Source organism: Tympanuchus pallidicinctus, unplaced genomic scaffold, assembly GCF_026119805.1.
Source record: "Tympanuchus pallidicinctus isolate F22 unplaced genomic scaffold, pur_lepc_1.0 scaffold15, whole genome shotgun sequence".
Classification (NCBI taxonomy): domain Eukaryota; kingdom Metazoa; phylum Chordata; class Aves; order Galliformes; family Phasianidae; genus Tympanuchus; species Tympanuchus pallidicinctus.
Window position 1 is genome coordinate 7,984,464 of NW_026294669.1, and position 288,358 is coordinate 8,272,821.

Consider the following 288,358-nt stretch of genomic DNA (forward strand, 5'->3'; position numbering starts at 1 on the left):
GAAATCCTCTGTAACACTCCATCTGTTCTCCATGATACTGCAGAAACTAGTTCAGTAAATATTTTAAAAGACTGAGGTAATGCAGTGACTGAATTGATGCTAAGCAGAATAATTATTGTTTCTCTCCAGTGTCTGGAAACAGTCAGTTTCAAGCTCCTTGAATTAACCAGCAAAAGCAGGAGCTTGCTCCATAACCACTGTCAAAAACATTATTGTGGACAATAAGATTACCACAGTGACTGGAATGACTCCCAGTTCTCCACAGAATGCTTAATAGTTGTTATACATACTGCATAATAAAACATGCTCTTTTTCCATGCATAGATGGAAAGTAAAAATTCACATGAGCGCTTTATGGGAAGGTGAATGAGCATAAAAATGAGCCAAGTGGATGAGAGAGTTTTATTAACATAATGAAAACTAAACCCAGAAAATTTTCCCTCATTTCAAAATTAGTGGTTGAGTCTATGTTATTATTATGCAATTCTCCTTTTTACTATCCTCTCACTGACTTTTCTTTTCTGCTAATGAACTAGGCACTTTGACAAACGTAAAGACACCAATGTCCAGTAATTTCAATACATGAGCCTACTAGGAAATATTCACAGGCATATTCCACAGCAGTCACAAAAAGCTTATTTTACTAGTCATCATTAACATTCATTCCATAGATGCATATAATTATGCAAGTGCTCCATAGGCCGCTGGACAAACAAAAGAACTTGGACAAATTGTTTGACTTATGCCATGCTCACATACTCAGCACGCACTGGAAACATGCCAGAGAAATAAAGTACCAGCAGATGTTTGCAATGTGTTAGACCATGCTGCATAATCCACATTGCACGTGATTTTAGGTATTCCAATTACTCAAAGACACAAAAGCAAGATTTCCAGTCAACACCTTGCACCTTAAAAATTCTTTCTAGAAATGTGCAAGGAAAACAAAAAGCTTTTATGAACCTCTCACTGTTGAGGCAAAATTGTGAGCATAAAAGGGGAAAAACAACAAAAAACTTTGGAACGAAAAACCCAAAGAGGTTGTGTTTTTCAATTCTAAAAATCAGGTTTGCAAATTTCTCCACATTAGGCCCGATTGAGTACCAAAAACATTTTTTAAGTCCAGAAGTGTAGTTTGTACCAAGCAATCACTTTATCTCACAGAATTTTTTTGTTTTAGAAACTTGAGGTTAAATCTGCCTGATTTACATTTCCTTTTTCCCACATTTCATCTTGTCCAGGCTGTCAGTTCTTCGGATATTTTTGTTTGTTTGTTTTTGTTGTTTTGTTTTTTTTTAAACTCTTTTCACAACATATTTAAACAAGGCATGCATAAATCTGAGTTTGGATACCCTTTTGATTTCCTTACTTATCTGCTGTAGTAGGCATAAACAAGGTTATTGGGATGTGACATATCAGGACCTCCCCTGATCTGTGATGGATTTATGACACATGCTTTAGGGGCATAGACGAAGCACATGGGATATACAAACCACTGTGTAGTTGCAATAAACGCCATTTGCTACTCATCATATTGGTGTCTGTGTGGCTTACGGCCCTCGCCATTTGCTAGTCCTAGGCAGCCTGAACCCTCAAAACGGGTACAACAATTATCCTTTGAAAAACTCTAAATAAAAAATATTAATTTCCAGATTTTTCTATCTTTATGCTCAGATATTTCTTTTCTAAGCCCCATTTTGATTGTTAGGCAAGCATAAAATTAATAAGGGAGACCTTTTCCAGAGCTATTCCGTAAGAAAATAAAATACACTTCTTAGAAAGCTTACTATCTAAATGTAATTAAATAGATTTACAAAACATATTTATATACACAAATTTCTTTCCTCTAATGGAAATCATATTTTAAAGAATATCTGTATGTATTAATTTTAAGCAGAATCAAAAGAGCTCATCAACATATAAGTCTTCTATTGTCTGACAGATATGCAATTCTCCTCTGAGTAGAGATTGATTTGATGCCAACTTGCTGCAATTAGAAACTCATTAGCAGTATTTCAAAGTGAGGATCAGAAGAATAGCTTAAATAGTCTTTTGCTCTTGAGTGGTGCTGATGGAATCTGGAAATTGCTGGCTGTACTGTTAGTCATTTATCTCTAAGGCCAAGCTCAAGAAGTACAAAACAAAGACCTTTCTAATTAGCGAGCATATTTTATTTTGACTCCTATAAAAAAAAGCATGCTAGTAGGATTTCCCAATTAGCAACACATCTTCACCATCTGTTAAGATCCTGCCCTACTGACTTATTGACTGAAGCTCAACTGTCTAATGCATTAGGGATGGTAACACTACAAAGAGGACAAGTCCAACGATTTTATATACTTTTTTTTTTTTTAATGTTCTACTGTAACCTTTTCTCATCTTTCTGCAGCTTTTTATCCATTTCAGCTCCTCTTCAATGTTATGCAGCAGCCTAACTTCAACAAGTGCCAAAAGACTTCTGCACCCTTCATAAAACATCATGAATTTTTAAAAGCACCTTCCCAAAATAGCTCTTACACAAAAGCCAACCTTACATTTCAGTGTGAGCTAGTACTGCAACTGATTGCTGTAAATGCAGATGAAAATGCTCTGCTTATGCCACCAGCAGTTCCCTATTATTGCCTTAATTGATAGGCTGTCAGAAAGCTTACAGGGAGGTAAAGGAACTGAAAAGGTAGAAACATTTGAAGTATTCAAGAAAAGTTGCTCCATACTGAAAACAAGAAAATACAAACTGGACCTTTTATTGAAAGTTCTGTATTTTTACATCTAAACCAGAAGAGAATGGAGGGATTAAAAGACAAAGGGCCTATGATTTCGCATTAAAAAAGTAGACTACCTTTTCTGTGACCATCATTTTTGAAAAACCATTTCCTGAAAGACAACAATAAAGACTACGTATTACCAAACACAATGTAGAAGAAAGCAATCCACATATAGCTCAGAATCAAGAAAAACAATGCAAGTTTTTCTTTTTCTTCCCTGTAAATATTCCCCAATAGTGACTCCACAGTAAACAGGCTTTCACTGAAAATAAGTATGAACTGCATACTTATCATTAATCACCTTGAATTGTTAGTAAAACAATTATATAAAATCATATTTAAAAATATATATAAATATATAAATATTTAGAATGACTGACAAATGGCAGAAATAAAGGAGAAGAGAGAAGAAGACAATTAGAAGGGGATAAAAAACAGTGTACAGAAAGGATTAAATTTAGTTTTTTTCTCTAATTAAGACATCAGTGTGTTTGAATTCTATGTAGTAATGTAGAAATTAAATCATGGAGGTGATTGTATATAAATCTACTTTAATGCTTAGCAGCAGTCACAGTAGACTGTGACCAAAGTTGCAAATGCATGTGTTTCTGTTTCTTGGCACAGCTGTACAAGTTGCAGTTTGAGCTTTAACAACTGAAAGCAGGAATACTTCAGATACTAGTAAGGCACTTTGATTTTGCCAAAGTACTATTTTGCTACTTAAAAAAAAAAAAAAAAAGAAAGACGACAAGAAGTGAAAGTTTAAGAAATTCTATGCCAGGAATACACTTGCTCCTACAGATTAAATAAGCAATAACCAATCTGAAAATTAATATAAATGGGTTTTAGTGTGGTTTCCTTGATTGAAAACCCAACAAAAATCTAAACAGCAAACGTGACAGCCTTCAGTCTAAAGACTGCTAGTCCGACAAGACCCAAATGAAATCATAGAATCTCACTCAGAGGAACTAAAAAGATAGCTTAATAGAATTCTACTCAGTATAGTAAGAAACCTTTATTATTACTTTTGGAAAGCATACTTAAGGGAAGATGATAAAGGCTGCTGTAACCAGCGTTGGAAGCAAATATCTGCAATAGCCATGCTTAACATTGCAATTATGGAGTGGCAAATCTTTAGAGTCAATACACTTTTGAGAACTATGCATGGATTGCAAAGAGAAGCAGAAAAGCAAGCTAAAAACTGAAATGAATCAGCACATAAAAAGAGAAAGTCAGCGTTACATCCTTATCCTGCACCTCAGACAGCTGTAGTAGAGCTCCAACCAGAGCAAAGGACACCATTCCTAACAAAGAAGGAACAATAAATCCTTAAGAATACCGTTTGTGAAGTCACATCAAGATGAGCTTTCTGGCCAAAAACTTGGTCAGGATTTATATCTCCACTGAAGTTAATGACTTTGCCCTTCAAGGGTGACAAGCAGCTTGGTAAACAATTACATGTAACTATAAAACAAATTAATGCTAAAACTTCAGCTATCCCTCACTGTCGCAGCAGCATACTGCCAGCTCAGCAGTTTCCCCACACAAGTATCCTCTCACAAGAGTTCTGGTAGAAAATGGATCTAAAATTGCTAGGAGAAGAATGCAATTAGTTTTCTAGTTTTGCAGTGAAATTGTGGACCAAAGTCTGGCAATTACCACAAATTTAAGAAGAAATGCTCATTTATAGTAATATGGATAATTATTAGAACATGCTACATGAAAAAAACTAAAAAAAACTCTATAAATTTATTGCATCCTGCTGGCTTTAGATCTACACAAGACACCTACCAAGTAGATATGCTGTGGTGAAACTGAAGTTAACAGGTTCAACATAAGATAAGAATCCCATGGTCTCTTTTACACAGTCAGAGTAAATGATCGTCATGTCCCAGTTTGGCCTTAAAATCTGTGGTTCCATAATAAGAATAATTGCTGAAGCAATGGAAGGAAGGAAATGCACAAATTTTCAACACTAATGAATGTAAAAGTGTCCTTTTCCAATCCTTACAGTCATCAAACAAAGAGATTACTAAGATAACCTTCAAATCAGCACAAGTGGCCCTTTTAAATGTCTACTCCTTTCCTGATAAAGTAACAATTAAATAGTTAGGAATAAATGCTCCAGAACTAATTACTTAAAATAAACAAACTAAATTATTAACTGTTTTGTTACAATAATGGGATAGCTATTTATTTTCAGGTGTTTTCTTATTCATACTTGTTGCCATAATGAAAAGCTCACAGCGTTTCATCCCTATGTAAACGCAGCAAAATAGGTTGAATTGTAAATGTTTTAGACTATTCTACTGAGCTTGCACACAACCTTAGAATGAACACAAAAAGAAGCTGACAAAAAGGGGGACCTTTCTGGGATAAACGATTATGGATAATTTGCTGAGATTAGTAAAATACAAGACTTTCTTGTTTTAAGGAGAAAGTCCGCAACTTCATCTGGAGTAACACGTTCTTTTTTCTTTAATTATCCAGGCAATTTAAAGGGAAGATAGTCTTGCTTTCACAGTGTCTGATGGTATCAGAGGGACTTTTTGACAGCAGCCTCTCTTGGTCCCTCTCTTCATTAAATTTTAACTTCAAATTCATTCAAGTTTTCTCCACTTTCAAATTTATCCATGTATGAGGGGCGAGACAGAGCCTTCCCAAGGCACACAAATCTACATCGACCCCTCAAAACAGAACATTAATGGTTCATTGACACCAATCCCCTTAGGTAAATCAGCCATCCAACCACCACTTATTTCTCAATTGGTATTTCTGTATGCTGCTACATGGGGGTCAGAACTCTGCCAGCACCCAGCAGCACCTAGGTTGAAAGCAGAAGCTTTGGGTGTAAATATAACAGAGAACATTTGGGGTTAAGTATGGTTTGTAAGAGGATGAGAACTGCAAGGGGTTAACACATCTCAAGTTCAGTTCTTCTGAAAGCAAGAAAAGCAGAAAGCTTTGCATGTTTTTAACAGAACCTACAGGATCCAGAGATTGTTTAATTGCTTACATCAAATGGAAACCAGGGATAATATAGTTATAAGTTTAAGCTTAAATAATTGGATACGTTAATGAGACCAGGATCTCTGAATGTCCTTGAGACAACAATTTCTTTTGCAATAAAACATTCAGATGAGATACAGTGAGCACTATGAATGTTTATTAAAGATACAGTGTGTTCTGATTCCATGACATGCTGGATGTGTATAACAGTGCCATGTGCATTATTCATACTGTGTAAGACTAAAATAATTTCTTACCTCGGTCTTACATATTTATAATTTAGGAAGAGGCAGTCCCTCTCTTTCAAAAACTATTTTGTTCATATTTTGGTCAGTGAGTCTTGTGGAGGTGCAAAGCAGAGAACGCAACCTAACAAAACAGCCAGCATGAGAAATACTTAGCAGTTATAAAGAGCATCACAGTCTCTTTCTCATGCAAAAGACCATGTGCTAAACATAACAGATGAAGAAGAGCCAGATGAATAAGTCAGCAGGTTGATAAATTTAGAGCAAGAGCACAAAGCAGTTGTGTAGGAGTCTGGAACCTATTATTTCCTACTGCTGTTCTTTTGTCTCCTGCAGGTCTAAATTTGGAACCACAGTAGCTGAAACTATTCTTATAAGCTAGGAGAACATCCAAGATGGCTGAGAAAGGAATTTCAACCAGGCCATTGTGACTGCTGAACACTGAGGTTAATAAGGGAGTGTCTGCAGATCCCTGCATAATGGCAGTGCTAAGGTATCAGAGGAAATGCCATGTTTATCCAGCACCATCTCAACAGCTCTCATCTCCTGACTGCCTGAAGGAATGACAATTTCATCTTAGTACTTTTCCTGCTTTTTCTTTTTCTTTTTTTTTTTTTTTTTTTTAATATAGGGTGCTAAAAACAGACCAGCAAAATCTGTATTGAAATACGGTTAGCATACTAGGAATATATATTGGCTTATGTTCTTATTGAACTCTACAGAACCATAAATATTTTTAGTCAGATGTTTGCTGATTTACTGTTTTCAAAACCAGGTTTGGATTGAGCCAACTATTCAGAATTCATAGAGAAAATGCCTAAAGCATGCAGATGGAAAAAAAAATTCAGAGACAAGTTAAGAAATATTGAAATAATTCATGTTGATACTTTCAGATAAATTACTTGAGTTTTTATCCCCAATACATTTAGAAGGTGAGGGAAATATAAAATCCAAAAAAAGAAATACTTTCATTTTGGAGAAGAAAATATTAAAAATTAAATTTGTATCAGCCCAAAACTACTCATTCAAAAATCTGCGCCAATAATAAAACACAATCTATTTATTGTCTAGCTAGTCACTAGTTGACGTGACATGCAGAAAAAACACTCTCCAGTGCAGATCTGCTAGCTCCTGAACAAGATGACAGCCCTTCCCTCACTCTGTAGGATCTTGTGTCCTTCCAGATCACGATCCTGCCAGCAGCTAAGAGTTCTGCATTGCCACAGTTGCTTTCTAACAACAGGCAAAAGAAACATGCCTTATTTTTTATTCATGCTCTACAGTTATTTGTTTCCCAGTCATATCCCCCTTCCTTTCCCTTCCTCTTCAGGGAGGATTGTTAATGTCAGGGCAGTTTTAAGCAATCAAAGGGATTCTTAGTGCAGCTTTGGTATGTAAAGATATACACAGCTTTCTTTATATCAGCACTCCAGCATACAAACATTGCACCGTGCAATTATCTACACAGTTGTGCTTCCAGGAGGCACAATCATATGCCAGTTTAAAACGTCTGTGAACAAATAACCCCAAAATTACACTGTAATACATGCCATTTATACCTCTCCCCAGACTACTAAAATTTACTTTCTAAGCATCCAGTTTGGCAGGTGCTTTGATGTATAAATCATGCCCATAAATTATGCCTGAAACTGCTTTGGAGTCTGACAACAAGCAGAGAGTGAGGATACCACTTAACTGGAAAAGTGATGAAAAATGACACAAAAGACGACTTTGCCTGTCCTTGAACAAAGTACAGCACACTCAGAGAAATGACTGCCCTGCGTGACATAGAGTGAAAATAACTGCCCTGGCTTAACCAAGGCTGCTGGGCTCTGTGTCCAGCTGAGCCCATCACCAGTCCCAGGCTCACTACTTACAAGACACTGCATGTTCCTTTTTTTTTTTTTAAAGCTGTATCTGAGCATTCTATTATTTTGTTTCCCTTAAACAGAGTTCGCTGCTCATATCTATTCACATAAGGTTGCTGCTGTGCTCATTAAATGTCAAGTCTACATCAGAGAAAAAAATTGCAAGTCCTTTGTATTACTATGGCCAGAACACATCTGCTCTGTACTTTTATTTCAGTGTTCACTCAATTCTTAGAACAAAACACTGGTATTATTCCAAGTCCAAACCCAATGAGTCTTTTCATTTTACAAATGCATCATGAAGTATAAAAATTTATTGGTTTGGGTCTACGTTAAAAAATTGTTTATTTGATCATTTTTCTAGGAATGAACATTGCGTCACAGTTTTAGGAATCACAACGTTTGATTTCATTTTCATCTGTTATTAGAGATTCAACAGTGGAACAAGAGTACATTTGCTCCTTTGAGCTGAAACCAAATACATGAGCTTCTCACCTGAACCAAGACACTGTGCCCAGCAAGCAGCGAGCTCAGCATGCTTATGGCATCTAGGATGCCATGGGGTAGAAAGGGTCCCACTTAAATGGCTTAGATAGAAAGACATTTCAACTTTGTGAGCAGGGGCACAATCAAGTAAATGGAATAACGTTTGAAAGAAAAGAGATGCCAAATTCCTGAATTTCTAAGTGAAATTTATCACAGAACAATGGCAGAGCACAGCACTTTCTGTAGTGGCTTACAAATAGTCTGAATTCTACAACTGGGCTCAAATAGGTGTGAAGCGATTGGCACTACCTGAGAAAACTGTATGCATTTGGGATTTTTTACTGGTGAGCATTTCTAAGAAGTCAAGAAGTTTTCTCTTATTCTCTCTGGAAATGCATTTTGTTACTCATGAGATCTGTGTTTACTTGAAAGACCATCTCTCCACCTCCACAGGAAAATGGGAAAACGTGATCTGTGGATTTGAACAAGATTGTTGTCTATAGTGAATGTTCATTCTACTCAGATCCACAGAAGCAGACAGCATTTTTGCAGCTCACGTATAAGAAATAAACCCTCACCCTTAGGAAAGTTGACAATGCTGTGTTGGAAATTTTCAAAATGAAGCTGGTAGAGAAAAATCCTATAGAAGCTGTATGCAATTGTACTATACTATTTCACATTCTTTAACAAAGAAATTGCTCAGTGTTTCGGAAAAAGAAAAAAACACCATCCTGAGGGTAGCTGCCGCGCGGTGAGCTGTATCCTATAACATTCTTTCGGAGAAATCAGGACTCTCAGTCTGCCCATGGGCAGCAAAACTCTCACTTCAGCATCATCTGCGTGGTTGGAAAGACTTTGTCACAAATGCTCTTCAAGTGTGAAGCCATTCAGATGAAATGAAAGACAGGCTGGTGTAGCTCATTCATTAATTTTCACAGCAGTTGGTGCCCTGTTGGCATTTCAATTTTATGGAAAGAAAAGTTCAAGAGATTTAGTTTCATTTCAAATCACGTCTAGTGTGATTCTCAAGAAATGTTACAAATAGATTGTTGCATTAATAAAAGCTAATTACAGAGCAAAAATAAAAAAAATATTAAATGCAAAGCACCAAATGAATTTTGAAGTAATGTAATTTTGCTAGATGAATCACTTCTTATGTGAAAGGCTGCGCTCAAAGAGCTGCTGTGTTGATGGTGCATCACACTGCAGTCCCAAAAGATAGAGGTTATAAGTGTTTAATAGTAAGAGGAAATTGAAGAGTCTTTGAGTTTATGCACAGCTCCAGGCCCTTCAACTTTGCCAACATTTGGATCCAGGTTCTCAATACACCTTCACAGGCCTACAGTTCCTAATCTTATAATGATCTCTTTGGGGCTGTTGAAAAGCTTTATGGATATTTAAGACCATACAAGCGCTTTTACTGTGGGGAGAGATCTTCCTGGAAAAACTCCTGGTAAATTTTTTTGTATGAAACCATCTTTATCTGATCATCAGATAAGAAATTTACACTGAAAATCTGTGATCTGAAATGTAATCATGGTTCAACATTCATTGCTACAGAGGTTTCACTGCCTGTCCATGCTGTGTTCCTTTAACAGCTCAAACACAGAAGACTCAGCAAATACATCAATGCAAGTAAATTAACCATTAACAACTGACATAATTAAAACATACTGGTTCTTCACAAATGATAGATTATTCAGTCCACTCCATGCCTGCCTGCCTTCTTTTCCTGCTGTTTGAGGAATATCTGCATGACAGTGCAGCAATTTCTAACTGAAAATGCTTTTAAAAATGAAGATGATAAAACAGGGAAAACTTATAAGTCATAGCTGGGCATCCTGTACTTACAAATCTGGGAGATATTTAATGACACTGGATCAGATCTGCTGTCTGTACTGAACACAATGCTCACATGTTCCACAGGTGGGTGAGAAGTATCTCACCCAGTTCACGTACCAGCAGTGCTGAAGGCTGTGTTTAAGCACTTCCTTCTTAATGGAGAGAAATGGACTATGCTGTGATTTATTCCTCCCCCGTGAAGACAGCAGCACTGCCAATTCTTCTTCATTACTTATTTCTTTCCCTTCATCCATAGCCTAGATAATCTTCAAAGTTAGGTGGGTTAAATCATCCTCCCCGGTGTTTGTATGCTGCTGAGAACCTGAAAAGAGGTGCTGGCAGCCCCGAGAGGATACACTGAAGGGATATTCATGAGGTGGGAAGAAAGGATGAAATTCATCAAGTTTCTGAAGAGAGGTTACCTAAGGGCAGGATCTGCACTGCGGTAGTTACACAGCAGTCAGGTCTATGTATGTGTTGACAAACAAATTCCCACAGGAATAAAACATTTCATTTACATTTTTTCTGACCTTATTTTTCTCTAAACAAGCTTGACTTCATGCTGGAACAGCAGCAAGAGCTGCAGAGTTTCTGTGATCAGGTGAATTCAGAACTGAGTGAGATGGAGTAACAATAAATACCCCTGGCACTTCACAAATATTTCATGCCATAGGAGTGAGAGAAAACATCCATAAGGAAGCCGTTTTATGCTTGTTACATTCAAAGCAGGGTAAGAATACTGTGAGTACATTTCTAAGCACAGTACACGCAGACAGGTTGCTCTGGTTTGTTTCCAAAGTAGAAGCTACATAAGCAGGATCATTATTACAAGCTTGGTATTTATAAAGACCGCAGAACCAAAAAATGAAGTAGCATGTTATTAAAAAAAAAAAAAAAAAAAGAGGAAAAAAAGAATAGGAAGTATATAGTAGAGTACTGAGTAAGTGAGCTGAAGAGTAAGTTTAGGAAGAAGTGGGAAAAATACATTTAGACTTCAGTGGCATTAAAACATTAATGTTCATCCGTACTTAAAACAATCTCACGGCCAGCTCTTAACTAGTCTAAACCACACCAGCTGCTCTTTCCTTTCTGTAATATAACACACAGCCTGCTCTCCAGCTATCTACACATGCACACTTACTCAGCTTGGCATGGAGATGGCTCCTGTGTCAAGGCACAGTTCTTTGTCACATGAAAACCTTGAAGAATGCAGTTTGTAGACCACTGTCTTTACCCATCTGTGGGCTTCAGAGTAAAAGAACAGAATGGTAAAAAAAATATGAAGAGAGCATAAGAGATTCCTTATGTTAAAAGCCTGCCAAACAAGTTTAAGTTCTTGGAGTAGCTCAGAAGAAGAGTTTGGAGGATGAGTTATTGAGTCAACTACATTGGGTACAAACCCACTGTGCTGGGTCTAAATCGGTCCTAAAGTTCCATGCTCACATGGTATAAGTCTTAGAAGCTGAAGTTATTTACTACTAAACCTGTGTAAAAACTCCTTCCAGATATGTGGCATCAGATCAAAGCAGCAAGCTCTGCTTTGAACTTTCTGCAAACACACAGGGATGGGTTAAAGGCAGTTCTGTTTACCTGCCTTCCTTCTGGGTCCTTCAAGATACTTTTGCAATAATTGCACATGCTTCATCCCCAGTACATTATGTGGGCACAATTCCTCATTCACCCCTTCACCAGTGCTCTCCTGGAATTATCAAAACATAAAAATACTTCTGTGTAGAAAATCCATTCAAATTTTCTACAGAGAAATATGAGTGAGCTTGTGCAATAACTTGTGCTTGAGCTCAGCTACATTGGCACAGCCCAAGCCTAAAATAGCACAGTATATAAAATTTAAAAATAAATGTCCTTGAAATGCAAACATAAAGAATTCCTTTTAATATGGGACAACATGCTGTGTGAAGCTTTGACCACCTTTCAAAGAAACAGGAAAAATAAAGCGGCAAGGGACTGTAATGAAACTATGATCCCAAGCTGTTATCTCATCAATCTGAACACGGCAAGCAGAGTCATGCTAAATGAAAGGTTGGGACTGAGGATCTCCAATTGCTGTCTGACATTTCAGCATCGCAGTTAAAGGTCTGCTCCTTTGGAGTAGCATCTGTATTTTTTTAAATTAAGCTCTGGAAAAACGTGCAGCCTATATACACTCTTAAATAAACCACACAGCAGTGTGACGCTGATTTCTACCCAAGTACATGGAAAGGCTCTGAACAAGTTCAAAGTAAGCTGGCACAACAATGAAATTTGTTTGTGAAAATTTAATCTCCTATTATTTCAAGGGTAGCTACAATCGTTTTCTATCCAATTTCTCATTCTTTGTGGAAAGCAAGCTTGTCATAATCATACAGATCAGCAGGGCTTATATTTATTGCTTAATTATGAAAAATAATAAAAATGAAAAATGTCGATATAGATTTTCAGTCATACAATTCCAATGTTCCACTTCGCTAAAATGATGTAAAACACTTCTCCTTATTAGCCAGGAAGATGCTGAAGCAGCATTAGAGATGACAAAACCCACAGGCAGGCAGTAGGCAAAAACGTTAGATGCATTTTACAGAGTTCCCTATTAATTATTTCATGGCAAATAAGATACCTAAAATACAAGTTATTTCTACAACATTATACAACAGAGCAGCTTTTCGGATCAGTACTTGCTACATAGCATCTACCTTATAGCTGTACTTTGGGATGTCTGAATAAATGTACAACTTGCAACCAAACAAGAAGTATATCTTTCTTCTTGTTCTTAGATTTTCAATACAACTTCTGTGGTTAACAGATACAGTTCCCATCTTCCCTCACAAAATATGATTTACACAAACCAAAGATAGCCATTCTGGTTGCTGGAATTGCTGACTGTCACAGTACTGGGGAGAAACAGCAGCCTGCCTGGGCAGGCATCAGAAAGTCAGGGGCAGTTTCAGGCAGCCCTGGAAATCACAGCACAGTGGATAAGGATGATGAGATTGTTGAGAGCAGGCTTCACATACCTTGGTATCACTGTGGCTGTGATGGCAGGTGCTCTCACAGTTATCTCTCCAGTATCTCATCTCCATTTATTTTGAGCATTTCTATGTTCCTTCAGTGCCCCCATCTATGCACAAGAAAACAGCTGCAAAAAAAATTCTGTTCCTGAGATTCCTTACCATGGATCTCATCCTCATCAAGATGTATTTCATGCTAAGAGGCTCTTCTGGAGGCTGCAGATCCTTCCCATTACCAGATTTCAATGACAAATTCCCGTGAGAGGGGAGAGGATGAATTTAGACAAGGGACAAGGCAGGTGAGGTAGCAAAAATTCCTAAATCGCTCTATTGAGCCACAGAGATGTTGTGAAAAGGGTGTTAATTATAGCACAAGAACAGGTTCTCCAAACAAATTTGGAGTCCCTTCTGCATCCTGTCAAGAGTTAGATCAATGCTCTAGCTCTGTCCGAGCCTCTTTTTTCTTACGTCTCACATCCCTTTCTATAGTTCAGCTTCAGGAGATCATTATGGTGTCTCTGGCACCACTAAGCTCTCAGGAGAGAAATCATCAGCTTTGCTCACAGACAGCAGCAGATGATAGAGCTCAGCAGGCAAGGTGATAGCTTAATCTCTACAGAAACCAACAGCTGTAAGGATTTCAGAGGTGCACAATACCCTTTGGGCTATTTGTTGACACCAGGATCCTTCCCCCTCAACATATGGCAGCAGTCACTAGAACTGCTCGTGTCTGAAGCCAACCCAGTGCATGCACCCATGAGGACTGCATGGGGAATTTCACCAACTGCTGCTAACTAGCTGAATAAATTTTTCCAGCTCCAGAAAAATGCTCCTTCTTCTGTTTCTACCATATGTTTTCTTGTGAGACATTGGTGCTGCTGTCTCTGCATACATCTACCCCGGAACCAAAGATACAACAGCAACTTGTACAAGTAGCTTCAAAACACCCACCTTTGGTACTGATGGCAACGCATTCACCGAGTTCATTGTGGATAGATGCTTCCACATTATGCACCTTAAATCCTGCTAACTTTCCCCAGGTCCTCACTGCAGTGCCCACTGCTTTCTGTAACTGAGCCAGCTGCTTTGAACTATGAGATATTGCACTCCTACTGCAATGCAGTGATAGCCCTTTTGTGCCCAGCATCTGGCAGACACCCTTTTCTTGTAAGGGCTGGAAGTGCTTTTCCTGCTTTCTTAGAGACAACTAATCTGGTCCTCACACTGGTTCAGAAACAACTGTCAGGAAAGTACCTCTTTTGTAAGTCATTACAGTTCACAAAGGTTTACTTTTCATCAATTGGTCTACAGAAATAAGGAGCAGAAGGGGGGAAAAAAAGGCTTTTTTTCTTTATCTTTCTCCTCTGTTTCCAAAGAGGGCAACTTCTTAAGGTGGACAAATTTATTGGGAATCATTTAGAAATGGTGGTTCTTTGACCACAAGTATCAGAACAACGGCTTTACTCACGAGAATATGATCATCAACTGCACACTTCGAGGTAGATAACACAATGCAGAGTGATTTATTCAGTACTACACAAATGACTAAGCTGTCCATGATTACAGATAAGTTCTTTGTATCTTTTCATCATTTATATGCTAGTCTACCTACGATTTTTATCATTCATATTCATTTGAAAACAATGATCACATCAGATATTTAAGGTTCCTTATCACTGTGATGTTAACAGGAGCACAGATTGTGTGAATGTCTGGGAAATTTATTGCCTACATTAATTCCCTTATTTACACTTTCAGGCCTAATTCAGCAACAGAGATGGTTTATCAATGCTTTAGATTCAGACTACACTAAAAGAGAACAGATTTGAGCAGGCTGCTATTGCAAGCTGCATACACTAAGTGGGTGACACAGATACGCCTCACTGTTCTACAGCACAAACACTACTGAAAGATGCACTGTGCTGAACAAGGCCAAGTCCAGGTTGTGCTATGGAACAAACCCACTTCTAATTTCCTAAGCACAACACCAGGTCGTGAGAGAAAATTACACCTCATCTCCCATGTTCCTGTACGCATTATGCTGTTTAGGATACCAAATTCTTACTCACGTATCTGCTCAACAGATTCACTGCATTCTTAAGCAAAATTAACATTTCAGTCTGACCTTAGGAAAAATGTGAAAGTCATTCATATTAATGCTTATCTTTAAAAAATTACATTTTGTGACACACAACAAATACAAGATTAGGTTAAATACTTCTTGATGTTTTTCTGTAATATAAAAATAAGCTTGTCACCAGCTTTTGAAAAGAAAAATTACTCAGGTGCCAGAGACACTTTTTTTGAATCATTTTAAATGCCTGTTAGCTTCAGAAATTCAGTTCTTTAATTCACCTGGCAGATCTGAAATTATTACTCTCGACCTAATGCTTAATAGAAAAAAAAGTTTATTCCACCAAACAGCCCTGTTGAAATCAAACTTCTGCCAATCTCTCAATTTTGATGAAAATGCCATTTTTCTCTGGGAAGAAAAGAAATCAAATGACAGTTTTCATCTGCTTGATTAAATGCAAGTTATGGACTAATACTCAGTTGAAAGCAGATCTAGTTAGGCATCACTTCTCAAAGTTTCCTACTGTAGAAGGTTATTACACACCATCTTATCCATAAATATTATTCTCTCTTAGTCATAATTCATTCACTTCTTATGCCTAATTTAAAGACAACTGAGAAATTAAGCAGCTTAAATTGGGCGTTAACAGATGCTGAGCAGAAGAATCCCTCTCCATATGAAGAAGTTATTAAGTAATTGGCCATGTCTGCTCAAGCCATTGGAATTATCTTTCTTTACAGTTATTACCCTGTATTTCCAGTACACTTCCCCCTTCCCCCCCATTTAATACAAGTAGAAGGCAATTTGGCATATTGGCAAATAGCGTCCTGATTAGTAAACCATTTCAAGCTAAGGACAAACTAAATGCAATTTTTCATATAACCTTGTTACAATGATTAATCTTTAGACAAAGTTCAGATAGGAACCAGTAGCTTCCATATATGAAACTAAATTTAATTATACCTAGACTGTTAAATGAGAAATTTTGGGCTACACTGGGAGCCTGCAGATGTCTTTTAAGCATCTAATAAAGCCAACACATCCATATCTGCTTCCTGGGTAGACTTGGAGAACATTGAAAAAAGGTGATAGCAGAACAAACAATTTGCCCCTGCACTGAAATTACTGCTTCAAGATTTGTCACCTTCGTATACAACTCCTGTATATATTAATAGATATATATTTCAATTTAAAATCTATATATATATTGTTTGAAAAAAAAAAAATGTTTAGAAAAAGGTCTTTCTACTGCCCATATTTGTAGTCCTCCAATTAGTGAAAGAGCCACTGGTTGCAGGCAGCTCTTGCAAAATTGCTGCCACTCTAACTGCTCCAGAGTTTATAAATTATAATACCATGTTTTGTGAAAAATCAGTCAACTACAGAAATTAGCCACCTTCCTTATCACCTTAGGCTTTTAGCTTATCACAACAACAACTAAATGCTGGTGGTGAATAACTTGGAGATTACAATTTACAGTAATTATGAGGTCACTGACAATGAAATGAATTATTATAACTAATAGTGCATCTGTTTCTCCAGTTTCTATTCCACGTCCATTTTAAAACATTGATAAAGCTGCTTCCACATTGAAAATTCATTTTTGTTTATAGTAAGACCATACATTTCAAAGGACAAAAACCCATTTTCATATTAATCATATTTTTTATTCTTTAAATAAATCATTTTTATTTATTATTTATTTTATTAGTCAAATTATTTCTCATTCACTCTCAAGTTTATTAAAAACAAAGAGCTTTTAATGCTGGAGGAAGATGGATTAAAAACATACATTAGCTGCTGAAATTAAGCTGGATAATTTATTTCCTTAGTCCAGTCTGAAGCAACATACCATTAGAAGTGTAACACATCTTTGAATTGCAGTGACTGTGTTCATCAGCAAATCTGACTCCATGCAATTAAGACATTAAGTGATACACATAGACTATAAAGGTGCAGAGCATAAGCAACAGAGCATGGATGAAGTCAGCATCCCTCTTGCATCCTCTGCCAAGAAAACCAGTTAACAGATTTGCTGGCTTAGTAATGTAAATAAGATTCATCATTTAAAGTAACTGTTAATAGACTTATGATTTTCTACAGACCTTCATTTAAATATTACTATAATTTTTACTTTTAGAATACTTTGTGGTGCTAAGCTTAACTGTTTAATTGTGAATTTTGTAAAAAATACTTTCTATTAATGATTCTGAATCGGTGACAATTTCACTGCCAAAATTTATTGATTTTTGTACCTGCCACCTTTACTTCTTCTCAGCCTGAGTTCCCACTCCTTACCAGGTCAACTTGTGGTATCCTGACAGTGTCACACAAGGGATCCTCCTATAGTTCCCTGAGATAACTGTATTTGCCTTGGTATAGAAGTTTGTTTTTAGAGAGCTCACCACAAAAGCTGTACTTTTAGGAACCAGTTCTGAAGCCTAGTTGTGAAGACACAAAGTGAGATGTGTCCATCAGCACTGCTAATGTAATACTCCAGAAAAAATAGCCAATGGAGAACTTTAGGTTCTTTTGTCATGAACTGGCTAATACACAGTGTAGAAAGAGCAAAGTCAAAACTTACTATAAGCTCACAACAAAAGATTGCTCAAAATGAACTTTCAGTGGAAGAAAAGCCAGTTGTGCTTTTACAAGGGAATATCCATACTCATCACTATTTGTTTTTTAGCAGAGTGAAAACAAAATCCAATTATTCTTTCCATTTTGGTAGCACAGAAGATCCCATACTAGGGACTCTAATAGGTCAAGTACTCCTCAAACACAGAAGGAAGAGATATCTTGCTTGGAGTTCTTACAGAAGAGGTTTATGAGAGAGATGACATGAAGGATGGAAATAGAAAACAAGACTGTGGTAATCAGTTCTTTAGTTCTTTTCACCAATTTTGAAGCTGTTTACTAATGAACAATCATTCTTGCATAATTTTGTTACACCTAATCAAATAATTCACAATTTCATATTCGGAATTACACTAACTGCCAACTATTTCAATAAAGAAATAACCACTGAAAAAAAAAAAAAAAAAAAAAAGGAGGAGGCAGAAAAGCATATTTATGGTTCAGTTAATGATCTCATTCTGCTCTGCATATAATTTCTTTTGAGTAGTAGTGTTACAAAAACTTGATGCCTCAACTAAGCAAGTGGTATTTTTTGACTAAGTCCATAAAGCACTGAGAGACTCTGAATCCAACAAGTGGAACCATGCAATACCATGCTTCCAACCTTGTTCCCAGAGGATGTCCCTGCCCAGGAATACTTGCATCCTGAATTTAAGCATGTAGATTATGACCCAGCATTCCTAATGCAATTCCTAAATTAAAAAAAAAAAAAAAAAAAAAAAAAAGCTTTTAGCATCTAATAAAAACAGTGTTTATAAAAGTAAAAAAAAAAATTTAAACAGAAAGCAACCAGTGATGAAGTAAAAAAACCAAAGTACATTACAATGAGTGTATCTGGGTGCAGTAAAGCAGGGCAAAAGTTGGATTGAACAAGGTGTTCTACAGCTTTATATTTAACTGTCATTTCAGAGAGACAACTTGCACTATTTCAGATGAAAAACAGTCAAGTGCTAAGTAAAGCCCCTTGCAAAACTGCAAAAGTACTTTGATTTTATTAGTCATTCTGACTCTTTAAGTGCTGTCAAGTGACCTGGAAAAGGCAGACAGAAAATACCATTGTAACTTTTTTATTCTCAATTTGTCCATGAAGGCATGCTCAAGGTTGTGGGTCCCCCGTGAACCCACTGTGCCATTAACAAGTTACAGTAGTATTACAGAATAGAATATAACCTCCAATTCCAACAGCACACAAATTAGCAAAGTACCCTTTGTAGAAAATAGCTGTCACAACCCACTTTCAAAGCCCCTTTTTTATTGACTTCATAAAACATGATGTAGTTTTGTACACTTTGATGTGCTTGTTTATGATTGTTCATATTGACTCCACACTATTTAGCACCTCTTCAGAAAACAAAAAAATATTTACACAAACACAGTTTCAATTTGCATCAGCCACACCCATATCTTGTAACTCATTAATCAGTACTGCTATGGTAATTAAAGTTTGATAGCAAGTGGAAAATTCTAATTTTAGGGTCCCTCCACTTCCTATTCTCTGCTCTCTTGCTAACACCTGACCAGCTCTTCCATTTTTCATCCTTTTTGGCTCTATCTTCTAGTGCCTAGTGATACTTTCCAAGCATTTCAGCCCTATGTGTTCTTGGCAATTCTCTGCTGGAAACTGATTAAAGTGTATTTTCCAAATACTGCAGCTAAAATGTTAGTCCTGAATTAGTCCTATGTGAAATTGCAGTACTTTCTAGGAGCCTTTACAGCATAAACAGACAATTACAAACCAAGTTTCTGTAGACAGAAAAGTTTACACTGAGGACTTCCATGTGAAATTCTAAAGTTATCCTGGAAGAAGTGAAATAGAAGACCCATTCATAAACTACAGAATAAGTTATGGTTGTACAGTGGATCCAGTGCAGAGCAGGCTGCCTCCTAGGTAGGGCAGCAGACAAGCAGTAGCAGCAAGCAAGCCATAGCCTCAAGAATCCCATGCTTATCCCCAAGAACAGACCTCCTATTTTTCTGTAAGAACCACCAATAAATCAGTATATACAGATATTATAGTTTGTTTTTTTTTTATAATACTCATTTTCCTCATAACTCTATCACCTGATTACAAACATATTGTCTACCTTGACTTCAGTAAGGCTTTTGACACTGTCTCTGATAGCATCCTCAGAAGTAAACTTAGGAGGTGTGGGATCAATAAGTAGGTTGCAAGGTAGATTAAGAACTGCTGACTGGCAGAGCTCAGAGGGCCATGATCAGAAGCACAGAGTTAGTTGGAGGCCTTTAGATAGCGGCGTTCCCAAGGAACTGGTACTGATTTCCTGTGTTGTTAAATGATCTGGATGAAGGGTTTGAAGGTGAAGTACATTTAATGTATCCTCAGCAAATTCACTGATGATATGAAGCTGAGAGGAGCAGCTAACACACCAGAAGGCTGTGCTACCATTCAACAAGACTTGGTCAGGCTAGAGAGTTGGGCAAAGAGGAACCTGTTGAGATTCATCAAGAACAAGTGCAGAATCTTATGTTTGGGAAGTAATAGCCACCTGCAGCAGTACTGGTTAAGGGCTGACCTGCTTAAGAGGAGCTCTGCAGAGAAGGATCTGGTTGGCTCTGAACCAACAGTGTGCCCTCGTGCCCAAGAAGGTAGCCAAAAGTATCCTGGGGTGCATTAAGACAAGCATGGCATTCTTTATGGTCAAAAGAGGTTATCCTCCTCTCTCTACTCTGCCCTGCTGAAGTCATACCTGGAGTGCTTTGTCCAGTCCTGGGCTCCCCAGTTCAAAAAAGGCATTGAACTTTCTAAGACCATTAGAGGGCTACGAAGATGATTAGGAGCCTGGAGGAAGGGCTCAGAGCTGGGACACTTAATGTCTGAAAAAGGTAAGACTGAGAAGGGATCTCATCACTGTTTATAAATATCCACGGCAGGAGCCAAGCGGAGGGCACCAGGCTCTTTTCAATGGCATGCAGCAACAAGAGGCAATGGGCAAAAACTGGAAAACATTAAGTTCCACCTGAACAAAGAAAGAATTTTAGTGTTAGAGTGATGGAATACTGTAACAAGCTGCCTAGAGAGGTTGTGCGGTCTACTCTGGAGATATTAAAGACGCACCTGGACACCTACTTGTGCAATCCACTGAAAGGAACCTGATTTAGCAGCTAGGTTGGACTCTCTCTCTAGAAGTCCATTCCAACACTTCAGATGGTGATGATAAGACTCATCTCTAAATTACAAATACTCTAAATTCAGCCCATATTTATCAGGCAAATTTCAAAGGTGAATTGCATAATCTGTAATCAGTTACTTGATCATTTGATTGATAGAAGTTTGAAAGTTTGATAGGTCTTGATTAAAATAAGGAACAGGCTAATCAGAGGTCAAATAACATTAAATATTAATTACTGTAACAAATAGATGCCACAGTCTTCTAAATTAGGTACAATGTTAAAGACTGTTTCTTTTTTTTTTTTTTTTTAAACAAGACTTGAAGTCATTTGTTAACTAAATTAAGAGAACACGAATGTTCTATGAAATCATTGCTGAAACCAGCTAATGTTCTTTCTAATGAAAGCACATTATGCCTGCTGCAATTTTAATTACAAGATTAATGTGTGTTTATATCACTTTGCGTTTCTACAATATGTTGACAAAATGCAGCATGCTATAGATTGGGAGCTATTCCTACAAACAATTACACACTCGAGTAGGCTTCCTCTTGATAGTTCAATTAGCCAGGTTGTGAGAGCAAAATTCCTCTTACATTTACTAGAAGTCTTTGTTCCTTAATATTTAACCTTCAGGTTGTTAGGTTTTTTTTCCCCTCCTCAATAGCTGTTTTATATGTGTATTTGCTTCATATTTGTTTTATGCTTTCCCTTCCCCGTCCAAGAATTCTTTCATTTCCCAAAACCTATTTTCAGTAAATCTGTATGGACAGCAGATCTGTTTCAAACAATTTTCTTTTCATTGCCTTTTCCTTTTCATTACCCTTACACTCAAAAATAATATCCTACTTCACAATAAACCAAAATAAAATACATATTTTATTTTGAAAGAAACAGAAAATCTGAGGTACATAAAATATGAGAAGATTAAAACTTCATTTTTATAATAAAACCACATCTCCTTATAGAATTTCTCATTACTGAAAAAAATCAGTGTTGAAATTCTCACTTCCCAACTTTTATTAATAGGTGGTTTCTAGAAAGCTGAACTACCCTGTTTCAACTATTCAAGACAAGCTGAATTTCCTTATCAGCTTGACATAGAGAAAGTAGCCAAGCTCTGCAACTGCAAGCACTATAGGTTAATGGAAAAGAAAAGGAAAACCTATTTTACTGCAGTATACCAAACATCCAGCAAATGATGAAAAATCTCATTGCTAATCTCAGCATGCAGCAAAATAAATCTTCACATTGAGTGATTAGCTATCATTCTTGAGCAAGTAAAGATTTATCAGGACATGGCGAGGTCATTTCTGTCCCTCTTTGTCCTCTTGGTTTACGATTGAAGAAATATCAGGTGGTTGTGACCAGTGGGCACCCAGTTCAGCAGATCTAGGTTTGCCTCAGAAGACCACTTCTGGATGAGGACAGATAACTCAAATCACTAAAAAAAGCAATTAATGACATGGCTCAGTAAGATCATTTTCAATGTAAACTAGAATATATTTTTTTAATCATGTCACTCAAAGCCTACAGGTAATCAGACTATGAGTTGATCAACATCAGCTTTCCCAAAAGACTTGGCATACTTCTATACATCCAGTAGAACATTCAGAAGAACCTGTATGCCATGCGTGTAAAGGGCATGATATTTATATTCTAAATTGAACCTTCATAACATCATACTATTTATTTAGTGCTGCTCATAGCTTATACTGTTTTTAAAGCACTGTGTTCTTTATCTTGCATTTTCAATGCCTCTCCATTACTGCTTATTTATGAAAATAACTTGTGCCATCAAAAATTCTGTTAATCTTTAATAAAGAGTCAGTAACTAAAATTACAACTATGAAGGGAAATCTGGCTTGCTGACCCATGACAGAGTGCACTCACAGGGAAAATACTCATTTTAAATTATTACTTGTGTACACAATATAGGCTAATATTTGTACAAAGCCCTGTATATTTATTAGCTTGAATGAACTTGAGCAGCACTTAGGGGCAGTTTATATTAGCCTGCAAGATAAAACATGTGGGCTAGTATTGCCAGAGGAGCTGTAATACTGTGCAAGGAACACAATCAGTCCACACTGGACACTGTGAACTAGCATTATTCGCCTTTTTCTCTGTCTGCCCCAAACCAGAATTGAATTGATTCTGGGGTGTTCTTGAAATGCCAGCTGCTAGGTGCACAAACTAAAAGCAGACCTGGAAAGAGCAGAAACTGGACCAGAAGCTTTCACTTTCTCTATAAACAGCATGTAGTTGCACTGAAGTGGGAAGATGAAGTCATTTTTCAAACCTTAATTGGCAACAGTGGACAGGAGAAAGCCTGCAGGACATTACCCAAGCAAGTCTCTAAAGAATCAGGTCATTAATAAAGCTCATAGCTATAAGTAAAAAGTGTTCAACTAGCAGAAGAATTAGCAGCACAGCACGTTTGCAATTATTTTCCTCAACATCTCTTCTTAGCAAAAGGCAGCAGTGCTGGAAATACGCCTTATCCTCATGTGTAATTTCTGAGATTAAAAGCTAGAATGTCTGGCTACGCAATACCAATCCAATTTTTAGATGAAGAAAAAGCCCCAGGAAATATTGCCAACCAGAAGAGAGGATAATCTGCACTGTGGACTTTCTGGAGCAACAAGGGAGATTTTAATCTAGCAGTACAAATTGCAGCAATAAGACGACAAATGAAGTCAGTGAAGTCCAAGATGTCATGAGTGAGTTCAGCTAAGTAAAGTAGATAGGAAAGACAAAAACTTCAATTACCACTGTGTCAATGACAGTAAAACTGCAAAACTAAGAAAGAAATATCATGAAGTAACTGGTGGGAAAAAGTTTCATGTAATTAGTGAAGCCAATATGGGATGGTTCATAGCATCACTGAAATGTTAAAAAGCCTGTTTTATAGCCTGCTTGAGGGTAGTATGAGCAATAGAGGTGGAAGTATATGTTAAAGACATCATTAATTGTTTTACAGTTATTGATTACCACAGAGTGGAGTGTCTGGGATTAATTCATAGCAGCGTTTTCAGGAGCAACCTGCTGATTAGAAGCACTGACATAGTACAAGGCTAGAGAACAGAACAAGCTTCTCCTTCAGAATTTAGCCTACAACATGCAGGAGACGTTCTTTCTATCAAGGGACTTCAATTTTAGATGCCTGGCAAATGCTTTTTATGCTTTCTAGTCTAAAATCCAGGCAAGTTACTAACAATTATGCTTGAGGACTGATATTAAAATGAAACAACCTTTTATTACTCAACACTGTATTGCCTCCTTCTGATACAAAGGAAAAGTAGAATGCTTCACCCTGGCATCAATGTTTGAATTCACAGGGGGACAAACAATCACAGAATACAATGCTTGGTATGAGTAATTGGGGGAGGGTTGAGGGGGAGTCAGTTATTGAAAGCTACAGCCCTGAAAAATGTTGAATTCTTGTTTGCACACATTATCTTCTCCAGAGTGAAGGATTACCACTCCAGAAAACTAGTTGACTCCTACGTGACACGCTGTAAGTAACAGACATGAGGTGAAATGGAATAGATAACAGTTCTTCCTTTCTGACCCTCAGTAACTGGTGAGAGAATGTAACACTGTACTGGGATACACATCTGTCCATAACAATAGAAGTTTTGCGCTGCTTTGGTATTTAAGCAAACTAAGCTAAAGTATTTTGAACTTTTAATGCAAGGATTACATAGAGGGGAATGGACACACATCCTCCCCACTTCATGATCCACAAGAAAGGTATGAATCAACCAACACATCTAAGATACACACACACAGCAGATGTCCTGGGTCGAGGAAGAGAACATAGTATTTTCCTAAGTAGTCCCTACAAAAAGCATGCTCTTCCCACATTCATCCTTTCCCCACTCACTAGCATCATCCAACTGGACATCACTCCCATACCATGTGGACACAGTGCACATTCCCAAGTTTTAGCCATATGACCCATCTCAGAAACTAGTTTTAAAAGCAAAATTCAAATTTGGGATCTGAATCTGAAAAGTTCGCTCCATTATTGTCAAACTGCATAGTTTATCTGCTTATGCAAGGGAATTTCTGGTGCTAAATTAAATTAGAACTATACAGAACACATTTACAGACAGCTGCAAAATTTGTATCCTTCAGCCTTCCCAATGTGTTTAATAATGAACATGGTTTTTATTTTAACTGGAAGCCTTATTTACCTAGCAGCTTGTTTTAATAAAGATATTCTCCTGTGGTTACACTGTCTATGTAGAATTTATCAAATAAACAAACAATAGCTGATGAAAAAAGCTGTAAGCTCTTACATATTGTCCTACAGAGTTGGGCATCCCAAAGGAACTCATTTAAACATTGGTATGCACTATGAATTAAGCACCCAACATAGCACTTGCTCGATGCATTTGAAATCACATCATCATCATCAGAAATCCTAGTCCCAGTGGGCAAATGCACTCAAAATTCTGTGAAATCATCTTGCCAGGAAAAAGACAGTTTCTGTTTTCTTCAATATAATTCCCAGAGCAAAAATTCAAACAGTTTTTTATGAGGTGCTATTCTGTGCCTACAGAGCATACATCCTAAAACATATTATCATTGACTTCTTCCATTCAAGGGAACAAACAGAGTTGCAGACATGACTCAACTAGAAGCCACTTCAGTAAGGTCACTGCTTGAACACACAGGGCTTTGCTCAGCAGCTGTTGCAGCAAAACCTGAGTAACTCTTGAGCATGTACCAACAGCGTTCATCTCCAAGATTATTTTGAAATTCATTTAAAAGGGGTGAAAACACCCAGTTTCTTTGTCAGTAGCCATGATTAAGTGATAAGCATATTGCAACGTCAGTGAAGACTTGGCCCAGCTGCAAAATTGATGTTGGCTGGAAGTCAAGCATGGGCTCTGTGGTCTCACTTCTGTTGCTGTTCACCTTGTACCAGGTTTCAGAACACGTTTCCACTCACTGAATCTTTACCTCATTCCTTGCATGTATCTCAGAACATTTCGGTGTTGTTTGTATTATTTATTTGTCCCCACTGGATGACTGGATGAGTCATTTCTAATGAAAACCGCACCAAAGGGATTTCAACTCTTTCTGTCTGCTAATTACCTGTGAACAAATTACAGAAATCTCCAGTGGATTTATTAGTCCATGTATTGACAATTTTTCACATGAGTAATTAAATGGATTGCAAAGTTACTTGAGAATATTTCAAAGTTGTACATTCTTGCTCTGCTGGTAAGCTTTAGGAGTTACATCATACTGCTTCTGCTGTTAGACTCAACATCATCTAACTTAAAAGCTATTTATTTTAATGGCTAGATATGCAAGTTCTAAATTATGTACTTGAATACCCAAACTAAAATCCACAGTTCAGAACTGAAGGTTTTCTGTGGTTTTTTGTTGTTGTTGTTTTTTGGGTTTCTTTTTAAACCATTTCAGATCATGCTGCAGTATTTGAGCTTAATACTGCATTTCAGTTAATCCACACATTGCAAAATTTCCATGTCAACTATCACAGAAATTAGCTCCCAAAAATTACTGAATAGGAGCTATGACAAAGACACCTTGAAATTAAAATGACTACTTGCTATTTCTGTCTTGTGCTAGTTCTAACCTTTGTTTTCAATACCCAAGTATGTGATACATATGTAATTTGCAACATTAAATTACTTTCCTTCCTCTTGGATGATTAACTGGTAGTCTAAAAAAGGACACCTCATCTCTTTTTAGAATCCTCAAAATGTTTTAATGTTTCAAGTCTCATGGTGAAGTCAATTTGATTTTTCTCAACATCTCAATTCTGTCTAACATTTGCTAAATCAGGAAATCATATTTCATGTATCTCACTTCAACAGATTTCAATGTTGTAGAAAATCCTGTTATCTTCAGCAATTAGCTGTTCATGAAGTTTAGCTTTCCAGAGTGCCTTCTTCAGACTTGAGTAAGGGTAGCAACTAAAACTGAGAACTCAAGCAGCTATTCCAGCCAAAATGGAGAGGAGATTGTACATCTGAGTAGAATATATCTCTTATAGCCCATGATTGCACAAAAAATTATTGCCTCCCACAGAAAACATCCCACTCCTCACACACATGAAGAGGCACATGGTGCAGTGAAATCAAGACTTTTTTTCATCTCCCAAACTTATCCAGATTTCTTCAAAGACAAACTCATCATACCAAAATCAACACTTAGATTACGTTACAGGCAAGTGGGTGTTATGTCACGTAGAATATAACCTAATTCTGTTAAACTTTTGATATTTTAATTAGGTTGATCAATCCATTTCTGGAATTGATTCATTTATACATTTCCTAAACATGTTAAAACTCCATTCAAGTCACTACCCGCTTTGCAACAGCCTTATTCCTCTATCCCACAGGATCAGCTTACACCTCAGCATCCACAGCAGTACAAACATTTACCAACATCCTTCCAACATCAAACACCACTGACAGAGTATTTTGGAGGAATATGCAATGACTCTCAAAATATAATGATACAGATATTTTCTTCTGCTTCTAAGTTATACAGAGAGTCTGAACCAGCAGGAACCTGATCCATTAGATCAGACTTTAACATATACCAGGCTATTTTTGAAAATTTATCTGAAGGAGCTAGAATAGGTATGGAAAAGGGGAAGCAAATTAAGTCTGACTCAGAATAGGCCCACTGATAAATTTTGCACTTCAGAGGTCACATAGTAGATGAGAAAAATCATTTTACCATCCATATAAATGCTTTTAAAGGCACTGATACGTCTGGAAGCATTTCTTGCACATGATTGCAGGTAGTCTGGGGAGCCCATAAAAGTAAAAGCTAGTCATGAATAATTTTCACAAATTATACAGGAACTACGAAGGTAGAGAATTAGATTTCATAAACAATACTATGAGGTTCCTTCATAGAAGGACATCTTCTCATCACGAATGATAACTTCAATACCAGCAGAAATAATGAAAATCCAGTTTCTCATACGTTTGCATTCCTCACTGCAACGTTACCCTGCAACATCAAACCACACATCCACAGCCATAGTAGCAGTACTGCGTTTCCCCTTCCCCAGCCCATGCGTCCCTCAGCACTCCTCCTCTCATCCCACCAAGAGGCCCCATTTTCCAATAGAGCAAACACAAACCAGGCTGGAGAGTGAGAGCCACTACTGCACAATTGGACCCTGACAACAGCATCACTGTCCAAGGAGCACTCATTTTAAAACGTCAACGAGTTTACAAAACTTGGGGGAACTTACCTGACTTTACAACTCTTCCTGCTGTGCCAAAGATGGCCTGGAGTTCAGTGGTGCAGTCAGGAGGAGACAGACGGTGATGAAAGCCTCCATCTATCGAGAAACCCTATCAAACAGGGAGATGAGGAGAGATATTAACATATAATAAACTACTACCTATAATAATACATTTAATATATTATAGTATCAAACTCCAAAATACATAACACAATACTGCAAATATCAGAAGCATGAGGAAATGACAAATTTCAGAGCATGAAAATTATTAGCCAAATTATATTTCATTAAAACACCTGGTTATTCCATTAAAATTGTTTCCTAGATGCGCTTTACCTCACTTCTTATGAAGCAATTAATAGTATTTTACCTTCAAATTCCTATCTTAATAACTAGCTATTACTGCATATTGTATTTTTTTTTAACTATAGGAGAATTACAGTAATTAACTTTGTTCCAATTACCAGGGTGCATATTAATATTCATATACTTTTGCAAAAAAGAATGATCCTGAAATCTCTCAGCAGGGATAGTTAAAATGATTCATTAAAGTTCCACACAGGTTTCTTTCCTAATTCATTAAGAAAATATTAGCATAATCATGTGAAATTAATTTTCTTTAAAAGGTTGATATAAGCAAGGGATTAAGAGGACTGGTACTAATATATGAAACATGGCTTGCATTGTGCTCTTGGTCTCCAGAGGCTGACTGTCATATAAGGTATTACTTGCCAGTGCACTTTGATAAGGAAGAAGAAATCAGAGATAGAGCCAGTGGAGCTGAGGATTTCATTTCCGCATTTAAATAGAAAAAAAAGAACAGGATGCATGATCTTTTTTTAATGCTTTTATATTTCTCTGTTTTGTAGAGGTAACGACTAAATGCATTGCTCAGCGTGAACATGAAGCTGAAAGAAAATACAATTAAGTGATAGGCTACAAATGGGAAAAGCATCTAGAGCACCTAATGATAATAAAAGGTGAAGAGAAAGCTCAGCCAAGAGAAGAAGTGATCCAAATCAGAACAACCAGAGAGTGAAAGGTAAATAGCTTCCCAAGAAAAGTTTCAAGTAAAAAGAGAAAGCAATCTCAATAACAAACGGCAGTGAAAGAATAGTAGCTCTCATTCATAGATTCACATAAAAAGGCATTTAAGGTAGAAGGACATAAAGATACCTTGTGCTATTAAATGAAGTGCCTCTTCATAAATACAGAACTGGTACAACCAGGCAAAAATAAAATTAAAGAAGGATAATTTGAAGCTTACACTGAGTTAGAATAATGTCACAAAAACAAACAACCAGGGAAGAACATAGGACATGTGCGGTGAGCCAAGACAAGGGGTTTTTTGTCAATACTACATGACATCTGGCACTGCTTTTCCATTTTCCTCATGACAACAATTCTTTCAAGTCAGCATTGAACTCCATAAAAAAAAACAAGTTTAACAGCACTCAAGCACGATTCAGAGACAGAACTGGTCAGCTGCTAAGAAAGACCATGAACTATTTTTAATTTTCTTTGTGAGGAACTTATCAAATCAGTCGTTTGTAAGCAAAGGATATTTGAAGAGTTCATTAGAAAGATAATGAACTTCTCCCTTTCAGCCCTTTTCCTGACATCAGGTCTTGGGTTGGAATAGGCTCTAGTGGAACACATGGCCTCCAGGGCAAAAGGTTCTGTGGATGGTGACATTTGAAATGGAATATTACTCTGTCAGTAGTAACTTCCAGCACTCAAGCCTGAGCTACCCCGCCTTCATTCCTACATAGTCCTCATACAGTCAGTGTCCTCCTGCATAGCTTTAGACCCTCAGGAATTTATGGGAGACATGATCCCAAGGATGCCGGGGGGGGATCTCCAAGCAGATACACTTCAGGGTAAATCTCACTTTCTTTAAGACTAGAGGGAATGGCTTCCAGCTGCACCAGGGGAGATTTAGGCTGGACATTAGGAAATACTACTTCTCTGAAAGAGTAGTCAGGCACTGGAATGGACTGCCCAGGGAGGTGGTGGAGTCACCAAGCCTGCAGGTGTTCAAGGAAAATTTGAATTTTGTATTGAGGGATAAGGTTTAATGAGAACTATTGGTGATAGGTGGATGGTTGGACTGGATGATATTGCAGGTCTTTTCCAACCTTGGTGTTTCTGTGATTCTTCAGAAGTGAAATTTCTTTCTTTTCTTCCAGCAATTGATTTTTTGCCTGGAAGTTGCACAGCACTTGTGTACTTTCAGTTCAGTTAACTCTGACTTCATTATCCTGGAAAGTTTTAATAGTTTTAATGCTCTTTTTCATCAGTGATGTAATAGTTAAAACTTAATACAGTATCCCAATACATTCCATTATTTATTACCACTGAAGTTATTATTCTATGCCATTTTTAATTTAATTGGAAACGTTGGACTCCACACACATAAGGACCACTGATTTATGGCAGACATCAGGTGGTTCCTATATGCGCTTGTATTATTCAGTCTACTTATGTGGAAGTGTTGTATCTCAGTAGAAGCAGCAAATCTGTATGCATAGGCAGGGAAAGCAGTATAGCAGGGTCTCATGGGGTGGGAGGGATCATTCTATTTATAGAAGGAAAGACAAAAAATGGCTGGTGTGATTCCCCTTCTCCAATCCAATTTTCAAAATATTGTGTTTTCTTTTTCTAAACATTACTTTGAGTCTAGACTCCAGCTTTTAAAACTCCTTTATTCTTCACTTGTAAAATTCATTATTTATTGAAATGTCAGCATTAACTGCTTTCCCCCTCCTCTTCATTTCAACTATTAATGAGATTTTTCTTTTCAAAGCATTAATTAAAATCAAACAAAGAGCTGTAGGTGTAAGTTCATGGCTTCAGTTATTTCTTAAAAGCACTTGTGTAAAATTACATTGAATTTTCTTTCTAGATCTCTGCATTCTGGTTATACCGGCTAGCTGAGGTCATTAAAGCTCAGCTATTTTAGGTCTTTTCATCCTATAGTTTTCTTTACATATGACATAATATATTAATATAGGAGAAAATTGGGTAAGCATATGGAAAAAATTGATTGCATTCCCTCGTGCATTCTTCCACATTTATCTACTAACTACAATGGCTGATATGGCTTTTACCATAAAAAAAAAAAAACGTATCTTGTAACATCATTTTTTCCAAAGCTTTTTTTTTTTTCCTCCCATTTGAGTACAAGTAATTTGCAGTAAAGATAGCTTTGAGGGGTTTGGATTTATAACAAACGTTCTTGTTCTTCTACTGACATTTCTATTATTAATGGCTTCTGAATGAGCAAAGGGAATACGCTCAGAACATACTCAGGGGCACTCTTTTTTACTGACACTACACATTTCTTTGCACCCACAAAGAATAGTGCATATAAATATAATGGGTTTTTTTGAAAAATTACATTAAAGCATCTTAAACAGTAATACTATGAGACTGTACTAACAAAGAATCTGTTTGTTAGCTAGGCTAACGCATGTATGATCCAGCTTGCAAGTCCTAGGAAGTAGCAAAAATGTACATTTTGCATATACTTGTCAAACACAAGCATTATGACTAGAAATGCACAAAAATCATACAGGAGTATAGCAATAACAGGTGAGACAGCAGAGAAAACATTGCTTCACACAATATGCTTGCACATTGCAAGTACTAATTCCCACGCCTTTCTTTCAACTTCTACCACCTCCTAGACTGGGTACATGCAGTTCCATCTCTACTGCACATTACCACTGCTGGATGTGAACTTCTACAAAGCCTGCTGTTTTCTCAACCAGCTTTCAGCTTACAGACTTTTAGAAATATTCTGCGCAAGGCCCTGCCCATACCCTACCCATACACACATGCAGCACAGCTAGGAAGACTTAGTCCTGCCTACTGAAGTAAAAGTAGTATTAGTGGCACAGGCTGCCCAGGGAGGTAATAGAGCTGCTGTCCCTGGAAGCATTCAAAAACCATGAAGATGTGACACTGAGGGACATGATTAGTGGGCATGGAAGGGGTGGGTGGGAGTTGGACATGGGAATCTTTCGCAGTCTTTTCCAACTTCAGTGATTCTATGAAAAACAGCTGTTCATCCCAGAATAAGATCCTCCTATATTCTCAGGATTCCTATTATTTTGTTTCCTGTTTTCTTAGAACTACATTGCAGTGCAACCTCTTTACGTTTTAGAATTGATCATTAGCTTATTGACAGGTTTCCATCCTAAAACACTTTGCACCTCAAGAGCAAAAAAAAAAAATAAAAAAATCCAAGCTTCTTACCAACTTCAGGAAATTCTGCCTTCAAACTCATTCATTACAGTATCTCTGTTCTGTGTTTGCTATCTGATGTCATAAATTCACAATGCTGTCAATTCAAACTGATGTTTGTTCTCCCCACATTCCTGTACAGAACACAGGCCAATACAACCCAGTGAAGACAAAAAAAAAGAAACAAACTATCTCATCCAATGAATTGGACTGGAACTGTCTTTTGTAAAAATAAAAATTCTAGAATGCTACAGCTCCCTTGTAAATGGCTATCTGAAGTATGCACTCATGAGCCTCTGGTTTCATCCTTTACAGTCACCTACTTGAGAGCTGGAACATGAGCATGCAGAGGAGCAGGTGGCTGTGTAGCTACAGATGTATCTATAAGAGATATGATCAGGCTGGATTTAGAGATAACCCAGCTGAAAAAAATAGGGTCTATAAAGATAATTTTGGGATAATTGGAACTGCATATAAAATAGGTAAAACTCTTATGCAAATTGGAGCCACTTAGCAGATTAAAGAGAATCATTTCTGACTTAATTAACACCACCTCAGAATGTAGTATTAAACCATTCTACATTTTCATAAAATGTAGGATATTTTTATAGTTTATAGCAAGCCATTAAAGGTAACAGGACACAATTGCACTGTGTGTTGTCATTAGTGAAGACGTTTTTCAGTGCTCGGATTAATGTATATCAGCATAGCAATGATACCAGGACAGCTTCATTTTCTTTTTGCTTTTTTCCTCTTCTTGGGGAAAATGTCACAATTTGTTATCAAGACATTTTTTGACCATTTACTTTCAAGCATTTAATTCTTACAATATATGACATTACAAACAAGTCAACTTCTCCCTGCATTATTGCATCAATGTGTGACAACAAAGCAACACATGGCATGTGGTAGGGTTATTAAATCATAGTGCTAGCCTCACAGCTGCCATAGATATGCAAACAACTCATTTTTCCTGTTTTTTTTTTTATTTACCTTCTTAATCTTCTCACTTTGCTGTGCTGTCTAACGTATTTAAACAATAAAATAACTCCAGAAAAAAGTGTTATTTGTTACCAGCCACTTTAAGTGACATTAGTTGCAGATTTATTGAGGACTTTAGAGGTATCATGATAAATTCATCATCCTACAGATGCACTCAATGACTGTTACAACCCTAAGCTTTCCAGTGTTCACTCTCATCTAAGAATCACAGAATGTCCCAAGTTGAAAGAATTTACATCGATCAAGTCCATCTTCTGCTGGGCTCAAAACTACGTCTGCAACCTGGTCATTGTATTCTTATTTTCAGAACTTCACTTAGTGAAAATCTAAAGCAGTGTCACAGACTTGTCCAACTAAAAAACAACCAGCTATTTTACTGAAAAGGAGAGAAACTGTTAAATGTTCTTAAAACACTGTCACAGGTCCACCTTTATGCCTATGTAATAGGTGTCTGAGAATGCTTTGATAAGCAAGCTTTGGAACCTGAGGCAATATGGTAGCATTAAGCTTTAGACTTACTATTTAATGTACAAATCTGAGCAGAGCACTGAGGTAGATCTGTCATTCTGCATGGCATTTATGTTTGGTAGTGTTGATATATCCTTGCTGTGAAGGCTATAGTTTGTTTTAATCCAATGACTGATCCTTTGTGAAAACACATCTCAGTTGGGTTCCAACCAGACAAGCGTTCCCATCAGCAAACCTGCAGCAAAACCTTTTTTCCTGTAATATCTTAAGAAATTGGGAAAACTCACATACAGACATTCTCACAGACTAATTTCAGGCAAGCCAATGGGAAGAGGTACTGGAGGAGAGATTTCTTATTATTTTGTTAGTAGCCCTTTTAAGTTTGTTGCTTACACAAAATAGTGACCTTCAATTTCCAGATATCATCCTAAAATGCATCATAAAATGAAAGCCTCAGAAGAAAAATGACTGAACAAATACACCGAGACTGCTAGATCACATGAACTTGACCAATTCTGACATACAATAAGTGTTTCTCATTGCCTAATCCTTTCCACCAGCAGGATTTCTTGGACTAACAGCATTACATTCAATACTTTTGTAAAGGTCGAAAAGGATCATTTTTTAAAGTCTGTTCAACATTCTTTTACTCCTTTTGAATGGTGCACAAGAGAGCAACCAAATGGACAAAGCCTTCTATTTAACATATTTTTGACATTTTGCTCCTCCAGTTGTGGAAGGAAGGGCAGACATTTAGCTTCACTGGTGCTCAAAAGATGTCAGAGCTTAGACCACATCTTTAGAGCTGACATCAGTCTTCAGAACACCTGGGAAAAATCCAGACTTGATACTTTGTCTTTATTTTCATAAATAATTGAGTATTCCCTGACAGACCATAGGTTCATAGCACTGCATTTCTGTTTATTTGATAAAGCTAGCTTCCAGTGTTTCTACAGAAAACTTTAAAAGCTACCTTAATGTATTTACTAGTATCTTGGGTCTGCAAAAAGAAAAATATCACCTAATCACACTACTGCTGAATTACAGAAATTAGAGATGGAAAGGAACATCTATTCTGTCCCCATGCCAGTGAAGGATTGCCCTCTAGAGTATGCTTTCCACTACTTTCCCACATCTAATTTTACGTACTTTTAAGTGATGGGTATTTCAACACTCCTCTCTATTCTACACTCTGAATTTAGGTGTCACAGAACTTTGTCATAGCATTCAGCCCACATTTTATTTTTCTTAATTTCAACCATTATTCTCAGTTATATTCCTTTGTTCCTCCCTGCAGTAATTCTTCACCATCATTGGTCTTTACTGAGCAAGTATTTCAAGATAGTTATGGTGTCCTCTGCTCTATTTGCATATACAGTCCAAATATATTGCACTTTTAATATTGCTTTATAAATCAGATCCCTCTAGTCACTTAATCTTCCTGGCTGCTCTTCTGTATCTTGTCTCAGATCAATGCACGTGCCCAAGGCAGCAGCAGCCACAGACAAAAGAAATTCAGCTGTACTGTTGTGCTTCACCTGAAAGAATTGGGTTTTTAACTTTAAGCTTGGCTTGTGCAAGGATTTTTGCAAGGTTCTGCACCACATCCTTACCTCTAAATTGGAGAGATATGGGTTTGAAGGCAGAACTATTAGGTGGACATAGAGCTGTTCATATGTAAGTTCATTAATTCCCCTTCAGTTGACTGAAATCATTCATTATATAATCAGACTTTAAGATAAATTAAGTTACCCAGGTACAAAAGCAGAGTGTTGCAGTCAGCATATTACTAGGGTAGAAGAGAAAAATACCAATCTTAAACTGAAGGGGTAAAGAAAAATGAGAGAAAAAGATCGATTTAATGCATCAAGGCAGAAAATGCTTAAGAAAACTCAGGAGATTTTTTTACTTTCAAAAAGTGGCAAAGTTCACCGTTTCTACATAGCCATGAAGATTTTTGTCACGCTCTACTGAGATTAATATCATGAAGCCAATAGTTTCTTAGAATATCAGCCGTATAAACATTTATTGGCTAATTTCACTAGACAACTTTGAACTCGCAGCCTGTAGCTCATTATACTTTACCTTTACTAGTTCAAGCAACAGACTTGCCCTTCTTCTTACAATTACGTACACTAGACACTCACAGTTTTCCTAGCTTCAGCTTTTGGTTCCTAACCTTGCCATACATTCCTGATTCTTCCTCTGCCATGATTCAGGTATTTTGGGCAAAAAACAAGAAAATAGTTTAGTTTAAACTCGGGCTAACCTCTGTTCTTGTAAAGTTTTTAGCCCCAATATCTGCAGATCTGAGATAAGTTGAACTAACTCCTCAAACTATCAGCTCAAATACTTGTAAGAAATTACAAATGGAAAAAGCACAAAACCAGTTGCAGATTTTCCTTTTATGCTATAAAGTCTTCCTATGACCTGCCACACAGCTGACAACAATTTCTATGAAAAATTTCTGGTGTTTCCAGAGTAGAACCCCCCCCCCCCCCCACCTTGAGCAACATGCTGGGATATTTAAGAGAGGAAAGGAGCAATGATCAAAAAATCTCAGAAATACAAATACTACATCACACTCTACTAAGGGAAGTAAGAACATGGACCTGATCTCCATTTTTACGTATTTCAAACTTCACTTTAAAAGACCTTTTCTTCTGTATGCAATTAAAATGGAAACAATACCTTGAGAAAGTATGCGGTTATCTTGCCTGATGAGAATATATGGAATGAATTTCAGTAACATCAATTTGGATTTTTTTGCACTTTAAACATGAAACCAAAACAGATGAATCCATCTCAAGTATGTTTAAGTATTGTCCATATAATCATGTATATTTGAAAATTGCAACCACATCTGAGGCTGTTAAGCTGCTTACTCCCTTATCTTGGTCCAGGTAGTGGGGTTAGAAACAACACCATTTCGTCAAAGTCCAGAAATATCTCACAGCTTTTTAATGCTTTTGGTCTCTAAACAATAGTGATTGATTTTGTTTGATCTGGCAAAAACAAATTACCCCAAAATCATTTTAGCCTGCCAGCCATGCTGACGTAGACTTGTTTGGGTTTTAAGAGAAAATGCAGGATAGTAATGAAAAATGGAAAGGGCTGGAAGCAAATAAAAGACTTTCCTCTGCTGTGGAAAACACATCTACTTTGTCTACACAGAATAGGCTTGGCTTTTTCTGTGAAAAAGTTGAAGAAAAAGAAAAGAGCAATTTCCTTTCCCTTTAAACTTGCCTTGCAACTAGTCAGTTTTGTTTAATCATTTTTTTTCTGCTTTATAGCAAAAGAACATGCTGACAGTGATGTTTCTTACTACTTTTTTTAATACGAAGTTATCTGAAGGCATGAAAAAAACAGAATCTGGAATTCATAGCTCCTGACCCTCTTAAGCAGCATTGGTTGAGATAACACAACTAAGAGCAAAAGAAGTCAGGCTAGGGGGCAAGGCAGGCTCATAGTCATACAAGTTTGAACACTTCTTAGACAGCAGGCTCATATGCTTCGCTAATAGCCAGGGGTCTAAAGACCAGTCAGAACAGCAAGTACCTGGCTTCTGAGACTTATAATCATCAGTTGTCTTCTCCTGCACCATACAGTTTTTTTCATTCCTTACTGCAGTGAATTCAGGCATTGCAGAACTGAATTCTCTCTATACTGTGCCTTCAGCATCTGAATTGCATTGCTTTAGCCTACAGTATACATTACTATGTTGCCTGCAGGCCTGTGCTGGCAAGCTTGTTTGTGGCTGCCAGAAACTGATGGGGATGAGGAAAGGTGGGAAGAGTCCTGACCTGGGGAGGAATAAGCCCAGGCTCCTAGACATGCTGGAAAGCAGCTCAGTATGAAAGCTCCTGACATGTGGGCAGGCAGCACATTGAACATGGGTCAGCAACGTGTCCTTGCCCCTAAGGCATTCTAGTTGCTCAGAGAGGTAGCGTGTAAGTAGTTTTCAGCCTGATATTAGTGGAATAAAACTGTTATAAAATATTTTTTAAAGTGTTCTGATAGTACTGTTTCCAGTCTATCTCCAACCCTAGCCTGACTCCCTGTTCGGGAAAAGGGAATTCACAGCGTTCCTATTTAGTTCAACTAAAATCCTACTAGGATTTCAGTTATTTTACAATTTTCCACTTTCCTGCTACAAGACAACCCATGCAGAACTTCCCTGAAACAAAAAAGGTTATATTTGCATTTAGTGTTAGTAATAAATCATATTTAAGACACTTTCTTTTAAAAAAAAAAAAAAGAGCCTTTTACAGAGAATTGTTAGAACTCAGAAGACCTCATAAGATGGAAAGAAGCAAAACTAAATGCAGTGAATCTTTTATAATAATATGAAAAACACTGCTGTGGTTTCATATTGCATTTCCAAAGAATTTTGGGTGGTTTGGGAACAAAACATTTGAAGTTTCATCAAAATATCGAGGAGTTTTGAGTAGCAAACAGCTTTGACTTATCAGATTCAACAATTCAGCAGCCACTGCAGCTTTGGTGAGCATGACCCAAACAGAACCCCCTGAATTGTGCTCATTTCCTTGCCAAGCACTCTAATCCCAGACAGATGGAATACAGACATACCTCCATTGGTGCATATTTTTATGAGCATGACACGCAGTCTCTTGCTCATCACTGATGGAACTGCACAGCTAATGGTGGTGTGACTATGCTGAAAAAGTATACTGTAGCTGAGAATTGGCTCTATCAAATGTTGTTATTGCATTCTTATTATCTGTTGTATTTCCCATGGCAAAAAAATAAGAGGCATTACTTTCATATGTATAGGGTCACCAACCACTAGACCAGGCTGCCCAGAGCCCCATACAGCCTGGCCTTAAATGCCTCCAAGGACAGGGCATCCACAACCTCCTTGGGCACAACCTGTTTCAGTACTTCACCACCCTCTGAGTGACCTATGTATTCTGCCTGGAAGTGTGTGGTTTCACTGTAACATATCCTTAAGTGATAAAGAGGCTTGGCTAAAAATCTGCTCCTTTAAGTATACGAGGCCTTTGAGGTATCAGTCAAGTTTTAAGAAACATAAAAGAACAGAAATAGATCCAGCAGTGATGCTTTCATCAGTCCTCTGCCTCTACATCTATAAAGCACTGAAGCTGCATACCAGCAATCTCCAACTGGATTTCATTAGGTGGGAGTAATCAGAGTACATTTTAGAATTGATGCTGTACTGTGCATTTTCTTTTCATGTTAAAATAAGAATTTCAATGTGCAATGAATCATTAAAACAGAAGCTTCAGGAGAAACATATTGTTTTGTCATTTCCTAAACCTAAAAAATTTAATGCTCCTTCAAATCGAGTGGTGTCAGCATACTGAGACAAAACCAAGTGAAAGTTTGTCCAAAAACTCAACTTTGTCATATATCAGTTTCCTACACAACAAATAAATGTATCACAGGCCAGGCAGCTTAGTGAGAAGCTACAGACCTCGCGTTGCATTTTGAGCTTCACTGTGACCAGAGCCTGCAGCACACACAGACAAGTCACCAGATTCTGCACCCATTCCCAGGAACAGTATGGGAGAATAGCAGCACTGAGCTCCAGCAAAACTCCATAAGACCAGGTAGGTCTTAATATGGTTACTTAAATGCAATTCAATTACTGAATCAACTGAAAGTGTTTTATTTCCTCATATGTGAATAAGATAATAGGGAGGAACAAATAGGTCTGTAGATGCAGGTTCAAAAATACCAAACAGCTCCCTACTTCAGAGTCATTCTGCTCTCCCACTTCCCAAAATGTCAGCACTCCTAGTGATAAAAATGGAATGGGTAAGTTTTCCCCTTTCTGGAACATATTTTTGCAATACCTTAGAACATCGAAAAACAATGTATATACACCAATAACACTCATTTGAAGTAAATCCAGAATTAGTCAGGCAACTAATATGAGCAAGGAACTACTGTAACACTCTCACCATGCTCTAAAACTTACAGGCAACTGCAGTTATTTTAGTAAAGTTAAGTGGGTCAATCACTGATAACCCGGCGTAGAGAAGTGACAGCATCTGATGCTGCAGTAACACTTTGCCTCAAACCACAAAGCTGAGCTCCATTGAGCACACATTTTCCCATTGATAGGATGGATGAAACAAAGAAGAGAACATCTATTTAAATTGATTCAGAGGCTGTAATGAAGTTCACTCCTTGAGGATGAGGTTCCTCAGTGATGTTTACTCACAATTGAGACCAAACCCTACCTGTTGCAAAACACCTGAACCTGCACCCCAGGACTGAAGCAACCTTTTGCCTCCCAGGCTCCCTCATACATATGTGACAAGACCAACCCATGGAAGATAAGTCTTTCCTCTGTTTCAGTTCAGTGAAATTCCACTATCCAATCTATTTTCAAATCTAAACAAGAGAGAGAAACAAATTGCTGTAACCCACAACATTCTTACTGATCTCAATTCCCAAAGGTGAGGGGGGGAAAAAAAAAAAAAAAGTAGCAAGCAAAGCCATTCCTGATTACTGCTGATACTGCAAAGAACACACAGCCAAGTCTATTATATCTGTATGTTATCCTGATTACTACACAATAAAAATGCAGCAAGATGCAGGAGGGACTAAACACCTCAATTTCTATCTGCAACTGTAAATGCATTTTAGTTACCTCTTGTAAGTATGTTTTAGATACCTCAGCTCTTTATAGCATCCATATCTCACTCTAGTTTCTTTAAAGAAATTATAGTAGAAAGCTATATCAGAGAAAAGAGACCATCAAAGACTATTAAATACAAGAATGCAATACACTCTCCAGCTCCAAAAGTCCCAAAACTGCAGATTGCCAGAAGCTAGATGAACACATTATAGCTGCAGGTGTGATTTATGTCTGTGATCTTCTCACAGACATCTGCTACTGACAGCTGCTGAGGACTGATGTGGACAGAGCAACATGCTCCGGTAGGACAGCTCTCATGTTCCTTCTTGCCTAACTGGATGAAGGCTGAGGTTTGGAAAGAAATCAACACAGGAAGCTGAGGAAATTGGATTGCGATATTTTGATGAAACCAAGTGGATGGAGAAGGAGGCAGCTGTTAAGAGCAAAAAGAGAGAGGTATACCATGGAACAAAAATATATAGACTGGGAAATGAGATATAGGATTTTTAAGTCGCTGTCCGTGAACAGGGAAGAAAATTGAATAAAAGGAAATCCCTTCAAAGTATGGGATATTGAAATAAAAATACCAGCCTGGGAGACACCAGGTGCATCTTCAATACAGTTCAAGCTGACATTAATAACATCTGCTGTTACCCATGAGATCAACAAAACATGATCCTCTTTCAGTAAAATTCTCATAGGGAGTGTAAAGAGGAACAGATTTACTGTGATCCTGCATTGTGGTCTTGCAGAAGCATGCACCACAAGTGTGCTGCTATTTATCCAGCTCAGCAAAGCAGTCTTTATAGGATTTAAAGTATTTCAGCACATCTTTCTTAGCATAAAGAATTAATTCTGTACAGAGTGAATAGCAAGGAAAAGCAACTTGTGCATGAAAGCTTGTCATAGCAAGGGCATGATAGACAAGAATAATCAGCATTCAGTTTGGTTCTTGCTCTCCCAACAAGTGCTTTTAACAGAGCTCAATTTCAAGTCCAGGAAAATCCTCCAGTATCTCACCAACCACACCGAAAAACATGCAAGAATAATATCTTAAGGAGGATGAGGGAAAGGGAAACCAAGTCTTTAACTTATTTCTTAGCATCTCTTCATGGATACAGAGAACATAACGCATCAGCACCAGGAATGAGAGCTTCTCCACGACTGGAGCTACTGAATGACCCCTACCAGGGACTGAAATACTGATTTTTATTTCCATAAAGGTTTTGTTTATTGCTGCTCTCCTTGCTTTTTGTTTGCTTTTATTTCTCTCAGACATACTTTCCATTTTAAGCTGTAGGTGCTGCCAGTAGTTAGAGAACAGGAACATAACTGAAGGGGGTAACCCTTCAGTGGCATACAAGCCAGGGTTCAGCTGTCATACACACATGGAAAAAAGTTACTGAACATGTTTTTCTGCTTAGTAACCTTTGCATGGAACTACAAACAAGAGGCCTGAATTTACACTAGTTTGCCCATAACTCAGGCCAGTATTCATAATTAAGTGCTGCCCTAAGCAATTGTCAAGAAGAATCTCTGCTACTGTGAGCAGAGCAGAATCTTAAAGAAATAATACAGAAGTTAACTTTAAAGTAAATTGAATTAAAAGCATAAACATAACCAGGAGTAAATACTTAAAAACCATTCTACTACTTTATCTTTCCTTCCTTCCATCACAGCAAATACTAGTACATACAGTAAAGGATATTCTTGAAAAATGTAATGGAAATAGGTGATCATTCAAAGGGCAGACAAAATTCAAGGTATTTCTAGGAAAGGACCTGGTGTTGGTGGGCTTAGCCCCTCACACAGCAGCCAGCACTGGACATTGGATTTCTCCAGTTGCAGACCATGAGTTCAGAAAAACTCTAATACTTGCAATGTGTAAGAAACCTTCTGGGACTGCAAAGTCCTTTCTATCCTCACAGTACCAAAGTGACTTCATACAGCCCCCATGCTCATCCAGACTCAGAATGGCTTGGGTACAAGTCCCAGACACAATCCTAACATAAAAATGAGTACAACTGTTCACATTTTGTAAGCTTAATTTTATAGACAAGATCAGAGCAGAAAAGTTACTGATACTTAAATCACCCTGCACTGTGAACCTCTCCAAAATGAATAAGATAAAATACAACATCGTTGCATCAGGCAGGATTTTCCTTAACTACCATAGAATAGCTACTGAATGAGAGAAGAAAAAAAATCAGCTGAAAATGATGCCTGCACCCTGTTCATCCACATTAAGTAGCAAAAGGCCAGTACCATTTTGAATGCAGATAAGGGAGCATCACACCAGTGAGTGCACAGAGGAGGAGGAATCCTTTCTGCACCAAACGCAGCCAATTGATGATGAACCATTATTGATCAAAGCAGCTGTGAAGTTCTTCAAGCGCAACTGTACTTCAGCCTTTTAGGAATAAATTCACAGAAGTACAGCAAGATACGGTCTATACACGCACAAGCTCAAGAGCCAAATCCTACAAGCTACAATCCTGAATACAATAGTCTTAATCTTGAGAATTTAATTACTGCTTAATAAAGATAGAGCACTGGCTGGCTTCAACAGGATGACATTCATTGGTTTCGGTGTTTTTTTGCATGTTTTTAAAATGAAAGCATCTTTAAAACTCAAATTGGAAGGTAGAAAATAAAAAGTAATCACGAACTGACTCAAATTCCAGTAGAACTTCACATCCAGCTGGCTTGAATTATATCTAGAGCCACAGTAACTCAGACATTTAAGTGATTTCTATCCAGATCACTTTTAAGTGCTGGAAACTTCTGAAGTTTCTCATTCAGCAGCTCAAGTGAGAGAGCTACTCTAGCACAGGCAGTGGGCCAATGGGGATTCAAATAGCAAAGAAAAAAAAAGAGCAGGCTAAGGGAAAGCATTTTTAATATGAACTGCAAATACAAGAGTAATATGAAGAAATAGATCTTGGAAAGAACTACGAAGACCTTTAATAAGGGTAGTATAGAAGAAAAAGGAAGATACTTTCTAATAAAATGGGGGAAAAAATTGACCTCAGTCAATTACATTTCTTCCCTTCTGCAGTACTTTCTCTGAAGGCTGCTGCATCTTGTACATTTCCCTTGCTTTGATGCAGAACAGTAACAAAAAGGCAAATCTTTTTTTACCTATCAAGTCAGGAGTTTCACAGTAACGCTTTGCTGGCATTTGAAACCTATCATTTCCTCTAGGGAACTACTGACAAAACAAGAAAACATCTAGCTTTCTGAGCTATGAAACAAACAGCATGTTTGCATTCAAAATAATGAAGTACTTTCTCCGTTTATATACAGTAGAAGGGAGAAGAACATATCGCATACACTTAAGCACCTTTTTTATTTCTATCAATTATTTTATGGTGGTTAGGGTTATATCTGACAAACATATAACATTGCCAGAAGAAATGCAAGGACTGTTTCAGGGTTAATCCTTTATGACCTATGAGGCTAGGGGAAAGACAGCAAACACTGGTGGCAGCATGGGATTAAGTACACTTATTCTACAGGTATTGGATACATCCACCTGAGAAAGAGGACTGAAGACAATATGAACAGCTTCTGATAAAGTCTAATTTGAAAATTAAAGACAAAAATAACAAAGAACCATTAGTGTAGAACATCTGTCTGCATTCACTATACAATCAGATCAGGCACCCGCTGCCAAAACAGCCACACAGATGGAGTCACAGATAACTCACAGAGGAAGGAAACAAACCTACTGCCAAAGATACAAAACCCACACATTATCCCTCTTGCATTCACCTTTCAAGCTGAACAGGAAAATCTTTTTCAGCAGTTCACTCCATACACAATTTGTGTTTCCCACTGATTTCCCGTTGTAACTCTATGTGAATCAGCATAAAACAGAGAACATGTATCCAATTTGGGGCAGTAAAATGTGGATTTGTGTGCCATTTATTCTGATAGCCCAGTCTTATTTCTTGTCATCATTACCTGCTCTCAGTTCTCATTTTTCAAGAGCTCATCCTTACACAGGAAAGCCAGTGCATGGCATATCCCCCATTAACAGCTCAAAGTTTTATTTGGAGCACAGTTCACAGCACATGGATCAATTTCACCCTCAATAAACACTGAGGATTTCTGGCCAAATAAAGGAGAATACAGCAGGCCAACTTGCAACATTTTCTTCAGAACAGAATCCATGCTTAATTTCCAAAGTGATTCAGAGCCACATTCCTATTTCTGACATTCAGTATCAGCTGAGCTTTTGCTGAAATAGCAGAATAGCTTAGGTATGATATCGTATCTCTCCTCCCACTCCTGTTGGAATCAAAATGCCAGCTGTGTAAATGAAGGCCTCACAACAACCAGACCCTTTCACAGCAGCAGACAGCTGCTCCAAACTCTTATGTCATGTAAATAAGGATCCAACCAAAAAAGAATTGCAATAGATTAGTGGACAAATAGGATGTCTGGGCATCCTATATGTTGTCACACGTGAAAGAAAAGGTCTCCCCACAGAAATCAACTTCTCAACGTATTTAATTTCTGAAAGTGTTAATGAAATCAGTAATCAGAACAATGGCATAGCAGGCAGTCTTAGAAATAAGACAGCATTTGCCTTTATCAGAGCTAACTGCTCATTACCTGTTCTAGTTTATCTCCTTGCTCAAAAACTCCCACGTGTATGCGAAGGTTCCCACTCCCAGTGCCTGCAACCATCACAGTCAGCATCCTTACTCTGCATCACTCCCCCATTCAGTTCCCTCTGTGCTAAACCTGATTTCTCATGGACTTATTCACATCACCCATTCTTACCTTACTCAATGCTTCAAATGGGATTTTTTTTTTTTTTTTTTTCCTTTAAAAAGGTGTTGCTTCCCCCCCCCCCCAATATCCCATGATATTTTGGAAGCCTTGACAAGTTATTTCCTTTTTCTTCTCAGTGAGAGGCAGAACTTCAATATGAGACACTTGACAGCATCTGGAGCAACGAGCTTGTACCAAACTTGTCTTATAATCTCTCCTCCCTCTTAAGGCAATTACATTTGACCATCAATACATCCTTCTCAGTCGTTTTTGTTTCATTTATAGCTTTTTTTTCCTACTTTCTGACGATTTTAATTTGGCACATAGCTTGACATCTTGTGTTATTCCCTTGGACAAGTAGAGGCATCTATGGACTTGCAAACTAAAAACAAATTTATTAAGCTCAGCAGGGAAAAGGCACCATGAGATTCATCATGGCTTTGTATCAGAGAGACTAATTGACAGTAGGCTAAAGGCATTACACAGTTCTGATATCATGAATCCCACCACGGCTTTGCAACTACTATTCCTTTTTTTTTAAAAAAACAAAACAAAACTTAGAAAGCAGAAAAAACCAACCAGCCGCGGGAATGAAAGGTATGCATTTACATGAACCAACCTATTGCAAATATCTGTATTAAATCACAGCAATTCCATGCAATCTGATAATTGAATAGCTATAATAGGAAGATGGAAAGAAAGTGTTATTCAATACCTGCAAAAGAATAACTTACTTGAAACATAAAAATAACAATACCTATGGGCCAGAATTGACCAGCTGCATTCAACCACTACTTTTAGTGGCATGAACAACAGTGAGCTTTAACACTAGACATGTGAGTACTGTTTCACTGGGCATAATTCATTGGGTGGTTGGGTTTTGTTTGTATATTTTAACAAATAAACACAAATAATTAAAAAAATTTACAGAATGTGTTTTTCTCCGTCTGGTTTGGAAATTATGTCCTTTTCCACAGGCAAATGCATTAGTTCCTGAAAATCTGCCCTTCCTATATTCAGTGCACATACACAAAATCACCTAATATACAGTGATAGCTGTCAAACTGCTCTTTCATCACAAAACTGTGGGATCCATCTTACCTTTTATTATTAGCCTCACCATCATAGCACTCAATTACCCAGAAATTCTGGGTCAACTCTACTATCGGCTAGATAGAGCTGTCACTTGTGTCTGTTGCCTTCCTCAGTCACTTGACCCATCCCAGCAGTTGGGCCAGGCTACTTCCTCTCAATTTCCACTAAAGACATTGAAATCTCAAGACTTAGCTCTCCTCTCCTTTCATCCCCAATATTCTCACTTGCACATATACCTACTGTATTTTTGCTATGTGTGAAAAACAGAATCCTTGACTTCGACAATTGCAGACAAACTCCCTCAATCAAGAATCATTTTAATAAAAGAATTTCCCATATATCAACAGTCTTTCCTAATCTCCAACCTTATCTCTAGAACTAGAATAATCATTTCAAAATGCTAGCTTTAGGCAACACATTTCAAGATCTTGCCTTGTTACACACAAAAGCCAAGTGCTCAAAACTTACTATTTAGGTATTTTCCAGTCAATATTAGAAACATATTGACCAGGTTTTCTGTTGTCATTTGCTTTAAAAAAAACTCATAGAAAAAAAACCACTAACTTGTCAGTCTCCTGCAAAGATCAGCACATGGATCATGTTGAGAGAAGTGTGACAAAGCTGGTGAGGGGTTTGGAGCACAAGTCTCCTGAGGAATAGCTGAGGGAGTTGGGATTGTTCAGTATGGAGAAGAGGAGGCTCAGGAGTGACCTTCTCCTTTCAACTAGTTGTAGAGACTGATGTTCTGGTGAAGCAGAGTCAGCCTCTTTTCCCCCTGTAAGTAGCAACAGGACTAGAGGGAACGGCCTCAAGTGTACCAGGGGAAATTCAGTTTGGACATTAAAAAAATTACGCCAAGAGTGCAGTCAGGTGCTGGAACAGGCTGCCTGGGGAGTTGGTGGAGTCACTGATCCTGGAAATGTTCAAGGAACATGCAGAAACTGTACTGGGTGATGTGATTTAATAAGACATATTGGTGACAAGCGGCTGGACTGGATTATGTCTTGGCCTTTTCCAGCCTTGGTGATTCTATAGTTCCGAACATCTAAAATTTTAAAGCAAATAGAGTTTAACTCAAAGAGGGTGGAAGCAGGGAAGAGTGTAGCACTGGGATGTGAGATTTTTTTGTCTTCTTTTGAAGACGAACTGTTGTTATGCCAACTTCACATTCACATCAATAAATATTAAAAGTTCCTACTCTGCCAAAAAAGATCCTTCAGATTAAAGACAGTAATGGCAAATCCTCTTCATCAATAACAAAAGGGAAACTGGAAGAAAAAAAACGTACAATTCAAAGGATTTCAGTACTTCAGTAATTTTGAGTTGACAATATGACTGCAATGGGTATTTAATTTGCAGTGTTTGTTGTCCCGTGTTAACAATATGCTTCCAGGAATGCTAGCGTGACAAATGTAAGGTGAATATAAATATTTATAATACCATAGGAAATGCACAATGCTATTTTCATTACTATATGCTGGGAGCAAGTATTATGCAGAGGAAGGACAGCTCTTCCATGATAATGCACAGAAAAGCTGTTTGGTGCAATGAACCAAGCAGAAATTAGGCACTGCAGAGCCCAGCCTTCCACTCTGGACACTCCTCCTGAATGGTTCCAAAGAATTTCTACAGCTTTTTCTACGCCTTGTGGGTCACAAATAAGAGTGCCATAGAGACAAGTATCAGGGCAGAACAAAGAACTCACAATGGTTCTTTTAAAAGAAGTGTTTCTCAAGTAAAGCCACTTTGACTGCAATCAACAAGTTGTGAGACAATCAATTTCTCACTCATCACATGAGAAGTTGGTGCCATCTTGATGAACGTATTTGGTCACTGCCTGCCAGCTAACTCACCCACCACAAATAGCAGTCTTTCAGGGACAACATATTTTTAAAAAAGAAGCATTGGTTGTCAAGAGATCAGAAAGAATTAAAGCCACATATTGGTCTCATATTCTTTGATTAACGATTGAGGGCAAAGAGTGTAAAAGAAATGCACCTATGAAAAAAAAAAAACATAGCAGGCCACACAGTGTTGCACCCAAATCAACAAATAGGGTATGAAGGGTTAAGGAAGCCTCAAGAAGAAGAAAGAGCACAAGAACCATACTTCTTTCTTTTAGAAAACAATAGGTTTCAAAATGCTGAGATGATATTATCCTGAATCCAAGTGATGCAAGTTACATTAATAGATATAATTATATAAATTAAAATAATAATAAAAGATTAATAATATTAAAAATAATACATAATAAATTATATAAAGGCAATATATTAAGAAATCCTTTTGAGGACTGAAAGATTCCACAGCATACACAAAGTTCGGATTTTAGGATATTTCTGTTTACACAGAAACCAACATCTGCTACTTTCATAAAGGTTTTCCCATCACATAGACACAATGTGCAGAGCCACCCTATTCTTCCAAGAAGTGTCAAGACATTCCAGAAAAGAACAGTGATGATCAATTGCTTGTATCAGATGATTAAAGGACTCGTTATCTCTCCCCTTTGGTTTGAGGGGGCCCACAGCAGGGAGTTGAACTAGATGATCTTTATGGTCTTTCCTGGCCTGTTCTATGACTCTATTTTTAAAAAGTACAACTTGACATAGATATTTCCATCATTACATCAACAAAACAAACTGCAACATTCCTGATGTTACCACTGTGACAAGATCCCTAAATGTACAAAAATTCTCTGCTCAATTATTACAAGTAAAGAAAATGAAGTTTCACTTTCAGGCTCCTTGCTAAGTGTATAAAATATTATTTAATGAAATGATATGAATCAGAACCTGCTTGGAGAAAAGTCAATAACTTTAGCTGTAAGAATTTGCCCTTTTTTTCTCACTATATAAATGCTTACAGACTTCAGTGTAAGCTTGTCTGACATCACTTCATTTGGAAGAACAAAAATACTGACAGTAGATGCAAACAGGACAAGTTCAGCATGTAGCAGTCTGGCAGACTGCTCCTGAAACACTACAAATTATTTCAGGTGTCACATGTCAAATGTGCTATTTCATATCAGCATTTTTTCTTGAATATTTCAGCACTTGGTATGAAGAGCAGTTGCATAAAAGTCTAAATGAAAATGATTTCCCCCCCTCCTGTAATATGGGAAATAGAATCATAGAATCACTCAGGTTAGAAAAGACCTTAAAGATCATCAAGTCCAACCAGGACCTAACCATACTACCCTAACTAACAACCCTCCGCTAAATTATGTCCCTGCTCACCACATCCAAGTTTTCTTTAAACACATGCAGGATGGTGACTCCACCATCTCCCTAGGGAGCCTATTCCAGTGCTTAACAACCCTTTCTGTAAAGAAGTGTTTCCTGATATCCAACCTAAACTTACCCTGGCACAACTTGAGACCATTTCCCCTCATCCTGTCACCAGTGAGAAGAGACCAGCCCTGTTCTCACAATAAGCACTTTTCAGATATTGGAAGAGAGCAATAAGATCTCCCCTCAGCCTCTTTTTCCCCACACTGAACATCCCCAGTTTCTTCAGTCTCTGCTCATAGGGCATATTCTCCAAGCTCTTCCCAAGCCTTGTTGCCCTTCTTTAGACCTGCTCCAGCACTTCAATGTCCTTTCTGTACTGAGATGCCCAAAACTGAACAGAGTACTCGTGGTGAGGCCTTACCAATGGCAAGTACAGATGCAGGATGACTTCCCTAGCCCGGCTCACCACTCCATTCCTGATACAAGCCAGGATGCCATTGGCCTTCTTGGCCATCTGGGCACACTGCTGGTTCATATTCAGCCAACTGTCCATCAGTAACACCAAGGTCTCTTTCCATCAGGCAGTTTCCAGCCACTCCCCCCCAAGCCCGTAGAGTTGCCTAGGGTTGTTGTGACTCAAATGCAGGACCCAACACTTGGCCCAATTGAAACTCATGCAGTTTGCCTTGGCCCATTGATTCAGTCCATCTAGGTCCCTCTGTAGTGCCCTTCTCCCCTCAGGCAAATCAACACTCCCTCCCAACTTGATGTCACCTGTCAAACTTAACAAATATTATGTCAAACTTACTGAGGGTGCACTTATTCCCCTCATCAATGAGGGGATCTTCATCATTAATGAAGATGTTAAACAGAAGCGTCCCCAGTACTGAGCCCTGAGGGACACTGCTCATGACTGGTAGCCAAACGGATTTAACTCCATTGACCAGAACTCTTGGGGCCTGGCCATCCAAACAGCATTTCACCCAGCAGAGTGTATGCCCAGCCAAACCATGGGCAGCCAGCTTCTCCACAAGAATTTGTGGAAGACAGTGTAAAAAAATATACTAGATATCCAGCCAGCAATCAGACATCACTGGTCTAGTGCGGTGATTCGGGACAGACTGAGCAAAGCTTTTATTTATCTTCTAAAACAATTATTAATCTCAAGATGAATCAAATTCCATCAATTTTTCCCCCTCTCCAGACTTGCTGCAATTGCATATGGGATAATGCAACTGCAGGTGTTGATAATATGCCTGTATGTGTAAGTTGATTAAAATGAGATTTTTGCATACTCTGAACTTGAATAGCATCTCTTCAGAGATCTCTGCTCTGGCTATCTAGCTGTTAGTCATGGCTAAATAAGCAACCATTTCAGAAACAGAAAACTGATACACTCGAGTGATAGAAATTCTGTGCGTACATTGCTTGACATCAAACGCCAGCAGAGCTTGCTCAGAGCCAGCAAAGCTTGACTGAAGCTGTGGAAGGACAGAGGCAGGCTGTTCTGCCCCAACCACAGCAAAAGTGCCAAACAGCAATCCCTCCATCCTGTGCAAGGCATTGGGATGTTACAGACAGCCCCTTGAGAAGCAAACAGCAAGTTCTTCAGTCACTCTTTTAAAGCAAGTTTCTGCACCACTATGGTTGTGAATGTAAGATGTAAGACCAGGGATTTCTGGTCACAGAGCTTTATATTTACTCTTTGCTTCACTGATTTCTGAATGTAATAACTCCTGGTCTACAAATTTCTGAAATTGAGGTCTCAGAACATCTGTGCAACCTTTCTATCTGTGTCCCCCTTATCAAGCTGATCTCCCAAGCACGATACTGAAGTTCTTCACCATATATGAAATACCACAGAGCTTTTCTTGACAGCTACTGTTTCTGTGGTCCTCAGAGTTTTCATGGCCCATAAAATAGGAAGTATGAGTGAGGAGAAATAAATATGATGCACCAGCAAAGAAAAAAAACACAAAAAGCACTGGAAAAAAAAATGGGAAGCACTTCTTTCATTTTACAGATAAGTTATAGATAGTACAGGAATTTGTATTCCAGTAAATTCTAGAAACCTAGAATTAAACACCTCAGCTAAAGAGAGTGACATTTTACTCCTTCACCACCATGAAACACCAAAACATCCTGTCAAGCTGATTGTGTTTCAGCAAGAGATTACATGCAGTTTAAGTAGCTAATTTTCTCCACTGATTAACAGAAAGACACTGAGGTATGTGGATGTTCTAGTTAACAGAAGTTCTTACCTCCACTATCTTTACTCACTGGAAAATGCTGGCTATGATTTCATAATTAAGGCAAAGTTGAATTTTGCCTTCTTCCACCACACTACATATACACGTTATAAACAGAACAATCAGCATTAAAAGACCAGAAAAGAAAATTGGTATTTGCCTGCATAACAAGCAACGTGAACACAGTAGAGTAGCTGAACACAAAAGCAGAATTAGTGCAAGAAGAACAGAACAACCATGCTGAAGGGTGGGTTAATGCTTGCATTTTCTATTCTCAGTCACTTGCACTTCAATACAGTCGTGACTTGGGAAGGGTACTGGAGTGGTGATTGTGCTCACATACACCTCAAAGCTCCAACAGATTTAAAGATGCTTGAAATTAGTGCAGAAGGTACAGAAACGAAGCTAGAGACCAAGAAGCTCATGAGGTTTGGGCTTTCCAGAAGTGCAGTGATGTATGCTTACAGAAACCTCAAGTGCCCTTTTTCAGAAGTCTGTTAATAGCTCATCTGTGTGCACTAAGTCTTGACTCGAACCAGTCTTTGACTTAGAGTGTAAAATATCATCTTAAAAAGACCCAATGGAAAATGAAAGTTGGTATCATGACAAAGTGGGTGATTTATGATGTAATCTCTTTCCATTTGTGCTTTCCATATAAAGAAGATATTTTCCATATCTTTCCCACTGTAGAAATTAAGAATTTTGCTTCAATAAAAGCACATCTGGCTGCCATGGTGTTGAAGTAAGGGCTTATTAATGTTACTGTTATTGCCATAGTTCCCAAATGAAAAAAATAAGGCCTTTTGGAAAGAGGCAGTTCTTAGAAGAGAAGGTAATGTTACCCCAATCATATATTAAAAAAAATATTACAAAGACAAACCAAATTCAGCAAGATGCTGCTGAACAACATACAGATAAACGGGCATTTTATCCTTTCCTGATATTTCGACACAAAAATAACTTGACAGCAAAGACCAAAAAAAGTCATCTTCTACAGATAACAACTTTCATGACAGAGGAAGCTTGAACAGGAGAGAAAATACAAGTAATTTGTTTCCTAGGCTGTCAAGCCCCTTGCCTTGACCCAACAACAAACCAATTGATCTACTTCAAAGCACAGAAGGAACACTAACTGTCATGAAGGTTTGGCACAAACTAGATTTTAAAATAAAAAGAGAAAAGAAAAAAGTGCTTGTTTATATTGACAATTGTGTGCTCTGGTGTTCCTCCTCTTCCCATCACTGAACATACATAAAGCATGAGGGAGAGGCAACATACCTGTCCCATGGAGCAGCATCACTCAGGATACTAAGTCCCTTGAGCCCACTTGTCCCTATCTCCTGAAGGAGACCATTGTTCACAGAAACTAATAATGTCAAAACAAGGATCACTGATCATTTTTAGCATGCAATATACAATACTTTAGCTTGAGTAATGGTAAAGACACAAAAACACCAATCTTCAGAAGCCCTTCAGTATGCCAAGGAGAGGGCAATGCAATATTCAGATGGAGCAAAGCAGAGAAGGTCAGAGGCAAAACACAAACTGGGTACCATCCCAGGGGCACTTTATGCTCCACACAGTCACATCTGCTTACTAGTGGGAAGCAATCTCCACAAATAAAATGACTAGCATAAAAGCTTTCATTTGCCCTTTCTTAAAGTTAGCTTACCTAATTATCTCTAAACATTCAAGTAATAGAAAAACTGTTTTACAGAAAAATGCATTATTTTGCACATTCACTTAATTCTCCATACAGTATCACTATCTCAGTGTTTTTTGAATTGTTTGGTTGCTACTGTGGGTCTTGTGGGTTTTTTTTGTTGTTTTTTTTTGTTTTGTTGTTATGCAGTAAATTTTGATACATAAGAGACAATCACCTTGTTTGAAGTTTAAAAAAAAAAAAGTTTGATCTAGTATTTCTTAGTGATCACCTGGCACTCTAGCTTAAGCACTATATTAGAGAAGGGAAAAAAAAACTTGAGGTTCATTTAAACTTCATGGAAAAAAAATACACTCTTTCAGCCTGACATGGTTTTTCCTCCTTAATTACTGTTTCCTAAAGAAAAAAAACAATATATTTCCCAGCTGTATTAATCAAACATTAGGATACTCTTATTGTTATAGCACAGCTATAGAGATGCTCCTCTCAATTTCTGTTAACAGAAAAGTCAAATCAATAGAAACCAAGTTTTCTAAAAGTCAAATTCCCAAGAATAACAGGGCGGATGGATGAAAAAAACCACACAATCCTGCAAGACAACAGAAGGAAAAGATTGTTCATCCATATCAGTTAAAGCAGCGCTTTTGAGCAGATGATCAATTGTGCAAAACCCAAACCATCCAGTGGTAAGCAGAGCACAAAAAACAGTGATTTAAAGATATTTTTTTTTTAATTATATACAAAAATGGATGTGTCTGGACTGGCAGGTTGCACATATAATGGATGCCTGGCAGCTAAACCCTGGATTGAGTTAGCTGAACTGACTATATTTTAATACCAAGGGGATACCCAGTCAGTCCCAGTGACACAAGAACCAACTTACTGGATGAGTACATGGTAGGGGAGGGGCAACTTTCTCTGAAGTCCTCACCTACTCTGAGAGAACATATGATCTGTCTTGAGACAAATGAGTGGTAACATCTGAAACCAAACTTTGCTTGATCTTTAAGGACAGTTAGTATTAATCATATATTCAGGCTATAAAAAGCACCTGTTTTGTTCATGCTCCAAGCACCTACACGAGTCTCAAGCAAAAGAAGGCACAAGGGAATAGAATTCCAGATACTTCTGTTTAATGTATGAAAAATATTGCTCATTGATATCCTTCCTGCTTTCACAATAATACTTTTATTGACTACAAGGTTTTTGTTTATCTTCATTTCATGAAATAAACTGTACTTCATTGAAAAAGATGTGCATATACAGGCTAAAATCCAGCATGCAATGGCGTGTTCTAAAGCATGAAGTAAACGCTTTCAAGCTTTCTCAAAACCCATTTTAGCTTAAATAAACATTTTCTTTGGAACTGAAAGAAAGTTAAAAGAAGGACCACTATAGAAGACTTCAGAAATACAGATGAGTGAGTGTCCCAGCGTATCTTTTAGATTGGCATATGAACTGTATATTAATACACGAAGATTTGACAAGGGCACAGTTTCCACAGTACCTCACTGGGTATGTTTGCTTTCTTTTACCTGCTATGTTAATGTCTTCAGAGGATTTCAACAAATAGCATTTTCAGACTTGAACTATAGACAGTGAAAAGAATAGTAAACAAAACGAATGACTATTCTGTAGGAGAAAAAAATATCCTATTTTCACTCTGCAAGCAATTCATGCCAAGACATTTGTTTTTCATGTACTTCTCACAGCTTTAAAAAAAACCACAAATACAAAATGAACTACTGCTTCAGTAAAACAAAACAGCTTTGGATATAAATCTTCACAGATGTACGCAATTTTCAGACACGGCCACTTGTGCGCTCTGTTTCACCAGTCTGTGAGTAAAATCAATTTATTGCTTCTTTTATGAAGGAAGTCAAGTATTACCTCCCTGTAGCTTTCAGTTTGGAAAGCTTGAAAGGAAAAAAGTTTTTCCCACTTGGTTTAATTCCTAATCTATAGTAGACACAGCCTACTCTAAGCAAACAGAAGTCTAATCAGGGAATCTCACATTACTGAACATCATGTTATAAGTCAAAATCCCAGTTGTTTTCCTATTAAGAAGGGATTCTATATGATCTCTAGAATTATTTTTCATAGTGATTGAATCTTCCTATTTCCTTTCTTGCTACAGGAAGGTAACTTCTAGGTAGAGTGAGGTTATTTGCTATTATCTCCAAAATTATTGACTTCACCCCAAAGCTCAGCAAGTACAGAAAATATAGTTTGAAGTTCCCATTAAGGAAGGCATGATATTTTATCTTTTGTTTGGCTCTTCATTCAGAAGAAACATCTCCTTAAAAAAGGGGAAAGACTCTGGATTGCAGTTGCTAGAGGAAAACTCTGGCTTCAACTAACTTACTCCCTTTAAGCTGCATCTTTAAATCAGATGAAACTCAATGAAATTGACAGAATGTCTTTAAGAAGTGATTCACACCAAAATATTCATTGTGAAACTTGAATTCAAATTCACAAATTTGTTAGGTGCTAACATTTTAAACAGAATAAGCAACACAAAGTTGAGCAGGCTTGAAAAAGAAAATACACCAAACAACACTACGAGCCAAGGACAAATATTCTAATACAGCAATCCTCATTTTCAACCAGCTTTATTAACTGCCATCTTGTATCACAGTTGTCAAAACCACACCAGCTTCAGAAATAACTCCCATTCCCAACTACAGCAGCTGTGAAGGCAGATACAAAATGGAATAAGAAAGGAGATATTATGATACATGATGGAAATACACCATTTTGCAGGCCATATCTGACTAAACAGTGAGACACAGGCAATCAAATAATATAGTCACATGACAAATAAAATGCATCACAGAACATAAGATTATATTGCACATATTTCATAAACAGTTCTACATGCTTGCACTACATACAGCTGCCACAGAGTATTGCTCAGGAACAGACTGACAGGGAACACAAAGCAGGCTATAACCAACCCCTGCCTTTTACTCTTGGAGGTGTCATGCAAGGTGGGAAAAGCCTGAAGTTTAGAAAGATAAGAATCACAAAGTGATTTTACTTAAAATGATCACTCGATTCATCCAATGACATTTCTACAACCCTCCATGTAATTGAAAAGCTTTTCTTCCACCAGTCTTGCAACAAGCCCTTAATTGTAACACTAAAAGGAAATAAATTTCTGGCTGCTTTTTACAAAATGCATTATGGTGTAGCAATCTACTGGCATTTAACTCCGCAATGCGGCTGTAAAATGGTTGGTTTGGTTTAGTGCCTTATTTCTGCAATACCTCACAAACTGAACACAGGACAGACCACGAGAGTGGTCCAGACTGCAGGAGAAAGGCAGTCTCAAATAAGCTGCCTGTAATGAGAAGTTGAGGGATTTTGCTGCTGTTGTTTTGGGAATAGGAGGCAAAGTCACTTTGCAAAACCACAGAGAAGTTTGCTTTTCATTAGTCTTAAGTGCAATCAGCACCACTTTAGCAAGCCATTAATGCACAAACTGGAAGACGCCAAAATATCAGTGTTTTTTATATTTTCTCACCTCAATCTTTTCCAAGGGATGGTATTACATTCCACTTTTCACTCCAGGCACCGTGACAAAGCATTCACAGCAAGGAGACACTTCTCACAGTTCAGCCACATGCCTGCTGGATTGCATTCTTCAGAAGATTGCATTCTTCATCCCTGTCTGTTCTCTGCAAACTGACCATTGCCATCATAGAACTGGACCTCAAAGATCATCTAGTTTCAACCCCCTGCCATGGGCAGGATTGCTAACCACCAGACCAGGGTACCCAGAGCCACATCCAGAGAGGCCTTGAAAGCACCCAGGTTTGGGGTACCAACAGCCTTGGGCAACCTGCTCCAATGTGCCCTCTGAGTCATCTTCACAGAACATCCCACTTCGGCTACCCAACAACTACAACAGGCTGGGGGATTCACCCACACAACTGTCCCCTTATTGACTTACTCCATACAAGTTGATGATCTGGATGTTCATTTACATTGAAGCTAATTGTCTGAAATTTCATTTACTCTAAACTCACACTATCATCCTAGCAACATAAAGAGCCTTTAAAACGAGTTACAGCCTAATTCACTCCTCCTTTACAACGCCAAAGTAGCTTAAAGCAGCCTAAGCATAGAAACCATAACCAAATGATTTCTGCCATTGATTGCATCAGAGTAGAGTTCAACTTGTTCTCAGCATTTATTGAGCTGAGCTCGAAATCTAACTCAGCTGTGCTGGCAGTGAAATTGCATTCTGTTCAGCTAGGAATGAACACCAGTATATGCAATCGTTTCCAATTGTTTCATGGAAGGCATGATCAAGAAGGGAGCCGACTCAGGGCAGGCACTGAGTGTGTTGTAACTTGAGCCCTCATAAGATGAATACCAGAAGAAGATGGCTCAAAGAAGTTCATTTGATCCTGACCTAATTCCTCTGCAAATTTCCAGTTACCATTATTACACAATATTAGATAGCTAAACATTTGTCTTGGTAGCACAATACCGTGTTATGGAGTTGCACAGAAATGAGAAACACACATCAGTCAGATGCATTTCTGTAGATATGTCACATATAAAAGCATTTGTCTCAGCTATAGTAGGTACATTACAAATAGATCATACTAAATAATTTAAATGAGAATAACTTTATTTTTAGCACAGAATATTTGCAATGCAGCATCTAAGACACTGCTAAATAAATAACTTTTCAGGAATTCATCTCCCAGACAGTAATGAGCAGAGCAGTGTTATCTTCATTTCCAGCATGTATTCATATCATTTGTAATTTCTATGCAGCAATTACTGCTGACATATAACATGAAATCATTATTACTATCACCGCACAGAATTAGTAGAACAAGTGCAACATCTGGCTAGACTAGTATACAAACTTTGGAAGGCATTCAATCAATGTCAAGCTCAACTTCATTGGAGGATGTACAAAATTCTCAAAAAATGTTTGTTGTACTACTTGCAAACTGAAATCAGTGCCTGAAGTAGTCTTCTTTCTCTAACAATAAGATAAAAACACCAATTAAGGAAAAAGTCTGACATTTATATATATTCTAATAGTTTTAGAATATAGGTGGTTTTTTTTTTTTTCAAAAGATAAGTTTGGGATATCTTTTTTAATCCACTTTCAAAGGGAGTTTTTTGTTTGTTTAGAGAAATATTTTTTATGTTAAAATGTTAACACTTCCCAACTAGTACAAGGGCATAAAATATTAGCAATAGGAATAAAAAAAAAAAATGAGAATTCTCATATCCATTCAATCTCTAAAGTCATCACCAACCTACACCATTCTCCTTCCGAATGCCATTTTTGCCTTCAGCTTTTCTTCACTTATTTCTTCACTACGGTCATTTAGAATCAACAAACCAATTTTATTCTCTTCCTATACAAATATGCCCATTAATTGACCCAGTGAAACAAGCTACATGGGCCAGCTCACTCTGTTCCTGTCACTACAGCCAATATCACATAGACCCCTTTATAACCTCTAATTTTAGCTCCCAGTTCTCCCATCTGAAAACATTTCAAAAGCCATTTTTCTCAATCTCATTTTAAAACCTGCCCACATGAACTCCCAGCCATTTCAGAACTTCATTCAGTATTTTAGTTACCCATTAATAATTTCACATCCATTTGTACTTCCATCCATAGTCTTGTTCTATAAACAGCAGTGAAAAAAAATGTATTTAGGCACACATAAATTTGTCTTGGATACACAGGAAACACTGGATTCTCAAAGGCAAGTTAGGTATGTTCTTGCAGTAGCCTCACAGGTCATCAGGTACCAGTATGTCTTCAACCCTCATAGAAACACCTGTTCTAATTAATTGCATCCAGTCACATTTACCAGCATCCATTGGTGCCTAGTGTTGCTTGTGTTGGAGCTTCTAACTCAAAACAGCAATTTTTTCTTCTAATAATGCAGTATGTACAACTTTTCATATGGCATTGCCGAATTCAATCCCATTCTTACTGTTCTGTTCTCTAAGGTCAGTCATCTCTTCTGCATGAGATGATCTTCTCTATTTAATTCCTCTCACTTTTCATCTGCCAGGAGTTTTCATTAAGCCAAGATCTTTTTTTTTGGTGCCAAGGCCATTTCACTAGATACACTACAGAAACAAAGGATTACTTCCGTGTTTATCACAGTTTTGTATAAAAAAAAAAAAAAGCGTTGAGTCCTGGCTAGCCAAGTTCACATACAAATCTACACTGTTAGGATAGTTCCAAGTCATACAGCATGCCATTCAGCCCTCAAAAAGATCAAAATATGCACCACCTGCATATCATTTAAATAACTTAGAGAAAGGTTATATTGCAAAGGGCAAATCCAATATCTAAGAATCAAAATAATTAGTGGCCTCCCATTGGCAGAGAACTCATATATACACTAGTAATAAAGGATAAATTACAAGGCATATTTTACATGCCCCATTAAACTGGTGGGACTAAGTTTGCACAAAATGTAATTGCCTTTTGATGTGAATAAAGCAAGAAAAGCCCAATCAGATGCAGCACAATCTAATTTATGCCACAGCCCTAGAATTTTTTGGTGATTAGTGTCATAACATCACAGGTTAAATTTATTACAGTGTTAAGAGGTACACAGCCAAGTTGTAAGTTATTCCCTTTTCTCTCCTGTATGTCTGTGGTGACAGGATGAAGGTAAATTTCTCCCTGTTTAGACAGCTCATTATTTCCCCAAAAGACTCCTGTGCCATTACTAATCTCTACATTGGGGTCATCACTCATTTAAAATATCAATTCACAAAAGCCAATGCTATACAGAACATTTTGTTTCCTAGATTTTCAATATTTTCAAGGACAGGGTTTAGTCTGAATTCTTTAAAAGTTGACTAGTTGGAAGCTCTCCAAAATATGAGGAGAAGATTCCTCTATGGGGGGGAATTTCCACCAGTTTACTGCAGTACAGGTGATAACTCTGCAGGGACACAAACATATTTAGTATGCATTTTTATAAGCAACAACTAATAATAAACTGTAGTTTTAATGAGGCCAACAAGAAGCCATAGAGAGAGAATAAGTAATCAGGGTCAGAGCAACTGAGACCTTCCAGGAGTCCTGGGAAGTGGGAATGTTACACAAGATAAATACCAAATAGAATGTCCTCTAATAACCTTTCTGTTAAGTTAAAATATTAAAGTGAGAATACAGCCCTGCCTGGAAATACCATCACTACACTGTGTCACACTGAATAGAAGAGAGGAAATAATGAAGGTTAGCAGTACAATTCTTCCTGATGAGCTTGCCTAACAGACTTCAGTTACTTCAGCCAGATAAAGATTCCCAAAACACTTATGGAGTAGGCATAGCAGTGCACACAGAGATGAAATAAGTCCCTCTAATCTGAATAAACATTAAGTATTTGAAGATCAGGAGTTGAACCGCAATGATGAAAATCAAATATAACTACTTATGAATTAAAAAGATCTTGAAGAACTCAGCTTGCATTTGAACTTCAGGACAGAATAAACGAGTAACAAACCACAGTGAAAACCCTAACAAAAGATACATATATATTTAACAATGGAACAGTGAAATCAGTCAGGTCAAGTTATAACTGATGGAAAGCTGTCAGATGTTTTGGCACTATAGGCATAATAGAATAAGAAACTGCAGAGAAACGTACTTGAGGCTAAAATACAATAGAGCTGGGTTAAGGAACAACATTTTTGGGCAAACCCAATAGCTCAGAGTGCCCAGTACAAGGATGGTTTCTGCAACTATCTGTTACATCACCTGGAAAAACATCAAGTTGTATCTAGGGTGGACAAGGTGCAAATAAGGATAGTGTGGGGACTTTTCCTGCAACCTAATTCAGTGGAAACCAAGGCAGTTTTCACACCAGTGACAGCCTCATCGTCCATTTAAGAATGTTTTTTCCTCTAAGGAACTCTACAGAAGGAAATTTGGTTTTAATCTTCTATTTTTGATGAAGAGACATTAAAAAAAAAAAAGCTGCCAGCTCACAAACACCAAACACCCCTGTTCCAGCACAGAGCATTCACAGTTGTCAGATTCTGGTCAGCATAAGAGTTATGCCTCCTGACTGCTTTCAAATTGGATTCATAATTCCCCTACAAGAGACACTGCATGTTTCTCAGTAGTGGATGTGGCAGATAAAGTGAAAACATTTTGCAAAATTGAACTTTTTTCCTTCTAGTACAGTATAATCAGGCTGCTCGTGCATCAGACTGAACTTCCATTAGGCATTGCATTTCAGACTTCTAAAACATCTTCAGAAAAGAAAAATGTTTATCAAGAGCAGCAATAACATGTCTGCTCTAAGCCACAAAGCCCCAGAAGAGTTCAGCTGGTACAAAGGCACATAGCACCACCTGCTAGACAATTCAGTAGTGCAGGACTCCTGCTCCAAGCTGAGGCAATAGAGTGTTCTTCGCATGGCCTGAGTGTAGCATTGAAAAAGAGGACTGAATTCCAGCTTAAAATATATTCCTGGTCCTTGTGTAAACTAAGCCTATATGCTTATGTTGACGCATCTAAAGTTACACAAGAGATTAATTTCAGCACTCACAGGTTTTAATTCCTTAAAGTAAGTAAGCCATGAACAGCGCTGCTGGTGCTCCTACTCAACAGGAAGGATAGGGGAATTAACCAAGCTATCAAAGTCATGCTCCTAGAATTGTGAAGGAATTATTTGATTACTAGAGCACAGAATTAGGTTTTCTACTTGGGAACTACCCACAGGGCTTAAGTTCACTGGGATATAAAAATGAGCAAGTCAGATTTTAACAGAAACACACTGCATTTAAGCTGAAAGGAACAGCAAATCACAGCCGGAAGTGAAGGAAGCAGCATAGGAAGCCTCAGGGCAGGGCTTGTAACCATGATGTCGACAAGCCCTCAGGAAAAGTATCATCAGTAAAGGTTGGATACTGCATCCTGGCAAAACCAATCCTCCTCTAAAGGCACCTTTTACTAGTAGAGCCAAGGTCTCTTGGATATTTTGCTATATGAAAGCCATATAAGCATATACATAGCCTTTAAGCAAGCACAGAGAAAAAAGAATGACCGAGTTAGAAATAAGTTTTCTCTGAAGAAAATACAGGTTCACTAGATATCAAAGCACCCTAGCAGCACTCCGGGACTGAGATGTTAATTTGCTCCACAAGTCAGTGCAGTTCTGTCTACAGGAGTAGAAGGATAATCTCTTAAGATAACAGTTTGAATTAAATTGATATGTGCTTTTCACCTATGCTTCTAAGAACAGTAAATGCTTGGTATCTTGCACACTACTGAAGTTTTGTTCTGCAGCTTGAATTGCAAGAACCAAGCACTACCTACAAGCCACTGCTGATAGCAGTTAGCACTCCTGTGCTCAATTAACCTCCTGGCACTTGAACAAAAGGGAAGGTGGGAACATTCTATGTTTGTGGAGGGGAACAGTGTACAATGAAGGCTGTTCAGAACAGGCTCTAGTCATTGCTGGACTTGACCTTCTCATCAACTACTACAGTAAGCAATAAAAACTACTTGAAATTTCATTCCTTGTACATATCTATTCTCTCTACAGCCCTTAAGCACATGCAATGGGATCTAGAAATGTCAGAGGCCATGTAATGTCCAGCTCAGTTGATCATCCTTTGAGTTGTGGCCCTCACATAGAACCATAAAATCCTTAGAGTTGAAAAGGACCTCTAAAAGTCATCTAGTCCAACTTCCCATAAATAGGGACAACAACATCAAGATCAGATCACCCAGGCCCTCACCCAGCCTGGCTATGAAAGGCTCCAGACACAGGGCTTCCACCACATCTCTTCGCCTTTTGCTCCAAAGCTGCAGAGCTGAAGAATGCACACACTACATCAGTCTAACACTTCAGTTCCAAGAAGAAATATTCATTTCGGGTTAGTGAGCCCTAGAAATGGTAAGCAACCTAAGGCCCACAGTTTTCTGAAGGACAGATGGGAAAAATGCACTTTGTCACATCTAGAAAGCAATCCTTCACATTGCTGTATTTGGTGCTCATTCAGATCAGTGGAGAAATTGCAAGAGAGATTCACTGGCACCTTAATATTTAGCACAAATTAGCTACTGTGCTGACTGCGTACAGTAATAATACAGATTTGATTTAAACAATTGCACAGAAAGAAATTCAATCAATAACATTTACTCACTGTCAGTTCATGACTACACCAGCAGCTGCATAGGCAGCAGCTCAGGTCTGCAGTATTAGAAATAGGAGTCAGACTTGCAAGCCCCTTCCGACTCAGGATATCCTATAATTCTATAAAACACCAGCCTACCTCTGACATGACAACACTCTGCAAGCTTGTTCCCTTGTTTGCATTTCTCTGAAGAGATGAAGCTCAACACACTAGTTACAAGACAATTTCTGGGGCCAGAGGCCCTACAAAGTCCTAGAAGACCCTCAGCAACCTGCAGTACAGCGGTGCCCTGAACACAGGAGCTGCAGAGAACCCAGCCCTAAATGCTTTGCCATGGCTTTGGCTAGAGCCTATCTCCTAAAACAGCAGGGGCACAGGATGGTTCCCTCCCTCCTTATCAGTGATGTTTCAGATGTTAAATCCCACATTTCACACATTTTGTCTTAGTTGAGCAATGGTTCAAGTGAAACCACCTTAGAAAGGACTTGAATAAAGAAAGCCCATAGTAAGTTACATGAGAGTTGGAAGTTGTTTTTACATGCTGCAGTGTGAAAATTACACTTTTGGCAACAAATTCACTGCAAGAAAGGTTAGATGTAATTTTAGGCAATTTCTTTCACAATGTCTCAGAAGATGCCAAAAAACCTCAACACAAGTCTTCACTTAAGCGAAGACAATATAACTGTTTAAGAAGAAAAAAAAAAAAAAAAGAAACCTATCCTCAATTATTTTAGTTTCTACTAATAAAAGCAAGAAATCCTGTGGGAGGACAACAAAGCAATAGGTGATTTAAGAGGTGTAACACCTCTTATTTCAACCAAGAAAAGCATTTTATTAGTTTCACTATTGAGCAATTTTTAGAGGCAAGAGGAAAGAACCAGAGTAATATTTTTGAAAGAAAAGTCAAGTTCAGTAACAAGATGTGATATATAACAGACAGAAGCATTCAAGACCATAGCCCCACATCTGTTTTTAACAAGCTAAGGTGTGAAGATTATACATTGCATTTTGCTTCTGTTACTGTTTAGTGACTCCAATGAAATTGTGTTGTTCCCTATTGCCTCTTTTTAGTGCGCCTTTAGATGGCAGCAATTGTTTTTACTCAAAAAACAGTGCTATAAAGTAACATAACAGGGGCAATAGATACTCCTCCACTAATTTTGCTTACAGGTTCCAAAGAGAGAAGCACAACTTAAGACACAGCAAAGGCAAAAACTGTTTGCACAAAGCAGCTGTAGTATGTTAGTAAGGTATTGCTAAGTACAAATCAGTGGAAGGGCTTAATTGGTACTTCTCTGAGTCATCTGCTAAGTATCCAGTCCCCTTAATACGCTTATTTCCTTGCTCTCATCTGGTCCCTTGGTGCACAAATTACAACTTGGAATCTGTTTTGGTATTGATGCCCAAATAAGTAGCTATATGGGAGGAAAAAACAAACAAACAGCAAAGTGCAACATGAACTGAAGCTATACCTCTAAACCAGCAATTCAAAAACATAGAAATCCACAAAGATGCTCTCAAGTTCCATTCCACTGGATCAAGTCTAAAGCTTTTAGATTTTCCTATTCTACTTACCTTAACTCAGTCTGAATCCCCACCATACAGCCTAAAAGTCACCCATCACCTGAGCCTTCATTCACCAGTTTATTATATAGTTGTGCACCACTCTGGCACTCCTGATAAAGCACTCAGTTCCAGTATTGTAAGCTTTGTATCTCACATGTCCCCACAGGCAAGCTTTTAGCTCCCTTCAGATAAACTCTACATACTCGTACAAGTAAATCACTAACAAATACACAACCTACTTTAATCCCCTTTAAGGCGCAAAAATACAAATAAGTACCAAGAATGTCTTTTACAAATAGACAAGGTACCTCAGCATAAGCCTGCAACATCCAGAAGATGACACATCCCTTCACCATCTCACAGCTCAGCAAATGTATCCTCTTATCCAGGAGAACTGTTGAAGGAGCACAACTTTTACAGAACACTGTAGGTCTGATCCTTTTTATACTCCCAGTCCCTCCTTCTGCATTAAGCATTCCCCACCTGCTCCACCCCACCTTCCACAAAGTACAGGTGGCATCAATTATCCTGGAGAACCTAAACAGATCTCAGCTGCCTCTGGGGCTGATCCTTAGGGCCTCTCACATGCCCAAACTGTAGATCTAAATAAGTGTGGCATTTTTTATGAGTGCTATATGTTCTATGCTTAGGAAATACATAAAGGAGTAGATGTAAGCCACAAGAATAGAGTTTATCTACGTGCAAAAGAGATTCTTTGTATGATAGGTGAGCACCATCTCACTGAAAAGCTATAGACAGCGAGTCCACAGAAAACCAGTGAGCCCATCCTTTTCCTGTTTCATGGTTGTAAGCTGATTAGTTCACTACCTTGTAAAAAGTATCTCTATACCTAACACACAGGAAGGTTGAAAAATTTACTGATGTGATTAAAACAGGAGTTTAAATTCAACTTCTGCAACAGGCAAAGGGCAGCAGATCCTCTCTTTTTTTTTTTCCCTCCACATGCTTAGAATTGGTATCACTTAATTTCATCCACTTTAGGGAGAAAAAAAAGTAATTAACAGTCTATAAATGGTTTCTATTTTGAAGCCTATAAAATACCTGAAGATGCTGCTCTGGCTGTTCTTGTGGGACAAGCAGTAATTCAGCTCTCCTGAGTAACATGCCTGTATTACTAGTGCAAAGGGTTCAACTAGACTGAGATGGAAGTTCAGAACCACGAGTTTAACAAACAGAAAGATCAGCACAGTGGAATGGTGATACAAGAGGTGTAATTACAAAAGGACTAGCACAATAGAAAGGTGTTAGAGAAGAAAAGGTGCTCACCAGTCTCTGAAGATCCACACACACAGGGAAAACTCCACAAGGAAAGGATCTCCAACCAGAAATCCTTCCCCACTGGCAGTCAGCCCTTAAATGAGATCTAAGAGAGGTGCAGCCAGGCTCCACCCTCTCCAGCCTCACACATCAATTGCCTTCACCTGTGCTCCCAGGGCTGACCGGGTCCTTTCCCCAGGTGCTCAATCAGTGGTTCAGGCTGTGACTCAGCAATGTCCATCCATACATGAGATTTCAATTAAAAACTGCAATCATTTAGTCTTGCTTTCTGATTCTTGTTTTCACATTCATACTTCAGTCAATGCCTGTTTTAGGTTTCTTCTCCACAGGGCCAAGAGCTCTGCAGAAACTGAAATCCTCTTACAATTGCTAATAGCTGGAAACTCAAAGCTGGAGACTCTAAGCAGAACATCAAATACTATTGCAAAGACTAAAGAGACTGTGAAGTCTGAACAATTCAAACTTTCAAAACAAGATTGTGGTTATGCTTTCAGAGTATCGTAATGATTCAAAGTCCACACTTCTCAGGTGTCCCAGAACTATTCTTAAGCTTACCGCTCTCTGCAGACTTTAAGATCCACACTTCATATAACCCGAAACTCCTGGAGTGGCTTCAGCAGAGCTGTGCTAATTGATAACAGAAGCCAATCTCAAACTTCATCAGAAAGATAGGTTATCTTCAGCAACGCTTCTCTTCAGAGCTAATAAGAAACCTTGAAGTTCTCATTTTTACTCATAAAGCAGAATCTAGACGCACCTTGATTCTGTTTGCCTCAGAATATTTATGCTTGATTTGATAGTATTAAGTTCCAGTACTTCAGAAATACATTTCTCAGTCTTTCTGGGATCCTGCTTTGGTGACAAGCTTTTTCCTTTGATCTCAGTATAAGAGTTTTCTCCGGCATGCTCTTTGCTCCCATCTTTTTCTGATCTGCTTCCAAGAACTGAACATTTTTATTCTCCCATTAGATTTTAGTTTTGGTGTATTTTGTTTTATTAGAGCTGGCAACAGGGTGTTATTTAAACACTGCTCCATCTGTCTGAGTCAAGTCCTGCAGGTAGGGTGTCATGTTTGATTTCATGTTATCATTTCTTGTGCAGTCAGAGCTAAAGAAAACACTGATAATTTTAAAAGCTACTTTCATAAATTCCTTTGTAAGATCTTTTGCTGTTGCTGTAGGACTACTTGTGTACTCATAAGCACAACCCCTTCCTACACTGCCAAAAGGAATATAATTGGGGTGCAAAAATAATTGGTCACAGCATTTCCCTCCTCTACTGTTCACGGCGACTGCATGTCAGCATTACAGTGAATGGAATATAGCGTAGGCCTAAAAATAACACTGACATTTTGGAGACTGAGTTTTCAGATTTGAAAATGAATGTTGTACAGCATGAGGCTCCATCTGACGCTGGGATAAGAGAAATGCTGAACTATTACACCAGCATGATAATGCCTTACAGACAGCACTTCCCAGCCAGAAAATGATAAAATGTGGAGAAATGACTAACAAGCAACATTTACAGAGGCCTTTCTGGTGGGCATATCAGATACTTGCAGAACTGCTGAAGGTAACTATTTCCTTCTCACACATTGTTTCTTGTGCTCTTTTTTCTTCAAAAAAAGGCATTTCCTCTGAAAACCTAAAATTATGATGCTGACAGAGAAATGGAGATATTTATGTCACTATATGTAGCAATACTTACAGACTACTAGAGTATTTGTCTTCTCTTGCTCCTCTCACAGACAACATACGCATCTCATCTCACAGGTATTACTGATTGCATTTAATCAAGAAAAAGCATTATAGACATGTTTTATTTTTGTTTTATCTTTAGTACTGCATTAGCAGTGCTCTTCTGCAGCCATCCAGAAAAGGACATTCAGGTATGAAATATTTCCTGAATTTCTTCCTTCTCCCTTAGGTGGGGAAGCAGGCTCAGCTGGAGGACTCAGAGGGCTGAGCCTCAGCCTTGCAGTGACCCTGTGGTCTGGTCGTGCCCTGCAAACACTGGGGAAAGGCCACATCTTACACCATCGGAGCACTCCTGCTCAGTAAAGGTAAGCCATAAATCTGAGGGCTGACACTGACACCAGCATAGCCGACCAGTGCTACTGTGAGACCTGTGCTTTTAGTGCAAATAAAGCACCAAGTCAGGGTGAAGAATCAGTTAATTCCTCTGCTGTTAGCTCTGTAGTCATTGTAAACACTTTCTGAGCTTGTGCTGCTGGAAGCAGCTATTTCAGTTAATTCCAGATTTTTTTCTAGAGACGTGGTCCTATTGTCCCCTCTTATGGAGCATAGCCTGCCAAAGTACCCATATCACAAGACACATACAGAACCTCTCATTAATGGCTGCACTGAAAGTGAGGTTTGGAGAGCATTGGTGTCCTAGACAAAGAATGTATTTTTACATTATAAAACAAGCAAAAATTACAAACTGGCAGCTTGCATCTTCAAAAAAAGTGTTTGTGTTCCAGCCTGAGCACTGTTACACCACAGCACAGGCTGTACCCAGAAGGGCAGCTGGGCTTCCAGAAACCATTATCTAGGACATTAATTTTCTGTCTAGGAAAATAATCCACAGGAGCCTTCCTTCTAAGGCAGCTAGCAGCTGTTCTACAGACACAGAAGAAATTGCAGACAGCTAGAAAGCCCTCGACCTGCAATATGCTACCAGAGCCACAACAGTCCTAGCCTGCAATAGCTCCATAGCCCAATCCTGATCTGACTTTCTCACTTCTGAAAACAAAAAGAGATGGCAGCTCACTGAGTGCTGTACAGCCCATGCAACAAGCACTCAAGCTGACTGCACAGCCATGGAATTAAAGCAATCTTATGTTGACCTTCCTCTCTTTCACACCTGCAAACACCAAAGGCCAACTCACATATAGACCAACATTTACCTACGAGGGTATGCTAGAATATCTGCTGCCTGAATAGAAGAACCAACCTGTAGGACTATTGTTATTGAAAATTCTCTAATTTATATTGATGGTCATGCAGGGGAATCAGTCCAACTGTTGTTCAGGATGGTACTCCTCAGCTGGACAGCTTGTCTGTCCCCAGGAGTTGAGTATCCCCCTCCAGCTTAGGGAAGGATGAAGAAAAGAATGGAAAGTGACATCTGGAAAACAGCTGAGGTTGGTGTGACAACAGTAGAAACAGAATTTGGTCTGAGACATTTGTCTGTAATTAATTGTGAACTGGTGCATCCAATGTCACTGACAGATGCTGTAACAAATGTGGGAATGTGCCCCAAATGGCCTGAGCATCCTCATCACCATGCATGGTTCTGTGTGCTGAGCTATATCTACAGACTGCAGCTCTCACTGGGGAAGTAATTTCCCCTATGGAGTGTACCAAGTACTAAAACTTTCCTTTTAACAATTTCTTTCTGAAGTTCATCTTTGCATTTCTTTTGTCCAGTCTTATCTTGTTTTATTTTCACTGTAAGTCACTTTTCCCATATTAGCATATATAACTTCTATTAGCCTAGACATTTCTTTCTGGACTGTGATGAACACCATCTCATTGGCACCTACTCAGATGGTAAGTCTAAGTTTTTCTGAATGCATTCCTCTTACTTTCTCGCGTACAGTAAACTAGACAGGTACTTGCATTCTCATCAGCATGAATCTTTAATTCTTCTGTCATCAGTTTTGAACACGCGGCTATGATTTTGATGTGATAAAGTGCTGGAATCATAACATATAGATCTGTTTGTGATTTGTAAGTGTCAGTGCATCAGAACTCAGGCATTTGATTACTGAATGCCTTAAGCATACAGACAAGTATTTTAAAACCTTAGCATTCTTGTCAGAATTAACTAATCTTAGTGCTTCTAAAAACATCCCCCACAGGAGTAATTTATTTCAGGACTTTTAAAATATTCTTTCATTTAAGCTACTCCCCTTGTCCCTGTAAGTGCCAGAACTTGTTTCAGTTGACAATACACTCATCCTCCAAGTAACTCACCTGTGCCAAATTCGGGGACAAATAGCACAATCTCAGAACCATTTGATTTGGAAGGGACCTCTAAAGGCCATTTGTTCCAACCCACCCCTGCAAAAAACAGGGACAGCTATAGCTCCATCATGTGCTCACACCCCCATCCAGACTGACCATAGTTGTCTGCTCCAGGAATGGGGCATCCACACCTCTCTGGGCAATATCTGCCACTGCCTCACCATCCTTTCCATAAAAACACATTATTTATACACAATATAAGAAACAAACAGAAACCTGAAACAAGCAGAAGTCTAAAAACTTCCCCCAAAAATCCCTCTCACATTTACATACAGCATTGAATCCAGCTCACACATCTTTGGATATAAATAGATATTCAGGATGAAGCTGTGAAGGAAAAGGTAAACTCTTCACATGTGACAAAACTTCAAGTCTTCACAGAAACAAACTAACAAACAAACATCATCTAGTCTCTGCTGGCAAAAGAACATGTTCTCTCCTAAGGTTATCCATTCTTGCTCATGCTGTCATTTGTTGGAGCCCTCATCATTCTTCCTACTGAGGTTTTTCTTAGTGGAATTCACCTTTGCCTCCTTGCTGCTATCACTGAATGTCTTCTCCAGCAAATCTTTTTATTTCAGTTCAGGCAGAAAATAAACATCTTCAAATCCCCAAGCTTGCAATTCAAAATAACCTCCATGCAATTTTAGTTCTTTCCATTCTGTATGTTCAAAAAAAAAAATGACACTTCCACAAAGATTTGCAGAGCACTGCAAGTTTCATTCCCCATTTCACAGAGGTGCAACCTGGGAAGATCAACTCGAGCAACTTCCCACACCTTCATGTGTTCCTATCTATTCTCTCTTAACGTACTTTGCACTGAAAAACATAAGCACAGGTATGTACTATACTTTCAAGCAGGCTTGATTTGTCTTTTCTTGTCTCAGTGGGACTATACAGTTAAAGTTGAATATTTTTCCCAAGGCTAACCCAGTTGTAGTACCGCAAAGATGAAAGCAGATTTTTTGACACTAGATAATATAGCATCTCCAGTAAAACAGTCACTCTTGGATGAATGCAAAAGAATTATTTAACAAACAGTATTAAAAGCTGGGGGAAAAAAAAAAAACTCCTCTAATTCCCAGGAAGAACCTCATTTCTATTTTGTGTTTTGGTTGTTGTTGTTTTTTTTTTTTTTTTCCCCCTTTTTCTCCCTTTGTTCCTGAATTTTGAGTTTGAGCAGTAGCAAAGCATCCCCTTTTTCATCGAATCTGTAACTGACAGCATGACACCTCTCTGGAGAAACCTGGCTACTGAATATTCTCTTGAACTTTAAGAGAATTTTGGGATAGCTAAGCATATTACATTGCATTAAAATTGCCTATATTTCTGCAATTCTGTCTTCACTGGAACCTAAAAGATACCACGGTGTTGACTAGATCAATCTATGTTCGTGACAGGGGCGACAGGCCTCTGACCTCCCCCCCCACCCCAGTCCCACAAAAAATGGGAAGGAAGGAAGGGAGGAAAAGAGCAGCGGCAACAATCTATGGAGGAAAACTTATTTTACTATAATATTGGAATACAAGATAACACAGTATATACAATTTAATTGAAATTGAGATTAATAAATCAGACAAGATGAGAGAGAGAGAGTTCCTGGGACCGATTCAAACCTGAAAAGCTTGGAACGGCTAGGAAAGCACCTCCAGCACCCACTGCCAGGCAGCAAGAGAGCGCCCGCCCACCCGGAAGGGCCAGATCCCGTGACTTCTGTAATGCACAGGGATAGGTACCTGGGATTGGGCAGTGACACTTTAATGCCCCGTACACTACATGATGTTTTGATGTGGAATACTGAAATCCAAAAACAAAAAAAAAACAAAAACAAAAACATAGAACCATGACAGATGAATAGTAACAGTCCCTCATACTCAAGTACAATTAAATGAGAAAAAACATAGGAATGCTACAGTTCTGCAATGGTGTCATGGAAGGCTTCCATGGTCAGTGCCATATGTAATTAGTGGAAAGCATTACAGTGGAGTACATTGTCAGCACCCTGCAGGGAATTAGATGTTTACAGTTGCCAGTGTGCTTAATTTCTCATGTGCTGCTTGGAAAGTTTACTCCACTGCAGCTTGAGAAACAACAAAGAATGAATAAATATACATTGTGCATATTTTTATTCTGATTTTTTTTTTTATTGCACTGCAGCACAACGCAGTGTTAACGGAAAAAAAATCCGTCTGTTTCAACAGAATGGATGTAATATATCCATATAAAGCATCACATCCTTGTTCTCCAGGGCCCACTGAGCAGCATAGTATCTCCACAGCTACAATAGTCTCTTCCAGAATGAGGGAGAAAACGTTTCCTTCCTAGCAAACATATCTCAGAGTGCTGAGACCTCTGCATACTGTGACATGACACTCTTGTGTTATCTCCTTCCTTGGCTGTCTTAGCACAAGCTCAGCTTGGACAAACTGGCCCCAAGTAGAAGGAAGATGTAGGACAGCGAGGCAGCTGTTCTGAACATTCACATTGAAGCACTGAGAAGCCAGCTAAGGAAAAACAGTGATGTTTCACTACTGCTCTGTGGATGTAACCAGTGCACAGTAAATCCAATCTTCGGTTACTCCCTTTTCTGTACAAGAAAGCAGTAACTAGCACTTGTAAAGGAAATGCAGCAAGGATGAGCATTAAACACCCACAGAGTCTTGGATTCAGTCCTAACACTCGGACATATTTTTATACCTAAAGGAAACATGAAATCCTCACAAAAAAATAGGAGTTGGAGTGGATTTCTATAACCTAGATACATTTGGTAACACAAGTCTGGCTGCATTCAGCAGACAGCCTTGCTTCTTTTATAAGGTAGTACTGATTCTTTCATTTCCCTTTTTTCCTTCTGCTGTAAGACATACCCATGCTGGGATGAAATAACCAGAAATTTTTTCTCTCAAAGTCAGAATGATGATTTAAAAAAAAAAAAGTTATCAGCTATTTCTGTTTCTGATAAATAAAATTAATCAAAAGTAAAGAAACAAACTTTTACACTTAATTGCTACTTCTACAGTATCCACTAATGATTCAGTTGTTATTACATAATGAAATGAATTGTTCAACCTCACTACTGAAATCCTACATTAGTGCATCCTGTAATTATGGCTACCTTAAATTAATGGCTTCCAGATTCCTGGTTATTAACAATTTAACAGCCATGTGATTTTAACAGCATTTTCAATTAAATTCATTAGTCTGATCAAGACAGCAACCCTCTCCATTATGCACATGCTGTATCTATGAGCTTGTGTAATCACCTGTTACAGTGAAGAAGGAATTACTGGGTAAGGAATTAGCCTCTGCCCCTTGCCTCAGGTATGTAATTGAAGCCATGTACTGGACTTCTGTGAGGACTTTTTAAAATTGCTGCAGATAGATAATAAATGGATTCCTAGTTATTACAGGTTGATGCACATTCAGCACAAAAAAAAAAACCCACCTTCCTAACACTGCACTGAAAATGCTTCTAAACTGAATATCAGCCATTGGCAACATTTTAAATCCCTTAAAATTCAAGTAGCCTCAGGGAGCTCAATCTGGTCTTGTATTATGGAAAGCCCATGGATCTGTTTTATGTTGCATATTCTTTGTAGTTCATTAAGAGATAACAAGCATTGTGCTTCCAACAATAAATCTGCAGGTTTAGTCCTTACTTCCTATGAGTCTGAATGACAGTAACTTCTCTTGAAACATCACAGATGGTGAAAGCCCCTAAAATAAATATTTTGCTTCAATTCTGAGGGTGAATTTCCTGGACTTTACAAATCTACAATCCCCAGTATATGCACCATTGATGTATTTTCTTACTGCCCTCATACTGCAAAGATAATTTTGATGACCTGCATGCCATGAACTTCCACTGGACTCTGATGACATCAGCCACTTTTTTTTTGGACAGCCAAAACCAGCTGAAGACATAACTGCTTCCTACACTGGATAGAGGTTGTACTGAAAAAGAAACCAAAATGGAAGCACTCTAACAGGAAATCTAATCAAAATGAGTACCTAGCTGTTTTTTCTTAGCCTTCATCTGTGATCTTTCTCTTTTTTACATCAGAATTGACTTACCCATTATTTGCACTAGTAGAGCCAGCACAAGCAAGGTCTCTTCTGATGAAATATGAGCATTTCAATGTAAACATCAGGAACATCCACAGAGATACTAATCTTTGATTTAGCCCTGCCCCCATGTGGACTCTCACTTGGTTTTCTTTTAATAGAAGCAAACTGCCAAACTCTGCCAACTTCTATCCCTATTTTGCAGTTTCAGACTTGATCTGACTATCAGATCCATTCTTGTCTATTTCGCATTCTGTTTCATTCTGGCAAATTCTAATTAGATGTGTACAAATCTTCCTGTGAGTTATGACTGAGGGACTGCCTTTTGGTAAGATTCAGGTTTGTAGATAACACTAATTCAGTGGAAATGTATCACAGTCATAGTGTGGGACTGGCATTAGAGATGGGACAAATTCTCAGACACTTCCTTTCCAATCCATGTGTAAATTAAGACAGAAAGGTCTGCTTATACCAGAACTGAACAGGGAGTCTAAGGGATTCCCAACAGAGGAGAGAAAGGTAATTGCACGTAGTTCAGAAAACACAAATGCTATTTTGCCTATCCTACATTCCAACACATATACACATCCTCCAATGAAAATCACTGTATTTTATATTGAAATAGGACAATTGTTGAAGTATATGCATATGTATGTATGTCACATATACAAATATACATATGAATTTAAAATTGAAAGTTGAAGTAAACTATGCAACAATTGGTCTTTTAGTAGAATTGATAAACTCTGAATCAGAGTTTTATAGTGCTAAGTGAACATCTGCAGAAGACAAGTAAAACAACGGGACAAAGGCAATACTATTCATATTAGTGTGGAGAGGTTATACGTCATAAAAGTTCATCTATGATTTTTTAGATTAGCTCCCAAGTGCAATATTATGTTCTACCTGGGGAAAAAAAATGTTATTCACTGAAAAATGGTATGGATTTGTATCTGCCAAGTTACAATCAAAAAAATCAATATCTGAAGATATTTTTTATCCCCTGCTGTCACACCAGATGTTTCCAGATAACACTTATCCTATAACTAACTATAACTATGCATCCTAATGGCTCACTTTTCAAAAGTCACGTTTTGAAATGAGACTTTCCATGTCTGTTTCAACACGAAGCCCTGTATTATATTACTGCATTCCGAAATAGCTGTGTGAAAGGAACTCCAAAGCTGTAGATATAACACTCTGAAGGCACTGACAGCCAGAAACTCAGTGCTGGAGGGATTCCACCTTCACTGATTCCACTTTGTATTTTTGTAGAAAGATTCTGTTACCCATAGTTTGGTTCAGCTACATCACACTGGTCCATCTCCAGAGGATTCTTATAGCCAAAGATCCATGAATATGCTGCAGAGTCCATTTCTTCATACTATGAACAGAAAATCTCCATGATGTCTTGAAATCAGCGAAGCAGAAAATTTTCCCATCCAAAATAGAGATTGCTTTCCCCTTCAAGAAGCTGCTTAGTAGCTGCAAAGTAACCCTAGTACTAATCAAAGCTAGTTATGAATGAGCACTTATAACTACAGATGCTGACTTCTGGTAATAAATCACGATCTAATGGGTCTCTTATAGTCAGCTCTACCAGTGCCAGTCTGCTGGCTTAAGCTGCCCTATATGCCCTTATGTTAATTACTTTGACTAACTACAGGAGAGACTTACTAAATTTACCAATTGCTGTATCCACAAACCAATATTTTCTAAGAATTCTGCAGCAATAAGCAAAGTACTGGTCTCTTTAGCACTGATTATTTTATATTGGCTCATATTATCTTTATGCAAACTCCGTGAAATTATCCTTTGTTCACAGGGCACAAAAAGATTCAGTGGTTACAGTTTCTGTGCACTTTTTATGGCCCTCACCAGGGGGTAGTTTTTCTTTCAACTTTAAAGTTTTAACATTTTGCCATCAATAAAATAGGTAAATATTAGATAGCTTTGATATCTAAATGTATTGAAGCACTAAAATATCTACACCATTTACCTGTTCTTCCAACTTCACTGAACTGAACCTAAAGATGTTGTAACACTTCAGACACTATTTAGTAATACCACTTTCTATTACTGGGCATCAGTACCCTTTTGAACTCTTAATTTTAGAGAGAACATTAGTAAATCAGATGTATCTTCAGTATTTTAATGTCAATGTACCTGTTATTTGGCAGATGTAAATCAGGAAATAAATTCTTTCACTCTGCTTCTTCCTTATTATGCTTTTTCTTCTCCCGTCACTGATTAATTTCTGAAATTCCTGCCTTTACTCTTCAATTAACCATAAGTTATTATGTTTTGGTCTTCTAAAAGTACAGCTTCAGACATCCTCTTTACTTTGCTTATCTAGAAGCATACTCCTAATGTCATCCTTCCTCTACGTGCATTAAACTTTGGTCTCTGAGGTCTAGAGTTAGTGACTGCTTTTCTCTACCTTTAATTAGTATAATTATTTCTGTGCTTCACCAGATACTCCTGGCAGAATCCGGAGAAGGGAGCTTTATGGCACTTCTTTCATTACCACAAGGAAACAAACCCAAGGTTTCACATTTATTTGAAAGACAATGTAACAGAACTCTAATTTCTGTGACTCTAATGCATTATCTTCCATTCATGTAATTCCCTACAGTTCTCGAGATAGTTATCTGGAATAAGAGTCTGTGCCACCACACAGACTGCTCAGTACAGGAGTATTAAGAGGTCATTAAATATGTTGGTAGTCAATCAGGGGGGAACGCAGCATAATTAGGTTAAGGACCCAAGGCTTCCTATGGTTCACAAAGTTCCCCAGGCTGCTTTATAACATAACAGCCTTGCCTTGAATTTCAGCAGAGCTCCATCCCCATCCCCAACTACTTTTTGTGATTCAACTCCTGTGCAGTATGCCATGTACTTTGCAAAGGATGTTTCAGAAGCCAACACCTGAGCCGAAAGATCATTTCCATGACCAAATCCTTCGAATCATTTACTTTTACTTGGAGCAAGTGTTAGATTAAACAACACATTTTAGAAGTTATTTATACTGAAAATATTTGCAACGTATTCCAAACATGGAGCTGTTTTAGAAGAACAAATTAAGAGAGCAAATTGCTACACTACATTTTTGTTACTGAGCTGCTATTTTGGCAGGTGCAGGAATATGATAGTTACCTTGTCTATCATCACACAGCACAGTTTTGAGGGCCTCTAGTGTTTTGGAAGTAAGTCAGGCAATAAAATAATGAGGGATTTGGATGCGAGTCAGAAATAAATTATTCAGAATATTAAGAAGAACAATAGCTGAAATAAAATATACATGTATATAAATATAATTGGCCATGCTAGAAAAAAAGCAGTTTTACAAATGACTGGTCAGATACAATCAGCTATTTGCTCTCAGTTTTATTAGCTTAATTTCCCTGAACTCCACATTAAAATGCTTGCAACTATCCCATGATTTTCATCTCCTTAACTGTTATTTTACTGTTGACAGATCATGGTCAAATAGAGGATGGACTAGTCATGTCATTGAAATAGCACAAGAACAGGACAAAATTGTTATTACAAAATTATTATGTATATATTTATCAATAAAAAAACACAGAGGGAGAAAGGAATGCAAGTCTCTCCATAAATGAAAATTCTAATAAGAGCAGCTGTGGCAAAACAATCCTCACCACTTAAATGCAGAATTTTAATGAGGTTAACTCAAAACTGAAGTGAAAATTATGAAATGTTTTAGCTACAAACACAAGTATTTCAGAATTCTGTACATGAAGATATGACCTATGCCCTCAACTCATCCATTCATACTTAACGCCCCCAGCATGTTTACACTCCCAAAATTCAAATTTTGAGCCCCAGGTAGGAAAAGCACTGCAGATCAGAGTTCTGGAAATCACACACACACACACACACACACACACAAAAAAAAAAACAAAAACAAAAAACCTAAACTTTTGAATTCTGAGCAGGAACTTCTATGTCTATGGGATATCTAACTCTGGAGGTCTAATTTACGTAAGTAATCCCCTACCTCTTCTGTAATCTACCTTGGCCAAAAGAAGGAAAGATCCACATCCTAACTTCCAGACATTTTGCTTTACTCACTTCACTTTACACCAACCACCACCTCCTCAACTATCTAATCAAAACTATTTGCTCAAAAGACAACTCAGAGGTTATTGACTTCTGAAACCTTTCCTCTAAAAGTGGATCAATAAAGCCACTGTTGGCCAAGAAAAAAAGAAAAAAACACTTAATCACTCATTCTCATCACTACTTTTACATTTACACCCACCAAGACAGATGAAAGAAACAGAGACCCTGCTGATCTAGTAAGTTTCCCAGGACATGTGCTAGAAGGAATGGCATGGGCATAGATTTATACCTGCTCAGACACCTCCGAAGGTATGACAAAAAAAAACATCTAACAGATGCCAAAGTAGGAGAGACAGTACTTTTTTTTTTTATATAAACATATGCCCTAAGGATAAATTTCTAGATGCTGCTTAAAATGTTACCTGTGGCCTTCCTTCTGCTTTTCAGTAGTCAGCATTGATTGGTTGGTCTTAATATAGCCTTGTGCATGCAAACTAGGTACAAAATCTTTAGCACTAGAAAATCACCTGCTGTTAAACTGCATACTGTGGTTGCAAATTTAGCATGCTCATAAATGGAAAGCTTGAGAGGAGTACAGAATATCTCCAGAACTACAGCACTGAATATTAATAAGCTTTAAATATATTTAGACTGAATGAAATGGGATTAATAATGCTCGAAGTTGAGCAATGTTTTTCGTCTTTAGATGATCAATCAAGGTTTTACTTTATTACTGTTTTATAGATGTCTGGGGGACCACCTGAAAGAAATGGACAGTTCCAAAGTTTGCTAGTGAGCAGCTTTGCCCCATATTTCAAGATATTTCATCTCAAGCAGTTTTTGTAACTGTTTCAGCTGAGCAGCAAAGGACTGAATGGGCCAAAGCAGTTCAGGGTGTGATTTCCAAAAGCTGGCTCGTGACATTGTCTTGTATTTCGAAAGCCCCTTTCTTCTCCCAGTCCATTAAAGTTGGAGGTCTCCTTACTGACTACACAAGGATAGATCTTCCTCACCAGCCCTGCCAAATTCACTACTGCATGATGACATGGCTCCCAAAGGAGAGGTTGAGAGGATGGGTACCACCTGAGCCCAGTGGTAACAGTGCTATCCTGGAATATGGATTTAAAATATTTTTGTGTGAAGTACAATTTACTAAGCCATCTTCCCTGATGCATGCAGCCTGTGCTAGAGGTCAGAGGGATCACATCCTCCTCTTTCTGGAAAATGAGTACTGAAATGAGGTCAAAGGAAGTACAAAACAGTGCAGTACTATTGCTGTGAATCAACCTGAACTAAGAGCTTCTTGCATCAAAAGGCTAAAATCCAGTCATCTCCCATAAGTTGACTATAAATTTCACATGCTCTGGCTCTAACACTCTGTCCTCAGAAAACCAGGGCAACTGGTTGAATATGAATGGACAGAGTGGGAATTCTGTGGATTTAGCATGCAAAATGGTCTCAGTAACGGGGACAAGATGATCATCACAGACAGCAAAAGGGAAGCATAGGAAGATAAATTTTGAACTAAGAGGCAAATGGGACATCTTCTCTAGACACCAAGTCAGCTTAGCAATTTCATGAAACCTTCCCTAAGATCCTTTTTAAAGTCTGAGTCCAAGATCAAAAAGACTGCACTTTTCAGTGTCCATCTAGATTTAAGAAACTCTGAACAGCATGGTTAATCTTTATGTTTTCTCCTTCATGTGCTTAAATCAGCATTCATGAGTCCCCCACAGGCACCACATTACATATTTTAAAAGCAGCTTTGCTGTACCTGAGACTCCAATCTCTAAGGGCATTTAAATGGATGCCTCCTACTGTTTTAATTTAAGAAGTTAGGAGCATAAATACCTCTAAATATTTGAGCAAGTCATCTTTCTGCAGCCTCAGCCCTTAAGGTTTTAGTTCCTATGCTAGGGACTATCACTGTAGTTACAAAAGGCTTATATTCAGACTCTACCAATGGCATACATACAAGATTTTAATTCCTGAGAAGTGATTTTGAAATATGAGATAAATATGCCACAGCTCCTATACAGCATAGTTTCCAACTTATTTTACTGCTGACTATCATCCTAAAATGAGATTTTATACAACTCAACCTAGAAGTGGAAGCTTATCACAGGATTGCTAAAAGACTCTTCATAGTATGTTATATGCTAATGTCTTTAAAAGTCTTTATTACCAATCAAATTTAAAAAAATAAAGGAGAAACAGAAGAATTAAAAGTAGCCACTAATACTGTCTTTTCACTTGGAAAAGATCTTACTGTATCTCTGTTTAAATACATTACCTGAGGGCAATTCATCTTTCTGTTGCCATTAAAAAAAAAGAACTTTTATCTCCTTAAACGAATTGCCTCAGGGAACGTGACAAAAGTTGAACTCTTCTACTAATAAGATTTTAATGAGCTACCCAGTGAAAATGACCCAGAATACACCCAGACTACTATTTTTCCCTTAACAACTACTGTTGAATCACAATGGGCTAAACACACCCCCACAAGCGTATCTGTATTTCTTCATGTTTTTACAACATGGCTTAGTAAGGCCTAATACTTTTGTTGAAATTCTTCAGTATTAATTAAAAAAATACCTTTGTTCTTTCCTCTCAAGAGCAATAATTGTCACTGAGAACACCGAGTCAACCAAGAGTATGCATCCTACAGGTTCCAGGTGTCAGTACTGTTGACAAAACAACTTCAGGTTCTCTTTCCTCATCAAAAAAATTCAAGGCAATGCACAGTTTTGCATTTAGTTACAATACAGCCTTTCTGCCCAGAAAGCGCAAAAGGTCAGCTTCTCACCATTCTATCTCAAGCTCTCAGCATATTTTGTCAGTTTGCTCTTCTGAAGATAGACATGGGTAGATTCAGCACATTAAGCAATTAGATAGCATGAAGAATCATAGAATGGTTTAGGTTGGATGAGAGCTTAAAGATTATCCAGTTCCAACACCTCCCACCATGGGCAGGGGCACCAGTCACTCAATCAGGCTGCTCAGGACCCTACCCAGCCTGGCCTCGATGCCTCCAGAGATAGGTCATCCACAACTTATCTGGGCAACCTGTTCTAGTGCCTCATCACACTAAGTAAAATATTTCTTCCTCACATCTAACATGAATATCCCTTTAGTTTTAAGCCACTCCCCCTTGTCCTGTCACTATCAAACTGTGTAAAATAACAGCATCTCTCCTGCCTGTAAGCTCCCTTCAAGTACTGGAACACAACAATGAGGTCTCCCCAGAGCCTTCAGTTCTCCAAACTAAGTAATCCCTGGGGCCCAGGCCTGGATACAGTACTCCACATGGATTTCATGAGTGCAGAGCAAAGGGTGACAGTCACCTCCCTCTCCCTTATACCATGCCTCTGTTGATGTAGCCCAGGATACTGTTGGCCTTCTGGGCTGCAGAAGAGTTCTGCTGGCTTGTGTGCAGCTTTTCATCCACCAGCATCCTCAAATCCTTCTCCTCAATGCTGCTCTAAGTGAATCCTTCTCCCAGTCTGTACTCACATCTGAATTACCCCCAACCCAAGTGCAATACCTTGCATTTAGCCTTATTAAACTTCATTAGATCCTCATGTGCCCACTTTTCAAGCAGATCCAGAGTCCTCTGGATTGCATCCCTTTTCTCTACGGTATTGACTGCACCACTCGCTCACTTAGTGTGTCTCATTATCAGGATTATAATTATACAGATTTGGGTTCAGAAAGAAATTTTATTTGGCATGGACTGACAAGGACCTCAGAATTGTAAGGGAAGTAAGAAAAACAAAAAAATTCCCTCCAGAGCAAGGGTTTAAATCATTCACATTTATTTACTGGAGATCTCTGCTATATATATATGGAATATAATGCATTCCATACATTTAATTTTTTTCACTCCATCTAAAACCTTTGGGCTTAGGAAAGGGGTCAAGCAGAAGCCTGTGAAGCAGGAAAAAAAAAAAATCTCATTTGGTGCTCTAATGGGCTCTTTTGAGTTCCTGTGAGAGCTGGACTTGAAACATCTAACCTTGACCTTATCACATGGCACCAAGCACAACACTTGCTAACAGTTCTGTAAATGTTACTGTATTGTATGTGACTTGAAGATGTCTCAAACTTTGTTCCTTTTTGCTACAACTCAACCAACATTTTTCAGTAATGAACAGTAGCACTGAACATCTCTGAACAGGGAAAATAGTTATTTTCCTCTTTATTCATGCTTTTGATAAAGCTCATTTTTCTTAGCTACATTTATTACGATTATACAAATAATCACACTACTGAGAATGGAAATGAACAGCAATGAAAACCCTTAATTTAAGAGAATTATGTAGATATGCAGAATTACTCAGCTCCATAATTTCACACATTTAAAATAATATATTCCTTCAAAAAATGTTGTCACTTCCTGTTAAACATTAATATTTGTATTATGAAATATTTTAAAGAAAAAGATGGGTATAAATAGAAACAGGCATATTGTGATATCTCTGGAAATCCCCAAGTTCCTGTTTCTAAAAATAGGTTTTTAAACTTGTGTCTTTTCTAAGGAAATTTTTTTTTAAAAAAAAAAAAAAAAAAAAGAATTATTAGTTGGTATCAACCAGAGTACTGACTGAATATCATAGGCACGTAAATCAATAAGCACAGACATATAGAAGCAAAGTAATGCATTTTCCAGAGATATTCTGCAACTGAACAAAATCCATTTACACTCTAAAGGCATCTGGAAAATCCAGAAATATCAGGAGTAAGACATAATGCATTCAGCAAAAAAAAAAAAAAAAAAAAAAAACCACCATTTGGATAGAAAGAAGAACAAGCCAAAAGTTTTAAACTGTTCCCTTTCCTCTACTGTTAGCACAGCTGTTTCATGAGCATATCTTGATCCAGCATTACTTCTCATTCAAGTTTTCTACACTACAACATCAGTAAAAAAATGATTCTCCCTGCTAATAACATGATTTGAAGTTCAGAAGACCTTCGTGTATCAATGATATTGATGCCTGTAGTATTTCAGAGGGCAATGGGATGAACAACTGTTATTTGAAACATCTCAGGAGAGCGCACCAGGCTTTACTTCCACAAATTGTTTGAACATGTACTTAAATGTACTGATATCCATGAAAACTAAATAGTTAAAGTCAATTTAATGGTAATTTACCAGTTCTTGCTTTCTGCCAATAAGCTTATGGTGGGCAAAATACCAACACAGCCAATGTTTTATATCATCTTCTATCCATCTCAAACAAAAATAAATAAAATAGACAGATAAATACATAGATAGATCAACAACCAGTGCCATTTGTCACCCTCCATTCCACTTCCCAGAACAGTTATTTAAAATATCTTCTAAGGACTCAATATTCCAGCTGGTACCCAGGACCTAGATCTTACATTGTCTTGATTTGTTGCCTATTAACTCACACGCAAACTCCACTGGATGCTTTATTCAAGACTTATTCTGCACCATGCAGGTCTCGTTACTATGATACCCTCAGAACTTCCCCATATGCCAAGTGCGGTTATTAGCATTCTTTATCTGCAGTTTGTGCTCTTCACACCCTCTCCCCAGGAAGGAAGATGGGTGCACAGGGGGGAATGGCCTGAAGCAGATACACTGACAGTAGGATGCGCAAACACAAGTCATTCTTCCCCAGTACTAACTACATTTCCCCTAAAAACAATAGGAATCTCACTTCTCACTCCCATAGCAGTAGAAAAATACGTAATTTAATATATTTTAACATCAAGGGAAAAGAAGAAAGCAACATTTCTTTAATCTAAGCTATTTTTAGTCATCTACAGCTTTCATATACTTCTAAGATCCTCTTTTCTCCCTTTTTTTTTTTTAAATAAATATTACCACAAGAGTTAAAAAATAAAAGCCATGTATTTGGTCACATACACAATTCAGAAGGAAATTGAATTACTGTGCTCAATTACAGGGAAAATATGCATTGTGGTACTTCTTCAGAACAAATATTAAAGTAGAAGCCATGAACAAACAAAAGGAATATTTCTGTTTTAACTCATGTGTTGCCTGCCTTTAATTAGAAACTAACAGGCAGGCAAACTCAGCTGACCGCCTCTAATAAATCAGAAAGGATTTTCTTCAGGTCTCTTCAGAGAACATTTACAACAGCAAATCTGACTTAGAAACACACACTGGAGTAACAGTAGCCTCCTCCAGTCTAAATGAAATCCAGCTCTATGGGAGTATTGAAGTTACTCTAGGTATCTTAATTTAGTACCTCTTCTCACAGCAAAATCAGCAGAAAACGCGATCTAGCTACTAAATTTCTGCTAGATGTCTTAACATGCCATTTTCAAGGATGCTTAGAAATAATCTGTTATTTCCATCCTTTTGCAGAAGGTGACAGTACAGATGGATGATAGTTGTTACTCAAGGTCAAGAAGGTTGGCAGCAGAACCGGAACAACATCCAGCAGAGCATCAGTGGTCCCCTAATCCACAGGGGATCCAGAGACAGGCCCCACTGCCCACTGAGAACTAGTCTGCTCTGAAGAGATATTCATACATCTGAAAACACCCTTGATCAGCTCATCTGGATGCCAGGCAGTGAGGAATCTTATCCTGAGCACCTAAGTAAACAATAAACCTGTTCCACTGCACATTTGTTTTCCTCTACACTCATCCATAGATGCACCTTCACCATTCTCCATCTCAGTCATTGCATATGTATTATTCAGAAAAAAAATCCACCAAGACCACAAACAGTAAAACCTATAAACGGAAATAACTTCTCATAAGCTACACAAAATCAAACCTTCTTTAAGATGACACTGTGTTTCCAGTGTTTGTCTTCACTTTCACATTATATATAGCCTTAAATGACACAGGGACTCTATTGGATATGATTTATTGCCTTGATTTATTGAACTGAGTAATGGCAGAGCTCCTGCTTGACAAGTTTCCATTTCTTCATGACAAGTAATTAGCCTTCATATTGCCAAAGGGCTCTTCAACTGCCCTGTCAGTGCTGTTCCAACCTAATGAAAATACAGCATTTTATCATAGTAAGACATTTACATTATTCACATATTGCTTTCTAGTTGCCTCTCATTAGCTCCAGACTGCCTAACTTTGGTGGCAATGCTCAGGAAGAAGTAGCATCACTTAGCTGCAACCTTGACTTGGTGCTGGGTTAAAACAAGGTCTTCTGACACCACTAAGCCAATGTTTTTAAATAAGACTGTCTGAGCATACTTAGCCTAGAACACAATTTTTTGCTATATATTTACTATTCAGCTTTCACTTATCACAGTATCTTGCCATTCAGCATAGCCTCCAATAGCAGGTATTGCTATAATCAACAGCTTATCAGAGTTGTCAGCTCACTCTAATTTGTCCTCCTGATGAGCAGTTCACAGCTATCTGATCCCAAGCCTGAATTCCCTTCATGCCAAGCAGCCAACAAATAAGATCTATAACCATATCACTGCATTTATTTTAGCCTACTACAAGAAAGGAGAAGAAAAAAAAAAAAAAAAAAAAGATGAGTCCTGCTAGGAAGCCAGCACCTGGCAAGTACACTGCTAAGAAAGCTATTTCCTTCTTAGAAACAGCTTTTCTTTGTTATTGGCCAGTTGAGTGAGCATTCCAGGTGTTGAAATTCATGACACTAACTTGCATCAGGTCTATTGCAGACTTACTTGGTTTATGCCACAAAATAGTCTAACACTAGTTCAATGCAAAAGGGTAAAATGAGGAAAAGGCCCTCAAATGTGTTACTTGTTGGCCTTCCTTAGTTCCTGCCTACCACAGGAGGAATGAGGAGTTGAAAGAAAATCTCACTGCTCCCTGCTTAATCCTAACAGAAAAGAGAGCAGGAAGCGAAATTGACTTTGTCTCCTTTATCCCACTGGATCACGCCACTGAGAAATACAGATGACAATATTCATGAACTGGGCATAAGACTCCCAGCACATTCTCCAACACAAAATGAAAGATAACGGAAAATATTGCTCCCTAAACCTTGTATTCTTCCGCACAGCTCATCTGGGGATGGTAAACTCACATGTAATTCCTATTTTTTTTTTTATCCAAAGAGTCTTCTACTTCTGCCTTTCACCACTGATGGTAGGAGTGCCATCATTAGCCTGCCTGTTACTTTTTTGTCCTATTCCAGTTTTCAAAAAACACTCTGAGGCAAAACTATTGCCCAGAAGTGAAGCACAAAATGGATATGGTCTTCCTTCTGCCTGGGTTTATTTTTACTGGAATTGACTTTGATACTAATGCTGTTCCATCCTTTCCACCTGAAAAGCACCTAAAATATTTTCTACCACACACTTAAAAAAAACAAAACATAGCTTGAGAAGCAGTGAACAACAAAAAACAGCACTGTCCTACAGCCAGATATTCTTCCTACAAGAAAAAAAAAAAGTGTTCTGTGATTAAATTCCTACTATGCTGTTTATGTGTTGTTATTCTGACTTGTGAGCAACTAGATGCTACATACTGAGCTTGCTTCTCAGTGCTGTACCAATGCCTTAGGAATGTCTTTAGTCATAGCTCTGTGCTTATTTCAGAAACTTCCCCATGCTATGCTATCGTGCGTAGAGAAACTGGAAACTGTCAGACAGCAGATATTGGGCATCCAATGCTCAAGCCAAAGCCTGCAGATAATTAAGGTTGAGATTACTCAAGTGAACATGCTATACTTCTAATTGCTTTCCTGATTTTCCACCTGAATATTCAGCAACAAAATGCCTACTGAAATTTCAGGGTACAGGAAGGAGGAAGGATAACAACAGGTAATCTCCTCCCATTGCCTTTTCCAAGTCAGCTTAAGTGCTAAAGGAGATTCAGAGGCAATGTCTTGGAAAAGAAGCAGCATAGGTCCTGCTTCTCCATTTGAAAGATAGACTAGGAAAATATAAATACGCTAAACTTGCCAATACTTAAATCTTTAATACAAAAAAAAACACAAAGGCCAAAAGCTATTGGAAAATAAAGTATATCTGCAAGGATTTTAATGACTACAGAAAATCTATTAAATTCCTTCCATTCCTTCTTTTTGATCTCCCCATTGCCTTCTAGCATCTTTACCATCCTTTTCTTGGGATATGCCAAAAATGACAGTGTGTCCTGTGTGCTCTCTTATCAACCTGCTGAGCTTTGCTAGGAAATGTCTGGCTTCCTCCGTGCTTTTGATGGGGTCAGTAGATGCCTAGTATAGCTTAAACCACAATGTCCTGGATAAAGCTGTTAGTAGGAATTTCAAAGCTGTTGCAACTCAACTGCAAAGCTAAGCTAAACATAGTAGTACAAGTCAAACCAGACAAATGTTACTCAGGACAAAACATGGGAATACACACACACAATTCTAGAAACTGTTCTTAGAAGTATATTGATTTTCTATGCTACTCATGCAATAGCTAACTGTAGCACAGCTAATGCATTCATATGTGGTAATATCTAAAGGAAAAGTATTAAAGAAAATAGCTTATATCATAGCAAGTTTAGGAATAAAAACAAGTGCATCCATCAGGGAGAAAATGAGGGGTCAGCAGCTATATTAGTTTATTATATGGGACCCTACAGTATGAGGTTCTGAATGAGGGAGTGAAGAAACAGTTACTGCTTTATTACCCTACTCCATGTAGATATTCAATCCAAGATAGCCAGTTTGCTGCTTTTACCAACTAAAACCACGGTTTAAAACAATGTAGAAAGCACTGCTGGGAAGTGAGAAGCAAATTGCTCGGAAAAAAAAAAGTTGAATAATCATCTTGAGCCCTCACTCAGCTTCAACTATCATCTCTTCTAAGTGAACTGCAAGGTATATGTAAATTATTGACATACAATGTGTTTACAAGCAAGTAACATGGAAGAACTTTGTTGACAACACCATGGTTTATGAAAATCTTTACAGAATAGAATAAAAAGACTCAAGGATGTAAAAAACAGCAGTAATAAGAATACAGAAAACACTGTAGGAAGAGAGAGGGAGAAGGAAAAACACAAATGTTAAATCATGATAGAACTCCATATGAAAACTTTAACTCCAAAGGGAAAAAATACTTTAAAATTTTAAAAAGGAAAAAAAATGATATTTTCACCTTCAGATAAAAGCTACAAAAGGAAAAAGAAAATAAGAAATGTGAAAGGATATTTTCTTTAAAAAGGTACTTTACACATTTGTCAGTTCTTGTATTTCCCTTGGGGTTTGCATATTTTGGTCACAGTTATCCAATTAAAATGAAAAGTCTGCATTATCCTTTAGGTGAGGACTTAGCTGCCAACTGCTAAGTTTCATGAAGTCTTTAATCTTGTCCATAAATATTTTAAAAGAACTGGTTGGTACACAAGCCAAAGTAAAGTAAGAAATCAAAGGCATAAACTCCACAGTAACCTCTGAATTGTCTGAATGGAGATGAAATACTAGAATAAAATTATGGCTTTGTTCATGTTAAAGTTACAGTTAAAATATATGCAGGTGACTTTTCTGATCCTTTTCCCATTTTCTTTTCATGGAGAGTAGTGAAGAGAAACAAGGAACTGAAAAGACTTCAAAACTAAGAGAAGTTTTCCAGACCAATTTTACAGCACAGCAAAGAAATAATCTTTGCCACCTTATTCTATGTTTTTGATGTTAATTAGTCGCTTTTAAAGCACAGCCTTCAATGAAAGGTAATACCTTTTCACAATACTTTGGATGTATAGAGACTACATGCTCAGTATCCATAGGCATAAATATACTTCAACATGTAATGACATCAACATCCTCACATGATATACCACCTAAATGCATATCTTCTCATTTAGTAGATCAACAGAAGTTTGACAGCAGAGTTAGCAGCCTAAATCACAACCAGAAGCAAGGAGGAGTCTTATGATGTGGTCTGTTTCTGCAGGCTATGTGCACAGGAACACATCTAGGAAAAGACAACTTTCAAACACATCTGAGGAAAACACTGATGCAAAAGCTCCACATCCCATCAGAGAAAACCAGCAGCTCTTGCTTGGATACAGGATATTCTGGCTGATGCTCAACTGAAGAACTTGTAGACCTATGCGTAGACTGCTCTGAAAGTAATCTCCTATTTGTTTCTATGGAAACTACAATGGATACAAAGACCACACTGACAGTTTTTAATAGAGCAAATTCTCAGCTACAGAATAATATTTTTCAATATAGCCACTACTATCAACATGCTCATGCTGTAGAAATTGGATTGAAGGCACAGTGATCACTGTCAGTCTAATGAAGTCAGTGTCAGTCTAATCACAGTGGCAAGGATCGCTCTTAATCCTGCCAGCTTCTCTTTAAGTATTATACCATCTAAATGGATAGAATACTGAATAATGTAAGTACAAATTCTCTAGGCACAGGGACTGCTGAGGATAGGATCAGAGAGGTGCTGCTGCAAAAGGAGGAACCTTTGTCAGCTGAAACCGGCTCTGGTGAGCTGCTTTTGAATTGGTTTTCACTAGGTCAGCTTATACAGAAACAAACAAACTTAGTTTTCAGAATTTTTATTTTAGCATCACTAATAAATATATAAAATAAATGTGAATAAACGAGATTTAAAAGACATACTAAAGCTGCACTAAGTAAGCTGAAGTTGCATATACTATAGACTGGTTATAATGAACAAGAACACACTAGAGCTTAATCCATCTGCTTTCTGAATCAATAGAAGTATTCTTCTCAACTTAACAGGGTGGGATGAAAACACTAGAATCAGATTCAGAGAAGTGGCAGAGTTAATTGTGAGAGATGCTGGAGATGAAATCTAATCTAAGAGGCTTTTATCAGGGCCATTTTGAGCAGCAAGTGGTTTTCAGAAGTTTTCAGCTGTGATCTGAAACCTAGGAATATAGGAATGTGACTTTCTGAAGGAAGAACTTTAACAGTATCTTTAAGGCAAGGGATTGGGGGTGGGGAAAGTCAAAGGAAAAGAGTTCTTGTGAGATTTTCTGAAATTAAAGCCTTAACATATTCAAAATTACTTGCCATTAATGAAACCAAGGCTCATCCTGCCAGTCCTGTAACAAGTGAGTTAAGTAAAATGTGGTTAAGTCAGTGTGGCTGCAAGTCCCTCCAAAGTTAATGAAAGCTGCAGACATTGAGCACATTCAGAAAGGTCAAGTTATTAATACCTTTGCTCAAAAGTTTCACACGCTCAAGTGCAATTCCAAAGCAGCATTGACTCCTCTTTCTCTTCTTTAAGTAAAGAAAATATAGTCTCCAAATAGACCCATGACAAAAAAAATACTGGATCAAATTACTCTGAAGTAAGATTCCCAAGTTGGAGCCAAACACATTCCACTCGACTCCTGACTGAATACTAAATTCATATAACATCTCAGACTTCAGAGACTTCAGAGAACAGCTGAAGTAAGCAGCACTGTATTTTGGAGGGCAGAGGATAAATGATACAGGAGCAGTGATACACTTTTTCTGATTGATACAAACATTTTTTCCAACAGAAACACAAACTGGGTGTGCTGAAGGACACAGTGACTGAGACCAAATTATGGTCTCAACTATGTCCAAATGCCTAGTGCTTGAGTCAGAATTAGCTGTACTTAGTGATAATTCTACTTGGATAAGGCCATGCCCACTGGCAGCAATTCTGTGAGCAAATAAAAACATGTAATTCAGCTGTGCAGACTGCAGGGACACATGGCTTCTGTGAACAGAATATGGCCCACAACTGCAGTCAGACAGGGAGGAGAAGGGGAGCACCTCATCTCACATAATGTCCAAAACAGCAAATTTCTCAGCACTGCAGCATTAAGAAACTTTGGTGAGAGACACAATCAACATCATTCTCCCATTTTATGTTTCAGTAGAGGAAAGTACACATAAGATATAGCAGAAGACATATAAACAACTCAAAGGACAGGACATATATTGCATCTCTACTTTCACCTAATGCAGTATCAGAAGACATTGCTGTTACACTGGTAGAAACTTCTAAAATATCAACTGCCTTTAACAGATACTATTACTGTAACTGATTCCTTCAGCAAATAGTAATAGCCTTTATTTCTTGTTACTTCCCCACAACAGTAATCGAATTCCTGTTAGCAATTTTCAGCTGTGAAGGAAATCTGAGCAAACTAATCTCTGATAAAGCACCTCTGTTCACAGCTGTGCAATGTGAAGTATTTCTGAAGGAGGGACATATTGAGCCTTGAAATTATCCTATTTATTACCTTCATGCCAATGAGAAAATGGAGCATTTTAATTGAGTTTTGAAAGACTGTTTGTAAACCGCTGACCTAGAAGAAAAGCCCTCCAAATCATTTGCCATAGATCTCTTAAAGAACTAGCAAGAATCTTAACATGAAGCAAAACAGCTGTCTGTCACTGAACTGGTGAGTGGAGCATACAGATCAAGTGCTGTTTTTCAAGGCCTCAGCCAGAGCTACACGTAGCTTTGATTCAGAAGCATCATTACATCATCTGTACCATTTCAAGTCTCTTTTAAATGTAAAAAAAAAAAAAAAAGCTTAAGATAGAAACATAAGCAAATATAGATTCTCTGGTTGATATTGCTGAGATATATTAATATCTGCAAAGAGCCACAAGAGACCCTCGTGAAGTTTGTGACAGAACATGCAGCTCAAGCTGAAACCTATGCTGCTACATATATTAATTCCAGCTACAGCAAATAGATTTCCTTTCATACTCTTCAAGCACGCCTCCCAACAATGGAGTACACACACCATTGATTTCTGCTTAAAAAGATACTATAGTCCTAATGAAGCTTTTTTTTTTTTTTTAAATAAGTACTTAGTATACATTTGTTATTAAAATAGCCTCCAGCTCTAAATTCATGTAATTACATGTGGCAGTAAAACTACATTTGTTCAAGAATTGTGGTGGTGTTTTTTTTTTTCCCCCCCCACTCTAAAGTCACTACTTTCATTCTTCCAACTTGGGACAAGCAAAATCTTAGTTATGCCTCTAATGAAAGGTCGGCATTTTCAAGGAAAAATCCTTTTTGCTAAGTATGTTGTTTGGACTGTCTTCGTGCACTTTCCCTAACAGGAAGACTCACTCCCTCTTGCCGTACTCTTCTGCAATTATCATCACCCAGAGGCCCCCCCACTCTTACACCGAAAGGCTGCATTGAGGCCAGGGCAAAATGCACTCACAGCTCTAGTTTCATCTCCACAAACTCGCACAAAATTTGTTAGATAGGAGGGAGTACAACTCTTTTTTTTTTTTTAATATAGGATTTATGATATGTGCATGCATTGCAGTAGAAAAAAAGAATCTGTAATGAAGATACAAGTTCAGATGAAGTTTCACTTTAGTTTCACATAGTGCCACCGTGAAAAGTCTCTTCCACTTCAGACTCCTTTCCTGATAATATTGCTGGATATGTCAACAGATATCACTTTCAACCTTCACCTAGTAATATGTACACAGATATACAGCTGTTTGACTTATTCCATTCTTTTTTTCAGAGATCCTATCTGAAATTCTAAAACTGTCAAAATATAAGCTCAACAGTTTGCAGCAGACCTATTGAAAGTGACTGTAGATTTGATTTCCATTTGTATTAGAAATGAAAAACAATAATCTAGGCACACGACAAGGGAAAGATTTGGTATTCACATTGAAGCTCAGTAGCTTATATACCTAGATCATTTCTCTGGTTTGAGCCTTGGATGTCTACAGATCTGATCAAATTGTTTCATATTTGTGTATCTATTCTCTGTAAAATGAAGTACTCAATCTGAAGACTACTTGCAAATGTAAGGTAACAGATATAAAGAACTCAATTTCTTTAGAAGGAAGGGCACTCTGGTATCACTAAGTTGATGCAAGATATCCATTATGCTTAAGTAGAAACTGAATTAAATAAGAACTATTAAAAAAAAAGGCAAGCACACAGCAATAAGTCAAAGCCACCTCAGTTGCCCCAGTTCCCCTCCTTTTGTACACTAAGGAAATAAATTCTGTTGAGAAGTGTTGTAGAATACTATAATTTAAGACATTGGATGTATAGTTAATGTTGTAAGGTCAACAATAAGGCTGGCATTTTTCAGCCTCAAAATATCCAAATTTGCAATCTAAGAAACTTAATGTACTGCAATGCCTGGAATAAGCAGCAGATTGTTAATCTGGACAAGCATCAGTCTGAAGGGGGAATAAATGCAAGTTACATAGCTTTATGTAGTTTCTACTTGATCCCGCAGCTTTCACCCTCACAGTAAATTTTTCATTTATGCTGTAAACACAACAAATCAAATAGCCCCTATCCATGCAAGCCTTGCTGCATTTGCCTTAAGCAACTACTGGTTTCAGAGGGTACTACAAAGCCCTGTTGAACTCCCAGCCCCTTGAACAAAAAAAAATCTAGAGCAGGTATCACAGTTGTCCTTTACCACGTGCTGTCTCTGCACCATCCCTGACCTTGCTTTTTCCCTGAAAGGAATGCTGGAATGCATATGCTGGCATCTACAACCTCTATCACACAACAGCTGTTAACACCTAAAAAAGTCACAGCCACTTCATCCAGCCACTTTGATTTTTATTTGAGCCAACCCACATCTTTCTGTGAAAGAATATTTTTACTACCTAGAAAAGCAGCAATATCTAAGCCTTGTACTGCCTTGGTATTTCTTGTAGATTATTATCAAGAGGGAAGGCTGTGTAGGTCAGATGAGGTGCCCAGTTTCACCTGTGTAGCACCTTCACTGTCAGTGTGTTTGCACAAGAGCAACTTAGCTAACGGGCCTGGTTCTGAAGACAGACAAGGAAATAAGTGTTTTCCTTCATGCTTCCGGCTGAGTAAACCTTTCATGTGCTCTGCTAACATGGGAAAAATCATTCAAAGCTTCTTCCTGTCGCACTAGTCAGCAAGTATCATTCTCTAAAAGCAGCTTTGTTGAGAAGGAAGAGGCTATCCTTACACAGATACCTTTTGATCTACAAATGCAATTTAAGGTTGAGGTATATGCTTTTAAGGAAGAACACAGGCACTACTCGGAGAAGAATGAAAATGCAGCACATACTAAAATGGAACAAGAAATGGCAAAACAGGATTACAATTTCTCAATATTTCAGCATGCCCTTCATAAAACCTTGTGGGTTAACACACCGTTGAAATGAACTACAGATATCCACACAGAATATTTCTAGTTGTAATCTGACTAGACTACAGATACTAATACATTTCTTGCAAAAGGCACAGTATTTCATACCCACTGATAATCAGCCACCAGCATCACCCAAGCTGTGGGTGACTGACTGCTTGTCTATTGCATATATTAAAGAGGTAGAACTAACTAGACTGTGATATGGCTGATTTGACATACCTGTCTATCTTTCCAACAGTGCTGTGTGACTGACATCAGAAAAATGGGAAGGATCCTACCCTCAAGACTGCTTTTGTCATGGTCTGTTATAATTGTGAAGCTCCTGCAGGTAACAAGAAAACACAGCCAGGAATATCCCTACTGCTCCATAGAATGGGTTATATCTACACTTGTCCTTTGGTTTCTCTTTTACAGCTAGTAAAAAGAGAACTTAAGCTTCTTATTCTAGAGAGTCACAGGAATCAGATGGGCAACACTCCATTGGCAGTAGCAGTGAGTGATAGAAAACCTTTTAAACCTATATTAGTTTTAAGCTTCCTCAATTCAAACATAAAAACTGAAGAAGTGGCTGGAAAAGTATAGCTGAACCAGGCAAAAGATTAATCTTCATTCCACAGAGCCATGTTCTCATCTCAGTCCAGCTCAGCCTTATCTTGTTAAGAATCACCACAGTGTCAAGGATAAAAAGATCTCTGGAGTTCCAATCTGCAATATGCAATTTCATATTGCAACAAAAGCAGTTTTGAACTTCATACTTGAAAAACAAACCAAAAGAAGTAGTGCACTTGCTTTTCCAGAAGAATCAATTCATTTGTGCCAAAATTTCTATGCTAGTAGAAATAGCACATGCATTCATTTGGGGTATTCGTCTTTTAAAACTTCAGTAAAACTCAATACATTTCAGGCAAATACTGCTGTCAGTGGGACACACCAATCGAGGCACCAACTAGCTCCTTTCTTTATAAGCAATGACTCATGAGCATTTTTTGATCAGACACGATTTACACAAAAATATCTGTATCAGTTTCTCTACTCTAGATCCAAAAAAAAAAACCCAACACCCTGTCTGATAAGGTAGTATGAAGAGTGACAGTACAGAACAGGAAGAGGTGTGCATCTAGTCTCATCTCCACACCAACGGACAACACAAATGTTAAGACTCCCTTCCTCTCTGTATACTCTGTGATGAGTTAAAAGATGATGATGTAATTCAAGATGCCTGTAAAGTCTCTTCAGGTTCTGCACATTTTTCATTTCTTCAACAAAAATTACTTCCTAAGCTTGCTAGTGAAATTACAGCCAAATCCAAAACAGACTACCCATTTGAAAAACTAAGCATCGTTTTCCATATTTAAAAAGAAATACATATGCAAGACAAATACAAAGCCAGAGGGTGCTCTTTTTAAATAAATAAATTATTTAACTAACCCTCCTGGTTAGGGTGGTTTCTATAGCAGCAGAAAATCAGTAGGTTCTTGTTATTTTCCATTGTACAATCAATGAATATACATGCTATATTTAGGAAGTGCGCAAGAAAGTTAGGCTAAACAGGTTATCACACTGAAGAAGAATGAATGGAAAGCTTACCCTTGTCCTAGGCTCACTGAGAAGACTCCAAGAGGAACCATCCCCACTAGCAGTCAGCTCTTAAATGGTGTCCAGGAGAGGTGGAGCCAAGCTCCACCCCTTCCAGTAGCACAAGAGAATTGCCTTCAGCGGTGCTCCTAGAACTGACTCATTGCTCGCCACAGGTGGTCAGTCAGAGGTTCAGGCCGTGATTCAGCAGTTCCCATACACCCATATACACACCCCAGAGGAACACTTCATCTACTGAATTCAGGAAAACTTAACTAAGCTTATTAGAAATTTTTTTTCTTTGATAAGCCGAAAGTGATAAAATATCAGCTACTTACATCACAATCCCAGTTAAAACATTTCCTTCTATGTACCTAACACTATTTACTCACTGATGTTGTGTGTTAAAAGAGGCATCTAGAGATACAGCAAGAGCATCTGATTATTCAGCACCAGCTGAAGTGGTAAAATCACACTGACTAATGGCATTTAGCTGATGAGAGTCACAAAATTAGTAATAACTTCATATCAGACTTTTACAAAGAGGTAGCATTCAAAAGAATGATGTTGTATTTCAGATTAACAGCTACGTGGCTGATGATAATTCCTTGTATGCAAAGTGTATATATTTAAGTTTTTCTGATTTTGTATCTGACTGCAAAAGCTAGAGTTACTGATGCTTGGTACAGATATGGAAAGTTTTGTTCTAAGATGATTGATTTAAGTAAAACACCAGGTGAAAAAGACAGACTGTCTTAATTTACCACCTGGAATTTACCTGCTGGAAAGCCCAGCAGTCATCAACTAATGGTCTCTTCAGATGTGTATGAGTGATCCACATACTCTCAAATGGTACAATGCGTAGACCCATAGTTAATAAAAAACACACAGCCTGTAACTCAACAGTGGCAAAAAACTGCAAGTACAAATTTAGGACAGGATCATTTAGGCTCTTAGAGACAGATCTTATTCCACTGAAGTAAAAAAAAAAAAAAAAAAAAAAAAAAAAAAAAAAAACCAACACAAAAAACCACACTTCCACTCACATCTATGGCAGAGATTTGAAACTTTCACTAAATAGTTTCCCTGTTGCTTCATAGGTTTTTTTTAAATGATAAAACATGTCAAGCTGCATTGTTTGCCAGCATCAGAGAAGTGCATATAACCAACATTCATAAAGAATTTTGCTCAGTCTTAATTACTACCGCATCCACACCATGTAGACAAAGTTATGACATAAAACCTCCACATGCATGCAGTACAATATGCAGTTCAGCTGCTCACATACCTAAATATTTGTGGGCACAAAATCTGAATCATTACAAAAGCTATTTAAATTGAGACACTTTATCACACCATTGCCTTCCAAGTGTAGCATTTTTTTATTCTAAAGCGCCTTATTGTTGAAACACATTCCATGTTTGTTTCAAGATCCCAACGCTGAGTGGTAGGGCTTTCATCTGGAAAATCAGCAAAGACCTTCAGATATGACTAATTCAGTGGAAGGTTCTTCAGACACAAAGAAGAGTGACAGCTCACTCCCCTTGACAGCAGTATGAATTACATTTTGTTCCTTCACAAATTTCACTCCTCCCTCATTCAAATGGAAACTGATCAGTTTCTAATGGAGTGAGGAAAATAAAGATACATTTAAAAAGGCAAGGAAGTGTTAGCGATAGCCTTTTTGCTGTTATAGTGAATACCGTCCCAGAAAAGTTCTACTCAAGTCAGATGAAACTTAACATATTCTAATATCACTGCAAGCTAAGTTTGACCTTTAAATATTAATACTAATACTAATACTAATGCTATTTCATACTAATGAAATAGCAGTAGAAACACAGACTGACAGGTGTAATACAAGTCAGACTAAATAGCGCAGTAAAATTATATGCTACTTGGAAATTCTCATTAGCAATAATGAGATATGCACATATAATCCATGATCTGAAAATATTCTACGTGGATTTTCAGGAGTACAAGTGATCAGAAAATTTCTCTAATAGTAATTACTCTTACTTGATAACTTCAGGGGAAAATCTTTGAGAGGAAAAGCCAGATATCTGCACTTATGCATGTAATTGGACTTTTTTTCCCCCTCCCCAATTGGCTTCCTATTGGATTTGTTTCCTGAAATATTTCATCCAAAAGTCTATTTCCATTCTACCAGTGTAGGAAAACCTTAATCTTCACACAGTTCTTCATTGCACTTCAGCAGCCTGTTTCTTATTAGAACCCTAGAACCATTAATCAGTGTCTCTCTCAAATGTACCCTGAATACTGCTTATACCACTAAAGCTGTCAGAGAATAGTAAAAAATTACATGCTGAAATAGTAAACATTTCTCCCCTTAAATGCAATATAACAAGGTAGAGATACATTTTAGAAGTAGGATCAGTTGTTCCTTCAGTACCTTCACTGCAATATAAAAAGGCAAAATCACAGAAGTCAGGTAGGGATCCTGGGAGCTTTCAAATCACCTGCACTTAAAATCATATGTACAAATGGTTTTGAAAATGCAATAAGAATAAAAGTATCTATCTTAAAGCCAATTGAAAAAAAAAAAAAAATAAAGGAGAGCTTCACAGATCCACAGCTGCCACGTTATAAGTCCCTGTTAAAACTGCACTGTTTAATGGAAAGATAAAACATTAGAAATTGTGTAATGAATAATCATTTACAATTCATTTGCTTATCATTTTTTTTTTCAAGGTTTAATTTTCCTGGAAGTAGTAAATATTCAACATTACTACCAGGCTGGCAAATTCAATTTATTGTAGCTCCCAGTGTCTCTCAGCATCACCTACAGGGCCAGACTTATTCAGTGTTTTTCTTCTGTCAGGAAAAAAGTGACTAATTCTATGGCACAGCTAAAATGCCTTCATTTTTGCAGCTAAATGTTTAGATCAATCAGACACTAGTATAAGTCTGATTGTGACTGACGTATAGCTCTACAACATCAGACAACATGAGAGAATGGCTAGATCATCAATGCAGAAAACTACTAAGTGTTACATCCATTGTGGAGGACAGAATCTCTGCATGTCCTAAATCTGAGCTGCTAGCAAAACAAGTTTCATTTTAAATAAATGGAGAATAGAAAGACACTTGTTTGTGATGCATCAAGCTCTCCTTAAAGAGAGAACAGAATTATGATTGAGTCTCTCTCAGGAAACTAATAACATAATTAAAATTATGCAAACTTCATGTTTTTTCTTTATGCCTCCCTACTTCAGAATGTAGTAAGATGTCAGAGTGTGGAGAAGGGTCAAAACTTCATTGTTTGCAATGGCTGAATACTGTTTTACTCCCTGAACACTGTTTTTCCTTCCTTTTCTGAGACACATCGTATGAAGCTCTGATAATTCCCCTCAGCAGAATTCCAGTTATCCAATATGCTAGTGGATGCTTGGCAAATTACCTGTGTTTTACAGTCATTAATTAAAGATGGAAACACCTCTCTTTGCACAACTCAATGATTTAATAATTATTAGTGAGATGTTATGCCTTTAAACATTTCTGGCAGATGATGAAGCGCACTCTCAATGTTTAACAAAGCTTTTAGAGGCTTGTACTACACTGCTGCATAGCAACTGAAACTTCTTATATGCAGCTGAGGTAAATCCCATTGTAGTTATCTGGGAATTGCTGCTGAGGCTTTGTGAAGCAAACATAATAACAAGCTTCAGTTAATTTATGCAGTGTCAGCATATCAAGTTTTGCCACACAAAGGAGTTTTGCATTTTCTGTGAATCCATATTCCAAGCCTACACCCAAACACTCATTACCTAATAAGCGATTCTTTCTGGCAAAATCCTGGCACACAAATCCAAAATGTTTGTCTTTACATAAACACCTACCTTACATGCATACCAGGGAAAAATGAGTGTTCCACTGTAAGAATCAGTTCTCTCCAGTACATCACAGGCATGAAAGCCCAAGAAAGCAATGGCAAGATACTGAGTAACATGCATCAATCAGAGCTGCAGAAAACAGTTTTAGTATCTCTAACACAAAGATGACAATGAGATCTGTTACAGCAGTGTCCAGGAGAATAAATATAGAGATCAATAACACATGAATTATGGTGGTTTTTTTTTTCCCCCTAAGACAATTAACTCTGAAATAACAGAGTTTTACCAAGGGAACTGACTTGACCTAACAGTGTTAGGAGAGAAGAAATAACTGCAGTTCAAGTACGCTCAAACAGGAAGGTAACACCTTCAGGCTGCGCAGAAGTTAATCTGCAGACTGGAAAAATCATAAACACACCAGGATTTATTTGACTATCAAGATCTGATGCCCAAAAGAACAGGCACTAGAAGACACTGTAGGAATCGTGTGCACAATAACTTATACTGGCAAAACAAGAGATGAGTCTCTTCATTTCTTCTCACATTTTTGCCTGTTTTGAGGTACAAGAATAGAAACTGTAATTGCTAGTAGAATTTAGCTCCAGTGTATTAAGAAAGACTGCCATCTTCTGGTTTCTTCAATAACAGTATTCCATAGGAACAAATAACAAAATGGGTTAACTTAAAGCTCAGAACTGATCATAAAGTCACACTTGCTCTGAACCTTTAAAGGAAAATGTCGCTGATAATAAAAGACAGGCAAGGGAAAGTTAGAAAGGCTAATGTATTATGACTACATTGTATGGGTTAAATCAACGCATGCAATAATTATAGCTATCACAGCTTGACACAGTTTATGAAGGTTTGGACCATAAAAACTCTTACCTTTATAATACAAGCAATCTTTTGTGCAGTGCTGACTGTTCTAGCTCCTACAGAGTTTCAATCAAAAGGTACAGCATTATATAATAGGCCACAAACCAACTACTCTCAATCTCAGAAACATAAAAACTCCTTTTAATGATATAGTCATAGGTCAATACAGTAGGAAAAGCATCACAGCAAAGGTGTGACAATGGAAGGACTAGAACAATAGAATTACACTATAAAGAAAGGGAAGAGGACTGCTCACCTATTCAGAAGATGCTAGGTTTGGATAAGAAAGATTCATCAAAGAAGGATCTTCAGAAAGAAATCCATCCCCACTGGCAGTCAGCCCTTAAATGAGGTCTAAGAGAGGTGCAGCTTCTCTTTCTGGTAGTACAGGTGAATTGCCTGCAGCTGTGCTCCCAGGGCTGACCCAGTCCTTTCCCCAGGTGCTCAATGTGTGGTTCAGGCAGTAACTAAACAGTTCCATACAAATGGAAATCTGAAATGATCTTAAAAGTAAAAGCAGCTTACACAGATTCTAAGGACACACCACCACCTCTTTCAGTAACCTGATAGAATACGAGGTACATGTATGAACATTAATCAGACTGAAGATAACTCAAAAATATTGTACTCTTTTCCATCATCTTTTTCACTAATAGGTACAATAAGCATAGGGTTACTGTTCAGTGAAGTGAAATTTTTATTTCAAACTTCAGGAACATACCCTAAAGTAAAAACTAACCAAGGAACTCATAAACAGCATAATAGCATTGAATTAGAAACATTCAATGATTTGTGGTTTTTTGGTTGTTCTGAAATAGTGTTCCGTATTAGTTGAACGATTTTACTAATCTAGATTTCCTGTAAGTGAAGGAATGCGATGATCATCTTCTAAAAAATAACCTCAGTCCTTCATTCCCTTTCCTCTTCAGCTAATGATGTTTTTTTCTGTTGGAGAAATCTCACAGGTAGGGTGACATCTTGTGTTCTTTGCACCACAAAATGCCACGTCTCTGTCTCCATCCAGCTGCCAAGCATCCAGAATGTCCTGAGATCCATCTCACCAACTCAGATTTTATCTTCAAAAAATCTTGGCTGACCTTGTGTATATATGTAAAAGATAAAGTAATGTAAAAGGCACACTACCCCTTCTGAAAGTGAAAATTTTACTAAGACTCTTCACATTAACAAGGGCAGCGTAAAAGGAAAGTACTTTATACCTGAGGAAAGAATTGTTTTAAAGATATAAATCTGTCATGCTGTAAGCTATAAACCAGTGGCTACAACTGCATTTTGATAGGTGTGTTAATAAATCCTCTCATCCTGCTTGTAATCTTCACAGTATTTCGAAAAGAACCTTCAATGAGTTGGGTTTTTTTAAGCAGAAAGTGCTAAAAAATAATAGATCTTCATATATAAAAAATAATATAATGAGCTTAAATGCTATGTTATTAAAAGTGGCTACCTACAAAAAATGAAAAGATGTTTTTGCACTGCCATGTGCAGAAGAGGCTACTTATCAACATTTAATGTGTGTACAAATACTCAATGAGAAAAAGTAAAGATGATGAAGTCAGACTCTTTTCAGTGCTTCTTAATGACAGAACGAGAGGCAATGAACAGGTGAAAAGCAGCAAATTCCATACAAATGCAGAAAAAAAGCTTTTTCACTGCAGGAGTGGTTAAGCATTGAAACACGTTGTCCCAGTAGGTTGTACATCTCCATCCATAGAAATACTAGAAATGTGACAGGACAGAGAGCCAAGCAATCTGCTTTAGCTGATCCTACTTGAGCACGTGTATGGTAACTGCTCAGTCACAACCTGAACCACTGATTGAGCACCTGGGGAAAGGACCCCATCAGCTCTGGGAACACAGGTGAAAGCAATCCATGAGCGTGATGGGAAGGGGTGCAGCCTGGCTCCACCTCTCTTACACCTCATTTAAGGGATGACTGCCACAGAGTAAGGCTCTTTTTCTGGGCATCCCTCTTTTGTGGAGTTTTCCCTGTAAGCCTAGATCTTCAGAGATTGGTGAGCAGTCCTTTTATTTCCCTTTCCCTTATAATATTTTTCTTTTGAGCCAGTCTCTTCATGAGTATACTTGTGTACTGTCATTCCATCACACTGGTCTTTGAGACTGTTATTGTAGGTGGCTTGGAAAAGGTAGTTTCTAGAGGTGCTTTCCACACTAGCTGCTGTGAGATTTTTATGATTCCAACTGCTTTCTTCACTTTCTTCATTTCAGAGTTTTAAGTGATGTTTTAAAGAAATTGGGCTTTAATCATGGTGTATTTTAGAGAGGAGGTCCAAAATATTGACATTAGCTTTAGATTCTGGGGGAAGCTAATGCGTAAATCCTGTTTAGTGCAGGGAAGGACTTAACATCTTTTAATACAAGGTAATGTTTCCCAAGCACTGTAGGTGTTTTTTTACCCAGAAACATCATATAGGCTAGCTTGCTTCTTTTTAATTAAGGTTGTATCACACAATTAACTACAGTGGTGTTGATGATGCACAGAGAATAACAAATGCACATAGGTATTACTTGTAAATTGCTAATGTCTGAGTCTGGCTTTCTTTTCTGGAAGAGGAGACAAGAGGGAACTGATTCTGTGGATTTCTAGTAGTTAAGGTTAAAATAGGTAGGCAGACAGCCGGTTGCTGTTATCAGTTGGGTACATCACTTCAGGAAGGGCCAGATCAGTGCAGTAACCTGGACTCCTGCCATCCAGATCATGTGAGACAGCAGGATTCCATGCACAGCTATGCTAAAATCTGCAAGATTAGACCTTGATCCTCTGTGTATGAAAAAAGATAATTCATTAGGAGAATTATTTCTGTTCCTCATCTTTGTGTGATCCATGTTACTCTGACTCCAAAATACTGTCTTCCTTTTAATCAACTAATAATACCAATCATTCTGGCCCAATGTTCTGAAAGACCAAACTGCTTGTCAGAAGTGCTAGAGTAGTTTTAAGTTTGAGAAAATCCATGAAAGCTATGCAAAAATCTACAAGATATTTCATGAAATACAATCCAATCCATCTCCCCTTTTCACTCTCACTGTAGGTTTGTTCTGGTTTGGAACATATTCAGGGCCATGCCAGTCTGCATTTACAATTGATGCACAGCATTGCTCAGGTTTTAAAATATAGGGTAAATGAGTAATTTCTGAAAAACAAACAAAAAAACCTCAAATTTGGTATGGCCCAATTGTATGCTTCATGCTACACAGTGCTGATGATGTCAGTTAAAACTGAGACAATAACTCCATATATGGCCCCTGAGGGAGACATTATTTGGAAGCAATACTAAACTAAAATCCTAAAAAAAAAAAAAAAGTTACTTGACATCCTGGTCTGCTTTTTATGAACATAGATTTGCTAAATCTGTGTTAAATTCAGAGGTGTATGTTAAATTTCCAAATTCAGTTATATTCAATGATAACCTACAGAAATGTAGTTAGCGTTAGAAATTTCTAACCAGCAATTTTCAAGCTCTCACTACCATTCTGTTAATCATGTCATCTATTTCTTATGTAACGTATCTTTATATACCCTGATATACCTCTACCTTTAGCTCAGTTCCAGTGGGTAACTTTTCCAAAGTTCAGGTTTTAGAATTAAATGTGTCGATTAAGTGGGAAAGTGATAATTTCTGCAGACACACTTGCATATGTATACAGACTTTCATGCATAACACACATTTGCAGAAAATAAACCTTATACCTGTCTATATGAAAACTGATTTTAAACTCAGTGCCTATCCAGAACTCATTAGTCTGAAAGATAAATTTGGTCTAAGAGCAGAAACTATCATCTCTAAAATTGAAACAATGGTTCAGAAAGGTTGTCAATTTTGTGGGTGCGGAACATGGAAGAACTGATTTTCTAGTTTAACTCTTCTAGTTTAATGGTGCAGATGTTCACAAGTGCCATTGCTAATGTTTTTTTCAAAGCCAACTATGACAATAAAAAGATTCTTTTCAGTGATATTTTTGAAAACTGACCCTGTTGTCCATATTTAAGCAGTAAAAATTACAAGTTTTTTGTGATATTTTCTGCATGAGATTGATACTTTTCACATACATCATGATGATTTATATGAAATGATGCAGCTGAACTCAAAGATTACTTTCATGTTGCACTTTCAACTAGCATAAGTAACTTAAAAGTAAATGAGAACAAACATTCTAAGTCTGGCTTCAAAATAGTGCCATTGACAACACACTAGGATATTGAAAACATTTGTATTCAGAGATTCAGAGTCTCTAATTTGGAATCCTTCAACTTCAGAAAGCTTAGGTAAACAAAGCATGATCTCCTACAGTTCTGCCTGCAAGATCATGTGTAGAAAATCTGATATGTTCTGACAGCAACTCAATAATCATTTAAAAAAATCCTATTGTTAGTAAGGACTGCCTGGTAAGTCAAGCAGTTATTAATGAACCTATGGGCAGAAATGAAACTTATGTACCACAGGGAATTCTTGCTAAATCTAGGAAATGCCAAACTTCAGAAAATAGTATGATAAATTAATCATTTCAAGTATTGTCTGGACTTGTCACTAAGAAATGTATATTATTGCTTTCTGATTTTTTTTTTTGTCATTTTTCCCCACAGTTTCTGCTTGAAGAGAAAGGATAGAGCTCAAAACATGTTTTGAACTCTCTAATGAAGTAAACTCTAAGCAATATCTTTTACAAGATATGGGGATAATGCTGTGTTGGAGCGTATGATATGTAGCCACCTAATGGAATCTAATTTCCAAAGTCCCATATCCCATACATAATGCCACGATATCTGCCTACACAGATGCAAAACTATCATTCCTCTGCAAATGCATCAACGTTTTCCTTCTGCTCCCTGCCAACAAAAGAAAACTTGTAAAATTGTGTTGACAGATGATTGGTGTATATCCCATATATCCTGGTCAGAGGGATCTAACATACCTCACAGAAGCATTTGTCAGTTTGGGCCTTGTGCCACACTAATGCACTTTCACAAACTCTTGCCAAGTCAACCTGTGCCCAGAGGGGACACTGAGATGAGTTCCTCATATGGGGTTTTAACAGAACACGTTTTCCAGGTCCAACATCTTGGCAGATCTGAGAGTGTGGTGATGTGGATGAAAGCTAAATGGTGATGACCCTGGCAGTGCTGGCTGAGATAAGAACACGTGGATCATCCTGTTCTTGAAGAAGGTAATTTTCTCTGCCCTCAGTATAAGTACTGGTGTCAGCTCTCTCCTGCCCAGATTTTTAATTCACTCTATTTGCTCAGTGACAATATTTCAGAAGGATCCAAATAGTGAATCTAACCATGTAACTATAAATCAGCACAGTGTAGAAAGAACAAATATTTAGCTAATTAAAAGTATATTCTGTAGGCACGATGTAAGGTAGACAGGGAGGAAATATGGAAATATATTTCCAGAACCTAAACTACACTGACTTACAGCAAGAAGCTGCTTAAAATTCAGCCTTGACATGACATTCCCTAGAGTTTTGTACCAAAAGCCTTTCTTGATGAGTGAGGATGGCTCAATTTATTTTTCAAAACACATCTAATGGAGACTGATGTGCCTACACACAGATATCCTCGTTATTTAATATGCCAGTGGCCAGTTTGGACCTGGTCACCTTTTTTGCTTCACAGTTTGTGTCACATCTGTAAGCAGAGCAGCTCAACAGCCAAGCTAGAGGTCATGCTTTTCAAACTGCCAAGAATGTTCACAGTGAACGCCTGTGAAGTCTGCTGCAAGTGATGTGCAATGCATTCTGCCCCACAGCAACTACTTGCATTTATGAAATAGAGTTCTGAAGGTAATTAAGTGAGAGATGGACTAAAACAGCAAAAATGTGCTGCTATACGGTGTCCTGGAGTCCAGGTTACTCTTCAGTATTGCTTAATGAGAGTCTGGGACAGAAAATAACTTAGAGAAAGAATCAGCCAAGGGGATCTCTTGTTTCAGTTTGTTTAAACTGAAAAACAAAATATTGGTAGTTTTGTTTCTTGTGAAGCCTTTGTTCACCTGCAAGGTTCCACTTTCAAGTATAAAGCATAAAGGTGTTACAATACCAATTTGTTCAGTCTTATTTCAGTGATGTCCAAATAGGGACATCTTTTCTTGCTCCAGCAATACCCGCTGAGATTAAATTATCTTCAGTGTTAATTCTTCCTCCTCTTTCCATATGCTTTTCATAAACAACAATATTTTTTTGGAATTGTGTCTTAATTTCTTATGATTGTTGAAGAACAGCAGCATCTCCTGTCTTTCTCTTGTACAGGTCTAGTAGCTATTGCTAATTTGAATGTATGCATATATAATGCAATGGAAAGTACAGTAATGACAATGGAGCAGCAAGGTCTCAGGCTGTAGCAAGTGAGGACTTGCACAGACACAACAGCAGTAAGCACACTACTTACTTTCAGAAGGCCTCAAGTATAGAGGGACCTCCCAGGAAATACCTTCACCTCCACTACCATCCCTTAAATGAGGTCTGGGAAGGGATGGATGTTGGCTCCTTCCCTTCTGGTCATTCAGGTATATTGTGTACACCTGAACTCCTCTGAGTTGGCCCTTTCTTCCCATCACATGCTCAATAACTGGTTCAGGCAGTGACCTAATATTTCCACTACATTATATTATTAATAAATGAAAGAAATTTTAAAATGTTATGTAACTTTCAGCAGTTTGAAATTCTGGCAAAAAAAAAGTCTCATCTGGGTAATGTGTGTGAAAGCTGCACATCAATAATTACAGATGATGAAAAGAAAGATAGTATTCAGAGATGCTGGAGGATTTCATTCTGAGGCACGAGGCTGCATGTGGAGATGGGGCCAGCAGTTAATCTTGATGCTCCTTGGCTGCTCTGCAGCTTCTCCTCCTATCCTGTGAGTTTCATGATCCAGCATGGACCACGTGGGGACACACAGAAGCAGCACTGCTGTTGGAAGGTGTGGGCATTAGCAGCTCTGGGGGCAATGTAAAATCCTGCAGGGGCTGCTGTTCCCCCTTTGCTCTTCACTAAGACCAGAGGCACAGCAAGAGGTGTTGGCCTTGAGCTGTGTTGGGGGGAGGATTCCACTTGGAGACTGGGAACAAGTTCTTCTGCAAAAAACTGGTGATGCAGTGGCACTGGCTGCCCAGGGAGGTGGTGGAGTCACCATCCATGGAGGTGTTCAGGAACTGTGGAGGATGTGGTTAGTGGGTGGGTGGGGGCAGATGATCTTACAGGTCTTTTCCAACCTTAATGGTTCTATGACTCTATAAATGAATTATGAATTTTGTTTCATTTTTGGTGTATCTTTCTTAAAAAAAAAAAGAAAAAGAGTTACCTGTAATAAACACTTTGAAGTTAGTAGAGCCATAATTCTGAGCTTAATGTGCCTTGCCCCAGGTAATTGCAGGCTGAGCATTACCCTATTCGTAGCAATTCAGATTTCCAGAAAATTCAGATTTCCAGAACACTGCGTTTCTTGGTTTAAGAAACCCGAGCAAATTGCTGTAAATTCCTGTGCTATTTGTGCCACCTGCTGGTCAAGAGGGATCTAAAGGAGGTTGCAGGAACTGCTCTGGATGAGGATGAAGAGGCAAGAAAGAGGACGCGAGGAGGAAAGGCTATTCTGCCTCTCGCTGAGCTGAGGAGCAGCCGGGAGCAAAGCTCTAAGAAGCCATGCCCTGGAGCCGGCATGTAGTACAGGAATCCAACCATAGCACGGCTGGGCTGGGCTAGCGGGAGCCCTGCACTGCCTCCCCCGCGCCGCCGGGGGGCGCCAGCCGAACGGCGAGGTTCCGGCGCGTCCCGGATGCGCGTCGCTGGGTTGGGGCCGCCGTCCCCACGTGTGATCGAGGGAGGCGGGCAGCGCGCAGCCGGGATGTCGGTGTCGGTGGCCGCGGGCAACCTGCCCATGCGGCTGCTCCGCAAGAAGATCCACAAGAGGAACTTGAAGCTGCGGCAGCGCAATCTGAAGCTGCGGGCTGCAGAGCAGGAAGGTACGGCGGGGCCGGGGCGGGCGGGCTGGCGGTCCCTGAGCCTCTGAGCGCCGCGGCTTACGGCTGTTCTACATCTTCCCTCTCCGTGCCCAGGCCGGGCCTCGCTGGGCCCCCCGGAGGAGGACGAGGAGGTGAAGGAGGCGGCGGCCCCCGAGGCGGAGGCAGAGAGAGAGACAGAGGAGGGTGAGCGGGCAGCGCCGGGCCTTGAGGCCGCTGGGGTGAAGAGGAGGAAGAAGAAGAAGAGGAAGGCTGCGGCTGGCCCCGACGGAGGTACGTTTGTGCAGTCTGTGTCTGAAAGCTCCACAGAAACCTTGTCTCCCCTTCTCCTGACCCCTCCCACCACACGATGTCTGTACAAATGATTTACAGGGTAAAGCAGGCCAGTCTGCAGCACAGCTTTCGGATGAGAAAAGTATTTCTCATACCTCTCACTGAGAACGGTTTGTCCTCTGTAAAATACTGTCCTAGGTACAGAAACTAAGAAAGCAAAAGCTGAAGAAGACTTATCTGTGGAGGCAGAAGGTGAAGATGGGCAGGATTCTGGAGAAAAAGAAGCAGAAGAGGAGGATGAAGTGCCCAGTTTACCTCTGGGTCTAACAGGTATATTGTGTTTTCTTTTTTCATAGGTATACAAAAATCCCAGTTCTTAAGCTTTCTTCCAGAGCAGGTTCTCAAATTTGCATTAAAAACCTGGTGTTTGAACACAGGTGACGTGATATTGGCAGCTGCAGTGTTATCATTCAGCTAATGTTCTTTGAAGTTTGCATTATATGTACATATTTTGGTCTTAAAATTACTTTTGAAAAACAGTTTTGAAATATACTTGCACATATTTAAATATGGAAAGAAGGGCCAGTTAAATAGAGTTGTATTGCTAATTGGCGTGAAAAGCAGTGTAATCGTTCGTTTTTAACAGGTCTCTGTGGCTCCCTGGGAATGCATTAATACAGAGTATTGTTTTTAGCATCTTAAAATTTTATAGTAGGAAGGAATTGTAAGAAGTTGTTTGTAAGGTGAATTTCTTACTGGCCAGTCTTGGGATGGACAGAGTTGAAGTTAGTGAATGTTTTTCTCCCTCTCTCTCTTCAGGTGCCTTTGAAGACAATTCTTTCACTTCCCTTGCTGGTCTTGTAAGTGAGAATACATTGAAAGGCATCAGTGATATGGGCTTTACACACATGACAGAAATTCAGCATAAAAGTATTAAACCTCTTCTGGAAGGCAGGTAAGAAATATATCTTTTTAGTTGCCACAGTGACCTCAAATGTTGTGTAAATGATGGTAACAAATTAGGTAGAAGAAACATGACTTCTTGGAGCTACGCTCTTTTCGAAACATTGTTTTGTAATTTAAATATTTCATTTGTAGTTGTAAATACAAATTAATGAGGTGTATGTGTTACGTGTGAACAAATACTTAAGGTAAGTTGTATGGGAACTGTTGAGTCACGGCCTGAACCACTGATTGAGCACCTGGGGAAAGGACCTGGTCAGCCCTGGGAGCACAGGTGAAGGCAATTGATGTGTGAGGCTGGAAGGGGTGGAGCCTGGCTGCACCTCTCTTAGACCTCATTTAAGGGCTGACTGCCACAGGGGAAGGATCTCCTTCTGGAGATCTCTCCTTGGTGAAGTTTTCCACTGTGAGCCTAGGTCTTTGGAAATGGTGAGCAATTCTTTTTCCTTTCCTTATGATATCTTTGTATTGCATTAGTCCCTGTGTCATTACACCTTTTGTATCACCTTTTAATCGTGTTGATCTTTCCAGTTATTACAGTAAGTTAATGGAAATTGCTTTGCACTTGGCTTTGAAAGCAGTAGAATCTGTTTTCATTAGTCTCTTGTATCAGTGTGTTTCATAGAAATAAGAGACCAAGCTGTGAACCGTATCTGTCCCGGGACGCTTAATTTTAGTTAGATTAAAACCATGTTACATTTTCACATAGTCAATATCATTCAGAATAGGATTTATTTTTTCTCTGTGAGGTGTCCTTAACACTTCTTCTAATTTTGCCTTTTGCAGGGATATTTTAGCAGCTGCTAAAACAGGCAGTGGCAAAACACTTGCATTTCTCATTCCTGCAGTGGAGCTCATCTACAAGTTAAAATTCATGCCTAGAAATGGTAAGCATCTCCTTCATTTTGTAGTAACCCAGATGTTAAAGGATGTGACTGTGAAAGGGACTGGAGGAAGTGGAACTTAACCTGAGTGAATTGATGTGTGTTTTAGGGACAGGTGTTATTATTCTTTCACCTACTCGAGAGCTTGCCATGCAAACCTATGGAGTTCTTAAAGAACTTATGAATCATCATGTTCACACCTATGGTCTGATCATGGGGGGCAGTAACAGATCAGCAGAAGCTCAGAAACTTGGAAATGGAATCAATATAATTGTAGCAACACCAGGAAGACTTCTGGATCATATGCAGGTATACAAAAATAACAATGCCTCTTACTTTCATAGAAGGTAATAAAACTCTCGTCCCTATCTGACTTTTAGTTTGTTATTCTTTTAGAACACTCCAGGTTTCATGTACAAGAACTTGCAGTGTTTGGTGATTGACGAGGCAGATCGAATCTTAGAGGTTGGATTTGAGGAAGAAATGAAACAGATCATAAAACTTCTACCAAGTAAGGAGAAAAAAAGCCTGTCTTTCCTGGAAATTACTTGACTAACATTATGTCGTCTCTATAACTGAATTATTGTAAGAGAAGTCATTAATTCTTGTAGTTCTGTAAATGCACCTTGGAGTGAGTGTCTTAACTCTGTCCATTTTTTCTGGTAGCTAAAATATATTATTTAGCATTATATATCTGAAGGACCTGGTTTTCTGTGTCCTTACGTACTATAGGAATGTGATTTTGTTCATATAAAAACATTTAGGTTAATGCCTACTGTTTCTCATTCATCTTTCTTATTTCCTGCTATTCGTTATTTCTTAATTAAGAAGTAAATTAGGAATTAAATAAGGAAGTAATAAGAAGAAAGATCTGTCTATGCAGTTGGATTTTTTTTAAAAGTATTGTTCTGGAGAGATTAATGAATACCTTACTTCTTTTCTTTACTTTTGTTTAGTTATTCTTTGTAACTAACATCCTTTGAAGAATGCAAATAATCAGCACTAAAACTAAGTGAAGGAAGAGTGGGGAAAATGACTTTGGGAAGCAATAGATGAAAGATTTCTGTCTTGCTTGATTTTAGTTTGTTTTCCTTCCTTGAGAAGGAATTTATTTTAAAACACTCAAAATAACAGAAATCTTTCTAAAAATGGTGTCACCAGTTATTCCACGAGACCAATTGGTGCAGTTCTTCTAGCTGTAAAATTGAACAGGCTAAGTGCATTTTTGCTGTACTCTTGTTGTAAGAAAATGTTATGGTATCAGGCTGTATATTTATGCTGGGATATGATAGGCAGGCAGTTGGTTGGGTACACCTGCTGGAAGACCTGTTGAAGATGCACAGCCACGTGCCAAACATGCAAAAATGTGTGTGTTATGGATTGTCTAAGAAAAGTTTAGCAAAGCTGAAGTGCATTAAGATTTTTGAAGATGGTGACAGCTGAAGTGAATATTGTGCAATGCAATACACAATGTATCAATACCTGCCTTTCTGTATCAGTAGCAGTATATAAATAAATGGAAAAAAGGTGAAGAATTTTTGCAGGGGGGTTTGCAACTAAAAATTTGAAGTATTTGCTATTTGAATTCTCATTTAAAAAATTAAGCATTCTTATAATCCATCTTCAGAGCGCAGACAGACGATGCTGTTTTCTGCTACGCAAACCAGGAAGGTGGAAGATCTAGCCAAGATCTCTCTGAAGAAAGAACCACTGTATGTAGGAGTTGATGATAACAAGGAGACAGCAACAGTAGATGGTCTTGAACAGGTAAAACATAAATGTTACTTAAAGGGGTCTGAGAAAAACCAACAGGCCCTATGTTCTTTTCAGATGGGTTGTATAAATGCCCATCTCTTGAAGTGTTTAACATCCTACTGGGCAAAAGTGGAGTTACCTGAAAGGTTTTATTCACTCTGTCTTAAAGGTTATGTAAGAAATTCATGAAGTAATAATATAGTTAGTTACACTTTATAACTACTGTCTATATTACGTACCTGTCTATATTAAGTACTGTGTTACTGACTAGAGAACACTTGAGATCTTGTTTTTTTTTCTACTTAAGATGGTGGCTAAATGGAGTTGCACCTTAGTTTCTAGGTTCGTGCAGTTGATAAAATGATATTGTTTTAAAATACCAGTAGGTAGATACTACCTTTAAAGAGTCGACTAGTAGCAAGAATTCAATAAAATTCTTCTGTAGTTTGTAGAGTAAATTTTTGCTGTCATCAGTGTTTCAGGAGTTTCATATAACAAAGTGAGAAACAGACAGTAAATCAGTTGGCTTCATTCTGTGTAGCTGGAAAATTAACTTTTGCTAATAGTCCCCTGCAAAAAGTGTTCTGTACTGTTTAACAATGTTTAAATAATTTCCAGGGTTATGTAGTGTGCCCATCTGAGAAAAGATTCCTTTTGCTCTTCACGTTCCTGAAGAAGAACCGAAAGAAGAAACTAATGGTATTTTTTTCTTCGTGTATGTCAGTGAAGTACCACTATGAATTACTCAACTACATTGATTTGCCTGTTTTGGCCATTCATGTAAGTATTTTTATGTGTTGATTTATTTTTATTGAATCTGGTAATGACTGTTTTTAAACATCAGGCTTCCATGCAGTCCCTCTGAAAGTAACACTTAAGTAATTTGAGTTTTTAATGCTTTGAATATACACTGTAACCTCTGAAGGTACCGGTTTTCTGTGATAGCATTGCTTCTTCACTGTGAAATTGTTCTGCTTGGTCTGTGCAAATCCACAAGGTAGAAAGATGCCCTGAAGTATTTTATATTTTTTGGCAGTGATATAGTATGAGAAATGAGAAATTACACGTAAGCTTACAATCTGGCAAGGTGTTTCTAGTGGACATTCTTAATATATGTGTTCTTTGGGTTATTTTCTTGTTTTGTTTGATTTGTTTTTTGGTTTTAGGGCAAGCAGAAACAGACAAAACGTACTACAACATTTTTCCAGTTCTGTAATGCAGAATCTGGAATCCTGTTGTGCACTGATGTAGCTGCCAGAGGACTGGATATTCCTGAGGTGGACTGGATTGTCCAGTATGACCCTCCAGATGATCCAAAAGTAAGTTATGGAAATAAAAGTACCTTCAAATCCTAGCTGCGAGTGTTGCTGCAGAGACAACCTGAATCTTCTGCTCGACAGAGGTCAGAATTCAGCTGCATTCACATCTGGCAGCTGATTTCATCCACTGATCTCCACCAGATCCTTGGAAGTGCTGCAGCTAGTGAAGACATAGAACATAACTCTTTATGGTATCAAAGTAATTTAAAATCCAATAAGCTAAACAACAAAAAAAATACCCCTTAAGAGTATGAATTCATATATGCATGCTTGAGTCTTGTAACAGCTTTTCCATTAAAAGCTTGATTATTTAAAAATTGGAATTCTCATTCGAGAAAATGTCCAATGCAAACAAAAAAGACTTAAAAACTTAGATACCTTGACAAACATAGCAAGTAAAGTTAAGTTTTCAGTGGCATTAGGTTAAGGTTCTTTTTTCTTCAGTAGGAGGTAAGATGCTTCTAGTCAGGGATTTCTGTCTCAACTAGTTCTGTGCTTTGCTTCATCAGCACTTGGTTTGCCTCGTCTGTATGTCAGTGCTAAGAAAGTTTTGGAACAAAACTGATGTTGCTGACACTGTTAATGTTAAATGCTTTTTCCATAAAACTTTTTGTATTGCTACTTATATGAGAGACTGCCTGGACTTAACTGTTTTCTTTTCTCTCTGCAAAAGGAGTATATTCATCGTGTTGGTAGAACTGCCAGAGGTATAAATGGTAGAGGACATGCTCTGCTCATTTTACGTCCAGAGGAACTGGGCTTCCTTCGTTACCTGAAACAAGCCAGGGTAAACTTACATCTAGAATTCCTTTTTTTGTTTTTACTGTGCAGTCATGATTTTAAAGGCAAAAACCTTAACGATTAGCAAAACATTTTAACTTCTGAGCACAAATAATTCTATCACTTGCGAAATATGTAACTGAACATTTGGCTCTATTCTGCTGACTCTTAGACTCAAAGGTGACTGTGTGTATTAACAGTTGCTTTGCAGCTGTGCAGTGTGCATTATTAAAATACAATTTTCCTATAACCTCTTCATGAAAAGATACTGGAAGCTTGGCCAGTGCAGTTCTTATTTTTCTATTAAAATAATGGCTTTTTTTTTTTTTCAATTCCAAAAGATGGGTAGCTTTCTTTCAAATGTAACCATTTTAATAAGAGAGAACTGCTCATAGGTTCATAGAGGTTTTCCTTATGGAGTTGTTTACAGTCCAGATTTAGCAGTGAAAGGGTCATAAAAAGTATCTTTATTACTGTAATTTAAGGGAAATATAATGCTGGCCTCTTTATGCAGAGGCAATTTCAGTGAATATATTTCTGATAAGGGTTACTAATGTTGTTGTCATTGTTTTAAGTTGAAGATCTCAAAGACCTCTTCATGAGGTCTAATGTAAGGTTTAATTTAAAGTGTGCTCTTGGACTTCAGATTCATTGATAAATAAAGCTGTGTTATTTAAAAAAAAAAAAAAAGTCTTCTATTTCTGTTAGGTCTGTTCTTATATGTCTTACGTCTTATTGTTTGTACAATAGAAATAATCTAGATTATGCATTTATTCATTTGTTCTTCTAAGGTACCACTCAGTGAATTTGAGTTTTCCTGGTCAAAGATTTCAGATATCCAGTCTCAGGTATGAAATGAAGAATTTTAATATCTAGTACTAAATTGCTGATATTGCACCATATGCATTTGCTTGTGAGGATTCTTTTTTCCAGAGTACATTGCAAAATCATAGTGGTGTAAATATGCTTTCAGCTTTTGAATAGAATATTCTCTAGACAGCAAATAGTGTTTCCAGTAGCTTTTATAAAATGGTTATGCATGCTTACATTAATTATGAGTATCTAATCTTATACAAGATGATTTGCTCAGCCTTCAGCATACATAAAGAAATCCAGTACCAACACCTAGAAATGCCAGTATATGTTCCAGGTTTATTTTTTATCAAGCTGGTATTAATGAAGCCTGGTGTCAGCCAAACTTGGCATGTGCTTCTATCCAACAAAAATTACCACGGAGGTCAAAGTAGAAGAGAATAGCATAGATAGCTCTGTAGATGTGGATTTTTATTTTTATTTAGCTCTGTGAATCATTTTCTTAAGAGCTGCGTGAAGTTTCTTTGTGATAACTTAAATTTGATATAGAAAATACCAGAAGCAGTGAGGACAGTCCTTACAGAATCTCTGTTAGTTCTTAATAATAGTTAGGAAGTACTAATGCCTAATTTGTGACTTAATATTAGTTTGCCAAATTGTTGCAGTCAAATGAGACACTCAGATCTAAGCTTTGGGAAATTAGCCCTCAACAAATAAAATACTTCAGTCTACACTAGTGCATCTTCATTTTTGTCTTAAAAATAATACTGTGCTTTTTATGGTGAATTTCCAGCATTTTAGATAGAGCTATAATGTTCAGCCTGGAGAAGAGGAGGCTCAGGGGAGACCTCATTGCTCTCTATAACTTCCTGAAGGGAGGCTGTAGTGAGCTGGGGGTCGGCCTCTTCTATCGTGTCATTAGTGATAGGACCAGGGGGAATGGCTTCAAGCTACGGCAGGGGAGATTCAGGCTGGACATGAGGAAGTATTACTTTTCACAAAGGGTGGTCAGGCACTGGAATGGACTGCCCAGGGAGGTGGTGGAGTCACCGACCCTGGGGGTGTTCAAGGAAAGGCTGGATGTTGTGTTGAGGGACATGGTTTAGTAGGAGCTATTGGGAATAGGTGAACGGTTGGACTGGATGATCTTTTAGGTCTTTTCCAACCTTGGTGATTCTATGATTCTATGATAAGCAAAATTATATGGAATGGTACAGTTTAGATGTCTGACTTAAGTGTATTGTCATTGTCTGTTAATTCTCAGTTATTTACTCATAGAATCATATGATTCTCCTCTCAACGAGCTTTGTTAGGACAACCTAATTTAATGTTTTTGTAAACTTTCTCACTGCTAAAGATTTGTACAACAATTCAGCTTCAGGCTTTAGTGTCTGGTTGTAAAAGCACTGTAGATGTGTGCTCTGCTGTCACAGTGCAGTCTTACTAAAGTGAGTAATGAATGTCACTGCAGTGCACACAGTAAATAATTGGCTTGCATTTAACTTATTGTTATAGCCATAATTCCATAATGTCTCTTTTTTCTTATCAGCTGGAGAAACTGATTGAGAAGAACTACTTCCTTCACAAGTCAGCCCAGGAAGCATACAAAGCTTACATTCGAGCTTATGACTCCCATTCTCTGAAGCAGATCTATAATGTGGGGAACTTGGATCTTAACAAAGTCAGCCTCTCTTTTGGCTTTAAAGTCCCTCCATACGTTGACCTCAGTATCCTTTTACTGCTGTGTTTCAAAGCTGAATTCCCGCTTTGAAAAATGTTAAATGCAACTTATGGAAGTAGGTATGCTATTTCAAATTCTGTGTTCTTTGTTGGGTTTTATTTAGTATTGCTAATAGTCACATACGTGCAGCATGTCCAAATAATGAAAATGTTAAATGGCAATTTTTCCTGTTTTAATAATTGCTTACAAATATCTGCTTTAATATAGATGTGGACTTCAGATGCTGCAGCCTTGTAGGTGCTGGAATATTGCATGCATGTTCTAGAGGTCTGTACTGAAATAGAGGGGCGTGGGTCAAAGGTGCCAGTGGAGGGAGAGGAGTTGGAGCAGTTGTTCTTTAGTTGAATTAGTTGGACAGCTGGAAGAATAAAAGCGTTCAGTAGAATGACAGGTCCACCCATAACACAACTGTGTGTGGTTTGTGTAATACTTTTTTCTCTTCTTAATAATGCTCGCAGTACCCAATAAGCAATGCTTCAGTTAAGACTTTTGTTATGCTCTTTAACCCATAAAATTCCAGATGTGAACAGCAACCAAGGCAGAAGGCTACAGAAAAGAGGTGGAGGTGGAGGATTTGGTTACCAGAAACCAAAGAGTGTCCACAAAGCTAAAATCTTCAAACACATCAGCAAGAAATCAGACAATCGACAATTTTCTCGTTAATTGTGCATTCATTACAGTGGCTTTTTGCTTTGGTTTGAAACTGTCTGGCAGTTACATTTTAAACTTCTCTGCTGACCTTTCAGGGAAAGAAAAGTATTTGTTTCAGAGCTTCTTAATGTTTCATTTTAGGATGACTCTTTGGAAAAGAGAATACAGAGAGATAGCCAAACTTCTTGTAAAGAAGAAGGTGGATGAGTGTAATTATTTCAGTTCAGTGATTTATTAAAGAAAGAATATTTTCAACTTTTTATAGACAAATTTGCTTTATCCTTTTTACAGGCACCACTGGAACTTGTCAGAATAGGCAGAATGCAGGGACAGATTCCAATGTGAGATGACTTGTATAGCAAGAGACTTGAGTATGCTAAGAAGTGCAGTTCATAGGTGTCTGAAAATATTTTTACAGTGTAAAAAAAATAAAGGGATTTTTGTTCACAAGGATCATTGCAGGATGTCTTAGTGGTACAGAGTTCATTGTCCATCGTACATGGTGAAGAATGTGTTCTTTTTCAAAAGAATCATTGTATGTTGTTGTTGAGTCTAATTATGACTGTGCTCATAGTTATTTTAATTCATGGCATCTAGGTAGCAAATACAGTGTCTAAGATTTAAAAAAAAAAAAAAAAAAAACCAACCTCTTATACTACATCTGAGTTCATGGTTAGAATTACTTCTTTAACATTATGATAAAACAGTAACATTCCAGTGAATTACTTGCTTTTCCTCTGTGGTCTGTTTAAATCTGTTAATGTCTAGTGTATTATCTTATGAATTGATGAAGAAATTAAGAAAAGCACATTGCATGATTTGAAGGACTTTGCCCAGATATGGTGTTGGGAGCTTGTTTGTTTGTTTAGGTTATTTTCAGGTCTCTACCCTTGTAGAAGTAAATAATTTATGAGGCTTCAGTAGTGGTGGGAATAGCATTTAAAAAATGTACATCCACTGATGCAAGGAAGGACTACGTTGTCTCAGTCTGGACGTTTAAGAATCAGGGCCCCACATGATTGCAGTAAAACAAGCTTTATTACTTTATTCTGTATCATCTAAAAGGCAAGACAAGACTACTTTGAATAATAAAAAAAAAAAAATTATAGTTATTCCATTATGAAGTGAACCCTGAGATCTTTTGAAGTAGTATATCACATTTAAGTTAATGTGTGCACTGAAGTGCAGTAGAAGCAAGTGGCAGTCTCTCTTACCCGTAGAGAAACCAGGTCATTGGAAAGGGGAAGAGCAGTGTGATCATTATGTCAATAGTCCTTACTACAGCACTCAGACCTCGGTGTTGCTTTTTTTTCCCCTTTTACCTGAAAAAGCTTTTAGCCCTACTTGCGAAATTTTCAGGGGCTGTTAATATTGATTGGATACTAAGAACTTCCAAATACTGAAATTTTTGTAACTACAGTTTGCATGAAAATAGAAGAATCTCTACTGTAGGGTAAGCAATTATAGTTGGGCATGTGATGCCTGGCTCATTGAGATCTAGTCTTTGATTCTGATTTTGCTAACAACATTTAGAACTAATAGATGTCAAGAAAGCTCTGTCTGTTTTTTGATAACACATTTTAAGACAGATACTGTGTTTTAAGAGAGATACTACACTGACATGTACAGCATCATACAGTTGAAGAGTTCTGTCTACACCTATGCTCTTTGCAGTTGCAGTGTGGGAATTAACATACAATGACATTAACTCTGAGGGATTCATTAGAATTAACTGCAACATTAATTACTTTGGGAAGAGATGTAAGCAAAGTTGCAGAAAACCACTGTAAAGAGTGAAGTGCTCGTGGCTCATGCAAGTAGTGTGAATGAAATATGGAGTATTATTTAGAAAAAAAGCTGAGATGATGGGCAGAGTCAGAACTGACTGGGCTTGGAGTACATCAGAATTCCTGTCGCTCTTGAAATAGGCAAAGAACTACTTCACAGAGATCTGCCTTTTCTGTTGTTCCTAGCCCTTTTGGGAGCAGAAGGCTGCTTTCCTGACAAGCTCTACCTCCACACACCTTTTTATCTGAATGTGTTGAGACACTGTCACTTTCTGAAGTCTGACATTTAAAACTGAAAGAATGGGTTTGGCTTGAGATTGCCCAACTTCTTACAGGTATTTTTCCTGCGTTTTCTTATGTGTTGTAATACAAAGAAATTTTCAAATAATTTCAACTGGGAGATTAAAATACTGGGTGGTATTGCTCCAGCTTACCCTAATTAAGTTTTGTTTCTTAATGCATTATAGTTGCATGATGACTGCACAGAATGAAACAACTACACAGGCTGTTATTTCTCACTGTAATTTCCCAATTGAGACAAAGCAAATGTTCTGAGTTGAGACTAAGTAATGGAAGAGAAGGGCTTCAGCTTCCTGGCTTGTGCACATGCAGTTACCTTTCTCTTCGTTTATGGAATTACAAATGAAAAATAGTTTCTGACTAAAAATCTGTGTGCATCAAGCAACGTCTGTTCTGCTGCAGTATTGCTAGAAGTTTAAGAGATTGTCAAACTGATTGGATATCTAACGTTTCCTTTGCAACTTAGCCTGTTATCAATCTTGTGAGCAGTTAATAGACCTCAGCCATCAGACTTTCAAGGCTTGCCTCGTAACAGTGACTGATAGGCTGGGGACTAACATTGCGCGCCTTGAGAAATTGCCTTCTTTCTCTGAGAACCTTGACAAAGAAATTGGACTCTTTAAACCACTTTAAAAGGGTGATCAAAACTGTCCTGCTTGAACTGTAAGATCTTTTTGAAAGTGGCACATAAAGGAGAATTCCCTTGCCAAGCTACTGCTCATAATCATGAAAAATCTTGTCATGTTACAGGTTTCTTATTCCATAATGCTACTGAGTTATAGACAGGCACAAGACCAAGCAGAAAGTGGTGCCAATCGGGTGTTTTGGGGTGAATATCACACACAGAGGACATGTTCTTCAGTATCAATAAACACTTAAGAACTGGTTATTATCTACTTATACCTGCTGTTAATAAGAAGTATGTTCACATGTTGGCAGTAATTAACCTTTTTGTTTCATGTATGAGGGCAACCAATGCTTTGGATACCCTAATCATTTGTTTCCAAGCTAGTAATTGAAGCTCTCACAAGATGGGTAAAAAGAACAATGAGTAATTATACAATAGCATGTGAGTAGAAGGCTCCAACTTCTCGCCACGGTGGAAAAAATGCAGGGTACTGACAAACTACAGCTTGTATTTGGGTTTTAGTTCCATTGTTGTCCTATTTATGAGATAGTTACTTAGTTCAACTTGTAGGGGATCTTACAGAAATCTAAAATCCTAATAACTAGAAAAGAGCCTATTATTTGTCATTAGGTGGTGTTTTCTCAAACTAATAACTGAAATAATAAAAAGAAGAAAAACAGACCCTAAAAATCTTGCATAATTTTTTCCAAGGGCTCATCTTTGTTCTGATTGACTTCTGAGGATACTTGTGTGGTTTTCTGAGCTCCCCTAATTGGTTGCAGTTAGCTCTGAGCATGGAGTCTCAGTAATACTGTTTAATGTTACAATGCATAACTGAAACTGTAAGTCACTCAAATAGACCATATGAATTTGTGTGAGTTATTGAATCTTCCTTTTAACACCGAATAAGGGTTCATTGTACATATTTACCCTTAATTAAGAAAAGCTTTTCTGTGAGGAAAGGGCAAACAGACTGACTATCTTAGCTGGTCCCACTGTGCATGCTGTTCCAGAGGCAGCTGCCTTTTCGGCTTTCAATTCAATGAGGACAGAGCCCAGGATTTCTTACAGTGCCCATTTGGAGGCCATTTTACTATGTTAAGAGGCACAATTTAAAACTAAGGACAAATGGGCAAAAAATTACTGCGCAGATTAGGAGTTTGCTAAAACGAGAATCAAAAAGGCATTTGAACAATGAGTTTATGAGCAAACCATTCAATTAGAAATCAATGGCTATGAATTCCTTTAAAAAAACAAAAAACAAAAAACAAAAAACACAGCTCTGAACATAGCATTTAACATCAAAATTCACTGGTGGAAAGTCCATACCTTCTATATAGACAACATAATAGTAAAAAGCTCTTGCTCCTACACAGGATTATCAGTGGTAGGAGAAACAAGAAGTAAAAGTCAAGAGAATTAGACTTATTAAATCATAGATCACCAGCTGAAGTTTTCTGTAGATCTGGTGTGTTTTAATGTGGCTGCTGTAACCAGAGAAAAGTAAATTCATTGAAATTCTGTTATATAGATAAATAATCATCATCCTCCAAGGCTGTTCCTAGGCAGCAGGGTCTTGAAAGTTCTAGAAAACAGAGCAATAATGACGTTGGTCTGTATGACCATTGTATGGGAACTGCTGAGTCACAGCCCGAACCACTGATTGAGCACCTGGGGAAAGGACCTGGTCAGCGCTGGGAGCACAGGTGAAGGCAATTGATGTGTGAGGCTGGAAGGGGGGGAGCCTGGCTGCACCTCTCAGACCTCACTTAAGGTATGACTGCCACAGGGGAGGGATTTTTGGTTGGAAATCCCTCCCTTGGGGAGTTTCCCTAGTGAGCCTGGATCTTCAGAGATAAGTGAGAGCTTTTCCTTTTGTAACACCTTTGCATTGCACTAGTCCCTTCATCATTACACCTCCTATATCACCATTCCATCATGTTGATCTTTCTTAATGTTACAACCATACAAAAGGGAGTTTGGACAGGAAACGAGAGGGTACAGGGAGGATTAAGTTATGTTTGTAACACTCAGGCTAATAGAAAAGAGAAACTTTATGATAAGATTGTAACAGAGGAGATAAATTTCAATGTCAGCAGCCTAAAGTGTGAGTTTTGAAGGCAGCATTTGGTAAAGTGATAAGGACTGGGGAATATATTCTGTAACTTGTTAAATTGCTCCATTCCACTTTGCCATAAGTCCTTCTCTCTCTTAGCCATTTTCAGGGCAACAGAGAAAAGTGAGGAAAAAAAAAGAAAACATATTTCTATACTGAGCAGATTACTGTTTCCCATTGTTTGCATTTCTTACTCCCCAGGCTTCCCACAAAAGAACCCAGTAAGAACGATGATATTTTGTATTTACTGTCACTTCTATCACTTGTCTCCAAGTCCTTAGCTACATATTTGCTCACTTTAAGCACAGCGAAGTAGTTGATGACACAAGTTATCTTCTAAGGATATGTATATCCTGGCTCAGAGAAGCTTCTGAAGCCATTAGGAAGAGTTAGAGAATGAAGCAAAGGATATTTGTTGCTTTCGTTGGACTTAGACACCATAGTTATTGCAATACTGTAACTATACAGAAATTTAAACTGCGTGGTCCTGTAGTTTCACTAGAAGAAAAAAAAAAAAGTATTTTTTTCTCTTTTGTGGTGTGATTTTTATTCTTGCTCTTTCATGTAGCATTTGTTTTCTGTTACTTGGAATACATACATACCTGTAAGTCTACAGGTTTTTTTAAAGTTCCCTCTCAACTTTCTCATAGCATACCCTGTTCCTGAGATGCTGCATTGTGTTACCATAGCACAGTCTTATAGGAGCAGTCAGCCTTTGTACTCAAAAGACAAGTCAGCAGTGAGGGTAATTATCAAGAAAAAAGAAAAAATAAAAATCCTTCAGAGGCTTTATTCAGAGCTTTGTATTATAGAATTAGGTTATTCCAGCCAAGGAGGAAGAAAAAGTGGAAGATTCCAGTGCAGTTCATGTGTGTGGAAAGTGACTGCCCATGTGTGGCACATGAACTGCATGTAATAAGTGGGGGAGGGGGGAACACCCCAGAAGTTAAAGGGCCTTTTTATCTGCTTGTTTCCTTCATTTCTGAGTGACTTTTACAACAAACAAAGCATTGATTGAAGATTCTTTAGCTGGCCTTTAAGAAGCAACATTAATTACAATCCTAATGAACAAAAGCAGACACAAATTAGAAAGGAATGATGCAAAAAGCGTGGGAAGGCAGCCGTGAAGCAGCCACAGGCTGATAACGCTCACCGTCGCCTGGTTGTTTCAGGTGCTGCTCGTGTATTGCTCATCTGGGGAGCAGGGAGATAATGCAAGCGTGAGAGTCTCATATTTGCAAGGAAATGTGCTTCACTGACCTTCTCTCATCCTGTTTCCACTGCAAACAGCGTTAGCGAGCCCTCTGCAACAGCGAGAACCCAGTGACGGAAAATGAGCCTGCGTTGTGTTTTGCGAGTAACTTCCATCTAAACCGCACTGGAAATGTGGGGAAACGGGACGGAAGCTCGCGTTCGGGGTTATAAAGGACTTCAGGATTTGGGACACGCTACCTGCGGTACCAAAAGCACCCCAATGCTGCAGGAGGGGCCGGGCTGCGAGGAGCCGAGGTCGGATCGCCCTCCCCAGAGGCTGCCGTGCAGCGGAGCGGGAACGGCGGAGCCGCCTCCCCGTGCCTTCCGCGAGCCGCTCGCCGCGCGCCGCGCGGCTGCAACCCGAGTAGGGCTGCGGGGAGGGGCCGACGTGGAGCGCGTGGCACGGAACACGCGCCGCTCTCCCGCCGCAGCTCCTCCAGCGTGAAGACGGCGCTCACTCGGCCCCGCTCTTTGGCTGCGGGCAGAGCTGCAGCTGTAAGCAGGAGCGCTGCCCGGGCAGCCAGCAGGCTTCCTTCACCTTCGTCTCCACCGGCGCGGCGTTCTACCTGTCCCACCTGTGCGGTCCTCTTCTACTGGAGGACCTACGAGGCGGAAAAGTCGGGCATGGGGACCACAGGAGGAACGCGCAGCCCAGGTAAAGGGGAGGGTTGGGGATGTGCACCGCGTCCCCCAGGCGCCTGCCTCCTGCATCGGTGATTTCAGCGTGGTCTGAGACGTGCCCTGGCGCTGAGGATTTAGCTCAATTAAGGGACTGTAATTAGCCAGTCAGAAAGTGCCACTCCTGGAGAAGAGTTTTATTCTCTTTTCATTTTTCTAAGTGAGCAGGGAGAATAAATGATAGGTGCACGCACTGCAAGACTGGGACCTGTTTAAAACTTATCCCCTTACGTTGTGTGCTCGGGCTGGTTTACTGTGAGCAGTGAGAACATCCTGCTCACTGCACAGTACCAAAGCAATGAATTATGTACAAGAATACTGGTAATCTAAAATGACGGAGTTAATTGAGCTGAGGCATTGTTGCTTAAGTCTTAGCCCTACAGAAGCACTTCGTTGGTATGTCACAAATGGACGCAGCTTGGCAGGCAGCACTTTGTGCTGCTCCAGTGTCAGAAGCTGCTTTGAGCTGTACTGACAGAAGAGCTCCTGTCTGTGGGAGCTGAAGACCCAGATTTGAGGGCATTGCCAGTATAGTTATTACTGCAATCTCAGCAAATGCTCGAGATTTTTCACCTTACATTCGTAGTGTTTGACAGCAAGTTCTTCTATAGCAGTGCTTTTTGAATCTGCAGTTGGTATGTGCTGCCAACCTGCCCCATTCCCATCAGTGCATATATGAACCCTGTGGATCAAGGGAGCTGACATAAAGGATAGGCTTCTCAGTTTCATTTCTAAGAGACTGAGACTTATCCCCTTTAGGAGCAGGATCCACTGTGCCTACCACAACAAGGAATGCTGGAGAAGAATCTTCAGATGCATCACATTACTGTTCCTTTGGCGAAACAAATTCATTTTCTTACGAACACATTCAGAAAGATAACATTGCCATGATACGTGCAAACCTAGTGAGGTGTTGGGCTTTGCCTCTCCTCCTCTGGGAGGAATTAGGCTGTCAGCATCAGCACTGTCCCTCTCTCTGATGGGACAAATTCTACTTCACTTTTCTTGCTTTGCCCAACAGCTTTTAATTTTCCACTTTTTTCTTCTACAGTCTCTCTCCTATTTCTGATTTCTTTTACCACATCCTTCCCTGATCCTGTCATCCTCACCCTGCAACACTATTTGTCACTCTGTTACTCCAGGAGTGCAGTGCAGCCTGTTTATGGCAGTTCTCACCTCGAGTGCCCAGCAGTGGTTGTTCTGAGGAGCACTGTTGGGCTTTGAACTGTCGGTGCCAAGGGCAGCACTTCTCAGCCTGAAGGTGACAGCAGTAGCAGCGATCCCTGCTGGGAGAGGTGTCCATGCTGTGCTCAGGAGGCAGCTGCCAGGTACTGCTGGGTTGGAGCTGTATGCCAGGGCTGCCATTGATGGCCTGAGACATGCCAGCAGCGTGGAGAGTTAATTCTAGCAAGTTAATTTTAAAAAGATTTGAGGTCATAGTACTCATAAGCCAGTAGAAATGCCTGAAAAACCAAGTGGAATGATTCTGATGATAGCAGGATGTTTTCAAACACAGCTTTTCAGCTGACAGAGCCAGGCATGGGTGTATGGACACAGGGAAAGGGCATCTCTCTGAACTGAAAGTTGGTGTACACAGAATGTCTTTCTGTACTCATACATATTTAGAGTTTTTCTTCGTTATGATTTTACTTAAGGAAAAACACTTATGACAGTCTTCTTAAAAAAAACGGGGGGGAGATGGATATGCACTAGCTTAATTTTAATATAGTACATATAGTGACATGGTGCAATGAAGTCCTCTTTGAAAATGAGAGGTTTGGGTTTTTTTACTTTCAAACAACAAACAACAACAACAAAAATTGCAGGGTTGGGAGCCTAAATCAGTCTGACGCTTTGTAATCATTTGTTTACTTGTCATAAAACTCCTTAAGAAGTGAATTATACAGTCAGTACTGACATTAATGAACCTCATGTAAAAAAAGCTGTTACTGACAGCTGCACCCTGTCATATCTTGTTGACAGTAGGTAATAATTCCATCTGTAAAAAGTTCAATTAAAATAAATGAGAGAGTTGAAGGATAGCAGAAACTGCTGGATAATGCCCTTCTGATCAATCACAAATCACAAATACAAGGCTTGGCAGAATCTAAATGTCAGGATTGCTTATATGTAGCAATTACAGGGTCAGTATTACATTTCAGTGTACGGAATTAGCAGTCAAGTTTCGTTGATGTGCTGTTGTTGTTTTCCGTCTTTCAAAGTAGTTTGTACACTAGGTGTGTAAGTAGAGCCTGACCAAAGCCTATCAGTTTCATGGGAGTCCTTCCCACTCCTTTGATGGAAACTGGGCAAGGTCCCACAGCTGCTATAGGTGCAGTGCTGTCTTGCAATTTGCCCTGTGAAGCCTCTCCAGCCTATGGAACTTGTTAGGACAGTATGGGAGCAAGAGAAGATTCTCCTCTGAAGAAGTTAAAAAAGGTTAAGGTTAAATGTAGTACCAAACTGCCCTGTGCTAGTGACAAAGTCCTTTGGCTCTTCCCAGGAGCACACTGATGTAGCTGTTCCTCATGGCTAACACATAATCTTTCAGGGTTGCTTGTCACGAAGCTGTCCTCGTGTCATACACTCATCCTTTTTTGCAGAGAGTGATGAAAGATGTGCAGCAAGTCTTTCCCAAGACAAATGATGTGATCGTTGCTACATGAGGGGTGTCCCATTTTAATTGTCAGGACAGATGTGGTTTTCATTTTCCTCTATTATTTGCCTGCACTCGTAATCTGCTGCTCATGCATTCTGCAGTCACGTTTCGCGTTTGAGGGTGAAGACAGGGCTATCTATCTTGAAGAGTGATGGTCTAGCCCTTGCCAGTGCTTCCTTTGCTGAGTTGCTCTCCTCATATTAAACAGAAACCCTCCATGTATTCTGAAGCTCACACAAAGGGCCATGCATGTAAAATACATTGCTAATTTAGTAACAGGCAAGGAGTACTGCTGGCAGCAGGAGTAGCTGACGTTTTCCCCTCTTGTATACCTCCTGTGGAAGCCAGAGTATGAATAGGAGGCTGATTGAAATGGTGCTTTTCTGGCAGCAAAGTACTTGTGGCAGTACTGAGCTGGTGCGAGTGAAATGCAATACACCTGGCATCACACGACTCCTTATTCATTGTAGTTTGTCAGTCACACTCAGCAGCTTTTCCACCATAATGAGAAGTCTGGTAAATTTGGCAGTCTGGAACACTTTCTTCCTTTTAGCGTGGAAAGAATCAAATTGGGGCCTTTTGTGGTAGGAACACAGATGTCACGTTGTCATTTAAAAATACCTCCCTCAAACAAATTGCCTTGCTAAGAATCCATGTTTTCTTTTGTTTCGAGGTGAAAGAAACTTAGCATGAACCACAGATGGTGTTTACAGCTCATCATGCAGCTATCAACTTTCCAGATAGATGGAGAAACATAGAAGGAACAGACAGAAAAAAGCTGCTTTGATAGTTGGCATCTCAGTCAGAGTTCTTGTATTGTGCTGGATCTCCTTCACCACGGAATTACTAAGTCCCCTCCATTCCTGCAACATGCCACGCATCTGGAAAAGCATTTTTCTTTGGCTTGGCTACTGAAATTCTTCCTTCAATCCTTTCATTTACATGGCATTTAACAAATATTACAACCATGCCTTCAAGAACCTTTTCCTGAAGCAGAGATAAAGGGGGACAGAGAAGGAAATGATTCCTTTATTGCACAATACAGAGTTTTCTGGAGGGAAATGTGCCAGCGATACACACAGACTTTAAGCACAAGATCTCGTTAAGGGGATTTTGTAGCAAAGAAGACTGCAGATGATTGCATATAGACCTACAGTCAGGTTGCAGTTCCCCCTTGGAAATATGTATATGCTACTCCAGAGTGTGACAAAGAAAGAAGCAGTGAATATCTCCCTTCATTGAACTGCTGGGTGTTGAAGTCTGCAAGCAAAGCACTGTATTCATCTCATACCAAGAATGTCAAGTCTAAGCCATCTCATCCAGCCAACTACAGGTGCCATCCTGCAGCTTGCTCATCATCAGCAAGGGCACCAAGGGGAACTGTGGATTGAGCAACACCAAAATGTTTGTGATGTTTCCTTTTTTGGAAAGTAGACAACAGAGAGAATGAACATGCTGCATTCAACTGTTGACTTTCTCTGAAATTAAGGAGGGTGACTAAGCAGCCTCAAAACACACCCTAGTCTGGCTGAGGGGCTGTGTTCATCATGAAGATGAACAATGAAGGATCTTGAATAAAAAGTAATAATAAATGATTTTTAAGAAGGTAAGCTAAAGAAAGATCATTTAGCAGTACTTATGGCTGTTTATTTTTCTAAAGAGGAGTTGGCAGTTTGGAATAAACCAATTATTTCTGCCTAAACACATTGGCCTCATTTTATTTCTTGATGCTGATTTTACTCTACCTAGAACTTGGTGGAGACGACTGCTCAGCAGAAAGGCACTACTGCCCCCTACAGCAAGGTTCCAAGAACCCTGCAGTGCCATATGAATTAAGGCCTAGGGGGCTTTGTGCTCTTGGAATCCACAGATTGTGCAAAAATCCAAAAATCCAGATTGTGAAAAAAGGGATGTGAACATACAATATCAATAGCTTTCTATGTTCTGTGTCCAGCTCCTACGAAAGAAGCCTCAATCTGTCTTTGTAAAAACCTGTTTTACTTGAGAATTGCCAAGCCCTTTCTGCATGAAGAGTGATGCAGGCAGAAATTAAGGATTTAGCCATGAAAATACAGGCTGACAAATTCCCCTGGCACCAGCAGCTTCTAAGCTAGTCAGCACCACAGTCATCAAGAAACCAGGTACTGGCAGCCTACGGCAACATGCTGCTGAATGCCTATGAGCACCAAAATTGCCCAGAGAGCTGGATGGGATGCAGTTCCTGCCTGGAAAATCAGGGAGACAGCCCACCACCCAGTTCTGGTGGGTGCTGAATAAACAAGACAGTGTTCAGAAACTTCAGATAAAAGAGTATCCTAAGCGTATGTCAGCCACCACCCAAACAAATAAGATTTGTGTATTGCCTCATAAGTGCATCCTACTTACATGCCTGATTTAGGCAAAGCTGGCTCTAAGGAGCAAATCGCAATTCCCCAGCTCTCTGGTGTGCATAAATACCAACAGTTATACAAAGTGGGACCTAAGATTGTGTTCCAATGAGCTGATTTTTCAGGAAATAGGCTTAAAGAGGAAGAAATCTTTTAAAAAAAAAAAAAAAAAAAAAAAAAAAAAAAAAAAAAAAAGAAAACTGGTCACGTTTTAACTTGCCTACAGAGATTTCCATATCAACAGTGCCGTCTGCAAGTCTGTGCAGTCCCTGTTATAATTTAAAGTGATGTTCTCATCTCTCTCCTTCACCCACTGTTGTTGCTATTATTTGTACATTTTACAGGGGACAGAGAACACATGATAATAATCTCCTCCTGCTTTCTTCTGAAATTAATGAGTACTGAGGGTATCAAATGCTTGCATACTGGTTAGCTGTGAGAGCACCTTAGCTCTGATGCAAATCAAAACATAATGAACACTTCAGAGTACAAATGCTTTTTAGTTTGTGCAAAAAACTTCTGCAGTTACATGCAGCTAAGTAAAAGAAAGTAACCAGCAAACTCAGCAGTCCTTTCCATACACGCACTTCAGAATTCATTGCCTCAGCCACACAGCTCCACTTATCTGTGACCAATAAAAGTACTTCAAATTCTACATATCAAGAAGTAACACCACAATTCTATAAAAAGACCATATAAACTTATGGCATACATGGAAGCTCACTGCTTAAAGTAAAACAATAATCACTTGTTCTCTGACTGTTCTCTGGTCTTTGAAAACTCCACTTAGAAATTATATTATGATACGGCCCTCCGTTTTTAAAAATAGCTATCAGCATTTAAATGGAAGCCAGAATTAATTTACTTTGCTCTAGTCAGCAGGATTGTCATATTTATAGTGTTAAAGCACCATGGATACCATTCCCAAAAAGCATCTTCTCATGAGTATTCAGAGCACGATCTGTGTTTGTTCCTCCACTGTAAAACTGGTTTTTGTCCAGCGGAGGGCTACAAAAATGGTGACGGGCCTGAATCATCTCCCCTATGAAGAAAGGCTGAGTGAACTGGGTCTGTTCAGCCTTGAGAAGAGAAGACTGAGAGGGGACCTGATCCAGGTCTATAAATATCTATGGTGTGGGGGGCAGAGTGGTGAGGCCAGACTGTTTTCAGCAGTGTATGGAGACAGGACGAGGGGAAACGGCCAGAAACTGCAGCATAGGAAGTTCTGCACAAATGTGCACAAGAACTTCTTTACAGTGAGGTGACGGAGCACTGGAACAGGCTGCCCAGGGAGGTGGTGGAGTCTCCTTCTCTGGAGATGTTCAAGACCTGCCTGGATGCCTACCTGTGCGACCTGCTGTAGGGAACCTGCTTTGGCAGGGGGGTTGGACTCGATGATCTCTGGAGGTCCTTTCCAACCCCTACGATTCTGTGATTCTGTGATGAAGAACAGTGAACAGTCATCAAGGAGACAAAAAGTTTGCCACTAGCAAAAGTGCCCTTTCTCATGCTAATAATTGACTTTTCCCCAAGTATCAGAAGAAAAAACATTTCAGTGTGTAAATTAGAAAGATAATCACAATTTTTATAGAGTTTGCAGACACTATTTGTCTACTGCTATCAAAGCCAACTAGAGAATGTCTACAACTAGCACGCAATTCTGATTTCCTTCTTTAGATACTCTAAATTCAGTTTTGCCTAGATTTTTAAGTAAGTACAAGAGAAGCACCCTGCATTATACTCAGTCATAGCCATTGTAGGGGAGTAAGACATAATCTGGCTCAGTATAAAGATTCTTCCTATTTGTACTGAAGGAACAGGAAATTTCAGGTTATCTCAAAATCATGAGAAGCCATATCACATTGAATCCCACCTACCAGAGTTGAGGTAGCTTACTGCATTTTACCCAGATAGAATCAGAATGCCCATAATCTCCTTACCAAAAGCTTAATGAATGCATATGCTTTTCCATTTAATGCTACAGAGTCTGCATAAGGTCACATACAACCTTCCACTGTTCTCAAAAGGAGCGAGGTGGTGCAGTGTGATGAACTCGTACCATCTCCTTTGAGAATTCTGTACCATAAGCAAATGTTTATGCAAAACAAATCTTACCCTTCTATGGATCAGCTCTGCATACAGCACATTTGATAGTTTGTTCCAGATATCTAAACATCAAGCTTAACAAAAGCAGCAAGAGGTAACACGTTGCCAAGTGCTATGTGACACATAAAAGCATTTCTACTAGTGAATATCAAGACACTACATTTACAGAATTCATCTTTTAATGCACTTGTAATTCAAAATCATATTAAGGCTTCTACATCAACCTTAAGCGTGGAATCTCGAAGTGCCATCCTAAAAATACAAAAGCAAAAGTTCACTGAATGCTAAACATCTTTTTATTTTGTATTTGCTGCCATAGAAAGTAATCTATCAGCAGTCATCAGTGTTACTGGGGAAAAATAATGTGATTTTCCTTTTCCTAAAGAAGAGATGTGATGTACATTAAATCAGTCCAAAATCCTGATGTTAAGTACAAAAAGCAACTTTTTGAATTATAAAATACCATACATACAGATATAAAAATGTTTCAGAAAGTGTTCCACAAAGTTTCTAAACTTTCAAGGACAAATCTTCAGTAGGGTAGATAGGCTGTTGTCTTCGAAAGGTGAGCATCAGTCATTTGAGTAGAAAGTCTGAATCTTTATCTTCCTATGTTACAGCTGACACAGACTTAGATTTTCATCCCAGCCAGGGATAACACAATGGCTCTAGTGATTAAGGTGTTTTTCCTGGAGTTATTAATTTAACAAGTGCATACTCTATATATAAAAAGGAAATTTCAAACAAAATTATACAACTGCTAGACTTTATAAAAATATAGATCTATATTTTTACATGAGAATTATCCAAGGTAAGTTTCCATTTTCTTTTGTCTTAACCATTAGAAATTATATTTTTATTCCTCTGGGATCTTATCTAGAGTTTAAATTAAAATGATGTGAAGTTATTACCTGGTGGAAAGTTTTGGGAACTATTTTCTGTGTTTATGTTTGGCCAAAATTAACAAGCTACTGCACCTTGCAGTGCTCATCTTACGGTACTGGACATACTACACAGTCTATATCTACTTACTGCAGAATTTTGTAGTTCTTCAGTGCTAAAACCCAAATAAAAACCATCTTTGTTGTTCTTACCATGAAGAAAAAAATAAACCACCAACAAAAATAAATAAAATTAGACAGTATTTCTGTTTTGCTGTACTGCATTAACTCTTTACTGTGTAGTGGAGGCAATAATGAATAATACAGCCATTTCATGAAGGAATGTAGAAGAGTACATACTGGAAAAAATCCCAGACTTTACAGCTGTGTGTATGTGTATATACACATACATAGGTCTACAATTGCAGTTGTAACTTTCACTTCACAAAAAAGATGTATAGACTGAACAATCATATAGATCAACTTCACCAGCTGGAGATCTTCAGGAAGAACTAGCTTTCAACTTGGACAGCAGCATTTCATTCTTACGACATTCCTGTTAACAGAAAACAAACAGATAAAGTAGTTATACTTAACCCTACTGTATGTATCTGCACATCAGCAAACCAAAGCCTCATCTTTGAAAGACCTCTGAAGTACACAGTAGTCTGGAATGAATGATAAATTGAAGTTAACTCTTGATTCATCCACAAAGTTATTCCAATGGAAAATTCATTAACCTTCATGACATACACACCAAAAGGAACACTGCTTGACCATTAGTCTAAAATTGTTAGAAGTGGATAGAGTATATCTATATGTTTATTTCTAAATTGAAAAAAAATCTGAAATTGAGATTACTTTTTGAACATCTGAAAATCCAGAAGGCAGTCTGCAAAATGTCAGTGTACAGGAAATTATTCTTGGTCAAGAAATGTGTGAACATAGGCACATACCATCTGTTTTCAGCAGCACAACCACAATTTTATATCATTATTTTTAAAAATAGCAAGATCGAATAGAAGTTCTCTCACAGTGCAATGGAAGAAAAATGGCTTTTTTTCTGCTTCAAAAAAAAAAAACCACCAAAAAACCAATCCAAAATTAACAAAACCCTCCACAACCACCTAATCTCTTCAAAGAAGATGCGAAAAAGTCAGAAAAGTAGAACAGCACATCTCCCAAAGCACATCATCCAAACCAAGAGGGGGCTACCCCAGGATAAACCAGAAATATTTTTTTTTCCTCCCAAAAAACCTGATGCCAAATGACAATTTAGCCTGGCAGCACTACTTTCTTTACCATGATAACAAGTAACAGAAGCACACGTTATGATGATAAACTCAAGAAAAGTGAAATGAATGAAGGGTTAAACAGTCCTTCCACTGCAAGTAAAATACAAGGCTGGCTACTGAAGCATTTATGACTGCAAAGATACTAGATTGCCTCTCTTACTCACACATTTCCACAACCCTCTTTGCTCCAACGCCTAAATGCTGCTCATAGATCTCCAGAAGATTCCATCCTGAAACCTAAATATGCAGCTTCCTCAGTAACAAATTAATACTTCCCTTTTAACATAGAGGGCTGCCAGCCAATCAGTGTTAAAATAATTTTCAGAATAAAATTCAGAGTTTAAAAATAATGGAATAGTGGAAACATCCAAGAAGAGACATTGGTAACATGTAATAAAGTATAAGGAACACCTGTGCACAACTTGAAAGTCCTAATTACTTTGGCAATTAGAATTTTGAATATGACAACACAAAATTAACAAAATAAAAACACTACCATTTGTTGCCATCTAAATTCCCATTGAGTAGAATGCAGCAAGGATCTACGTTATAAGCCTTGCAAATATAAAAAAAAAAAAATCATAATTCTGCTAGTGATAAGAGTACATTTCATCCATTCACACAATATGAATACTGCTTATTTCTAGGCAGTGATATAAAATTCATACCAAAATGAGATTGTCAGCTTCCTCCTAAGGCAATTCTAACTTTGTGATTTAACACTGCTAAGTCACCAGAAAATATATGTAGAAAGTAAGATAAAGTTCAGACAAACCCACGTATTTAGAAATGTGCTCTTAACCAAAAGCAAAGTTTGTAATTTGATTCAAAGCAATCAGTGTATCTGTGCAGAACTTCTTAAACTACTCCTGATCAGTTCAAGTATTAGCCAACTTACACTAGCAAAAAATGTTCTTACCTCTTTAAATTCTTTCACTGTTTTAAAGTAAAGCCTCTGTTTCTCTAGAAGCTCTAAGTATTCATCATTCAACTGATCTCTTCGCATTTTATTTTCTTGCTTCTTCTTTTCCATCTGTTGGTATACAGGAAGGATTAAAGGTCATTTACTGTATGAGAAACACATGTACAAGCACACAAAGTGTAAGAAATAATTTTCTATAACAGTGAGACAGATGCTTCACAAATGACATCCCTGCCTTGTGCTTTAAGCACAGCAAACACTTAGGCCAACACTTCAGAAAAATTAAAAAACTAAAATATCTCAGTATCAGTAACACTATAAGTAGCATCCAGAATTGAACTAAGGCTCATGTTTCTGCAAGCCCAGAATTTTGCTCACCAAACAGTTCTACATCAATAATGACAAGGTGAAATTAACAGGAAACTGCATGCAGCCTTTTGACGAAACATCAAGATCTTGATTTGTTTATGCTAGTTGTACCAAACAGAGCAGGGCACATCTTAAATTTTTCTATCTAATTTTCTCTTGCTCAAGATCCACACAAGAAAATTCTCTTTTGTCTTTGTGCCATAGTTGTGACAAACACTCTAAAGTCTCTAGATGGAAAGATCAGCTCTTATGGTAGGCTGGCTGCCTTCTTCTCAGGAATAGAGGCTACTGACAAGCACTACTTAAAGCTATTCCACTGCATGCAAATACATCCGTGGACATGTTTAGTTGGAGTAACTTTTGGCTCACTTGTGTACATCGGCCCAAGCCCACTTAGCACAAAGTCCACCGAGGCTCAACTTTCACAGAACTCAGTGTTACCAGAAGCAAGTCTGCCTTCTCTGCAGTAACTCCTGGGCTCTGCACACCCACAAAGCCCTTTCACTTGACCCATGGGCACAACGCACTTTTCTAAATCTACTTAACACCAGAAAGTGAGTCTAATATAGGCACAGCTGTACTGCTGCATTTTCCAACTGGAAAAAAATTCCCATGGACCTCAGGGACATCAGTGAGACTTTGGGTATATGCAGCCATTTCAAGCATCTACATCACTACAAGGCCAGTAACAAAGAATATAAAATTCCCATCAGCAGAGAAGTGTTAACAGTACCTCTCTTCTACTCTATTCACTTACATTTCAGCAGTGAGCAGTTTCTGATGGATAGGGAAAAAAATAATACTTATAATATGCTTGCTTAATTTGCACCTCACGAACTGAATTTTGCCACGCACAGTTATTGTCCAAGAGGCTTTTCTGAAATAATTTACAGGTTCTATTAGAGTAAGTGAGAAGTGTCTCAGACCTTCATTCGATTCTGTTTGATGCCTTCCACAATCTGCTCCATCTGTCGTAAGAACTGCTCACGAGAACCAGAAGATGCCATTGCTCTGGAGAAAAAACAAAACAAAGAAAAACAAACTGATACGCATGTGGGACAATGCATCTCATCTACAATTACCCTGTGTATTCACTGATGTTCGAGCATTTGCATTACTTAGAATTCTGTGTAAAAAAAAATAATCTTTTTAATCTCTGACTTCAAGTAAAAGCGCAGCTCTTCAGCTGATATAAACTATCAGATGGGAACAGAGACTACAGAGCTCATCACCAGAGTTCTCTCCGGCAGTTCGACTCTCACATGTGTTTTCAAGAAATAAATTGCTACTAACTGACCAAGAGCACAAACTTGTAAGAAAAGCAGCTGATTCAAACATGAAGAAGACGATTGGAGAACTAGGAGAACAGTAAATATTTTAAACCAGTATTTTGTGTCCAGACAAGAAAAGTCCTGAAGTAATTATGGGCTTGTAACTTATCTTGAACAGATTATGGGAAACAAAGAAAATACCACCCCCTACCCATCAATGCAGCCAAGCAAATCCCAGCTGTCAATTACAATATTGGATTCTACTGACTGGACTCAAAAGGATATCATCACTGAGCAGAACACATCTACAATTCCTGCTGCAATGGAAAACACTTGATATACTTAATTGCTTGGGCTTGTTTCTATTGTAGTTACAATTTTGAATATGACACTAACAAAATAAAAATTGAAAATGACTGAGTCAACATAAAACAGCACAAATGTGTATGTTCGTGGTGCTGTGCTGCACATGGTTTAGTGAGAAATATTGGTGATAATGGAGAGTTGGACTGGATGATCTTGGAGGTCTTTTCCCACCCTGGTGAATCTGTATTATAGAGATAATTACTTATTCAGGAGAAAAAAAAAAAAAAAGAGTCACAACAGAATTATGAAAAGGCATAAAAAGAAGAATTATTTAAAAATTAAGAGATCATCTCCTCTCCTATGACTCTACTGTACTGCTGTGACAAAATTCACACTGGAATTTTTTCCCCTGAAGTCAAAAAAGCACCAGAGAGAAATAATCGTTGGCTGCATCACAGATGGTATTTTGACCTGAAGTGTCCAAATGAACTATGATTTGACTTCACACTTCATCAAACCTTTTAAATACTGAATAGTCTATAAAAAACATCTGAAATATGTCTGAATCTAATGTTTTGTACATAATATAACTACAGCTTCAAAAAATGGAGAAAGATATTTAAATTAATGCCAGGAAAATTAAGACTGAAATTTCTTTACACAACCACAACTGAACAGCCAGATATTAAAAACATCTGTTGGCTATAAAAGTTCAGTAATTCCAAGTCTGAAATGCCCCAAACATTGGCTTAAACAGAATTAATAAACTATTTTGTTAAATAGTGTAAGTTAATAAAATATTGTAACGCATTTTTAGAGTCCATTACTCATTCCCCCTCCTATTTTTCCAACCAGCCGTACTACTCACTGCAACTATCAAGAGAAAAATGACCATTACTTACTGATGAAAGTTGTCATGGATAGAATTCAGTAAATTGACCTGTGAATTAAAGAAGAAAAAAAAAAAAAAAGAAAATAGCTGATATTTTGATATCAGTATGAGTAGCTCCTGCTACAAGATATGGACACCATATTTAAATAAGACAAAGAAAAATCTGTAACAACATTAGCAGGAGTTATTTTGTTGTTCCTGGGATAGCTCACCCAGCTGATCAAACTGCCTATTTTTTCTTACTATTAAAGATTGCTAAGAGCACTAAAATTCACTAATTAGCAATGAATGAGATTCCTCATGGAATTCCTCATCAATACCTCTCCCAAGTCTCCTGCAGTTAAACCTTCCAAGCAGTTTCTCCTTATGATGAATACTTGGAAATGTACTGAACAGATCTAAGCGCTGCAAACTGAACCATTTGCTTTTAACTGCTACAAGAAAGCTGAACTGACCTCCCTCAAATCTACAGTCTTCCATATAAATGCAACAGCAATAGGCACGTGCATTGCAGAACCTCAAGCTGTTCCTGACTCTATCATGAAACAAATTCTGAGCGGATTCCAAAGCTACAACGCTTAAAGATTTCTGTTACTCAGAGGAAAGACATCACTGTGTGACTCATCGATACTTGCCAAATCTACATCCCTGCCCTGAAATATTTCCAACAAGCTTGTGTTTAAGAATGCAGTTCTACAGTTTATACCACAAAACAGCCAAGTAATGAAAAGTAAAACAGCACAACTGCTGCACAGTAAGAATGCTGATGTGTTACTCTGCACAACAATGAAAGCCAGACAATAAACCCCGTGAAGCAAAGATAATGGAAAATTCAATTTAAAAGCATTTTAAGCTATGACTGCATAAGAAATCATATAAACATCTCTCTCATGATTGACATTAAGCTAAATGAAATGCTTGAACAGTTTATTTGCCTTTTGAAATTATATCCACGCAAATGAAGCGTGGAACTTGGAAGTTACATGCAGCATAAGCTAATTGCTGAAGAGCATTTCTGCTTTTAGACCTACTCCATCAGTTGTTCACGTGCCATCTAAAGAGTCACATAAACTACTGATTTTCTAAACTGAAAACCATCTAGCACACATATTAGAATTCACCACTTAAGGGATGGAAACGGTCATTCAATAACTTCAAAAACAGGTATCTTTTTGTTGTCAAAAATTTGACAACCACTTGGTCTCACAAACTAAGCAGAGAGAGATTTGCTCACCAAATGTTGTTTTGTTCGCACAGTGAGCAGTTTAAACATGCTTTACTAACAAACGTACCTTTTACAACACAGATCATTCCCACCTCAACATCAAAAATATTCTTATAAGCCAACTCAATTTTACTTTCAAAGACTGGTAATTTTCTAAATAGAGTTTTTACTTAGCTTTCACTTTCTCCTGCACAGACTGAATATTTAGAAAACAGCAGTAACACTTTCTTACCTCCTTTTCCAAATATACTTTTTTATCATCCAGTGTATTATAAAGAGTAAAGAACTGCTTTGTTTCTTTGTGAGTTGCTGAGACTGCAAAGAAAAAAAAGGTAGAATAAAAGAGCATGAGTAAAACAGAACCTATATAAGTATTCCACAGGCTTTGTATAATACACTGCTCTCAGTAATGGAACTCACTCTTTAATACATTCTGGAAGAATATTTCCTCTGCATTTGAACCTCCAGCAGGGTTTGGAGCTTCCAGATTTTATGAGAACTGAACTCCAAAACAACACTGATGAATGTTTAATCCCAGCTACTGATAGACCTTTACGTACATTATGCAAATGTACATTGGCACTGTCTGCTGTGCTTCCTTACCACTGTCCACTCATTCTTCCTTCACAAGCTTTATCTTTAGACAATACAGGCTGCTGTGCTGCTAACAGTTACCCTAGATAACTTGTCTCTGGTGGGTCACAGATTGCAGGGGTACAGACTTTCTGACAGTACTGTGTGCAAGAAACCAGAGTACATTAAACTGCATCTTCCAAGATGTGAATGTGCAAGATGTTCAAGGAGGCTTTAAAACAGTGAAAGCTTTTTTTCCCTCTTTACAGTTACATTTAAGCTGATAGAATTACACGCTATTCTCTTTTCAAAAAAATGTTGTAGGTGAGCATATCAAATGCTGGTCACAGCTCAGTGGGGAAAGTAAGGCTCAGACGCACCTTTCATTTGGGCCTACAAGCTAATGATTGATACTCAAGTCTCTGAAGTGCTCACCTCTTCTTCAGATCTCCACTGATTAAGGAAACCTAAGATGGTGGGAAAAAGCTCAACGGAGAGGAACAACTGGCAAAAATTATTTCAGTTAACATATCAAGCACTGTGTAGAATTCTGAACCAAGAAAACAAGTAGGGGTTTAAAAAGATCAAATGACTTAATGATATAAATCATTCCAAATGTCACGAGTAAGCTAAATTAGACTGAAATTGTCATATTAAACTCTAACAGCTAACAAGTTGTCGTCTTTAAACAAGACCTTTTTCGAATATATTGGACTAAGGTTTTAATAGAGTCACTAACAGACAGCACAACTCTCTTGCCATGTCATAACATTAAAAATCCAGTTTCTTAAAGGAAGTCCTACTGCTTGATGATGTTTTCCAGCTGAAGCCAAACAGCTGTTCACATCCCAGAGTTGAATGTTTTGGTGACAGAAAATCAGCACTGACTACTTCTGCAGCATGAGTTGTGAGCAGAGAGCTTTTCCACTGCTGCAACTGACCCTGTATTCTAAAAAGCATACTGAGCACTCAGAGCCTGAAAGCATCAATTCAGGAAAGGCTGGGATAGGCTGGAAAATCAGTAAGGGCTGTTCAGCACACTCTACAGAGAGACTTTCCAACTGCTGCTGCTTTGAAATCTGACTGCTGCTTGAAGAACTGCATGAAGAGAAGGACATCCAACAGGCTTATACTGTTTTGATTACTTCTGTTTTTGCAGGACTTTCTGCCAAATTGAAGTGTTTCCCAAACCTCTCCTTTCCTGAAGCTCCTCCTTATCTTGTAGCAGCACTGGCAGTGATAATAATATACGTATATACACACACCCACGTTTATATTTAATAGCATGGAATAGTGAAACTTAGAAGCATTCCAGAACAGAACCACTGAGGTTGGAAGGTACCTGTGAAGGTTGCCCTGTCTAAAATACCTTGGACCCAGAAGTCCAAAAACCTGTTTTTGGCAATTCTAAAGATCTTCTGAAACTGAATGAAAAATCTCCTAAGAAAACAAAACAAAACAAAACAAAAAAAAAAACCCCACAATTCTCAGGAAGATTTGCTACAAATTCTCAGCTCTATTTTCTAATAAACATTAGCCTGGGTAGAGCAGGTTCCTGGCCAGAAGACTGAGCACAGCATTATTCTAAGTCACTGCATTTATTTTGTGCTACAGAAAACAAAGTTCCAGGAAATTCAAAGCAATCTAAACCTACTTCATTTGTATATAGCAAATTAAGGACTTTCTAAACACACTTGTCATTGATCTATATTCCTGAACCTGTTACAACCAGAATTTACTCCAAAAATCTTGTACGTCAAGTTTTGCCCACAAGAGAATTCTTATAGCCAGCTTATAAAACGTTGAAAGTAATGTATATAACATGAATATCAAACCACCCCTAAAGTCCACAGAATTTGCAACTGCTGTTGTTACAAACCAGAAGTTTAAAATGCAATTGCCCTCCTTCTGGGGCTTTAGCCTTCAGTAGAATGTTCCTGCTTGATATACATACCCTGACTGTAAAGTTCAATAAATCTCTTCTGATACTGTGTTAGCTCTGCTCGGCTGGGTACTTCATCAATCTTGCGCTGTAAAATCGCTATTTCTCTGTTTCTTCGTGCCTGAATAGAAAGTTAGGAGGGGAGAAAACAAAGCCTCTTCTTGTTCTCTTCTTAAAATGGATGAAGCCCCCCACGCAGTACTTTCTTACTAAACAATTAATGTTTGTTGGTTTTTGGTATTTTTTTTTTTTTAAGTGTTGGCTGAGGCACAATATTATTTTGTAAATGATTTGTGATTTTTAATTTTTTTTTTTTAATTACAACAAAAAGTAAAATTAGTATTAAAAGTGACAGGGTAAGAAAAAAGTTTAATCATTTTGTCCAAGTAAGTTCACAGACTTACCAACAATAGCCGTATCTTCTGGAGTTTTTCTTTCTCAGTTTTGTATTGCTGGTCTATGAGCTTATTCGGCTCCTAGAATTTGAGAACCCAAAACAATTGTGGATTACAGTGACAAATGAGAGCTGCAATTACAAAAATGTGCAGGTTGAGTTTTGTCTGTATTTGTATCTACCACTGAACGGCTCCCACTAGAACACCATCATCGCTTGCTATTTTTTTAAACGATGATCCAAAATCTACATTTAAAAATTTGAAACAATTTTCATCTTTCACTGCAAACAGGCTAACACTTTGAGATTTTAGTTTTTAAGATTTGTCAGTTGTTTTTCCACTGCTTGCAGTAGTTACACAAAATGAAGTGTACCCAAAGATACTCTGTAACCACTGTGCAAACATTTAGTGTACACTCAGTGTACACTTTGATTCACCAGCAGGGTTCAGAGAATCATAGAATGGTTTAGGTTGGAATGGACCCCAAGGATCAACAAGTTCTAGACCCCCCCCACCCCAACAACATCCAGAAGGATAAGGATAAACACAGCCCAAGACAGAACGCAAACCCTCTGATGTATTCTACACTTACTGCAACAAGCATGGATCACTTTCTCTTCTTTAAATATTTAAGTAACATTTTCATTTTTTCATGCTGTGTTCAGAAGGACAGCAGCATCACTGAACCCATAATCTACCTGATTTCTGGCACATAAATATATCAAATGTTTACTCATCAAAACAATTAAGTCGAGTGTTTCATTTTCTGTTCATTCATTATTCATTGACATCAGTACGGTCGCACTGTGTTACACCTAATTTCAGACAGCTGCTAACATATGCAGTGTTCTGAGCCACTGAAAAATTGTGCCTCCATCCTTCAAATATATCCACCTTAAGGGAAAAAAAAAGACCTCCAGAACAAAAGTATTTTCTGAGGAGGACCTGTTTACGCTGTAAATATGCACTGCTCATAATACAACACTCAGAGATTCTTCTCTGATACTACAAAAAAAAAAAAAGTAAAAGAGACAAAAATACACATGAATTTGCTCCATGCGTTGTAGCAAGAAGAATGAAAAATACTGTGGTGATTTTTATTCTATTGTACTTTATTGTTTACCAGCCTGAACTGTGGCTTTACCAGTGGTGGAGAACAGAATTGTTCAGAAATTGCAAAAGGTCTTTTTATCCTAACTAGAATGTGCCCAAGTCAGAAAGACATAAAACAGCATTTTAAAACACAAATTGAAATAAGCTCTTCACACATTTGCTATTTACCTCTTCCTCCCCATTTTCTGCTGCCTCAGCTTTCAAATTCTCAATATCTTGTTGAAGCCGCTCCATTTCTTCCTATTTAAAAAAAAAGAGTTTATATTGCTTTTAATTGAGACCTACTCTCTAAAAAAGGGGATGGCAGGAGGCTTGATATCATACAAGTGTAACAAAGGTGGTGCTGACAATACGCATCAAAAATTTTGAAGACCCAAAAGCAACTCCTGCCCCCAGGGTTAAGCATGCTTTACGACTCATTACATAAAATTGAATATCTACTTTTATCAAACACAGGAAAAGATTTATTTCTGACTTGTAAATATACTTGCAAATATACTCTGCTAGGTATAACATTCAATGAGTGACATAGAAAATGAAAAGCTAAGGAAACAAGTAAGGAAACTAAGGAAAAATACTACAACAGCAACAGCATGACACAGAGCTGCAATGCATGCTATTCCTAACAATGAATGAACCTAAAGTTAGCTGCAAAGTAATTTCCATCAGAATTCTTCAGAATTTTCCAAAATGTTCGTATAAGAAAACTAGGTTTCTGTGCTCAGTATCTACCAGAGTGCAGTATGCCTGTTCACTTCTTTTCATTCCATTAAATTCCATCCCCTACTGTTTAAATAGATGAGAATGAAAACAAATCTCTCTGATCATATTTCTAGGCAGCCCATAAACACAGCAGTAATAAACTACAATTAAACAGCCAAGCTGAAACGCTACTCTGGAAACTGTAACACATTTATCTCAGTTTTTGTATCTCTAGTGGTTTGCTCCAAAGCTAGGGGCTTTCAACAAGATTTCCACTTTGACACTGGGCTCCTCAGGTCATTGCTGGCTCATCTAAGAAGATAGAATGGGGGAAATGGGAAGAAAGGACAGAACAGGAGAAAGTATTACGCTTGCTTACCGAGTTGTAAACACATTGTCTTCTAAGAAACTAAAACTTACCCTACAGTGTGCTTTAAATTCTTGCTCCTGGCTTTTGAGGTTTTCATTCATGGCTACCAGAGTTCGCAGATTCTGTAACACACTAAATTTGAAGACCAAGCAAAACTGCATTAGTCTTCATTTCTAATTTAAGCAGACGGAGAACTAAAAGACATCAGAACAGGCTTAGTTCTGTACAACTTTACAGTAAAGTCCATGTAAATTAAAAATCCAAGTATCATGAAGTACAAAGAAAAAAATCTAATACTACCTCAGTATTTTGATGTTTTGTGATATTCTAATCTCATTACTGTGGAAATTTTGAGAGAGCACAATATTTAATCCATGCAAGATTAAGGTTTCAAGTATAAAGAATATCAAAATAGGAAGGCCGCAAATGCGTGTTTAGTGTTACTTGTGCTTTTGCTTTATTTAAATATCTACAATTACTTTAACTACAGATTGAGATTTTTCCACTCTGAATTAATTACTTGCTAATCTTCTGACTAGTGGAAGAAAGCTAGAGAATTTATTTTTCTAAAAAATAATCCTTTGCTTAGGTTGAAAAAGCAAGACATAACGAATGACATTTTAAAACCATCATTTTTCGTAACTTCAAAAGCTACAAAGGAGAACATGCAAACTTACCTGGAATCTGCTTGGGATTCTATTGTTTCTAAGGCTGCTAGTTCTTTGTCCAGCTTTTCACTGTAACTCTTGACCTAAGAAATGTAATTAATAGTAACCCTCATAACAGTATCACAAAAAGGTCTCCCTTTCTAGGTAATGTAATAAATAAAATCAAATCAGTTTCTTTGGGACCAGAAAAGTAGAAATTTACAAACTCAAAACTTTCTTAACATAAAAGTTATCAATCAGCTTTCCCATTTAATACATCCCTCCACATAAAACTTCTTAAAAGAATTCTCAGCTAGAGTAAGAGCACAGAAAAAAAAAAAAGATTACCTCACTTAATGTCTTTTTTGCTTCAGTACATTTTGCCTGTAGATCAGCACATTTAGCTTGCAGCTATTATGAGGAGAAAGAACAGAGTATGATTCTAAATCCATGATAATTTCATCTGTTACACAGAATAGCAATATTTGAAATGCTGATAATGGGTATCTGTTAAACAACAGGCCAATCATCACAATCAAGGTATTTTCTTGTCCAAGTCCATTTCATTCTAGGTAATCTGAACAATTACTAGCAGCAAATACTTTCCACCCGTCCTTCTTGATGTATTAGATTCTAGAATGAACAGCAGCTTTTACTTTTCTGCTGGAATCCCTTTTGTAACTTATTGGACTTAATCACTGCTGAAGTTATTTAGCCTGGCTATGATAGCCAAGTTCCAGGCAAAAAAGAGAGTCCCATTTTTCACTTCTCCAAATAAGCTAGGGTGATTCAAGACTTACATAAAAACATCATGAGACCACAGAACTGTCCATACCAATAAAGCAAGTGGTTATTTGATTTTATTTTGGGAAACTATGGAAAATTCATTAAGTAGGGAGTTATCAAAATGCCACAGACTATTTCACTTTGTCAGATAGCTTAGTATCACACAATCACACACACACAGAATCACAGAATGGCCAGGGTTGGAAGGGACCTCAAGGTTCATGAATCTCCAAACCCCCTGCCACATGCAGGGCCACCAACTTCCACATTTAATACTGGACCAGGCTGCCCAGGGCCCCATCCCACCTGGCCTTGAACACCTCCAGGGACAGGGCATCCACAACCTCTCTGGGCAGCCTGTTCCAGCACCTCACCACTCTCTCTCTAGTAGAGAATTTCCTCCCTGACATCCAACCTAAATCTCCCCTCCCTCAACTTAAAACCACTTCCCTTTGACCTGCACTTATCAACCCTTTCAGAGAGTTGACTCCCCTCCTGTTTGTAGGCTCCCCTTTCTCTAAAGTACTTACAGTTTAATGTAACATCACAAGCAGAAACAACAGAAAAAGAACAAGGGGTAGAAAAGATAAGCAGAAGCGCTGCACATAAAGAAATGCATGTTTGGCTTTCTGATTCACTTCTTTTCCTGATGTTTTATGTTGCCATTCACAGCGTGGAGCTGTGACCAAACACCTTACTCATTCTTATCCATAGGGAAATTTAGAACATTTTTTTTTTATATTACAATTTTTATATTTCTCACCAATAGGCCAAATTTGAGCTAGTTAAAAAAAATCCTAATTTAAGCCCAAAGTCCACATCTCATGAAAACCGACACAAAAATTAAAGAACTATTTGATAGGAGAACTCTTGCCAGAACTTACTGCAGTACTGCAACAAGAATTTCACAATCACATTTTAAGAGGAAGTCTTGACTACCACTGATTTCAGCTTCTTCTATCTTACCCCACAAAAGTTGCCTTTGGCAAATGGCAACAGAAGATCAGCTAGGAAATTTTTACTTTAGTAAAGCGATGAAAGAATTATATTTGGCTTACAGCTGCCAGTACTTCCTTCTGTACAAAAACGTAACACAGACTGTTATGTACTGAAAATAACCAACACAGAATTCAATGGCCCTCAACTGTTAAAATGGCAAAGAGCATTACAAGACTAAGGAAATATTTATGTATTCCTGTGGATACAAAGTTCATCTGGAAACTAAAAATAGGTTTCTAATTAAGGACTCCGCTATTTATCAGTACATTATCAGAGATTTACAAGCTCATTTTCTCTCCACTGCAAACTGCAGCCTTCTCAGTAGTGTGTGGAAAGGAAGCAAATACATTTATGCATACACCAGGAAAATGGGTAAAGGAAGTGACTTGCACCAGAAATTAAAAGGTGATCTGCTCAGCATACACCAAGTTACAGGAATATTCTCTATTACTACTTCAGCAGATACACTATGCTACAATTTTGCAGAAGGTCAAAAATATCTACTCCAGAAAAAAAAAAAAAAAGATTTTGAACATCTCAGACACTGGGGATCCATCCTGCTTTCAGGATTATAAGAATACAGCATAAAACAGCTGCAAGACTCACCCACAACTGCCAAGATCACTTACTAGTCTCTCCTGCCATCCCCCACATTTATCAATGTTTTCTTCTTTGATCCCCCCACACAATTCTTACCTCTTCCAGGAGTTTGGTTTTCTGCAAAATCTGCTTATTTAGAGATGCCACCTTCCTTCTGTGTTGCTGAGCAGCTCCAAGCCTTTCTGGTCGCTCCTCAGCAGAAAGCTCAGACTGCTAAAATAAACAACAGTAACAGACTATTGAATCTCATGTCAAATGTTTTTTGCCTCTACCGTAGCTTAGGAGATGCCAAACTGGAGCACACTTGAGATATTCCTCATCAAGAACTGTGTCCCATGGTCCAACAGAAACAATGACTTATTACACCAAGGTAAGAAAGCAGTCAAATAACTGAATTAAGTCCCAAAAGATTAGGTAAATTAAGTTAGTGAGGTGCTGTGGGAATGGATAAAAATACTGCAACAATTAATTAATTGTAGTATACTGCATCAGCAATACAGTTAAACCTACTAGGGTTTTTAAACAAGGACAGCAGCACCACAAACAAACCCAAACATGCTGAAGATCCTCTTAAGCAGCAGCATTGCTTCAGTGTGAGCATGCTTCAGTATGGTATTTCCTCAACTTCTTGAACAGGAGATTATCCATACCTCAATACGTAAATCCAGAACTCTAAAAAGCATCCAACAGTTGTCTTTAGATACTGAAACACTGGCATAGATGCAGCAAACTGAATGACAATGACATACTCAGTGAGGTAATTACATTTACCTCTCTAAGCTTTTATTTATTTTTATTTTACTTTTGTGAAGTAATTCTGACATTTAATTCTGACATCTATCCTAACAAGTCGCGTACTTTCTTTCCACCTAATTAGGAAAAGAAATAATGCCTCTAAACAACACCTGCAACACTATATTAAAAAGATACACACCAAGATTTACTTCCCATATTACCAGGGATTTGATCAATCCCTTGCACTCAGTTCTCGTGAGGCCACAACTTGCACACTGTGCTCAGTTTTGGGCCCCTCACTACAAGAAATACATTGAGGCCCTGAAGCGCATCCAGAGAATGGCAATGGAGGGTCTGCAGCACAAGTCTTAAAAGGAATGGCTGAGGGAACTGAGATTTTTCAGTCTGGAGAAGGCTCAGGGGTGACCTTATTCTCTACAACTCCCTGCAGGGAGTTTGCTGCGAGGTGGAGGTCAGCCTCTTCTGCCCAACTAGCAATAGAACAAGAGGGAATGGCCTCGAGTTATGCCAGGAGAGGTTCAGACTGGATATTAGAAAAATTTCTTCTCTGAAAGAGTGGTCAGGTACTGGAATGGGTAGTACACACATTACATGCAAACCAAGAAAACTGGAAATGGGAGAGAAAGTAATGCTAGCTAAAACAGTCTGAGACTGATCTTGCAAAAATAAAATAAATAAAATAAAATAAAATAAAATAAAGTAAAATAAAATAAAAATGAATCCATATAGAACATAATTGGCAACACACAGTTCCAGTTAAATTCATTAAAGTCTTCTGAGGAAGTGTATGAAGTGCGGCCATACCCCTATTTCTCCTCATTTCTACCATGCACATATTAATTTTAATTATGCCCCAGATAAAAGAAGAAAGAGAAGTAGAAATCTATAGCATTAATAAAATATTTAGGTTTTCTCTACTAGAAATAACTTCCCACATGGCATTATTTGTAATGTAAAAATTGCTGTGATGAAAACACAGAAGGAACAGCTTTTTCTCACTGTACTTTTTACGTCCTGCTAGAAGAATTCAATCTGAATCAACTGTTTTTCCAATGTTTTATAAACATGATCAGAAGAAAAACAGGAAAGCAATTGAGATTACTGTCAAATCCACAAAGAATGTAGATCAATACGTTTTGCATTCCTCCCTATGAACTTGCACTGAAGGTCTCAAAGCTTCCTCTATGAATGGGAATATCAGTAAATGATCGGAGGGATAATCCCTCTAGCAGTAAAATTCAGTGCTACTTCGCATAATTATCCTTTAAAAAGCTGCAATGGATGGGCTAATAAAAAAGCTATAATTCCTTTGAATTTACAAAGTTAACCGGGTGAGCAGAAAGCTGCATCCATTGATCTTCAGCAAAAATACAATCTTGTAAGAACAGTCTTAACAAATGGCAAAATCAGATCTAGATTTCTGCTTGCCAGCTCTCTTCACGGGAAATGCACCTGTGGATTCTGTTAAAACTTTGACAGACAAACAAGCACTTCCTCCGTTCTTCAGACTATGAATAGTTACAAGGGGTTAAAATTATTAGAACAGTACATGAGTGCTGTTGTTGCTTTAATAAGCTGTTTGGTAACATCCTTAGTTCTCTTTTCCTGGTGTATGCATGCACACACCCTTTTTTTTTTTTTTTTTTCTTTTCAAATCCAGTAGATTTGAAAAGCGATATGTTTTTGGCTTGACTTGAATCAGTTCTTACTTCCCAGAGTATTAATCATTGTTCTACTGTAATAGTCAAGGTCTTGCTGCCTTCTCTCAGAGCAGAAGAAATGTAACACTGAAATATGACCCCTGGACTTCTGTTCTTCCAATCTTTTATAATAAAGAAAGGCCAAGAATTTGATATAGACTCTGTTGAGTTATAGGGTTTATCTCCCAAATGGGAAAGCTCCATACCTCATAAGTGTCAACAAAAAAGAAGAAATATGAGAAGACTATTGGACAAATAAGAGCAACCTATAACTCATCACTGGCAGTGATGTATTATATGTATTAATTGCTTGAAGAGCTAGATTTTCTTCTCACATTACTGTAAAGAAAACAATCACAGATGAACACAATGAGCGGAGCTAATATACGCCTCCGACTTTTAAAGCAATAAAAATTTGTCTTTTTTTATAATACTAGATTGAGAATGACAGATCCAGAACAAGTGATAATTGGAAACAAACTATTTCTGTACTTAACGCTATAAAAAGCATTGAGTTTACATCTCTGATTTCAAAACATAAGGGCACAGGCCCTTTATCCCTAAAGAAGTTTAAGAAGCTGCTTGACATCCAAGATGCTTGTGAATGTAATTCAAAATACACACTCTGCCAAAAGGTTATGCATGTTTAAGTCTAACTGAAATACTTCCCTGAATCCTGACTGTACTGTCATACACAGCATATATAAAACAGCATTGTTTTAAGACAATCAAAGCAACTGATTTGGAAGCTTTAATTAACAAGCTATCAATCACGACTTGGTAAATCTTAATCAGGAAACACACTTACCTTTTCAGCATATTCTGATACTATTTGCTTGATCTCATCCGACTGGAGTCCAACTATCTGTCCTACCGTGCTTGCTGTCAACTTGCCCTGCAATTGTATCAAAGTGACAAAATACTGAGAGTTTTGGAACTGCCTGTTCTTTTCACAGGGCAATTTCACCATGCTCTGAACATTTCAATCAACATTGAGATCAGACAAAATAATGCCTTTTCTTCTGAGATATCATGATAAACTGAAGCAACTCTTAAATGTGAATTTCTTCCCATTCCTCTCACCCAAAGAAATTTCAAGAAATTTCAGTCTAGTAGTTCCATTACATATAGATTTACTGCAGGCAACTAGGACTTTTAACTGAGAACACAGTGCCAGTTGTTTTTTTTCCAAACACGTTATTCTAATGGTATTGTTTCTAATATTTACCAGCACTTCGAAAAATACCATGAAATGCATACAATTTTCCTCCACTCTCCCCCATAAAATGATTATTCAGCTGGCTGTCTTCATAAGATGAATAAAATAAGTTCATACTGTATCTCAGGTAGCTGCACTGTGACATCTTTCCCCTTAAATTCTCCGTGTAAATAACAATTGAAAGAGGCACTTGTTTCAATTATTTTACCAGGATTAAGTTATCAGCCTCGTTAAGAATTACTGTCTTCCTAATACAACCATCTTTACATGCACTCTCTTCATGAACATTTAAATGCATAATAATTCCAAGACTTTAGACTCACAAGTAACTTGATTTTAGGAATAATTACCATAAAGAGTGAATGACAACTAGAAAATAAGTGCCAAAATGATAATGTTGTACTGCTTCATTTTCCAAGAATGAAAACAATTCAAGACTGGAGAAAACTGTACTAAAATTTGCATGAATATCCTCACCCCTGTATCATAATAGTACATCATATCCACGTACTACGGAGCCTGACAAAGTAGAAACACTGATGATGAATATGAACTGTGACTGCTAAAACATAACCAACCTCAATTTAAATAAAGCTGTATCAATTTTAGACATTGTTTACCTCTTCTGTTGCCATTGCAGCCATTCCAGTCATCAGAGTTTTAATGCGAAGCTAGGATAAAAGAACAGGTATTACACAAATCTTCTATTACCTAACTTATCTCTGACTATTGACAGTGGCAGATGTATACAACTAATATAACATAACGTGTATTTTAATGCATGTAATGGGATAGTAAATCTGTGAAAGTTAATTCAGAGGTGTTTGAAACTACCAAATACAGAAAAACTCTTTATAAGAGTACATACTGTAAGTTAGCCTGCAGCTCCTGTATCAACCCAAACCTTTACCTCCTAAAAATGCTCAGAGTCCAAAGTAGAATTTACTTTTTTGTTACTGAATACCAATAAACATTTAATTCTGGGACAATGACTTCAAGTTCCATATTCTCTTCAGGAAAGCAAGCACAGAAATCTTCCTTCCTGAAGCGAATGACAGTGATAGAGGAGATCAGTGATAACTGTTTCCCTCCCCACCAGTTAGTTTCATCCACGCCTATTTAGACAGATGACACACCTCTTCAGCTGCCCGAAGGTCATCTTCATCACAAGGCTCAGCTTTTCCTGCTGCTGCAAGCCCTGAGGGTAGCATAATTTTCTTATCTTCAGTCTTTTGAAGAGAAATTAAGAAAATATTAAATCTAATTCCAGTAATCTAAAGTATTAATACAGATAGCAAGGAGAAAAAAGAAAATAACAACAATAAAAAAACCCAGATCTACTGTGTTCCAGTTATGGAAACATTTCAGCTACTGGAACAGCCTCACTGTCATTTTCATGACAGCCTTTTCACACTTCATAAGTATTCTAGCTCTAGTATTCAGTGTCCCTGGCTGGCTAGACACATCTTTGGCACAGATCCATTATTCCATAATCTTCTGAGAACGACCAGCCCCACAAGCCAATTATGCAAACCGAAATATGATGTTGTATATCTTTAAGATCTTACAGCAACCAATGCTCCAACAAAAGCAATGCAATTATTCCAAAAATTTAAGTATGTTTTAAAAGTTCAAAAGTTTTTCACCTGTTCTGTTTTTCCTGCTTGTCTGCTAAATCCATACCTCCTGAAAGAATAACAGTAACATGAAATAAACACATTGTTGACTCCAACTCCCACAAAGAAATTAAATCTCTATCAGTTTTTACTGATAAGATTCACTAAAAAGTGATTCATTAAACAAAACTAGCATCCAAAGCCAGGCTCATGTTAGTTTTGGAATTCTTTACATTAATGAAATAAGCAGGTACTACAGCATATTTACAGAACAATTCCACCTCAGTCCACTCTTTCCATTATGATTTGTACATCTAGACTCTTCTTACAATGTTGGGACATAAAGGGCAAAAGGGCTGTTCTCCTTTCAGTCAGAATTTAATCCTGAACAATTAGCTTCTGAATTCTAGAAAGGCCTTAGGAAATTGTAAGTACAATCTACACTCCTCAGAAAAAACAGTCTTACGTGCTTTGATGAAACTGTAATTTCTTTGTGAAGCTCAGTGTTCAGAGCCTCAAAGATATACTCACAATTTTCTACCTCTTTTTCTGGAGAGGCAAAATTGATATTTGAATTACGTTGCTAGTTGAGAAATACTATCTTAAATAAAAATCAGGTAGAAAGGAATTTTAGAGATGAGCAACTTATGAAGCACTAAACCCACAGCATACCAGTCACAAAGAGCGATGCTTTCTATATGACTAGATCACAGCTACAACTCTTTAATTCCTTAACTACTGCAGAAGCAGGACTATTTATGCCCTTAATGGCTTGAAGTTAAAAGTGTAACTGTCACTTGTTCTCCATTTATTCAACACTCATACTTAAGGGGTAAATTCAGTCCTATTTTATGACAGCATAACTCCAAGTTTTCAAGAATTCACCAACATTAAGTTCTCTCTGCATTTTAAAGCTTAGCAACGTAGGCAAAGTGACAGAGCATCACCCTCCCACAGAATATGTATAAAGCTGTTTTAATATAGAAACATTCAACAGTATTGCCATCATTGCATAAGCCATTTTTAAGAAGCAAAGAATAAGTACATTCAATAAACATAACTCACTAAAGGGGCAAAGTCAGAAAATGGGTTCCCAATGGTGGTACAACATGGTTCATTGTCCATACACATATATATATAGCATAGAGTTCACAGGGGAACAGGATGAGTAAAATAAGTCTGAAACCTGACTGGACTATATCTGAAAGCTTGATTCTCAAGTAGAATTAAAAACAAAACACGATCAATTTTTAAATGTACACAACATAAAACCCTCAAACAAACCAAGTCTTTCACCTGCCATATTCAAGAAGCGTAGCGTGAACCTTTGATTCCTCATCTACCAGTTCTTCAGCCCCCTTCTGACGTTTGTATTTTCTCTGGGGTTTGTAAACTTCCTGTCAGACAAGACAGTGAATGAAGTCAGAGCTCGCAGAAAGCATTTTTTACTGAATAAATAAATAAGCAAAGCATTACTACTTATAGTGGCATTTTAACATTGCTTGTTTTCAAACTCAATGTACTTCAACACCTGATACTTCATGGGGTTTTTTTTTTTGGAATTACACAAAATGTTACACTAAATTCATTTCCATGTGCAACAGAATCTGTTTTTCCACATTTTAAAGAAACTAGAATGAGTTATTTAACAAGAAACATAATTTCTTCGACCTTCTCCTTAATCACGTTAATAAAAAAAAAGAGAAACAACACAACAAATGTCTACTGAAAAAAGTAATGAAGGTTCTACAATTTACCAAGGTACAGAATGTTTCTTCTTTTACTAGTTAGTTCTACTTATAATGATATTAATTAAATATAACCATTATCTACACAGTCACCGCAGGTTTATCCAGTCACAAGAACTAAAGCAGAAACTACTGCCATTTAAGGAACAAAAATATCTTAACAAATCTTTTTGCTAAAATCTCGTGCTATTATCCTAGGGTGATCTTAGAGCTGGATGACAATCCATCAACAAAACAAGGATTCATGGGACACCATAAGTTGACATTTACTCTTATCCTTTTCTTTTTTTTCCCCCCCCTGAGAGGGAGTTCCAATCTTCATCACAGCAGAGAAAAATTTCATCATCATTACCAAAGAGTCAACAACAAAAAGCAACAGCTTTATTTCCTTTGGTTTGTTTTACATTGGAATAATTTAAAACCCCTCAAGAGCCAGGCTCAGAATGGTTAAAACAAACACATAACTGAAATAAAAGATGGAGTTGAAGCTTATGCTTTTTATATATGCTTTTTTTAATATGCTTAGCTTCAAACAATTCTATTCATGCAGGACAAATGATTCAATGCAAGAAATTGCAAAGGAAAATAAAAGTGACTATGCTTTGCTTGATATAATCTTGTATACAACACAAACTGATTTTCTACACTTCTTGAACTTTAACCTTGCTAAACCAGTTTTCAACCTCTTTCAAAGACACATAATCCCAAAGTAGAGATTTTAAACAAATCAGAATATTATTCCTTGGCAAAATTCTCCTGAATTTGGAAGTTATCTTTACAATTTTTCACTTGTTCCCAAACTGAATTTCTGTCATCTTTGTTTCAAACCTTGTTACATTTTTACCAGTAACATCAACAAGCCTTTTGCCATGAAGAAACTCCCACAACATGCATTTGCACACCCACAGAAAAGCAATGGAAGTCATAGCTTTTGCGGAGGTACAAAATACTATATATAAATTGTAGCCACTGTACCATTAACATTAGCCTTGGCATTAGCCAATCAAGTACTTGAACAAAGTCACTGTAAGAGAATTTCCATTTAATAGACACTTTCTAAGGCAGTACTTACTGTAATAACCATTACTGATATTTAATATTCCCTTTTCTAGCCTTGGGACCATAAATCACACTGTACTGTCCCTCTGAGTAAAGAAGGGCAGGTCCTTAGAGCACAGGTCTAATGATGAATTCAGACAACAGCCTAATCTTTCACACATGGTGATTCTCTTTTAGGAAAGTTGATTTCTCTTCCAATTCCATTGTAAGGCAATTTAAAGGTGACCTGCAGAAGTCTTGAGATTATATCCTTCCTTCCAGTTTCGACAGACAGACAGGAAAGCTTGTGTGCCTTTTCCCCTTAAAATTCACTCTCCACATTCCTCTGGACTACACTCATGTGTTGATACCTTAAAAGATCTCATGAATTAATCTTCTGTTCCCTCTGTTTAGAAGGTTGTACTGGTATACAGATAAAACAATCACACCCATTTATGATGGAGATAACTCCCTCCACCCCCCAGAAAAAACCCAAACAATCCAACAAAACTGACAAACAAAAATATCTCAAGAACAAAAAAAACACCATCCTGGAATGGGTAACAACAGTTACTAATGCCTGTAATTAAAACTGTCATGGCAGAAATAAGTATTCAAACATATTAGTGAGAGATCATACATCGGTCATCATCTGAGGACATTTACAGCAACACCCTTTTAAAACATACATTAATTCAACCACATAACATTCAGTTCAGCAGTACTCATGTAGTTCATTTGGAAAAATAAATGCCTCCAAAATACGACAAAAGAATAAGATGATTTGTCTGGTGCAGTCCACTAAACAAGTGATCACACTGCCCATCATACCAGCACTTAACACCTCTGTCCACAAATGAGAGCACCTGGCAGGAGCTGCCTGAAATAGCAGTGATTTTCCCAGAAGAACAGCATTTTCACCACTTTTTGGAAGACTCCTGGAAGTGCTCTATTCAAAGCACACCTACATTTCTCATCATTTCTCAAAACACGTTTGCAAGCAAGCTGGCAAAAATAAGACAGCAAGCAAGGACAGAAATTTGAGCTATTAGTCAGGCATCTGAATTCAGATAAGAGGCAATGACACATCCTGGAAGCATTTGTTAAAAAGCTTTCAAATATATAAACAGAGTTGGAGGATCTGGATTGAAGGAGGAAGAACCCAATGAATACCATCTTTCCAAATCAACATTTGCTACCTGAAGATAACTTCCCTGAAGCAGGGTGTATATTTTCACAGCTAACTCAAACAGTAAAATCGACAAGGTCTGAAATGCAGACATTTAAACTCAAGACATCACTGCCATTTTGATAAAATTGAAAATAAATTAAGCCCAGTTGCTGATGGCTTCAGACAAACAGCCCAGTGAAGGCTGAACAACCTGTAAGCAACCCTGTGATATGTTTGATAGCATGGAACACCTTGCACTGTGTTGGTGGTTTACCTAGATGTACCTAAAAGGTTTCCAACATCAAGTGTTGTCTTCTGTAACCCTTCCTGAGAACGATATTCAGCATAGGAGCTTCTCAGGAGAAAATCCAGGAGCAGATGCTTCAAGCAGAATTAAACCAAACGCTATCATTCATTACTAAAATTGCTTGCTTCTTGATCATTAGAAAATAATAATAATTTACTTACAAAGATATCAGTAACTGTTTTGATAGCCTTCTCTTTTCTTTGCATAAATTCATCATCCTGCAAGACATCAGAGGTGATTAAAAATACCAGGAATGAAGACTTAATCTCAACCATTGTAATAAGTTTAGCAAACAAATTTGTCAGATACTTTCTAACTGAGTTGACCAATTGTTTGCTGAAATGCTAGTGATTTCCTATAGCAGAAAAATATTTGTTCCTCACATCTGCTAGGTAGGCACATCTTTAAAACTGTACCCAGAGTGGCAGCCTTTTTGGTCTCTGCTTATACAGTATCTGACATTTATGCAAGCCTAGTCCTTCTAGGGGATCTCATTACTACATTACAGAAAAAGAAAGTTGGCATGAACACTTCACAGAGCTGTGATGCTGATACTGCACCCAGGCATTCTACATACTGTAACAGAAAAGCAAATTATTTTCTGTCTTACCTCTGGAAGTCTATGAGTTTTTTGAAACTGTGATATAGAGTAAGAACGGATATAGTCCCCCATTTCTTCCCTTGTTTCTATTGCACGTTTCACCAGCCACTGAAAAAGAAATCCGCATCAGTGGGAAAAGGAAGGAAGACAACAACAGCCAACATTGAACTGCTGCATAATTGTTTTTAATACAATAAAGAAAAACACAAACAAGAAAATTTATTTGTGAAAATGGTAACTGAAGGACCTACTCCTAATAAAAGGATAAATAAAGACCAGCATTAGCTACTGTATAAGCATCACGGTGGCGATTCCTCTATGAATTAAAGAGGGGAATGAAAGATCGAATCACACAACTAATAAGAAATTATAAGAAATCACATGGCTACCCTTGCAGTTGTAATTTCACATGTAAACACCTAAACAACCTTCATTCTGCTGAATTTCTTATATTGTACAACACAAATCACTTCTGAGCCACTCTGTTCACATTACAGAGGGGCTCAACAGGCTAAAGACTGAACTGACTCCCCTTCCACACTACTTGGAACGGGGCCAGATACCCCCCCCAAAACACTTCTATGTATGTGATTTTAAACTGTACTGCAGAATTAGTTATGCTCCTTCATGATTTCCCCTATAGTTAGCTTGTAGTGCAATTTCTCATATACTGAATTGCTTTTATATTTTAATTAATTTCTTACAAGAAGTATGGAAAGTATTGAAAGTATTGAAGCTTCAACTACTAGGAATTCTCAGCTGTCAAACTGATTTATAAACACCATGAAATCTTCACAACTACAAGTAAAGTTCATCTGAATTCTACCAAGATCGATTTGTGTGATCCAAATATTAGCATCTCAACTAAATGTATTCCAAAAAGAAAAATGATGAGTCTCTGAAATGCAAATAAGCATGTATCACTTTCAGCATTATTCATTTAGCTTGCATTTTTAAGGAAGAAAAAAAAAAAAAAGAAATCAATAATTGACTTCCCCCAGAAGATCTACAGTCCTCCTTATCCCTTCTAATAATATGATTTGGAGAAACTTTATATCCTAGCAGGAGGAAGCTACTTCTTCACAGTAGCACACTTTTAGCTAGTAACACACTTTTACAATGTATGTGCGACCAGGATACTAAGTAATTAGATTTTCAATAGCATTCATCATTACTACTTGTTAAACATTATTAACATTGTACTTCCATAATATAGAGCAAAACCACAGTAGTACACAAAACCGTGGAACTTCAGTTTTCTGGCATTTCTGTTTATACCATGGAACAGTCAGTGTAGCTCAAACTCACCAGACCATGACATCCATTCTATCAGCCAGCAAAATTTATATCATATTCTATAGTCAAAACACTACTACGCTATATGAGCCATCAGGGTTGTCCCTTTGCTTCGCTACTTACGGCACAGCCTTTGGTTCCAGACAGTAATGTGCTTACAGCACAGACACAAAAACAAGACTATACTCTGCATGCAGGCAGGTATACCCCTATTTACTCCAAAGATTCCTTCAGGAGCACACTTTAAAACAAAGATAGTCCAGGTAGCTTGTACATAGTATGCGGACATTCTTCTACAAAGCAAGCTTGAACTGTTCACAGCCCAGGTGAGCAGTCAGAGTGGAGGCAAATGGGCTGGAATTGGACATAATCACGAGCTGAACAGATCTGGGCTCTCAGTGCTAGGACCCAGCACAGAGTCTTTTCTCATTAGTCCATAGCACACCACTAGGATGTGACCTCATGAGTATTGGCTCTGCCCCAGGTAGAAGCCACTACATCTAGGCTCTACACATTTCAACTATTTTTTCCTGTTACAGATCATTGATCTTTTTCACAAACTACAGCTCCACTATGAAACAATGCAACTTTGAGCCTATGAAGTTTTCAAGAACCATATGCCTGCGAAAGACAAAAACATTTCTTGAGATATTTATAAGACCACACAAAAAGCCACAGGAGATTCAAGTACACTTTAAATACTGTCAGAGAAGATAAATCTTGTGAGCTGTTGACAGCCTGTGCAGCAGGTCACATCAGAGATCAGATCCAACTTGGGATTCAAGTTTGAGCCAAAACCAGTTTTCTGCGCTATAAACATGAAAGCGAAGGGAGCATGCTGACAACAAGAGAGCTCAAAATATAAGCTACAAATTGCAAAGCACACCTTCACACAAGATTGTGTATGTACTTTTCCCTGTAAACACAAGCAGAATTCACTCAGAAGAACTTCACCATATCTGCTCACTGGGTTCTGACTTCTTAAGGCTTTTTTTCCCCCATTTTTTAAAAAAGAAAGAAATCTTTTACAGCCTGTGACAGTGAGCCAGGACAATTTAATTCTTGCACAGTGCAAAAGCTTTTGGAACACAACTCTAAGCAGAGGAAAGAGCTTCTGTATCACCTGAGGACTGCCTTGTGATTTATAGTTAGTAAGTGAATATTGAAAACAGCTATGAATTGAGTGAAGTGTCATTATCAAATACACAATTCCTATAAGCCGTGGTGTCTTAGGCCTGTTAAGATCCTGCAGCCTTCCAGAAAATGACAGAAAGCCACGTTTCCAAAAAATGATCTTTTAAACCAACAACTTACGTTCACCAAGACTTTCTTGTCCAAGCATGGATTAGCTGTACTAGCAATCACAGAATCACAGAATTGTAGGGGTTGGAAGGGACCTCCAGAGATCATCGAGTCCAACCCCCCTGCCAAAGCAGGTTCCCTACACCAGGTTGCACAGGTAGGCATTCAGGCAGGTCTTGAACATCTCCAGAGAAGGAGACTCCACCACTTCCCTGGGCAGCCTGTTCCAGTGCTCCGTCACCTCACTGTAAAGAAGTTCTTGCGCATAATTAAGACCGAGTGTCCAGAAGTAACATCCTAAATCAAATTTTGGACAAAGGAGGTTAAGAGAAAAGAATACCTGGTGCTACATTTTTTGGAGCAGAAGTAATAATTTACATTTTCACTTTAGGACAGGAATTATTCTTCCTGTGAGAGATGTCATTTATACGATATATGTAGCCAATTATTATCATTTCAAATTGATCAGGGCAAGAAATTAATCTGAGGTAGGTTTTCTTCACCAGTAGGATAGAAGTTCAGAAGCACAAAATCACATTGACAAAATACAAGTTTACCTCTGTAAGCAGGAAGATTACAGCTTGAAAGCTGTGTACTAGTAGCATGTCTGGGGGAAAGAGAGTTAAGAGTAATTTCCCTCAAGAGCCTCTCACTACAAGATAAGAAAACCAGGAAGTTCTCCTTGCTTCTTATAAACTGGAATTTATATGAAACTCTTGCTTGCTACACTCTTTCACAGGAAGGAGGAAAGGAGATAAAGAAAAAGCCTGGCCAGACTGCCTCCGCTTTCCCTGTTTATGAGGAATACGTTTTTGTGTGCAGATGAAGTTAAAGTCTGAAGAATGATAATAACATACCAAGCATTCTTAAGATACCACATGTAAATGGAACTTATCACATGCCAGTATGAATCTTAATAAAATGGAGAACTATGAGCATGCATGCGGTCAGTGCTGCTCAGCAAACACACAGCAATAGGTCACATCAGAGGAATTTATTTTTCCACTCATACAGTCTTTCAGGTCTCTTAAGCAGACAAATACCACAAGAGACACTTCAAAGAATTCAGTATCTGTGTTTTTCTTATCTATAATCTATACTAAACTATACTATACTAATACTATACTATACTAAACATCTATAATGCCATTCAGCTCTTCAAAAGCATTCATTTGAACTACCTTTCTATCATTACTCATTTCAAAGTTAAATAAAGAGACAAACAGTACTATGGTATGGAACCTTGTTAAAGTCTGAACGCAAATTTTATGGCCTTTTTCAGTGAAGTATTGATACATAGCACAATTATTACCTGTACAACAGGAAATATATGAATGAAATCCAGACCCTGGATCTGATGCGGTTCCAAACGATGAGGACACTTCATTTTTGGTAATACTGACACAATTTTTTCAGTTAAGGCACTATTAGGAGGAAAAAAAAAAAAAAAGTAACCAAACAAAAACAGATGAACACAAATGCACACGTACCCCAATTTTCTCTTGAAAATTTCCAATTATTTCTGCAAACACAATTAGCAGTTAGAAAGTTCCCTCTAGTGGCTTCCATTGCATACAGCTCTAACTTTCAGTTACAGAGTAACTTCTACATTGCACTATATATTCCCCAGCAATGATTAAATTACCTGTCATTTCAGATGAAATTGCTAACCTAAGATACAAAATGCTAGATACAGTGTTTATTTCTATGTGTGTATGCTGTCTTTTAGCAATACTCCGTAAAAGATATGCATTCAAAGACTAAAACATCCCTTCTAAGGACTTAAAAATTTGTTTAATAAAACTGCCAAATTATCCCAATGTCATTACTGAAAGTTTAGGAGTACAAATATATACTACACCTAACTGCTAAGCAGAGTACAGTTCATATGGTTGTGGTTTGAAGTGGATAAAACTGAATTTACCAGCAATTATTTCACTCCGATCTGGTGAAATGAAAAGGTTACTCTAACAAAGCATCCACCTACAAGAACACCATTCTGCTTCCAAAAAAATCCCTCATTGTAGAGCGAGGCCTTTTTTGCTGCCTGTACTCTACACTGCATTTTAAAGCAGGTGTCAGCATCAAGAATTAACGTGGAGAAACTAGATTTTCCCGTGAAGGAAAACAATTAAGTGGCCCAGTACCGACTTCAGTGATATCCTGTACTGCTCAGATCAGATGGACAACTGATACTCTGACAGAAACGAAGAGGAAGAAGAGGGATGAGACAGACTAGAGTCTTGGAATAGTGCCTCTACAAAATACAAATAAATCATTTCTGCTGCTGTGGGAGTTAAGCTTGGTTTTTGTTTCGCCACTTTTACATGCAGTCAGTTGGAGAGAGAAAAGAACATTTTAAGAATAACTTAATTATTTCCTGTTCTTAAGGGTAAGAAACATTTTCTTGGCAGCTAACAACAAAAAAACCCAGAACAAGAAAACCCACCACTACCATCTTCATCGCTCGTCTAAATTTAATTGTCTGTTTTTTTGCTTTATGTAGCTGTGATGATCGAGTAGTTCTAAATTTAATGGAGTAACAACAAATTTTATTTCTAAATGCATTAAAGTCTTGCCAATGCTAAATGATTTTTGAGAAAACAGTACAGACTCTTTCCAACTACATGGAGAAAGTAAGTCTCTTCTATAACTTCTATAACTATAACTTACTTTCCACGAACTTTAACTATGGCTCTTATCACAGAAACACAAAGAAATAATGCAGTTCAGAATTGATTCTCTCTCTCATAATTTTTCTCATAAATGATTTTCACAGCCTTTCTAAATACTCCTAAACCCGCTAGTCCCTGTGAATTCCTTGCATGAGAAATTATACTGAAACAAAATGGTCTCATTAGGACACAATAAGGATAGGTAACTGTTTTGGCAACAATGTCATGCTTTAGATTCTGTCTGCTGATGCCTACAGTTGCAACCCAGAATCAGACAGAGGAATCAGAGGTTACTTCTGCAGACACAGGGAACTCAAGGATGGTCTTCTACTGTTGCATTCCACAGTTTCCAGTTTCCAGCAGAGTGGTCTTTCTGTCCTTTGTTTTGGCCTCTGCATCATTCCTTGTGCCAGCACAAGCATCTATACAGCTGCACAGAAACCTGGAGCCAGTAACTGAGTAACTGATTCATGTTAAAACTATTTTCCTTTTTTTTTTTTTTTTTTGGTAGGTTTTAAGCTGGATCAGTTCTCAATCCAGTTTGTTATTCAGCCACATAAATGCTTTTGCTGCATAGTAGGGATACGTAACAGCACAGCAGCCCAGAGGGGGTAACACTGCCTTTATTTACAATAAGCTTCTTTCTGGTTTTACAGTTCATAGAACCACAGCCTGAGTATCCCAGAAACCCACAGAATGTTTTGAAAGTTAGTGATCTTGAAAACGAAGAAACTTTGACTGAAAATCCTCGTTACAAATAGGCAAATATCAGATAATTCTTCCTATCCTTTCTTCTTTCCTTAGACCAAAAAACAAAACAAAACACTGTTGCCATTTCAACAACTTACATTTTCTGACCAATAGTAGAGTTCTCCTGAAACAATAAATCAACGTCGATATCAAAGTTGCAGGTAGTGATGCACCACGTCATACCGCCTACAACCTACCAGAGGAGCAACAGCATGGTTAGTGCCAAGGGAACCCGAAGAGACAGAAACAAATATATCCTACAATCCTAAATGCTGACATTCGTAACACCAAGCGCTATGTGTGCAGTATAAAAATGGTCATGTACATCCCTAACTCTGTAGAGAACATTTTCAGACCTTGTTCTTAGAGCTACTTAGGCATATTTAAACTCCTCAGCCATTTAATCAACCTTTCATTAAACACTGAAGTACTGAAAGACAATCTCGTGCAAACATATCCAATGTAACCTAAATGTATGCGAGTATGATGAGCATAAGGAACAGTTTAAAACATAGAAAAACTTAGCATCATACTTACAAGGTTTCTAAGATTAATTAGCCCTCTTGACAAACACTTAACCAGTATTCTTTCCATCTTAGCAGCCAGTTGTTTTCAATAGCAATGCTTGCTTTGTAAAAGTTGGGCACTGTCAATTGCAATTGCATTCAGGCATGTATAAACCTGATGCATACACTTCTATGCAGAAAAGCAGCATTACACCCCAAGGCTGTCTCCTTGGAACTACTTTGTGTGTGCGTGCACTGCCTCTGTAACACCTAAGATCAGTAATGCCATGGAGTTCTCAGAAACTGAAGCTGTACTGGAAAATATAGCTGTGCTATGAGCAAAGGAACAGCAGAAAACAGAAGTGTCCATTTAAAAAACTCCTCTCAAACCTCTGTGCAGGAACTTCTCACAGTGTCAGCACTAAAACAATTCAGAAGTCTCTTTTCAACTTGAACTTTGCTCATTGTCACTATCACATACTTCCTGCCTCGGACAATGAATGCTTGATACACATGACATTTTACAGATACGTAAAACAGCCCCAAAGTAATTTCACTAAAATAACCATTCTGTTCTTTCACAAATTCTCTCACTACAAATCCCTCTCTCTTAAAAATTATCGTGCTCTTTATAAAAAACAAGAAGTGCTTGTCTCCAAACATCAGGTATTCCTAGTAGTTTTAGCTGCAGTTGACAGAGGTGCAGAATTCCCTACATATGACTCAAACTTAAGCCGTAACATGCACAGAAAAGCATATCAGCAATTAGTTTGAATCCAGCTGTCTCTTTTAAGACAGACTTCATTGCATAAAAATGTTTTACAAAACATAAGAGGTGCATACTGTTTGAAAAGGGCTCATGTGCAGACACATTTAAATGGCAAAGCCAATGTTGCAAATGTCTTTTATTTTTGAAAAAGAGTCACCTAGACTTGCTAAACTAACTTGAAATAAAAACGTAATCCACATATACTTAAAAAAGGTTTTTGTAAAATAATGCATTAGTCTCACCTTGTCAAAGGGCGATAACCCTTTGATTCTTGCTCGGAAATACCCAGCAGCCACCAACAGTTCCAAAATTTCCGTCAGCTTGATGTTTTGTTCCTCATCTTCCCTTGTTTCAACCTGACAAATGAGCAATAGAACACTCATTCAACGTTTCTCCCCTCATACATCCTATGAATGTTTTCCAGACTTAAATATCTTAACATAGGACAAGTTAGAGAAAGCATGAGCTGCCATTAACTCGGTTGTTTCAGTGAAAAATATTAAATAACTACTGAATGCATGGATTAAATGCCACGTTTTTTTTCCCCACCCATTTAAATACTACAATCTGCCTCTCCTATCCAAACTCCTGGTCTGCACCCTGTCCCAATGGCCATAACACAGGTCATTTATTCTCAGTTAGGTACATTTCCTTCAATTTCAGCCTTCACGTGACAGCCCAGCCCACATTACCACATCTAGTTATTTATTTATTTATTCGTTCTTAGAGAAAAACCAGTAGATAATTTGTTGTGGCTTTCCACAGTTCAGGCAAGGCAATTTTAGACAAAGTATGGCTTTAAAAAAAAAAATTCAGCTAGTTTTTGCTAGGGGTAGGTTGGGTATTCCTTACCAAAGCAGTGCTCCCCTAAAAGTGTTAGGGGTTTTTTTGTTTTTTTGTTTTGTTTTGTTTTTTTTAATTTGTTTTTCTATGATAAGGGACGGTGACCCACAGAACCCAGAGGAGGCAGGGAACACCCAGGGCTCACAGGCAGGCCGGTAAACCAGGACACGAGGCAGCGGGCCCTCCTTTGGGCACCGCACGCTGCAGACACCCCTCACCCCACCACCCCCCCATTCCCCACCAGCTCTCCCAAAACCTTCCCCCGCCTCTCCGGCACGAAAGGCCGAGCAATGTCACGGCGCACGGCTGACCCAAGGGAGCCCCGACGCCGCCGGGCCCGGCTCCCCCCGGCCCCATAGCACAACGCAGCGCCGCACGAAGCCCCGGGAGCGGCCCCACGGCGCGCGGCCGGGGGAAGCCGGGCCTCTCTGCCAGGGAGAAGCGGGGAGAGACGCGGCCGCGGTACCTCCTGCGGGGCCCGATGCTCCTGTCCCCGGGGAACCACCATCGCCCTCCGCCTGTCACGTCCGCTCCCCCCGCCGCACCGCAGCGCAGCGCCCGCCCGAAGGGCTGTTCCCGGCCGGCGGCTGCCGGGTTCCCCCACCCCCGCTCAATGGTTCGCCCGCACCCTCCTTGCGTACAAGCGCATCCGGGCCTTGCCATTCGCGGCAAGGGGGTGCGGGGGAAGGAGGGCGGGGGCTCCTCATGTGACCGCTCGCTCGGAGCGCGGCCGCCAGGGATCGCCTCTTCCACCCGTTGGAGGGCAGCAAAGCGAAGCGGAGGCCGGCCGTGCTGATCGGAACGATCATAATAAAAGCAAAATTACGCCGGGCTGGCTCGGTCCGCATCCTGGTGTAACCGCAGTCCATGTCTTAATTAGAGTTGCAGAAAACTGTCGCGCAGCCCAAGAGACCGACGTGAGCAATGCACGCCTTCGTATCTGCTTTCTGCTCACGGGGAGCTGTGAGGCTCTCATTTGTCACACAGAGATTGAAGCAAACACACGGGAAAGGACAAGAAGTGCTGACCTAGAGGCCTGGACAGGTTGTAATGAAGCTATTGAAAGGAAATACCAGCTTAGAAACAAGATTCCCTAGCCACGATATTGCTGTAAAATTCCCTTTCGAAGAAGCATTTTAAAGGATTAATAAAGTAGGAGACACTGTCAACTAGAGGCTAACTACAGGGAAAGCAAGGGAGGGATGAAACCTGCGTTGGAAACAGCCCTCTCTTCATGAGAACTGAAAACATTTTCCTCCTTGCAGTGAAAGCTTCAACTCTCAATATTCACAATTGCTGCACCTGATATGTGGCTAGGAAATCAAAAGGAAAGGCATGAAAACACAAAACTGTATCTCTATTGTCATTACAACTCATCTTTGATTACTCAAACCTCAATAAAATGCTCCACAAAGCTTTGCTTTCCAATACCTAATTGTGATGCAAATCTACCTGATTATTCAGAGTCCTTGTCCCCTATGACATTCAGATAATCAATCTTCTAAATACCAATTAGGTTTTAAAAAGTCCCAAGAGGGATCCAGTGTAAAAAAGAAAAACCTCACTTTCCTCAGATCTCTAGATTTAATACTTACAAACCTCTAGAAGGTTCAGTTTTAGTTTTCCCCTTCCCTGCTCTTTTCTGATCTGTGAAGGTTAGCCACGTTCTGCTTTTTAGTGTGGCTGCTTTGAACAATACTGTCTTGATTTTTTGACTTTATTAATCTTGACCTCATGAAGCTGAACTAAACAGGTTGGTTTATTTTTCTATTTTATAACCACAAAACTTTTTTTGCAGTTGAGCCTGGACTCCTGACAGTATCAGAGTGGGTCACCACCAGATGTAGCCATAAAGTTTCACTGTATATTTTAATACATACTTGTGCCTTCTCATAGAAAGAGTAAAAACATGAGGTGGAATTCTAACCGCAATAGCACAAGCTCCACTCATTATGCAGACACTGTTAGGTAGGTTTAGGTACTTTTCCAATTGTGTCTGTGTTGAGGAGGCCTAAAGGACATTGTTTTGTACCCATAAATTCTGCATGATAGATGAAGGCAAGTCCCTGCATCACTTTCTTTTGAACATGGTCTTTTTGATAACAGCTCTGTGCTTCCATAATGCATGACTATGTCTTAGTCGTGTTCCTGATTCCCAGAGAAGCCAGAGCCAAGTGTAGGGGACTGAACCCAAGCCTCCTCCTGAAGTTAGTATCCTTTTTTTTTTTTTTTTTTTTTTTTTTTTTTTCCTCATTGTTTTCTGCAGATCATTTCTTCGTTGCAGCCCATCATTGTTGCCTGGCAGCTTGAGCACACAGATGACTTCCTTCCTGATCCATAACAACATGTTTCCTGCCATGAAGGTTTTCATCTAGATTTCTGGAATCAGCAAGACTGCTAGGCACAGCAGCAGTGTCTTCCTCTTTGTGCATTTACTCTTTTTGTCTTCTTTGTTGTCTTGGTTGTAAACCAGCTTTTTATTTTGAATCCCCCTTCCTCTGTTGTTTAAATGTAATAGGCATAAGAAGCCATTTGCTAGGCAATTGCAAATTTCCAGTTATCACTTGTGGAAGTAAGATTGTGAAATGAAAAAGTCACAGACCTGTTAGAGTGGCCATTGTGTCAGGAGCTGCAGCAGATCATTGCGTCCCATCAGACAGGCTGATATGTTTGGCAAAGTATAGTGCCCTTTTATCACAGATGACTTTGCACAGTGATATTTTAAACATGCCTACTATTACATCCACTGGTGACATTTAGGAATTCTTTACTTGGGTGGTGATGAGGCACTGGAACAAATTGCCCAGAAAAGCTGTGCATGTCCCATGCCTGGAGGTGCTCAGGCCAGGTTGGATGAGACCTTGGGTAGCCAGATCTGGTGGGTGGCAACCAGCCCATGGCAGGGGATTGGAAATGGATGCTTGTTAAGGCCCTTTACAACCCAAGCCATTCTATGATTCTATGATTCTGTAATTTGGGAATCTTTGATTTTGGAGGAACGTTACAAGAAGTTTGATTTTGAGAGTTCCTGCCATGCTCAGTTTGAATTTCAGGCTACCAAGGAGACTCCTTCCCTGGAAACCATCCTCATGGAGATCAAAGCTAGTTTGTTTTCATAACTGGTACATGATGGCTATCATTTCAGCACAAGGGAAATAAACATGTTCAGAAACCTCATATCTAGCCCTAATAATTTCATTCTTCTAATGTTCAGCATTATTAAGAATTCATAACAGTTCTGAATATAACACACCTCAAGCAACCATTACAGTTCTGGATCATTTTTGACTGTGGAGTAAGAGCTGCCAAGAAAAAAATTGAAGTTAATGATGGAGAATCATGGATATTCATGATAAAAGCCTAGAACACATGCGAACAGTTAGAAAAGCTGCACTGAAAAGCAGCAAATTGTCTGCTTTAAACCTTTCACTTTCAGCTCTGCTCTGCCAGCGTCTGGAGTTCTGATTGCTTTGCAGCTGTTCTGGCTGGTGGGAAGGATAGAGACCACAAGGACAGCTCTGTTTCCACGTAGGTACACACTGCAAGGTCCAAACAAGGACAGGCAGAGCACAGGCTAACACAGAGCAATTACTCACAGTGGAATTTGTTCAGGACAGTGCTATTACACATCTTTTCTTTTGAAAGTCTCAGGGCATTTGTAGCTCTTACAGTCAGGAGAAATTAATCTCTGGGAGAATGAAGTGGGCTTTTTCTGCTCAGGTATCATCTGTGGAACAGCTAATTAAGTCTGAGTCATTGAGTCTTCACCAGAGAAAGTACAAAGAAAATGAGAACAATTGCACTGTAAGTGCGTCATGCAGGCCTCGATTTGGCCAGGATATTAAATTTCAGTTAGATCACAGCTGTGTCTGCGAAGCTGGCTCTGGAGAGAAATTTTTTGTCTTGTTTATATTTAGACTTAGCAAATCTGATTTGGAATTGTTAAAAAACAAAAAGCACTTAAAGAACTTAACTTATATTTTTGAAAGATAAAACTTTTGTGAATAGAATCAAGCTTTCAGATTTATTTGGTGTTGAAAGAATAAAAGAATACAGGCTGCTGGATTACTGTCTCTCTTGGAACAAACCCTTACACAGGGGCAGTGGTGTATATTTTCATCTTTGATTTTTTTTTAGGCAAAATATATGGATTTAGACTTTACCTTCTATGTGTCATAACAGTATGGCACATCCTTCACTTGAAATAGTCATAAAAAGGAACAATTAAGTTCTCCTGTAGAGCCAGATAATCTGGAACAATAACAGACTTCTCCCTGGTACACTTCACTCTCAAGAGAAAATCTGTCTAAGGTAGAGGAGTTTCTCTGCCTTTTCTTTTTCATGTCAATTTTTGTGAAAGACAATTGAAAAGACAGCTAAGTAGTAAAAGGAGCAAAAGAAAATACCAGTGATGAAGCAGGAAGAAAGACAGAAAGGTACAAATGCAAAGTAAGCACTTGAGCTGAAACCTTGAATAGAGCTAAGCAAAAAATAGGAAAATAGGCTGAAGACTGAGTGGGAAGGTATGTGAAGTGCTGAACAAAGATATTCCCATTTCTTACCTGATTCCTGCAATATTCAAGTAAATAGGACCTTTCTGGGAATTAGAAGCATCAAGAATGATTGTGTCAAGAATTATTTCACTTTGTTGACTTCTAGAACAGCCTCTCCTAATGAAAAAAAAAAAAGAAGAAAAAAAAACCGATCAAAACCATTAACAAATCTTCTTCCGATACTATTACCTCATTGTGACACTAGTAGCTGTCAACGGTTTACACACACCCTTAAGACATTCTGAACTATCTATAAGCTGCTTCAGAATGCAGCTATTAGCTATACAGTGCCTGAATAGACATAAACTGATTTATCGATACATGAATGCACTCTGAAATGGAAGATGCCCACAGAGCCTCTTAGGAATTTTAGTCCGTCAGCAACTTAACCCTAAACGGAAAGCAAACTTTGCTATTTTCTTTCTACTCCCTCCATCATTAAATTACTTCTAGGCAGATTCTCACATAATCCAAACTAACACTAGAACAACATCTTTTTAAGTGTCAAAACTTGCTTATAGTAAGGCAAACATTTGACAGTTGGTGGAAGAGCACCATCTGGTGACACGTGCCACAGCTCAGTGCTATTCTGCTATTTGTATTATTTGGGTAGAGGATGTATTTTGGAAAGCCTGTTCTAATATGCTTTAATACGTCATTCAATCAGACATAAGGAAAACAAGAGTGAGTGTGCTTAAAAAAAATCTGAGCTGATGGTGGCCGTATCTCTTCTGTCCCTTGAATCATCAGAAAGTTCTCATAATTTAAATCAAGTATTCTCTGAGTTGTTCTCAGCCATTTTTAGGCAGCTTTGGAGCAGATTTTATGGGCCCCATGAAATGCAAGTTTTATTGCACTGGACATTTCAAGGATTTCTATGTGTGATCTAAGTATTTTTATATTTCTTTTCAGTGTTCAAGGAGCTTGGCTTAACTGTCTTTTCAAAAATTTTCTTTTCCCACAGAAATGATTATTAAGAAAAAAAAATTATTAAGAAAAATTTTCTGTATATCCAGAGGTAGGGGGAAAGAATAGATTATAACTTTGTCTATCATTTGTTAATCATAACTAATTTCAGCACAAACTGAACCTGAATATGCAAATAAAATATATTTCTTTTTTTTTCTGAATAGATTCTTTTTCACAGTGGTGATTGCATCTATTTCATTCCAGTTCAAAGGGAAATTAATGTGAGTACAGATAGAAATTGATAAACTGATACTGTAATTAGTAATTACAGTCGGCTAATTACTTAGGCACTTTCTAAAATTTTAGTCTTCAAAAAACAAGTTTTGCAAAGCTTTGGTTTGTGCAGACCTACTGCTTGTACTTCAAAAGCCATGCAAAACCCCTAAAAATCAGGGAACCTTGCCAAAAATTAGATAAAAGTCAAGAATTTGGAAACCATGGAAGTTCTTAACTGTCACATAAGTCTTTTATGTATATAGTCTGTGAAAAATTCATGGTCATATAATTACCAAGTTACTTTTTAACTTATCACACAATCATGGTCCACATAATAGTAATTTCAGTAGTTGATGAGTTGAAGAAAAATCACTTATGCTAAATTAGAAACAAGGTCCATCAGAGAGGGTGAGGGAGAAAAAGGTTACATCTCTAGAAGTCTTAGCTTCCAACTTATAGGCTTCTAAGGCTTCTCAGAAGGCAAAATACAAAAATGGGAAGCAAGAGAGAACCAAGTCCAGAAGGCTCAATAGTTAAAAGCCCACCTGGTAAGGTTCCATTAACAGTGAAAATTCATTAATTTCAGCTGTTTCTGAAGCTGTCTGTGCAGAAACAATAAGCAAGTCTGCATCCACTCACAATCTCACCTACTGGCAACAGTGGATGCACTGTTTCTACATCACAGGAGGTTCTTTCTTTTAAAATCGGGTATCTGTGATTCAGTTGTACCAAAGATTACATGCCAGAAAGGGAAGATCCCTCTTCAGCAGCTCTGCAAATGTTCCACACACAGTTGTTTCCTTTTCTACATGCTATGGATATGGACATCATATTGTGCATCTACTGGTGGCCTTGGATGCCTGCTCTGTATTCTACATTTCCTGCTAAGTCACAGTCACACAGGTAAGCACACTGCTGCTATTTTTCTCTCACCATCTTCATCAGAAATAAATCTACTGACCTGAGCCTGCATCTCTCTGAAACTGTTCTGTTGTTGATTAAAGATGGGATGTTTAGTAAGCAAATCAGACACTTCTTGGATATGGCATCGCCAGTGTTTCCAGACAACGAACATCAAAAATTCAATCTCCATAAATAACGTAATCGACTTAAATGAGGTGATTTAATATATCTAAATTATATATCAATACAAAGCTTTTTTGCTATCTACTTTTGGCTTTTGAGCCCTTGGAGTGCTTCTCCCCACCCGCGGTAAAATGAAGAAATGTTTGTTTCTTAATTAGAACAGAGACTTTCACCTAATCTCTTGATTCCAGGAGCTGGGCTTTAAACAAACACAGAATATTGCAAGGGCCCATAATATAAATAGGGAGAACTAGCAGTACTTTATTACACAGCCTCACATCCTCTAAGCAGGGCCACCTAGGACAAAAATTCACCTCCAAGATTGTTAGCATTTTCCTTATCAGTCAACCCATAAGCAGCAGTTTGGTTGACTCCAGCGACTATACTGGATTTTTTTGTATAGTTCAAAGCTAATGAGGTCTTTTTGTTGTAGAATTCTCCTAGCAATTTCTCTGCTGTCTCCAGCAGTTCATATTCTTGTGAGTTTGGAAAGCATGAAGTAATATGTTTGGAATTATACTGTATATCCCCAAATCATGCCCTCTTATCAGTGACTATTCCTTCTAGAAATTCCAACCTTCTAGTTGGAAAATGATGCTAAGTAACTTCCATGACTTTTACAATGAGTTAAAACATTCCTACAGATAGGCTAACACTTGGGCTATGTTGGAGGCTGTCCAGACTAGTTTGATTCAAATGGCAATTAAAATCACAGCTCATTCACAAAGCAAGCATTAAAAGCTGCCTCCAGCAAGCTCTGCTTCCCATTACTGCTGCTCTCTTACTTGGTGTCTGTGTTACATTTGCATAGTATGAGAAATAAATGTGAAGCTACCTCTTATCTCCTAGATCTGCCTCTATATAGGGAATATAATCACTTTCCAGCTTTCTATCTCTTGTCTATGCTCTTAGGACTTGGTGGGACTCTTTTAGCACCACACACTTGGCTAGTATTACCTATGGCTGCAGATATGCATTGCTTCTCTTATTCAGGCTTTTTGCAAAGTAGAAACCCATCCACTGCTGTAGATGGATTCAGCAGAAATTATTTCCTTTTGCTGATGGGAAGCTGAGCAGCAAGCTCTGTATGGTCAGTGTGGGGCAGAAGCACTGAGTGGCAGCACTGAGTAATTCTTCCACTGGGAAGTACAGCTGCCAGATTTACTTCAGGCACGATTCTACAGGGAGAATAATTAACCTTTCACCAAGATCTTAAAGCCACTTCTCTCTCTAATCTCTTCTGGAAAGGCTCTCTTCTAACTCTCTACTGAAGATTTTTTAAAATACCAGACAATGCCTTTTCTCTTTTGTCAATCTATGTTTTCCTAGCTGTCTGCCTTGTAGTCAGTCCTTTTGCTGTACTCTGCCTTTGTATAGCAGAAAATATCCTGTATTTTTTGATTCAGAAAGCAAGCTGAAATGAGCTGCATGTGCTATATCAGAGCATCACATCAGGACTTACCTGCTTTTATATCTGCAGGTGTATGAAGCAAGGCAGCGTGCTGCGGAACAGAGAAGTGGTGCAATCAGCTTAAGCAGAAGAGTTGAGCTGCTCTTAGCGAGGGTCAGAGTGCTGAACTGCAAGAGAGAGGGAAAAAAAAGTCTGCTTTCAGTACAGTGAAGTGAATTCAGGAGGTCCAAAATCAGATGGTAAGCAGGGCTATTGTGCCTTGTGGTGTCAGAATGCCAGTTATGAGCTACAGACTTGGTGGCAGAAGCAGAATTTCCAAGGCTAAACCAGTTCTTAAGAGACTCTGGAAGACTGAAAGGCTGCTGCACAAATGCTGGATGGTTGAGCAAAGAACTGACTGCTCGCATAGAAGAAACTACAGAAAAGAAGAAAGGTGTTGTGAAAAGGTTAGTTAGGACTATTACTTTAAACACTTTTAGAGAAATAGTTACAGAGAAATAAAAGGCAAAGAAAAGAACAGAAGTCTCTACACTTTGACCTTATTCAGCTCTAGACTGACCTCTTCATGAAGTTTTTCACTTATCTTTCATTTAAGAGTTAGAAGATAAGTATTTTGCTCCATGGCCTATGCAGGGGAGACATGGACATGAGTTTATCCACCAGAACACACTCTGGCGCTAACAGGGAGCCCAGTGCTGGATAATACAAGTCTGACTGTTTCAAGATATGTTTCTCTACTTGGGAACTGGTGTGCTTGTGTTCCATTCTGAAGCTTTTCCACTGAATTCCATAACAAATTCAGTCAATTTCTAAGGCAAAATAAGATTTTTCTAACTGCTAACTCTGCACGTAGGGTATCTGAAAATTGAGCTATGTTTTTTTATGCCTTGTAGTTCATAACACAGCTTTGATAGCAACTGATAATCTGAGATCAGGACTGAACTGCAATTTTATTGCTAAGGCATAAGGGGAGATAGACTGCATCTTGCTTTTTCTGCAGCTATATTGATTATCAAGCTTTTTAGTAATTAAAAAAAAAAAAACAGCAAAGAAGCAAGGAGATAGTAGGTGTTGCCATGGGGAAAGAGTTAATACTGGTGTAGTAACTGCTTCAGTGAGAGCATACCCCAGACACTGCAGAGGAAAACAACTAATTGCAGTAAATGTAATATCATCATTTGATTTTCAAGGCCATCAGATTAACTATCTAAACAGAGTATTTAGGTTAATTTTCAATGATCTCTTTAGCTTGCATAGCAGTATTACTGAGTCTCATCCAAATCCTGTTGAGGTCAAAGTAAAGACTTCTGTTGCTTTGTCTTACAATAAGGCAAAGAATGAAGTCATTTTCTTTTACAGACCTCTTATCTCTAACTATACCCAGCAGTGATAAAATATTTTGTATTGTTAACATGTTTTTCGTAATATAATTCTATTGTTTGAATTCATAGTCTTTATATACATAGTCTTTATATATCTTTATATACAGTCCTCATTCCCTATCCTTTCCTTATTCTCTTCTCCTGGATGTGGTATACTTCTGGTTGTTAAACACAATGAAAATGCCAGCATCAGGCAACAATAATAGGACTGGAAGAAAATTACCTGACATACTGAATGATGTGAGCAATGATGCACCTAATCTGGTTATTTCTGCCTAATATAGTGCTGGTATTTCCATTGCACTGAATGAGAGACATTATAATTACTGGTTACTTTTCAAGCTGTTCCTCTAGGTTCTTTTAAACTAGTTGGAAAAGATGGGATTTTTCAGGGTCTGTTGGAGGGGAGACAGGGCAATAATGCTGGAAAGAGAACATGAGGAAGGCTTACTTTCTAGGGAGGAAGGTGCAAGAAGAGGCAAAGGATGGCATCCCTTAGGCTGGTGTTCTGGAGTTGTGACAAGACATGGCTGGGAAAAAAGCTCCCTTGAGTGAAGTATGAGCCTGCACAGGGGCAGGATTGCTTCTGATTTCATAATCACTGGCCACTTGAACACTGGTAGGAATACAGCATCTTTTGGTCTATTAGAATATCCCCTGACGTTGTGTCCCATGGGACACCAATCCTGTGAGCAAACATTTTCCTCTTGCCATTTACAGCACTTTCAGACCTCGAAGCTGGAACTGATATGACACACTGCCCATGCACCTTTCCCAGCCTGAGGTCCGAGTTCCCTTCCAGCAGCAGATGGCAGTGAAGTTCAACAAATAGGCAAAATAATCTCAGCATATGTTTTTCCTGCTGGCTGGTACTGCTGCAGCTCATTCCTGGAGCTCAGTGCATATTCACAGCCTGCAAGGTTCATTTCCAGAGCATGGAGTACCCGTGGGATGACTAAGGCACATTGAGGGAGAAATATTCATTCATTAGTTGCTGATCTAATCCAAGTCATGTTTATTTGTTTGTGATGATTTTGGTCATAGAAACAGTAGAACATAGAGGCTCTGCTACCATTCCTTTCTTAAATCTGTATTTAAAACCTATGTGTATCTTCACAGATGAGGATGAAGCTCAGTTGCAAGTGAGTAAACTTTCATTCTTTATTATTATATGTTTAGTATTTTGTGCTACATTTGAGAGAATTTGGATATATCACCATGGGTGGCTTTAAAACTTTCATGATGCCATTTCTTTCAGCACCACAAAAGCTGCATGAAAGGGTTAATGATGACTTGGTTTAAAGCCACGAGAACAAAATAATGAAGAGAAAAACTTCTGGAGCTCTGCCTCATACTTTAAATTAATCTTCCTGCTGGTGGAAGGATGGTAGGAGGGGATGTTTGTTTTTTAATTTCCAGCAGGCAAACGATGGAGATGTCAGTGGAGATATTTGATTGCAGCTTTTAAAATCCTTGCCTAAAGTGAAAAAAGGATGAAGAAATAGTAGTGATGTTTGCTTAATGCTTTCAACATGTTAGATCTGTAGCAGTATCAGGAAAGATCGTCCTTCCAGGCTTTGGGCTTTCTTACATCATCACATACAACACCTATCCCTCACATTCACTGCTCAGTGCAGACCAGAGGACCCCACTATGACTCCCCTCCATCACACCCCATCATTACACTGAGGAGCACAGGGCAGCCAAGGCCCAGATCTCTATTTCAAAACCTGTCCAAGACGTAAGCAAGCCCTGGCTGAAACACTCAGCTACTGACAGTGCTGGCTCAAACATAAATGCAGTGGCAGCAGAACGAGAGGAGCCTTGTTCATCTCTCCTTTTGGGCCATTAACACAGCATGGGGTCAGACTCTGTAGCCCTAAGAGTGGAAGAGTGGGACTGCCTGGAGAAAAGAGGGCTTCCAGGTTGCTCTCAGTTCTTCATCACCCTTATTGTAGAAACATAACTACATATTTGCTTTTCAAGCTCACATCTGCACATATCATAGTCTGAATATGCTTTTCATCTTCCAGTTATATTAGAATTTTTGTTTAAAAAATGCACATGACATCCCACTAGACATATTTATAACAAGGAAGGGCACAGGTTTCAATCATGGGTGAAGGAGCAGTGTTCTTCATCTGTCAATCAGTCTATGCTCAAAATACGCTGAGCATCACTTGCTTTTTAAGTTATTTACTGTGACTTATGTATCTGCCAATAAATCTAAAATACAAGTCAAAGAATATACAGTTCAAGTATATCCATAAGTGTAGCAGAAAAGCTTTGCTAACTAGCTCTGATTGCCAAAGCTGATGTCATTTCCTTGTTGAGAAAAATACCGAGATCCATAAATTATTTTTATCACCTCTGGGGCAATGCAAACAGTTTCCTACAGATGCTGAAAGTATTATATGTTTTTTATTTAATATCAGAGCACTACTTTTACACAGCTCTTAAAATATGAGGACAGAGGTACTGCTTGTGTTTTAAGGCCCCAATTCAGCAACATATTAAAACAGATACCTCAGGACCTGACATTAAACACGTGCCAAAGTGCTTTGTTGCATAGTCACAGATTGCTGAACCAGAGCCTAAAGCCTACATCTTTTCCCCACGAAATTCAGAATTTACCTTCCAATTTCTTACAGGGTAAACAAGGCACTTATTCAAACATAATAAACATTTGGAAACATTTTAAGAGGCTTGTCTTCAGGAGATCAGGAGTGAGCAATAGCTCTGGAGGTAAACCCTGATGGAGATAAAAGCTGACGAAACATTTTCTTGCAACAGCCTAACTGGTGTTTATTTAAGGCTTTAGTTATCATTGCTTTCATGAGGAAAATAAAAATACATTGAACACGTTGAGAACATAAGACATGAGTGGTGAACCTCCTACAGAGAACTTTGGAGAAAACACTGAATTCACTTACAGTACATTTGTTAAACATGAGCAGCTCTAATAATGACATTTCATTTAACAATGCCCTTTGTCTTTTCAGTTCATCAGTTACCTATTTCAGTAATGAACTGCAGTCATACCATTCTGATTTTCTCCTAATGTAAAGGCTGAGATCACTTCACTTGCAGTGGAGCATGATGCTATTATTCAGTTTGTGGCTTAGGAAAAAAGCTATAGAATATATCACAATTGTAATTGGCCAACAAATATTAAAGTCTGTGATTGGTAAGGACACCTATAATTTAATTTAGGTTTTAATAGGAACAAGTAATTTTTTTTTATTATTTTTTTTTATTTTTAAGAAAGAAAGAAAAAGAGAAGAAAAAGAAATAAATGGTTGATACTGCCCAGGATATCTATTTCATGAGCAGAGCAGTAGGTGTTCAGCTGGGAAAAAAAATGAGCCATGTGTTAAACGTTATTTTAATTTTTTATCAGCAGTCCATGCATAGAACTTAACAGCAACATCTAGTTAGGATTCATAGTCTCAGAATGGACTTACCTGCACTTTTTAAGGAGGATTTTCTACAGGACTGGAGGAAGTAAGATAAAGTGGGCAACAGCCCACACTGTACTGTGTAAACATGAGGCAGATAAAAATACCACAGGTCTGCATGGTGTGATCCATAATTGTCACGAGGAGCAATGGGGCCTACTTACACTCATTTGCCTACCTCTCTTTTGGGGTTTCTTAAATTTCAAAAGCTTTTTATTACCTTTCCAGCTGCAGGAGAGACATTTGAAGCAGAGTGCTATTTTCACTGCCCTATTTGCCGTGATCCACTCAAAATATTTCCAGAGCTCCCCAAAAAAATTTAATTAGCAAAGGCTGATGTTCAGCACTTCATAATTTTTCCCCAGCTGAACCAAATCTGCACAATTTACAATAGATCTCTGGAAAGCCGCTTTTTACCACATGCTGCATCTATAGATCTCTCTCAATTACCCACAGTAAATTTAGGCATTGTACAAGAGCAAATTTTACAGTCCATGAAGAGATGAAGTGAAATCTAGATGAAATTCATTGTGACAGATTCTCAGTTAGTGCCCTGATGTGTCTGTATTACAGAAGATAGACATTCTATTAGCATGGAAGCTCCCATAATGGACTGTGAATCATTTCAGGTAATAGAGATGCCAACTGGAATGACTGAAAAGCACTATTGAATTCCATTAGAGCTCTTTGTTTTTAAATCAGTCATTTCTTTGAGAATATCCAACTATATACTTCTTGACCCTAGCTGAGAGTAATAATTGTGAACTAATATTACAAAACATTAATCTGAGTTACTGTTCAATTAGTGTTTCTGTTAGAGGGTTATATTTATGCTGCAGACGTGAAGCAGACTGGCTTGTATTACAAATATGTATTTGGACTCAAGCGAGTGCAGAATGCAATTTTCAGTTATATTTCTGTCCCCACTGTATTCAGTCTCATCTCATTAGCTGTAAAAAGACTCGGGTATTGGCTTTTCTTTTTCCGAAGTCATCCTACCAGGGTTAAATAACTATAATCAACAAATCTATAAAGATAAACATTTTTATAAAGGACGCCACAAATAGTCTTCTTTCATTTAGGTGCTCGGTTAATTATGAGCAAAATAACGAACACCATATCCTGCTACCCAAACAGCTCCACCTTATCTATCAATCACGTATGATTTATCAGACTTGATAATTGCTTGGATAATTAACAGAGAACTTGGTTTACTTAGTGTGCTGAAACCTCAGAAATGCCTGCATAATTGCCGTTTGTGTAGTAGATGAAGTTATGAATAATTCTTTCTCACATAAATATGAAGGCTGTGCAGGCAGTGTGCATTTCCTCACCCATCGCCATTAATGCAGATATCATGTCATACAAGTGGTATGGCATTGTCACATGCCTTCTGCTGACTACACACACATAGTTGTAGCAATTAAAATATGTATTTATAAAAATAAGCCAAAAAAACTCCCTCTCTAAGTAATATGAGCTTCCTTCATGAGGAAGTACAGAAGGAAGACTGAAGGAAAATTAGTCTACTCAGTACGGTGGCAACAAGATCTGAATCTCTGTAATATTCTCACATAAATCCTTTGGGAAGACTTTAAAAAGAGTAGGCTCTATATCTTCTGTCCACGATCATCTATTTTCTCATCAGAATGAGCAACATTATCCTTATACGCAGAGTATCTGTGTCTACAGCTTGAAAATGAGACTCTCCTTAATGTTGTAATGACAGGTGTAAGATTAACTTTGTTAGGTGTCTAGCCACTCATGCAAACTAAATTAAATTAATGGAACAAATTTCTCTCATAATTAAGATAAAAATTCATGTCAGCTGTAACCTTGCTGTACACTAATTATATACAAATGATTTATCATCTGCTTCGCCCAGAATATTAATCCTCAACTCATTGATAACTGCAGCCAGTGTTAAGAGATGAGAGTTGATTAACTATGACAGATTGGGCAACCACAGCTCCAAGTGCCTGAACAACCAGTAAAACCAATAATATTCAAACAGCATTTCTTATTTAAAAATGCATTCCCGTGGAAACTGATGCATGTTTAACGAGGGATATGGAGATTATTTCCGTAACGACTGATATTGGAGCAGTGGGAAGAATTAATCGATAACAATTAAGCCCTCAGCCTGGTTAAGCTATGGTTCTATAAAGTGGGTTATATACACATTAGTGAGATACCAGTTCGGGCTCTGCTACACATAATATCTTCATGCAAGACTCTTATTTATTTTTCCTACTGCAGAAAGTATCGCATCGTTTACGTGTTACGTGTTCTTTAACAAAAAGAAGATGAAATGATGCTGCCAACACTCCTTTGAAAGCCCAAATGGAAACTCCAGTGATAATTAAGCTATGGAAAATGGTACCTTGTTATGAAAATGCTGTTCTACAAAAAAAAAAAAAAAAAGAGAGAGAGACAGAGAGAAAAAAAAAGAAAAATCAACTCTTGAAGCATCGTATGTGAAAGAGGATAAATTTTGATCTCCTGAAATATGACATAATACTTCTAATTTATATGACAATTATTAAAATTAACTTGTGAAACCTTTAAGGAAAAGCTCTTACTTAATAGCTGGCATATTTTGGAGAAAATTCGTGGTTAATAATGTATCTTTTAATGAATTAAAAAAAAAATGTAAAGTTGCAGACATTAAAGATTTACAGGTTTGGGCTTGGATATTTTTGGTATTAATTCTATCTCCTCATGACAGCTCTTCTCTTTTATACTAATTGCTCATTGAGACTGCAAGAATTCCTGTCAGAATGAAGGGAAAAAAGTCTTCAGGACCTAGGCATTAATAAGACACAGCAAGCAGCCGGATGAACTAAGTAATATTGCTGTAAATTAATTATCTCCCTGAAAAGTTGGTGTGTCTGAAGCTGAGCTAGGTGTGGAAAAGAAAACTAATTGCTACCATGAAGCTGAAGGCAATTATGAAGTTAGCACAGGGTGGGAATTTCTTTCCAGCCTGGTAAGCTGGACGAGCCATGTGGAATCCTGTTGGGCTTTGGGTGTTGGGGTGAGCAGGGTGAATTCGGTGCGACTCACACCAAAGTGGTGTGAATCTGACAGAAAGGAAAAAAATCAAGATGTTGGCTTGTCTCCTATGGCTGCTCAGTGGCTGGATGTTAGAGTCACCCTCTTTGGGCTGCTACTTAGTGGGGTGACTCCTATTCCTTGGCACATTTCATATAGGCTAAATGTAAGTTTGAACCTTTTCTTGAGCTCACATGTCCCTTAGAATCCACTCACAGTGTTCTCAGACAATGTCTGAACCACAGTTCTCACAAGTAAATATTCTTTTTCTTGATCATGGTCTTTTGCCACCTCCAGTGCCATGAGGGAATTTTTTGTTTCAGACATTTTTCTTTTGTTCCTCAAGAAAAATTACAGTTCCACTTAAATGAAAAAGAAAATAGTAATTTTATGGGAAATAAAAATTCAAACATCTCTTTTTCTACATTTCTAGAAATCTCGGGGCTAATTGCCTTTGAATCTTTAAGTACAGATAATGAGAAGAATCATATGTATATGGAATTGAATGAATGGAAGAGAATATATGCAGAGCAAGTCAAGCACATCATGATACCCAACATCAACATTAATTTGGAGTTGGATATCAACTTTAAATAAGTTAAAATTCCATACATTTTTTCATCTACTTATTCTTTGGGATACACATCTGCTACAAGGCTAATCAACTGTAAGACACTGCTGGTCCTTTATGCCACTGCTAATGAAATAACACGTACATGGTTGAGCAGAGGTGCATTATCAGCATTGGAGGCCAGACACTGCTCTATGCTTTGCTATCAAGGTTCAGAGCAAAAGGACTTGTGGAAAATGCCCATAAGGTCTTTAAGACTATAATAAGAATACATATAAAGAAAGCATGAACGACTAAAGTAGTGCCCCAGGAGGCTGTACTGAAGCAGCCATGGAACAGCCACCACAGAATCGGCTCTATTCAGTTTTCGGGAACATAGTTTCAAGCGAGGACCAGTTCCCATTGCAAGATGGTCCCATTCAACACCATGGCCCTGTTGCACCTGGGATTATGTGGCTGCTCTAGCAGTTGGCACATGTTGCAGTTCATCAGTAGTTACTATTTAATTTTATTCTATTTGAACTCTTCAGATAAAGAAATCCCAGCATGCAAATAGACGCCCGTTTGTCTAGAGCGTGTAAGAGTTAATGAACTGATTTCAGAGCACATACTGCAGAAGGCTGTGGCACACTCCACTTTGCATTGGAAAAGAAGTGAGTTAAAAAGCAAGCAGCACTAGTTAGAGATGCAGTCCTTGCGCACATCTTTTCTAGCAGAAGCTCAGCACAAGCATTTAACAGCAACCTGATCTAAAGCCACGTGCATATTAATTAAAGCTAATTTGGCTAATGGCTCCTCAGTAGGAACTGGGTGCAGAATACACTGCTCCCTCACTTCCATCAGCTGCAGCCACATGTGACACATCTAGATTTACTCTCAGAAGGAAAACACACCACTTTTGACAGAGTTTAACAGGCAAAAGGAAAATCAGATGTCCAAAATGGCTGTTCATGTCCCAAATCTCTTTAGCACAGTGCCTAACTTGGAGCACCTTCTGCCTACTCTGCTCAGCGAGGAGCAGGACTGAATGCTGTCTCTGACTGGTTCCTTGCACTGGTCAGGCTCTGCAAACAATGCAATTATTTCAGAGAAGAAAGTAGTGAGCCCAGCTTTTGCTGCTTCCACTTATTACTGAGGAACATCAAGCCGCACAGCCATTTTCCTGCAGCCATCTTTAAAAAAGGCAATGATCTCCATGTGCTGCTAACCTAATGAGGGCTGTGTGTGACAGAGTCATAGGTATATTTTCTCAGTAGCCTAATGAGGAAAGTGACAGACAGTGAAACAGTTCACACTTGAGTAATTTTCTAGTCATCAGCAACTGCAGTGCTCGTGGTAGCAGAAGCCAGAGAAGGGACACAGATATACAATAAATACGCACTGGCTCCATTGGCCAGAATAAGTTATCACTAGGATAGAGGTCTTGGGGCAAAATCCCTTAGGAAATTTAAACAAAAAGAGTCAATTTAAGGCATCTCTAGCAGTGCATTCAATTAAAATTAAATTTAAAAAGTAGGATCAGCTGCTGGGCTGTTAGGCCACCTGCCCAAAGGAGGAAAAAAATTAGAGATGTAACGAACCTTTACTCCTGATGTCTGCAAGCTGCTAACAAATGGCTGCATTGACCCGCTTTGCACAAGCACCCATTCAGCATAAAGCCGGTTCTCCTTCTTTACCTCCTACCCAAGAAAAGAGAAAACTAGCTGCAGATAGCTCATTATCCACCTTCACAGCAACTCTGCATGAAAAATGCTGCCCTTACATTTTTTAACATGCTGCCACCTTCTTCCAGAGAAATCACTGTTTCTTGAGGGAACATGGCTATAATCTCAGCCTTGGTCCTTCCACTGGTGTAGACCCAAGAGTTGATGCCACAGCTGTGGAAAGCAACTCAATTCTCCAGTGCTCCTGCATCCCATCTCCTCTCAACTCCACCACAGAAGTGGGAAGGAGACACAGACAGGGAAGGTTTTCTACAATGAGAGTGGTGAAGCACTGGCATAGGTTGCCTAGAGAGGTGATGGATGCCCCATTCATACAGACATTCAAGGTCAGGCTGGAGGGGGCTCTGAGTACCTTGACTGAGATGTGGATGTCCCTGTTCACTGCAGTGGGGATGGACCAGATGCCTTTAGGGATCTCTTTCAACTCAAATGATTCTGTGATTCTATGATAACCAGCATGTGTGTGAGGGACAGTTTCCATTAGTTTCCAAGGAGGAATGCCTTCAAGGTGAGCTGATGATATTCCCTGGAAGGGCAGCTATTAGACACAGCAAAGCTCATGCTGCTTTGCCAGGTATTCAGGCAGCAGTGATCTCCCTGCCTGCTCTACCACAGCTCTGTAGTGTTCCACTAAGCTGCTCCGTAGGAGCTGGATGGTGCCCAAATGCCAGCTCTTGCTGCACCAGTGGCACCTTCAGTACCTTTGCTCAATGCTGCTGACAGGGCAAATACGTGGGCTATGGGGTGGATCACAATTTCTCACGGTGATCACATCAGCAATAGATGAGCCCTTGCACAATTAAACCCTATCCTGCAAAAGCAGCCTGTAAGCCCTGCACAGAGCTGGCATTGCAATCTGTTCTCCTGAAGGCAGAGCTCCTGACAGAGCTTTACCAGGTGTTCGTGAGGGAATTTTGACACTTCTGCACCTGTTGCAGCCTGATGGGGATGTGAAGGGCTCATTGGAGCCAGCTGCAGCTCAATGGGCTCTCAATGGGCTTAACTTGCAGCTGGATAAGCCAGTACATGCTAGATATTTCTACTAGACAGAAGGGAACCAGTTGCTCATCTCTCTCTGACCTTCTCTGGAGCTCAGATTCAGTCCCCTTAGAATATTTCAAGGATCCAGAAAAAGAAAGTGACTTTTATGGGCATAGCACAAACATGAAACTACTTTGAATAGCTAACTCTCCACATGGAACTGCTCGTGTGCAATAAAGATGGCAGGGCTTCCCAGTATAAATAATCATTCACTTTTTGAAATCATAAATCATTCACTTCTTGAATTATTTGGGTGTCAGGGGACAAACTGTTAAATCTATATTTAGCATCTAGCTTCAAGTTCTGCTTGATTTTCAGAAGTGCTGCACTTTTCAGCTGGGAAACCTCATACATCAGATCCCTCAAATAAAGTGCTTCATCTTGGATTTATGTGCTTACACTCAAAAAACTCTACCAGCACTTAAGGGTTATCTGCAAAAGAAGACAAAAATTAGTTACAAACTGCACTGAGAGTTTTAAGTATATATATGCATACGGTGGAAGGTATGACATTTGGAAATGTATTTTTTGCTAATTTTTCAAAAAGGCACTTCTTGTAAAATTCTGCCTGGTTTATGGCAGCTGTGCTGGAAGGCAGCAGCCCTGTGTCCAGCACATGGGGCCACAGGTGAACATGGAATTTGCCAAAAAAGCACCAGTCCAGCTAGCTGGGAAGCATCAATGGGATCTTATACAAAGAAAAAGATTTGAAAAAATATAGTATTTAGATTAACATTCATTTTATCTTGTAACTTACTTGGATTGATCCTATCTGAGAGCTCACACATCTGAGGAAAGAAATGTTAATGGTAAAGATGCAGACCTGTGACATGGTGCGACAGATAACTTCTGCTCCTTCAGCAAAATAATGCAGCAGCTGCTTGCAAAAAGGACCCACGTGCTGAATCTGTAAATATGCTCTACCTCTTTTTATGCTGCTGCTGTAATTAATCTAAGAACCTTTAAAATTCCTATCTGATAGTTAGACTTGTTATAGCAACGTATTTAATTCCAGAGCTACATCTTTCAACAGATACTTTTACTTCATTCAAATTACTAATCGTTTAGATTCTCTCTGAAAGTCTTTCCTCCCTTGCTCCCCATGCATGCTTAACCTAATTAACTATAAATGAGAAAAAATGCTATTCACATAAAAAGAAAATGTTAACCTATAAATTATCCAGTGCTCCCTCCCGAGGCTGGCAACGCCTCTTGTAGAAAAGCTCAGATGTTGGTGCAGTATTCTTGGCTTGTTCTCCAGTTTCTGCCACCCAAAATCATTTTATGCAACACATTACTTTGCCATTTTGTACATCTGGCAACATTTACTGATACTAAGTCCTCTCCGGTGTTTTCAAGATTACACGAAGGAGGATTTCCAGGATGATTAATTGGAGAGATAAAATCATTCCTTTACATTTCAAGGAACATTTGCAGAAGACTAATGGTCATTTATGGAAATATGGCCTCTTTATACCCATTAATGTCTTCCAGTGCTCCCTGTAGGTCACACAATTAACCACTCATTTGTGTTTCCTTGCTGCTGTCATTCCAAGTCCTCTTGGTCGTCATCAGCACTGAAAAACCTTCTGTTCCTCCCTACCCAGACCAGAGCCCATTCAGGTCTGTAGAACTGAGCCACCTACACGTCAGATTCCTCGCTCTATAGATTTCTCCTCAAAATCCACTTTTTTTTTTTACATAGCTTTTCAAATGCACTCAGCCAAATTTCACCTTGAAAACCTCTTCCAATCCTTTATTTTCAATTCTTTTGTGATTTTATTCATCTTACTTTGTACACATACCTACCAGCCATCTTGGGGTGGGGATTCTGCACACAACAGCGTTATACTGGGTTGGAAAAACTGACCATACAAAATAGCAGCAACAAATATTAATTGCTTTGTTCCCCACCTTAAAAGGAGTGAGGAATTCAGAACAAGGTCTTAAAGGAAGTCCAAATCTCTTCCATGCTTATGCATTCCATTCAACTACCTCTGTTCTTCTGGGCACAACTTGGTCTCCTTACATCTGTGAAACAAAGCCAAATCCAATTTAGGACGTACATATGTGGTGGACAAAAACGATGCTGCACTTTACAGATCATCTCAGAGAAATGCAAAATGTTTGTGGTTCATCAGTGAGGTGCTCACAGAGATTCTGATCCACAGCTTGATCCACCCAGCTCAAATGTCAAAATGTTATTATTATTATTTGCTGTTTATCAGGGGTAAAGACATCCAGAATAGATACATCCCAGAATATTAAGAAATGAAAAGAAATGTAGAAATGTGAGCAACACAGATAAAAACAAGGAGTAAATCGTGTATCAAACACAGTAAATTAAAGAAGAGACAAGCTGCTTATCTGCCCCTTCTGAATTCTCTGAAATTTTCCTCATTTTGATGCTGCTTGGTCACGAGCTAAGAGGAGCTGGGCCTCCAACAGTGAGCAGGCAGCCTCAGACTGCAGTAGGAAATAGAAGCATAATTTACTTGCCATACTTGAGCACAGTAAAAAGAAATGGAGAGAGAAAAACTCAGGAAAAAAAAACTATTGGCATTCAGCTTTGGCTTTCTAGATAACGAAATCATTGAGACATGGATTTAGTGAATGTGTGCGTTTTATATGGTACAGGAAACACTGCTGTTACACAAGTTAGTTGAATTAATTATGAGTCTACAAGTCTTCTAGAATGTCCTTCTTAAAGGTGTACATAAGGTTGATGAGGACATACTGTTATCCAATCTTATTTCAGCATTGCCTAAGGATGATTTACAGCACTTCAGCAGAAAATGCAAAAGCCATCCTATGTACTTTCATTCTGACTTACATTAATTGCTCTCGTGGACACTGGCTTCATCGGTGGGTTTGCAGGAATACAGCCACTAAGAATTTTAGTTAATTGGGGCTAATTATTGTTAACAGTCATTAGAGTCACATTCACAAGGGGTGGCAGGAATGAGGGAGAGGAAATATAACTCAGCCCACTCATACCTCTGTACGCACACCTAAGTGAGCAGGGTTAATGAGAGTACCAGCGAGATGCCCAAGCACACAAGAGTAGATTAGTTACGTAAATAGAAGCCATTTTTCATGTTTCACTCTGTAGAGTAGTTTTACCCTGGCCCATTTTAGAAGTGAAATGAATGTGTCACAGAAAAAGCCAGGAGCTTGACCAGGGCTCTGCAGCAATACTGTGCCAACACAGAGCTCAGGAGTAACGCCTTTCCAATTCACATTGAACTTTATCAGAATAAAATCCTGCATGATTGTTTATTGTTATCATTATTGCTGCATAATAGCTACCATCATCTCCAGCACCAGAAATTTTAGACTGAACTGTGTCACAGCTGCACAGTTTAATTTGAATTAATCAACCCCTAACCCCTGATTAGCAGAACACGGCAAGAAGGAAATAGCTGAAAATAAGCAAACCTCTGTCAGAAACAAGAATATTACTTACAAGGCTAACATCTTGCCTGAATTGACAGCAAACAAGGCTTCAGTAAGCAGCAGTGGAAAATAGGAGAAAGTCTATTAGCAGACACCTAGGTGAACACTGTTTTTCAACCCTTGAAACCCAAGCTCTTGTTTAAGACTGCAGCTATTTTTTTTTGCACCAGAACAACAAAAACAACAAAAAAATAAAATTGAAAGGCAGGACTATTAAGCAATGATAAAGGTTGAGTCATAAGCTAAAGTCATGTTATAGATTTACCTACCAACAAGAAGCCAGCAGGGTTCGGGTTGGAGGTTAATGAAAGACATCCAAAGGTCATCCAGTGATTATGTGCGAGCATGAGTTTAATAGGGCACGGGGACGACAGACACTGACAGAAGATTTATACCAGAGGTGATGACACTGCTAGGAATACTGCTGATAAAAAGAGCCCCAATATCGGACGGAGCAGGATGATGAATGGCACACATGTCTACTCACACTTCTCATTATAAGCTCCTTCACTCATGGTGGCACTTAGCAGCATTTATTTACTGTGCTTTGAAGGTACCGAGCAGAAGCACAGTATATTTAATACTTTAAATGTAGGCTTGCCATATAAAAATGAAACAAGAGATAAGATTAGACCACTGAATAATTGCCCAGCTTTCCTGCAGAGATTATATTCACTAGTGCTAACATTATTTTTTCCCTAATGTTCTAGCGTACGAACAGGGAGCTCAAGTGAATTAATTTTCTGAGGCAGAAGGTCAAAGGAAAATAACTGATAAGCGTTGTGCCTGCTATAGAATATCACTTTACAATATTCTTTCTTCCTCATTTGTCAGATAGAGAGTAAGAGATAATATAATAAAGGTATATAAACATATTTTTTGTCACGCCATATTTAGTTTTAGTAGTCCAAGTGCTATTTTTCCTGGTAGATTCTGGTAGGAAGAGGATCAGAGAAGTCAGACAAAAATGTCAAATAAAAAAAAAATAATAAAAGAATAAACCTTAGAACCCAAACCGAGGAAAACTAAGACCTGATGAATAACATGCACTGCACCAAGAAACTCCTTTTCAGACTGTTATATATTTATCAAACCACTGGAGTGTGAATTCTATGAATAAGTCTTATCATCTTTCAAGCAGCAGGCACAATAAAAATTAGAACTACAGAAAATTGTGGGTATTACAAAAGGTTATTTCTATCAATTCACACCTATCTGTAGATGGGAATGTCACAAAAGAAAGTTCTGCATGTCTTGCCACTTGTAACTTCAAGCAGAGATGGAGCAATACGCCATGACGTCATATTTAACATTTATCTGGACATGCAGCAACATAAATAAATCCCCACTCGACCAAGAGGCGTTGTAAATAGTCTGTAATTTTAGGAGGAGAGATGTAACATTCTGAGCACACGCTACCATCATTCCTCAGGATAGTTCACTTACAGCTACCTTGCGTGTGCTGCTGTTACGACCACTTCCAAGCACAATACATCTGTATTATATCCTTTATCCATCCTGAGATACTTGAATGTCTCTCATGGAATAGGAAAGGGAGGCAGCCAAGAAAATGCATTGTCTTTATTTGTTGTTATTGTTTATAGTTTGTATTGCAAACAGAGGTCATTTGGATAAGCAATGGCTTATTACCACTGCTAAGAGATACACAGCTTGATCTTAGACATGCAATCATAGCTTTTAGATGTCGTGTTGATGCTTGCACATAGAGAAAAGATGCTGTCTCTCTCTGAGAGCTGCTTCACAGATATGATCTGCTCAAGGTAGAGGCTGATTACAAGGCAGACATCAAGAGTATGAGGGATGTGTTGGCTGGAGCACTGTGTATTTCTACAACAATGTTAAGTCTTCTGCTGTAAAAAACATGAAAACCTTAGCGAACTGCTTGTGGACAACTCTTCATGGACCAATTTCTGTAATGAATGCCACTGTATCCAACCCAAAGCTTCTCATCACTTTCTGACTCTCTAATTAAGGAATAAAATGTAGGTACTCAGAAAAGGAGGGAGTGCTTTAATTACACTTGAAATTGACTCCTTCTCCATAGAGCATACATCATCTCACTAATTTATACCATAACCTCAGCCACAAACTGGCCATTTTTAGCCTCGGCACTGATTCTCAGTCACCTCTTCCCTCTGTGCTCAGTGCAGCAATATATTTTTTCTTAAGGACTCACCCAGTTTTCCAATACTTTTGAATTGCAGTAAAATGATTGGGCCCAGGATGGGGCCCTGGGCAGCCTGGTCTAGCATTAAATGGGGAGGCTGGTGGCCCTGCATGTGGCAGGGGGGTTGGAGATTCATGATCCTTGAGGTCCCTTCCAACCCTGGCCATTCTGTGATTCTGCGATTCACCAAAAACACATTTCATCAACATTTTCTAGCAGCTGGGTTCTAATCTTTGAGATCCTGGTACCCACATTCCCCTTTGGAAAGATTATATAATCAGTGTTATCTGATAGGGCTTTTCACTGGGCTGATCACTGAAAAGTAATAGGAATACATCAAAAGAGCCATGCCTCCATTAAAATACATAGGGATAGGGTACACTGGGATATAGGAAAACCCATGAAGAGGCAAGAGGCAGAATGACTTCTTTCTCTAAAGCTCTGTAGCCATCAGTGTCACCCTGTCATTCAGCATGTTTTACTGTCCACTTGAGCCAAATGAATACAATAATCTAATGGAAGCCACAGAGTTTCCCAATAGACAGCACATTTGTTAGTGAGGCAGATGATAAAATGTTCGTAAAGCATCTGAAACATCTCTCTGCCAAATGAGGATGAGATTTCTTATTTATGAAGAGGAAAAATAACATTTGAGCACTGTATTTATTTACTACGCAGCAAAAGAGAAAGCCAGGGCAACTGAAATTCTGCTTAGAGAGCAAATATTAAATGCAGCACTTCTCTGGCATGGCCACAAGAAACCAAGTTTCATCCAAAGATATAAGATGTAAGACCAGTAAAGGCTATGAGGTGAGATCACTTCTTCTGAAGCAGCAGAAATGATCGTATGATGAAACATTACTCATTTTGGCCCACATACTGATTTCAAGCACATCAAATCAGTACTGAGCTGTCTAATAATACATAGCTAGAATTTAATAACTTGACTAAAACATGACCATTATTCTGTTGCACCAAAAATGGAAATATTGAGCTAGGAATCGAGGAACTGTATAAGCAGATTACTCTCAAAAAGACTGATGCATGAAATTCCCCTCTTTTTACACTATCTTTGGCAGCTGACACACAGCTTTGAATTTATTGGAAAAGGAAGATCTTCACAAGACTCTCAGGAAGAACATTTCAGAAAATGACAGGGAGCAGCTGAGAAGCTGGTGCACTTTTGCATGCTGCTGGCGTTATTTGGAATCCAGCCTCCATCCCGGAGATCCAAATCAAAATTAAATATCAAATAACCTAATCTGATAGAATTAGATCAAATCTCTATAAGAATTGACTACTAATTATATATACGTGCATCTATCTGTGTATCTGTATGGAAAATATTTTAACTTCAACACTTCCAGTGATTTTAATTCGTTTAGCTCTTGAAAAAGCTTTCTTCTGAGAAAAGTCAGAGGAGAAAGTATTGTGACAACATTCATAAATCCACAGCAGGTCTACTAGGTAAGCAGCATGGACACAAGCTCTAATATTTTTCTATATTTAAAGCACTTGTGCTCATTTTGGGTGCATGTGTTTATCTTTATGCAAGTCCTGGCCTGCTCAGAGTACTTCAATTCCTGGGTAATGGAAACACCATCAGAAACCTGAATCTCATCATCTTTTTTCATAAATGAATCACTGGAGCAAAAAGAAAAGAAAAAAAAATAAAAAAGAGAATAATAAAAACCCACAAGGAATAATGCAAAAACAAACACAATACTGAGATTTTATTTATGTCTCTCTGTAATGTGAAGGCCAGATTCTTACTGGAGTAAATTTACGAAGGCAGCAGAAATTTAGGTCCAAAATGTGTAGCTTAGGAAAAAAAGCAGTAAGACAAAACTCAGGACATGGTATAAGCTGATTATAGTTCAGTGATCCACATCAGTGATGTAGCTTGATACATATATTTTTCTGAATTCATATGAAGTCCTACATACTTCAACAGGACCAGCTCTGTATCTGCCTTGTGTGTAAGATTTCTACAAAAATAAATACCAATTAAAAAATCTTCCTCATTAAACTATCTTAAACCTTTTTCATTAAACCTTTAAGCTAAAACACTGGATCATCCTCACGAAACATTCCACTTTGAGATGTAGAACAGAACATGGCCAGTCCTGTTATCAGCTCCATTTGCTATTACATTCAAATCAAAGTTCAGAAGGTTCATGCCCCAGCTTCTAGTTGCGACATCAAACCATGAACAACACAGCATAATCCCAGCTTGCATCAGAAGAGGACACGTTGGAGCAGAAGCAGATTCCCAGGAAGCCAGGACAGCTCAGCAACTTCTTGCTGACACTAATTGGTGGGTCTCAATAAAGAAAGAATTCTTTTTTTTTTTTTTTTCCACAAAAGTTATAGCCAAATGGTGAAATAACAATGAAGGAGGAAAAGGGACTTAGTTTCTAAGTCCAGAGAACTCTACAATACAAATTCCAAGTATACTAGTTTGCATTACTACATTCTTCTGCCTTCTTTCTTTCTCCAGTATATGGCTTTCCAGTATTGCCTCTGTGATACTGTGACTCAGAAAAACCCGTAGGGCTGAGTCAGACAATTATTAAACTCCTCTTTTTGTAGCTTCAGGGGGACTTATACAGAGTTGCTTGTTAACTACAGCTCCATTTATCCCAGTGTTCCTTACATAATCCTGTTACCGAACACCAGACCTGGTTGTGTGCTACAAGTGCTCCCAGCTGAGCGCAGCACCTTGCTGTGTGCCTGCAGCACAACCTGCCCCTTGCTTCAGGGCCTGGTTATGCTGGTTTGCGGCCAGTACAAGGATTTCTGGATGCTTCAGTGGTAATGTAACTTGGAGGGGCCAAGAGGATGAGCATGGGGTGAGACCTGGGTGTCCTATGGCACAGACCTCTCTGGGCTGGATTCTGATAGCCTGATAGAATTATGGAATTGTTTGAGATGGAAGAGGTCCTTAAAGGCCACCTGGTCCAACTCTCCTGCAATGAACAGGGACACCTACAGCTCCATCACTTGCTCAGAGTCCTGTCCAGCTTTATCTTGGGTGTTTCCAGGGACAGGGCATCCATCACATCTTAGGGCAACCTGTGCCAGTATTTTGTAAAAAACTTCCTTATATTCAGTCTAAATCTCCCCATTTTAGTTTGAGACCATTTCCCCTTAACCTATGACAACAGATCCTGCTAGAGTCTGTCCCCTTCCTTCTTACAGCCCCCTTTTAGATACTGAAAGGCCAATCTCAACTCTCCCTGTAGCCTTCTCTTCTCCAGCCTGAACATCCCCAGCTCTCAGCCTGTCCTCATGGTGAGGTGTTCCATCCCTGGGATCATTTCTGTGGCCCTCCTCTGGACATGCTCCAACAGCTCCATGTACCTTCTGTACTGAGGACTCCACCTCTGGACGCAGTGCTCCAGGTGAGCTCTCACCGCACAGAGCAGAGGGGCAGGATCCTCTCCCTCATCCTGCTGGCCACACTGCTTTCTGGGCTGTGAGGGCACATTCACAGAATCACAGAATGGCCAGGGTTGGAAGGGACCTCCAACCCCCTGCCATATGCAGGGCCACCAACCTCCCCAGTCAGTACCAGACCAGGCTGCCCAGGGCCCCATCCAATATGGCCTTGAACACCTCTAGGGATGGGGCATCCACAACCTCTCTGGGCAGCCTGTCCCAGCACCTCACCATTTTCATAGTGAAAAACTTCCCCCTAACATCCAACCAAATCTCCCCTCCCTTAATCTAAAACCATTTCCCCTTGTCCTGCTGTTATCCACCCTTTCAAAGAGTTGATTGCCCTTCTGTTTGTAGGCTCCCTTTAGGTACTGAAAGGCTGCAATCAGGTCACCCTGCAGCCTTCTTTTTCTCCAGACTGAACAAGATCAGCTCCCTCAGCCTGTCCTCATAGGGGAGGTGCTCCAGCCCCCTGATCATCTTTGTGGCTCTTCTCTGGACCCTCTCCAACAGCTCCCTGCCTTTCTTGTACTGCGGGCTCCGGACCTGGACAAAGTGCTCCAGATGGGGCCTCATAAAAGCAGGGTAAAGAGGGACAACCACCTCCCTGTCCCTGCTGGCCACCCTTCTGATGGAGTCCAGGATACATTGCTGGCTGATGTCCATCTGCCATTCACCAGTACCCCCAGGTCCTTTTCTGCAGGGCTGTGCTCTGTCCTTTCATCCCCCAGCTAGTATTGCTAGTGCTGGTTGGAAAATGGTGTTTCAGAGCAAGCTCTTGGCTTGCTTATTTTTGCATTTTGCACTCTGTGCTGTCTGAGGGAAAGGTCAAATTTCAGAGGAAGTCAAATTGCCACAAACAGCAATATTTGTTGGAAACAAAAACTTTTGGTATTTGAATTGTCACTGTAGACCTACAGATATCTGTTGGCTAAGAGGAACAGACACTTTCCAAACTGCTCCAAATGTGTCCTTCAGAGCAGTGTCAGTGCCAGCAGTAACTGCTGCCCCATACAGCAATCATACAGCAATCCGAGGCTGGTTGTAACATGAACATTCCTCAGTGCTGACCCAGATAACCTGTGCTGTTAAACAAATTACACAGGATAACATCATTATCTCCTTATTCTGAGGTCTAAACTTTACATGTCTAAACAAGGTTTGGCATCTTTTCTCTCTGCAACAGGTGATGGAAAGAAGCAGCTTTCTCCAGAAGATAATTTTTTTAAACTTAAAATAGACACATCAAATGAGCAGGAGGAGTCACTCAATTTTTCTATCAGCTGCAGAGGAACTTGCTGTTCTCTCTAGTTTGTAAAGTGCACAGGAGTACAGTAGTTCTCACAATGTATTCATACAGTAAATAGCAAAATAGGGGTGTGTGCTATTGCCCCATCTTGAAAATAGTTAAAATTAGTTGCTGTCACCTTTTTGTAGGCATAAATATAAGGTCTGTATCCCTATAAACCAAATGTAAATTGAAATAAGTTCAGTATTATCTGGTGCAATCACCATTGCCACTGTTTGCTAATGACAAGTATCACAAGTCATGTGATACTTGGAGTTTTCCAAATGCCATTGCTAGAGTCTATTGCTTTCTTGTGGATCTGACATTCCACAAATGGGATAAGAAAAAGAGAAAGAAAAGAGAAAGGGAAAGGACCTGAATTTCATAGCCATCGAGAAATTGCAAACCACCAAACCAAACATTAAACATATCAGTAGAGAAACCACTTTCTTTTACCTTCAGTGCCACACACATAAAAAATACTTTCAATCTAGTTCACAAAATATTTCAATTTTCTGTGCAGGCCTGCTTTCATTCTCAGACATTGCACTTTTCCTGTTTGCATTTCTCATGTTGTTCTTCTTGCCCACTCAGCCATATATTTTTAACTTGATTTGACATGAATTTCCTTCTTGCCCTTTTCCCATATACTAATTCATCTGCACTGACCTTATTTTCACTTTCAGCAAGTGACACACTTCTGACACATGCACACACACCTAGAGCTGGAATCCATATATATTCCTTGCATACCTTCAGTTTCTGCACTGTCTTTGCTACCGACCAGAATTTTTCACTGCAAAAACAACATCCTGATGAAGTTCAGTGTCCCAGTTTTGTTTAGCCTGTCTACTCAATCTAGATGTTGTATGGCACTGTAATAACATGACAGGAAATCTTTAATTTCTAAATCCCCTGGCTGGATGTATTCTAACGTGATGATGGTTACTTTGCATTTTCAATATCTTATTTAAATGCCATAGTCCTACAGCTGTGCGAAGCTCTTTGGCATGTGATGCAATGAGGTTATCTCAGTAAACTTCCAACTGGGCTGGGCTCCATATCGCAGCAACCACGACCATGGTTGGCAGCACGTACTCCCTAGGTATCTATTTTAGCAAGTACTGAATGAGTGGGGAACGTAGATCAGGGTAGAGCCACGCTGGCACAGTGATACAGGAAAACTCATGCTGCACCTTTCAGAAGATAAACAAAGGACTTTAGCCTCTGGCATTGACAGCCCAGCATCTTTTGCAAGAGGCTAAATAAATAAAGCAAACAAAAAACATGCCTTTGATATCAGCCCTGGAATTGTGCATCCTGTTGCTAACCCGAGATAAGAGGAAGCCTTTTTCATATGTAAGAATGCACGCGATCTGACGGTTTCACATTGCTGCTGCCTCCTTTTTCCTTCCCTCTCTAAAATGCCAACCCTATTGGAAAATCAATCTTGTGGAAGTTCTCTGTGTGGTGTGCTCTTGCCAAGACCCCAGACTCATTCACAGTACACTGCCCCTTTGTGCATAACAAGCCTCCCATATGCTGCAGGACTTGTCAGCCATTGAGTGGTGCCTGTGACCCAGCTGTGTGCTAACGAGAATGGCTACTACGCCTTCTTTTGGAGATAATAAAAGAGACAAGACAGCAGCCTCAGCTGGTGAAAAATGTGCCCAGTTCTATAATTCTTCATTTCTGAAGGCCTTCCAGAAGCCTTCTGTATGCATGGAGAGCTTCCAAGGAGGCTCTGAAGGAGATTTGTATTTCTGAAGAACATTTTGATAAATAAGAAAATCTGTAATTTATGACTTTATTTTTGCAATAGTAGCTAAAGGGCCCAAGTAACAGCAATAATCAGTGCCGTTGCCTGGAACTCAGAATAAGGAAAGGACAGGTTTTGATGTTATGACACTGCAGTTGTCAGTCATCCTGCACAGCTCATACCCAGGCTTCTTGAAGTGTCTTGTCTAACGTATGTCAGAGATACGCAGGATGTGTGCTTGTAGAGCTCTACCTGTTCTCTGTTTCCCAGCAATCCCCTTTCATTTACTGTCCCACACTCTCAGGTAGGCAGTCTTGTGTTGACTCATGCAACCAGTCCACAAGAGCCCTGACAAAACAAAAGTTTATAGAAGTGGCTCCTAAAGATACGAGAGCAATTCCAATTTTCTACAAATGTGTGGCTGCTCTAGGCTCCTCTGCTTTGTATGAACTTTGCAGTGATTTTCATTGCCAGATTTATCATATCCACAAAATACGTATTTCCCCAAACTAAATCCAGAATATTCTATATTGTTGTGCTCTGCAGCCAGCACAATGAAATAGCCTTGTGCTGTTTCCAGAAAAAATGCTTTTCCCGTGATATTCCATACCAATTCCAGTCGAAGGCGGAGCAAATGACACTTCTCTGCAAGTCATAAGCCTACCTTGTTTGCAAAACTATCTGCTGATGTATCTATTTTGTTAATTTCCTAGTCAGACACTTTCCTTTACTTTTCCCTCACGTTCCTCTCATTTCTGTGCAAACACTGTACCCTCTAGCATTACCAGATGGGTAAAAAGCCTTTAGCTAATTTTTAGCTTATAGTGGCAATGTTGATAAATTTCTCAGAGTGGCAGTGTTTTACACAATTGCTGTTTTTGTTTTTGTTTTTTTTTCCACATTTAATACTTTTCTGCTAATATAGTTAATATTTCTTACATGATCTTACTTTCTTACATGAGCTTACTTTCTATAAGAGCAGTAATTTAATAGGCCTTACTATAGCTAACCTGATCGTATTGACAGACAAATCATCATATGGCTATACATATGTCAAGAGAAGGGAAAAAAAGCCATCATTTGTACTCACCATCCACATATGCCACACTTTTCCTCTCTAATGCTCACACTTCATGTCCACCAACTTTCTGCTGTCAGGCTTTCTCACATGGACCCGTAGTTCTGGTCTCCTTTGCTCTGCCTCAGACAAGTAGCTCAGTAGGAGTTACTGAGAAAAACAAGATTTTGTTTCTGTGCGAAGAAAACCAAAGTTGAACCATCTGAAAGTTCATTCATTGCTCTTCTAAACCACAATGGGTTTCTGCTGCTGTAAATCTCTTCCTTTCCCATTTTTGTTATGTCTATTACAGATCCTTATGCTCTTCTTCATCTGTGTTTTGGTACAGTGTTTCTCAGAACATATCAGCACTGACAAACTACAGTTATCACTACAGATAATGCTGTAGTAAACACAGTAACAAATTTCATCCTATCCAAGCATTAACTCAGGGTTGGAAATGGGAACTGCACTGCACTGCACTGCTGTGAATGAGCCTGGGAGTATGGAGAGCTCACCAAAGTGTTTGCAGTGAAACACGAAGGCAAACATTTTCAAGTATATTGTACTAGGTATCAGAGGAATGAAAACAGAAAAAGTTCAGAGGGAATAATAATAAACACAATACAGAAATAAATTTAATAATGAAAACAGCAGCATTATACTCCTATATGTCTCCACATATACAACAAATGATGGTTTTTTGTTGTTATACCTTGTCTAAAGAAAGGTTAAAGCAGATTGTTGCCTGCTTCGCCTTGCGCCTTCCTGCAGAGAGACCACAAATTGGTGATGAAAATGTGGTTTCTGAAGTAATGAGCTGTGTCTCTCTTTGGCTTAATCAATAAAGTTAAGCACATGTGCAACTCCGCAGTCAGGTGCTCCAGGCAGCTGGGCTGGGGAGCAGTGTTGGCCGTATTTCATCTTTCACGTTCCTCTCCTGCAGTTTGCCCCGTGCCCACGTCACAGAAAACTCAAGGCCCGCGTCCCTCCGCTCGTTTTGGCAACCCATTCCCACAGACGCAGCAGCGTTGTGCAGTTTAACCACCACTGAATTTTGGGTTATTTACTTCTCCCCTTACTCTGCACGCACTTTGCTTTCTACCAGCACGTGTAAAATCTAATTTTACACTTCACGTTTTTGCTAAGGAGAAGCGAAACGCTCGGAGGACGCGGGCTGCTTTCCGCGTTCTGCGCATTTTGCCCTGATACGGCAGCAGAGCGGCTGCTGTGCGACTGCGTGGAACCGGCTGCAGCGCAAGACTGACAGCGAGAGGCTGCAGGGAACGCGAGCACCGCGCTACCCGGCGCCTCAGGGTCCTCCGCCCCGCGGGCCGGCATTCGGAGCGCCCGGCCCGGCCCGCCCCCGCCGGCGGGAGGCTGCGGAGGCTGCGCGGGGCGGGGACTGGCGCAGGAGGAGAAGATGGCGGAGGCCGAGTGAGTCCCGGGTCTGCCGCGGCGGTGCCCGCGTCAAGGGGGGCGGCCGGGCCGGCTCACAGCTGAGGCTGAGGCGCGCGGGGCTTGGCGAGGGCGGCCGCTGAGGGAGGGCGCGGCGCGCGGAGGGGCTCGGGTTGGAGCTGCCCGGGTTGGAGCTGCCGCAGGGAGAGGCCGCCCTGGGAAGAGCCGAGCCCCCAGTCAGGCCTGCTGCCTGCGGGCTGGGCCTCGTGACGTGCCTCGAGGTGTCAGCGCTGTCCGTGGTGTCCGGGCGGTGGGCTGCCCAGCCCCGTGCCCTGAGCAGTAGGGTTGGTGCTGCCTGGCTCCCTGCCTCTCCTAGGGCACAGGCGGCGGCGGTGGTGGTGTCCCGTTGTTTTGCTACCTGCTGCTATACGTCCCTTCTTCCTTGGCTCCTGCTGTGCTGAGCTGTTTGTAGTGCATCTTAGCGGCGAGAAGCTTTGTTGTGAGCCGACAGAAAGCTCTGGGTGAGCATGCAGAGCACTGGGGACTATTTGCAGCGCAGATCTTCTTGTTATAAACTAGTTAAGTGACTGTTTTAAAAAGTCAAGGGTGATTTTCTTATTAACTCTGTAAGACAGGATGTTGTGCAGTTGCCCTGCAGACCATACCTGGCTCTCTCAGCTGCTGTGTTTGGTATGCTAAAAAGCTTGGGCTGGGGCCGCGTGCCCCCAGAGAGAGTGAAGCAGAGACTTTGTGCACATGCCAGCCTGTAGCTTCCTGCATGCTTCTGTAACTTTGAATATTGGTTCTCAAGAGACAAGGGCTCAGAAGTAATGTTGGAATCATAGATGGAGTATTCGATCTGAATGGAAACCCTGTGCAAAACACAGGGCTTGAAAGGAGGTGCACTGGCTCCCAGCCCAGAAGAAGGAGTTGATGTCTTTAGAAATCTTAATTTCCATCAACATTAAAGGAAGCAGCAGTAAATATTTTGATGTGCAAGTGTGTGCTCTGCCTGAGAATCTTATATCCAGCTGTCAGAGGCTGAGAAGAACCCTGACAATGGATTTGTTCATCAGCTGCTTTTCTCTTCTCCTCGGTTTCTCTGTTTGTGGCATGCCAGAAGCCAGTCAGCAGAGAAAATTTGGAATCTGTAATAAAGTAAATGAAAGCAACATGTGTAGGATGAGAAACCAGGGCAGAAGTCACCACGTCATACTAATTGGAGATTTGGCATTACTTGTTCCAAATGCATTCATTGGCGTTTGCCCACCACAAATGTTCTTGAGCTGATAGAGTTGTTTGCCTCACAGTAAAAGTCTCACTGGAGTCTACAGTGCATCGAATGGCTTCCTGCTGCAGGGGCTGTACAAAAGGCAGCAATCCATCCTCTGACATAGGGGGAGAAAAAAAGTAAGATCTGATCAATTTTTGCATAAGTAAAGCATTTTATGCACTGCCACATGGGACAGCTGATGATTCTTAATTAAGTTGGAGACTATTGTACTCAAAGAATTACAAGAAGCAGAGTCTTGTTAGAGGGGGATATCAAGAGATGGTTATAAAATTGGGAAATAATAGCTGCAGGGAAATTATAAATAGATTTCCTCAAAGATTAGGAGTTGAGTGGGTCTTGCTTAATGCTTTGGTTGATGACTTTGTGCAAAGTAGGGCCACAGTATTGGTATTTGCTATGACTTGAAGTTGGGAAATGTTTGCAGGGTCAAAGAGGACGGATATCCTGCAGGAAAAATGGAATGACGTTGAGTGTCAGAGTAATGTGTGTGGGATAAAATTTAATGTGCAAGGTTTGGGGCCTGGTACTAACAAACAGGAGGCTGCCAACAGGAGAACAGAAAGAATTGGGAGTAGTGATGGATCACAGGATGTGAGCTTCTACTTAATAGGAGTGAAAAAAAACAAAGGTGGTCTGTGTGCTGCAGCAGAACTTGTTTAAGCAGACACAAAAGTGGGAACTTCCTTGTACAAGGCCAAGAGATCCACATTTGGAATTGTATATATCAACTCTGTTCATACAGTATAGACAAAGGAATATTCAGACTTAGGAAGTGCCAAGAGCTGTTGGGATAATGAAGAAAGTGGAGAGTCAGTTTAGCGTGTTTTCCTAGAAAGAATCAAGATAAGGATGTCTTTGATATTATGTGTTTATAAGACTTCCCCTGAATGTTTTGTATATTCCTGCCATCAATTGTGGGCAAAGTCCCTGAGGTGGGGTAAGTTCTCAGCTGAAGGTGTGATTTGTTTGCCATTCCCTGCTTTCTTTCCTGGAGGCTAAATGTATTATCTCTGCTCTGCCGCCATGCCATCCGGAGAAGGGGAAAGCAAAACCTAGAGCACCTCCTTTTTGCTGGAAGGAAGCATGCTGCAGTTGCCAGTCCTGCTGCAGACATCTCAATGCTTGGCATGAGTCAGGCTGCTGACTCAGAACCAGGCACCCTGGTTGTCCTCTTCCCCCTCTGCCTCACCAGGACGTGTTTGTGACTACAATACCATTCAGAAGCAGCCAGGCAGAAGAGATCTTGTGTTTTTTGAGAGGACTGCTGCCTCCCCAGACCGTCACTGGGAAGTTGCATGTGATTTGAACACTTTTTCTCTTTTGCTTTGCTTCTTGGAAGGAATAGTGCTGGAGGATGCTGCAGCATGGCCTCAAATCTTTGTTGGAGCTTTCTATCTTAACCAGCCCAGATGTATTTCCCTTGCCTTTTGGCATCAGGTCAGCAAAAGTGCAGGGCAGCCTCTGCATTATCCTTATGGGTCAGCTGGCACGGAAGGGAAGGCTGCAGCTCCTGTTTTCCACTCCTCTGCCGTCCACATGGCCATAAGTAAGAGTTAACAGGAGCCGCCACCAGTTGGCAGCTCCAGATTTAAAAACATTGTCAGGGCTTTTTTTTTTTTTTTTTAGGTTCCAGGTGGCTAAGCTGTCTATCAGAATTGTTGTTATACATGAGTGTGGCACTGAATCCGTGTATAACAAGACTCTTGATTGACAGCATTTTTTTTTTTTTTTTAAAGAGGGGTTGGGATGGGAGCTCTGCCGCTCACATGTTGCCTTGCAGTTGCTCATATAGAAAGCTATCCTAGGCATGGGCAGGTGGAGCTCCTTCTTCCCTTTGCTCTCGGATTCTTTTGTGCCTGTTTACAATTCGGGTATGTAATCATGTACAATACTTTTTAGAAAACGTGTTGTTTTGGTTTAGTCTGAGGTTACTTCTCCAGTGAGCCAAGTTTCTTGCTCTGTGTCTGGAGTTTCACAAATTGAAGCACTGCAGGATTGCTGAAATTTTGACTCCATCCTGAAAAATATGTCTCAGATCTTACATTCCAATGTAAGAGAGTTTTCTGGCTTCTCTTCAAGAATAGAGATCCGAGAACCCCTGTGGCTGTATCAAAGCTGAGGGTTGTGTTATGTGCTTCTGGATTACATAATCTCCAGTTGTTGTGTAAAGGAGAGAAGCAAAACAAAATTTATTGTTGCTGTGAGGCAAGCCTATCTCCCATCTGGTATCAATTTTGTTTCTCTTATCACTGTGGTTTTGCTTATCCCATCCCACACTGTTTCTTAGTGGACAGATGTTTGTAAAAACTTGTTTTCTTCATAAGGTGTTTTTTCTGCTCTCAAAAAACTAATTGCCTTCTTCAGAAAATTCAGTAAAGTATCTGAATTTGTTTAGGAGAAATATATATATATGTGTGTATATAAATATATATATATATATATATATATATATATATATACTCCTTCTATCTGTATTTTTCACCCGTGTTTTATTATTTTTCAGGGTTTGGGTATCTCCTAATTGAAATCCCAACGACAAGTGAATCCTCCTCAGTGAGCCTGTTGGATGTGTCTGAGAGCATAAGAAGTCATGGCGGAAAATGACGCCAAGCCAACATTACCCAAAAAGAGTGGTCCATACATTTCATCTGTAACCAGTCATGGGATGAATTTGGTAATTCGTGGTATAGTGCTGTTTTTTATTGGCGTATTTCTTGCATTAGTGTTAAACTTGCTTCAGATCCAGCGGAATGTTACTCTCTTCCCCCCTGATGTGATCACAAGCATCTTCTCCTCAGCTTGGTGGGTTCCACCTTGCTGTGGCACAGCATCAGGTAAGTTCAGTTGTGTACGTATGCCTGGCATGGGGATGAAAGGTTGCATAAGGAGTTACGGTTAGGAAAGACCTCCAGGTGAAAGATGTGGTAGTTAAAAATGTGTCTTCCAGCAACATTTCCATTGCTATCCCAGCCACCTTGAATATTCACAGATAGGCATACATATGTGTCATAAAATTCTTGCTCTATTAACTTGCTACACTGTAATATCATTAGCAGAGCATAAACCTTTATTTTTCTGCTAGGTTAGAGTACAGTTTTATTAGATTTTAGTTAAAATGTGCAAGTTTATTATTTTTCGACTCATCTAATTGTTCTCCTTTTGATAGCTTGTTGAAACATTACAGCCCAGATAGCATAGAGGAAATTGATTTGAAAGGAAATCCTCCAAATAGCCCTCTGAATCCATAAGTCCAGACAAACATGTCTGGTAAAGTACTGATGTTTGATGGGTGGGCAATTCAAAAGGCTTCTCATGTGTTGGTGGTTTTGATGGCAAGACTGGATATTGTTTGTAAAATGCAGTCACCTGCTTGGTATTTGCACTAGTTGCTTTTAAACCACCTGATTTAAAGATGGAACTTAATTGATTTTTTTTTTTCCCAGCTGAAGTGACTCCTGATAAACTTTGATTTGTTTCTTTCATTATCAGACTTTTTTTTCCCCCATTTTCTTTCCTCATCCCCTCTGCTAGTGTACATGTAGGCAATCTCTATGATAAATGCTGATAATTCATGTGCTTTGTTACCATTTTGACTTGTACAGCCTTCCTGAAACTGACACGAACGTTCCCTTGCAGCGTGGCTTATTTTTATGAACAAAATAAAGATACTTTGCATATTTACGGTCACTGACAATGGAGACTGCTTTCAGAGATAGTTTTTCATTCTTCCCTGTTACTAGTCATCAGTTTGGCCTGATATCTTTGGCAAGAAAATTGCTTATAAAGGATTTGTTTTCCTCTCTGGCTTTACTCATGGTTTACTTTCCTGAATGCTGGAGATCAGGTTTCTCTCTGGCAAAATAAAGAGCATTTGCCATAATACACTTGTAAAAGCATGCCAAATGTAGGGTATTACAATCCATACCAATTCCTCAGTCTCTGCCTCCCTCCCGCAGCACCAGTTTGACATGAAGCAACGGTGTTAGTTCTCAGCTGTGTTGGTCTTTTTAGCTGCAACTGCAGTACAGAATAAATTCAGGAGTAAATGTTCAAAGAGCAGTTCCCTGGGCTTGGATGTCCTGTGTGCTGTCTGTATTCAACAGCTACTGTAGGATAATGGCTTTCTCTCTTACTTGAGTCTTCATAGGAGCATTGAAGAAAAGCAAAACATTACCCAAAAACCACTTGTAAAAACAAAAACAAAAAGACACAAAATATTGACATTATAGACCACATTCCCCTCTTACTGTGGTGTGTTTGCTTTGCAGTTACTTTAACCTGTACATTTGATATGGGGGTTTTCGAAAGTGTTAGCCTGCAAGCTATTGCTGCTCTTTTTGAATTCCATTGAGAGAGCATGGATTCTGATAGGGAGCAGAGCTCTTCAGTCCTCTCCAGTTGGCTCAGTCTTACAGTCTCCTGCTGCCGTGTCTGAAGATGCTGCTGAACAGTTCTACAGGGCTTGTTAAAACCATGGCACTGTTTAAATTACCGTTTCTCGGTGATTTTTTTGCCATGTGTGTTTTGTATTGTGTGCTTAAAAGGTTTGTTTGGTTACAGTAATTCAAAATCAAGCTACTCTTTGTTTTAGTTCAGTATTGCCAGTGCTTTAATTTTTTGGCCTTTCTTCTTTTGTGTTTCCACAGCTGTGATTGGGTTATTGTACCCATGCATGGACAGACATCTGGGGGAGCCACATAAATTTAAGAGAGAATGGTCCAGTGTAATGCGGTGTGTAGCAGTCTTTGTGGGAATAAATCATGCCAGCGCTGTATCCTGTATGCCAATGAAACTGATGATAAAAAATAGGCCTCCAGTAAAGCAAAAGTTTACATCATCACTCATCATGAGTTGTTAGAAATGTAATGTGCAGTGTGTTTGCAAAGGAAATGCTGAGTATGTCTTAGTGTTAAACTGTCATAGGGCTATTGGAGATGGTAAGTCTCATCTGTTTGGGTTCAGAAAAATCTTTCTGTTAGTATTTCTCAACACTGGGCTTTGTCTTTTAGTCTTTCTTTTCTCTGAAAAATTAAGTGCAGGGAAATGTGTGATACATGTTACAGAAAAATGCTTTAATTTTAAGGTTTGGGGTTTTTTTTGTTTTTTTTTTGTTTGTTTGTTTGTTTTTAACACTGTAGTTAAAAGTTGAAGCCCAGTCTTGAGGTTACCAGTGAAACACATGCACTTTGTAAAGAGTGGGAAGAGTTAGAATTGGGTGACACCAGGGCTGCACACTGTGTTTTTCAAGTTACCTCATTCCACAAATGTGACCTAGATGCTGATAGTTACCTTTCCTGTGGTATAAACTGATTTGAAAGAACATTTACGTTCCTTGGAACTCATTCCTTTCACTGCCAGCTCCAACACAGCAGAAATGTGTGGCAGGAGTGCTAAGAGGCTTCTGATTGTGTGCTACTGAATTTCCAGGAAAAAGGCACAGGTTGGTGAATGATGTGAGAGCTGACAGAGCTTTTACTGAGGTGGCCTTTGGATATTTTTGTTGTTGTTGCTAGGTTGGCTTGTGGGAGCAAAAGCAATCCTGCATGGCCAGACAAGCTGGAGCTGTCAAGGTTGAGTCATTTGTGGTGTCTCTTACAAACCTTGTTTGTTTTCTTTCTGTCAAAGATTTGGTAATGTAGTCCTATAGTTCTCATCAACTGTACCTGCTCTGTGAGCAAATAGAACTTTGTTGCCTTGAAGAAATGCAAGAGAACTGACAGTGTTTTTTCGTGTGGCTCAGGTTATTTGCAGCAAACCTTGCAGTTTTCTAACAGCTGTTGCACATATTCCAGAATAACATTAATGTACTGTGTTTCCTCCTTGATAGCTCTCCCAGAAAGCTGTCTTTTTGGTTTATTGCTAGCTCTCTACATTACCATATTTGGTGTGGTTTTTGTTCATTTGACATTTTTTCTGATGCTATTGATTTTTATCCCGTAATTAATTAATTCTACTTATTAGTTGAACTTCTTTCTAATTTCCTGTAGCTCTCTCCAGGCCTTTGTGAGAAAGTAGGACAGTGATTTTCATGTTTTCATCCCACAGATTTGCTTTCAGGCTTTTGAAACTCAACAGCTGCCTTTTCAATAATCTCTTTTGGAAACAAATAGTGAGAATTAGTTGGTATTTCCAAAACGTTTTGAAGAATGTACAAATAGCCTGAGTCATTATTGTAGGTTTCATAAAAACTGATTTTCACCATTGAGTACTTTCAGAGTAATATTATCTATTTACATTTCATTTTTAAGAAAGCACTTAACATTTTGCTGAATGCAAACAACCATGTCTTTTAAACGCAGTAGAAAAAAGAGTGACAAATATCTTTTTCTTTTTTTTTTTTTTTTCCCTTCAGTAAATCTCTGCCATTTAAAGGAGTCTAATGGCAGAGTTAAGATTTCATGCGTAGTGTAATAAAGAACCAGATAAGAGTGGAAAGTCCTTATTCTGAATAGTGATGCGTAGTAATGTGCGTTTTTTTGTGCATTTAAAGCAGTAGTGTTATTTGGTAGGTATATAGTCTTGGCTCTTTTACAGCACTATGACCCTAAAAACATGAAGAAGTGTCTTGACTTGTTACTTTCCTGATATGGTGGCAATGTTTACAAGGCTTATTTCCTTCTACATTATAGGTGTGTGATAACAGATAAAGCTAGTGCTGTATTTTTTATGGTGGGAAAAACTATTACGTTAAAGTATGATGAACAGAACAAAGTACTTTACATTTGCATTTGTTATTTCCAAACTTTTCCTTAACAATTAACACAGAAAGTGGATTTTGCCAACAATATCCAGTTGTCTCTCACCTTAGCAGCCCTGTCAGTTGGGCTGTGGTGGACATTTGATAGATCACGAAGTGGCTTTGGTCTTGGAGTAGGAATTGCTTTCCTGGCCACGTTGGTGTCACAGCTTCTGGTCTACAATGGAGTTTATCAGTAAGTATTTATTTCTTTGAGGCTAACTAAGAAGCCGTATTATAAAATCAGAATAACTGAAGGGGCTGAATTTGATATGAATTGTAAAATAGTCAGAAGTTAATTTGGGGAGTAAAATAAATTTGTGAAAGCTCGGTATTAAGATCTTCAGTTGGGAGTTGCTTACTTCAGTGAAATTGCTTCTTTTATCAACAATGTTAATTACTTTAAGCAATTAAGTTTCTATAATAGTGGCATTTTGAGTTGAGTGTCCATAACTTAAGTCTGTAGATTCGTTTCCTGTGATTGAAAAACTCTCCTTTATGTGTGACACAAGTTTGAGCTAAAAAGCTGTTCTTTTCCAGATACACATCTCCAGATTTCCTTTACGTTCGTTCCTGGTTGCCATGTATATTTTTTGCTGGTGGAATAACAATGGGCAATATTGGCAGGCAGCTGGCAATGGTAAGTGTGGAGGAAGGACTGACTGCCTTCTAGTGATGCTGCTAATCTACGTGTCACTGCTTCCTTTGTATGTAATGTACCAATCAGTTATTTGAACTGGGGATGTGGGATGAGGTAGAAACTGGTAATTGTTGCTTTTTGATTTGGTTAGTGAACCATCAGTGCTTCAGATAGGAACATAGCTCATCACTTTGCTCTGTATGCTGGTGTGCATGCTTTATTTCAGAAGCTAAATGAGAGCACCAGCTTTTAGGGGAGAAGTCAAGCCGCTCTTAAGTCTGTACTATTTCTGCTGCTCACAGGGACAGAAATAACAGCCAGCATTGTTTGCACAGAACTTAGGGAGACCAAGCTTAAGTGGGTAAGGTAGTAAGCTGAGCTATTTCAAAATTATTATTGTAGAAAGTTCCCCTTTTTTTTACTAGGTATGTACATAATTATTGTTTTGCCAATTTCTGTGTTTCAGTATGAATGCAAAGTCATTGCAGAGAAGTCTCACGAGGACTGAAGAGGAACAGCATGCACCTTTAAAACAGGAAAATATCTGACAAATGACTGTTGGAGGAGCATAAGGAACACTTGACTACGAAATTGCCAAAATGCAATTTTTTTTTCTCTTCAGTGGTATATTTTACTGCAATCTGTGATTGCTGCTTCTATAGAAACTTTAATGTCTGATTTTTGATTACTGTGAAGTTACAATAGTATGCAATACATTTGATAATGTTGGTTCAATTATAGGATTCTTTTTTCCAAATCTAAACTGAGTTTACCATAACTTCTTGTCTGTCCATAATGTTGCAGTGCCAAACTGAACCTTTGCACTATGTCTATGTAGCTGCAACTTCTGCTTCACTTTATGTTGAAGGTTTTTAGGAATTTGTTCTTAATAGCTCAGTGAAAAATGTGGGATTCAGACTTAGGAATGAAGATCTTCTCTTTACATGATGATAGTTAGAAATGCATTTAAGAAATTCATGGTTTGCAAGTGGGCCTTGATGCAATAAGTAACTGATTTCTGCCTGTTAACACACTGTCATTCACATCACAGATGAGGAGGCTTAGTATGAGTTGTGTGGGTTATTGATGTATCATTTTGTTTGTGTTCTGTGTCCAGCGTCATATATCCAGAGCACAGAAATGGAGACTGGGCCTGGAAACGATATACATGCTTGGATATGGATTTGTGTTGGACCATCATCAGATGTGGACATACTCTCTGAAAGTATTTTTTGTGTTGAGTAACAGTTCGTTTTTACTCTATAGGGTGTTGAGGTGCAGGAACAGGCTGCCCAGAGAAGATGTGGATGCTCTGTCTCTAAAGGAGTTCAAGTCTGTGTTGGATAGGGCCTGGCAGCTTGAGCTGGGGAGCAACCAACCCATGGCAGGGGGTTGGGACATGTTAGGGTTTTTTTTATTATGAAACCATTCTGCTGAACTAAATCAGCCACTACCATATAGTGTCAGAAAGGCATCCATTACCAATGCTATTTCTGTTAGTTCTTGTCTTTTCCCCATTCTGTTTGCAGGGAAGACAAAGGCTGTGTTTTAGGTACTGAAGTAGCCCTTACTGCTGTAATAGTGGTCCAGGCACTCAAATACATTTGTTCTCATAGCAACATTGTGAAGTACAGAGGTACTGTTGTCCTTATTTTACAGGTGCCTGTGCACAGAAAGTCTGACAGGACAAAGCTGAAACAGGCCACGTGCTAAATCTGTTCTCTTCTTGAGAAGGACTTCAGTGTGATCCATGGTCTTGGGCATATATGGAATTTCTTCATGTTGGCTTTGCAGCTCCCTTTTAAGATCCTGAGATGAAAGCAACAGTGCAAGAAGGCAGAAAGGAGACTGAAAAAGGATTCTGCCAGCCTATGCCAGTAGTGAATTTGGTGTGAAAAGTCTGCTTTGTTTTCCTCCTATTTCTGTGTTAATGTTTTAATGTGTTGGTTGTCTTGAAGTATATTTTTAAAATCTTCTATGAAAGGTTTATAAGAAATGTTAGTCACCTAAGGAGACTGGAGTTGGTCCAAAGAACAAATAGATGTTTAGACAAGTTTTTATTAATGTGTATATGCATTGTACACAAAGCTTGAAATAGGAGACTCTTTTTCAGTCTTACACACTTACTCTAAGCCTGAAAAGCATGCATTGGAGTGCTTCCAAAAACATTGGCCATGAGAAGGAAAATTTATTGATTGGAAGAGTGTGAAAACAGTAATCAACTTGGCTCTTGGAGCTTGATTCTGCAGCTTCACTCTTCCATTAGCTTATTAAGGTTCCATGACAATTCTGCACCAAAAAGCACTCTTACATTTGGTAACAGCTCAAGGAAGCACTTGTAGATGCCCTTGATTTTAAACTGTCATAAAACATGTTGCAGCAGGTTCCTGACTAGAGATTTGCTTTTAATCAGACAGTGTGATAATAAAAATCATTTAATGAATAACACAAAGAAGCCTTTTGAGCATGAAGGGAGTTTCCTTAGGCAGGCTCTGGTATACCACTAAGAATAAAAACTTGTCCTTTCTGTGCAGTATTTGGCCTGATCTGCCTTCTTCACTTAAACAAATGGTTTCAGCTTGGTAGGCAGCATGGTGAGTCCTCTTGGATTATCAAGGTACAAGTGGCATAATAATGCAGATGTTGGTTCTTATCCGAACTGGAGAAAAACATGGTACCTCAGTCAGTGTGCTGACTTGGTGAACAATTCTTTTCATCCTGATCAGTAAGTGCGTACAGCTGGAGAGGAGTTGTTTGTGTTAGTCACTTGATGATAGAGCTGCTTTTACTGCCAGTCTAAATATTTACGCAGCAGCCTTGTGTATGTTAAAATGCGTGCAGTATGTGAGAAGTGATTATTGTGCATTTATGGCACCCACTTTACAGCACTTTGCACTCAGATTATCTACGATCAGACTGTGCTGTCAGCTACCTTTTAAATTTCATTTTGGAAATTTTGAGCATGTCTTGCGAAGGCAGCAGTCATCCAAAATCTCTTTGGGTGGAGTCCTTTATTACATGTGTTTTGTTTTTTATTGTTACTTGACTGAAGTTGCTACAAGATTTGAGATCTTGGATGTGTATTTTATTTTTTTTTTTCAAACTGCATTGTAACTTTATGGCTGATGTGTTCAAACCCTGAAAAAGGTCCAAGATGAGAATGCAGACACGGCCTTAACTGTAGTGGTGTGAACATGCTACTACTGTATAGCATGTAATTATAGACCGTCTTTAAAATGTTCAATAGAGAATAAATAAGGTATATTTTAGATACAACTTTATAAGCACTGTAACTTCTTCACTAATTAAGCGTTGTAAGCTCTATGCTGTTTAAGCTGGCAAAATGCTGTTAAAAGCAACATGTGCATTAAATACAACGATAACCTTGTTTGATAGATTTCTTCTTTTGTTTTTAAATGCTATTAATTTAAAACAAACAGAGTTGCCTTCTATCTTGCAATAATTTTAATTGCTTATCTGGCATATTGGTTCCACCAAACACCTGGCTGGAAGAACTGTAAAAGGAATGGCTGATCAAAGTGCCAGTGATTTGATTGTAATTAGCATGCTGAACTGCCTTGGAAAATTTGGCCTTTTGAATCCACATTGGTAGTATTGCAGCTGGGGGAAAATAAACCAGATCACTTCAGCTGCAATACAGAAGAGATTCAGATTTAAATAGTCCTTGAGAATATGGGAAAGAAAACAAACCACCGCAGGTGGCAGGGAATCTTATAATAGCATATTTGTATTGTTCTGGTCTGGACATGAATGGAACGTGAAGTATTTGTCCGTTGCTCTGTCTCAAGCAAGTTGTTGCTTCCAAACACAGAGAGGTCTGGAAATGTATGATGAAAAAACCTGAAGGCAGAGTGAGACAGCAGGTGAGCTTCATTGGTATTTCGGGTGTATGGTTGCTCCAGTTGCAGTGGAGCTTAATGTTGGAAAGAAGGTGGAGGCAAATGGAAAAGAGCTCTGTTTGTGTTGGATGGGGTAAGCTGTGACCCGAAAACCTAACTGCTGTCAAAAGGCAGTCATGGGCATGCCAAGTGTCTGACTTTACAGGCGAAGATAAAAATGGCTGTGATTTTAGACAGTCGTAGCACAGTTCATTCAGATATGTGCTGGCAAAGCTGCTTTGCTGGCCCTCCATAGCTTCTCTGGGAGAGCAGTGCCCTGGGCAGTGGAAAGTGTGTGTCCTGCCTCTGCTACCTGTGGCTACAAGTGGAAAGTTGCCCAATCAAGAGCGTATTTCATCCAGATCTTTTGAAAGGCATTTTGTGCCTGCTTTTGTAGCACTGCTGATGTGAGTAGCTGGGAGTGTAAAAGTTTCCTCCACAGCTTCCATGCTTCACTTCTGCCATCTGGCTGGGACCTGATGTGGGAGCTGTGGCATCCCAGCCTTCTTCTCTCCCAGTGTGTGAGGTGGGGATGTGATTTTACCAGCAGCATCACCCTGAGTGTTTTGCATATGCTTTTTGCATTTGGGGACAAATTAATGTAATGTATGTAAGTGATGTTAAGTAAAAAATACAGTGCTTATAGAGTTACCTGCACAGCTGGCAGAAGGAACGTGTGTCTCGCAGTGGGAATAGCTATCGAATGCAGTTAGCTTTGATGCCAATACTAAATGCAAAGCATAAGTAATTCTGCAGCTTAATGTTCAGTGCTAAGCAGTAAATGAAAGGTCAGTCCAGCACGTTAAGTGTTGTGGAATAGTAAACACCACCTTAATTGCTTCATACAGTCAGTGTGGAGATGTAGTGTCTGTTGTCATACTTTGAGCAACATGGTCCCTAATCAGGACAAGGCTCCTTGTCCTGATTACCTTCCCCACTCAAATGACAAAGCCTCAAATTAAAGGATAAACTGAGACTGCATATTACTGGGAGTTTGTGCTTTGAGTGCTTAAAGTCACTCCATGGAAGAAGTAGAGGTCATTTCTTGTTCTGACTGGAGCTGAAAGCCAGGCTGAAGGGCAATTTTGCATTTTATTGAGGTTTTCCTTTCTAGCTCTTTCTGAAGTGCCAAAGCAATTCCTGTTACACTGTCATACAATTTTAGTTTGCCTGTAGTATATAGCAGACAGAAGAAAAAAGATAATGGGAAAGGGCTGCTGCTACGCTTTCCTGCAGGTGGACTGGGAGCTGGGCATACAGCACGCCATGTGCAACAGCACAGGACTCCTGCCCTCCAGCATCCCCAGATTCATGTTCATAGGCTAAGGTTCTGCACTGGCAGCGGTTCTGCCTTTGCTTTTGCACTGAAAATGTGTGTACGAGTGGCTAATGCAGGAATACTTGCACACGTTGCCCAGCACTTTGTATTGTGAGGTATGTGGGTATGGCCATAGGGTGCTGCAACAACTTACAGTGGCTATAAGTTATGCAAAGGGTAGATCCAACACTAGCCATACTGTTACAAGAAAGAAAAAGTAAGTGATTGGTTCAATTTTTCATGCTGGATTTCTAAGCGAGAGAGGAAGAAGAGCTTCACAGATGCAGTGCTGATTGCCGACTAGCTTGGACCTTAACCTGCTGCCAAGACATCCTTCTGCTGGCCAGTGGGCCATGTTTGGGCCTGTCTGCTTTATCCTAACCCAGCTGTGCTGGGTTTTGGCTCAATGTCTGAGGAACCATCCTAGTCCCCAGCGTGACCTGGCTGTACCAGAGGGGAACGTGTAGGAAATGGCTGTGTAGTGACGTTAGTGAGGTTTCACTGGGATTAGCATAGTCTTGGATTTTGTGAGAAACCAGCAGTCTGCTCCAGTCACTCAGGGTGGTGGTGACTTTGTTAGAGCTGAGGGAATGGGGCTGCACTGTGCTTAGGAAGGAGTGAAGGTCCCTGTGAGGGCATTAAGGGCGTGCATCAACTAACTACAGGTTCTCACGCAAAGTTGCCCTGCCTACAGACTTGTTTCTCGTCTGGAGCAGTGAGTCCTACACTGGCATGCCAAAGAAGAGAAGAACGCTATTCCTTCTCCTCCTCCTCCTTGCTCTCCCTTTGCATTAATACTTTGGAGCCCGAGTTAAGGACACTTAATCCTATTCTTGGAACCAGGACTATTTATAGGCTGGGTCAGCACTGAAAGACTCCACTGTTTTCTCCTAAAAACAAATGCTTGTTCTGTGCTGCACGTCAAGTGCAATCACTGCTGAATGGCCTGACATGCAAAGCCAAGTTCTCAGCTGGCACAGCTCCACTGCTTGCGGTGGGTGTATGGCACGCCGTGCTGGTCAGGAATTCAACCCACTGTGTTTGAAAGGGGTGAAATTGTTTTGAGCTCCTTTCTGTAGCATGCCACAGGTCCGAGAAAGCATTGTGCATCCAGTGCGAGCCCTCAGCAGATTCCGCCTGCCCTCTTCTCTTTCACTGCTGATGGGAAGTGTCATTTCCTTTGATTTGCAGTGTGTGCCTTTTCTGTGGTATCTCAGCTCTTTGGGGGGACAGACAGATTTAACAAGAATCAGATCTGCCTGATGGGATTAATAATGATGCAAATGCCAAATGTTGGCCACCGGTGAGCTGGTTGTCAAGAGGGCTTGCCGTAGTCCTGCATGTTGTGTCCAGTCTCCCTTGTAGGAAATCCAACTGATGATTTATTTTGGACCTGTGCCTGTTCTGATTAAACTGGAGAGAGTGAAATAATTCTGCTTCCTGTGGTTTCAGGCCCCTCTTACCAACCAATTCTCTCAAATGAGTGTAACAAGCAAAATTGAAGCTGGAGAGGTGACTTAAAGAAGATAAATGGGGAGCTCCTAAAGAGTGATGCTTCGAGAGCATGAATCGATATAGTGATGTATCCTTGGCAATGATAAGTACTAGAAGAAATGATAGAAATGTAGTGTTACATAAGTAATAGATGTAGAAGTGTGGTAGAATGAGAAGTACATAGCATTCCTGTAAAGATAGCACAGGGCAGAGGCAAGAGGGTGGCTTAATAAGCTGGCTGGAAGCAAAGGAAGCTCCATTTCAGTGCCAGATCAAAACGCTCAGCACAGAGACTCAGGGATAGGTGGAGTGAAATTGGTGATAGGCTGCTACACAGCAGAGTATTAGGGATATGAGCTGGGAACAGGACCGTGCACGCACGCACATCGCCCTAGTGGCCAAGCACTGGCACAGAGTGCCCAGGGAGGTGGTGGAGTCACTATCCCTGGAAGTATTCAAGAACTGTGGAGATGTGGCACTGAGGAACATGATCAGTGGGCAGCACTGGTGGTAGGTGGACAGTTGGACTTGATGATCTTAGAGATCTTTAACAACCATGATGACTCTATGGTTCTATGATCCCCATCAGTTCAGGGGAGCCACCAGAGCCTCACACGGAGCTGAGAGACAATTGCACAGTTTTGCTTTACTGTTAACCAAGTGTTGAAAAAAGCAGTTTCTTCTCAACGCCACCTTCTCAGAACGCTGGGCACTGCTTGTTTTTGACATTTTCAGCTACTGTTAAATAATAGTCTTGCTTCTGTCACAGCTAATGTTGACTTGAAGGCAGTTGTGCATTTTTCAACTCAAATGCTAAGCAGACAGACTTGGGTCTTGACAAATATTTTCCTGGCTCGCCCAAGGCAAGTAAAAATGAGCTTCTAGTTAATCGTTTGTTTTAAAATTCAAATTGGTGAAATAGGCAATTAAAAAATGACAATTTTCATCAGAATTTGCAAATTAAACGTCTCTTTGCAGTCAGAGCGGGTTCAAGAAACTGCAACAGATAATTGCTATTTGAAATCAGTGAAGTATCCAGCATTTTAGGGCCGTGAGGACTGTGGCTGTTCTGCCTTAGTAAGCCTTGATTGATTTGGTAAATAAGCATTTCAACTTCTCTCTTTAAAATAAATAAGCAGTTTTATTGCTTTATTGCTTACCCGGTACGGGAGGTGAGCTGGCTCTCAAGCAGTAACCCTATGATATCACGCGCCCGAGTGCCATCTGTCACAGAGAATTTTGTCCCTTTATGCACGATGGCTTCTTATGGCATTAGGTCCATTGTAGGTTAATTGATTAGCAGCGACCCTCCTTTCAGTTGTTGCTGCCTTTCTTCGCTGAAGGACCATATCTCTCATCTCCATTTCCTTTTCTCTCTCGTACATTAGCATACTAATCACACCGAACTCCCACTGCTAAAAAACTCTATCCATTTTATATGGGGGAGGGGGAGGAATAAACTGGCATTTCCTGAGAGATTCGCAGCTGCTGTTCTATGGCAGCAAGATAGGACGGAAAGAAAAGAAGCAACGGCAGAGGTGAGCAGTGCTGGCTGAGACTGCAGCCACATCGATATTAAAGCACGTTTAAGAAGCTCTATTAAAATAAATATCGAAGACACATCTGCTTCTCCTCAGATTTTGCCACAGTTCCCTACGTTTGTTTTCTCTCCAGCTGTTAACACCTGTCTTTCTGTCAGTGCTAATAACACTGCTTTAAGTGGGCTATGGAGCTGACAATAACATGAAAGAATTCTCCATTTTTGATACATGAAACTCCTTTTTCAACAATAAGAAGTGAATAAAGATGTATCCTTGTGCTGATCCTTCAGAGCACTGTATTTTTGTGTTGTTCGTGGTGTGGTTTTTTTTTTTTTTTGTTTTTTTTTTTTGTTTTTTTTTTTTGAGATCGAGCTACAGATCTATGCTTGCACTGTACAGCAGATCTGGAGCTAGATGAGGCATCCTGCAGTGGGCAGCTCCTGCTCACCTTTGTAATTCTCATTTTGTTGCTGACATATTCAGAAGGGTGTGAGTGCGTGGTACTCCTCGCTCCATGTGATGCTTGTTATCTAACCTCATCAAAAGCACGTGCTGTGCATTGATTGCTACCAGAGAACACATATCCAGTGGTGATGTCTTTTTTACATATCTCTTATAAATGAGCACAATATTCACAGGGCTGCCTGAAGAAAGCGAGCGTTTTATGTCTTTGCTGCAGTCATTCCAATACAAGGATGATAAATAGATCCCAGCTATCTTGGCACGGAAGGTAATGGGACAGATCTTCAACCAGAGCAAACTGAGACCATGTACTGTGCTTGTTTACCTAATGCAGAAGAAAAAATCTATTTATTCCTTTTGGCCTACAGAAACACAGCCTGATACTTGGTGAAAAACACTGATGAGCCACACCAGAAACATCTGAGATAAAGATGAAACAATGATGTAAAGGTGTCTGTTAACAGCAGATTGATACTCTTTGCCCATTATGGGCTTAGTTCTCTGTCTGGGGTTCTGCGAAAATAGGCTCAAGGCTGTTGAGCTCGTACTTCTCCATAGCTTCCCTGTGAAGTAGCCTATGGGTGAGGGAGCTGTGGGAATGCAAGCTTTCATCTGTAGGAGAGACACAAGCTTCTTGGAGTGTGTCCACAGGTGGGCCACAGAAATGATCCCAGGCATGGAACACCTCCCTATGAGAACAGGCTGGAAACTGGGGCTGTTCAGCCCAGAGAAGAGAAGGTTCTGGGGAGACCTGAGAGCAGCCTTTCAGTATCTAAAGAGGGGCTGTGAAAAAGGGACAGTTTCTTTAGCAGGGTCTGTTGTGATAGGATAAGGGGAAAGGGTTTCAAACTAAAAAGGGGAGACTGAGATAGGATATAAGGAGGAAGTTTTTGCAATAAGGATAGTGAGGCGCTGGAACAGGTTGCCCTGAGAGATGGTGGATGTCTCATCCCTGGAGACACTCAAGGTGAGGCTGAACTGGGCTCTGAGCACTTGATTGAGCTGTAGGTGTCCCTGTTCATTGCAGGCAGGCTGGACTAGATGACCTTCAAGGGTTCTTTCCAGTTCAAAAAATTTTATGATAACTCTTGTCCTCCCTGTGAGTCTATGGGAAAACGTGGGAGAACCTTGTCAACACAGGCTGTCTTCAATGCCTGGATGACCAAGCTGGCTCTGAATTGTTTTACCAGAAGCTGCTGGATGGCTGACATGACAAATAGGCTTCCAGCCTTATTTCCAAATCCAATTTATCTTTGGTAAGTACAGGTTTGGCAGCTATTTCCAACCAACAATAAATTTCTATTCTCCTTTTAAAGATCTTGTGTAGTAGCTTGTGGCTACTTCCATTAATTAATGGAAAGAGTTGGTGTTCAAAAATCCTACCTTGCATCAAAATTTGTATCAAATGGAACAAAAATTATCAAATCATAAATAGTTCAGTTTTCCCAGTCTTTACAGCCCTCAAATTCAGAAGTTAAGATCTGTGTCAGGTGTCTGAGGGGCAGAAGTATGAATCATGTCCTGCTCATCTCCATTCCATGGGCTGGAACTTCAGGAATGTTGGCCAAATGATCAACTCTAGAGGTTCCAGAAGCTTTCCAAGGAATGATGCCATTCCATGAGAGAGGAAAGGTAACACTGAGTGGTTGCAGAGTGCCTTCAGCTCCCCATCCTTGCGCAATGCTGCTCATTCAGACTTCACAGAAGGATGAAGGATTTGACCCATTGTGATGGGTGGTGCATGAGGGATTTCCCAAAGCACACCATGCTGGTTTCCATCTTCTGCCATGTGTGCCATGGGGGACATGGGAAGCTCATTGTCCCCAGCAGGAGGAGATTTAGGCCAAGGTTCAACACTTTGAAAAAACCCCACCCAAATCCTCAGTAATAATAGAAGATTGAACCCAATTGTAGCTCTGAAAAAGAAGATATGTGAGACGTGCCAAAATTCACTCTCAGCCCCAAGTCAGCTCTCCCATACTTTATGTGCTCTTGGTGCTGATAGGCATCCACACTGTACCAGAGCTCATGGTAACTCAGAAACTCAAACGCTGTGTTGATTATAGCCAGGATGTTCAGGGAGCAGAACGTATCCCTCTCTTAGCAGATGGCTGCAGCCCACAGTGTCCTATAACCACAACATAAAATATTACTGCTTTTTCATGTTATGTATGGGAAAACATGCTAAATTGTAGCTAGGTTTTGTAGGATCAGGAAAGTTTCTTTGGTAGGAGATAATTTGTAGGGCTTGGCTTTGGGATTCTTTTTCTGTTTCTTCTTTTTTTCTTCTTTCTTCTTTTGCTACTACCAAGTAGATCTGTCTTCAATCTGCAAGTACAATAGTTCTCTGAACACGACGCTGTCAGAAAGGTAGCCTGAAAAAGACCATACTTTCCCAACAGTGACCAGGAGTTTTAAAAGTCTTATAAGCCTACTTGGGCTGATTGATCTGGCATCACCTTAGAGGCCTTTGCCCTGGGAAAGTCTTCGTTTTGGCTGCTATTTGAATGGGAGACCATAGGAAGGCAGCTGGCCTCGTGTGACACGGGCAGAGCATTGTTCTGCTGCCTCAGGGCGGTTCTCAGCCATGATAAATGATGCTGTAAAAAGGGTGCACAGAAAAGAGCAACCTTCCTCCTGCAGACAAATTGCTGCCTTGTTTCTGCAGGCTGTATGGCTGTGATTCCACCGCCCCCCCCCCCCCCCCAACCCAGACTAATCTGTATTGGGTGTAACATTACATAATAAGTGATTAAAGATCAGTGATGACCGAGAAGGTAAGTGATCCAAATGTTTTATCTGATAGATGTGTACACACCATTTATCTCACTTTTCTCACAGACAAAATTAAACTGGATTCCTTAGCTGCTAGTTGAGGGCAAATGAAGATCTGATGAACAGGGTGCCCAGGGAGGTGATGGAATCACTGTCCCTGTAGGTTTTCAAGTGAAGGGGAGATGTCTCACTGAGAGATGTGGTTAGTGGGCATAGTGGGAATGGGTTGATGGTTGGACTAGACGGTCTTTGAGGTCTTCCCAACCTTACTAAATCTATCATTCTAAGGGTTGATCTTTCTACCTTGGATTCTCCTAGAGATGTTCAATGGCCAGGATGCTGGAGAGGAAATCAGCCCCTTGCTCTCATCACGTCCCAGTCTGCATGGTCACTTTTATGGAGCACAGCTGGGCTGTTCTAGAGATGGTCCCTTCTCATGAAGGAGGAATTTCTCATGCTTCACAGAGAAATTATTGGCTAAAATATTTTACCATTCTAAATGTCAATGAGAAAATTTCTATTTCTTTATGTCATGGCATTACCCATCATTTACATCCAAATCATGGTTCTGTTAGGCTTCCGCTGTTATGAATATGTGAGTCATAATTAATGTGCCAGTATAAATGATAGACCTTAGCAACTGTATGAAACAAGGAAAACAGCAGGAGAATTGCCTGGCTGAGAGAAAGTCAAACCAGCAAGAGACTCCAGTGTAAGCTGATCAATCGGCTTTCATCTGTTCATGGGCAACAATGAGGATACTCCTGCCTGACCTTCATCCTTGCCCTTTCCAAGTAGTGCTCAGCTATTCCTTGAGCTGTTTGGGAAAGTGTACATCTACACAAAATCAATTTAATTTAACATCAGCATCTCATCCCGGATAGTTTCTCTGTGGAGGGATGCTCCCAATTTAGGCTACACACCCTGGAGTTTCCTCCTCTCCACACAGAATCATACATTCATTTCAGTTGGAAGGGACCCTTAAAGGCCACCTGGTCCAACCCCTCTGTAATGAACAGGGACACCTACAGCTCCATCAGGTGCTCAGAGCCCCATCCAGCCTGACCTCAGGTGTCTCCATGGACAGGACTTCCACCACCTCCCTGGGCAACATGTGCCACTGCCTCACCACCCTTATCATAAAAAAAATTTCTTATATCCAGTCTAAATCTTCCCTTTTTTAGTTTGAGACCATTTCCCCTTATCCTACCACAACAGACTCTGCTAAAGAATCTGTCCTCTTCTTTCTTACAGCCCCCCTCTAGACACTAAAACATGGAAAGCAAACAGGACAGGGCATTTAATATCCATGCCATAACGAAAATATTAAATATGCATTCAAGCTACAGATATTGAATAGGATCTGAAGCACTCACCAAGTCTGAGGATATTTGCATCAATTCAAGCATTCAGCACTTCTCAAAGAATTAATGCCTGAAGTTTTTTAGACTTCCCCAGCATGTACTAGAAGAGGATGTGCAGTAAACACTTTTTCTAGCCTTTGTAATATGTCCCCTCACCGAAATGTCCCATTCACACTGTCATATTTTGACTGCAGTGCCAGTGAGCAGACAGCCTAGGGTGCTCAGCCGCCATGTTTTCACTCTGCTAAAATTTCATCCCTCCTTGGATGAAATATGAAGTGTTAAAAATTACCATTTCCCTTCTTCCAGTTGCATTCCTGAGGGAAACTGGATGTCGGCCAAAAACAGCTGATGGCAAAGGTCCCATGGAAGAGTGCTGCAGAGGCAGCGGGAGCACAGTGTGCTGGGGAGGGCTGGGGCAAGCGTGGGCCATGGGGAGAGGGGCAGCTGCAGCACCGTTTCCTTTTCTCTCATCACCTGCTCTTTATGGTTCATGTTTTCCTCTCTGTCATCCCGAGTCAAATCACGGGGCAGGAGAGCATGGGCTTTTGCAGTGAAGGAGCCAACAGCTGCCAAGTTCAAGACTCAGCACCAGAACGGCAGAGAAGAGCAGGAGAGAGTGAGAGGCATTCACACCCACATACACATTGCCAAACAGTGCCTTGCTGGGAGGGCTTCTGTGAGGGGAAATGCAGTATCGGGGAGGAAAGGCTCTATGGTCTTTGTTGCAAAATCATAGAGTCATAGAGTTGTTTGAATTGGAAGGGACTCTTGAAGGTCATCTACTCCATCTCCCCCACCATCCTCAGGAGAAGATAACACACCCCGATGTTCCAACATGTGGCTATCTCCCTAATCAGAACAGGGCGGCACTGAGCCAGATGTAATTACCTTCCTTTGGTACCATGCAGAACAGCACGTAATGTGACTAACTGGAAAGACATTGCTAGGGATGTGCCAGGAAAAGGCTGAACACACATTTGCTTGAAACTTCATCTAAATATTTTAAGCTTAAGAATCACATTGCCATGGTTTATTTCTCACTGTTTTTTAAATAGAGCTGTCTCTATGATCTGGCTCCCAGTTCTCTCCTGAAGCCACTCTGAGCACCAGGTTCTGCTTGAAGCAGGGCTGAAATGCCACGGAATCCCTCCTGCAGCAGGTACAGCACTCCTTTCAGCAGCAGGGCCAGAAAAGCTCCTCCTTTTTCCTCAGGGAGTGTTTCCACTGTACCATTCCAAAAATCTCTGCTCCGGCTCTATTTACCTCTACCTTTCCTCAAATATGTAATACATCACATGCTGTCAGGATTTCATGTTCACAAAACGGGCAGTTTTCTTTGTTTTTCCTGGCAGAAATGTCTACCAGGGCCTGATGAATAGGAACAAAGCCTTCATGCCAGAGCACTGGGAGGCTTGCAATGTACCAAACTTCTGAGTACTTTGAAACATTCAAAAACATTATGTGGGCAATGCATGGGTTTTGTGACAACTCTGCACAGCCTCACCTGTTCTGGAGGTTCAAACTGCTTCTTCAGACCCTATGTTGGAAAAAAAAAATAAAAAAGGGAGATTTAAACCACTTTTATCTCATTGATGCAGTGCGTTTTTTGAGCTTTAATCATTTCAAGATAAGAGTAAATCTAGGTTTTATTATAGCTTGTTATATTAACAATGCAATTTTAAATAAGTTTATTTCTCTAAAAAAAAATGTGTGTAATTTAAATCCCACTATAACAATCTATTCCTATCCACACCAATTTAGTCTGCTGTCAAATGCGATGGAATCCAGCTCATTTCTAAAGACAGAAAGTCTCAGGGTTTTGGGGTTTTTTCATCATTAATACTTTTCAGTTTATTTTTAGTCCAAATGTGTACAGCTTCATCTGTAACATGGAGTTATGTGGCATCTCTCTATCTCAGCTTTAAAGAGAGTTTAAAGGGCCCTCTACTGTCACTATTTCCCTCCCCGTACCAGACAATAGATAACTATAGCTTACTATTCATGTGACTAATTCATATAGACTGCACTCACTACAAAACATATGCAGGAAATTCTTTGGAAAGTCATTCTTGACTAATATAGGAAAAGAGAAAAATGAACAACAGTCTTACGCTCTTCCCATAGCTACATCTCCCATGTTGGTTGTCCATAAGCACTGTCCAGCATGACTGCGTTTAATGAAACCCTTTCATTTCACAGTGTTTGATGAGGAAAAAAAAAAAAAAAGAAAAAAGGAAGGCAGATTAAAGCCTCTACTCTCCTTTTTAAGAGAAGTATGAAAATTTGTGGCATGTTAGTTCATGGCATATGTTTCCTATAATATCATCACTGAGAAGTACATAGTAAGTGAAGGGGAAATCATTTATTGGCTGTAGAAAACTGACCTGGAGCTCTTTTCATATTTCCTTCAGTAATTCCACATGAAAACATTATGCATGAAGCATAAAGCCCAGCTTACAACCACACACTTAACTTTCATCGCTTGCAGGCTTGGGGGACTGCTGACATACTGAAGGTTGGTTTTGAGGGTTTGTGGTATCACTGTTTACAATGTTTGAGGAACAAATCTAGAATCAAAGAATCATTAAGGCTGGAAAAGACTTCTAAGATCACCAAGTACAACCATCAGCCCACCCCCACAATGTCAACTGACCATGTACCACCATGCTGCACCTCCACAGTTCTGGAATACCCCCAGGGATGGTGACTCCACCACCTCCCTGGGCAGCTGTGCCACTGCATCACCACTCTTTCTGAGAAGAAATTCTTCCTAATATTCAACCTGAACCTCTCCTGGTACAATTTGAGGCTGGGAGAAGAGGCCAACCCCTGTCTCACCTCAGCCTATAGAAATCTATATGTATATAATGAGAAATCTATATCTCATGAGGGGCCACAACTTCAGCGGTCTAAAACTATCTCCCACAAGCATGGTAAAGGCAAAGTCCCCAGGAAAATGCTCTGTGAGCTGCAGATACTGCATGCAGAGGGTCAGTTGTGCAGATTATTCAGAATGAACTTTAATAGAGTTGAGAGCAGTTTCACCCTGTGTGTGACATCTAACAATTAGGGTACCCGGTACGCTTGTATGAATCATTAACTTCCAAACCTGCTAGTTCAGCCTCTGACACAGAGCTATGCATCACTGCTGGCTGGTGCTCACCTCAACAGAGGCAGTAGAGCTGTTCAGATAAAAGTTGTAATTCATTTCACCTGGGTGAGCATGCGCTTTAATCCAGCTGAAATGGCTCCAGCTCTGAAGATTAAAGAACATTAAGTGAATTAACAGCTAGGTAACTTTTAGGCAGGTTTCCTTCCTTAGGATTTTTCAATGCTCAGATGTGAAAATAGTCATGTTAAGGTTAGTCTATGCATATCTGAACTGTAAAACTTTAATATTTTCATGTCAAAAATGATTTTCCTAAAGTTAACTTTCCCCATACTTTGACTTATCTGTTTCAGTTGTGGTGGTGTGCATTTCGGTTGAAGTTTTATTACATTATGTTGGCAGCACATTATGTTTCTTTACACATGGATTTGATTGAGAAATGAAGCTGGAATAAGAATGAGAGAGCAGCAGCATCTGCTGGGAGACTCAGCTATTGCCGGTGTCAATCAATCTGATTGATTAAATATGGTGGCACACTCTTTATTAAAACAAAATGCTCTCTCTGAAGAGAACCATTATGCCAATATAATATACCACTTTCCTAAAGAACATCACAGAAGAGGTGGTCTGTTTATGAAATACAGTGCTTGTAAATAACTGGAAGGAACCAAGGAGTTCCAATTACATTTGGCTGTCGGCGGATGCTGCTCTTCTATTGTTCTCACATATGGTGGCTGCTATTGTTGCACTGGTGGGATAAGCAGCACGGGTGGAAGTTTAATTATTCTGTGGCATCACAAAAAGGTTTTATGCAGACAGCAGGGGATACTAGGAAACAGGTTCTGGATGGGAAAGTGCCCATGGACTGGCACCACCAGGCCTGTCCTAAGAGACATTCAAGATCAGGCCGCACCAGGCTCTGAGCACTATGATTGAGATGTAGGTTTCCCTGTTCATCGCAGGGGAGTTGGATGGCCTTTAAGGGTGTCTTCCAACTCAAATAATTCTATAATTCTATGTATGAAAGACTGGCCAAAGCCTGTACACTCTGCATAGCCAGGCAGATCCCCGTGGGGATGCCAAGCCCCAAGCCCCATGGGGATGCCAAGTACCCTGCAGGTACAAGGCACAGGTTCTTAGCTGTTGCCTTCTGTGTCACTGAAAAAAACATGGGTGTGCACAAACTGTACCCCCAAGCATTGATTGTAGCAAGGAACCTGTTCAATGGCACTGTCCCAGCTCTCCCTTGGGGAAAACCAACAGAAACAATGAGATATTATTTGGAAAGTGCTTATGGGCATTTAGGGATGGGGAGCGTAGAAGACAATAAATCCTTGCAGTGTTTCCTACCCACCTAAAATCATAGCTTCTGCTGGGGGTCTTAAGGATTTAAGAATAGCTTTGCTTTGTCTTCAGCACAGCCGAGGTTTTACCCACTTCCATTTACATTCTATACAATAAGATGAATTATGAAAATGTCAATATTTTACTCACCTTCTTACAAATGTAGACATTTCCAATTTAACTCAGCTTTCCACTTGTCACCTTCACCCTCAGTAAATGTATCAGAATAACATTTGCCTCACTTTTTTTTTTTCTTCCAAAGTTTCTATCAGCAAGCTAGGGAGGAAATTAAGAAGACTTTCCCAGTGTTTATATGCCAAAAACTGTCACCCACCACCCACATGCTTTTACCTCTGTGATTCTAAAGCTGCTTACATATCCCATTTGTCCATGGCTTAGTAAAAATCTGGATGGTTTGCATCCCCAACCAAAATAAAACTGAGCAGACACAACTCTCACAATATGAACATTCGTGACACAGAGGAGAGTTGCGTCCTGCTTTGTATGAGCAAATTGATGGGAGATCAACCCAATGTTTGGTCTGGTTGGACATGACATTGCAGAAGCAGAATAACAGTACTTCTGCCCTCAGGGCTTCTACTGCTGGCCGTTGTCCAGGCACAGAATTCAAGTAGAAAGAAGCTTAGTATGTGAACTGTAGAGATGGAGCAATAGTCTACATGAGCAGAGCAACAAACTACACAGTTTGCTAGCTGGCTTCCTGGTTTCCTCTTCTGTTTTCATCATGAAGATGCTCTTCATCTCATCTTTGGTTCTTCTGATCAAAGATGAGGATCTCAGGCAGGGATGCAGGACAAGTGACTGCAGAAGGAAAGGAGATGAGCAGGGAGAGGAATATTGGATAGGGATAGAACAAATTTGGACAAAGGACATCCAGTTTCCAGAGGTGAAAATGTGAAAGAATAGGGTATATATTCACAGAATGGCTTAGGTTGGAAGGGACCTCAAAGCCCACCCAGTCCCATCCCATGCTGTGGGCTGGTTGCCACCCACCAGCTCAGGCTGCCCAGGGCCCCATCCAGTCTGGCCTTGAGCACCTTCAGGGATGGGGCACCCACAGCTCTCTGAGCAGTTTGTTCCACACGTGGCAGGAATGATTAATTCGCTTCATTTTGTTGTTGAGTTTTCTCAGGGTAACACTTCTGGATTGCTTTCTTCCACTTCCCACCCACTCTTCTCCTGCTTATTGCACTAGGCAGATGCAGGTCAGCAGCCCTGTGCCCTCACAGCTCCTCTGAGCCCTGTGGCATCTCCCCAAGCACCACTATACCCTTTGGCATCTAATTCTGGAAGCACTGGGGCAGGTGCTTAGAATTGCAAACAAGCCCAGCAGAGAATCTCAGCACGGTTACAGCAACAGCATCAGAATGGCACAGGGGCAATGGCTTAGACAGTATCTGTGCTGAATTTTTAATTGTGGGTTTGGAACTATTTTTAAGATCCTGCTGTTATTTCTCCAGAGAGATCTTTTCTGAGCAGCCTAAGTAGAAAATAATAATGAGGAAAAAAATCTCGCTAGGCAACCTCTTCAGCATGCAGATGGTTTCTGCAGTGACACTTCTGCTGAAGCTAATCTTTCAGGATTGAGATATTTTCAGAAACATCCACTTGCGGTTTACTTTTTCCTTTACTCCCAAAGACACAGCTTTGTATACAAATCCCTTCTCTAGCCCTACCTGCTTGTCTGATGGTTTGAGTCTCGCTAACAGCCCTTTGCATGAATGGAAGTGTGTGTTGTACTTAGTGTCTCAGAACTGTAGCCCACAGTAGTGTTTGTGCTGAAACGTGGACCACTTGTCTCCATGGCTCACACTCACCAGCACCCACAGTAATTTACAAGCACAGAGCTCTCATCTTTCGTATAGCAGAGTGATCTCCCTGCTGACGTTCTCCCCACATGAGTCCCTGAGGTCATTCAGAGCTCACAGGGCTTTGGAAGGTGGCTCTCCCATGTTTTTCATCTGAGTTTGTCTCCTTTTCTGCCCATCCATCTTCCATACTTCTCACCTCTGTGGGAACTTCTCATTTAGACTCCTTGCTGCCTGGGGCTGAGGGTCTTCCTAGTTTCATGGAATCATAGAATCACTAAGCTTGGAAAAGGCCTCCAATATCATCCAGTCCAACCCCTACCAACCCCCACCATGCTGACTGACCATATTCCTCAGTGCCATATCTCCATGGTTCTTGAGCACCTCCATGGACCTCCAAAGATTCCATCACCTCCCTGGGCAGCCCATTCCAATGCATTACCTCTCTCTCAGATAAGTTTTTCCTAATACCCAACCTGAACTCCCCTACTTTGGAGCAACTTAAGGCCATTACCTCTCATCTTAGTTTGTTGTGTTTGCACTGAGTCACACTTTCCAAGTGGAAAAAATTAATGAAAGAGGATCTCTGGGTTTACGGTTACTGGGCAAAGAAAGGGAAGCAAGGCGGGCTGGGGGAAAATCCTTGGATTTGTTATGTAAGAGAATTGGCACTTCAGGTTTTAGCATTTTGAATTCAAACAAATGCATGGATACTACTTCTCTGCCTATTCCCTGACAGTGCAAGAACTGATCACTTCAAATTAATTCCTTGCTGAAATGCTGTTCTATGCAAAAAGTGGGTAGCTGTATGCCTACTACAGCTTCCCTTGCGGTGAGCCCCAGAAGAGCTGAGGCAGAAGAAACCACTGCAGCCAAAATAGGTTCATACACTGCTAAACATGCAGCAATACTGAAGAAACACAGGGCAAAATAGAAAATCTCCAAAAAACTTGGAAATGGTAAATTTTGCTGAAGTAGTAAAAACATGTGGTAAAAACACATGGTGAATGCCCAATTCCTGGAGACACTCAAAATCAGACTGGATGGGGCTCTGAGCACCTGGATGGAGTTGAAGGTATCCCTGCTCATTGAAGGAGGGTTGGACCAGATGGCCTTCAATGGCCTCTTCCAACTGAAATGATTCTATGGTTCTATAGAAATAGTTTCACTGCATGAGATATAGATTTTCAAGTCTTTTCTTTAAATCTTCATTAATCTATTGTTTTTTTTCCAGTATGCATTTGTAATGACAAATATTAACTAAAAATGCTCTGTAATAACAACCGAAGTGTGCCACTGTACTTCAGTGTATGTTTCTACACAGCTACAAACGCTGATGAAGAAAGGACTTGCTAGGGGAAATGTATTGTGTAATGTCTCCATGAGATTTTAAAACCTTGTAAGGTAGTCAAGGTGAATTAACCTATGTTAAAACGCAACCAAAATGCAATGGTTCAGCTTTTGCATGGGACAAAGCACAGACCTATGTTTACTGAAGTAACATCTCCAGAGATCACTTGAGACGCTGCATGAAACCCACGGGACTTCAGGAGTTTGCATAGCATTATTGGGATAAAACCCACTGTAAGGTGCAAACATTTATAAGACTCTTTAGCAGTTATGCAAGCGATCGCCATCATATCAGAGTGCTTTTGCTAGACACAATAGAAATTAATTTCTCCCTTTGCTCCTTAGGACTCAGAACGTGTTTCTAGATGAGGAAAATGCCCTTGAACAATGCGCGGGAAGGGATGACCAGCTGCAGCCCTGTGCTGCAGTTAGTTATATTCTGGAATCCTAAGCAGCTGTTTGCCTATGTCTATATTCATTAGGCAGGGATTTAAAGAAAAAAGTGCACCATTCATTATTCTTACCGCAGCGCACGGCTCCACGACAAGCCCTATCGAATAATGCAAACCAAGTGAACAAACAACCAACATAATTTACTGTCAACTTCAGTAAAAACATGGAAAAAAATCCCTGCAGTCCAAAATACTGTGGGTGGTTTTAACAACGTTGTCCACAGTGCATGAAATGCAATATTTTGGGGGTAGTAATTGCCGTTATTTAAACCTCAGAAAGCCGCAGATTTATATTTGTTCAGTTTCCCTTTAAGCTGGATAATAAATCTGTACGGCTTCTTCTGGGCTTTTTTATTAGAAAGACTTCTGAGAGGATAATATTTGCCTACACCGTTCTATTCTTTGGCTTCTTAAAAATCACAGGAAAGATTTTAACAACCAAGTGGTGCTGTATGGAGAAAATTGTGTCTTTAGCTGTGCTGTACTGTAATTACTGGAGATAGCATCACTGATACATATGCAGAAACCAGCACTCAATTTTGACTCAGAAGATAATACACCAACTGTGTATTAAGTTTAATGTAGATTAATGTGAGTTGCTTTCCTTTGCATGTATGTACACAGGTACAAATAATTAAGATTAATTCCACTGGATGTAATGGCCTTCACTGTGCACAGTGCCATAACATTCTTCTTTAATAGCTGTTAATTGGATGTATTTGCTTTGATGGTGAAATCCTGATTAGTCTTGTTACCCCTACAACCTCTTCCCCCTCCCTTTGCCCATTTTTATGCTTAGGAAAAGATTTATAATAAGGGAATCATGGCTATGCAGTTTATTAGCAAAAAATCAATTCTTACAGAGGCTCAGCTAAACAGGGGCACATTGCATAGTGTTTGAAGAGTAGAGATGATTATAGAATCATAGAATCATTAGGGCTGGAAAAGACCACAAAGGTCATACAGTCCAGCTGTCCACCAGTACTGTCCACTGACCACATCCCTCAGTGCCACATCTCCACGTTTCTTGAGCATCTCCTGGGACAGTGACTCCACCACCTCCTTGGGCAGCCTGTGCCACTGCATCACCACTCTTTCTGGGAAGAAATTGTTCCTAATTTCCAACCTGAACCTCCCCTGGTAGAACTTGAGGCCATCACCTCTCATCCTATCACTGCTACCTGTGAGCTGAGGCTGAGCAATCCCATTCCCTTAGCCTCTCCCTGTAGGACTTGTTCTCCATACCCTTCACAGCTTCATTGCCCTTCTTTGGACACGCAAATGGTGCTCATTTCCATCTGCTCTTTTTGCCACATAGCATTTTCACAGGTAATACTTAACAGCAATTCTAAGAAGCCCCATCGTGAAGCCCAGCTACACCATCATCTGATTGAATGGAGTGAGCATTGAAAGAGCAGATCCTTTATGAGGTTAATAAGCTAAGGAACTTTAATATGAAATTCTTATCCTTCCCCCCAAAAGAAAAAAGACTGCATAATAATGGCAATTAAAAGAAAAGTTTAAAAAAAAAAAAAGGGGGACCATTTCTGTGTAACCATTAAAAATGTGTTCGGCAATTACACATTTATTGTCCGTATATAAAATGAACAATTCAGAGGGCGAACATCAGCTAAAGCAATTAAGAAAGGTGTTTATTTTACCAAGGCTTCTCCATTTCAATTTCAGGAGTGAAAATCTATCAGTGAGCTTGCAGTGGTTTTATTCCTGTTTTTAATTACAGCCTGTTTCCAAAACTGCCTACACCTGTCCTAGGCACTGCTGCATTTGCATGTGCTTCTGCCTTGAGCCCCCTCCAGTACAGGGAGGGTTAAAACCAATATTTGTAGATAAAGAGGTAAACATATTTACATTCAGTTTTTCACACTTTATGCATATGTCATGCAGTGAATAGTTTTAGAGGTATGTTTGTACTATCTCTCCAGAATTTTTACAGTCTGCAGGACACAAAATCTCTATAAAGTGACTTATTGAAATAGAAGCAGATTGGTAAAACCGTTTCTCTCTTATGAACTGTGAAGAATGATCCTCTAAATGAAATCAGGAAGGAACTGGACAGAATCTTGTTTAATGGTGTGACAAAATGAATCACAACTATTCCAAGCATCCATCACTGCTAAAAGGGGACCACAAATGATCTGTGAACTACTATATATTGATTACTCATGTACTACAAGTGTCGGATTTAATGTTCACACACCATGGAAAGGCGGCAGGGACAGATGGTGCCTTAACTCTTCTTTGATAGATTTTAATGGTGAAATATTGATTTCTATCTGGCCAAGGCCTGTTGTTAGGGGCCAAAGTCATTTGTTGGGTATAGCTGGACACCCAGTCTGCTTGGGGTCATCAATCATTTTTGGCAAGGCAGGTGAAATTCTGAGGAGAAGCACCTTGCTTCCCACACCGCCTCACGACGAGGCTGTGCGCATGCACACCCCCTCCTCTGCTATGTGGGCAGACAGAAGCCTCCATGAAATTGTGCTTGTAAAGAATTATTAATGATAAGACATGTTTACTGAGGAGAGTCACAGCGAATCACAGCTGACATGAAATAGTCTGGGAGCCTCAGAGAGAAAATGAGCTTCTCGCTAAAAGGGACTATATTTTATTTAAACATCCGTCTAGGGCTGAGAACTCAGGTAATCTGTTGTGTTACAAGCCACTGGCTGTTCTTGCCATCCAGAGAGATAACAGTGAGGAGCTAATAGGAACACATCAATCACAATCAGGCTGCAATTCCACCGGTGTCTCCTCTTCCCGGCTCCTTTTTAAGCTCCTTAATAACGATGATAACATAGTTCTGGGCTTTGCGAGAGGGCTGCTTCCCTTTGAGGGTCATATTCATAAAGCGGGCGGCTTGCGGAGTCAGCATCTCCCCGCGATGGAGAGGGCGGTGGGAGGGGAGGGGCGGGGGGCAGGCGGGCCGGGTCCCCCCGCCATAAATCCGCAGACGCTCGTCTTTCCCTCATCGGCCTTCCCAGGAGAGGATTGCTGCTCGGAAGCGGGAAAGGGCAGCCGCTGCCCAGCTGTACCCCAGATGTGGGAAGCCGGTTGAGGCTGATTTTTCGTTTAGATTATCTTGCTTACCTAATGATTTTTGCTTCACTGCTCAGCTCGATTGTGTTCACTAGGACGGCAGGCTATTAAAATGTCAAGGCGCATTGAATTGTTGTTATCAAGGAAAGAGACCTTTCCAATCAGCCCACGTTCCCCGGGTTGCATAAAGGCGAGGAAGAGATCAGAGGAGGAGGAAGAGCTTCTTGGTGCTGGGTGTGTGCACGGACGTAGGCAGATGTGTACCTGTGCCTGCTGGAGCGCGCTGCGATAATTAAAATGCCACCTTCTACAGCAGGCATTAGACATTGCTCTCATTCGCATCATACGGGGGAGATGAAACTTCTCCCCATTGTGCTTTCCGCCGCAATCCTCGCAAAGAAAATACGGGGAGGAGGAAAGTTGTGTGGCTGAATCACTGGCTCTGCATACTAAGGAGCTGCTGGGCAGGGCTGAAGGAGAAAAACAAAGGCAAATGCCTTCCTCATGTCTGCACCTGCCTTAAGGCTTGATAAGAAAATAAGTTCACTGACCTACTGGGAAAAACACTGGAGATTGTCCGGTATCACAATATTGAACAATTGGTGACAGGATGATACAAACCCAGCACATTTGGAGACACGAAATCCCATACCTCCCGTCTCCACCACCACCACCTTGCTCATATAATTGCAGAGCAGTTTATTATACAGAAGCACATCAGATATTGCCGTGGATTGATTTTTTTCTTTCTTCTCTTGTAAACTATACAGTACATCATATCGGTGGGGAAAAATATATATATATTCCTTGGATTTACTTCTTTGTTTAAATCATTTCACAAATATTTTGCTTTTCCCCTGTCACTTCTTTTTCATTTTTATTTAGAAAAGATGGCTTTGTTTTTGCCTGTATATAGTTTTGTAGAATAATGACATCTATCCCGTCCCCCATGCATCAAGCATCATTGATTGGCCACAACATCATTGTCACTACTGGGTGTTCATCTTCACACTTGCTGCTGGCAGGTCCCTCATCTGCTCACCCTCTCTGTCTCACACATGCCCCATCCCTGGGCCACACGCTGGCTCCCAGCAGGCGTGCCTGTGGTCTCTTTTCCCCTAATGCACATTTTCCTCTGCCTCTCCCTCCCATTGACCTTGGCTTTGTGTGAGGCCAATGGCACACAGCACAGCACAGCACTCAGCTTTGTCTGTGTTAAGCAGCCAGAAGAAAACTGACCCTTCCCTCTGTTTCCATACTGTCCACACCAATTCATGGAAGTTTCACAAGGTGTGGCTCCCCAGCATGCTCATGCACAGGTTCGTGTGGGAATCTGTGTGGGATATCACTGACCATCAAGTCCAGCTCCTGGCTCCACACAGCACCAAAAATCAAACCCTATGTCTGAGAATGCTGTACAATCATTCCTTCAACTCCAGCAGCTCTGTGCCCACCGTCCTATGGGGCAGAACCTTTACTTAACGTCACCTGACCCTCACCTGGCATCTCCAGGGACATCTCCGAACAAGCTGCGCCAAGTTCCTTGCTGTCCGGTCCATGCCCTCAAAGTGGACTTCAGAGGCTTTGCAAAATGACTGATTTTCACAAAGATCTAAATTTAAGTGCCAAAATCTGATTTCAGACTTAATTCTGCATCTGGACCTTTGTGTAAGGAGAGTAGGTCCAGTAGTGGCTTCAAATGGTTGAAATATAAGTTCAGTGGGAAATGGTTCTTGAGCTCTGCAAAATCCCCCGCATTAAGATTAAGTCAAGACTGATATATCTATCAATCACTTCAGTATAAGATACTCCAAATAGATGTAATTATCCCCCAAGCAAGTCATAGAAAGCTTATAAGTCACAGAAAGCTCAACTGAAGTTAATTCAGTTAAAATAACACTTAAGAAAAAGACACTGGAAAGTTCCCCCATTCCTCTTGCAATGTGATGCAGTAACCTTATAATTATGATTAAAACTTTATTTCTTTGGCTTCAGAAGTCATGCTTTTCCCCTCCTGTACCCTTAGGGGTTGAGGACAAAGATTTTTGGGATGCTGAAATGAGATAGCTGTGTCCCATTGGAAGGCAGATCCATGTGCTAGTGAAGCATCTGTGCAGGGAATGGGAGCAGAGCAGGATGCTCGTAATGGAGCACCTTGAAGAAACTAAGCTAGCTCTCAAAGCAGAATAATTGGTGTAGCAGGAGGCTGTGCCCATGGTAATCGTTTTTACTGAGATGAAGCTTATTAACATGTGCACTGGTGCATCTGCATTGCCTCTGGGACTCCAGCCCTGCATGGTTCCCCACCGTGCTGCACAGAGGTTTTACCTTCCTCTGACCTTGCTCCAGCTCCTTTGTCCTGCTCTGTGCTCTCAGTCATCTCTCATCTCACAGGCTTACACCCTATATTTTTAAATCCAGCCCAACCTTTTCATGTTTCTCTTATGGTAAATATCTCAGATGTGTTGGAAATATAGTCTGTCCCATTATTACAGTGCACTGGGTTTGTGAAAAGTTTGTTGTGCATCACACACTTTGAATAATGCCTATCTTTAAGCTGAAATTTTAAGCCATTAGAAACGATCACAAAGCCTTACTCTGTGCTTGGTTGGATGTATGGAGGGGTATCTGGTAACTGTTGAGTTATGGCCTGAACCACTGATTGAGCACCTGGGGAAAGGACCCGGTCAGCCCTGGGAACACAGGTGAAGGCAATTCAGCTCTGTGACCAGAAGGGGTGGAGCCTGGCTGCACCTCTCTTAGACCCCATTTAAGGGCTGCCTGACTCTAAAGAATGTTCTCTGGTAGGGAATCCCCAACTGGTGGAGTTTTCCATCTGAGCCTGGATCTTCAGAGGTGGGTGAGTGCTTTGTTTTTGTAACACCTTTCTGTCGCACCAGCCTTTTTGTTGTTCTGCTGCATTGATCTTTCTGATTGTTTAGGGGGAAAGGTGCATGTGTTTATACTGTAAGATCACATAGACTCAATCCCCATTTGAGAGAGAAAAAAGGAAAACTCAGTACTGGTTGTGTCCAGACTATGGTTAGTATTCTTCAGAGGAATAAAAGTGTAACTTCTTGAGATTTATGTGAAATGAGTCAGGAGGCAACCAAGATCTCTCTGTACTTGTTCTTTGGTGTGCACTGGAAGCCAAATCCCAACCTCTTCCTTCTGATTTACTGTAATAGCAGAGCTGAGGCAGAACACAGATTGGTCAGGGTGTTTTACCTCTGATCATCACTCATGAAGACTATAACAAAGTCTGGGTAAGGTACAAGACAAGCAGGGCTCATTGCACACAGAGTCCAACTCCAAGATATTAAATGTCCCAGAGACATTTACCTTTGAACAGAGGGTTTGCAGGGGGGAGGAAAAAAGGAAAGTGACGCAAATCTGCCAGACTGCAAGCAACCCAACTGGGGCAGCAGCAAACATCAGCAGGTTTTGATGCTGGGGCCAATCCAATGTGGAAGTCCCAGGTATCCTATGCCTAGCAGTATGACAGTAGCTGGAGGTTCTCTGAGGCCTTGTTTGACTGAGTTCTGCATTAGAACTCACCACCTGGTAATGCTGTGGGTGCATTTTGGACAGTTTTAAAATGTTATTTGGAGACCCAGCCTCCATCCCTGCTGCACTGCAAGCCATGTCTCAGCATAGCCCCATGAGTTTTTCACTCACAGTCATCACATGAGAATTAGTGGATTTTGCTGGCTCATTTGTTTTGTGAAATCCGGCTGTTTTGCACTGAATGCAGTACGTCTCCAGCATATGTGATTCAAATCAAAGCAATCATCCTACACAGTGTAAATCAATGAGATGAAATGTAGCCATTGACAGCTCTTACAATTGTGTCCATTACTATGAAATCCTCTTTTTTTAAATAGAGGTGCTTTTATGAGTCCATTGAAGCATAGCTGACAAAGCCTTCAGTCCTGGCTATTGCCAAAATAGCACAACACATAACAATTATAAAAGATACATGTGGTGCATATATTTATACAGATTAGAATAAGCACTTTGTTAAATTGCTGTAGTGCATTTGTCTCTTTTCCAGAGTTCTTAGGAACCTTGGATATTTGCTCTTCCCATGAGTAAAATAAACACGTACCTGTGGGCTTACCAAAACTCTCAGCTTCTCCACGTGCTGACAGAGCAAAAAGTGTACTTCTACAGCTATGTTAAAAAAAATGAAGGTAGTGTAATTATTCCTTATGCTAATATAATAAGCTAGTAAATGTTTCTACACTTCCTGTAGGTCTAATTACATTTCAGTAATGTGAACAATCCCTGGAGCTGCTGCTGTTAAATATTTTTGGAGCAGGAGCAGGGGAGTTTATTTGTACACACCAGAGGAATGTGGATTTGAAAAACAGCATAGTAAGGCTCTAAAGCAGCAGGGCTGCTTCTGACATCTGAGTAACTTCAGGCAAAGCAGGAATTCCTAATCAGTATCATGTAACAATTTAGAAAGGCAGCCTTGACTACCTACTGACTTCTGAAAGAGGCGTATGGTTTCAGGCCAGGTACTGACACAGGCACAGCCATGCCATTCCTTGCTGCTGCATCTCTTCTTCATGTTCTTCTCTCTTGGTGATAGCAATGCATACAATATTATGCAACTGAAGTTGCTGCACAGCCTCTTGTATTTAATACAATATAAATGCTGTTCACTCAATGTGCCAGTCAACCTTGCAGTGCTGGTCCAGGTGGAGCCACTCTGAACAGATCAATCTGGCTTCATTAGCCACATCTGTGAGCATGGACTGGTGTGTCCTGCTTGAGCTGTTTGCTCTGAATTGGCTCTGCACCAGGGCTGTGTTGCTGCAGAACAGGTAGTTGGGGCTGGGGTTAGGAGTAGCAGTAGCAGTGTAATAAAGCTGTTTGCTGTTGCAGGGAGGTAATGAGTGATGTTCTATCAATTAAGGGCAAGTAGAGGAGGTGGGTGTGACAGAAATGAACTAAGGGTGTGAAAAAAGGGAAATCCATAGCTGGGAAAGAGAGAAAAGATAAGATTGTTCTTTTTTCTTCGCCCCCAAATGTGACATTTAAAGGGAAAAGTATAGGTGAACATTTTAGGGAGTTAGAGCACTGGGGACAAATTGTATAGGAGGTATGGGGAACTAGGAATACTTAACTTCTAATTATTTATTTTATCCACTGCAAGTTTCAGTTTTACTTTCAATGTGTTTATCGAAGATGGTCGGAGATAAGGTCAGACAGCTCTGTCTTCAGCTAGCCTGTGCTGCTCATAGCTTTTTATTGAAATCTCTGTGTCCTGAGTTTCCCATGCAGTGCCAGACTCCTCCCACACCTGCAGCTCTTCTAACCTGAAACTTATGGCAGACTGTTTCTCTTCTTTCTGAGAGAAGAACAAAAGCTTCCTTCTTGAAGAGCTGGAATGCAAGCACTCTGCTTAAAGTGTTTTCCCACAAGGGTTAATGTTTCTATTGTGAGAAGTAGGAATAATAATACTAATAACTAACTTCTCAATTGAAGCGAAGCTCTCCAGGGCACTTGCTAGTTGACCACTCCATAACCCATACCAGGGATACTGGAGGGATGTGGCAAGAGCAGGCTGTCTCTGCAGTCTGTTCCATGCAGGATCAGACTGAAATGTTAGGAAATAAGTTATAGACATTTGCACAGACAGCCAAAAAAACTGTGAAATAGCTTTCTGAGCTGAGCTCAAGACCTCTCTTGTGGAAGCTGCCAATGAATGCATGCCTGAGATGACGTATTTTTTTCTGTCTACACACCCCCTTTCTCCTTGTGATCCCTTTCTATCAGGAAGAAGAGTTTAAGGAGGAGAAAGGGACCTGAGCCAAAAGTCTGCTAATTCTGGAAACAGCTTGGGTCTGAGGTTTTGACTTAATTTATCTTTACCTGATGATGTGAGTGAACTACAACCCTCTTGACTTCTGCAGTGCTATCCAAGGCTGAAATTGGGATATACCTGATCCACAAAGGAGCCATTGTACAGCATGTTGGCATTTGATCATATTGGAGAATGAAAGCCATATTTGAGTGAGGCCTAAAGTGCCTCACTACTGCACTGTAAACAACTGGATATTACAGTAATGGACAAGGCTTTGAGTGCTATGAACAGCTTCACATTCACTTTATTGATTTGCAATGTGCACTGTGATGGTTTGCTGTAATAAATATAAATGCCATAGTGTAGAAATGTCAGAACAACTTATTAAAAATGTGTCTCTTCCCTGTTTGTGCAGTATGGCATGTGTTTCTGCACAGCTGCAGGATTGTGGCTAGGGGGGAATGAGGCTGTGGCTCAAAATTCTGCATTGCAAGAATATAAATTCAGTGCATAAACAAAATGTGTACTGGGCAGCCTTTCCTTTTGCGCTGTGCTTCTGTATAACAGAATTGAGTTCTGCGTCTCAGAACACATTTCATATTACAGAAGTGAATATACTTTTCTCACGTCTCATGAAGGCTGAGTTGGTACCAGGTCTCAGCTCACATACCAGAGGCAGTTCTTTGGCCATTTAAAAAAGCAGTAACGTTTTTCTTAACACTACAATAGCTTTATCTCAGCAGGCAAACCTTTCAGCCTTTGGTAATACTGTAGGAGAAACAAGGCACTATTGTAGGAGACTACACATGTGCTGGGGATGTGTATGCAGTCACATGTGTGTATCCCCTGCTCCCATGTATAGAATAACTGCCTTTGACCAGATTAACAGTTCCATACACCACCTGTACTCCGAGCTGTTTTGCACAAGACTTCTATGTGGATGCTGAGTCTTAAATGTGGGTTTTGTTCTGGAGTTGATCATCTGGCCCTCAGCAGCTCCAAGTCCCTGGGTAAGCTGGTTGATGACATAAAGTAGGGAAATGTGTGATTTATTATGGACCCCTGGTCCCATCACTGCTAACAGAGGTCATTGCCTGGTGCACTATTGCTCCTGACTGCTGAAAATAATTCTTTAAGTATTTGATTGTCATCATCCTGTGTGCTACCTGGAGCAGGACAAAGTTGTTTTCTCATTTACTGCCTGGTGTGATATCTCCACCTTTCCCTTATAAATGTTATTCCCTGCAGCACAAGAAAAGGATTTTTACAGAAAAACTGGAGGGAGAATTGCATTATTTCAGATAATACAACTTCAGACCATTAACAGAGGGGCTTACTTTTTATTTCCTTGTTGTTTTTTTTTGTTTATTTGTTTCAGAAGAGATTAGGTCAGTGTAGTATCAAGATCCAGATCTCAAATGGTGCTAACCTCTCATATAGATGTCTGTCTTGTTGATTTTGGTGAAATACACATAAAATTTACTGTCTGATGAGGCACAAAGCGTTTTAGGATTATTGGGACATACAGAGATGCTCAGAGTGCAAAGCCTTGATATATAATGTTGGCTATTCAGCATATTAAGCATGAGCTTTTCTTACTGACTTTTCTGCAGAAACCATTGGTGCCTGGAGAAAGCTGTTGGCAGTCTGTACCAGAGGCTCTATGCAGTGTTAAAGAGTTTCAATAAGAAACTGAAATACTGTTTTAGTCAATGGAGCCAGCATAAATCTGGGGAGGAGAGAATCAAACCTGAAAACTGACTTAGAGATTGTACTGCTATACTTGCTCAGAAGGGGCACAGATGCAGAATGTGTGCTTGTTCAGAGATTTCCAGTCAACAAGAGGTTTTCTTAGATACAGTTTCAGAGTTGGTATATTTCTTCTAGCAGGATAAATTTAATACGTATGTTTTTTTTTCCTAATAAGTAATTAAAAATATATATTTCAGTGACAGAGTGAGAATTTACTGATGGAAAACTGCTCCCAAGTCTGTTATTGGAGGAAAATGAGAGTGGAATTGGGGGAAAAAAAAAAAAGGGCACTGATTGCTATATAGGAGGGATAATACACTATTTATTAAAAATGAATGAATGTGAGTTTATGAATTAGCATGGAGTGTAAAGGTGGTTGAAAAGCTGAGAGAAGTGGTGGATGGAAATCCATTGCTGGAAACTCCATTCTGTTTCCACAATCATGAACAAAAATATCTCACTTACTCCAAGAATGCATGTTCTGTACAAGTGCTCAGATAGATGCTTCTGTGGTAGCCATCAGCCTCAGCAGCCTGCAGATGACAATTGAATTAAAGCCTGTGATACATCAGTCAAAGGAGAATTGCTGTGCTCATTATGCAGATGGATAAAAAACAGAAAAGTTAGATAACAGCCCAAACAGAGCTTGTGGCAAGACCAAATCCATAAGCCTTGATTCCTTTTGAGTTAAATGACAGAAGAAATCTCTGGAATTTTATAGAAATCTGTAGATATAACCACAGAAACTGCCAGGACCACTTCTTTGTGTTGCTGAACAACAAAGAGAATCTTGTTCAGGGAACCCTATGGATTTAGAGATTCCTCTGATGTTCTGGATGTGGATGCCTCTGAAAATGGGAGACTCTTGAACAGGATAATGAAGGTGCAATGCAGAATCCCTGAAGTCCTGCCTTTGGGGAGGCATTTCTGGAGAGGGGAGGAGACCCTGCTGCTAACCTTATCTGATGGATAGTCCCTGAGGCACCACTGCCATCTGGTGAAAGCTAGAACAGCCCATGGGGATGTGTTAGAAAGCCATAAACTGATAGACTTACAACTAGACAAAGCTCAGCAGAAAACAAGCACACTGTGGCCCATAGAATTTTATTGAAAGTTTTTCTTCCATTTTTTCTAAGTCTACTTTAGATTTCTACAGCAAATCCATAATCCTTTATGCAGTATTGTACTAGCTTGCAACAGTAACTTACAAGTATTATTATTAAACTCTGAGGACCATCTCCGTGAGCAAATAACAATGCCATTCGCTATGACTTGAGAAGATTTCTGCAGGTTTGCCATTTTTGACTAAGCAAACCCATTTTGTGAGGTGTGTGAGAAGGAAGTGTCCTGCTGATGTGGTATAAATGCCCTGTTGAGGAGCAGTCAGTAGTGATTACTCCTGCAACATCAAGCATCCTTCATGGTCAGGTTTGTCAGGTAAGAAGGTGCTTGTGTTCAGCATGCAAGGGGCTGTTGTCTGTTTGAGCTGGTTTAGACATCCTTGCTTAAAGCAGAGTCTGAAGGAGGCAACATTTTCTCCCAAGAGCCTGTGGGTGTTTTTCTGTTATAGCCCTGATATCACACATGGAATTGAGGAAGCTAGCAGACACCGTCTCTCCAGGGAGTTGATCTAATTCGACCTGTAGGCTGAAATGAGCAGAGTGTAAAACCGCTGACCAAATAGACTTTGGATCGAGTGCCAACCTCCCGTTATCAGAGTTCAGTGCAAGTGATGTGAGGATGAACAAAATCTCTCTTGCAGAATTTGTACTCCCAGTTTAAATGTCACAGTCTGCTGGGGTGATGGATATACACTATCATTTGCTTTCTCCTTCCACGCTTACTTTTAGAATCAAAGATGTACTTATGGTCCTATACACCTTTGAAATTTATAATGCAAGGTCTTATGGTTTTTTGACTTAAATTTTAAGTATCATATTTATAAATAGTATCAACTGCTGTTTTGCCAATAAGAAATTGGCAAAAAATTGATATTAAAATCATTATTGCATATTAAATCCTGGGGTCTTTAGTGAGTAGATAGTATTAAGACATATATAATTTCTTGATGATCTCAGTAGCAGCCCAAAGTCTTTAGTGAGGATTGAGTCAACTTTTGGTCAGTCATTAGCCAAGCTTTTAATGACTCTGTAGCTGCTAGGTTAACTTCACTGCAGTGTAAACCCACTAACTTCAATGGATTTAAATAGCCATCTCTTAAAGGGAAGTGGAAAATGCAGAGGTTTAAAAAACTAATAGGTTTTTCAGCAGCAACCAAAACAAAGGAAATGAGGAGATTTCTATTTTGGATAATCAATTTTGCATCCTAAAGAACATTCTGGGTAAAGTACTGGAAGCTATGAGGAGCCAATTCGTTACAGTTCCAGCCAGAACCTAGCTAGAAGCCTGAATGCAGTGTGTCATTATGATTAATTATGTGTAATGAGTGTTTTATGAACCTAAGAAAGAAAAGCATTTATTTTTCTGGTATTATGGTGGTAGTGTCTTGTTTTGTTTTAAAGCTGGGAGCGTGAAGCCAAACAGATGATGGAAACCCCCTTATTAGCTCTTTTGTTTTGCTCTAAGCTGTAATGAAGCTTACAGGCCAAGTCTCCATCACACAGTGGCTTTGTGAGTGCAAAGGAGAAGTATTCAGTTCTGAAGCTCTGGGATTTTACTTTTTTTTTTCTTTTATGTTTAATTCATTTTCTGTGGCAGAAACCCTGTAGAGCCACCCAGGACACAAAACATGAGGCAGGAGTAGTCCATCTCTTGTAGGCCTTCAGACCAGTCTGTCCCTGAGACTCAGGAGAAAAGCTCAAGGTGATTAACACTTGGTGATGTCTTGACCAAGGAGACAGGGCTGGGGACAAAAGACCAGCACCTATGATCCCACCTGGATCTGGCTCTCAGTACCCATGGCCTCACAGTGGCAGCCCAGGACTGCCATCTATCTGTGGTTCCCTTGCCTTCCAGAGAGGAATCTGGCTTACAGCAGGAACGTGTGTGGCTTTGTCCACAGAGAGGTTCCTGTGGGAAATGTGCAAAAATCCTTTGGTCCATCCATATGCTTTATAGGACTGGGGACGGTAGGACAGGGGGAGTGCTTCTGGTGCTGCTGGAGCACGAGGTTTTAAAGAGGGGTTAAAAAATTGGTGGGGAAAGGGGGTGGACATAACAAGAACCGAGAACCCAAGTGAACCCAAACAAAACAAGAACAGATGAGTAAAAGGGTGAGGGAGTGAGAGCCTTGCTCTCTGGCGTTTCCCTCGCGCACCAGGAGGTGGTGCAAAACCCCTGCTCATCCCACAGACAGGAGACAAATTTCATTTTTTTCCAGGGACTGCTCTCCAGCTTGTAATACCCAGGAAAAACACTGATGGTTTAACCCTCTCAGCATGCCCCTATACCTCTAGTATTTTGGTGCATATCTCTGAGGCTGACAGCATTAACTGTGGAAAGAGGAAAATGCAGAGAAACTTCATACTGCTAAATGCTATTATCTTGCTGCAATAATGGTAATTAAAAGGTACTGCCAAATGACTTTGAAAGTGTTATACTTACAGAGCAAACAGTTCTCGCTTTGCAGAGTGCAGGAAAAAGAAATTATGATCGGATTTTTTTCTTCTTGCTGCTTTTTTTCATTGTGTGCAGTTGGTTTGTTTTTCTTTTTCAAACTTGCGTGCACTAATACTAAAAATAAATCAATCTGTAGGATAAATAGATATTCATAAGCCATTGTTTCCATATGAGAAATTAAAAGCTTTGTCATAAAAGTGTGTTCTCAGTTATCTGTTAGTTAAAATGGAACTATCAAATCCCTCCCGTTTCTCCTTACAGTAAATTAGTAATAGTTTGTGAACTCATTATATGGTCTTTGGTGGTAATTTAAAAAAACAGCTAATTTGATGGTGGTACAAAACTGTATAAAGCATGGCTTTTTGCTGAATTGCTGTAACTTTACTGACACGAGTGCGTTCATTTCAGGTTAACTGAAGTTTTCATGTTTAAAATCTCAGTGCACTTTTACCAAGCTGCCATATGGAAACTTGTATTAATGTAAGAAAAACCCTGGGCACGATTTCTGCTTATGCCGGAAATAAAAAGCTCCAGCTTATTGTTGCTTGCATTATAGTTCTGTTTTTGCTTGTCATTTTTTTTTTTTCTTTTAAGTAAGAAGAAGGGTTTGTAAAAGAGGCATTTTCTCCAGCTTCTCAATTGGCAGTGATTAGCAATGCCTATTGTGAAAGGAGGAAATTTCAGCTAAAAGTGAAATCATCTTACAGTTTATTTTTTGACCCCTTTAATTTTTCTCTTCTCCTGGGTAACAAACATATTTTTATGCAAATTTTACATATGATCCAGCTTTAAGAGCTTGCATTGTCAGGTACAATCAGCCTTCATCAGGCAATATGTGTATCTATATATATGTATATATACTATAGTAAGCGTATCTCAGTTCAATGTTATCTTTTTTTAAAGCATCTGTGAAATTAAGTTGAAAATGTTGAAAGAAATTATAACATTGCCTGTGTGCTAACTTTCTTGCTTTTTAAAATTCTGAGAAAGGATGGGTAATTTTCTTTTTAAACCCTACCTCAACAGTGAAAGATTCACGCTTTTGTCTTTTCTGTTGGAGATGGAAATCCCTTTGGAAGTGAGTGGTTATGAAGGAATAATTTTGGAGAGCTGTAAATGTAAATATTTAAATATAATACAAAACACTCAGTAGCATATTCTAGATTTTGAATCTGAAAGCTTTTAGGATGTTGGATCAGAAACTGTTGGTTAAAAATCATTGTAACCCCACTGGCTTCTATCAGCTGGCATCTGTGCCATTATTTGAATGTTATTTTAAGCGCAAGCGCTTTCCTACAGACCACAAAAAGTTCAGCTTTGCTTATTCAAGAAAATTAACATTCTGAACTGTGAGTTAGATATTAAAAAAGTCATTTCAGAATATAGCCGGATTTTCTGTTCTTACTAATTTAACATTCCCTTGTTATCTTTACAGACTGTCATTTTTTGAGCGTGCTGACACAAAACTTATATACCATCGTTAAGGGTCACAGTTTATTGGATTTTATCTCCCTGCTCGAGCAAACATTTATTTAGTGACACTCTTAAATACCAAGTTGTACTAAAAGTGTCAGAATTGCTGCTTGAAAGTTTGAGTAAAAACTTCGTTTCTTTAAAGGCAACTTCAGAAAAGAATGAAAATAGGAAAGTTTTTGATTTGCTTTCTTTGCATCACCATGAGAAAGCTATTTGGCTCCTGAGATTTCTTCAAGATTAATGAGTGATAGAAAAAAAAGTTATAATTAAGTTTGGCACAAACATGCATGAAATACAGATTCATAGCTCAGGCACTGTAAATACAGGTGAATGTCTATCACTCCTAGACAATCATTTTATGTGACAGTTCTTGATAGCAACAATTGAACGTACAATATTCTGAACATCGCAGTAACTTTATCTGGATTTTCATGGTAGTAACCTAATGGGAAGCTTTCTATTTTATACCTGTTCTGATCTTTTTTTTTTTTTCTTGTTTGGCTGCCTCCTCCCTACCCCCCTCCCCGCCCCAAAAAAAAGAAGTGAAGGAAAGTATATTTTGTACTTTCTTGTAACTGATGTTGAAAGTCTGTCACAGATACCAAGGGAAGTTAAAGCAACTAGAAACAGGATTACAGCTAGCAGGACATGGATAGCAGTATGGCACCATGTGGCAGAATTTATCAAATTCATTTCTTTCTTATGCAGGGCAAATAGGAGCCGTAGACAGTTCCCTCTTGTAGTCCTTGTCGCGCTAGTCCCTTGTTCATTTACACTGTGAGCTAAATCCAGCTTCACCCACTGCTTTTACACCTGTAAACCCATTGGTAAGAGCATGGCCAGCAGGATTTGATCCTCTTCTTATTTCTTTCTTTTGCAGATGTGCTTTTGCTAGGAATGCTGTTTGCATTTCAATCAACCAAAACAACAGGACAGATAAATTAATGCCTGACTTGGCTCTTCACATCTGAGACTGAAATGTTATATTACTCTTCCGAGAGTTTAAGTTTGCAGGGTGACACTTACCAGGTGTAAGGTGCTGTAAGGTTAAGAAGCATCAAACCTATAATAAGAGTCTGACTTCCTCTTCATTTTGTCTCCTTTTGTGTTACATACTAGGGCAAGGAAGGTCTGCCAATCACTATCATTTCTTTTTCTTGTTCTATAAAGACTGGGTCGTCACAGCAACAGGCCTGTGACAGGCTGGTATCCATTTAGAGCTCCAGGGGGGTCCTAATAGGATTGAACCAAAAGATCAAGTGAATAGCTTCCTATTTTAGATTTGTAATAACTCTGAACTGTTTGCATATACATGGACCTTGCGGTGTTATGAGGAGACTTTTTACCAGAGAAAATCTGTCTATTTCTATCAGCACTGTACTTTGGAAAGGATACCCCTTAGCCTACTCCATCTTTGCAAAAAGGAAAAAGAAAACAAAATTAAGCCTACTGCTCTTTCTCTTGCACACACCAAATTGGAAGGTGTCATTTCCTTTCATTAATTCATTTTACCAGATCAAAGTAAATAGTCTGTTTATGGAGAACAAAGAAGCCCCTTTTTGGTATTCTGCTGAAGTCGCTATCAGATTCAGAAGTTTGCTCATCTTTCTGAAATCTGGCAAGGCTACATGCTGCCGAGATTACAGCCAAACGACTCATGCAAAACGGGCAAATAAATTCCATGCAAAACAAACTCTAGCAGAGTAAGAATGAGGAGGGGACATTTTGTTGATTTGGGAGGCTCTCCAGAGGTTAGGTCTCTGATTCGGCTTGCAGAGGGGGCTTCAGCAAACCAACAACACTTGGCAGGCAGAAAAAGAACAGAATTAAGTTGAAATTATTTGCAGTGATTATGGAATCTGTTAGAAAATAGGTTATGCTTCATAGATTTCATTCACAGCCATTTACTTGTCAGTACTATTTGTTAAGAACAGCATTTTATGTGGAACTTCTTGTTGGGTAAGATCCCAGGTGTAAACTTGTCAAGATCTAGCTCTAGGACTTATAAAACATATATTTTTAAAAGGCTAAATACTGGTAGCTTGCTTTTTTTTTTTTTTTTTTTTTTTTTCTCCTCTCCTTAAAGCAGGGCTTCTGAAACATCTCATTCAGAGAGGAGAAGCAGATGAGGTTGCCATGTGAGCTGGACTGTCCAAAGGTTTTGGAGTTTTTTCTCAAGGTTAGCTCTAGCCCACCTTTTGGAGGCAGTTGACTGCTATCTTAGTTGAAGACCACTGAAGCTTCCTTGCAAGGATGCTTAGCATGGACATATGTCAACTGTAGTAACACTATGACAAGTTATCATACTTATCTTGGTGAGGTCTTTTGAATACTATCCTTGTATTCATTTTTTTGGCTGCTTAGATTGTAATCAAAGTCAGGTGCTGCAACCAGCCTGAGACTGTCTCTCTGTCATCTTACACTTGATCTTCTCTACCCTTCCTACCAAATATTTTGGTTTTGTACAGAGTTTGCCTTCATCTTAATACCAGTATTGGAAGCAGAAGAGTCTTCCACAATTCATTTTCCAGTAGCTTATTATTTCTATACTAAAAGTGTAAGACTCACACATGCAAGAAATATTCATAAGCCTGTGACTGGATAAGTAAATTCTTGTATTTTTTCATATAGGATTGTGGTATGCACATATGTTCCTGATGCTTTTATCAGTGCACATTTTAAAGAGGGTTTTGCATAGATCAGGGACTTAAAGGTACTCATTTAATTAGAATTAGGGGCATCCCTCTGGGAGGAAGGATTATGCAGGTAAAATACTAGGACTGTGATCCATCAGCCTATAGGGACAATGGCAAAACTGCAGTTCATTCGTTTGGGCCCTGTGTGTGGAGCTAAGATACATAACAATGAGCACCAAGATGAAGGGAGTGCCAGGGCAGGGACTATATAGCAAAACCTAGGAGCATTTGAAACGGGCTTTGAATAGATCTTCCTAGGCATGTTTTCCTAAATCCAAATTTCTCAAACTTCACTTTTGATTTTAGTCAAGTCAAATAAGAAGCATACTGATCAGATTTCTATAAAGTACTTTGCAAGGATTTCTGGTGGGTTTTATTCAGATTTCCTACTGCCTACAAAGTGAGACATTCTGAAAGTTTGGAATGGATTTTGAAGTTATATGCATATTTCTATAGGAATTTTAGTTTTCTTTCGATGGAAATCTTTGGCATATTCTTTGAGATTCAAAAAAATAAGTGAGTTTTTTCTTTTCTGTAACTTAGCTTTGATAGACCTGCGTTATGAAGACTTTCATTCTGGCTGAGCAAGTATTAAAGATTCTTTCAACAGAACAGAAAGAATGTCTTTATTTACAAGTAAAACCTGAAATTTTGATGAAATTATGATGGAGGTTTTGAAGTTGAATTCCAGTTGTGAAGAAAGCAGAAATGCTCTATGAATAAGAGGATGAAATCAAGTTCCTATCTCCTACTCTGTTGCTAATCATGTTGAAAGTCCCCTAAATTTTTTAAGAATAAAGACCTGTATGTGTGATATAACAAAACTGTAGGCCTTTAAAAGATTATTCAGCCCATTTTTGTGGGCTTCCATCCGACAGTGCTGAGGCCTCATGAAGCTTGTGAGTGCTAACCAAAACCTAGATGTAGGCTTGGGGATGGATTCTTCTATCACTGTGAGCAGAAGAAACAATTTACAGGGCTATTAGGATAAATTTGTAATGTTTTAAGTGTGTGAGTTAGGCGGTGCTTTGTGTGTGTTTGTAGATGAAAAATTTATTCAGACAAAAGTGTGGGTGTCCCTTCAGACTGTCTCCAAGTGCTGCAATCTTGACTCTGGTTAGTCACAGATTCTTTCCATGGGGAAGAAAACTTTTATTTAAGCATGGTATCTGATACATGCTCTCTTTTGTCCTGATCTAGACTAAGCTGTCCAGGTCAGGAGTGGTCACCTTTGCTATTATTCTGTAAACTGTCTGCAAGAGAGAATTACTTTTTGTTTTATGTTGTGCAGCACCTGGCTCCTGGCATGATGCTAGTACAAATAATGATAACATACAGCAGCTGGCATAGCAGCATCCTCTGTTCTCCACACATGGCACTGCCATAAATGTGATAGTGCAATACCTCCAGTCACCGCAGAGAATTACCTCTTACTGGAAGCTAAATGAATGTGGATGCTTTTGATGATAAATCTGCCTGCCTTGGTCTGTTCTTTTCTTTATGCAATTAGCTGGAGTGAAGGATGAGATTTTTTTTTTTTTTTTCTAACAAACTATCTGCTTTTTGACTGCAAGCACAAGTAGACTCTTCCCCAGACTTTGTCTGACAATGGCACAATGGAGAGCTGAGCTGCCACCAGCGTGATGGATCCCTTGGAGCTTCCTGACCCAGCTCTGGCTGTGGCACTTTACCTTAGCCCAGCTTGGAGCAGATGTTCTACATTCACCACACATCTTACTTCTCAGTGAGGCCAGAAGATGCTGGTTTGCAGCTACACCACAGCCCTGCCATGCCCAGCTTGGCATTGGCACCATGCACCTGGCTGAGGGCCTTGGCCTAGCTGCCATTTTGAGGTCACCCTGGCAGGGCCTCAACATCTCCTGGTTCCCTCATCTCTGAGAAAAGAAGGTGGTGGGATCTTACACCCTGATTTTTTTTTTTTTTCTTAGAGAAAGTGAATTTCTTAGAAAGTGAATTTTCTTAGAGAGGCTGTGAATTGTACATAACTTCTCTGCACCGAATTCCAACCATGAATTTTTTCAGAGCGCCTCATGAGAAAGTAACGATGCAAGGCCCTCAAAGTGGGCAGTCAGAGCTTTAGAGCAGACAAGCTTGTCTGCTGAAAGTCAGAAGGTCAGCATCTTGGCTCACTGTGCACTAAGTTTCCACATAGACAAGTCCTCCGTGTGAAAGAATGAGGACGATTGGGGCATAAATCTTATAAATGAGTAAAATGATAGTTGTCTTGGCAATGGCAGATCTGATAAAGCATATTCCACCTGTTGTGGAAAGGCAGCAGATGGCCACAGCAATCTGTCAAAAATATGGGGATTTGAGGTCTAGCCTGAAAAGATTCTTTCTCACTGTGTCTCCTCAGATCTGCGTACAGGTAAGCCCATTTGTGTGATGTAGGGGTTGTTGTTTGGTGGTTGTGCTCTGAGTATGAGGAGTGGTGGGCTTGGCTGAACCTTTCCATCTTAGATTTGTGTAATTTTCCTTTTGATTAGACAATATATACTGAACAACTCACGAGTTAATATGAGATGGGAGCATTTGTATGGCAGATCAGAGAATGTCTGTTTCCACAACCATACTGAAAGAGTCTAATTAAGCTTCTGTGTAAACCACATTTAGACTGTGAATAAGTTTTACCAGGCAAGACTGTTGCTGCTGAGAGTTTGAAAAAGGAATTTTAATGGAATAAGGAAAATGTGTCTTAAATCAACATAGGAAAGAGAGTCTGTCAGTTTTATTACTCATTATCTTCTATTTAAAGAGCCATTTGAGAGTATTCCAGGTACCTCTTAAAATTTTGGGGATCTGTTGATAAAAATATGCTTGATATTTATGTTTGTGACCCTTAGGATACTTTCATATTAATCTTTCTTGAAAGAGTGTGCTTCTGCAAAGGGTTATGTGCACGGTGAGGCTACATGCAGGCTTTTACCCAGGCCCCAGGTGCAAACATTCAGGCTGAAGCTTGAACTCCTTTGTCTCATTGTGCTTTCTCAGGGGGCTGCTGTAAAGCATAATTCATTGATTTTAGAGGGGTTTTGAATGGACTGTAGGTATATCTCCACATCTACTGCTTTTAATTTAGGCTTCCTAAAAGATCTTGTTCTCAGAGGACTAATTCTCATTCTCTGACCAAGTTTTCAGTGCCCTTAATGGATGAAAACATTGCTAGCTGTAACATTTCAGTGGCATGTAGATACATGGAAAGCATTGCTCTCACACTTCTTTACTTTCTCTTCCAAGGAATAAAAGGAAGATTTTGATAATGGAATTGGTTGTACTTCCCCTTTTGTAATTGGCTGTGAAAGAAGCTGCTATTGCACCAAGTCCCTTCATCTGTGAGCCCATTGAGCTGGTGAGTGCATCTCTATGACACAAATCCCTGAGTATGTGCAGTTTAACATGGGAGGCAACTAATTCTCTCTCCTGCTTTGATGCAGAGTCTCAGTGCCAGAGTGGATGTGCCCCTTTTTTTACTAGTCGCCATAACTTAGACCACAGGGATCTTTGATACATCTGTGTGAATTACTCCAAAAAGAAATAGGTTTCATGGGAGTCTATGTAATTTATATATAGACTGTAATTTAAATGAAACAAACAACATGAGTAAGGACCACTTTTTTGCTGCAGTTTAAAGCCACCTGGAGCCATTTCCATGAAATCAGCTTCTGCATTTTTAAACAGCATTAGGCCAAGGACAGTCTTCTATCATTACTACTTAGTCTTAACCCTCCAAGGGTCACTCAGTGGTACTACTAGGTTTTTGACATGCCTTTAAAAATGGAGTAAAAATGTTCTTATATGGTGATAGTGCAATGAAACACAACCATCCACTGGGCAGTGGGACTCTGGAGGCAGAGATATGTGGGGATTTTATAGTGTTTGTGAAGGATACTTTATGTTCTGTAACATATGGTATTGTTGTTACTCTTTGATTTGTAGTTTTGGGCAGACACATTCTCATAACCTTTGTGCGCCTTCGGCTTTGGAGGTCCTAAGGCTGCTATTGTTCAGTCAGTTTCCAAGCTCAAGAAGAATGTTTTCTTCATAAAGAATATGTTAAATATTACCAGAATTTCAGCATCAGTTTTATATTTCAGGCATATGATTTGGCATGTTCTATGGATGATGAAACATAGCTTTTAAGTTATGATTTAATTTAGATTTTTTAAATTAAAATAGCAGCTGTTTCTCTACATGTGAAATGTGAGTCCACTGTAGCTTCACTTATGTAAGTGCTGTTTTCAAGGTATAATATATTGTATAACCCAAGAGCAGAATAAGGCTGGATTTAGTGTAAGTACATGTCTAGTTGCTTCCTATCACTGGGTAAGTGCAAGGCTCAGCTAAGCTTGACAAATCATTGTCAAGGGCTTGGATAAAGTTTATTTTTCTCTGTTTAGTTTTCATTCTTTTGCCAGACACCTATTCTCTCTTTGCTGAGCTGAGTCTGAAGATTGGTAATGTGGTTTATGGGAATTACAGTGATGTAACAAGTTTCAATAAAGGGTAAACTGGATGATGGTAAAGGAGAATGCACAACTTTTGGATTACATGCTGACAACAACTTTATTGGCAGAGAAGTTCCTGTGCAGAGAGAGAATGAAAGATAATGTATTTTTTAAGCTTTGTTTCAAGAATGTAAGAAGTCAGTGTGTGATGTTGTGAAGAGGGTAAAATTCCCCTTGTGTTTAGATGTGTTGCTGATGCCATGGTAAATCATAAACAATATAGCTGAAAGATGCTATATGGAGTTCTAAAAGATTAACTTCTTCAGTGGGGCCTGGATTTTTTCAAAGACTTAAAACGCTGATGCCTTTGCACAGTATTTTGCATTTGATTTTTTTTTTTTTCCTAGGAGTGTCTGTAATTTGTTCCCCCCTCCCTTTTTGTGTGTGCTTTCACGAACTTCTAGAAGAAATTGATTGCTTTTTCTGGGTAATGCACGGAGATGAATGCAGCCAGGTTATCCAAATGTGTTAACAGCTATGTGTTGTTATAGGCAGGGAGGTCACTTCTTTAGGAACAGAGTAATAAGAAATAACTTAGGGTAGAGTCTTGCTACACTAAGGAAAAAACAGCTCTAACTCCAATAAATGTTGTTCTCAATCACTGTCTTTTTTTCACTTACTGCTGTGTAGTTAGAGGCAGTTGTAATGTAGACAGGATCCAGCACTTCAGGAGATCTGCACAGGGAGGGACAGTAGGTCCATTTTTCATGCATCTATCTGCTCTCAGAATTTCACTCATGTCTCTTCTTGGGGCGTCCTAGGAAGCAGTGCTAAAATGAATGTCCTTGACATTTCCTGCACTTCATTCTATGTATTGCACATCATTTATATACAGTCTCACAATGGAATAATTTTTTTAAAGATACTGTGGGTAGCCGAAATATGTGGAACTACTTACATGAGGACAAATTTTAGTGTAAATCTTAATGCTGTGTGCTTTTTAGTCATTTTTTTAAATGAAATTCTTTCCATGTGCTGCAGTCCATGGGTAAAGCTGGGCAAATAAGCTCTTTGTATCCCTGCCTCCTGCAAAATCAAAAATCAAAAGGTTAAGGGGATGAGGAAAATTCAGGGTAATCCACAGTGACTTCCTGCAATTAAAAAAAAAAAAAAAAAAAAAAAAAGTAATGTGGTTGACTAAAATAATTATTTGAGGTCAACTGCTGTAACAAAATATGCAAATTTGTTTGTGTTTTTTACTGTTAGAATTTCTTTAAACTATTCCTTTAAAGAGTAGCTTATTTCATGAGATGTACCAATGATTTGATATGAGTGGTTGAAATGTTTCACTCAAAATATTTCAGTAAAATATCCAGGCATGCTTTCTTCATTCCATTTTGCTATTTCAAATTATTTGATGAATTTGACCTGAATTTTCAGATATTTCTACTTGTTGTCCCAGCATGACATCCCCTGACAAAGATATTTGTCTGAAAAATGCTACCCCATTGCACTGGATGTGCCCTGTGTGCCCGCAAGGCACTGGTAGAGAATGGATGTTGAAAGAAGAGACCGATTACTCTTCACATAAGGAACCTCTACCAAGGAATTCTGCTAGGAGAAGTAGAATTGTTAATGCAAAGTCTTTTACTGGGCAAAGTTTGGTACAGAATGAAAGTGATAAATCAGCGACTTAAATCAAAACTCGAGGTCCATAAATTCCTTTTTCAGCAGTAGGTTAAACTGTCAGGTTTAACAAAAGCTTACAACGCTCGCCTGCTCTCTGGTTCTGATGCTGCAAGTGCTATTGCTACCAGGTGTCACGCTCACGCTGAGCCCTGCCATGCTGAGGAAACTGTTTGGGGCTACCTAGGACCTGACTTAGCTTTGCAATGCATCCAATGTGTTATTTGTGCAGAGGTTTCCAGTGCTGCCTTGATAATAAACTCTAAGCCTGGCAGGTTTTCCACAATCATGTATGATAAACTCGCTAAAAAAGACTCATTCTGCAACTACCGTTCTGATGTTGTTTTCTGAATGATCTGACAACGAAGTCACCTAATTGTAAATTTCTTGGTATTTTATTTGGCTTTGATTTAAAACCAGCTCGCTGAAATGTTTGTTGGTGAAATGTGTTTTTGCTTGCCAGGAGAATTCTTTGAATTGCTTTATTTCTTCAAGTGATCTCTTGGCATCATTTGTACCACACCAGCTTCTGCTGTGTTATCCTTGTTACAAATCTCTCGCCGTACCCTACACAAATCCTTCCTTTTGGGTTTTGTAGTTCAGTCGAATTAAATTTGGACCATAAGGGTTTTTTGGGATAGAAGCAGCTTTGTCATGCTGACGAGCCAGCAGCCCCTTGGAAAGATAGAAGAGGTCATAAGATTGCAGGGAATGTGAACTTCCTCAGAGTGTGTCTATGTGAAGTTGAGAAAGATCTAAAATGGACTGTTTTGGAGAAAGCAGAAAATGCTGGAGAGGAACTGGCTGCAACTGGACAAAAGAGACCCAAGTTTTATGGGATGCTCAGTCTCTTGAAAAGGAACATTAAGTTAATTTTAAGTGTTGCAAATGCCTTCTGCAGGGCATCTGCTGAGCAGAAATTTCCTCTGCACTTTTCAAAGTCTGGTTTAGACAGGCTAATAAATCTCTGCCTCCCTTCAGCTGCAGAGGGTTGGCATTTTATGGCTTCAGAAGGTGAAAAAGGGAACGTTACATCTTGTATGAAAAGATAATTCTAGGACAGCACCAAAGGAGTACACAGGCTTCGTCACTTAATGATCTCTGCTAAGTAGCTGAGCGTGTTGTTTTAATGGAGAACAAAGGCTCAGAGTGCAGAAGGACTGAGAACTGAGAAGGCTGAGTAGACAGAAAGGAAACAGATTTGTTTGCTGGGGAGATGTAAGGAAATCTGTATGCGTGCACATGATTTGTGGTTGTCACTGAAGCTACAGAGTGGCTTAAATCAGATTCTACAAACTATAATTTATGGCACTGATAAATGAATCAAAATAATATCAATTCAAAATATTGACTTTATTAATTCTAGGGTTTTTAGTATACCCAGTTTGAAATGCTCAACAAAGTTAGAAGTACATATACTTGATAGTGCATTTTTATAAGTTGTGATTAATTTGATCTACAAAAGACAAAGGCTAAAAAGAATGTGAACATTCATAACACAGTGATTTAGTGCAATACATAAAATTACTGGCAAAATAATAAAGTCATGTGTTTAAAAATGTAAGGAATACGTTCCAGTGATGCCATAAATTCCAAGAGAATATTTTAGAAACTACGAAATAGAAATTTATTATGGCTTGTCTGGAATAACAATTTCTCCTTGGCCAGCAAAACACAGCTTTAAATCTGTGAATGAATATCAAAGCTCTTTTTATCTGAAGTTACCGTGTTTATATGTTATTTCTTAAATTCAAAGTACTAAAGTAACATTAAAAGCCGAGTATTATTTTACCATTAAAATGCAATAATACAAACTATGAAGTTTTATGCTTTGTATGACATTTGCAAAGTGTTTCAGCTCAGCGAGACGCTCCTCTTTTTCTGCTCTTGAGATGATGTCGAGAGCTGCGTTGGCAAAGCAGTGCCTGGATCTCAGTGCAAAGCTGCAGAGATTGCTGTGGGTTTGACAGTCACCATCTTGTCTGCTAGTTCAGAGTCTCACAGTTCAACTTCTAATGAAAAGCATGCTTGTCTGAGCAATGGTTGTGCACGCAAGATTAGTGCTGTTGCTGAGTTCTGCATGCTGGCGTGGAAGGGCTTCTGTTACATCTTCTGCTCACATGATTCCTCAGCTGAAAGGAAACTCATCCAGAATATCTGAGGCTTGAACTCAGCTCTTGATCACTTTTGGCTGAGAAATCAGGAATCTTTTATAGCCTTCTAAATATGTGCATGTCAGTGCTGTGATTATAAAAGCCTCCTGTACTCTTTGCTTGAGTGCACTCTTTGCATGCAAAGCACTTAGCTTGCTGCTGTGTCTGGGTTACCTGGTAGGGGAACAGTTCATCCCTGTGCTGTGGCTGCAGACTCCAAGGAAGCTGGGAGAGGAACCTCTGAACTTTTAAAGTTCATTTTCCACTAGAATCCGTTTCTCTTTTTGCAGGTCTTCCCTTCCTCTTAGCAGGGCCCAGACAAGATCACTGAAGATGTGACTAGTTTTATTGGCCTCTGTGTTGCAAGTGTTGAAAATCCTTTTCCTTCCATAGTTCCTTGGGCTTTTTGCTGGCAGGTGTGACCTCCGTACTTGGGTTCTATTCATGTGGCCAAGTTTTGCTGGTGAACTTCTAAATGAACAACTGAGCCACAGCCAGTTGTACTAACATTCAAAGGCAGAGTACTGCAGTGCTGAGATCCTCATGCTAATCATTCCTGCAGTGCTCTAAGTGAAAGGGGGTGGAGACTTAAGTGACTGCCAGATTAATTAAACCTTGATGTTCCTGCCTTAAAGATTTTACTATCGAAAATTCAGCTGCAAGTTATGACCCATATTCAAGGACTTTTGAAATCAATTAAAATGGTTCCATTCTTGTCACTGTTGCTGTTCTTGTCACTTTTGAGCTGTGCACGGCAGAGCCATCACTGAGAGTGGACTTGAGCAAGGCAGGGGTGAGATTTTCTCCTTTGTCCTCTTAACTGATGGCATTTGACTAACTTGTATTAGTTACCCTTAAAGGCAGCTCCAAGTGCCATATGACTCATTCCTTCTTGGTTGTAAGCATGGTATTCTGCATGAATTTGTGAAGCCATCCACTAATAGGTGGTTCAAATTGAAGAAGACTCCTAGATTTAAGATGATTTACCTCCTTTGTATTGCAAATGTTCATTTGGGACCCACTTTCATTTGTGTATATCTCCACTTTTCAACAGGCATTGCATATATGTGACCAATGACCAAAGTGGTTTAACTGTGTCTATGTGAGAAGGGAAAAATAAATCAAAAGGCCTATTTCTGGAGGGATCAGCCTATTCTCGTGTGAGAGGTCTTCTCTTTCATGTAGAGAATCATCCCAGAGTTCTGGCAAACCATGTGAGTTTTTTTTTCTGGGCTATTTGCTGGGAAAATGCCAATAATGCAATTTAAAACCTCACAGAGCCCACGTCTTGTTTTTTTCCTAAATTTCCCAAATGTGTTGTTTTTTGCATTCATATCACTTAATAATTCAGTCCTGATCTTCCCGTCTGTCTTCATTTTTTGTCCCATTTCAGGGTTTTGAATATACTCCCTTTTCCCCAAATATCCTGTCACATACCAGAGGTGTAACCATATCCACAGTCTTAACTCCAGGTGGCTGGAAGCTGATTCTGCATAAATTAAAGAGAAAAGGTACATTCTTCTCTTCCTTCCCTGAGCATTGCCCCCAAATTAAACTTATAGACCGTAAGTCTAGTCAGAATAAAGCTGTGTCCACCTCTAGTTTGCTCCATACTTTGCAGCCAGACAAACAAAATTTGTTTCTAATCATTGCTAATTATTTCTTTCCTCTGTAGTTCTTCAAACTCACTGGCTTTGCCCTGTACACATGAAAGAAGTGGGAAACCCCACATTTACAAATAATACAAAAAGAAATACGCTAGATTTCAATTATAAAAATAGAACTTGAGTAGGTCAAACTTTATTCCCATTTCCAGATGATAATTTTGGACACATTCATACATGAAGAAAATGTTATGAAATCCAGCTTTTTTTAACATATATTTCAAGATAATCTGAAACTATTGCAATGGAGACAGCTGCCCTAGAAGTTAGATGTTCCTTCTGCACATGGATATGGTTGGTGAAGGTGGAGGCTTCACTATCATGTCAGCTGCTGAACCCATTGATCAGCACTGCATATCAGCATCATCTAATTAGGATCAATGAAACTTTGAGGTTCTGTAGCTTTACTTTTGCAATTTCATAGAAAGTTTATTTGAAAAGTTTATTAAGAAAACCAAAACAATAAAAAAAACAGACAAGCAAACAAACAAAAAACAACAAGATACAAAATCTCTGATGTACTAAAGCAAGACTTTTCATAGATTCAGCTGACAGGAGTTGATGTAATTTGTGCTTGCAACTCATTTTGGCACTAGATAGAAAAACAGTGAACTCAAATCTCACAGATGAGTGCTAGTCACTAGTTTTGTGAGATTCCTCCATTTTGGTTCTGAAACCTTTCAGATTTAGAAATTTGTAGCTTTGAATTCTGAATGAAATCTAAAATCAGGTTCAGCATTCAAATTCAAAGCAGCTGGAGAAGTTGTCCATACAATTCTTTTGCTGTTTTCCACTCAGTAAATCTACCTGCTTCATATTCGTGTATTATTTCTGTAGCCGTGAGGACAATTTTTTGCAAGGAAAATTAGTACTGTATGAGTGTTTCCTAAGTATCTACTTCTAGGACAGAGAAACCAAATGAAGTGAAAAGGTTGTCTAGGGCTCTAAATAGTCACTTAATCACTTTTGGGGAAAAAAAGAGCATAATAATCCACCTCATGCCTGGGTTAATTTAAGAAAGCTACAGCAATCATCACCAGCGTAGAATAATGCTGTCATTACACACACCAGGACATATACCTACCCTCAAATTCTTTTGGCAGTTTTGTGAGTATCTCTTCTCTGCTGTGAAATCAGCACTACGAAATGAATCCAGCACGACTTCTTTGAAACTAAGTGACAACATTCTGGATTTCTATTTTTTTCTCTATGGCAAGTCCAGAGTGTGTTTGATTTAATAAGGGTATCCATCATTAGCCATAAAGAAAAGGTTTGTAGTAGTATTGCTTTGATACTTTATTATTTTCAGAAAATGCATTACAAGTTTGATATCTACTGTCAGAGATGAGATAAACAAAAAATGAGCGCAGTATTCTCTGGCGCTGGGTGAGCTTAGTGCAATACTGGTCAATTATAAGACTTTTTCATGGCTCCTACACTCCTTTCTGAAATGTTAAAGGTCTCACTAATCTTATCAGGTCATTGATTACCACCTGCTGAGCACAACAAAGAGACAAAGAATGTGTAGTTCCATCACATTCAATACGTATCAGTTCATTTTCACTCTTTCCTCACCTCCAAAACCATTATGTTTCTTTAAATGAAGTGAATATTGAAATTGCTTTGTTCAAAATGAATGCCATGTGCCTCTGCTAATCAACATCTGTTTTGACATCATGCCAGGTGATACAACACACTGTAATCTAACTGCAGCAATGGGGTAGTTCATGCCAGGGATGCAGCTTTCACTCAAGCTGACTACAATGGACAGCAAAGGGGAAGTTTCCATGGAGCTTCATCCTGCTTCATCCCTTTCCTTTAGCTCTGCCTCGTGAAACAAAGCCATAAAGAGAGTGTTTATTGCTGGGAAGGATGTGGAAAACTTTCTCCTCTGTAGTGGACTTGGTAGTAGCACAGAAGATTGCCTAATTAATATAATAAATGAGGTGAGAATTATGAAAAGAAAAGATGCTTCTTTTCAGAGCTGAAAATTGAAGCATGTGAGATAGTCTGGAGGCTCTGATTATAAATCTTTCTTACACAGACATCAAAGCAGTGGGACTGGAAAAAGCCCTAAGGGGCTTGTGAAACAGAGTTTTGACTAAAAATGGGTATAACTAATATGGGTCAAAGCTTGCATTAAGTGGATAAGAATTCAGAGTTTGTCAGCTTAGTCCTTTCTACTGGACAGCCAAAATTTGGCAGGATATATCAAGAAGATAATCTCTATTATAATGTTTTTAGAATTTCCTGCTTTGCTTCAGCCTGGAAATGCTTCAAGATTGGCTTTTTTGTGATATTTTCAGACTGCATTTTTTTTCGTTTCTTATTTATTTGTATGTTGGCCTTCCTTTTTCAAGCTGAAGACTAAGCTAAAGCTGTTGTATGGGAGAAAGCAAGATGAGGCTAGCTGAATTGGACAGTGAGGTTAAAGAGTTTGAGGAGTGGGAATTAAAAGAATTTGTTGCTGTTATTAGGGTGGCACCATCTGAAGATATGGGACATGGATACTTTCACAGCTAGCAGCAAAATCTGGGAGGAAAGTGTAGGCAAGGCGTTTGCTTTTATATCCAAATCAATGATGGAAGTAAAACCGAAAGACCTTCATTTAGTGACCAAGCATCTCTGTGCAAGCAGCTGAGTATCTCTGCATTTGGTTTGAAAGGAGATGATTTATTTCATAGTGATACATGGTTCTTCCTAGGTACCCTTTAAACACCCTTTCTGCAACTGTCTCTTGCTCTATTTTGGTGTAGGCTTGCATGTTGGCTGGATCTGAGCTGCATGCAGTAAAGCATTATGAACTTCACTGTTTCTACCTTATGTGATACGGATTAAAAGTTGGGCTGAATTCACAGAAGCTGAAGTACTTCTATAAGGCATTTTTCCTCCAAGAATGGCCTGCTGGTGCCAAGGATTCCAGCACTGTAACTTGTTAGCAGAGTAATATTGAGCCAAGGCCTCAGTGCAGCAGATAACAAAAATCAACTCAATTGTTCTTTGTACTTTTCCCATGTGGACATTCCTCAGTGTCCGAGGACCTTCTCCAGTTGAAAATCAGTGAGACTGCAGTTAACTGTGTGATGTGTTTCAGCAGGCATGCCTACATGCATGCACTTTCTCACAGTGCTACACGCAAATAAAGTGTTGATTCCTGGCTAACTGGCAGGTAATCAAAGGCAATTCCTCCAGATGCTGCTAGCTGGTGTCACAAGTGACACTTCATTCATGCCAGTGAAGTTTTTGAGAAGTGGCTGCCAAATTGGAAACGTCTCATAATAGCTCTTAAACTGGTGGAAACAGCTACTTTGAACTTTGTTCTAGGGGTCAAGTTAGTGAAGGGATCAGTTTTTTTTGCAGATGATGAATGTTTTCATGAAATAGAAACACTTGGAATATGGGAACTTGCCATTTTCTGGAAATGCCTATCACAGTGAATACTACAGATGGCTCTGAGATACCATTGTAGTGGGAAATCTGGCTTGAGTTGTTTTAAAATCATGTACTCATTCATGCCCTTGGCTTTTAACAAGCTGTAGGGTTCTGTCTTCAGATTCCACCAGGAAATCCGTACACTGATTCCACTCGGTGCTGTTGAACTGTGAACTATTGACATTGATTTGTCCAGAGGTAAGAGTAGTGAAAGGACTTAGCAGCAGTTGCTACTATAAGCACTGCTTTATTAAAATTTAATAAAGGATATCATTCAAAGATCTTATTAATGTGAAACTTTTGCTTCTGTAATGGAGTTCTAAAAATGTGTATTTTAATGATGTTGACATGTCACAGGTCTTAGGACTTAGTCCATTGCTCATCTAAGGTACTAGAAAGACTCAGTGACCTTAATGGGCTTTAGATCAGCTCTAGAGTGTTGAGGGAAGCGTTTTGTGAGGATTAGTTCTTCTAGATAAAGAACCTTCTCCTCAGCAAGATTTTCTTCTGAACACAGAGGTAATGAACCATTTTATTTATTCTATAGCTTTAAGAAAGATAACTGAAAGATTAAATTGGTAATACTTGTGGAATTATCTGAAATGCTAACAAATCTATGCAGAACCACAACTCTGCTCTGCATTATTTCTTGTTCTTCACATGTAAAAATAATGTATGTGCTCCTTATGTAAGGACAATTTAATAGATGGTTATGATGAGACTAATTTCAAAACACTTCTTCAGATTACTTAAGAATCATGAAAGTTTTCCCTTCCTACTTTTGTTATTTCAATGAAATGACAACCAGTGACATAAGAACAAAATAACTGTCCAATCTTTGTGTTTTCTAATGAATAATAAAGTGTTTTAACCTCTTTAGGGACTTAACACCACGTTAATCCTTTAATCCCCAGAAAAACCAATTTTGTTGACATGAAAAGGGGATATTTAACTTCATCCAATTAATTTTCTACCTTGGAGATACCACGATTATGAAGATTAGATTGAATAGATCCACTGGAATAGCCTTATTTTTTAAAATGTGGTAGTTTTGCCAATAGATAATAGTATCAGAGACAAAAATTTTACATCAAAATTATGCTCAATTTTCCTCAATTTAAGAAGAGCAATGCCAGTACTTCGACTCCCAGAAAAACCTAGCACTTCTGTAACAGTTACATACGGGGCAGTTAAATTCAGACAACGTTCATGCCTTCAGAACCTTCACTTTTTTATTTAGAGTTGCTCTTCTCACACTTTAAGCACCCACTGAGAAAATACTTTGTAGCAGTAAAAGGCTAATAAAACGTGTTCGGTAGATAAATTTGTGTGGGAATTGAAGAGTGAATCTCCTTTTTAACCATATTTTACAATTAGGGATAGAAGACAGCAGAATATTTCCTGTTTTGCCAGTGTCTTTGCCCAATGGCTTTCCAAGTTTTGAGCTTCTGCAGACTTTTGCCTAAGTAATAAAGCAACTGTTCTATGTTGTTTTTCCAAATGCATGGCATATGGAAGTTGATTTTTCACTTTTCTTTTAAACATTTGCAGAAAGGTCAGATCTTCAAACATGTTGTGTGGTACATCAAAAGGATAAGGCTTTTTTGAAAAATCCTGCCTTATAGTTTGCTGTCTCTGGAATGAAAAGACTGCATGAGTGAGCAAGGGTGGTTTTACGGTTAAGACATCAAAGTAAGATTTGGAAAATCCAGATTAAATTCCCTGCTCAGCTGTAGACTTGACGTGCAGTCTGGGCAGGTCACTCGACCCTACACCTTCCAGTGAAAATGGGTGGATAATGCATCCTTTCTTCTTTTTTTTTTTTTTTTTTTTTTTTTTTTTTTTTTTTTTTTTTAACTTGCCTTTTCAAACTGAAAGTACTTTGGTGTACAGACTGAGCCCATAGTTCAATAATATAATAAATTTGTGTTTGGTACTGTAGTACTGGATCAAAACACCAAAGCTGGATAGACTTTTCTCTGTTTTGCTAAAGCTGTCACTTCAGATGATCTTGTACCAGCAATCTTTATGCTGGGTACCACTCCCCATACCACTCAAAGAGTGTGTTTGATAAAACACTTTAAGCCAAAGAAAACCCAGGGCCCCGCTGTGTATCCTCTCTCCTCTGCTTCAGCATTGATGGGACAGCTGTGCAGCTGGCCAGATTGGTGAGTGAATCCAATTCAAAAGAAGCCTTAACCCCCACCAGAGTTAGTTTGTCAGTCACAGCCCGATGTATGGTTGCTAATGCTGTCATGAGGAAGAAGATGGGAGTGAAAGGCAGGGGTGTGCAAGGTGGGATCAGGTGCTACAGATGCGCAGACCTTCAACATGTTGGTTAGGGGCTTTGATATGTGCAGTTTACAATCAGTGTAAACTACTGGCAGAATCTCTGACTGTACTGGTAAAACCAAAGTACATAATGGAGATACCAGAAAAGCATCCCTAGGAATGGGCTTGGCCTTATCACAAATGTTGGAACTGTAATCAAAGGATGTTGAAAAAGATTATCTGCATTTAAGCCTCATCACAGGCACTTGACATACCACAGTGTTGGTACCAACTACTCTCATCTCTGTGAGCAGTACTGGGCATCTGCAGCTCCTCTCGCTGAGACTCACAGGAGTTGTGCTTGCTCAGGTGCTTTGGTGATGTGTTCTTTGTTTTTGTTTGAGAGAAATGATAACATTAGAAAGCAAGAAGTTTAGAAAAAGATTTTCACTCTGATTGAGTCATGCTTTAAGCCGTAATTTCAAGGTAGTATTTCTTCTTAGAAATTCATTCATCAAAGGCCATTAGCACATGCTGAGCACCAAGTTCAGTGAATTGTAAAGGCATCCTTAACATTCTTCCTTCAACTGTATTCACAGTAAGGTTGTATTCAGTATAAGTAAAGAAATGAGCACCAAATCTTTCATATCTTAGTTTTTCTTCAGAGATCAATGTTTGATGTGCTGAGACATTTTTCGTTGATGTCTTGGCCAACTAGTCTGTGTTCAATGGCTTTAGTTTTGTTTTGTTTTTTTTTTGTCTCCAGCTGTCAACAGTTCAAGAAAGACAGTAAAATATCGATTGTCTGAATCCTTTTGCTGACCTGGGGTGGAATCAGTGTGGTTTTGCATGATGTAAGTGGAGAGAAAGATTAAGGAGGAGATAATTTCCTAATTCTGAACTCCATCCAGAAAGTTGTTTGTTGCATTTTTTTGTTTTTGTTTTATTAAAGAATGTTACTATTGAAATGTCAAACATTCAGCATGTTCTGCTTATATGGTACTAGGAGAGCAGTATGCATTATGATGTCTTTAAGCACATGAGTATATACTATAAAGTAGAATGTGCTTCTTCCACAGCTCACTAATTCAAATAACTAAGTGAGCAGAGCACTAAGTGTTTCTGTCATCACAAGATTTTGGGGGTTTGTTGCACAGAATTAAAACATCATTATTTCATTTTAAACCAGAATATCAATTTTCACTGGCAAAGCAAACAAGATTTAGCATGCTTAAGAAACGCATACATACAGTAAGAACCACTGTACTGATCTGAATCTGTCCTCAAGTATTTCTTATTTGGAAGATTTAACCACCCTTCACCATAATTCTGCCTTATTCAGTGTTCAAGGCAGCTAGCACCCTGGGAGTTAGTACTGTTCAATCAATGCAGTTCTTGTCTGTGCAGTTTCTCACCCCATTTTTTTTTCACTGCTGGAAGGCATACGTATGAAAGGAGCAATGGGGCAACAGTAGGAGAAGCTGTGTTTTGAAGCTAAGGAAGCTAGACTTCATCCCTGCTGCTGTTCCATACTGTCTGCACTGTACATCTGGGGAGAGCCTTAGTCTCATCACAGCTGTAGTGAGATTCTCATTTTTTGGGTGCCCAAAGCAGGTCAGCTGTGGCCAAATATGGAGAGACCTCAAGTTCTTACAGCTGTAATAGATATCAACTTAAGCTTTGATCGCAGTGTTATAACAATGGCTTAGATAGAGAACACAAGAAAAAAAAACAACGCACCAAACTGATTGCAGATATCAGGGATTAGTGAGCACTTCTAGACAGTCCTGTTGCTGGCTGCTCCCTGCCTCTGTTCTCTGAAATGGGGATAATACTAGTTCTGCAGAGCACTATGAAGTGCAATGGGCTGCAAGTTTGTGAAACTACTAGTTACTCTAGAGAGTACAGTGGAAAAATTTAGTGGAAAATAAAGAAGTCTTGACTGCGTGGATAGGGGCTGTATCAAGTTGAATCAAAATGGAGCCACTGTGTGCTGGTAATTTTACAGCCTGTGTATATGCATCTTCTGTATCTGTTGTCATTCCCAGTGTTTACAGAGCTTGATTTTGTCGCTTTAGTGAACTTGTGGTGTTTTTTGATAGGAGTTTCAGTGCATCTGTTTGTATGCAACTCCAGGGCTCTTTCCACAAACTCTTGTGTGAGACAGTAACCTGAGCTACAGCAGGCATCAAGAAGCACAGGTGGAACTTGCTTGTCCCTGGACCTGTGCACTACCCTTGTACTCACTGATGTGAAAGCTGTCTATTTATTTTCTAGACCTAGTATTCATAATGTCTCTCACACATATGCCTAATAGAAATTATGTTCAAGCTGCAGTCTTCGTATCCGTGGGATCACTAATGCTGTCTCTCACCTTTCTTAGCTACTATATTTCAGGAAATTTAAACAGATTTAATACCCACCATTTTTGGCTGAAATTGCTGGTAGCGTCTAAAATCATCTGCAAAATGAAAAGGTGAAGGAGGAGGGTACATTCCAACACAACATGATTGCATGTGCTTCATTCCCTTCAGAAGAAAAGGAAAAAGTCCTTTTCCCTTCAGAAGAAAAGGCAAAAGTCAACATGCAGGAAGCAGAGACTCCCTCTCCACCCTGCTGAGCTGTTCCCCAGAGGAACTGTAGTCTCAAAGCAGGAATGGATCTTGCCACCAGTCCTACACCCACGTAATTTCCCCATTGAAAGTTTTACAACAGTGTGACCAAGGGGGAAAAAAAAAAAAAAAAAAAAAAAAGAAGGCAGCCCCACGCAACCAGGCTGATGTACTTTACCCAAAGACAAATATTCATAAATTCAAACCGTGGGTCAGAAGCCTCTGTGCATCTGGCAGACTGTCAAAACTGCTTCTCTGTGGGCATGTTGCTCTAAGTATTCTCTTTTTAGAACTACTGCTGTGTAATAGCCTTTCCTCCTTTTAATCTTCTAAACCTGGCTTGGGAGGCAGATAGGAAGAAAGTATTACAGGAGTGTGTGACCCTTGAAATTTGCCTCTTCCTATCCCCCTCCCCAGAAATTCACACTTATATTCTAGGAGACAGAAGTCTATTGTCCCAATTCATTCAACTGGTGTGTATGTTTCATGCTCTGAAAATGAACACTATGCACATTCAAAATCATATTTGCATCAAAATAGAGGAAATGTCTTGAGCTTTTATTTAATATCTAATGACGAGTGCCCAAATTTTCTAAGTGAAAACCTGACCCCCAGGACTCCTTTAATGTGAAATGTATTGTTCGTTAAGAAGGTACTGTGTATGAGGAAACAGCAGAAAGAGTACTTTCCATCTATTCATACTTTGAAGACCTTTAAACAATTTCTAGAAATAGAAACAGCACCTGCTAAGGGCAGAAGTATAATTGTTTGCCTGCCCTCAAACATTGCTTTACTACACCAATTTTCATCTTGTTCTTAAAAGGATTACCAACTGAACACTGAGGATTAGAGTGGTTCGAGGTTACAAAAAAAAAAAGGAGATCAGAGAAGGCCAGGCACAGTAGGGCAAAGTTATTATTTGCAGTACAGTAATTTATAATTCAAATGGCCACTGAACTCTATCAGTGTTTTTGCTTGCATGATAAATGGAAGTAGGTTGAAGCAGATCTGCTTTCTTCTGTGCCCTTCTGATGTAACAATTCCAGTCCTGCCATGCAGTTTCTTGTATAGAACCAGACTGTAGTGCAGTACAGGAACAGGTGGTGGAGAAAAGGACGTTGGGCTACACCTATGATCAACAGAGTGTTCTGACCATGGGGTTAGCACCAATCTCTGAGTTCAGTTTCTGGTGGGGAACAAGGAACTTACTAACTCTGGCATTGTTCGAGTTAAACAGAAAGCACAGAAAACAACATGAGGATCACAGTTCAGCTTATTGTGACTTTATCTTGACTTTATGTCTGTCCTTTATGCACAATATAGAAAGGTGGAACATTGTTGGCTGAAAGATCCAATCTCAAGGGGTCACAAAATACCCCTACTGTAGGTTACAGTACTGTTTCTTTTCTGTCTAGGAATAAAGATCTCATCTCCAATAAGTTGGGATTTCTGGGGGGAAGTGGTAGCTGGTTCCATTCTGTCTTAGCATGGGGAAAACCAATGTTGTGTCTGAATAGTGGGAAATGGGAACTTTGCAAAAATAGAAGGAACAGTTTCAGCTGCAGTCAGTGTCAGGATGTGCTCATTGTTGTGGCAAAGGATGGAACAGACGTGGTCAGCTCATCCTTTGGTGGTCCCTGCCCTGAAGCAGGTGACACAGGGAAGTAAAAACATCCAAAATACGCACAATGCATGTTTGGGGAATACTTATGAGACTCCCTTTCACTAGGAATTTTACTCAGAAACATTCTATAGAATTATACATATGTATAGTTTCAACTTTAATGGAAGTGAAACAGCTTTAGCAGATAAAAAGAAAAGAATAAAGTAAAGAAAGTATCTCTTCTGATCTACATCAGAAGAGTGACTCTAGATAATGCACTGCACGGTTTGGCCTGTGGGATGTCCAATGCTTCGTTCAATCTGCCCTTCGACAGAAGTGCAAGTCAACCTTTTTTTTTTTTTTTTTTTTTTTTTTAAATAACGAAAGCTTCTTCAAAAGAAAAAATATCTAAAATATCTTTTCTTTACCAGTTTATTTCCTTTGCACATGTATTTTATGGTGAAGAAATAACAAATCTGTTACCCTGTAATTAAATCGGATTACAGAATAATTATAGCTGTGTTTGCTTTCTGCAGATTACATGGTAATTATATTTGATATTACCATGAAAAACCAAGAATTTCTAACTATGTCATTACATGGTAATTTCTGCAATACAATGCAACTGTTTAATTATACATGCAGTTTCTTTATTTCAATGGAAAAATGATTAAAATAATGCCAATGCCTCTAAGTTTTGAACAAGTGCCAGCATATCATATAACATTTATAGTATCCGTAGGCATTTGTTTGTTTATTTGCAAGTATGTATTTACATATACGAGATTCCTGTTCATCATTCCAGGCTCTCCTTTGTGCCTAAGATACACGATCGCACTTCAGAAGTAGGTACTAATATTCCATGCATATTGTTCTTCTGTTTGCCCGGAAAACCTTGGTCCGGAGGTGATGAATCTTTTTCCCAGTACAGAAGTCTATTTCAAAATAGCCATGACAAAGATGGAAAAAAGGATGACTGTCTGATAGGTACTTCAAGCTGTATAAGCTTAGTTTTGACAAGTTTGCTTTACTTGTCAGATTATTTGTTGGCATAAAATCCAGCTACTGAAGGACTGGATCTTTTGACGTTCTTTACTGATTCGCCCCCTGCTGTTAAGTAAGCTTCTTTACTGGGCTCTTGTTCAAAACAGTTAAGATCATCAAGGTCACATATTCATTGTGAGAATATACAGTCAACTGGATGTAATAACATTCAATGTCTATCTTCTCTAGAAACACAGAAAAACCATAATGGTTGTTACACTTATGTACGGTAAATATTTTGATACTTGGGTCTAGCATTCAGGGTCCTGCTTTGTGATAGACCTCACCGATGCCTGATAAGAGAACTTCAACAGCATGAAAGAAGAGAGGCAGTAAGAAAAAATATGTATTTCTTTAATGTAGTGACCTCTACTTTAAAGTAGACATATACACGCTTCCTACAACTATACTTCCAAATTCCTTTGTTACTGTCTTAATCCTAGATCCTTCCAGAATAGTTAAATTAATTACAGAATGAATCATGAATGGTGGACCTATGCGAACCACAGAAAGAGGCAATGGTAGTTCATCTTCCAAATCAAACTAATGTAATAACAAAAAGCCCAAAATTTTTTCAAAAATTGGCAAAATAGACATGGTTGCTGTCATACCATTCTCCCTCTCATACTGTCCAGAAAAAGCTCTTTCCACCACAAAAGCCATACATCCACCATCTTGATGTACATCTAGCTAATAAAACTGTATGGAACAACACAAAATTTAGAAGCCTCAGAAAGACTGGCACTCTAATTATCTAGGTGATGATAAAATGTCACATGATGTCTTTCTGTAAAACTGCAGAGGTTTGCTTAATGTCTATTAACAGGGAATGAAATGAAGAGGAAAGCAAATGTATTGTTAGATACATTGTTAAAGTAACTGATAAATCTTCCGAAAGAATCAGCTAGAGGAGGGCTGAGTCAGATCTAATACTGTTTTTATTTCCCACGTAGTCAAAACTTTGAGAAGCTTTGAGAAGGAAAATTATTTTTATTCTTTTCTGTGTGTTTATCTCTCTCTCTCTCTCTCTCTCTCTCTCTCTCTCTCTCTCTCTCTTTTTTTTTTTTTTTTTTTTTGCTTTAATTACCATGGAGCACTGCTTACAGACCATTGTCCTATTCTGCAAGATACTGTAAAAAAAGATAACTAAGAGGCACTTCTGATCTCTTCGTGTGAGAACAGATATTGAATGAATACAGACGTGAGAGAGACAGAAGTTGACATTTAGGCCATGCCTGGAAAAGTGTGGGTAAAATAGGGTGAAGTGGGAAGACGCTTGAAAGCAAATAGTTCTGTTAGATACAGATGTGACAGATGAATTAAAGGATGGCCATACCGTGAGGGTCAGAGGGGCCTTTGGGATGATATCAGGATCACTGCTGTTCTCCATCTTTATCCATTCTGGATCTGGTCATGCGAATCATTTGTGCCTTTTAAATCAAGGGAAATCAATGGGAGTTTGGTCTCCGGGGGTCTTGCAAGACTGTGCCCTGAGGAGAGTTATATTTTATACTCCATCCAAATTAGCTTAAATTTGTTTTGTCTGAATTTGGTTTAGCTGCCATTGTAATCAAGATACAGCATGAAAGTCTGTCATCGGACAAGACATTTTGCGTCTTGTTCCTTTAGCAGAAAGCTGATTTCTAGACTAGCAAATTCAGCAAAGCCACTTTCCCAGGTTTAATTGCAAAGTCTCTCAGTGTGAGTATAGAGCAAGCCAGCTTGATAACCTTATTCACAACCTTGAAACCCAAAGGGATAATTCAATGTTACCAAAGGGTACCTGGATCCTGAAGCTGTATATTAAAGTGCTTATATTAAAATGCAGTTCTACCATCGAGTTTCTCTAGATGGTTGTTCTGGGATTCATACATGGATAGTGAAACTCATAAAAGAAGGAGAACATCGTAGATGAAGGTTTCTTATTAGTCATCAAGCAGGGAAGATGAAGTGAATTATTAAATTTCGTTATATCACATTTCTTTCGTGAGTCGCTGTCACAGAGTTTTCAGCACAGTGTGATCTGTGAAAGCCTCTGTGCTCAGATCAAAGGCTGTTTTGTGCTAGGATCATTATGTGCTGTAGTTAAGCATTTTGTTAACTTCAGTATTGACAGACAAAACATTTTGCAGGTGAGTACCACTGGTAAATACAGTACAGCTTTAATACTGGGAAAATACAGTCATTAAGCAATCTTAATAGGAGAAAAGAGAGCCATTATTTGCTGTCATTATGCACTGTTTGCTAATTATGCTCATCAGGTGATAAAAACGAATAAGTTAATTTAGTTTTTTATTGTTCTGCCTGAAATCCTTAGAGAATCTCTGGGAAGTAATTTTACTGCCTTTTGTTCCTTCCCTCTCTCTGCTTTCAGCGTTGTATATTAGGGACCAAACTATATAGCTGATATCATGCACTAGTTGCTTTTTATGTTGTTAATTTGTGTCATAAATTTGCAAACATTCAAAACATGTTATAGTAACTGTGACCTGTGGTTTAGTGTAACTGTCCTTTCTTGGTGTGAGGATCTTCCACTGAACATTCTCCCAGGCTGAAAGTCCCTGAGAGTACTTATACCAAAGAGGGTCCAGCTGGGGCTTGGCCTCTGGCAGAACTTCTGTCTGAGCTATTTCTTCTGCTTAATGCTTAGAGAGTAACCCAGCTTCACAGCCTCCCAGTAGCATGAATTATGCTACTCCCTTTCTGCAGTGGAAAAACTGGCACAGATGATTTGATCCTTTAGAAAGTGGGAACTGCAGTCTTGCTCCAGCACGGCATGTGGCTGAATGTTAGGTGGCCATAGATGCTCATGGCCACCAGGGGATCAGGAAGGTCTCTGTGTGATGGCATTCTAGCAATCTATGCCTTAAATGAAAACTTTATGTACAGCCCATCATTTTACAGGAAGCTGTTACTTCCACTTTTGCTGCTGTTTTCCCATCATCTGAATGTTCATTGCTTTGTCGGAGTCGCTATAAGAACCTCTAAGAGGGGAAGTTCAAACCTAAACCATCATGAAATGCAAAGGCAGATGGCTATGTCATCAGCTGGTTTCAATCAGAGTTGCTCCATCATGCAGCGGGACCGTATTCGTAGTTTGCTGGTGTGTTTTACCTGCTTTTTAGGGAAATGTGTTTTAAATACTCCACTATTTACTATGGCTTGATTAATGAAATTCCAATTGAAAATGAAACACACATTTACTTACAGAACACGGCTTGTGCACCATCAGGGAACATCTTACAGTAGTAATACAACTTAAAGTAAACTACAGAAATGTTTTCGGATCTTCTCATGTTTTGATTCAATCAACTGTAAAAGTACAAAGTGCACTGGATATGTAATAGAAAAAAACATGCACACTTGGATGAGTAGTAAATTCTAATGAGCTTTTTTGTTCTGCAATTTAAAATATTTACAGAACCATTTGCATTTATTTGGATGATTCTAGAAATTTTCTTTGTATATTGAAATGCCAATTCTAAATCACAAATGCATATTGGAGTAGTAATATACAGTGCTTTTTTTCTTAATGATTTTTCATTTTGCGGTTGAGCCAAGTATCTATATGGGTTAAAATCTATAATTCCCAGAACTGATAGACAATTCAAAAGGCTTAACAGACTTCATGCATCGCTTGCTATTGAAACTGTGTATCTAGAGGAAAACTAATATATTGACCTTAGAAGGCCATTTACTGTTATTTGAAATAAACCCATTGCTTGTAAGTCTATGGACTGTCTATTTTTGAGAGTTATAAAGCAAACAAAATCCTGGGAGCATTTGGCATTTTTGAGGAAGCCCACTTTCAGATCCCGGACTAGCCTATGTGTTTGATCTGGAGCTAATTATTAGTTCTAATAGGAGATCTAAAAAATACCTGTTTTCCCACTGGGCATGTTTATTCCCCATAGGATGCTGCTACCTAAACACCTCAGAGGTTTTCTTTTATTTTGATCTATGCGGAAAACACAACTTTTGAAGGGGACAACTGAAGTTGTGTTCCCACAGCTTTAAAAGATTATCTAATTGGGGCTGAATTGTAAATGCATTTAAGCCTTTAAGACATGTTGTTCCATTTGTCTAAAATGACTAGGCACTTTTGAGGGAATTCTGGGGCAGGGGACAGGAAGGCAATTATGTGTTTTTATATCTCTAAAATGCTTATCTAGTATATACAATTTGTAACTGTTACTATTTGTAACAGTTGCACATCACAAGGAAAATTTTAAAAGCATTGAGTTCCAGCAGCTCGTGCAGCTACCATGAATAGTAAATTGCCAAACGTAATCTCACTCTTGGGAATCTTAAGTGTGTTATATCTGTTTGATCAAATATTATTAGGTTAACTTTAACCATCAAAATAAATTAGTAGCTAGTGGTTCTATCTAGATCATAACTGGGGGAAATAGAATAAAAGTAGATACATGCAGATGCTGGCAAGTGCTTTTTAAGAGTGAGCTTTAATAAATATGGAAAGAGCAACCCTAGGGAAATTTTGGAAGCTGCCTTATTTGATATTTAAAAGTGCACTAAAAAACACATTAATACATTTGATACTCTGCGCGCAAACCAGATGCCCCCTCCTTCCTCTAGCTTGTTTGGGTGTATGAAAAGTCTTTTGGATTCTGAAAGAATAAAGCTAATTAGAAAAAATATTCAACTGAAGACAGATAAGATTTGGTTATTGCTGCATCCAAAGAGCTGTATTTAAAATCATGCAGGAAGAGAAAGAAAAAAGAGTGCATGAAAGATTGAGGAGAAAGAATCCTCATTTCTCCCGTCTGTCTTACAAAAGTGGTGCCCAGTACCACTCTGGGATATCTCTGTGTGTTGGGGGGAAAAGATTTTCAAGGTAAAGTCTACCCTTCCAGAAAGACTTCTAAAATGTGGCCTTATAGCATCTTTGCTGTCAGTACTTAAGGCCAATTTGTGAACTGAAAGTAACTTTCTAGTAAGAAGATTAAGTAAATATCATGATAAGCTTTGGCTGATAAGGAGCCTGAAATGAGGGAATCTGGAGATCCTAGAAGATACCAGCATTACCCTGTTTCAACCTCCACAAATCTGAAAGGAAGGAATAACAACTGTTAGTAAGACAGCCAAGGACAGGGGATAATTTCTTATGACTACACATTTTATGGAAGCATGATGCTCTTCTGCAATGAGGTATGTACAAGACAATAGCAGCAATGTTGGTTGCTTTTTGAAGCCAAACTTCAGAGAAGTATTTCAGTATTTTCTTGCCTTACAGCAAACACTTATGTGATTGGCTGAAAGAGATGTTTTGCATGATGGAAAAAAATCCTTACCTGATGTCTAAAATACAAAACACAAGGGCATACTCACGGACTCATATATAGACTCATGGGGAGCACTTAATTTACCCCTGTTCCATCACTGACTATAGATGAGTTCCATTAATTCTTCATCTTCCTATCATAAAATATCTGTTTGCATCAGTTCACCAGCACAGTGAATGGTTTTCTTCACCAACATCCGCAGGAAATTTTCATTAGTTTATGTACACTGATTTCAATTGAAGTGTAACTTAATCTTATTAATTCCTGAAGGAGGTTATGTTTATTTTCCATGCAGACAATACAGCATATGCATCTCATTCTTCTGTTCCAAGGCATCCCTGAAAGAGGAACAGGGGAGAAAAGAATGATTTTAAGGGAAAATAGTAGAAAAACAAGCAGTAGGTTTGAGGTTGTTTATTTGTTTCTGTGTTTGATGTATTTTAACATATGGTGAGTTTTATTTCTGTAGATGTTTACAATTATCCTCTTAGTGGGTAAGGAAAACTTCCAATAAAAAATGCTGATGCTTTAATGTTGAGGGAAAATTGATGGAATTTCCTCAGTTGCCTTCGTAAGAGTTAGGTGGTGGAAAGCAAACTACCAGGAGAAGAATGAACACACATTCTAAATATTGCTCCCTATTTATTTTCTGAATGTCCATAATTAAACAACACAGGCAGCCAAACCTGCTGTGGAATATCTTAATGGAAATAAAAAGCACACATAGAGAGTGAAAAGCAGAAAATACCTGTCTGGTGTCAGAGAGTGAGTCAGTCATGGCCAGCAGTTGAGCCTTCCTAGACCTATTTATCTGATGTGAGATGGTCACATTGACTGCTTAGGGCGGCTGAAACCACATGGAGAGGGCCTAGCTTCTCATCTGGAGGGCAGAGAGCACCTGGAAGAGCACACCTGGCAGTGAGTCATGGCACATGTGACTGCTGTGTGGCGAAGGATAGGACTGTTTTCCAATTCCCCAAACAGTGTATGGTGCTTCTGAGGAAGTGTGGCCTGTGTGTATTTGATCAGAGTAGCTACTGAGATGGCAAATAACAACACAAGATTATTTTTCATGTTATTGTTTTGTGAGACTTCAGGTTACTTAGCATAAGCAGCAAAAAAATACCTTTCCTGGAGTTGTTCAGAAGTTAAACCTCAATGCCTTGCAATGAGGTACATTTACAAAACAAAAAATACTGGAACTGAAAGAAAACCCCATACATCTCTGTTTGACCCAGGGTGTATAAAAACCCCTCAGGCTGACACATCAGCTGTGTACGATGCCGTGTGGGCTGGGAGGTCAGCTGTGGATATCAGTGCTGAAACATTTTTGAAAATGGCTTTGGACAGAGCTGATGTAAATGTACACACTGCTTGGCAAATGGTTGGTTGTAAATTGCTTGCAAATGTAATTCTATTTTGTGTTTGGGAATTATCCGCAAGCAGATTTTGAATTTCGTATGTTTTCTCATTCGTCAGCAATAGGATGTGAGATCTTTTCTCCAGTCTATTTCAGAAACTGTCCTTGCATATGCAGAGTTCATTAACTTTAATTCTCAGCATGCAGTCAGCCGTGGAGGTCACGTGGTGGTGTGGGTAATATTTATCCTCCCTTATTGGAGCACTAAGGTTTTGCCGAGACACGGTGGAGAAATTCAAAGACATTTCAAGAAGACAAATAGAAAAATATTAACCTTCATCCTTTTGCAAAAATATCTCATAACACTTGCAGCACTGAGGTGGGCAAATACAACTTCTCTGAGAGTTATTTTCAGAAAAGGTAAAGGAATTATCTTAAAGAGCATAGCCAAGTCAAGTTTAGAGGTTTCGTTCAGTTCTCTTTTTCTCAGTTTCGACAAATTGATGTGAATGCAGTGATTTTGTGTATTTCTTCTTCAGAAGATTTTTTAAAAGTAAGATGTAGATTTTGAGGGTTTTTTTCCTCATTTTTGACAAAAAGAACCATAATGTAAAATGTGTCGTAAGCCTGAGAAGTTTTGTAACAGTGTATTTTAACTGCTTGAAGAAAAATGTAGATTTGGCCCAAAGCCTTTCTCTTTTTCCCATCTCTGTGAAGTTCATTTGTATGATGTCTTGTAGTGAAAACAACACAAAACATTTTTGAGGAGGCCAGATCTGCCACGGGTGTCTGTAAGAGGGAGAAGAGCATGGACTTCCCTGGACTAGGCAGCCATACTCCCACTGACATTATAGGATTTTGTTTCTGACTTGTTATAGCAGCACTGATAGAACTGCTCATCAGGTGTAATAAAAATGCACAAAACCATTTGTGGGATCGAGCCCTAAGCTAACAGCCTACATTTAGGATCAAATTATAAGAACGTTGGCTGAGATTTTTTAAATTCCATTTGAAACAACAAGCTTCAATGAGTTAGGCCCAAATTCTGATTTGCATGTATATCAGGAACTTCAGTTTTGTGTTTCATTATCAAACGAAAGTATCTATGATTTAGCCATACTAATTTCTTTCTAAGCCCAATTTCTTTTTAAAGAATCACAACACTCAAGGTGCCGTAATAGAGTGCTACAATTAGATTTTCTAAAATAAAAAACTGTTTTTGATTTGGTAGGAGTACAAGCCTGTCTCAAGCTACTAACTTTTAATTTACTGGTATTCCTAGCAGTCAGAAATGATTGAAGAAGGCTTAGTTAGAGAAATATGAAAAAATAATTTGTTTTATCTTAAAATATCTCTTAGTTTTTCGTAGCAGAGATACATTATCCTGAAAGAAAAGGGTTTGCAATTGGAAAAAAAAGAAAAGAATAATAAATTTTATGATATAATTCAGTTTTTATTTACCCTATGGAATTAGAGATCCCTAAAGAACGCGGCAAAAGCTAGAACAGAGCATGTGTTGGTGTGTGTGCATGCGTAAGGAAGAAAAATATGAACAGGTGAGGGAGAGCCCAAGCAGAAGTAGAAAACATTCTGATGGATCTAATTTAATTTTATGTTGTGTTTTCATGTTGAGTTTCCTTTACATGCACTGAAGCTTTGCTGTGAAAAGCCATGAACGTGGGATTGGCCACAAATAATAAGATTTTTTTTTAACTAACTTTGGCTGTTGGATTATAATTTGTTAAAACAAACAATAGCTTACCGCATTACAGCTGAATGCAGAGATATTATTTGTACTCTGCTAAAATCAAATTATCTTTTAGTTTCTATTCTCTCCAAACTAAGCTAAATACTGGTGTCATAAAATGACAAATTACAGGATGAACGTAAGAGCAGTGCCTTCAAAAATACAATAGTTATACAAGCCATCTATTGTTAATGAAGAATATAATGCAATTTGTCTGTCTGTAATACAATTATGCAAATCAAAGATGGAACTATCCTGAAATCTCTCTACATTCCAAGTGATTAAAATGAGATAATTTATCACAAAGAATATTACTGATCATGTTTATGTGTTGCACATTAATCCTATTACAATAATGTATCTTTCTACTAATGTAATGGATTTGTGCAATCTAACAGAAAATGACTTTTATACTACCCACAATTACAAAAATATTCAAAGCATATCCATCGCTGCGTAATAGCATATGCCTAAGACTGTACAATAAACCTATTAAAACAAACTGAACTTATGAATTTAACCTTCGTACCAATAAAGACAATGCTAAATTCAATTTTATTGCCCTCATTATTTCAACAACTTCATATATAATAAACATTGGGAGTAAATTACCTTAACTTTCTTTATGAAGTAAGAAAACGTTAAAACAACGGAATAGAAAAATGTGAGAATTGGTTAAATGGACACCAGGCATGTAGACCGTGCGATAAAATCTTCTAAACTTACATGTAAGTTGCATTTCCAGTCCAAGAGGTCTCTCTAAATCTAAGCAACCTGACAGATATAATTTTACATATGACAAGTCAATCCTTAAAGTAACAGCAGCTTCTGAAAGAGTATCTATTATATGCAGTGATGCATGTGGAGGTGTCATAGCTACATGAGGACTTTCTTCCATGTGCATGGAAATACAATAGAAGGCTTAAAAATTCCTCAGGCAAAGCTGAGTCAGAAAAATCATCAAAAACCAGAAAACACAAAGGATAAGACAGCATGTTCATCATTAAAACTAACATTGTACATATGTATTATAATACAGTCACTGGGGGAATGACCACACACTCTTGGAACATCATAATATTACTTACTTTCTGCATCCAAATCTGCACAAATGGATTATTGTATAATATCTCTTCCTCTCATTGTATTCTTACACTAATTTCATTTCTAGTGTTCAGCCCATCTTTATTGACCTGGGCCTGCTGCTCTCTTTTTCATCCCTGGAATGCTTCATTAGCTCTCAGTGTGCAGCTGCATCGTACTGAGCATTTTTCCTTCTGCCAGGCAGGTTTTGCTTAGATGCAGTTTTGATACTGAGTTCCTGGGCTGCAGAACTAATGTAGCTGTCCACACCTCTGGGTGACCCTCCTGTCCGCCTTCTGGACATGTAAAGCCGTCTGGATTACCCAGCTCACACATATTTGTTCCTCTTTCTTTGAAAGAATTTGTCTTCTTTCTCATAAACTTGTACATACTGCATATTAAAACAAATATTTACTGAATATTTCCTTGATCGCTAGCAGCCTCAGAGGAGACACATCACAGCTGGGCTCACCTCCGTACTCTAACTGACTTTTCCCTTTCAGCCATTCCTGCTTCTCTTCAGCCTTGGAGCAAAGATGATTGCAGTTTGGAAGTACCTGATGTCTGGGAGCTTCTGTTAGTATGAAGTTATCTGCTCCAGGATGGCTAATGTGGATTTTATGCTGCATTTTACTAACTGAGTGATACCGACAGACCGCTCTGTGGTGGAGAACTGTACAAGATCTGATGCTTTAGTAAATACATGTGTGTATCGACTGCTCTACAAATCTATAAATCCCTGGCTCTTCTCATAGCTACAGTATCACATTCAAAAGGATTTGAATCCCCAAACTTTCCTTCTGCTCTGTGTTGTGAATGGGATAACATGATCTCATGGGTCAAAATCCTCATTTTGAAACTTGCTGGCACAGATCTCAGTTTACAGTCCCTGAGAAGCCTGTTTTTTACATGGCATTTTAATATACATGTTTCTTTATCATGTGTCAAGGAGGCTTAAGATATAATTGAACAACTGCCTGTTGGTCAGAGCTGTCTGCTGCAAATTTAGCAAAGCTCTTTGCAGACAGAAACATGGTGAGGGGAGGCCTGGTTCTGGCTAAAGCTTGTCTGGTATAGGGCCTTCCCTCTCACACAGTTCAATATTTACCCATATAGAGTTACTTGAAAACAAATTGAGATAATGCTGCAGCTTGTTTGGATCTGTTTCTGCCTGTGCTTCTTGTCTCCCTTTAAAACACACATGTGTTCTAAGACCTTTGATGGATGGCAAATGCACATGCTTCTGCTCCTGATGCCAGTAAATGAGAAGCTGTTCTTTGTCCAGCAATAGTCATTAGTGGCACTTAGAGAACTTTGTACATCTTTATGTTCTATCTAGGTAGTAATGCAGCCAGCCCCATGTGGTGTTTACAGGCAGAAAACTCAGGTACTTTCATGTACGCGTCTCAGCTTCAGAGAAGTGTAAGCTCCATAGAACCCACGTGAAGGTGGGTGTAGCAGCTGATTGTATGGATCTCGTGTGCACTGGTGCAATCACATCAAATTTTCTTTCAGAGTTCATTGAGGACACCCTGACAGTCTCTTGGAGCTGCTGTGTGAGTTTCCACATTTCTCCTTTCTTTTTGAATAAGCTGAAGCTTAACCAAGTTTTGGGCTGAGCTGGTCACCAAATATTCCATGGGTTTTTGGCTTGTTGATCTGTGCAGAAATACCTCTTCACAGGTCTAACTTAGCCTAATCCACGTGTCTGTGTCTGCTTCACTGGGAATGAGGGCAACTGCTCACTGAGATCCCTTAGAAACAGGCATAAAAACATTCAGATAAAAACAGACATAAAGTAGGAGTCTCCTGGGATATCTACAGCCAAGTCAGTTGAGTCCTGAGAAGAGAAAGGGGAAAAAAAGTTTGCAGAGATGGCTTATTAACTTATTACTAAGTTCTCTGCATTTTGAGTCATCTTGAGTATCTGCCCTTGTCTCTTTCAGTGGCTCAATTCCTATAGAATGAATGTTAACACTGCCTCACCTCACACATTTGCTCTGAAACTACCCACAGCATTAGTGAGATGCTCAGATAGCATGACAAAGGGAGGCATCAAGGTATCCAGTTTTGACATTCTGTCTAATTTCCACGAAATATCAAGAACTAACCTAGCAGTTAGGGCCTGGCAGCCCAGCTGGTTGTGGCAAACCAGCAACAAAACAGCTTTTGTGCTCTTTGTTTGCAGCGTACAGGACTGTCCATACACTGTGCTAGTGTGTGAATAAGCTTTCTGGAGAGAAGCAGCACCAATTTTCCATACCATCTAAGGGACTCAATTGGCAATGCTGTGTGACAAATCAGGGCAGATTAGAGTTGAGCTGGTCAAATCCTGCCACGCTGTTCTTTGAGCAAAAAACCTGTGGCATTGCTGGGTCCAAGAAAAGGCAGAATTTGAAAGACAAACACAGCACTCAGATGTGCAAAAAGGAAGAGCTGCCCAGTGTCAAAGACCAGGGAAGACTCATTTTCGGGCGGAACAAGGCTGGTTGGCTGCTTGGGCTTTTTTACTCTACTGAGGCTGTAATTACAGCTTCACAAAACTTGCGTGACATTGCTAATTTGAGAAAAAATGGAAGACTGATCTTTGTAAGAACACTCAGGGTTGGGATTTTATTTATGGAGTCCCTATATCAGTAAATGAAACCTATGAATGTTAGTAATTTAGTATCTTTATGTAAGTAATTATGGAAATAATCCAAAACCGAGAGATGGGAAGATGTAAATGTCAGCTATTAAGAACGATTTAAAAGAGGTAAGTTGATTTTAAGATACCTGTAAGTCAAATTGACCATCAAACTGTGGTGTGAAATTATGAAATCAAAATTACTTAACTCTCTTCAGAGCATTGCTTTCTTTGCTAAAGATCTCTTACCTACAGAGGAATCTTTGTATGTTAAACAGTACCTTCAATCTAAGACACAGATTCTGTGCTTTGATCCATCCCATTTTATTTCCTATAGCTTTGCATCAAAAAGGAGCCAGTTCTTTGCCTTACATATTTGGAATTATATGATTCCCCTTATTCTTGGGGAGCTATGGGCGATATATATCTGCATAAAGAAGAGAAACATATTAAAAGTGCTCATTGCAAATAGTCATTTATGATTTGTGTCAGCTAATTTGTGTGGAAAATGTCTTCTTCCTTGGCTCAGAATAAGTGTCAAAACACATAGTTGTCCTTTCCACAATGACCCAGAAGGCTGTCTTTCACCATGTAGTGACACAACCAAGGCAGATCTGTCTAAATCTGCCCATCACTCTGGCTTGTCTCTTCAAGTGCTGTGCCTTTTTGAGGCATTTGTGTTCATCTGGATCTAGTCCTGCAGACAGCTGAGCATCTTCTATGTGTCCTTTAATGACGGGCTGTGGCTCAATTAGCTAATAGTACATGCTACCAAGCATCCTTATGGGAATGCAGAGCACCTGCCTTAGCCTTTAGCTATGTCCCTCCTGCCTCCCAGGAGATTAGTGCCAGCTCTTTATCAGCATCAGTGGGCAAGTGCTAGCACCTTGCAAGGCTCAGTCTTAGCGTGGAGCTTTAACAAGAGCTTTAGAGAGAATAGCAGAGGTTTCTTTCTCCCTGTTTGTGATAATGCCCCACAGCAGGAGTCACAGGAGAGAGCTAAGTACTTATAAATGATTTTACGAAAAGATCTTGAGTTGTGGCAGTCCTGAAATGATCTCCTGCTAAGGATAAACACTCCCTTGTTGACATTACCTGTCTTCATTCTGGGTCTGTGCCTAGAAATGAAGATGTTGGTTCTTTATCTATCTCAATCTAATTTACAGAAAGCTTGTTGTCAAAGCTCTTCTTGCCCGAGAAATGGCATTGCAGGGATTTGGTGTCCAAATAGGGGGGAGGCGGGGAGAGAAGTTGGGAGAATTAAACCAGGTTTGACCTGATATGGATCCAAATCAAACAGATCTCCTTTATTTATTTTCATTTGTGACTCTCTCAGCAGCAAGGTATAAGCATTAAATACAGAAGCGATAGCAAGCAGAGGAAAAACGTAAGACTTTAAATGATAGCAGGGATCAGTATTTTAGTGTATTCCTTCTATGATCTCCTGATAGAAATAGAAGAGGCCAGGCACAACAGAAATATTTCCTATTATGGATAAACTAAAGTCACAGTGGAATCTGTCATGCTTGTGATATGAGAGATGGACAATATTCCTGAGCTGTTGCCATGCTGGCACTTGAAAGCAGCTTGTATTTTGTTTATGGAGCCGAATCAGAAACCCTTTCCCCTCTCTCTCTGTTGTTTTTTTTTTGGTTGTTTTTTTTTTCTTTTGGCCCAGCATGTGTAATTCTTCTTCATGGAAGCTCGAAATGGCTGTGGAGCAGCTCAATATTCCATTTATTTTATTTATAAAAGAAATTCAAAGCCTGAAAAGATGAAGTAATTGACTTACTGGGATGACAGTTAAACCCACTAAATTTAATCTTATCCTCTCAAGTACAACATATCGCGCTTACAAATTATCACCCTGCACCAGACAGGCCTGCTCTCTTCACCTAATCCAAATGGAAATGAAGGCCTCTGTTATTGTATTATCTGACTTTACTATCAGCATTAATCCGGCTTAACTCACTTAATGATGCCACTTGTGGCACTATGAAGGCAGCAAAGAAGTCTATAAACTACTTCCATTAAAATGCAAATCTGGCCCACAGAGAAAATAAGTGACACAAAAGTAGGAGAATTCGGCCATACACTGTATTAGCCTCTTGCCGCACAGAACTGATACAAGTATAATAACTGATGCTGTGATTATTATTCTAGCTGTGGATTTCCAATGAAAGGAAGCCAGTCTACCACAGAACGTCACAAAAGTGCTTCAACAAGCCAGGGTATTTAATTTCTGAAGAGATTTATATTTTTTGTTGTCAGGAAATGAACAAATACTTATCAATGTAAAAACTGCTATCTTAAATCTTCCTGCCAGGTTTTTCATACTGATATTATTTGCACCCTATAACACAGGAAATGAAAATCTTCTGTGCCTTTCACATCTCCACTGTATCTTAAAATCCTTTAGTAACAGCCTTGCTTCTTTTTTTAACCCCCTTCTGTAAACATGAAAGAAAACTTTTATGGATTAAGTATAGGGAATTACTAATGCCAAAATCTCAGCTCCAAATTCCTTCTCTTGAACATTTCTGTTTGCTGATAATTTAATTTTTTTTTTTTAAAGGGAACCATAACATCTGTTTTACAGAAAGGCCTGGTTTAATTTTAGTGTAAAGCTGCTCACATTCATCTCTGCTCCTCTCCCTTGCACACATGCAAGCTCACTTGGGCGTCCCGCCTGGCCACCCGTTTGTATGAAAAAGCATCAATGCAAAAGCTTTTGTTAGTATGAAACCAGTTCCGGTAAAAACACCAGGATTCAAGCTTCTTCCACTTTCTCTTGAGCTCGATAGCTTCCTCTGCCTCAGTAACCCTAAACCTATTTCTGGCTTTGGTATTGAGAGAACCTTGTATCTACATGGAGACATAGACACAGATCCCCTACTGCTTAAATCAACATTTCTCTGTAGGCTTCGAGAGTGAAATGTAAATGTAAGAATTTGGTCCAGCATATTTTATGTTTGGGGTGACAGATTTGTGATGCCCCTTCACTTTTTCTTGGAAATCTTATCACTGATAATATAACAAATCAGAGATGGGGCCAAGCTATACGATTCGGATTTGTGTTTCTGTCTCGTGCATGGGAATTTGATTTAGCTCACTCGCTGAGAGGAGCAGAGATGAGATTCAGGTTTCATCTAGGTTTGGATGGTGATTCCCCTCCAAGGCTGAAGAATGTTTTGATCTGGAGCCCTGGCATGATCACTAACAAAGACCTTTTCTTTCTCATCCCCACCCACATGCTTTCCCCACCCAGAGCATGACTTGCTCAGATGTTTCATCACTGAAATACTGTTAAATTGGCTTTTCTCTCACCTTAGGCCCACAGAACTGTGATCTGATTGCTGCAGACACTAGATGTGCTGCAGTACTCCCATTCGGGTGCTCCTCTCTGACCACAGTGGCACTGTGATTTCGGCAGAGGGCTGGTCAGGGCAGGTGAAAACATCCAGTTTCAACCTAAAGTGATGATCTGTAGCAAGGGCAGTATCTCCTTAAAAGAGGCTCTGCAGACTTTGGCAGTTTCGTCTGTGGCTTTTCATGGATGCTGGGGGATTTTTCGTTTTTTTGCTGCTTTCAGGGTGAAGTTGGCCCTCTGCCACAGCATATCACAGAATCACAGAATCACAGAATTGTAGGAGTTGGAAGGGACCTCCAGAGATCATCGAGTCCAACCCCCCTGCCAAAGCAGTTCCCTACACCAGGTCACACAGGTCGGCGTCCAGGCAGGTCTTGAACATCTCCAGAGAAGGAGACTCCACCACCTCCCTGGGCAGCCTGTTCCAGTGCTCCGTCACCTCACTGTACAGAAGTTCCTCCGCACATTGGTGCAGAACTTCCTATGCTGCAGTTTCCGGCTGTTTCCCCTTGTCCTGTCTCCAGCATATCTGGAATCATGCTTTGGCCTAACAGACATTTAATACTAAATGCAGTACTAAATACATATTGCTCATCTGGTGGGCTGTTCTTAAAATGCAGAGCATGAAAGGGTGCCAGGAGAGACCAGCACTGCTGGCAAGGTCACTACCCTGCACCTGTATGCTGCCATGCAGGTAGTCCTTGGTGCCTCTGGATCTGCATTCTCTGTTCCAATCCCTAGCTGTGTCAGACAGCATCAGTGAATGATTTACGGAGCTTTGCCCAAGGCTTGTTAGAAGGAAATTAATTGCCTGATTTACAGGAGAGATGCCTCAGCTCCTGCACATCATTGGTCCGAGGCCTTTACCTCTGAGATGTGAAATGCCCTGTGTATGAGCCAGATATCAGACAGATAGTTTTCTTATCATTACACAAGAAAACTTTATTGGATTGGCTCAAAATATCATTTCCAACCTGTGGAACTAATGTCATGTCTCAACCTGAATATGTTTTTTAAATTAAAATTGAGATTATTTCAGTTTGGCTGAATGCTCTAAGAGTTGGTTTAACCTAAACAAATAAACAGAAGTTTCCAAAGCACACACATTTGGGCATGTAGAGCAGAACAATATGTGAATCTTAAACTGTCAGGTGTTTCTAGGGACAACCTCATTTCAAACATGCCTTTAGCCTGTGCTTTCAGGAATGAGAAAATTTCTGTGGCTAGAAAATATATATATTTTTAATTGCAATTGTCTTTATTTATTTTAACACTGTAAGGACTGGATTTGCACATCGTGCATCATCCATGAACCTGCAACATCTGCATGCACACATGCTACAGTTATACAGATAAAAAGGGTTGGACTGGGTGACATCCAGAGTTCCCTCCTAGCTAGTGCATTCACTTGTGATAGAACCACATGTGGTGATTCTACAAGTTCTAGTGAATCCAAAAGAAAACTGTCTGTATACATCAAATAAGTAGCACAGTGCAACATTCTTCAGACGTGGCAATGTGATACCCAGTAAATCTTATTAAAAGTTGTTATACTTACAAGAGGCATGATTTTTTGGTCTATGTACCAATACCACCCACTCAGACAAGTTTGTAGATACAATTAGCAATTGGGCTTGCATCTGATTTCTGCTAATCCCAGGTAACAGCCGTAGGATGAGAAGGAATGGCCTCAAGTTGCAGCAGGGGATGCTCAGGTTGGATATTAGGTAACTTTTCCTCTCAGGAAGAATGGTGAGGCAGTGGCACAAGCTGGCCAGGGAGGTGGTGGAGTCACCATCCCTGGAGGTGTTCAAGAAAAGGGTGGATATGGCCCTGAGGGATATGGTTAGTGGGTATGGTGGGGGTGGGTTGTTGGACTCAGTAAACTTAGTGGTCTGTTCTAACCTTAATGATTTTATGATACTATGGTTCCATGAAAAATGATTGAATATATAAAATGTAATTTGCCATTTTTGTTTTTATTGGCATTAATACACAGTGTCCTACAGATGTGTTTTTGTAATCTTGCTTATAGATCTGTGGGAGAAAGGGGACATGTTTTGTGTCATACAAGAACTTTCTGAGATCTGAAACAAAAACATCAAACCTCAGCTAAAGGTGATAACAGGTAACTTCAGTATGTTAATCAGTGAGATCACTAGAGATGATCTAATTCACACCTGTGGAACAATTAGGCTTAGTGGGAACAGATAAATGAGGGAAAGGATAAGACACCATAAAAGCAACCTCTCTGGCGAGGCTGTAATTCCTACATTATGAATCTTAGTATCTGAGTTTATCTTTTGTACGTATTTGCATGCTGCTTTTTACAACAGAAATGAGGGAATCAAGAAGAAGTGAGGATTTTTACATCATTTTTGAATGCTTCTGCTCTTCAGCAATTGTGTGAGCCCAACTCTGTTACTTTGGAGGAGCCGGTGTGGAGTCAACTCTGTAACAAGCTGCTAACAGGATTGTTTTCAGCTGCAGTTTAAGTGTAACAGATGTATTTATTTATTAGGATAGGGTTTAATACTTGGTCTGATGAATACCGGAGATAGTAGACTCTACATAAATTGTGTTTCTGGATTCTATTTATGTATTTATTTTTCTTTGGTAGGATGCTGAAAATGGGGAGAAGCAAAAGGCAAAACTTGTAGTTAAAATATGAGCTGGTTTGGCTCCTGTAGTCTTTTCTCAGTTTTAAATTTGTTAGTATTTCACTTTTCAGGGACCTGGTAGAGCTTCTCAGAACTTTTTCAGCTGGGGAGAGAGGGTAATTTAAGCAAAAATATCTTGCCTGAGCTGTCTTCTATCTTTTGTATTCCTATGGTTTTATTGCTCCTCCTAATCATCCCCCTCCCCCCCCCCAACACACTAAGATGATTTTCAGCTATTTGTGTGTGTATATAGTTTTGTTTATTTTTTAATGTTCAGAATTATTTAAAAAAAAAAAAAAGGTGCTGCTTAAACACAATATTGGATTTTATTGATATTTCTTACTTTTTAATTTGTAACACTGGAATTTTTCTTCAAGATGAGAATTCCTATTTTCTCCCAAATCTGTTTCTAGCTCTACTGAGCAAGCCCAGCAGAAATCTGACTCGGTTCAGGGTCAGTAAAATATATTTCTCCCCAGAAGAGATGGGCCGGATGGTGTTGGTGCCTTCATATCTCGTTGCCAGAATAACTTAGGAATGTCAGGGGAAAAACCTTTTTTGTGCTCATAAAGAAATTTTGTCTCTACCAATGCTTAGTTATATTTTTCCTTCTGTTACTGTCCCCTTTTGGCAGATAACTTTTAGGTACAGAGAACTGTCAACTGTGTGCAAGCTGCTCATTTGTTTATCAGAGGCCACTAGATAAGAGTCAGTGGGTAACAACTCACAGACCTGGAGACCTCCTGGTGTTCAGATAAATGAGCTGCATGTGAAAGGCTAAAAATCCCATTACCAGACCTTAAACTATCCCATCCTTAAGCAAGTTTGCAATATTTCTAGGGGAGAAATAAATACAAGTTGTGTAGATTCAGATAAACAAGCAGCAAACTGTTCTGAAACAAAACTTGTCCTGTGTTTTTGTTGTGCTGCATTGCTAAGGCCACAAAACAATAGCCTTAAGATACATATGGTCATTGTTTCCCAGACTGAAATGAAATCATAGACCAAGGCCATGAACTTATTTCACTAGCTTAGATATCCCGTCAAGATGACCATCCTAAAGATTAAAATTATCTTGAAAATCTGAACGTGACCTCCTGCCTTGTACTATATGAAAAAGACTTGGACAGAGTTTATTTGAGAGATGATCCTATCACTAACAGGTCTGTGCTTCACTCATAACTTCTAAAACTGTTTGCCCAATTTTAGAAGGCTCGAATCCAGCAAGTATTTGCATACATGCCTAAATGTAACATCCCTCCACACATGGATGCTCAGAACTCTGTTTACTTTTGAAAAAT

At 39.1% G+C, this 288,358-nt stretch overlaps 4 protein-coding genes and 4 long non-coding RNA genes across 13 annotated transcripts; 5 read left to right on the forward strand and 3 right to left on the reverse strand.

Moving 5' to 3' along the window:
* Positions 1-22,235: 22,235 nt before the first annotated feature.
* LOC128077031 (uncharacterized) lies at positions 22,236-101,596 on the reverse strand. The gene is made up of 3 exons (XR_008204806.1): positions 101,524-101,596; positions 28,316-28,405; positions 22,236-22,504 (listed from the first exon to the last, which is right to left on the reverse strand). It is a non-coding gene; the product is annotated as an uncharacterized LOC128077031 (long non-coding RNA).
* A 1,640-nt stretch (positions 101,597-103,236) lies between these two features.
* LOC128077183 (uncharacterized) lies at positions 103,237-107,750 on the forward strand. The gene is made up of 3 exons (XR_008204869.1): positions 103,237-103,297; positions 106,355-106,469; positions 107,556-107,750. It is a non-coding gene; the product is annotated as an uncharacterized LOC128077183 (long non-coding RNA).
* Positions 107,751-109,062: 1,312 nt separating this feature from the next.
* On the forward strand, positions 109,063-119,906 carry DDX18 (DEAD-box helicase 18). The gene is made up of 14 exons (XM_052675711.1): positions 109,063-109,264; positions 109,358-109,534; positions 109,733-109,864; positions 110,354-110,489; positions 111,284-111,384; positions 111,491-111,690; positions 111,778-111,892; positions 113,009-113,148; positions 113,755-113,916; positions 114,303-114,455; positions 115,129-115,242; positions 116,027-116,083; positions 117,598-117,775; positions 118,310-119,906. Exons 1-14 carry the CDS (start codon positions 109,078-109,080, stop codon positions 118,450-118,452), a joined length of 1,995 nt encoding a protein of 664 aa, XP_052531671.1. The 5' UTR covers positions 109,063-109,077; the 3' UTR covers positions 118,453-119,906.
* A 2,852-nt stretch (positions 119,907-122,758) lies between these two features.
* LOC128076683 (PH domain leucine-rich repeat-containing protein phosphatase 1-like) lies at positions 122,759-129,568 on the forward strand. Its single transcript, XM_052674623.1, has 3 exons — positions 122,759-122,763; positions 124,699-125,180; positions 128,536-129,568. The coding sequence occupies exons 1-3, from the start codon at positions 122,759-122,761 to the stop codon at positions 128,553-128,555; spliced, it is 507 nt and encodes a 168-aa protein (XP_052530583.1). The 3' UTR covers positions 128,556-129,568.
* Positions 129,569-132,628: 3,060 nt separating this feature from the next.
* On the reverse strand, positions 132,629-188,992 carry CCDC93 (coiled-coil domain containing 93). 4 transcript variants are annotated; one of them, XM_052675813.1, is made up of 26 exons: positions 187,320-187,445; positions 174,227-174,342; positions 170,503-170,610; positions 169,194-169,242; positions 165,340-165,453; positions 163,921-164,015; positions 161,710-161,821; positions 157,809-157,907; positions 157,360-157,416; positions 154,231-154,331; positions 152,965-153,004; positions 152,455-152,547; positions 151,939-151,989; positions 150,908-150,994; positions 147,740-147,856; positions 145,607-145,669; positions 145,289-145,362; positions 144,662-144,743; positions 143,708-143,779; positions 142,436-142,507; positions 142,044-142,152; positions 139,749-139,831; positions 138,302-138,339; positions 136,749-136,833; positions 135,451-135,564; positions 132,629-133,792 (listed from the first exon to the last, which is right to left on the reverse strand). In XM_052675813.1, exons 6-26 carry the CDS (start codon positions 164,001-164,003, stop codon positions 133,739-133,741), a joined length of 1,686 nt encoding a protein of 561 aa, XP_052531773.1. In that variant the 5' UTR covers positions 164,004-164,015; positions 165,340-165,453; positions 169,194-169,242; positions 170,503-170,610; positions 174,227-174,342; positions 187,320-187,445; the 3' UTR covers positions 132,629-133,738. The 4 variants fall into 4 exon arrangements, with proteins under 4 accessions (XP_052531773.1, XP_052531772.1, XP_052531771.1 ...); XM_052675812.1 differs by lacking the exons at positions 169,194-169,242; positions 187,320-187,445 and adding an exon at positions 188,872-188,992; XM_052675811.1 differs by lacking the exon at positions 169,194-169,242.
* An 8,596-nt stretch (positions 188,993-197,588) lies between these two features.
* On the reverse strand, positions 197,589-199,775 carry LOC128077121 (uncharacterized). The gene is made up of 3 exons (XR_008204843.1): positions 199,310-199,775; positions 198,628-198,788; positions 197,589-197,885 (listed from the first exon to the last, which is right to left on the reverse strand). It is a non-coding gene; the product is annotated as an uncharacterized LOC128077121 (long non-coding RNA).
* Positions 199,776-199,904: 129 nt separating this feature from the next.
* INSIG2 (insulin induced gene 2) lies at positions 199,905-212,050 on the forward strand. Of its 2 annotated transcripts, none has more exons than XM_052675814.1 (6): positions 199,905-200,031; positions 203,790-204,120; positions 205,933-206,057; positions 208,052-208,218; positions 208,563-208,662; positions 209,129-212,050. In XM_052675814.1, the coding sequence occupies exons 2-6, from the start codon at positions 203,877-203,879 to the stop codon at positions 209,168-209,170; spliced, it is 678 nt and encodes a 225-aa protein (XP_052531774.1). In that variant the 5' UTR covers positions 199,905-200,031; positions 203,790-203,876; the 3' UTR covers positions 209,171-212,050. The 2 variants fall into 2 exon arrangements, with proteins under 2 accessions (XP_052531774.1, XP_052531775.1); XM_052675815.1 differs by lacking the exon at positions 199,905-200,031 and adding an exon at positions 200,495-200,513.
* A 23,419-nt stretch (positions 212,051-235,469) lies between these two features.
* Positions 235,470-261,763, forward strand: LOC128077128 (uncharacterized). 2 transcript variants are annotated; one of them, XR_008204845.1, is made up of 5 exons: positions 235,470-235,515; positions 251,236-251,347; positions 257,337-257,496; positions 257,676-257,793; positions 259,630-261,762. It is a non-coding gene; the product is annotated as an uncharacterized LOC128077128 (long non-coding RNA). The 2 variants fall into 2 exon arrangements; XR_008204844.1 differs by having other exon boundaries at positions 235,477-235,519; positions 259,630-261,763.
* Positions 261,764-288,358: the final 26,595 nt, after the last annotated feature.

Excerpts from the sequence above, each read along its gene's own strand:
- DDX18 (XM_052675711.1), top strand. The coding sequence starts at position 109,078 with ATGCGCGTCGCTGGGTTGGGGCCGCCGTCCCCACGTGTGATCGAGGGA. Across the intron at positions 115,243-116,026 it reads GTTACCTGAAACAAGCCAGG|GTACCACTCAGTGAATTTGA; the intron begins GTAAACTTACAT and ends TGTTCTTCTAAG. Across the intron at positions 117,776-118,309 it reads CCCTCCATACGTTGACCTCA|ATGTGAACAGCAACCAAGGC; the intron begins GTATCCTTTTAC and ends ATAAAATTCCAG.
- LOC128076683 (XM_052674623.1), top strand. Across the intron at positions 125,181-128,535 it reads AGGAGGAACGCGCAGCCCAG|GTGAAAGAAACTTAGCATGA; the intron begins GTAAAGGGGAGG and ends TTTTGTTTCGAG.
- CCDC93 (XM_052675810.1), bottom strand. The coding sequence starts at position 166,448 with ATGGTGGTTCCCCGGGGACAGGAGCATCGGGCCCCGCAGGAG. Across the intron at positions 165,454-166,406 it reads AGCATCGGGCCCCGCAGGAG|GTTGAAACAAGGGAAGATGA; the intron begins GTACCGCGGCCG and ends CTCATTTGTCAG. Across the intron at positions 153,005-154,230 it reads ACGCTTCTTGAATATGGCAG|GAGGTATGGATTTAGCAGAC; the intron begins GTGAAAGACTTG and ends TTATTCTTTCAG.
- INSIG2 (XM_052675814.1), top strand. The coding sequence starts at position 203,877 with ATGGCGGAAAATGACGCCAAGCCAACATTACCCAAAAAGAGTGGTCCA. Across the intron at positions 206,058-208,051 it reads GAATAAATCATGCCAGCGCT|AAAGTGGATTTTGCCAACAA; the intron begins GTATCCTGTATG and ends CAATTAACACAG. Across the intron at positions 208,663-209,128 it reads TTGGCAGGCAGCTGGCAATG|TATGAATGCAAAGTCATTGC; the intron begins GTAAGTGTGGAG and ends TCTGTGTTTCAG.